This window comes from Fusarium subglutinans (assembly GCF_013396075.1).
Source record: "Fusarium subglutinans strain NRRL 66333 chromosome Unknown NRRL66333_c0000044, whole genome shotgun sequence".
Classification (NCBI taxonomy): Eukaryota; Fungi; Ascomycota; class Sordariomycetes; order Hypocreales; family Nectriaceae; genus Fusarium; species Fusarium subglutinans.
Window position 1 is genome coordinate 1 of NW_023502107.1, and position 266478 is coordinate 266478.

At 49.1% G+C, this 266478-nt stretch overlaps 97 protein-coding genes across 97 annotated transcripts in view; 52 read left to right on the forward strand and 45 right to left on the reverse strand.

Moving 5' to 3' along the window:
* Positions 1 to 2037: 2037 nt before the first annotated feature.
* On the forward strand, positions 2038 to 2304 carry FSUBG_4839 (uncharacterized protein; the record flags this gene model as incomplete). Its single annotated transcript, XM_036682870.1, has 1 exon — positions 2038 to 2304. The coding sequence occupies one exon, from the start codon at positions 2038 to 2040 to the stop codon at positions 2302 to 2304; it is 267 nt and encodes an 88-aa protein (XP_036539525.1).
* Positions 2305 to 3087: 783 nt separating this feature from the next.
* FSUBG_4840 (uncharacterized protein) lies at positions 3088 to 4566 on the forward strand (the record flags this gene model as incomplete). Its single annotated transcript, XM_036682872.1, has 1 exon — positions 3088 to 4566. One exon carries the CDS (start codon positions 3088 to 3090, stop codon positions 4564 to 4566), a length of 1479 nt encoding a protein of 492 aa, XP_036539526.1.
* A 16-nt stretch (positions 4567 to 4582) lies between these two features.
* Positions 4583 to 6749, reverse strand: FSUBG_4841 (tol; the record flags this gene model as incomplete). The annotated part of the gene is made up of 2 exons (XM_036682873.1): positions 4583 to 6276; positions 6422 to 6749. The coding sequence occupies 2 exons, from the start codon at positions 6747 to 6749 to the stop codon at positions 4583 to 4585; spliced, it is 2022 nt and encodes a 673-aa protein (XP_036539527.1).
* A 619-nt stretch (positions 6750 to 7368) lies between these two features.
* On the forward strand, positions 7369 to 9355 carry FSUBG_4842 (major facilitator superfamily transporter; the record flags this gene model as incomplete). The annotated part of the gene is made up of 4 exons (XM_036682874.1): positions 7369 to 8042; positions 8088 to 8113; positions 8160 to 9094; positions 9146 to 9355. The coding sequence occupies 4 exons, from the start codon at positions 7369 to 7371 to the stop codon at positions 9353 to 9355; spliced, it is 1845 nt and encodes a 614-aa protein (XP_036539528.1).
* A 394-nt stretch (positions 9356 to 9749) lies between these two features.
* On the forward strand, positions 9750 to 13917 carry FSUBG_4843 (uncharacterized protein; the record flags this gene model as incomplete). Its single annotated transcript, XM_036682875.1, has 7 exons — positions 9750 to 10067; positions 10116 to 11228; positions 11886 to 12268; positions 12318 to 12535; positions 12728 to 12951; positions 12999 to 13313; positions 13363 to 13917. 7 exons carry the CDS (start codon positions 9750 to 9752, stop codon positions 13915 to 13917), a joined length of 3126 nt encoding a protein of 1041 aa, XP_036539529.1.
* Positions 13918 to 14945: 1028 nt separating this feature from the next.
* Positions 14946 to 18189, forward strand: FSUBG_4844 (aminopeptidase Y; the record flags this gene model as incomplete). Its single annotated transcript, XM_036682876.1, has 5 exons — positions 14946 to 15268; positions 15315 to 15605; positions 15653 to 15684; positions 15736 to 16570; positions 16617 to 18189. The coding sequence occupies 5 exons, from the start codon at positions 14946 to 14948 to the stop codon at positions 18187 to 18189; spliced, it is 3054 nt and encodes a 1017-aa protein (XP_036539530.1).
* Positions 18190 to 18686: 497 nt separating this feature from the next.
* FSUBG_4845 (vacuolar membrane protease) lies at positions 18687 to 19680 on the forward strand (the record flags this gene model as incomplete). Its single annotated transcript, XM_036682877.1, has 2 exons — positions 18687 to 19566; positions 19613 to 19680. 2 exons carry the CDS (start codon positions 18687 to 18689, stop codon positions 19678 to 19680), a joined length of 948 nt encoding a protein of 315 aa, XP_036539531.1.
* Positions 19681 to 20409: 729 nt separating this feature from the next.
* Positions 20410 to 21048, reverse strand: FSUBG_4846 (extracellular membrane CFEM domain protein; the record flags this gene model as incomplete). Its single annotated transcript, XM_036682878.1, has 2 exons — positions 20410 to 20771; positions 20829 to 21048. The coding sequence occupies 2 exons, from the start codon at positions 21046 to 21048 to the stop codon at positions 20410 to 20412; spliced, it is 582 nt and encodes a 193-aa protein (XP_036539532.1).
* A 2934-nt stretch (positions 21049 to 23982) lies between these two features.
* Positions 23983 to 24648, reverse strand: FSUBG_4847 (glutathione S-transferase; the record flags this gene model as incomplete). The annotated part of the gene is made up of 1 exon (XM_036682879.1): positions 23983 to 24648. The coding sequence occupies one exon, from the start codon at positions 24646 to 24648 to the stop codon at positions 23983 to 23985; it is 666 nt and encodes a 221-aa protein (XP_036539533.1).
* Positions 24649 to 25382: 734 nt separating this feature from the next.
* Positions 25383 to 26518, forward strand: FSUBG_4848 (oxidoreductase; the record flags this gene model as incomplete). The annotated part of the gene is made up of 2 exons (XM_036682880.1): positions 25383 to 25423; positions 25471 to 26518. The coding sequence occupies 2 exons, from the start codon at positions 25383 to 25385 to the stop codon at positions 26516 to 26518; spliced, it is 1089 nt and encodes a 362-aa protein (XP_036539534.1).
* Positions 26519 to 27041: 523 nt separating this feature from the next.
* FSUBG_4849 (lysophospholipase) lies at positions 27042 to 29136 on the reverse strand (the record flags this gene model as incomplete). The annotated part of the gene is made up of 2 exons (XM_036682881.1): positions 27042 to 28912; positions 29061 to 29136. The coding sequence occupies 2 exons, from the start codon at positions 29134 to 29136 to the stop codon at positions 27042 to 27044; spliced, it is 1947 nt and encodes a 648-aa protein (XP_036539535.1).
* Positions 29137 to 31111: 1975 nt separating this feature from the next.
* Positions 31112 to 32468, reverse strand: FSUBG_4850 (NAD+ kinase; the record flags this gene model as incomplete). Its single annotated transcript, XM_036682883.1, has 2 exons — positions 31112 to 32323; positions 32382 to 32468. 2 exons carry the CDS (start codon positions 32466 to 32468, stop codon positions 31112 to 31114), a joined length of 1299 nt encoding a protein of 432 aa, XP_036539536.1.
* A 970-nt stretch (positions 32469 to 33438) lies between these two features.
* On the forward strand, positions 33439 to 34868 carry FSUBG_4851 (acetyltransferase; the record flags this gene model as incomplete). The annotated part of the gene is made up of 4 exons (XM_036682884.1): positions 33439 to 33644; positions 33699 to 33942; positions 33993 to 34441; positions 34505 to 34868. The coding sequence occupies 4 exons, from the start codon at positions 33439 to 33441 to the stop codon at positions 34866 to 34868; spliced, it is 1263 nt and encodes a 420-aa protein (XP_036539537.1).
* Positions 34869 to 36963: 2095 nt separating this feature from the next.
* On the forward strand, positions 36964 to 38650 carry FSUBG_4852 (phthalate transporter; the record flags this gene model as incomplete). The annotated part of the gene is made up of 5 exons (XM_036682885.1): positions 36964 to 37233; positions 37286 to 37532; positions 37583 to 37662; positions 37711 to 38562; positions 38615 to 38650. The coding sequence occupies 5 exons, from the start codon at positions 36964 to 36966 to the stop codon at positions 38648 to 38650; spliced, it is 1485 nt and encodes a 494-aa protein (XP_036539538.1).
* A 788-nt stretch (positions 38651 to 39438) lies between these two features.
* On the reverse strand, positions 39439 to 41254 carry FSUBG_4853 (5' nucleotidase; the record flags this gene model as incomplete). Its single annotated transcript, XM_036682886.1, has 2 exons — positions 39439 to 41084; positions 41134 to 41254. The coding sequence occupies 2 exons, from the start codon at positions 41252 to 41254 to the stop codon at positions 39439 to 39441; spliced, it is 1767 nt and encodes a 588-aa protein (XP_036539539.1).
* Positions 41255 to 46673: 5419 nt separating this feature from the next.
* Positions 46674 to 48872, forward strand: FSUBG_4854 (uncharacterized protein; the record flags this gene model as incomplete). The annotated part of the gene is made up of 1 exon (XM_036682887.1): positions 46674 to 48872. The coding sequence occupies one exon, from the start codon at positions 46674 to 46676 to the stop codon at positions 48870 to 48872; it is 2199 nt and encodes a 732-aa protein (XP_036539540.1).
* Positions 48873 to 48920: 48 nt separating this feature from the next.
* FSUBG_4855 (raffinose invertase) lies at positions 48921 to 50528 on the reverse strand (the record flags this gene model as incomplete). The annotated part of the gene is made up of 1 exon (XM_036682888.1): positions 48921 to 50528. One exon carries the CDS (start codon positions 50526 to 50528, stop codon positions 48921 to 48923), a length of 1608 nt encoding a protein of 535 aa, XP_036539541.1.
* Positions 50529 to 51584: 1056 nt separating this feature from the next.
* FSUBG_4856 (HXT2-hexose facilitator of moderately low affinity for glucose) lies at positions 51585 to 53279 on the forward strand (the record flags this gene model as incomplete). Its single annotated transcript, XM_036682889.1, has 4 exons — positions 51585 to 51702; positions 51747 to 52060; positions 52125 to 52874; positions 52929 to 53279. 4 exons carry the CDS (start codon positions 51585 to 51587, stop codon positions 53277 to 53279), a joined length of 1533 nt encoding a protein of 510 aa, XP_036539542.1.
* Positions 53280 to 53371: 92 nt separating this feature from the next.
* Positions 53372 to 53869, reverse strand: FSUBG_4857 (quinate permease; the record flags this gene model as incomplete). The annotated part of the gene is made up of 1 exon (XM_036682890.1): positions 53372 to 53869. The coding sequence occupies one exon, from the start codon at positions 53867 to 53869 to the stop codon at positions 53372 to 53374; it is 498 nt and encodes a 165-aa protein (XP_036539543.1).
* A 1075-nt stretch (positions 53870 to 54944) lies between these two features.
* Positions 54945 to 56138, forward strand: FSUBG_4858 (uncharacterized protein; the record flags this gene model as incomplete). Its single annotated transcript, XM_036682891.1, has 1 exon — positions 54945 to 56138. One exon carries the CDS (start codon positions 54945 to 54947, stop codon positions 56136 to 56138), a length of 1194 nt encoding a protein of 397 aa, XP_036539544.1.
* Positions 56139 to 56176: 38 nt separating this feature from the next.
* Positions 56177 to 58146, reverse strand: FSUBG_4859 (quinate permease; the record flags this gene model as incomplete). Its single annotated transcript, XM_036682892.1, has 9 exons — positions 56177 to 56438; positions 56488 to 56589; positions 56639 to 56861; positions 56910 to 56996; positions 57044 to 57232; positions 57282 to 57641; positions 57687 to 57791; positions 57841 to 57998; positions 58046 to 58146. The coding sequence occupies 9 exons, from the start codon at positions 58144 to 58146 to the stop codon at positions 56177 to 56179; spliced, it is 1587 nt and encodes a 528-aa protein (XP_036539545.1).
* Positions 58147 to 59020: 874 nt separating this feature from the next.
* On the reverse strand, positions 59021 to 60045 carry FSUBG_4860 (dihydrodipicolinate synthase; the record flags this gene model as incomplete). The annotated part of the gene is made up of 2 exons (XM_036682894.1): positions 59021 to 59847; positions 59895 to 60045. 2 exons carry the CDS (start codon positions 60043 to 60045, stop codon positions 59021 to 59023), a joined length of 978 nt encoding a protein of 325 aa, XP_036539546.1.
* Positions 60046 to 60633: 588 nt separating this feature from the next.
* On the reverse strand, positions 60634 to 62295 carry FSUBG_4861 (transcriptional regulatory moc3; the record flags this gene model as incomplete). The annotated part of the gene is made up of 2 exons (XM_036682895.1): positions 60634 to 61986; positions 62038 to 62295. 2 exons carry the CDS (start codon positions 62293 to 62295, stop codon positions 60634 to 60636), a joined length of 1611 nt encoding a protein of 536 aa, XP_036539547.1.
* Positions 62296 to 63438: 1143 nt separating this feature from the next.
* Positions 63439 to 63871, forward strand: FSUBG_4862 (uncharacterized protein; the record flags this gene model as incomplete). Its single annotated transcript, XM_036682896.1, has 3 exons — positions 63439 to 63523; positions 63578 to 63675; positions 63725 to 63871. The coding sequence occupies 3 exons, from the start codon at positions 63439 to 63441 to the stop codon at positions 63869 to 63871; spliced, it is 330 nt and encodes a 109-aa protein (XP_036539548.1).
* A 385-nt stretch (positions 63872 to 64256) lies between these two features.
* On the reverse strand, positions 64257 to 65929 carry FSUBG_4863 (HRT2-high level expression reduced Ty3 transposition; the record flags this gene model as incomplete). Its single annotated transcript, XM_036682897.1, has 6 exons — positions 64257 to 64487; positions 64534 to 65383; positions 65433 to 65555; positions 65606 to 65736; positions 65788 to 65858; positions 65908 to 65929. 6 exons carry the CDS (start codon positions 65927 to 65929, stop codon positions 64257 to 64259), a joined length of 1428 nt encoding a protein of 475 aa, XP_036539549.1.
* A 1441-nt stretch (positions 65930 to 67370) lies between these two features.
* Positions 67371 to 68766, forward strand: FSUBG_4864 (alpha-galactosidase B; the record flags this gene model as incomplete). The annotated part of the gene is made up of 4 exons (XM_036682898.1): positions 67371 to 67496; positions 67552 to 68205; positions 68265 to 68402; positions 68455 to 68766. The coding sequence occupies 4 exons, from the start codon at positions 67371 to 67373 to the stop codon at positions 68764 to 68766; spliced, it is 1230 nt and encodes a 409-aa protein (XP_036539550.1).
* A 690-nt stretch (positions 68767 to 69456) lies between these two features.
* On the reverse strand, positions 69457 to 70434 carry FSUBG_4865 (ATP-dependent Clp protease protease subunit; the record flags this gene model as incomplete). Its single annotated transcript, XM_036682899.1, has 3 exons — positions 69457 to 69908; positions 69959 to 70100; positions 70291 to 70434. 3 exons carry the CDS (start codon positions 70432 to 70434, stop codon positions 69457 to 69459), a joined length of 738 nt encoding a protein of 245 aa, XP_036539551.1.
* A 200-nt stretch (positions 70435 to 70634) lies between these two features.
* On the forward strand, positions 70635 to 71945 carry FSUBG_4866 (uncharacterized protein; the record flags this gene model as incomplete). Its single annotated transcript, XM_036682900.1, has 1 exon — positions 70635 to 71945. The coding sequence occupies one exon, from the start codon at positions 70635 to 70637 to the stop codon at positions 71943 to 71945; it is 1311 nt and encodes a 436-aa protein (XP_036539552.1).
* A 477-nt stretch (positions 71946 to 72422) lies between these two features.
* On the forward strand, positions 72423 to 73208 carry FSUBG_4867 (polyketide synthase; the record flags this gene model as incomplete). The annotated part of the gene is made up of 1 exon (XM_036682901.1): positions 72423 to 73208. The coding sequence occupies one exon, from the start codon at positions 72423 to 72425 to the stop codon at positions 73206 to 73208; it is 786 nt and encodes a 261-aa protein (XP_036539553.1).
* A 779-nt stretch (positions 73209 to 73987) lies between these two features.
* FSUBG_4868 (dihydroxy-acid dehydratase) lies at positions 73988 to 75852 on the forward strand (the record flags this gene model as incomplete). Its single annotated transcript, XM_036682902.1, has 2 exons — positions 73988 to 74055; positions 74124 to 75852. The coding sequence occupies 2 exons, from the start codon at positions 73988 to 73990 to the stop codon at positions 75850 to 75852; spliced, it is 1797 nt and encodes a 598-aa protein (XP_036539554.1).
* A 407-nt stretch (positions 75853 to 76259) lies between these two features.
* FSUBG_4869 (acyltransferase vps66) lies at positions 76260 to 77276 on the reverse strand (the record flags this gene model as incomplete). Its single annotated transcript, XM_036682903.1, has 2 exons — positions 76260 to 77197; positions 77246 to 77276. The coding sequence occupies 2 exons, from the start codon at positions 77274 to 77276 to the stop codon at positions 76260 to 76262; spliced, it is 969 nt and encodes a 322-aa protein (XP_036539555.1).
* Positions 77277 to 78686: 1410 nt separating this feature from the next.
* FSUBG_4870 (kinesin family member C1) lies at positions 78687 to 81885 on the forward strand (the record flags this gene model as incomplete). The annotated part of the gene is made up of 7 exons (XM_036682905.1): positions 78687 to 78701; positions 78758 to 78932; positions 78980 to 79119; positions 79175 to 79580; positions 79899 to 80024; positions 80074 to 81776; positions 81826 to 81885. The coding sequence occupies 7 exons, from the start codon at positions 78687 to 78689 to the stop codon at positions 81883 to 81885; spliced, it is 2625 nt and encodes an 874-aa protein (XP_036539556.1).
* Positions 81886 to 82781: 896 nt separating this feature from the next.
* Positions 82782 to 83582, forward strand: FSUBG_4871 (uncharacterized protein; the record flags this gene model as incomplete). The annotated part of the gene is made up of 1 exon (XM_036682906.1): positions 82782 to 83582. The coding sequence occupies one exon, from the start codon at positions 82782 to 82784 to the stop codon at positions 83580 to 83582; it is 801 nt and encodes a 266-aa protein (XP_036539557.1).
* Positions 83583 to 83940: 358 nt separating this feature from the next.
* On the reverse strand, positions 83941 to 85635 carry FSUBG_4872 (uncharacterized protein; the record flags this gene model as incomplete). Its single annotated transcript, XM_036682907.1, has 2 exons — positions 83941 to 85546; positions 85598 to 85635. The coding sequence occupies 2 exons, from the start codon at positions 85633 to 85635 to the stop codon at positions 83941 to 83943; spliced, it is 1644 nt and encodes a 547-aa protein (XP_036539558.1).
* A 1166-nt stretch (positions 85636 to 86801) lies between these two features.
* FSUBG_4873 (superoxide dismutase Fe-Mn family) lies at positions 86802 to 87685 on the reverse strand (the record flags this gene model as incomplete). The annotated part of the gene is made up of 3 exons (XM_036682908.1): positions 86802 to 86924; positions 86973 to 87440; positions 87500 to 87685. 3 exons carry the CDS (start codon positions 87683 to 87685, stop codon positions 86802 to 86804), a joined length of 777 nt encoding a protein of 258 aa, XP_036539559.1.
* Positions 87686 to 88160: 475 nt separating this feature from the next.
* FSUBG_4874 (uncharacterized protein) lies at positions 88161 to 88702 on the forward strand (the record flags this gene model as incomplete). The annotated part of the gene is made up of 2 exons (XM_036682909.1): positions 88161 to 88369; positions 88426 to 88702. 2 exons carry the CDS (start codon positions 88161 to 88163, stop codon positions 88700 to 88702), a joined length of 486 nt encoding a protein of 161 aa, XP_036539560.1.
* Positions 88703 to 89793: 1091 nt separating this feature from the next.
* Positions 89794 to 91005, forward strand: FSUBG_4875 (uncharacterized protein; the record flags this gene model as incomplete). Its single annotated transcript, XM_036682910.1, has 1 exon — positions 89794 to 91005. One exon carries the CDS (start codon positions 89794 to 89796, stop codon positions 91003 to 91005), a length of 1212 nt encoding a protein of 403 aa, XP_036539561.1.
* A 243-nt stretch (positions 91006 to 91248) lies between these two features.
* On the reverse strand, positions 91249 to 94636 carry FSUBG_4876 (retinoic acid induced 16; the record flags this gene model as incomplete). Its single annotated transcript, XM_036682911.1, has 4 exons — positions 91249 to 93418; positions 93464 to 94404; positions 94457 to 94564; positions 94628 to 94636. The coding sequence occupies 4 exons, from the start codon at positions 94634 to 94636 to the stop codon at positions 91249 to 91251; spliced, it is 3228 nt and encodes a 1075-aa protein (XP_036539562.1).
* Positions 94637 to 95426: 790 nt separating this feature from the next.
* On the reverse strand, positions 95427 to 96096 carry FSUBG_4877 (uncharacterized protein; the record flags this gene model as incomplete). Its single annotated transcript, XM_036682912.1, has 2 exons — positions 95427 to 95804; positions 95863 to 96096. 2 exons carry the CDS (start codon positions 96094 to 96096, stop codon positions 95427 to 95429), a joined length of 612 nt encoding a protein of 203 aa, XP_036539563.1.
* Positions 96097 to 96584: 488 nt separating this feature from the next.
* Positions 96585 to 97888, forward strand: FSUBG_4878 (uncharacterized protein; the record flags this gene model as incomplete). The annotated part of the gene is made up of 5 exons (XM_036682913.1): positions 96585 to 96662; positions 96719 to 96760; positions 96848 to 97044; positions 97223 to 97634; positions 97718 to 97888. The coding sequence occupies 5 exons, from the start codon at positions 96585 to 96587 to the stop codon at positions 97886 to 97888; spliced, it is 900 nt and encodes a 299-aa protein (XP_036539564.1).
* A 762-nt stretch (positions 97889 to 98650) lies between these two features.
* On the reverse strand, positions 98651 to 101497 carry FSUBG_4879 (uncharacterized protein; the record flags this gene model as incomplete). The annotated part of the gene is made up of 1 exon (XM_036682914.1): positions 98651 to 101497. One exon carries the CDS (start codon positions 101495 to 101497, stop codon positions 98651 to 98653), a length of 2847 nt encoding a protein of 948 aa, XP_036539565.1.
* A 4731-nt stretch (positions 101498 to 106228) lies between these two features.
* FSUBG_4880 (uncharacterized protein) lies at positions 106229 to 107668 on the reverse strand (the record flags this gene model as incomplete). The annotated part of the gene is made up of 3 exons (XM_036682916.1): positions 106229 to 106801; positions 106854 to 107018; positions 107069 to 107668. 3 exons carry the CDS (start codon positions 107666 to 107668, stop codon positions 106229 to 106231), a joined length of 1338 nt encoding a protein of 445 aa, XP_036539566.1.
* Positions 107669 to 107848: 180 nt separating this feature from the next.
* FSUBG_4881 (NADH-ubiquinone oxidoreductase complex 1 LYR family) lies at positions 107849 to 108248 on the forward strand (the record flags this gene model as incomplete). Its single annotated transcript, XM_036682917.1, has 4 exons — positions 107849 to 107895; positions 107955 to 107980; positions 108037 to 108180; positions 108232 to 108248. The coding sequence occupies 4 exons, from the start codon at positions 107849 to 107851 to the stop codon at positions 108246 to 108248; spliced, it is 234 nt and encodes a 77-aa protein (XP_036539567.1).
* A 521-nt stretch (positions 108249 to 108769) lies between these two features.
* On the reverse strand, positions 108770 to 110653 carry FSUBG_4882 (sam-containing protein; the record flags this gene model as incomplete). The annotated part of the gene is made up of 1 exon (XM_036682918.1): positions 108770 to 110653. The coding sequence occupies one exon, from the start codon at positions 110651 to 110653 to the stop codon at positions 108770 to 108772; it is 1884 nt and encodes a 627-aa protein (XP_036539568.1).
* A 3429-nt stretch (positions 110654 to 114082) lies between these two features.
* FSUBG_4883 (glucose-repressible alcohol dehydrogenase transcriptional effector) lies at positions 114083 to 116225 on the forward strand (the record flags this gene model as incomplete). Its single annotated transcript, XM_036682919.1, has 2 exons — positions 114083 to 114974; positions 115021 to 116225. 2 exons carry the CDS (start codon positions 114083 to 114085, stop codon positions 116223 to 116225), a joined length of 2097 nt encoding a protein of 698 aa, XP_036539569.1.
* A 1703-nt stretch (positions 116226 to 117928) lies between these two features.
* Positions 117929 to 118561, forward strand: FSUBG_4884 (uncharacterized protein; the record flags this gene model as incomplete). The annotated part of the gene is made up of 1 exon (XM_036682920.1): positions 117929 to 118561. The coding sequence occupies one exon, from the start codon at positions 117929 to 117931 to the stop codon at positions 118559 to 118561; it is 633 nt and encodes a 210-aa protein (XP_036539570.1).
* Positions 118562 to 118990: 429 nt separating this feature from the next.
* On the reverse strand, positions 118991 to 120340 carry FSUBG_4885 (mitochondrial carrier; the record flags this gene model as incomplete). The annotated part of the gene is made up of 1 exon (XM_036682921.1): positions 118991 to 120340. The coding sequence occupies one exon, from the start codon at positions 120338 to 120340 to the stop codon at positions 118991 to 118993; it is 1350 nt and encodes a 449-aa protein (XP_036539571.1).
* Positions 120341 to 120864: 524 nt separating this feature from the next.
* FSUBG_4886 (histone acetyltransferase) lies at positions 120865 to 122583 on the reverse strand (the record flags this gene model as incomplete). The annotated part of the gene is made up of 1 exon (XM_036682922.1): positions 120865 to 122583. One exon carries the CDS (start codon positions 122581 to 122583, stop codon positions 120865 to 120867), a length of 1719 nt encoding a protein of 572 aa, XP_036539572.1.
* A 702-nt stretch (positions 122584 to 123285) lies between these two features.
* On the forward strand, positions 123286 to 124854 carry FSUBG_4887 (CMGC SRPK kinase; the record flags this gene model as incomplete). The annotated part of the gene is made up of 1 exon (XM_036682923.1): positions 123286 to 124854. The coding sequence occupies one exon, from the start codon at positions 123286 to 123288 to the stop codon at positions 124852 to 124854; it is 1569 nt and encodes a 522-aa protein (XP_036539573.1).
* Positions 124855 to 126294: 1440 nt separating this feature from the next.
* On the forward strand, positions 126295 to 128184 carry FSUBG_4888 (uncharacterized protein; the record flags this gene model as incomplete). The annotated part of the gene is made up of 6 exons (XM_036682924.1): positions 126295 to 126726; positions 126776 to 126925; positions 126975 to 127149; positions 127197 to 127308; positions 127355 to 127909; positions 127962 to 128184. 6 exons carry the CDS (start codon positions 126295 to 126297, stop codon positions 128182 to 128184), a joined length of 1647 nt encoding a protein of 548 aa, XP_036539574.1.
* A 543-nt stretch (positions 128185 to 128727) lies between these two features.
* Positions 128728 to 131074, forward strand: FSUBG_4889 (TOL; the record flags this gene model as incomplete). Its single annotated transcript, XM_036682925.1, has 2 exons — positions 128728 to 129253; positions 129300 to 131074. The coding sequence occupies 2 exons, from the start codon at positions 128728 to 128730 to the stop codon at positions 131072 to 131074; spliced, it is 2301 nt and encodes a 766-aa protein (XP_036539575.1).
* Positions 131075 to 131896: 822 nt separating this feature from the next.
* FSUBG_4890 (quinone oxidoreductase 2) lies at positions 131897 to 132850 on the forward strand (the record flags this gene model as incomplete). The annotated part of the gene is made up of 1 exon (XM_036682927.1): positions 131897 to 132850. The coding sequence occupies one exon, from the start codon at positions 131897 to 131899 to the stop codon at positions 132848 to 132850; it is 954 nt and encodes a 317-aa protein (XP_036539576.1).
* Positions 132851 to 133630: 780 nt separating this feature from the next.
* On the forward strand, positions 133631 to 134011 carry FSUBG_4891 (uncharacterized protein; the record flags this gene model as incomplete). Its single annotated transcript, XM_036682928.1, has 1 exon — positions 133631 to 134011. The coding sequence occupies one exon, from the start codon at positions 133631 to 133633 to the stop codon at positions 134009 to 134011; it is 381 nt and encodes a 126-aa protein (XP_036539577.1).
* A 619-nt stretch (positions 134012 to 134630) lies between these two features.
* FSUBG_4892 (vegetatible incompatibility het-E-1) lies at positions 134631 to 138068 on the reverse strand (the record flags this gene model as incomplete). Its single annotated transcript, XM_036682929.1, has 3 exons — positions 134631 to 134646; positions 134815 to 137607; positions 137659 to 138068. The coding sequence occupies 3 exons, from the start codon at positions 138066 to 138068 to the stop codon at positions 134631 to 134633; spliced, it is 3219 nt and encodes a 1072-aa protein (XP_036539578.1).
* A 2089-nt stretch (positions 138069 to 140157) lies between these two features.
* FSUBG_4893 (alcohol dehydrogenase) lies at positions 140158 to 141643 on the forward strand (the record flags this gene model as incomplete). The annotated part of the gene is made up of 4 exons (XM_036682930.1): positions 140158 to 140494; positions 140544 to 141354; positions 141406 to 141501; positions 141553 to 141643. The coding sequence occupies 4 exons, from the start codon at positions 140158 to 140160 to the stop codon at positions 141641 to 141643; spliced, it is 1335 nt and encodes a 444-aa protein (XP_036539579.1).
* Positions 141644 to 142397: 754 nt separating this feature from the next.
* On the forward strand, positions 142398 to 143569 carry FSUBG_4894 (alpha-L-arabinofuranosidase II precursor; the record flags this gene model as incomplete). Its single annotated transcript, XM_036682931.1, has 4 exons — positions 142398 to 142513; positions 142568 to 142901; positions 142960 to 142995; positions 143045 to 143569. The coding sequence occupies 4 exons, from the start codon at positions 142398 to 142400 to the stop codon at positions 143567 to 143569; spliced, it is 1011 nt and encodes a 336-aa protein (XP_036539580.1).
* Positions 143570 to 143880: 311 nt separating this feature from the next.
* On the reverse strand, positions 143881 to 144641 carry FSUBG_4895 (ankyrin repeat PH and SEC7 domain protein; the record flags this gene model as incomplete). The annotated part of the gene is made up of 2 exons (XM_036682932.1): positions 143881 to 144347; positions 144401 to 144641. 2 exons carry the CDS (start codon positions 144639 to 144641, stop codon positions 143881 to 143883), a joined length of 708 nt encoding a protein of 235 aa, XP_036539581.1.
* Positions 144642 to 145435: 794 nt separating this feature from the next.
* FSUBG_4896 (uncharacterized protein) lies at positions 145436 to 146864 on the reverse strand (the record flags this gene model as incomplete). The annotated part of the gene is made up of 4 exons (XM_036682933.1): positions 145436 to 145811; positions 145856 to 145951; positions 145999 to 146471; positions 146712 to 146864. The coding sequence occupies 4 exons, from the start codon at positions 146862 to 146864 to the stop codon at positions 145436 to 145438; spliced, it is 1098 nt and encodes a 365-aa protein (XP_036539582.1).
* A 1178-nt stretch (positions 146865 to 148042) lies between these two features.
* On the forward strand, positions 148043 to 149543 carry FSUBG_4897 (6-hydroxy-D-nicotine oxidase; the record flags this gene model as incomplete). The annotated part of the gene is made up of 2 exons (XM_036682934.1): positions 148043 to 148989; positions 149036 to 149543. The coding sequence occupies 2 exons, from the start codon at positions 148043 to 148045 to the stop codon at positions 149541 to 149543; spliced, it is 1455 nt and encodes a 484-aa protein (XP_036539583.1).
* Positions 149544 to 150871: 1328 nt separating this feature from the next.
* Positions 150872 to 152494, forward strand: FSUBG_4898 (neutral amino acid permease; the record flags this gene model as incomplete). Its single annotated transcript, XM_036682935.1, has 3 exons — positions 150872 to 151770; positions 151822 to 152174; positions 152223 to 152494. 3 exons carry the CDS (start codon positions 150872 to 150874, stop codon positions 152492 to 152494), a joined length of 1524 nt encoding a protein of 507 aa, XP_036539584.1.
* A 1370-nt stretch (positions 152495 to 153864) lies between these two features.
* On the forward strand, positions 153865 to 155271 carry FSUBG_4899 (riboflavin transporter MCH5; the record flags this gene model as incomplete). Its single annotated transcript, XM_036682936.1, has 1 exon — positions 153865 to 155271. One exon carries the CDS (start codon positions 153865 to 153867, stop codon positions 155269 to 155271), a length of 1407 nt encoding a protein of 468 aa, XP_036539585.1.
* An 890-nt stretch (positions 155272 to 156161) lies between these two features.
* Positions 156162 to 157388, forward strand: FSUBG_4900 (succinyl ligase; the record flags this gene model as incomplete). The annotated part of the gene is made up of 5 exons (XM_036682939.1): positions 156162 to 156316; positions 156375 to 156403; positions 156469 to 156595; positions 156642 to 156739; positions 156799 to 157388. The coding sequence occupies 5 exons, from the start codon at positions 156162 to 156164 to the stop codon at positions 157386 to 157388; spliced, it is 999 nt and encodes a 332-aa protein (XP_036539586.1).
* Positions 157389 to 158689: 1301 nt separating this feature from the next.
* Positions 158690 to 159560, forward strand: FSUBG_4901 (ubiquitin-conjugating enzyme (huntingtin interacting 2); the record flags this gene model as incomplete). Its single annotated transcript, XM_036682940.1, has 3 exons — positions 158690 to 158941; positions 159066 to 159340; positions 159386 to 159560. The coding sequence occupies 3 exons, from the start codon at positions 158690 to 158692 to the stop codon at positions 159558 to 159560; spliced, it is 702 nt and encodes a 233-aa protein (XP_036539587.1).
* A 333-nt stretch (positions 159561 to 159893) lies between these two features.
* Positions 159894 to 161749, forward strand: FSUBG_4902 (RPT2-26S proteasome regulatory subunit; the record flags this gene model as incomplete). The annotated part of the gene is made up of 3 exons (XM_036682941.1): positions 159894 to 159896; positions 160391 to 161197; positions 161243 to 161749. 3 exons carry the CDS (start codon positions 159894 to 159896, stop codon positions 161747 to 161749), a joined length of 1317 nt encoding a protein of 438 aa, XP_036539588.1.
* Positions 161750 to 162132: 383 nt separating this feature from the next.
* Positions 162133 to 162629, reverse strand: FSUBG_4903 (kinase; the record flags this gene model as incomplete). The annotated part of the gene is made up of 2 exons (XM_036682942.1): positions 162133 to 162420; positions 162465 to 162629. The coding sequence occupies 2 exons, from the start codon at positions 162627 to 162629 to the stop codon at positions 162133 to 162135; spliced, it is 453 nt and encodes a 150-aa protein (XP_036539589.1).
* Positions 162630 to 163071: 442 nt separating this feature from the next.
* On the reverse strand, positions 163072 to 164740 carry FSUBG_4904 (serine threonine kinase; the record flags this gene model as incomplete). Its single annotated transcript, XM_036682943.1, has 2 exons — positions 163072 to 164012; positions 164128 to 164740. 2 exons carry the CDS (start codon positions 164738 to 164740, stop codon positions 163072 to 163074), a joined length of 1554 nt encoding a protein of 517 aa, XP_036539590.1.
* Positions 164741 to 165410: 670 nt separating this feature from the next.
* On the reverse strand, positions 165411 to 166639 carry FSUBG_4905 (uncharacterized protein; the record flags this gene model as incomplete). Its single annotated transcript, XM_036682944.1, has 2 exons — positions 165411 to 166273; positions 166333 to 166639. 2 exons carry the CDS (start codon positions 166637 to 166639, stop codon positions 165411 to 165413), a joined length of 1170 nt encoding a protein of 389 aa, XP_036539591.1.
* A 933-nt stretch (positions 166640 to 167572) lies between these two features.
* On the reverse strand, positions 167573 to 168725 carry FSUBG_4906 (diacylglycerol pyrophosphate phosphatase DPP1; the record flags this gene model as incomplete). Its single annotated transcript, XM_036682945.1, has 2 exons — positions 167573 to 168535; positions 168579 to 168725. 2 exons carry the CDS (start codon positions 168723 to 168725, stop codon positions 167573 to 167575), a joined length of 1110 nt encoding a protein of 369 aa, XP_036539592.1.
* A 376-nt stretch (positions 168726 to 169101) lies between these two features.
* FSUBG_4907 (peptidase s41 family) lies at positions 169102 to 171362 on the reverse strand (the record flags this gene model as incomplete). The annotated part of the gene is made up of 2 exons (XM_036682946.1): positions 169102 to 170865; positions 170913 to 171362. The coding sequence occupies 2 exons, from the start codon at positions 171360 to 171362 to the stop codon at positions 169102 to 169104; spliced, it is 2214 nt and encodes a 737-aa protein (XP_036539593.1).
* Positions 171363 to 173996: 2634 nt separating this feature from the next.
* Positions 173997 to 174614, forward strand: FSUBG_4908 (uncharacterized protein; the record flags this gene model as incomplete). Its single annotated transcript, XM_036682947.1, has 2 exons — positions 173997 to 174038; positions 174201 to 174614. The coding sequence occupies 2 exons, from the start codon at positions 173997 to 173999 to the stop codon at positions 174612 to 174614; spliced, it is 456 nt and encodes a 151-aa protein (XP_036539594.1).
* A 1052-nt stretch (positions 174615 to 175666) lies between these two features.
* On the reverse strand, positions 175667 to 177338 carry FSUBG_4909 (beta (1-3) glucanosyltransferase gel3p; the record flags this gene model as incomplete). Its single annotated transcript, XM_036682948.1, has 2 exons — positions 175667 to 177214; positions 177264 to 177338. The coding sequence occupies 2 exons, from the start codon at positions 177336 to 177338 to the stop codon at positions 175667 to 175669; spliced, it is 1623 nt and encodes a 540-aa protein (XP_036539595.1).
* Positions 177339 to 181834: 4496 nt separating this feature from the next.
* Positions 181835 to 182491, forward strand: FSUBG_4910 (uncharacterized protein; the record flags this gene model as incomplete). Its single annotated transcript, XM_036682950.1, has 1 exon — positions 181835 to 182491. The coding sequence occupies one exon, from the start codon at positions 181835 to 181837 to the stop codon at positions 182489 to 182491; it is 657 nt and encodes a 218-aa protein (XP_036539596.1).
* A 1196-nt stretch (positions 182492 to 183687) lies between these two features.
* On the forward strand, positions 183688 to 185639 carry FSUBG_4911 (ABC transporter ATP-binding ARB1; the record flags this gene model as incomplete). Its single annotated transcript, XM_036682951.1, has 3 exons — positions 183688 to 184275; positions 184324 to 185465; positions 185513 to 185639. The coding sequence occupies 3 exons, from the start codon at positions 183688 to 183690 to the stop codon at positions 185637 to 185639; spliced, it is 1857 nt and encodes a 618-aa protein (XP_036539597.1).
* Positions 185640 to 188293: 2654 nt separating this feature from the next.
* FSUBG_4912 (DNA helicase INO80) lies at positions 188294 to 194476 on the forward strand (the record flags this gene model as incomplete). Its single annotated transcript, XM_036682952.1, has 4 exons — positions 188294 to 189052; positions 189408 to 189710; positions 189762 to 194256; positions 194307 to 194476. 4 exons carry the CDS (start codon positions 188294 to 188296, stop codon positions 194474 to 194476), a joined length of 5727 nt encoding a protein of 1908 aa, XP_036539598.1.
* A 4198-nt stretch (positions 194477 to 198674) lies between these two features.
* On the forward strand, positions 198675 to 199587 carry FSUBG_4913 (uncharacterized protein; the record flags this gene model as incomplete). The annotated part of the gene is made up of 3 exons (XM_036682953.1): positions 198675 to 198720; positions 198767 to 199146; positions 199189 to 199587. 3 exons carry the CDS (start codon positions 198675 to 198677, stop codon positions 199585 to 199587), a joined length of 825 nt encoding a protein of 274 aa, XP_036539599.1.
* Positions 199588 to 200029: 442 nt separating this feature from the next.
* Positions 200030 to 201523, reverse strand: FSUBG_4914 (uncharacterized protein; the record flags this gene model as incomplete). Its single annotated transcript, XM_036682954.1, has 1 exon — positions 200030 to 201523. The coding sequence occupies one exon, from the start codon at positions 201521 to 201523 to the stop codon at positions 200030 to 200032; it is 1494 nt and encodes a 497-aa protein (XP_036539600.1).
* A 1656-nt stretch (positions 201524 to 203179) lies between these two features.
* Positions 203180 to 205100, forward strand: FSUBG_4915 (sterol O-acyltransferase; the record flags this gene model as incomplete). The annotated part of the gene is made up of 3 exons (XM_036682955.1): positions 203180 to 203373; positions 203420 to 205022; positions 205074 to 205100. The coding sequence occupies 3 exons, from the start codon at positions 203180 to 203182 to the stop codon at positions 205098 to 205100; spliced, it is 1824 nt and encodes a 607-aa protein (XP_036539601.1).
* A 729-nt stretch (positions 205101 to 205829) lies between these two features.
* Positions 205830 to 207988, reverse strand: FSUBG_4916 (molecular chaperone; the record flags this gene model as incomplete). The annotated part of the gene is made up of 2 exons (XM_036682956.1): positions 205830 to 207674; positions 207731 to 207988. 2 exons carry the CDS (start codon positions 207986 to 207988, stop codon positions 205830 to 205832), a joined length of 2103 nt encoding a protein of 700 aa, XP_036539602.1.
* Positions 207989 to 210004: 2016 nt separating this feature from the next.
* Positions 210005 to 210616, reverse strand: FSUBG_4917 (molecular chaperone; the record flags this gene model as incomplete). The annotated part of the gene is made up of 2 exons (XM_036682957.1): positions 210005 to 210050; positions 210111 to 210616. 2 exons carry the CDS (start codon positions 210614 to 210616, stop codon positions 210005 to 210007), a joined length of 552 nt encoding a protein of 183 aa, XP_036539603.1.
* Positions 210617 to 211310: 694 nt separating this feature from the next.
* On the forward strand, positions 211311 to 211790 carry FSUBG_4918 (ribosomal 36 precursor mitochondrial; the record flags this gene model as incomplete). The annotated part of the gene is made up of 1 exon (XM_036682958.1): positions 211311 to 211790. One exon carries the CDS (start codon positions 211311 to 211313, stop codon positions 211788 to 211790), a length of 480 nt encoding a protein of 159 aa, XP_036539604.1.
* A 328-nt stretch (positions 211791 to 212118) lies between these two features.
* FSUBG_4919 (uncharacterized protein) lies at positions 212119 to 213898 on the reverse strand (the record flags this gene model as incomplete). The annotated part of the gene is made up of 3 exons (XM_036682959.1): positions 212119 to 212274; positions 212324 to 213307; positions 213362 to 213898. 3 exons carry the CDS (start codon positions 213896 to 213898, stop codon positions 212119 to 212121), a joined length of 1677 nt encoding a protein of 558 aa, XP_036539605.1.
* Positions 213899 to 214526: 628 nt separating this feature from the next.
* FSUBG_4920 (transcription initiation factor TFIID subunit 5) lies at positions 214527 to 217229 on the reverse strand (the record flags this gene model as incomplete). Its single annotated transcript, XM_036682961.1, has 4 exons — positions 214527 to 215655; positions 215704 to 216509; positions 216557 to 216739; positions 217071 to 217229. The coding sequence occupies 4 exons, from the start codon at positions 217227 to 217229 to the stop codon at positions 214527 to 214529; spliced, it is 2277 nt and encodes a 758-aa protein (XP_036539606.1).
* Positions 217230 to 218189: 960 nt separating this feature from the next.
* Positions 218190 to 218729, forward strand: FSUBG_4921 (mediator complex; the record flags this gene model as incomplete). The annotated part of the gene is made up of 1 exon (XM_036682962.1): positions 218190 to 218729. One exon carries the CDS (start codon positions 218190 to 218192, stop codon positions 218727 to 218729), a length of 540 nt encoding a protein of 179 aa, XP_036539607.1.
* Positions 218730 to 220142: 1413 nt separating this feature from the next.
* Positions 220143 to 221733, forward strand: FSUBG_4922 (type-III integral membrane protein; the record flags this gene model as incomplete). Its single annotated transcript, XM_036682963.1, has 4 exons — positions 220143 to 220289; positions 220339 to 220416; positions 220466 to 221311; positions 221359 to 221733. The coding sequence occupies 4 exons, from the start codon at positions 220143 to 220145 to the stop codon at positions 221731 to 221733; spliced, it is 1446 nt and encodes a 481-aa protein (XP_036539608.1).
* A 555-nt stretch (positions 221734 to 222288) lies between these two features.
* Positions 222289 to 222668, forward strand: FSUBG_4923 (uncharacterized protein; the record flags this gene model as incomplete). Its single annotated transcript, XM_036682964.1, has 2 exons — positions 222289 to 222556; positions 222604 to 222668. 2 exons carry the CDS (start codon positions 222289 to 222291, stop codon positions 222666 to 222668), a joined length of 333 nt encoding a protein of 110 aa, XP_036539609.1.
* Positions 222669 to 223237: 569 nt separating this feature from the next.
* FSUBG_4924 (uncharacterized protein) lies at positions 223238 to 224233 on the forward strand (the record flags this gene model as incomplete). Its single annotated transcript, XM_036682965.1, has 2 exons — positions 223238 to 223492; positions 223601 to 224233. The coding sequence occupies 2 exons, from the start codon at positions 223238 to 223240 to the stop codon at positions 224231 to 224233; spliced, it is 888 nt and encodes a 295-aa protein (XP_036539610.1).
* Positions 224234 to 224580: 347 nt separating this feature from the next.
* FSUBG_4925 (uncharacterized protein) lies at positions 224581 to 226773 on the reverse strand (the record flags this gene model as incomplete). The annotated part of the gene is made up of 2 exons (XM_036682966.1): positions 224581 to 226596; positions 226642 to 226773. 2 exons carry the CDS (start codon positions 226771 to 226773, stop codon positions 224581 to 224583), a joined length of 2148 nt encoding a protein of 715 aa, XP_036539611.1.
* Positions 226774 to 231309: 4536 nt separating this feature from the next.
* Positions 231310 to 231573, reverse strand: FSUBG_4926 (uncharacterized protein; the record flags this gene model as incomplete). The annotated part of the gene is made up of 1 exon (XM_036682967.1): positions 231310 to 231573. The coding sequence occupies one exon, from the start codon at positions 231571 to 231573 to the stop codon at positions 231310 to 231312; it is 264 nt and encodes an 87-aa protein (XP_036539612.1).
* Positions 231574 to 232667: 1094 nt separating this feature from the next.
* FSUBG_4927 (uncharacterized protein) lies at positions 232668 to 234359 on the reverse strand (the record flags this gene model as incomplete). Its single annotated transcript, XM_036682968.1, has 1 exon — positions 232668 to 234359. One exon carries the CDS (start codon positions 234357 to 234359, stop codon positions 232668 to 232670), a length of 1692 nt encoding a protein of 563 aa, XP_036539613.1.
* A 9034-nt stretch (positions 234360 to 243393) lies between these two features.
* Positions 243394 to 245112, reverse strand: FSUBG_4928 (uncharacterized protein; the record flags this gene model as incomplete). Its single annotated transcript, XM_036682969.1, has 1 exon — positions 243394 to 245112. The coding sequence occupies one exon, from the start codon at positions 245110 to 245112 to the stop codon at positions 243394 to 243396; it is 1719 nt and encodes a 572-aa protein (XP_036539614.1).
* A 6637-nt stretch (positions 245113 to 251749) lies between these two features.
* On the reverse strand, positions 251750 to 253003 carry FSUBG_4929 (phosphoesterase; the record flags this gene model as incomplete). Its single annotated transcript, XM_036682970.1, has 3 exons — positions 251750 to 252696; positions 252746 to 252806; positions 252872 to 253003. The coding sequence occupies 3 exons, from the start codon at positions 253001 to 253003 to the stop codon at positions 251750 to 251752; spliced, it is 1140 nt and encodes a 379-aa protein (XP_036539615.1).
* A 2383-nt stretch (positions 253004 to 255386) lies between these two features.
* Positions 255387 to 256973, forward strand: FSUBG_4930 (uncharacterized protein; the record flags this gene model as incomplete). Its single annotated transcript, XM_036682972.1, has 1 exon — positions 255387 to 256973. The coding sequence occupies one exon, from the start codon at positions 255387 to 255389 to the stop codon at positions 256971 to 256973; it is 1587 nt and encodes a 528-aa protein (XP_036539616.1).
* Positions 256974 to 258295: 1322 nt separating this feature from the next.
* FSUBG_4931 (phosphatidylserine decarboxylase) lies at positions 258296 to 259838 on the forward strand (the record flags this gene model as incomplete). Its single annotated transcript, XM_036682973.1, has 5 exons — positions 258296 to 258351; positions 258402 to 258761; positions 258814 to 258892; positions 258943 to 259114; positions 259165 to 259838. 5 exons carry the CDS (start codon positions 258296 to 258298, stop codon positions 259836 to 259838), a joined length of 1341 nt encoding a protein of 446 aa, XP_036539617.1.
* A 68-nt stretch (positions 259839 to 259906) lies between these two features.
* On the reverse strand, positions 259907 to 260860 carry FSUBG_4932 (glutathione S-transferase; the record flags this gene model as incomplete). The annotated part of the gene is made up of 5 exons (XM_036682974.1): positions 259907 to 260118; positions 260172 to 260339; positions 260387 to 260444; positions 260491 to 260712; positions 260759 to 260860. The coding sequence occupies 5 exons, from the start codon at positions 260858 to 260860 to the stop codon at positions 259907 to 259909; spliced, it is 762 nt and encodes a 253-aa protein (XP_036539618.1).
* Positions 260861 to 262373: 1513 nt separating this feature from the next.
* On the forward strand, positions 262374 to 263831 carry FSUBG_4933 (uncharacterized protein; the record flags this gene model as incomplete). The annotated part of the gene is made up of 1 exon (XM_036682975.1): positions 262374 to 263831. The coding sequence occupies one exon, from the start codon at positions 262374 to 262376 to the stop codon at positions 263829 to 263831; it is 1458 nt and encodes a 485-aa protein (XP_036539619.1).
* Positions 263832 to 264271: 440 nt separating this feature from the next.
* Positions 264272 to 265125, reverse strand: FSUBG_4934 (tagatose 1 6-diphosphate aldolase; the record flags this gene model as incomplete). The annotated part of the gene is made up of 3 exons (XM_036682976.1): positions 264272 to 264663; positions 264711 to 265067; positions 265116 to 265125. The coding sequence occupies 3 exons, from the start codon at positions 265123 to 265125 to the stop codon at positions 264272 to 264274; spliced, it is 759 nt and encodes a 252-aa protein (XP_036539620.1).
* A 1260-nt stretch (positions 265126 to 266385) lies between these two features.
* Positions 266386 to 266478, reverse strand: part of FSUBG_4935 (uncharacterized protein) — a gene marked incomplete at both ends in the record, with an annotated part of 727 nt that continues 634 nt past the window's right edge. The window contains one exon of the mRNA XM_036682977.1: positions 266386 to 266478. This exon is cut by the window's right edge and continues 100 nt beyond it. Coding sequence (XP_036539621.1) covers positions 266386 to 266478 — 93 coding nt within the window.

Genomic DNA, 266478 nt, shown 5'->3' on the forward strand with positions numbered 1-266478 from the left:
TTCCTTATAAAGGTTATTTAAGTTACTTAATAAAAAAAGAATATACTATTTACTTTAAAGAAAATAAAAAAAAATAAAAAGGAAAGGGAAAAGGCTATAAAGCTATTATAGTAAAATCTAGCTTAGATTATATTTATATTTAAGGTATAAATAGTAATTTAATTAAAAAAGATAGGTATAATATATAGCTATTAGAATTATTAAGAAATACTAATATATAAAAAAAGCTTAACCTAAAGAAAGTTTTATAATAATATATATATTAGTGTAATTAGGGAAGAAGGTTTAGGGCAATTAAAAGGTAGTAATAGAGTTAAGTTTATAAGTTAATTATAAGGTTAGAAAATACACTTTGGGTTTAATATAATAGGTGCAGACCTGATGATATGACAGTTGCACTTGAGACTTGGGTAGAGTTCTCCAAACTGAGCATCTCGATGCCCCATGCAAATAAGAAAGCCTTGTCCTAGGTCGTTCCTACAATGAAGTAAAAGTAAATGATCTAGAACTGTCGGTAAAAGATTGCAGAAAGTAAATAATTGTGTCATTCTTGATCCCTATATAAATGAGTGAATCCTGCCTGCAAATTGTCATTCATCGTCATCCATCCAGCTCTTCGACATATACGAATGATGCTGCATCGCTTATCCAACACTCCCATGTAAAACTACACCTGCTTCTCTGTTCAATATCCTGGAAATGACAGATCCAATTGATGAATCGACACAGCGTACGGTTGTGTAGAGGTGGTATAATCCTCTTCAATCACAGCAACGGGTATCAATTCGCCAGCTACAAGCCAGCATTAATTAGCAGTTGATCTCGCAAATCACATACTGGACCCAAATCGGAGAGAATCAACCTACACCAAAAGTCGCAATCTGTACGGCCTTCAAGCCCAGCTTGACTTTCATGCCGTCTTCGCAATCCTCACAAAGAAAGATGATACGGAAGCCCGCCCACATCTTCATCTTCTCCCTGCCACACTTGCCACAGGTCGGGGCATCAGTTGCTTCTTTGATCACATACTTGACGCCTGCGAGTGCGAGTGCTGGGACGAGGTGGAAGACCATGTTGATCTTTTCTTTTTGTAGATAATGTCTTGAGGGGGAGGGGGATCCGATGGGTAGGATGATCAGAGCTGTGTCTCTGCTAGTACCTCAGCAAGAGATACCAAGGTCAGATTTGAGATATTGAGAAGTGAGAATGCAAAATATGTGAGCAGATTTCTTATGTCTTGGTTTGAGCCATATGAGTCCCTTTCTGGAGAGGCAATCTCTGGTATATATAATTCTCTCTGGTGTCAAATCATGCGAGGCTGAATCCAGACACTTTTTGGCGTACGACCACAATCCTGTGACTCCTATACCATTCATGTATATGCGGTACATATGCAGCTCTAGGGTTTCTCATCAGTATGCTTGCTGATAAGGTTATTTCACAATGCAAGGGTAAGTCTTTGAGATGGTGGCATCGGTCAGATGATAGCTGCCCCTAGAGACGCCGAATATTGACAGAAAGCCCATGCATAGGCGAGCTGAAGAGAGGCTGAAAGAGCGACCCTAAGTGCAATGTATAAGAAGCGGTTCTTGGGTCGTATCGCTCGTGTAAGTTGTCTAAATTAATGGAAGACTGTGGTTGTCTAAAACCGCTAGTTTGACAGAACGCCCATGCATGACCAACTAACGAAAAACGCCCGTGCATTAGCTACCCAGTTTGAGGCTGAAAGCTTCTTTATGATGAAAGCTCTCCTCTTTGAGACGTGGATAAGGCATGATTCTGCTTTTGCCCGAGCAGTTCGGGTTCCTCATGTCTCCATAGAGTTATGGTAGTACTGGGCTCCTGTAAGTGACACCAGAAGCTAGCAAGTATTGTACACATGTATACCTATATATTCTTGACTCTGCCTCCATCAAGAACATACTCAAACAACCCAACAGCAAACTCGTCTCAGTTATTCCTGACTTTCAGCTGAACAACTCATCTATCTCGGCTTAGCAGGCAATTCACATCAGTTCTCATCCACCCTGGTTCAACATGTCTTCAGAAACTCCTGCACCTCCTCCAAAGGTTGAATATCCCACCAGCGTCGACAAGCCTGATCTTACAACAGGCGATAACCATACAGTTGGCGTTGACTACAACAACGGCGCCAGCTACGTCGACACAACTACAAACCAACCAATCCATGACTCTGACGTTCATACGAGATTCTCTGGGTATGGTGATAGTGATGATGGAGATAGTGGTGGGATCGTGGAGGAGATCGTTGATGCTGTGACGGATAGTTGTGTGGTGATGTAGTTGGGAGGACTGGACTTGAAGTTGAAGTTAGCTTGATCTGCTGTTTTCGCGCTTCCGTCTTTCTTTCTCAGTACTGAATAATACTCTGTCATTTTTGTGAGGTTTTAGTGGAGTGCCCATTCAATCATTTTCGGCCATTCGCTCTGTGTTCTTGTGCCTGAAAAACTACAGTGGTTGCATTCTTGGTAAAGTACCACACCAAAAGAGCCTGAACTCTGATAAACCAGGTTGAAAATCGATAAGTAGATCAATAGTGACCTCCTCGTTACCGTCGATTGGGTAGATGTTGCAACTTACACGCTATCGCAGACTCAGCCGCACGAGCTGAACCCTCCCGTTCTTCAAGTTTCAAGCCCCAAATGGGCTGATTCCAACTTGCAATTGCCGAATGAGTCCTACACTAGAACAAGGCTGCCTTTACGTGGCTAGCGTAGGCATATTTATGGAAGAACGCTACAAGAATGCCCCCTTGCGAGTGTGCACTTTGAGGGGTATCCAATAAGCTATCAGGCTAATGCGTCGTGACAAAGTTGCTCGGACGTTTGGATCGCTAAACCTGCATATAGCTAACGTACGAGGGGCCCCAAATGCTGCAAAACCCTCGAGCCCCCCATTTCTTAAGACATGGAGTGTGAAGGGGTGGATGTTTGACAGCCATGGTGTGATCTAGCCCATGAGACGGAACGCCAATGTAAGAACTACAAAACGCCCATGCATATATATCCAAATCCCTTCCATCACAGACTCTGCATGCATGTCATCATTCACAAATCAGTCACCCTAATGGATCCCCTCGTGAATCCCCAATCAGTTCTTACGATACCATCAAGCGAGGACTGGTCTCGCCTACGACCCCTTATCAAAGAACTCTACCACGACCGTAGGCTTTCTATGGCAGAGGTCAGGGATCATTTGAAATCGCTAGGATACAGGGTCAACACGCGCATGATCAGAGCTCGAATCTGCCAATGGAACCTGCAAAGAAACAACCAGTTTCACGGCATGGTTGCGGCTCTTCGCTTACTTGATCCAGACCCTGCATCGTGGCCAGTACCCGAACCCTGGTTCGTGATCCGAGGACGCCATGTCCCGCTGCACGAGATCCTGCGATACTTCAGACGGAAGGGTATACCGAACCCAATTGACTGGTGTCGTTCAGCTGCAGTGTCCCAGGAAGAACCACCTGTCAGGCTCCTACAAGAGGGAGATAGCCCTGTGGAGGGTACGAGCGAAGGTCGTTCAACAATCGCTGCGCTATCTTCAGTCAGCAGCGTGGCCATGTCTATGTCTCCTGTTAATATCCCCACGCCTATATTCACTCTCGAGCAAAAGGCAGCTGCCAGTCTAACTGACTACTGCGGAGTGTACCTCAGCCGAGACATCCACCCAGAGCCAGAGGTTCATCATTTTACAATACACGGACGTTTCGGTAACCGCATGCAAGAAGGTCTAGCACAGATGGTGCGTGGAGGCCCAGGCGCATTTCCACACTTCCATCAAGCTTTTGACCTTGTTCAGCCTCTTCTGTCTGACTGCCATCCAATGAGTCTTGCCCAACTGTTGGCCATCGTTTGTGAGCTCTCGGCTTGCAATGCACAGCAAGTATTGACATGCCTACTCCGGTATTCGGCGGCAATGGCTTCGTCCTTACGGACACCCTCCCCTCTCATCCAATTCTTGCTGTCTCTCTCCTTATTGCCACCTGAACTACTGCAGTGCACGGCTATCTCGAGTCTTCGGGCTGCATTGGCTGTATTCTCCGATAAGTCCCCCCACACCTGGCATCGTCTCTATATCGAGGAACGGCTTTGTGACTGCCTTTATCACGGTCGAGACCGCATTGAAGGTGGATACCGCCGAGCTCAGCTTTTGCGGAACCAAGAATCGTTCTATGGAGCATTCGCACGAAACGTTGTCTGGACTGTCACCAATGTCGCAGATGATCACCTAGATGGCGGTGATCTAGAAGGCGCAGAGTCGTACTATAGGATGGCTTTGGAGCGGGCTGAACAACTCAGTGGTTTCCCAAGGGCCAAGTTGCGCTACGCTGCTCTAGAGGGTCTAGGCAGAATAGAGCAGATGCGCTTTGAGATCACGCGTAATGATCGAGAGACTTGTCTACGACACTTGCAGGAAGCTCTTGGATATGTTGATGAGTCGTTGAATGAAGCACTAATATGGTTTGAGCCAACAAGTAGGCGTGTAGGACGAGTAACAGAACAGCAGGGGCATATCAGGAATATTTTACACTGCCTCGGGTGAGATTTGTCAGGTTCTGCTAGATGACCTCTATTTCAACAAAATTGGAGCTCTCCAGAATCCACGGTATTCCTTGATCATCATCATCTGTCTCCTGAATGTCAATGTGGAAATAGCCAACGCGTCTGTATCGACGTTCATGCCCTGGGGCAGGCGTCAGAACAATCCCCACATGTGTATCTGAACTTTGACAAGAGCCCATGCTTTGTTGGGGTCCCGAAGCGCAAGCTATAAGCAAGCTGTACAACTCGATGTTGTTTGGTAGGTCGTAGTCTGGATGAAATGGGCATTGGCGGTGGATATGTCGTAATCCTTGACAATTCCTATGGACACGAATGTCCTTGTTCGTGCTAGAAGCAGAATCTTGACCATATTTTAACAAATCTGGAACACCAGGCCGTAACAGGCCTGAAACCTTGACGCAATGTTTCGTTATGTCTACTAGTAGACCGCGGCCTACAAAGTCTGTTGCATCGGGCGGTTCGATGATGTCCGCAAGGAGGGAAACTTGTGTGGCAGGCTCATAAATGATCTGTGGTCCTTGTACATCAATGCTGGCCCAAGACCAAGTCGGCGACCTCTCACGACAAGCTGCGCCTCTTCCTCCCCTAACATACCATAGCATATCCCGGAGTATATGCTCTTGCCACAACCCAAACGACCAGGTGAGTTTTGATTTTATCTGAACTTGCTTTGCAAGACCAGCCAAAGCAACCAATAGGTCTGACTTGCGGCTCAGATTCGTTGTCGAATACCTCCTGACGAGTTCATGCCAGAAGGAGAGAAATGCGTCGTGGGCAGAATCATCAAGCCCGTGTAGTCCAAACATGGAAAACAGTACTTGATAATCTGCTTTGGCGATTGCGCCACTGTGATAGCATGCGCCAGATCCTCCCATAGCGCCGCAACGGAGCTCAGTCCTACACTCAAGGTGAACGAAGTTGCGAGTCAAGTGCACCGTCCGAGGCGACAATATTCGCTCCTGGAAAACCCACGCTCTTGTATCGAGGTGAAAGCGCGCTTTATCGAAAGTGTGTAGCAAACAGTGTGGAGTGCATGGTGGAACGACTTCATAGTAGAGACTAGCGCTCGCGTCCAGTCGGCAAGATAGTTGACTCAACGGATTTCGTGGCACGATCATGCTTGAGTTGCCATCAAAGCATTCGGCTGCCGCGATGGTAACAGCTGCGTTACCGAAGATGTCATTCATCTTGCCTGCTTGGTCAACCCAATCATCCGACGCTGCAGAAGATTGGCTCCCATCTTGCATGATGCAAAGGGCATCGATCCATAAATACCTAAACCCAAGACCCCTGACGACTCGAATGGAGTCTTGTAGTAGTTTCGGCAAGTCTTTGACGTGAATCTCTTTCTGAAACGCCGCCAGATTAGAGGATGTCATGACATAGGGCTTACTAAATCCCCAGCTGTAACTCAGGGCGCAGTATTCCTTGGTGTGGTCATTATTGGCCTCGATAATCCGTATTTTCTCGATATCCGGGAAAGCCAATAGATCTAGCAAGCGACGGGGTCGTACTTTTGTTTCCGCGGGACCAAGAATCAGGCTCAAAAGGTCGTCGCCGCACAGGATATGAGTACTCTGACATTCAGTAATCCAAGATCGAATGAAGTCGGCAGTTGCGTCGGAATAGGTAGTTGACTGCAGCGTCGATAAAAGGTGTTGATTGTCATCTTTTATGCCCCCATGGCTCTCTGAAACAGATTAGCAGCTAGAATCTAAGGGCACAATAAGTTATACCTGTGAGTGGGCGTAGTTGTAAGGGATAATCGCTGAGTATTTGATCATGACTAAAGATCCTTGACTCTTCGCAGGGAAACAACGTAAGGAGAAAGGTACCAGCATCTGTGTCCAACATCGCTATTGAGATATAGATAGGGCCATTCTTGTCACCGGGAAACTGTCGATCACCATGATCTCCGGTGCATCCTACAACGGCTCCAACGACGATGGAGCAGAAGTGGCAGCCTTGCGACGCAGCAGATAGAACATCAGTGCGGCTGGGAGAGAAGAGAAGATGCTGTGGCATCGGTGGGGCACCTTCTCCGCCGTTGAGAAGGACTTCAGGTCGAAATCTGAGGCACGTTGCACGTTCCCAGAAAGACGTACAGAGGGAGCAAAGAGTATGGGGTTGTAAGGTTCTGACATCAGATTTGTTGTCTGACATACTGGGCGAGCTGGCTTGGTTCTTGTGAATGGGACGACACTATCTGATACCGGGGAATCGCATATACTAGGGAATCTGAGATGTAGGACTTGGTGTTATCACGCATGAAGCCTCACACGTGATGTACCAGTCAGTTCTCTTAGGGGTCGCATTGCCTAGCGCATCTTGTTGACATGGGATAAAGGTGTGGCGGCATCGCTAAAGATGAGAGGCTGATTGTGTAGCCAAGGTCCATTATGTCGAGTGAACAAGAAGAAAAGCTTCATGAGAATGAGAGTTCAAGATGCCCAAATCTGGCGACGCAGCTTGTAAGGATAAAGATATGTAGGGAAGCACCAAGGACCCTAGGTTCTGGTCTGGTGGGAATGCGCTTACCCCAGATACAATCCCGCCCGTCTCATCTTGGTGGAACCTCGAATGCGATCGCATTCAGGAAAGGATCCACTGGGAGCAACACCATGGGCAAGGATCCTTTCACAAGAAACGAACCACTAGCATCAACGTCACGACGGAATCGATGTCATCTTTCATGGAGTTCCTGCTATATAAATACCCTTTCTTCTCCTCCTCGTAACTCATATCCGAAGACAATCTGCAATGTCTGACGTTTACAATAACCATGTCACAAACAACCTCCGAGGCGCCTGGGCCGTCCATGCCAATTACACAACTTGACGATATCAACGACAGAGGCTCAGCGGCATACCAAGTTTGCAATCAACACCGCCCTGTTCGAGAAACGCCGGTCTCCGATTTGAGTAACAACCATGACGCTTCAAGCTCCAATGAACCCGGCTTCCAGAGTACCAAATCGAGGAAGACCCTCCTTCAAAGTGCAACAGTGATGGCCTCGCTCTGCGCCTGTGTCTTCCTTGCCGCACTTGAATTGACCATTGTATCAACCGCACTTCCAACCATCGCTGCCCATTTTGCATCTGATTCGGGTTATACTTGGATAGGCACGTCTTTTGTCCTCGCCCATACTGCCTCAACACCACCATGGGGCAAGATTTCCGATATCTGGGGTAGAAAACCTATATTGCTCGTCGCCAATGTCATATTCTTTGCAGGTAGCCTTATTTGTGCTCTGGTTGACGGCCTTGCTGTCTTTATCGCTGGGCGGGCCATTCAAGGATTGGGCGCTGCGGGGATGCAGACGCTGGTGAATATCTGTATCAGCGATATGTTCTCGCAACGGGACCGCGGGCTATACTATGGGCTGACATCGATTGTCTGGGCCGTTGCGTCTGGGATTGGTCCCGTACTTGGAGGCGCCCTTACAGATCGGTTGAAGTAAGTTCATGTCGGTTGGAGGGTATTCTTTCTAACAGTGTCCAGTTGGAGGTGGTGTTTTTGGATCAATTGTAAGTTTCCATGACAGGTCTTCCGAGCGTTATCTGATATCCCTAGTACCAATCACCGCTGCAGTCTTTGTTCTCCTGGTCTTTACTCTCAAGCTCCCATCCCCCAACACCCCTGTTTGGGCAGGCCTGAAAGCCATAGACTGGCCCGGCAGCTTTCTCATCATCGGAGGGACTTTGATGTTACTACTCGGTCTTTATCTTGGTGGTGTGTACGAACCTTGGAACTCTGCAACAGTGGTGTCTCTCATAGTTTCTGGTGTGGTCACTGGCGTCTTGTTCATATGGAACGAGTGGAAGTTGGCGGAGTTTCCCGTTCTGCCAGTACATCTCTTCAAGACCTGTTCGTCCTCTTCAGCATACGCCGTCACATTCTTCCACGCGTTTGTGTTTCTTGGTGTCGCCTATTACCTGCCGCTATACTTTCAAGCAGTTCTCCTAGCAAGCCCACTGCGCTCGGGTGTATTACTTCTCCCTTTCATCTTGCCCATCTCAATTTCTGCTGCTCTTACTGGAGCCTACATCCAGTTCAGTGGCAAGTATCTTCTGGTCTCCCGTGTTGGGTTGATGATCATGACACTGGGAATGGGCCTGATGATCAGCCTGGACATTGACATGAACTGGGCAAAATTGATCTCTTACCAGATATTGACAGGAATTGGGGTTGGCTTGAACTTTGAAGGCCCCTTGTTGTCTGTTCAAGCTGTTGTGCCGCACAAGGACGTTGCGGCCTCCACCACTGCGATGGGTTTTATCCGAACACTGGCCTCAGGCATATCCGTTGTCATTGGCGGGATACTGTTCCAGAACGAAATGAAAGGTGAATATCAGACTCTTGAAGATAGTCTGGGATCCGACCTTGCCAGGTTCTTCAATGGTACATCTGCATCTGCGAGCGTCGATATGATCAAGACCTTACCGACAGAGTCGCAGCTTGTCGTGAGGACAGCATTCTTCAATGCTCTCGACAAGATGTGGATAATGGTGCGAAAATCGACCGACTTCTAATTCTCCTCTCATACTGATCCTCGATAGTACACTGTATTCTCCGGCGTTGGCTTGTTGCTTAGTTTCTTCATGAAAGCGCATCATCTCAGCAAAGATCATCAGGAAGCACACTTGGGCATTGCCAACGAGGCGCGGGAATTGAACCAGGCAGACGAGGTTGACTTTTCTAGAGGCATCAGCGAGAGTCAGGAAATGCGACGCATTACTTCCAGACCTCGAGGTGTATCGACGACCTGACATGAAAGTAGCCATGTGGGAGGATAGCATGTCACCGCGGTTTGACCATCTGAAAGTTTTATGATCAGGGACTATTTGGACCGAAATTTTAAGAAAACTACATATTCTCGTCGATTTCGGAAGCACCTTCATGCTTGCTCTGACTGATCGCGGCGAAATCATTTATGCAATTTGGGTCACATACATCTGTCCGTGTTCAGTACAGTATCAGAAAGCTATTCGCACTCTCGAGCTTGACCGTTATCTTTCGAGCACGACTTAGCCTTCCCTCAACAGGCGTCATTTCTCAGAAACAATGGGACATGAGGATTTTCCCATAGTAGTGAAGCTATGGAAATAGATTGATGCCGTTCTTGTCTCTTTTCAGTTATCACTCCATCATGCAAGAGCAGAGATGAGCGAGCCATGTCTAACCAACACCTCCGACAGAAGAGATGCTTCGTCGTCGCTTGACGGTGAACCAGACGGCTTCACAGAGCATGGAGTCGACAACAATCCAAACCTTCCGCTCTTAAATGTCCATAGACACCCTTCTGCGGCCGGCAGTACCCTGTTGCCTCAAGAGAATGATATCGACCATGAAGCGGCAAACAGAGTATTGGCCAAGATTGACAAAGCCATCATTCCACTACTGTTCATTACCTATATGTTGAATTTTATGGACAAGGTCATCCTATCCAGCGCGGCTGTTTTTGGACTCAGAGAGGATACTGTACGTCCACCATTCGATCCCAGACCTTCACTGCTAATATGATTGCAGCAACTCAAAGGCCAGCAATACAGCTGGGCTGGCAGCGTCTTTTACCTGGGCTATCTTCTATGGACATACCCAACAACTATTCTCGTTGCACGTCTTCCAACAGGGAAGTATCTCACGGTAAACACACTATTTTGGGGCTTGGTCGTTACACTCACTGCGGCGTGCCATAACTTCGGTGGCCTCTTGGTCGTGCGATTCCTTCTGGGAGTCGCAGAGGCCACGATAACGCCCGGTTTCATGTTTCTGACTTCAACTTGGTATACGCGCGATGAGATGCCAACTCGTGTTGGAATCTGGTTTTCTGGAAACTCTGTCGGGGGCTTGGTGGCCAGTTTACTTGCATTTGCAGTTGGTCATGTCGATGGATCGTCGATACGACCTTGGAGGTGGATGTACATCATTCTAGGCACCACGACTTTTATGTGGGCGATGCCTTTGTTTTTCCTTCTCCCAGACAACATCTCTGAAGCTTCTTTCCTCAAGCCAAAGGAGAGAAGAATCGCGGCACAGCGTGTGGTATCTTCTGGTACTGGTTCGACTGAGCATACTGATTGGAGATGGGATCAGGTCCGTGAATGCTTTATTGACCCCAAATCTTGGTTCATCGTGGGTATCGAGCTATTCACGCAGATTCCAAATGGTGGATCACAAAGCTTCGCGAATATCGTGGTTGAATCTTTTGGATTCACAAATTTGCAATCCACACTCATCAACATACCTTACTCACTTCTATCAGCAGGTATCATATCAGGAAGCGGATACCTGGCTGGCCGATTCCGCACGCTGAACTGCATTTTGATCATCGGTGTTATCATGCCATGTGTCGTTGGCAGTGCAATCATCTACAAACGAGACAATGTGCCTCACAGCATCCATCTTTTCGCCTACTTCCTCCTCTCGAGCGGATCTGCAGCAATGCCTCTCAACATGGCCCTCGTACAATCGAATTATCGCGGCGTAACCAAGAAGATGACCATAACGGCCATGCTGTTCATCACATACTGCGTTGGAAACATGGCAGGTCCGCAGTTCTTCCTCAAGTCTGAGGATCCACTATACGAGACTGCTTTCAAGGCTATCGCCATTTGCTACAGCTTAGCTACAGTCTGTGCTGTGTGTTTGAGAATCTATCTTAAAGGTTCGAATGAAAGACGAACAAGAGTAGAGGGTATCGTTGGAAGTGCTGGCTCAGGGGGTGTTGTACGAGGGGATGTTCGGGGTCATGGAGATTTCTCAGACCCTGAATCAGATGCGACGGATTGGCAGGTTGTCGGTTTCAGATATAGACTTTGATCAATCCTCTTTTACTCACCCCGGTACTATTGACCTCACGCGTGGGTGTTTTCCTGGCTGTCATTGCAGGACCTTGTGGCCTGATCCTGTGGCTATGTGGATAAACCTGTCTGTTCTCTAGGCATGTAACCAAGAAGATTAGAACCTTGTTTTTGCAGTTCAAAGCAGCATAAACTATATATACATAATATTCAATAATACTGCAAAATTTACGCCATTGCTATATCCATTCCCTGAAGAACTTTAATCGTTCGCTGTTATATAAGACCCTTTTATTTCCTTCAGTCACATTGCCATCTAAGGTAGTCTCGCTTTCAACTGATTCAGGTAAGTCACGTGGGTTTCCGGCTGAGTGTTTCACCGACCCGTCAAATCGCCCCATAACATTTGAAAGCACCAAGGCACCCACCCTGAACTTTCAACATCCACAACAAAAGTCCAGCTCTTTTTCTGGACCATCATATACCTTTTCCCCAGCGCATCAGAAGTTTGATTGCGTATCGCTCGAAGATGTCGTGGAGAAGCCAAGGAATCACCGGTTCCAACAACATCCCTCTCGGGAAGCGACGCTTCGGAGACGAGGAGGAGGAGTTTAATGGCAACGCTGGAGTCGATCGCGACTTGAAGCGTGGACGCGATCCCGAGCCTCGTGGCGAAGCTGATGGACCTCGACGACGAAAGAAGCGAAACCGATGGGGTGATGCATCCGAGAACAAGGCGGCTGGCCTCATGGGCTTGCCCACTGCTATCTTGTCCAACATGACAAGTGAACAGCTTGAGGCCTACACACTGCATTTGCGTATCGAGGAAATCTCCCAGAAGCTTCGCATCGATGATGTCGTCCCAGCTGATGGCGATCGGTAAGTTTTTATTTGTTGATAATATCCATGCAATACTAACTCATGACAGATCTCCTTCTCCCGCTCCTCAATACGATAACCACGGTCGACGTATCAATACACGAGAGTACCGATACCGAAAGAAGCTTGAAGATGAGCGCCACAAGCTCATCGAGAAGGCCATGAAGACCATTCCTAACTACCACCCGCCACAGGATTATCGTAGACCTACTAAGACTCAGGAGAAGGTCTATGTTCCTGTTAACGATTATCCGGAAATTAACTTCAGTATGATTGCTAACCCTTTAACCCTACTTACCAAAATTATCCCCTGTTTTTGTTTTCCTTTTGGAGTTTGATCAGACTCACCATCACACCCGGTGGTGTTTGAGGCCTGGTCCTTCATCGAATGGACTAACCTTCACACGTTCATCTAATCTTTGCGAATCAGACACTAACACTAGCTCTCTCGTACTAAAGTTGGTTTACTTATCGGACCTCGAGGTAACACTCTGAAGAAAATGGAGGGAGACTCAGGAGCCAAGATCGCCATTCGTGGCAAGGGCTCCGTAAAGGAGGGTAAGGGTCGGTCTGATGCCGCGCACGCAAGCAACCAGGAAGAAGATCTGCACTGTCTCATCATGGCCGATACCGAAGAGAAGGTCAACAAGGCCAAGAAGCTCATCCACAACGTCATTGAGACTGTAAGTCTATCCTCAAGCCCCCCAAGATCTATACTAACACTGTCCAGGCTGCGTCTATTCCTGAAGGCCAGAACGAACTCAAGCGAAACCAGCTCCGAGAACTCGCCGCGCTCAACGGTACCCTCCGAGACGACGAGAACCAGGCTTGCCAGAACTGTGGCAAGATCGGTCATCGCAAGTACGACTGCCCTGAGAAGCAAAACTTCACTGCGAGCATCATCTGTCGCGTCTGTGGCAACGCTGGTCATATGGCTCGCGATTGTCCCGACCGACAGCGTGGTGCTAGCTGGCGCCAGAACGATGCTGGTGCCCGCCCTGCTGGTCGTATCGGTGGCGGAGATGATGTTGACCGTGAATACGAGGTAAGAACTCCGCTGTTTCTCCTACCTATACAATACTAACACACATTAGCAACTCATGCAAGAGCTTGGTGGAGGATCTTCTGGAGCTCCTGCGCGTATCGAGGCCGGCCCTGGCGCTCCGAGCAACGGAGACGCGAAGCCTTGGCAGCGAGGCCCTACTGGTGGACCTGCACCATGGCGCAGCCGCAACCAGGATTCTAACGAAGGTGGATCGGCAGCTCCCTGGGCTAGAGATCGCGGTGGTCGCAACGACGATCATCAAGGCGGTAATGCTGGCGACAGCTACTATGGACAGGCTTACGCAGGTGCTTCAGGCGCTGCTGCTCCCTGGGCGCAACAGGCTCCTGGAACTCAGGGTGGGTATGCTGGTTATCCTGGCTATGGTGCCTACGGCGCTGCTCCCGGAATGGGAGCTCCTCCTGGTCTTGGTGCTCCTGGCAGTGCACCTCCGGCTCCTCCCGGTGCTCCCCCAGGCCTTGGAGACATTAATGCCTTTATTCAGCAGTATGCCGGCGCTGCACCTCCTCCTCCTCCGCCTTCTGGAGATGCCCCGCCACCACCTCCCAGTGATCAGCCTCCGCCTCCCCCACCTCCCGGTGCTTAACTGAGCAGACTAACGAGGCTGTTTGGTTCCGAGGGGCATTCTGACACAGCTTTAAACCTCAACTATAGTTTTAAGAATCGTTATATAACCAGACACCGACAACGGAGGATAAGCGATCGTTTCTAACGTGGCAGCGAACTAACCACTGACTGCAATATGAGACTGCGTTTCATTGCTTTGTATCAACGAGCTTTGATGTTCAGCTTGTGTTTTGCGAGATAATTCACTAAAAGCAAGGAACTAATCGCGTAGGCAACTTGTACTTGATAATTGAGTCGTTTTAGTTATGATCAGTCTCTCCTGTTGTTGCTTGTGACCTTGAGAATGTCTCCAATTGTGAAATGCCCTGACCAGGGGAGGAAAGAAAACTCAGGCCTCGATCCTAAATGACGAAAAGACTTAGATAACTTACTCTAAGCTTTGTTGCTCTGAGGCCTGTTTATGCACGTAAACTTATTTAATGCAGCTCATACATGCGTAGACCCCGCATTACAGTGTCTCTGGCGTCATTGTACGTATCTTTTTACCTTCCGGAACAGGGAGCTTGGGCCATGTGACAAGGGAATGGAAGCAACGCAATCAGTAGCAGTTGCCTCGCCTCTTGGCTCATCAAGTTCTACAAACTTCATCTCGTTTTGGTACTCGATGATATTTTCGGTTTTTGGTGCACTCAAGTGAGGTGACTACAACGCGCTGAGGAAGTCGCGTTCTTGAAGTGTCTTGTGCGGTGCCTTCTTGTTTCATTTTCACGACGAGGGTCATCTGATCTAACTAGATCCCTCTCGTCTGTCTCATACTCTCTCTCCCTCAACTGCCTTGTCTTATCTTCCATCTTCTTGGCTCTTTTCTTCGTATTCTCAGCCTCTGCACTACTACGCGCTGATTCGAGACCTGACCATGATCCTATAACTTTAATCGCCATATACTTTTCACCTAACTAAGACCTTTTTCCACTCCGCGACGCACTGACGTGGGCGCGTCACCTAGGATTACCTCAGCTCCAATCCAAACCAAATCATCATCTCACCATGAGGGCTAAGAATCCTCTTGCCTTCCGGCCAGGGCCCGTGTCCTTCTGGACGACTGTTATATATCTCGCTCTTTTTATTCCTCTTATTTGGGTTCACGAAACTGTCCCTTCAGCTCCGGCTGATCGGTCGCTGTATCAGGGTCTCAATCTGACTGAAGCATGGCTCGATCTGCAAACCATTACTCGCGCCTATCATCCCTACAACAGTCACGAAAATGACCGAGTACGCGATTTCATCATTAACCGGACCAAGGAGATTCTCGATCGCAATGATATGTCGTATACCACCGAAACGATTGGTGGTGTAGTTTGGCACTCAAGGTCAGTCTCTGTCCCACTCTCATGCGCATATCGTTAACATGAGTAGAACATCTTCTATGGAGAACCAAGATTCGCCTGTATCAGCTCAAGACAAGCCTCGTGGAGCAACGCTCTTCGATGACAGAACTTCTAACGTTTCCTGGACTTACAATACTGCTCGTCGTATGGGCTCTAATATTTCCAAGGGAACATGGCTGGGGCAGTACTTTGAGGGCAACAACTACTACGTCTACATCCACGGCAAAAACGACCCTGAGGGTGAATGGTGGCGTGACGAAACCAAGTACAAGAAGTTCCGTGGCGAAGGCGGTGTTCTTGTCAACTGCCACTTTGATTCGTAGGTGAAACCAAAATATCGAGGTCCTTCAACTGACGATGTTTCAGCGTTTCCACCGGTTATGGTGCCACCGACGATGGTATGTCCTGCGTGTCGATGCTCCAGCTCCTGAGCTACTTTACACTCAAAGGGCGTCAACCCAAGAACGGCATCGTTCTGCTCTTCAACAACGCAGAGGAGGATGGGCTTCTCGGTGCCAGAGCCTTCGGCTACAGTCCCTTGTTACTATTCATTCATACATTCGTCAACCTTGAAGGCGCTGGCGCAGGAGGCCGCGCGCTGCTTTTCCGTACCACTGACTTGCAGGCTGCAAAGGCTTACTCCAAGAGCCCCCATCCACTAGGGTCCGTTGTTGCTGCTAATGCTTTCGAGAGAGGTGTGATCAAGAGCGCAACCGATTACGAGATCTTCGCAGATGCCTATGGACAAAGAGGACTTGATATTGCTTTCTATGAGCCTCGCGCTCGGTACCATACCAACCAAGACGATACACGACACACATCTGTTAACAGCATTTGGCACATGCTTTCCGCTGCTCTCGCGTCGACTGAGCACCTGTCAAAGACGACCGGCACCATTTTTAATGGTGACCGTTCCGATGGCAACTCTGATCTTGCTCAGAACGGCAAGCAGGCTGAGGGTGTCTGGTTCGATATCTTTGGTGCTGCGTGGGCCGTGTTCGCGCTTAGAGGACTCTTTGCATGGTCTCTAACGCTTCTCGTCGCCACGCCGCTGATCCTGATTGCCTTTACGTACATCCTGGCTCGCAAGGATAAATACTACTTCTTTTCAAGGGATATCAAGATGCATCACGACATTAACGATGACCCAGTCGTGTTGGGTGGCTGGAAGGGATTCTTCCGCTTTCCATTTGCCCTCGCTTTCGCTGGGGCACTAACTATTGCATCTACTCTTCTGATTGCTAAGTTCAATCCGCTGATTATTTACAGCAGCGGATATGCTGTGTAGGTGGCTTTATTTGTTGGCATATCAAAAACTAATGTCTTCCAGGTGGTCTATGACTCTTTCCATCTTTTACTTCTCGTTTTGGCTCATCATGCGTGGTGCCAGTTTTGTTCGCCCCAGTGCACTTCATCGAGGCTTTGTTCTGATGTGGCTCTTTGCCCTTGGCTGGGGTGTGCAAGTTGTGTGTGCTGTGGCAGAGGACCGTATGCACATTGGTGCCCTTTACGCAACCGTGTTCTTCCAGTCGGCCATTTTCCTTGCCCTGTTCATTTCTCTTTTGGAACAGTTCGCGTTGCTTGGGAAGCATGACTTTGCAATGCAGCTTCACGACGCTCATCAGGCGCGAGATGTTTCTAGCCGCGATAATGAGAATGAATCTAGACCCCAGACAGAGAGTGAGCCTGCTCATGCTGAGGCAGATGATTACGAGGACGGATCTGAGGATGCGACCGAGACCACGCCGCTTAGGGCCGGTGAATCAGGATACGGGTCCAACGTTCCGACTTCGTTTGCCAACACATATCGCCGTTCGGTCGCTGAAAATTCACCCTCTCCGCCTAGTATGCGACGATACCAGCCTTTCGAGCATGAGCAGAGTTGGTCTGGACGCCTTCCTACGTGGACTTGGATTCTCCAGTTCCTCTTTCTGGCTCCCGTACCCGTGATCCTGTTTGGAAACATTGGCCTGGTTGTTATGTCTGCTACCCAGATGACAGGTACTGACGGGGGTAGCCTCCTTGTTCCCGTGCTGTCATTGGGCATTTTGAGCATTTTCTTGTTGCTCCCGCTCACGCCTTTCATCCACCGTGTTACCCACCATATTCCGCTGTTCCTCTTCTGTGTTTTCGCCGGCACCTTCATCTACAACCTGGTCGCATTCCCGTTTTCCGACAGTAACCGTTTCAAGTTCTATTTCCAACAAGTCATCGACCTGGATAATGGTACCAACACGGTCTCTATCGTAGGACTTGAGGAGTATGCGCGATCTGTCATCAGCACCCTGCCGAGCACTTCGGGTCGAGAGATCAAGTGTCAGCCAGCTGTTGGACGTGATCTGTCAGATTGCCAGTACGATGCCTCATCATTGGCACCCAGACTGTACAGGAATAAGACTCCTGACGATTTGGTCTCAGTTGAGACGATATATGGCAGCGATGGAAGCAAAGCACGACTTCGAATTGATGCTATTGACTCGAGGCTTTGCTATGTTCGCACATCACGACCCGTCTATGGATTCGCCGTGGATGGTGCCAGCCCACGAGATCCTCGTTTCGGAAAGTTCCCCTCTGAGGGTTTCAGCAGCGTCCAGCTCTGGCGCCGCGATCGAGATCGACCCTGGACATTGAACTTGTATTTGAATGAGCGAAATGCTCTATCTGCGCCGGTGGACTCGGATCAGGAGGAAATCAAGTCACAGGAAGACCACGAGTTGAGAGTGCGGTCAGCAGAGCAAACAGCTGATCGTCTCGAAGTCACTGTCAGTTGTGCTTACAGTGATGCCAACACGCCTGGAACGATCCCGGCTCTTGACGAGCTTCTGAAGTACATGCCAACTTGGGCGGCAGTTACCAAGAAGAATGTCGGACTCGTAGAAGTTCGAAAGACTCATAAAGTCTGAGGAGGATAGATAGTACACGAGCATGACCGGAACCTGCAAGATTTGGCTGTAGCATTTCTAGAGTGGCTCCTGAGTACGGTTTCAAGGCATGGTGCTAGCCATAGGTTGGAGTTTGGGACTGATTTGATGCGTTGGTTTGGTTTGGCTTGGCTTGGCCTACTGTTTAATGCTTGAGTAACCTGAGTGCCGTAACGAATATGACTGTCGAATATCTTAATGGTCTGAAGGGTGCTCTCGTGAGATTTGGCATAGCAATGCCACGATAAACAGTATTTAACGCCTGGCTTAGCCCTTGGTGTATAAACTAGAAGTCATTTCCAGATATAAATGTACGGATACATGGAATTGGATCCAATGTGTGGGCGTGTTTATGTTCAGTTTCGTTATCTCGCTACCGGGTAGCTCGGGTTGTTCGAAAACTCCGCCAATGGTTTCGTCATCCCTTATCTTCAATATCACAACTTCATTTCAGCACTCACCAAACTCAACAACATACAATGGCACCTCAAATATGGCTGCCTTCAGAGCGCTCTGGAGGGGCTCAACAGAAAGCCCTCATTCACTACATCTGTGGTAACCCAGGCCTCATCGAGTACTACACCGACTTCCTCAGTCATGTGCGTGGCCTTTTAGACAAGATCGAGACAGACACTGCTTATGATATCTACGGCACGAACTTGCTCGGCTTCAGCGACGATGATCACGAGCCTTTCAGTTCAAAAAACAAACCATGGGATTTGGAGGGACAGATCGAGGGTACGTACGATATCGTTGCGGCTAAAGGAAAAGGGTACGACTTTGTGATTCTCATGGGCCATTCCGTTGGGTCATTCATCACTGTTGAGATCTTCCATCGCCATATGAAGAATCCGGAGCGAGCACCGCATTTGAAGCTTCGACATGGGTTTCTGATATGTCCGACGCTTACGCACCTTGCTCGGTCATCCAATGGTGTACAGTTCGAGTTGTTGCGTCGCTTTATTCCCTTCCTCGACACTGCAGCTTGTTTACTCGCACGTCTCCTTCTCGGCTTTCTGAGTGTCGCAAGCGTGACATGGATCGTTCAGCGCCTTCTGGGCTTTACGCCTGCGAGCGCAGACATCACTGCACGATGGTTGAAGAGTAGAGATGGCGTGTTGCAGGCAGTTCATCTGGGATTGACAGAGCTGGAGATGATAACTGAAGAGAAGTGGAACGATGATCTATGGGACACGACAGGAGAGGAGAACGGAGCGCCAAAGTTCTTTTTGTTCTATGCTAAGAAGGATCATTGGATTCATGACGACGAGAGGGACGGCATCGTGGAGAAGAGAGGAGATAAAGCGAGAATTGTGCAAGATGAGGGGGATATTCCTCACGCTTTTTGCACGAGAGAGGGTAAGTTGACCATCGAAAAGTTGGTGGGGGTTGCTAACAAGTTCAGATGCGAGCTTAGAAGTTGCAAGGAGAGTCTGCGGTTGGGTCGAAGAGATCGAAGCAGCCAAGAATTGAAACGAGGTGAAACAAACTTGGGTCAAGAATACGAGGCCCAGCCCTTTCTTTGTTCAAGGGCCCTTTGACAAACAACAATAGACGTGTACCGTGAGCACTGGCCCATAACTGAACGAACATGACGAAGCTGACTCTCAAAAGACTAGACAAGTTTGCCACGATCTTATGCATAATAGAAATGATTTCCATTGGATCTCGATCGAAACTATATCATCAGCCACATAATGAATGAATTGGTTGGTCTTGTCTATTTACGGCGTGACATCGCTTGCTGCACTCCCCGCATGAGGCCGCGTAAGGGTTTCGGGCGCCGGTTGTGCCAGAAACGGCGACAGACGTCGACCACTTTTTACTGGGACATGACTAGTCATGTTTCTACTTCTAGAAGGTGAGTGTTTACTCGGATGATGGGGAATTTGATCACGATTTTGGTGGCATGATTCTGACTGTCTCAGTTTGTTAATTGATTCATGGCCTTCGATTCACGATCAATTGAGGGCAGAGAAATGAGACAAGTGTCACTGGTATATTTGCTATATTCTGGTGGTTCAAGACCATTAATTATTAACCCGTGATTCCAATCACAAATCCGAATCCAATTCCCATGTACACATATTCCATTCCTCCTCATCACTTTCCTTTCAGCTCGTAACAATGCCTGTCACTTCACGTGAAAGAACTGAGTAGTTTTTTTCACAATGAGGAATTGGCGCTCATAATTGACTCCATTTACAGAGCAAGGGCCATGAGGGCAGCCATGGCCATGGCACCGAGACCCTTGAGGCCAGCAGCGCTGTTCTCGCCGACACCTGAGGGAGCGGGAGTGCTTGTGGCACCGCCGGCAGCCTCGGACTTGGTGGTGGGAGTCTCGATGACGGGGGGAACAGCGGTGGTCTTGCTCTCAACGACAGGAGGGACAGTGGTGGTCTCGACGGCGGTGGTCTCAACAGCAGTGGTCGCGACGGCGCTGGTGGTGACGACAACCTTGGTGGAGGTCTCGACCTTGGTAGTGTCGGCCTTGGAGGACTCCTCAGCAGAGCCGGAGCCGCTGCCGCCGGAGCAGAGCTTCTCAGTGGCAGGGAGAACCTCGTCTGGGGCGAGTCAGTATATGGATGCCTTGTCATATGTAATTGTGAGTTGGGACTTACTGATGGCAACGTCGGAACCACACTTGGTGATCACACAAGAGGTAGCGGCGCTTCGGACATCGTCGAAGCTCTTGCAGACACAGGTGAGATCGGTGGTCTTGCAGTCGGTCTTGCTGGTGATGGCGTCGTCAAGGCAAGGAATAGCGCACTTGGGGACGTCGGCGAGAGTCTGAGCCGAGACGGCGGTGGCGAGGGCAGCAATAGCGAAAGAGTACTTCATCTTGAAGGTTGTTCTTGGGTTGTCTTTAAAGTTGATAAACTTGTTGATATGCGAGGAAGACACAACGAGTGTAGAGAGGCAAGGCTGAAGCTGATGCTGAATTGGTCCAATGGAAGCGAGTGGATGAGGAGGAGAAGAAAGAAGGAAAGCTTGAGAGATGGATGAGAAGAGGCTTTATGTATGTGAAGGTTGGAAAGGGAATCAACAAGTCAGCTCGACTTGGTTAGGGCGTGACGGTGCCGTTGCCCGTTAACCATTACAGGGAAGACCAGCCTCTTTTCCTGCAGACTTGCAGGTCAACTTCTTGTTCTTGATTCTGATCCTCGTCCTTTTCTGGAGTCTAGTGTGAGTGGACTCGGGGGAGGGGGGTCGGGATGCGCTGCGACGAGCCGGAAGCTGGAAGTTGACAAATGGGAGGTTGAAAGAAGGACAGGGAACTCTTACCAGGGGGAGAGGGTTCTATTCTTGCTGTGGTAAGTAACCAACCCAGGGCGTGTAAGAGCTTTTGTTATGCCGTTGTGAGAGCGGGGCGGGCTTCCGGATTCGACACACACGGCCGAGTAGATCGACGAGGGGTGATGCCAAAGTCCGGGGGCGAGATGCGGAGATGGGTCTAGCGCTGGGGCATGTGAAGTTCTCGTTTCTTCTCTGACTCTGAGAATCAACTTTTCGGAGATTGACCTCGAAAAAGAACATCAACATGGCACGAACTGTCTAGTTCATCAAGCCAGCAGAGAAAAGCTGGAGATTTCGATCCACCCCCGGATATTGGACAATGCTCCCCTTTTCTTTTCTTTTCTTTTCTCATTGAGATTTATTATTACGATCTCCGGGGTAAAACAAAGCTTCAATGCGTGCCTGGTATTGAAAAAGAGAAAATAGCTATGTATGTGCTGTAGTAACAGTTGACGCCATTAGGAGAATCCTTCAACGGGGAATTGACTTGGCCAAGTCACATGCTGGAGAACAAGGGTACTACTAATCCGAGGCCAGTTGATGGGGGAGCTTGGGGACTAGGCCCGACTTGAGCGGCAAAGCCGAAGATGAAGAGGAGGAGGAGGAGGAGGAGGAGGAGGAGGAGGAGGAACTAAACAAAAAGAGGGAAAAGAGAGGCATAGAAAACAGGTTTGATGATGAGGCAACGCAAGGCAAGGCAGGGACGCCAATGATGCAGGAACAAAAGATGCTAATGGGTTTGACAGTTGTGGCTAGGTAGAGTTGAGTTGAGTTGATGGTAGGTCAATTGACTGCTATCTAGTTCTACAATCTTAACTCTCTCTACCTCCAATTGTGGCATGCTATAGAAACAAAGTGACCGCTAGTTAGTTCCTTGACCAACTCTCTCTGGCAAAGTCAAGGCCTGATTTCCCTTCCTCTCTTTCAGTTACTCATCAAAACTTGAGAGTGCACGGTGTCCCAAACTCCCCCGCATCTTACAGTACATTATACACCCACACACTCACTAGCACCCCCTATACCCGGGAATAAAAGGGGACCCTGTCAGGCTTGCAGGGATCTTGACCAACTGCCTTCCTACACTGGACAAATGCGCTCGAATTAACCGCTCTTTTGGACCGCCACGCCGAGGCTCACATGCGAGGCAACGGAAGTGTCCGAGTTTTCTAGCAGGCTCTACAGCACTAATAATTTACGTGGATATTAGAGCAGTGCTGTTGGGTACAGGAGGAGCTGAGCAGAGAATCTGGAGAAGACAAGATTGCTGTTTATTAGCGGGATCTTTCTTAGGCGGGAACCTAGGGAATCGAAATGGTCTGATCGCTATAATTGTGGACAATATCCGCCGCTGCCGACTTGGCGAACATGCATGAAAGACGAACCGTCGCGGTAGCATCTTCCCATTAAAAGATCATGAGATTTCAAGATCTGATTAAAACATGAGCTGAGCTGAATTGAATAAATAAATGCAGGTTGCACAAGAGATCTAAATCTTCATAATGCACTTATGCATCGTCAGCTATATGTCCACCTCCTGCACCATGAGACGACGGTGACGACCGACACCACACCCTCAGTGAAGCCATTGTGCGGCGTAGTCTAGTTTCCAGGGGCAGACGAGGTTTGGTTTTCATTTTGCAGCGATTAAAATAGGTACATAGCAGCTGTATGCAACCATCTCAGCTCGGGTTTGCATGCCAGCAGTTGTGTTGGTTGGTAGATCTGCCTGCCTTGGTTTGGTTGGTGAATTTCTTGAGACACGGCGAATCTCCGTTAATAAATGTAAGGAGAAGGCTGAGCTATAAGTTAGAGTTTCAGAGGATTATTGTACATATACCGAGGCTGAAGATCAATTGAAGCATATGAAGTTGTCCCTCTCACGCTCAACTTGAGAGTTGTCATCACCAACATGCACGGGGAGTTCCCGTCTTGCTTGATTCGCTAGAGGGTACTTACCACCAATCACCCTCGAACCCCTGCAAGGAAAAAAAGAGCTCAAAAACTTGGACAAACGTCATTTGGACCTTTCCAAGCTTCATTGACAATCAGTTTCATGGAATAGATGCTCTGACGTCGAGCCTTGATAGTCGAGAATACGGAGATGAAACATGGTGTGACGCAAGGTAGGATTGGAGCAACTTGGCTGACGGTGTTGGAGATTTCATGCAGGAACTCAAGATGAAAATTGTTGGCATGCATCCTGATTCCTGTCTTTCTTAGTTGAGATCTATCTGCGATGAACTGACAAACTTGCTTGCTAACTACGGTTCATGTTCTATGCCTCCAGCTCTTCAACTCTTACCCCGTGCCCACAACACCACGTTACTCCCATCTCTCATAATCGGGAAAATACCTCTCATGAATCCTCCCCGCATACTCCATCAAACTCGAATGCTTCCTCATGATAGCCGCTGAAGTCGGAGCTCTAAAAAAACACAATTAGCATAACCCCCAACCTCATCAACAGCCAGTGCAAACTCACGCTTCACATATCAACGACGAAACAATAAACCCAAAGATCGCCGCATCAACCTCTGTAGGCTCATCACCACCAAGAGCCCAAAACGGTCCATCATCGCCTTTCTTCCGCATCCTCGCCTCTGCTAGTAAAACTCCGACGCTCTCCCAAACCTCCTCTCTCAACTCTGTGACTTCTTCGTCTGTCAAACGGCCCGTTCCTTGTCCATACGCAGTTCTTGCATTTGCACGAGCTGCCAAAGACCCTATGACAACCTGTAGAAGCCACGGCATAGAAGCAAAGATGTTGGAACGCATGGTATAATAATTATCGCACCATTTCTCGCGGGTGCCGTAAAAGTAAACCTTTTCTTCCAGGAGAGCTCTAAACGCAAGATCCTGTGCTCTCTGAACAGGCGTCAAACTTGCATTAAGATCAGGAATGAGACCATCCTCGATAAAGCGTTTGATAATGAATGTCGAATCGCTCAAACTCTCACCTTGAGCTTCAATGTATGGGATCTTTCCTCGTGGTGCAGTTTTCGGTGATCCTTCGGCTACCCTGTAGGACACGCCGGCAAAGCGAAGGCGAGCCTCGAGTTTGATGACGAAGGGGGACCATGTGAAAGCGGTTGGCTTTCCAGGGCCACGGAAAATGGTGAATTGTGAGGCTTTGTTGAATGCCATTGCTATTATTGGATTGTTTCCGGAGCTACTGTTCTATTCTACTTGATTTATCGTGACTCTTTATACTTTGGTGTTTTGGACTTCGCGGTTCGGTTCTTGGCCGGACTTTGAGCCGTTGTCCGGAGATCCACATCGGGACGCGAGACGCAGAAATGTCGAGTCCGGCACGGAGCCATATCATGAGAGACGGGCCCGTAATCTTCGGCGTCTATTTCAACCGCTTTATCACTATCCGCTCTTATCCTGATAAGATGCCGGTAGACCGTGTTCGGACCGACCAGTGCACATCAGCTCATCTCATCATGCTCCAAGACTACCCAAAACGGACACTCCGCAACATCACGAAATCTCCTCAAACAAAAGTAAACTCATCTAACGCCATTTCAGATTACAAATATTCTCATCTTGTGAATAGCTGCTATTAGATATAAGAGATTGAGAAAATGACTAAGAAAACCGCACTTTCTCGCTTGGACCTTCACTACATCTCCGACTTTCTCGGCCTAATCCACTGTACTCTACCAATCGTGGCGCTCAGCTCGTCCGGAGTCTCCAGGAATGGCGAAGCAGCCGTGGGGAATGACTCCGCACCCATGACGGAATTCATCTTGTGGAGGCTCTTGGAGAAATGGTGAGAACCTGCCTCATAACTTATAAAGCTGGGAGTATCCCTTATTAAATCATCGTTCCGAGCAGACATAAAACTTCAAGTTAACTACAGTCAGTCAGTCAATATGAGCGGAAAGACATTCAACGTTGGTGTCGTGGGCTATGGGTGAGTTCCCTCAACCTCTTCGTGATATCATCAGCTGACAACAATAGCATGTCTGCCAAAATCTTCCACATCCCCTTCCTCACTCAAACTCCTCAATTCAAACTCCACGCCATCGTTCAACGATCTCCAAAGGAGGGTAACTCAGCACCCTCTGACTACCCTAATATCAAGCACTACACAGACTACAAGGATCTCTTCGCCGACGCTGCAATCGATCTTGTAGTCATCAGCACTCCCCCCAACAACCACTTTGAGCTCACAAAGGCTGCCCTCGAGGCTGGAAAGCATGTCTTGACCGAGAAGCCTTTTGTTCCTACTTCTGCTGAGGCTGATAAGCTTATTGAGATTGCCAAGAAGAACGGAAAGCTCCTTATTGTTTACCAGAATAGACGATGGGATGCTGACTTTGTTACCCTTAAGAAGATCATCTCTGAGGGTACTCTTGGTCGTATTGTTCAGTTCGATAACCACTTTGACCGTTATCGTCTTGTGCCCTCTAAGAACTGGAAGCTAGACCTCCCCCTTTCCCAAGGCGGAAGCGCTCTCTACGACCTGGGAACTCATCTCATCGACCAAGCCTACGTTCTCTTCGGCAAGCCCCAATCTGTTCATGGCCGTCTCCTCTCTCAACGCGAAGGAAAGTTCGACTTTGAGAACCCCGACGGTGTGTCAGCAGAACTTACCTACCCCGACGGTCTCCTCGTCAACATCCGCATCAGCGTTCTCAGCGCCGAACTCGAGCAGCCTCGCTTCTGGGTCCGCGGCACAAAGGGAAGTTTCCGCAAGCTCGGTCTCGACACGCAAGAAGATGCGCTCAAGGCTGGTGCGAAGGCTACCGACGCGGACTTTGGAAAGGAGGACCCAGCTCGGTATAAGTTGGTTGTCGTTGATGACAACGAGAAGGTTAAGGAGCAGACCATTTCGTCCATTGAGACACCTACCTACAAGGCTTTCTACGCTCAGCTTGGCAAGGCTGTTGAGAGTGGGAAGGAGGAGGATGTTCCGGTGAAGGCATCTGAGGCGAGGGATGTTTTGCAGATCATTGAGGGTGTTTTTGAGAGTGCCAAGACAGGCAAGGATGTCACTTTTGCTTAGATTAGTTAGGGATATGTAATGATTTAATGAAGGAAAAGTTATGAATAGGAGGAGCAGTGTCTTTGAACATGAACCAGTCTCGCGAGAAGTTATCTTGTGAATCCACCTGTGTGTAAGGGCTCGAGATCCTGATTAGAGGCTAAATAGTGATAAGCTAGCTAACACTACATGAGGGAGCAAACACGTATGTACTTTGTGCGTAGTCGATATAGAGCGACTTTGGTGATGATCCTCTAGATTGAAGTCCATTCGAGAAGGTCCTCACATCTACAAATTGCAATCCTGGTAGGCCGCATACTGAATGCCAAACACCACAATAAATTTCACATGATCATGTCAATATGGAGAATTTCGAGTCAATAATAAGACGAGTCTCCAACTCATCATCTATCCAACCCCTATGTAAACTTCCTCATGAATCCATGTCCTCAAGATCATGGCGCTTCAGATAGAACAAAACTCCAATGTGTTACTCCTATAAGCAAATATATATATCATCTTTTCCTCTACTTTTCATTCATTTTTAAATGGCGAGCATAAATCCTACAATAGCTGCAATGGCGATAAAAGTGCTGCTGGCCTTTGACGCTGAGCTTTCCACCTCGATCTGCTCGCCGATGAAAGTAGGGTTATACTCGCTGGGCTCTTTCTCATCGAGAGTTCCGTTCCAGCAGTAATTAGTGAAGCATTCCTGACACTTGTCAGGAATAGTGGTGTTTGTGCGGTCGAAGCTGCGAGAGAGCATTGCGCAGCCGACGCAGATGGGCCAGTCCTTGTCGCGCGTGCCGTTAAGCATGGTAGCTACGGCGTAACCGTTCTCAATAATGGCCGAGAGCTCGGAGGTGTTGATGCTCATTTGGAAGGTGGAGATGTTGGAGGAGTAGACGTAGGGGTAGTTGGGGATGTAGACGATGAGGGGTGAGGGGTCGGTCATGTTGGTGGCGTTGCAGCCGAAGAAGGTTGGGCGCGTGTTGAGGCCCAGGTTGAGGAATGTGTTCTGGCCCGGGACAGAGGGGAATGATGAGCCCTCCGAGATATTGGTGAGAGAGCGCTCATAGGTGGCGATGGGAGATGCGCCATTAGGCCAGCCGTAGTCGGTGTCGGCGGAAGAATCGAATGAGAAGACAACATCGACCTCACGATCTTTTCGGATGTGAGGGTAATAAGGGATGTTCTGGAGGTCTTCACCGCCATCGACGAGGGTGAGTCGCTCGGAGTCAGCGCTCAGGTTATGCTCATCGTTCCAGCCCTTGAAGGGGTTAGGGGTCCAGTCAGCAATATCGTTATTATCAGAGCCAAGAGCTTTGAGAACAGAGGTCACGGCCTCGACCGCGATATCCGGAACACCGTCAGGAACGTAGTTGTTGTCGTCTTCGTTGAGATACAGAACGATCTGATTGAAGAGACTGCTAGAAGTTCCCATTACAAAGCCAGCGTTGTCAAAACCAGCAATGCAGGACTTGTCCTTTGGTAGCTTGCCGTTATCGAACTCCGAACCGACGTACTTGAGAGGAACAAAGCCCTGGAGAACGGGGTCGTAAGAACCAAGCTCCCAGGGGGTGAATTCGAAATTGGTCGCATTGAGACTGATGATAGTCTCATTTGGTGCACGTCCATCCGCAATGATGATAGGCATAGGGGCCTTGCCCTCAGAAAAGTCAGGATCGTCGGCAAGGGAAGACCATGTGTATGCAGGACCACCATCCGTTGCATTAATCAGTTGGTACGACAGCATGCGGCCCCAGTAATCCGTAAGAGATCGTTCATAACCAGCATCCTTCTTATCGGAAACGGCGTCGAAAATCGTATTGTAGTACTGGAGAAGAGAGTAATTCTCAGGGCCCTCGAGGATCGAATTCTCCAACTGCCAGATTCCGGGATAGTTCACGCTTTCCTGGACAGAAGTAAAGTTGTTCATCATTAAACTGCCCACAAGCCATCCACCACCGGAAAGACCAGAAAGATATGTCGCACTTTGTAGAAGACCACCAAGATTTCCATCCTTGTCGCTTCCAGCGGAACGAATATCCCAAGCTGCCAGCGCACCAGCACCGCAAAGCATGGCACGATAGCCACCTCCAGAGATAGCAATACCAATATTTGGAAGCGCAGTAGGATCTGTCTCAGCATCCTTGAGATACTCCTCGCTGTCGAAACCGGGAATCGCTAGACGCTTCAAGAGGGTTCGGATTGGGGATATGGTTTCGTTGCGACGTTTGGGAATCCAATCGCGCTCCATGCTCGAGATGGAAGAGCCATTTCGGATCGTCGGTCGCGTACTCGGACAGACGACTTTGGAGGGGACGTAGCCATCGGGAGCTTGAGGCGTGCCTCGTTTTGATACTGATCGGGGGGAGAAATCTGATTTGGAGATGGCAACGAAAGCGTCGTCGACTGCGATTGGATCACGTTAGCTCTGATCCGCGTGCGACCCCAACATCTGGGTAAGAAATGCAATGTATGCGACCGCGCTCCACCAGCTTCTATGCGCTCGACGACAATTGTGAAGCGACACGCGCGGTCGCCAAGAGTGTCGACTTACTCGAAGGTGCAGCAGTGACGGGATTCAATGCGGCGCTGGCAGCCAGCAAAAGGGCGAGGCCCGAAGAAATGGCCATGGCAACGGCCTCGGGCGGATAAAGGAGCGGTAAGAAAGACGGAAGCTATTCACAGCCTCGGAAGGAATGGAAGCGAACAATTCGAGTTGCTGCTGTGTTGTGTTGTATCGATGGATTGGTGGTCGGATCGAAGAAAGGGTGGTCCAAGATGAATAAATGCCAAAGAGTCAATATGCAAATAAGAAATAACTGGCTCCCGAAAAAGAAGAAATGAAGAGAAAACAAGGGAATAAAGAAAAACTAAGAAACACGCGAGGTCGAGGTTGTGACGGGTATAATAAGAAGGGTATGTAGAGGAAAGGAAAGGAAAGGAAAGGATTCAGTGTGGGGTGGTCAGTTTAATTGGCAGTATCGGTACCGTATCGTCAACGGTTTTTGACCCGTGCTTTTGCGTTCAGCCAGGGCAAGGCAAGGTATTGATTGAAATAGAGTAAGAGAAAAGAGGTCAAGGTTCGTATTAGATATTTAAGGGTAATAGTTAAGCTTGTATGTCTCTCTCGCTCTCATTCCTTCAGTCATCGATCAGCCAAGGGCCACCATTTTCTTACAGGCGTTGCCCTTCTTCTTCTTCTGCCTCTGCCTCTGCCTCACTGCCAAGAATCCGCCCAGCCCTGCGCCGCCTCTCTGAGCCGTACAGTATCGGTCTGATGCAACGCAATGCAATGACACAGGTTGTGTGTGTGATTCTGTACTGTGTTCTGTTTCTATTTAGAGATGGATGCTCCGCGGAACGGAGGAAGGACTGTGGCAATCAATCCATTGTGAGGGTTGATTATCAGTCAGTAGTGATAAGTTGATTGTTTGAATACATACATATTCATGTTTCAAGGTCAACTCGCGTATGATAATTCCCGTTGCCCTTGTATCGAGTTCCATCTGTTTGAGTTACTGCCCACCACCCGCTAACATCCCCTGTATCACCCAGCCACTAACAAGCCTTAAAACCGTTCCAGGAACACCCGCTGCATGACTTCAACAAGTCCAACCGCGCGCCGAGTCAAACAATGACCTCACCTCAGACTCTTCTTGTCATAGCAAGTCCTCAGCAGAGTAAGAAGAAGATCACCAAAGGCTGAGTACTGTATTGAGATCCGCGGAACAAAAGACCCCCAGTGACATTACAATGGAGCATCAAACAACTAGAGTCGGCTGATCATGGGTCATCAAAATATCCCGATCCACAAGGACTCGGAATGTTTGAGGAAAACCCCCTGGCGGCGAAATTAAAGGGAACCCGCCCAGCTCAAACCGCCGTTGCTAATCTCAGAGCCAAGACGGCTTGGCGGCTCTTTTCCAATGCTTCTTCACATGGAATATGATCACAAGAGCGCTTAGATACTCGTATCGTTTTGAACGAGTCTTCGCTTGTTCTGCCACGTATCTGAGCCACTTGTCAGCTGCTGTGGACCATCGACAAAGATCTTCTGCTTTGGTTTATGCACTGCCATCTGTCAGCGCGCAGTGAATCCATCTTGGATCACCGCTGCCTCTGAAAAGGGTAGTCTAGTTGCTCATGCTGAGTGGCTGTAATCCATGTCCATGTCCGCGGACCGCCCATGGCTTCACCACTCGGCCGATCCGGATTTTTGAAGGATATGCCGCTTACTGCTGCGCGCACCATCTTACTGCGATTGGCTGCGATTTTCAGCCCTAAGCCTGTCATCATCTTATTCTATATCTCGTGTTGAAAGCTCAGCAAAAGCAGCTCAAGAATAGAGAGCCCGAAGTGCAACCATGTGACGGAACATTGAGCATGAAGTAACAACAAGCCGGTGACCTACCCGGGTATTCGTTTAAAGTTGTCTATATGCTTATTGGTAACTTGAATCTTGCTTTGAAGAAGCATTTCGAATTCTTATCGCACCCCAAGAGTGCTAACTCTCCTCATGACTTCATTATTATCCAAACGTATGGGTATCAAATAGAACCGCCTCCATATGTATCCATCCATATACATATACATCTCAACAACTACCTAATCGGCATACTCATCCCCACCAGGTTCTCGTCCAAAAGGATGATTGAATTTGAGTAGGCCAGTCAAGCCACCCACCCAAGGGTCATCATCCTCAGTCCTGATCATACATGGGACACCGCCATGCCATTCCTCGCCGGGACCAGCTCGCCCAACGAACTCACCTTCTACCCGGATCTCTGTCCCTGGCGACACTCCCGCACACCTCTTGCCGTCAATGCTCAGGTCAAGCTCACGACCACGATTCTTACGACTCATTCGTAGCGTGACTTTGGTGTCTAGGGGGAGCACCAGGGATCGGAAACTTAGACTGCAAGGACTGATAGGCGTGATGAGGAGGGATTTGACAAGTGGATGAACAATTGGTCCTCCTGCACTTAGACTGTATGCCGTTGAGCCTGTGGGGGTGCTGATCAAGATACCATCAGCAGTGGTCTCGGTAAGAAAGTGACCGTTCTGGTAGATATCAATAATAGCCAAATGGGGATGAGAACCCCGATGCACCGAGATCTCGTTGATAGCTCTCAGTGATGGTGACGGCTCATGAGGTACCGCTAGAGCCTTGGCCCCTGTCTTGGCCTCGCTTGATAAAGTATCTGACAACCAATGGTTGATATTGTTACCAGACGGATCGAACACATCAGCCTTGATGCGGTGACGGAGTAACACCTTGGATGCTCGTTGGGCTCCCATGCTTTTACCCTTATGCCTTTCCCATGCTGTGTATGACACTGGGCTTGTCTTGTCCCAATCACCTCTGGGATAGTTGGCCTCACGGGTAGCAACGTCACTGCCACTCATAAACGTTTCCCTCCAAGCTTTTTTGTACTCTCTGAAATCCCATTCGCCAAGGAAGCCTAGTGTTCCCATGTTGAATGACAGAATCGGAGGAACAGAACCATGGAGCTTGTAGAGACTTGCAGCTCGAAGGACAGTACCATCGCCTCCGAAAGTTGCAATGATGTCAATCTTGTCTGCCATGTTGGATCGAGAGTCGGAAGCATAAATGGGGAAATCGACACGATCTTTTAGCGATTGGGCGATGCGTGGCTCAAACACGAGATTGACTTCTGGGTACTCATTATGAAGGTACGTCGAGAATTTGACGACAGCCTCGACGACGGCATCTGAGTATAGCTTGTGGATGATAAGGAGATTTCGAGGGGGTTTGGGCCAGTTCAGTGACAATAGTGACGACCCAGGTTTTGTGCTCTGGAGATAGCGTGGGCTTATTCTATTCGGGAGTTCTGCGATGCTGCAAATCTCGGACGTTTGATGGGTCGAGGTTGTTGATAGAAGACGGCGGCATGTTTGTGGTGCCAGAGTGAATGTGGATAGCCGAGTCAGGAAGCGACATGTTGGTAGTTGATTACTATTGGGCCTCAAGAGGGTCAGTCCTCGTAAGAGGGACCTTCTAGACATAGTACGAGGACTTCGGCATGGCATGTGAAAAGAAAAGGAACCGTCGAGGCTGCTTAAATTTGCGTACAGATCCAATGACGCCGAAGACGGGAGCTACCTCTCATGCCCCATGCGGGTTTGCGACGGCTTTGGCAGAATGAGGTGGGCTGATCTTCACCGCCTTCCTGTTCCAACATTCGACTTGAGAACGAAAAGAAAGGATTTTCGCTGCAAGGGACGGTTTCACAGTGTCAAGACCCTGAATATCGACTCAAACTCTAAAGACTCGTGTATGTACATAGAAGCCCTGATCAGCTGAAATCTGTGCATGACCTGTCAAAGTGTCTTATCTCTCCCGCGATAGCTTCTGCAAACGCAGATCCAACAGCTTCCATTATGCCAAGTGATCTCATATTCGTAGCTTCTCATTGGCCAAATCTGATCGGCATCTGTAAATCACCGTGCCACGTCTTTAGGCGTCTATCATAGGACCTCCGCCCTCCGACGCATCCGCCTGATGTCACCTGCGCTAACAGCTAACCACAAGCAGGCACGTCAGAGCAACAGGCAAGGTAAGCTCGAGCTGAGCTCAGGGTAACCTTGGACTTTTGACCTTGAATCACATGCACAATGTCTCGCAGCCTCGTCAGATTTCTTCATCTTGAGCTTCGATAGACCGTGACTTTTATTCTCGTTATCTCTACGCCACGAGGTCGGAGGTTTAGGTTTCTGTCTTTGACTGTGTAGACTGTGCCACGCGACCCCTCGCATTCTCTTCCCTTAGCTCGAACAGCGTGGACAAGGCAGACACGAGATATAACAGTCGAAAGCCGCCTCTTCGTTTATTCAGTTTTATCGACGTGATACCTTGTAAAGAAAATTACAACAGCATCTGATAGACAACACAGACGACCAGAGACGCCGCCATGGCTGACACCAAAACCGATGGCCCACCGGAGACGGTGATCCCTTCGCCAGAGCTACTTGCTGGTCTCGCAGAGAAGTCTTTAGCAGAGAAGCAGAAGCCGAAGCCGAAGGATGAGCATCCTTCGGGAAAAGAAAGCTATGGAACTCTCATGCAGATTGTGCGCGGCTCCTTGTTCGCCCTATACTTCAACACATGTTGCTTGATGTATGAACGCAGAGTCCCTCGTCAGGTACAGGCAGGTAACTAACATGACGGTAGCATCTTTTTTACCCAGCTTATCGGCTCTCCCTTGTACTTCGTCAATCGTGACTGGTACTATGCCTACATGGCTATGACAAAACAATCCTTTTGTCTTACGACAACTTCCATGACCCAGATCTGGGGCCCGACCACTATCCGAATCAGCGGTGACGAGTCGGTCGCTGGTCAGATCAAGCTGCGACCCGATGGGGGAGTTCAGTTCGAGTTCCCTGAGCGTTTGGTGATGATTGCCAACCATCAAGTACGGTCGTTTACTTTTCACGAGGTTGATAGAAACTAACCCTTGCGCAGATCTATACTGACTGGCTATATCTGTGGTGGATTGCTTACGCCAACTCTCCTGGCATGCATGGACATATCTACATCATCCTCAAGGAATCTCTCAAGCACATCCCTTTCATTGGTTGGGGAATGCGCTTCTACGGATTCATCTTCATGTCACGAAAGATGGCCTCGGATCAGCCCCGCCTGGCCTACCGCCTCAACAAACTCAAGCAGCGCAAGGTTGATCCTAATGGAAAGTCGTATATGGACCCCATGTGGCTGCTCTTGTTCCCCGAAGGCACGAATCTTTCCAATAATGGGCGTAGAAAGTCGGCTGGCTGGGCTGCCAAGAACGACCTCAAGGATCCAGACCATGTTATGCTTCCACGAAGTACTGGCATGTTCTTTTGTCTGAATGAGCTCAAGGGAAGCATTGACTACGTCTACGACTGCACGGTCGCATATGAGGGAATTCCGTAAGTTGTAACCTGAAGCCCCGTTACACAGCATTGTAACTGTCGACTGACGGACGCGTCTAGCCGAGGTGGATTCGGTGAGGAATATTTTGGTTTGGTGAGCACCTACTTCCAAGGTCGGGCCCCTAAGTCGGTCAACTTCCACTGGCGCCGCTTCAAAATCAGCGATATGCCCCTTCACGACCAGAAGGCCTTTGAGCTTTGGTTGCGTGAGGAGTGGTATAAGAAGGATGCACTCATGGAAGAGTACCTGACAACCGGTCGCTTCCCTCGTATGGCTGGTAGCAAGATCGACTACATCGAGACCGAGGTCAAGACTCGAAAGCCTTGGGAGATTCTTCAGATCTTTGCAGTTGTTGGTACCGCTGCGCTGATTTGGCACAACATCAAGAAGTCCTTCTCGACTGTGTCATCCGCGTTTCGTTGAACCCGAGCCGAGGTTCGGTCAGGAACAAGCAAATAAGATAATAGGACTCGGTGCTTGGCCGCCGCAGGTAAAATGAATTGGATGATTGCATGAACGTTGAAGGTTGCACAAATCCTTCGAGATGAATTAGACAGGGTACAAGACGGGATACTGAAGGTGTGGACGGGACGTACGTTCTGGCTTGGATTTGATCTTTTCTGGTAATGTTTACGATGTGGATGAGATACCGAGGCGCAGAATGGTCTGGGACGGTCCACGAAAGCGAAGGACATGACATGATGAGATGACGCGTGTCAGGAAGAGGATTCGGGCAGTGTCCGAGATAGCGACATTCTTGATGATGGTTCAGCTAGAGTATGGTATATGGCAAAGCGTTGAATGACACATTTTGACTACTGGAATCTAGAACTGTGAAAGGGATATCACTGGATATCTTTCGGTGCGTGCCGACAGCCAAGCCAAGCCAACGACCCGCAAGAATTGCCACAAAAAGAAATCACTGCTTCAACCAAGCTAGCCCTGGATATTGTCTGTCTGTGTGTCCGTGTCTGTGTCTGCTAGTAGCTACTGCAAGCCCTCTCCGGTGACAGCTCAGCGATGAGTCCAGGTCAAAACAACCATAAATTAGCGCCGCCGCAGAAGCGCCCAACGAGAGACTAGGAATTCAGGATTGGAACTTAAGCTTGACCTCTAGAGTCGAATTTGGAGAGGAGCCTCGGCATCCAAGGTCGCTCTTTGAGCTGTTATTGGTTCGGGAGGTGAGAGTCGATGCGGGGGTGGGGGAGAACGCGGGGGAGGACTGAGTAGCGTTGAATCGAGTGTGTCTCGCAGGGAAAAGAAAGATGGAGAGGAGAATAATTACCTAAGTTAAGGTGTTGTTTTAGGTATCGGGACAAGGACACGATTTACTGTATCTGATCTAGAAAAGAAAAAGGAGGTGTGGCTTGCGGTAGGGAGGGGGAGCCTTGCTGGTGTAAGTGAGAGAGCGATAGTCCGACGTCTTTGTGTTTCCTAGCAATACTGTCAATAGTAGGACAGCGTACTTGATGAGTTGAGTTACGTTGGTCACTCGCCAATGCTACATGAGAATGCAATGCAAACAATGGATCCCATTGCCAATGCTCGCTTCGAGGCTCAAACCCATGCAACACACAAGGCGGTGGTGTAACGATCAAATTCCACAGCCAAAGATCAACCACACACACTTTAATTCCCAAATTTCTCCGTTTTCCCCAAAGACAAGGGAGCCTGTAAAACCTAATCACACTTGACCTGAGAGAAAGCAGGCTAACTACCGCACAAACAGCCAAGACCGTACTATGACAAGCCCGCCCTCTCAATCTTTCTTGTCCTGCTGATGATGATGCACTGGGGGGACCCTCAATGACAAGCCCCCCATCGCATCTCGCCCCAAAACAGGCAATCCTCCGGGCGTAGCAGCTATACCGCAATACCCAGCCTATGTACACTATCTACCCCGCAAAGTCGTCTTTCCCATGTCCACACCCCAGATTTCTTGGTGGAGCAAGCAAACGACGGTAGATCTTGCGGGGGAAGCTGGGCGCAAACGAGTCGAACAAGCTCTGTTTCCATGGCCAAGACCAAGGGGTGTGTAGACACGTTTTGGGCTCTTTATTTCTGCTTGGCATTGACCGCCACCCGAGGTTCAGTAGGATTGGTTCGATATCGAGATGTATGACCCCATAGATGGGGAGGGCAAATGCGTATATATAAGAGGGCGATGATCGTGGACGAAATTATCAGAAATAAACTGGAGACAACAAGAGCAGCGAGAAACAGAAAAAAAGACTCGGGGGTAAGACAAGCAGAGAATAGCTTGCTTGCCATCTACCGTGGAACCTGAACCTGAACCTGATTTCTCTCCATCCTGCACTGTCAAGTCAAATCCACCTTTTTTCCTCTCCTCCATTCTCAAAAGGGGGCCACTGCCCAGCACCTTTTCTCTTCTTAGAAACTGTGTAACAAGAACTTCTTCTTCTTCTTCTTCTTCTTCTTCTTTTTCCCTCCTCCTTTTTTACCTACTCCCACTCAAACTTGAACTTGATCACCACTTTTCCGATCTACGCAACCCATCATGGATCGAACAACTAATGGTGACGACGGCGTCGAGAAGCAGGCCGAGTTCAATCATCTCGACCAGGCTCCTAGCAAGGTCAGCTCTGAGATCGATCACGACCATGGCTTCACGCAGGAGGAGCAGCGCAGCATCATTCGACGAATCGATCGTCGACTCGTCGTGACTGTTGGTGCCATGTATTGTGTTTCGCTTATGGACCGAACCAATATGAGTGCGGCCAACATTGCGGGCATGAGTGTTGAGCTGCAGCTCACTGGCTTCCGATACGTAAGTCTTGTTCTCTCCGTTCTGGGGGTGATTTGACTGACAATCGTGGTAGAACATTGCCAACTTGGTCTTCTTCATCCCCTACGTCATCTTTCAGCCCCCGTCGACTATCCTCATCCGCAAAGTCGGTCCTCGTATTCATCTGGCTCTCATCACTATGATGTGGGGTGCTGTCATGGTTGGTATGGGCTTCGTCAAGAAGTTCCCTCAGCTTGCAGCTCTCCGAGCGGTTCTTGGTTTCTTCGAGGCTGGTTTCTTCCCCAGCTGTGTCTATCTTCTCAGCACATGGTACACTCGATGTGAGTATCCTCACTGCTCCAAGTAAATCAGCACTAATCAAAGGCCATAGATGAGGTTGGAAAGCGATACTCTGTCTTCTATCTTCTCGGTTGTGTCGCTTCTGCTTTCTCCGGTATTCTCGCCTATGGTGTACGTCTCACCCCGAATCCACGTCTCACTCTTGCTCACATACAATAGCTCATGCAACTAAACGGCCGCGAGAATCTCACTGGCTGGCGCTGGATTTTCATCATCGAAGGTACTCTCACCATCGTCCTCGGTATTGCTGGATACTGGCTCCTCGTCGACTTCCCCGACTCCAAGCGCAAGACATGGTCGTTCCTCGGCAGCCGTGAGCGCCAATGGGTCGTCGATCGTATCCGCCGTGATCGTGGCGACACTGAGGTCCCTCCCTTCCAGTTCAGCAAGTTCATTCGAGGCGGTGCCGACTGGAAGGTTTGGGCCTATGCTATGATCTTCTTCGATACCACCACCATCAGCTACGCCCTTGCTTACACCCTGCCCATCATCCTCGTCGGAAACATGGGTTTCAGCGTCGGAGCAGCTCAGTGTCTCGTTGCGCCTCCCTATGCCTTTGCTGGTATCGTCATGTTCGCGACTGCCTGGGTCGGCGACAAGTATCACGTCCGAGGCCCCATGATCCTCTTCAACATGCTTCTCTGCCTCATCGGACTCCCCATCATGGGCTGGGCTGAGAGTGCCAACGTCCGCTACTTCGGTGTCTTCCTCGTCACCGCCGGTGCCAACAGCAACATCCCAACTGTCATGTCCTTCCAGGCCAACAACGTCCGCGGCCAGTGGAAGCGAGCTTTCTGCAGCGCTACTCTTGTCGGCTTTGGCGGCTTTGGCGGTATTGCGGGCAGTCTGGTGTTCCGCGAGAAGGACAAGCTCACGGGGTACAAGCCTGGTATGTGGGCTTGCATCGCCTGCTGTCTCGTCACTGTCACCCTCGTCTGCCTCTGTGACTTGGACTTCAAGAGGCAGAATGCCAAGGCCGATCGGGGTGAGAAGGTGTTGGAGGCCCATGATGTGAGTAAGCCCCCTCGTGCTGACATGACAACATCACTGACAATTATCCTAGGAGGGCGCTTCTGCCGATTTCCGCTATACTTACTAAGATGGGTGGATACATGATGAATGAATGTCAAATGCCAGGATGAGGTTGTTCTGTTTCTATGTATTTGTTTCAGTCTAGCCTAATAACGTCCGTTGTTCACATCTCTTGTCTTTCAGACAGCTTGACCTGATCAATCTCACAGTTATCTTGGTGACATGTTCGCAAGAGACAAAGCCCTCCTTGTCACATCTGAAGCTGTTCGTCCCTCCAAGTCATATTCTGGAGAGTGTTACTCTTTGACAACGCCGTGTCTCTTGTTCATGGCAGTGACCATCGCACAATGTGCACTCCCACCCGAACACTTGGCCTCCCACCGCTGTCAAACAAAGGAATTGTCTTCATTCAACAATTTGCACAAAAACCCAGCTCTGCCCGCCATGACGTTACTCCCATACTAAAAAATATTGTTCCTCGTCGCGAACATGGGTCATCCTGAATACGCCGTCCCGGTGTACCTGGCTATTCTTGCCGTGCTGCTTGTACTGTGGCTCTTGATTCCTGTTGTGTTTATTATTCTGTTGGTGGTTAAAACTCGTCTTGAGAGGAGGGAGATCGATTGGTTGGAGGAGGGTTACTTGGTCCTCGGGGATGGGGATGAGATGCAGATGAACTACGAGACGTTTCTGCGCGTGCGGGCTTAAACATTGCAGGATAATGTGATTATACCTGGTAATACTACTGACGCTTAGGTCAAACAAACAACTGTTGATCAGTTGGAACAAATTACTGAAAGACTATTGATTAGTCTACTGTAAGTCATCTATACATACAAATTGCATTTCCACCATTTACATCATGAACAGAACCATCGCGACACCAAACACAGCACTCAAGATCGAGGCGTGAACACCACTAGCCGCATTCCCATCTCCTCCTGCACTTCCGCCCTTGCCCTTCGCCTCACCCTGCTCAGCGTCCTCACTGCTCGTGGCATTCGTCTCAACAACACGCTCCTCCAGCTTAGGATCGAGAGGGTTATGCGCATCGAGATACCCAATGAGAACCTCATCCTGCGAATCAAGAGTAGCCAGGTTCTTGGCATCGACGCTGAAGAAGTTGTCGCCGCCTCCAGCAAGGAAATCGAGAGTAACGACGCGATAGTTTGTCTTATCCTCGAAAGCTTCACCGTCGAGAGTAGCGTTGACGAGCTTGGAGCCGTTCTTGTTGTCGGGGTTGTACTCGATCTTAAGGCCCTTTGAAACCTGGAACCACGATGTGATTTCCTTCTTGTTCTTTTGATTAACGCCTGTTACTGCTCCTTCGAAAACTTCCTTGAGCTCGGAGCCGGTGAAAGTGAGCTCCACGATAGCGTTGCCGAAGGGGAACGAAGTGAGAACTTCGCCACGAGTGATGTTCCCCTCGTCGATGGTGGCGCGGACTCCGCCGGCGTTGATAAAGGCAAAAGCGGGCTTGTCGTCGTCGTTGCGGCTCTGGTTAAGACGATACTCGAGCATTGCGTCGGCCATAACTTGGCCGAGAAGACAATCTCCCTGTTGGCAAGTTGACTGGTCAAGCTCAGCTTTTGTGTTTCCGACAACCTCGGCGGCAAACTTCTCAAAAGGAGCGCGCCACCCTTTGATAGTCTTGTTAAGAGCCTTATCCATCTCGGTCTGGTTAGTGAGATGGATAGGAGCACCGTGGTATTCGAGAGCCTTGCCGTCCTTGTCAAAGGTCAGATCGATGGAGCCGAGGTATTCACCCCATCGGTAGGCAGTGACAATAAAGACTTCGTCTCCGTTGATGTCCTTGACTATAGTGGGATAATCGCCCTCTGCCTTTTCCATGTCGCCGAGAAGAGTGTGGCTGTGACCGCCGATGATGAGGGACAGACCTTCTGTCTTTGCGGCAAGCTCCTTGTCGACATCGTAGCCAATATGAGTGAGGGCGACGATGCGGTTGATGTCAGTCTTGTTTCGAATCTCCCAGATAGACTTTTGCACTTCAGTGATGGGGTCAAGGAAGGTAGTCTTGTTTCCGACACTCGAGATTCCAGGCGTGGTGTCAGTGGTGACGCCGATAACAGCCAAATCATGCTCCTTGAAGATCTGGTAATTCTTGATCGTCTTGTTCAGTCCCTCGTATTCACTCTTGACGTTGCAAGACACGACGGGGAATGTGAGGTTCTGGAGAAACTCGCCAAGCTCCTCGTCACCGCCATCCCACTCATGGTTACCGAGCGTCATAGCATCGAACTTCAAGGTGTTGAGGTTCTCAGCAATCTTGGAGGGTCCGTAGAACGAGTAGAACAGCGTGCCTTGGAACTCATCGCCTGCATTGAGCCACAGGTTATCAGGGTGGTCCTTTCGAAGCCCATCGACTGTGTGCTTTATGCGCGCGTAACCACCAAAGCAGCCCTTCTTAGGATCCACGCAGTCAGTGCCCGACTTTGCGAATTCGTCGAGATGCGCGTGAACGTCGTTGACGTGGAAGAATGCTACGTAAATAAGTCAATTGGACCGCTAAGAAGGCAATTGATCACATACACATGTTGTAATGTCCATCATCGTCGACGAATCGCTTATTCAATCGCTTGCTGTACAGAACATCCTCAGCAGAGACCAAGCCCGCCAGAGCGAGAGCACCCAGAGTAATTGACGACTTCATGATGTTGACCTACGCGCAGAGAAGAGGTGAACATGAACAAATCCAGCATCATCAGAAAACCAGGCCCGTCGCTCTCTTTATTCCGACAACGGCCCCGGCCGATCAAAGACTTGGGGTCGCGCAAAGGTTCCATGAGATGGGATCGCCAAGACACACGTGGGCAACGTGAGTGGCCAGCCGAGGGAATATCTTCACTCAATCTCCTTCTCCTTCCTTGTCAGCTATAGTGTAGCTATCGTATTATCTATCACTATGTAGAAACGTGTATCCGTAGAGGCTATAGATTGTCTGTATCAGCCAAGACGGAGTTCGCCATGATAAGAATAGGTTCTTGGGCGGCTTTGTCCGACAGATGCTGATGGGCAAGGTTTTGGCCTTGTAGCGCCGGTCAAACGGTTTTGGAAGTGGTAACTCGCCCGTGAGCAGGAAGTCTAATATCTGTCAATCAACACTGTTATCATTCAGCTGATCAACGTCCCTGTAATGTCATAAATGACAGGTGGCAGCCTGACTCATGCGACTCGTCGTCGTGCATCATTCATCTTGTTGATATTCTGGGGGCGGTTCAGTTTTTAGTCTTTAAGCTTAAAACCCCCCATGGCTAACGCCGTCTTCGCCTCCGACATTCGCGACGTGACACTCACTCACTCACTCACCCACTGGATGTGCTAATCAAATCGCCACAGGCTCTCTCTCTCTCTTAGAGGCTTTTCGGGCCTTTGAGGAATTGCCCACTTCAGGCTTCAGCGACCCAACATATCTTGCCAATTGGCTCCTCGACACACTTTCCTCCATCCATGTCAAGCTCTGGGATTCAATATCGAGATGCCTATTCTGGTCTAGTCTCTATGCTGCACAACATCGCTAGTAAAAATGCTGATCAAGCCAGTCAATGCGCTGAATTGACTTGCCAGAGGATCGATATGTACCTAGACTATGTTGATTAGTTACTATCCTTTGCTGTTTAGGCGGTCTCCGGAGCAATATGCCCGTCAGTTATCGACGCTATTCTAGTTATTCGTCTGATGTTCGATGCTGTATCCATTTGCCAGCCTAGGTTTGTAGTACGTACTTCCTTCGCTGGTGTCTCGGGTAGCGGAGGTCTGGGAATAACTGGCTACACTGGGTGCACTAACAGAGCTTTTCGCCTCAACTGCGCGACTCAGCACGTCACGACGGTCTATATAAAAAGAAAAAGAGGCGCATCAAAACCCACGCAACTCGTATAAGGCCCTGATTGGTGAGAGGATTAGTAAAATCCTGAACTATTTTGTAGGGAAGATATTATTTTTACCCTGACCGGAAGATCCCCTAATTAGTTAGAAAAAATAGGATTAACTTTCTTAAGATAGTAATTAAGTTATGTAAATAATACTTTATACCTTTTTCTATCTAGCTTCTTTAGGACTAATTACTTTCTATTTAGGAAAGTTAAGTAAAGATTTTTAGGATTTTAATAAGTCCTTTAAAAAGGAGGTCTATAGGAAATCTATTTAGGTGGGATGAAGGAAGGGACCTGACACATCTGCCGAGGGGCGGTATTTATACTGCTTGATCAAGGCAGCAATTGCGCCACCAAGGCAGATAAACCTTTACTGATATTAAGTTTTGAGATACTGGCCTGCTATAGGGGCCTTACTGTTTAAGCCGCTGTATAAAAGCTAAAAGCTTAATGGCCTTATAAGGCTAATGGAAAGAAAAAAAGAAAAAAAAAAATAGGAAATCTAACCTTATTAGTGCTTAATACTACCCTTTTAGTTACCTAATTAGGCAAGCAGTAACTAATTAAGAAGGCGGTTAGGATCTTCCTTTTATGCAGATATATCAGACCTCTTAGAAGTAGCTTTTCAATAATCCGGATTTTGCTAATCCTCTCACCGATCAGGGCCTAAATTCCCGATATCTATCGGCTTTTGTAGTATTGGGGCGGTTAGGCTAGAAGCCCGCCAGTGCGCTTCGGTGAGTTAGCGGATGGCGTTGAGTCTTAGTGAAGTTGTGGCTAAACGCCATCGCTTCTCGAAGATGCTTACCCTGTACCAGCTCCATCGACTTCATGGGCTCGTGAGTCTGCACCATATTCCTTTGAAAAGATCAGCAAGAACTTGACACTATTGTAAAGATCTCCACGTCACTCAGTCGATCACTTATTCCCGAACTCTATTAAATAAGCAGGAGGCCTCTTGTGATCGACGATTTCGTAGAATTACCCCTGTTCATCACCCGCTTATCGGCAACTTCGTGGAGATTATCCTTATGATGAGCTGCACTTCGTGACCAGTAACTGTTGAGAAACATATGAAGGAATCCGGAAGACCAGAAACTGGAACTCGAAAGTAGTGCCGAGCTTTCACAGTAGCGGAATATCACCGAAATTTCAAGCGGGCATATTCCCTGTTGCCTAGAGTACTTTCTCTGTAAACAAGGTCCTAAGGCATGTCAGCAAAGTCAAAAGGCCCAATATTGTATCTGCTGCCCTCAAGGACCAGCTACTTATGGTTCGAGACACATATCTAGTAAACTAGCTAAGTGGGAGATCTAAAGTAGTTAGTAACTTAGAGCAAAACCCAATAATACGAACTTCAAGATAGCTTTTTGACAGTAACTTCACAACCAAGTGATCACATGGAATGAATTCATTTCGCCTGCCAAGAGAGAGATAGGCATATACCAAGGACCGTTGGAAGTCTAACCTCTCGAAAAACCACCTCTGTCCCTGTCCTCCAGCCAAGACGGCGCCTCAACCATGCTGCAGTATTAGTTGAGATAACCAAACGTCCGAGCGAGGGTGATCACGAGCCCCTTAGCTGCAGATTACCACGGAACGGCGCGCAAGCTGTTAAGAAAAACGGGAAAAAGGCACCCGGGCGGCTGCACTCTTCCTTCGATCACAGCCTACAGGCCCCCCCAAAGCCGTTGCACATGTATTTGCTGGCCTGAGATGTGACAGACCAAACGGCTTCTCCCTAACTTGAAGAGGCTAGCCAAGAGGGTTCTTTTGAAGTTGGATCAACATACCGGTAGTTTAAGGGTCTGTGCTGGTGGTGATGTATGCAACTGGGTTGATACCGATTCGCTGAGGTGATTTTCAACGGGGATGTGGGTAGGAATAGGGCAGGAGAAGCGCTATTTGCTCGTTGATATGTTGCTGCATCGATCTTCATGAGGGCTTGGCCAGTGAGCTATCGAATCGGGAGTTCCATAGCATCACTGGTCGATGCAACTGTGTGATGACGGTGGCTGGAGTTGCTTCTGCCGTTTGCTGTGATCACTGAGAGTCTGCATTGTGACACTTATCGACCACAGCCTCAGAGGTCTTCAAAAGAACCGATAAGGAATTCAGCCCTTAGCCGGGAGTTGGGAGCACTCAAAACGCCACCATGGCAATTGCAAGCCCGAGGAAGGAGTACGTGACCCTTTCAGCGGATTGTAGAGGATGCCCCAAAGGAACTAATCAAACACATGCCGATTGTGTGTGCTGCACTCCAAGATCTGACCTAGTCAAGCTTGGCCGAATGGTCTGAGGGTGGTCTAGACTGGGTGGTAGAACTTGTTTCGAAAGGAACTGGCATGGAAAAGGATAAGCGTTAGATGCCAGAATGGCGTGAAGTCAAGTTGTTGGTCCTAGTTTCAGTTAATCAGGGACAGAAGCAGAGAGAAAAAAGGGCTTGTGGAAATAGCGTTGTTGGCGATAATATTTGCGGTTTAGGTTTGGTTGCATGCCAGTTCCAGGCCCCAGGGTCGAGATAAGCCCAGCCCAGTAGCCCACTGATGTGCAGTCAAGGGTTCAGTGACTAGTTAGCATTTCGGATGATTGCTAATGAGGGAAAAATGATCTGCAAGATTTTGAGTCTCTCTCTTTGAATTTCTCGTTGTAGCTTGGCCCATTCGTAGTGATGCAGGTTCTTAACTTCTTGGCATGATACTACATAAGCCACGCATAGACCACGATTGTTGGTCGAGAGGCGGAGTGGTATGAATCTTGGCAATGCAACAGTATCTAAGTTTTTGTCTGAGATTTTGAGCATTGTCTACAGTGCGTAACTGACTTGAGATGTTGAGGCTTGAGAGAGGCTCTAGGAGGATGAGGTCATGACGGTTGAATCCGAAAGGGACCAAAGGGGAGAATGCCTTTATTCTACGTCATCAAAAGCCAAGTAAAGTACAGTTACTAATCAACGGACTTTCAGGGTCGCCCTCTTGCCAAGACTCGGCGGCAACGGCACCTGCGCCCCCTCTTAGACTACCTACCACTACCAATGCCACTACCACTACCATTTCACCACCACTAACGACCATTGGCATACCCCAACTCCCGAGCCCACGGAACTGGTCAACAAAAAGCAAAAAGTCAGTTTCTGAGTTCCAGCGAGTGAGTGCTAACTAACCTACAGAGTAGAGAATGGAGACGGCGCCGGTCTTGTTCCCTAGGTACGAGGGAGCAGCGCCAGGTTCCATGCCATTGCCGGGTCCTTTGTCTCTGATCCCCTTCTTAGTGCGCAAGCCACAGGGAGGGCGTTGCATGGGCCAGAAAGACGGGCCCAACTCTATTTTATTTGCTGCAGACTTGCCTTCTGCACGGGGAGAGACGAGACACGCAGCCCAGCAGCCAGGCCCCCCAGGCGACAGGCGACAGGTCAACCAGCTTGTCCCGTTTGAAACCTTGCAGACAGGGATACAACACGAGCAAAGTGGCCGTGACCTCTACTCTCTTCCACCGCCGTCATCTGCTTAAAATGGCGCGTGGCAGCCAAAAAGCCATTCCATGAAACAAAAAAAGCCACTCAAGATAACTACCGTAAGAGTAATAAACAAGAGAAGAAAAAAAGAAGAATAATGGAGAGAAACAGGCTGATTCAACGTCTTCTGTGTCAGAAACCCTGATCCTGAGCTGAGACTTGACTTTGAGGCTGACGAACTTGTCTTGTCTTGTATTAAACGATCATCATCACCTCCATTCTACAACAAAACCGTTAGAGCCGAGTTCACTGTACATATATGCAGTGTTGAGTAGGTATTCAATGTCACTCGTCTATCGACACAGCCTCATGCCAAGAGAGCTTGTTCGAGGGCCAAGAGCCGAGTAAGCAAGGACGGATGATCGGTAGTTGTGTATTATTTCTCTCTCTTGCCTATCGTTCTTTGTTTATTGTATATGTAATCTTCTTTTTTTCCCTGCCTTGCGTAAGACCATACCAAGACCCAAGACCTCTGCAATAGCTTGAGACACGGACACGACAGGGAAATAAGTACAAGCGGGGAGTGGATTCTAGGTTCTTAACACCGAGAGAGAGAGAAGCTTCCCTACAACTTACACCACTTCACTTCACTTCACCTCACTTCACCTCACTTCATCTTTACTTCTCAGCTTCTTCTTTCTCCAATCAGGACATGGCAGAACTTCACCCTTCCTCCACGACAAATGGAAATCATCACACCTCAGGACTATCAGAACAACGCTCGCAAGCGACAGCGTCGCAGTCTTCGTCCCTGTGATGCCTGTCGGAAGCGCAAGACTCGCTGCGTTACAAAGGATGGCGACGACAACTGCGTCCACTGCCAGCTGAGAGCCACGCCGTGTACTTTTCGGCATGATCCTCCGGAGCGACAGGTCGCCAGCGGTAGTGGCAGTAGTGGTATTTCCGGTCTAAACTCAAACACAATCTCCCTGCAACAGCCGCAGCAGGACGATGTCGGCCATGAGGACCAGAGCCAAACGTCAGCGCGGAGCATGAGCCAGAGCCGGAAAGCGTCGCGAGACGATGTCCAGTCTGTTCACTCTGTCCCCGCGGCCCAGGCATTTTTATCTCCTGCTGAGACCAGGGCTTCTGCTGATAGCGGCATTCCTCTCGCTCCGCCCTCTGTCATGGTCCCGGAGCTTGGTCCCCTGGACCGCACTATGGGATGCTCGTCTACGCGGTTTGCAGAGCTTTATGGTCTGGGGAGCGATATGGAACCTATACTAATGCGACATCGACCCTACGATCCTCAGACTCACGAGTTTAGTCTCGACACACATGCTATTCGACGCGTGCTGGAGAGAGACGACGGTCAGGAGTATCCCTTGACATTTCACATGGCTCGTGACGAAAAAGCAGTTGAAGGCGATCCGACATTTTCTCAGGTCGACGCCATCGAGAGCTGTGTTCGTCCTCACGGCCCAAGTCTCGTTGAGCTCTTCTGGAGACACGTACAGCCATGCTATCCCATCCTCTCCAAGGACCCCTTTACCCTTGCCTACAGCCAGTCATACCGACGCATTCCCGCCGCCCTCCTTGGAGCCATCTATCTGTCCGCCATTCGCTGGTGGACCTACGACCCTGAGCTCTCCATCAGAAACCCCCCTGACGCCGCCCTCCTCCGCAGGATACTACGGTCTGCCATACCAGCATCTTATCACCGCCCAAAGCTCAGTTCCATCCAGGCCGCCCTCCTTCTGCTGCAGTGCCAGCCCGAGGACCCCCTCAACCCGGACCACACGTTCCAATGGGGACTCACCTGCCAGGCGCTTGCGATCGGCCAATGTCTTGGGCTTCACCTCGATGCGAGCAACTGGACTATTCCGCAATGGGAGAGAAATGTTCGCAAGCGGCTCAGCTGGGCGCTATTCATGCAGGATCGCTGGACGGCATTGGCTTACGGACGTCCTGTGCATATTCACGACGATGACTGGACAGTGGGCGATCTTACACCGGGTGATTTTTCTGATTTCGACAGCGAAGGCCACGCAGCTTCGGCGTCCACTTCTGGATCGGTTTCTAGTTCTGTTTCTGTGTCTGGCTCTGACGATGACCGGAGATCTATTGCTGCCACTGGCATGACGCAGTTTATACAGATGGTGCGGTTGACGCAGATTCTATCCGCTGTCTACTCCAGCTTTTACACAGCGCGGACATGTCGTGAGCAAGATACCGTTATTCTGTGGGAAAAGGCCCGGCCGCTCTTCGAGATGTTGACGAATTGGTACCATAGCATTCCGCCGACACTGCAGATGAACGTTGTTTACCAGCGCAAGCTGTGTTTCCACGGATACCTGCACTTCTCCTACTACGGCGTCGTAATGACCCTGCTGCGCCGCTTAATACGCTCTACAGCACTCCCACCGCGATGCTCGGACGATCGAGTCCTCTCCAGCATTCGACAGATTGCGCTTCAGACAGCTCAGAGCGCCATATCCTTTGTCATCAGCTTGCGACCTGATCATCTCGAGGCGTTCTGGTACTTCACGTCACCCTACCTCTTCTCGCTCCTCGGCTCCTTCACCACATTACTTCTAGTCACTTCGCTATCATCGCATGAGCGACATTTCTGGCAGGAGACCCTAAACTCGTATCTTTGGAACCTTCGCATGATGAGCAAAAGTCATCAGCCGATGCAATATGCCGTGAATCGACTGGAGGGGGCTATATTGCGTGGCCTGGAGCATTCTCTCGCGGTTAATCTGAACGAGCCGCTTAATGATAAAGTTAGCCCAATGATGGGCAATTATGGTGCTGATGTTTATGAATATACTGATTTTGGCGACTGGGATCTCGCCGCGGGCGCGTCAGGGCCGTATGATCTCCTCAGCGGCTTGGTCATTCAACCAAATCCTATGATGCCGCAGAGAGATCTTGGATGAAGGGGCCGTGAATGAGAAGGAATGCGGCGGAGAGGTTAATAGAAGAAATTAGTCGGCATCTTCGAGGCCATTGTCAGACTCAGCCGAGCTGTCCTTGCGACCCATGGAATGCCTCATATTAATATCAACTAAATCAACCATACCATCTTCCACAAACCATCCCAATCTGCGAACCCCGTCTCGCTCGCCGCTTGCCCAGTTGGGCGGTATAGGTAGTCGGAAGCTCAGCGCTCGTCCACCGCAGAAGACCTCGACGAGCTGACCCCTCAAGAAGAGGAAGACTCCATCGACGAGACTGACGTTATCGTGTCGTACTAACTCGGGACCGTCGACAGGTCGGGGGATGTAAATGCGGTACTGGTCTGCCCAGAAGTCGTCGAGGGGTGGAAAGTCGGTGATGAGGGCGACGGAGAAGAAGCCGTTTCCTTGCGGGTTAAACTGGAGCCGATGGCCTTTACCTGAACTGTCGGTCTGAAGCATGACGCCAAAAGTGTGCGCATCACAAGCTGCGACTTTGAAGTCTACCATGAGATCCTTCTTCCACTCCGCAGAGCCCAACTCAGGGAAATGAGTCGCTGTTGTGCCGAGGGAGCAGAGATACAAGCTCGGAGCAGCATTGCTAGGCGACACAGGCTTCGAGCATCGCCATATGTAGCTCCTAAACTCTTGAGAAGCATCAATGCGCAGACAGGCGTTCGTGTCTGCCCACATAACTCTAGTGACACCAAGATCACCTCCCCAGAGCCACTTCTTCTCATCGTCCGCGTAGTCTCCAATCCAGCCAAAGCTGATTCTCTTATCGGGATCTCCCGCCTTAGGGCATGACTTGGCTGCGTACCAACGGCGTCCGTCGAGTCGGCCATGAGATCCATCTCTTGGCACGCGGAATGGCCCGTATGGTGTGTCAGCGATGCGATATACTGTTCCTGCATTCGGGGCGTGGAAGCGCGAGTACACAAGGTACCACTTTCCGTTGGGCAATGTGAAGATCTCTGGACATTCGGGGCAGAAGACGTCGTTGGGAGCGTATAGAGGTTCTGGCGCAACGGTCCAGGCTTCGAGATCCGGGGATGTTAACAGTGCGATGCATCCGCGACTCCAATATGGGCCATTGGCTAGTCGAGTAGCTACAAGCATCCAATATCGACCTTCGGCACGGTTATAAAAGACAAAGGGGTCTCGAAAGTCAATGTCCTCATACTTATCGAGTCCTTCAGGATGAATTGTGACTGGTGTTGCATCTTTCTCAAACCTCGTACCATGAAGATCTTTTGCTTTGGCACGAAGTATTGTCTGTCGACCATTTTGCGACAGGCTATACCCCGTGTAAAAGAGGTTCATGTACTGATCTAGATCAAGCACTGCACATCCCGTCCAAGCACCATCAGCATCTGGATCAGAGCTAGATTCCCCAGGCGACAAGACAGGCTCTGGGTCACGCTCCCACTCGATAAGATTTGTTGAACGGAGTCGCGACCATGTTGCTCTTAGACGCTCTGGGTGGTGCTTTGTGGCTGGCGGGGTGTTGAGGTGAAAGACGTGGTATGTATCGTCAATGAGGAGGGGAATGACATCGGCGGAAGCTTGGTAGTGTGATTCGCGAGAGTAGATACATGATTCGGGTGGAGGAGTTGGGACAGGGAGTATTGATCGCATAGTCGTGGTGTTGTTACTGTGTGGTACAGTATTTGGTGGTCGTGTTGATAGAGGTGGTTATCCAGGTTGGAGCTGTCTGTTAGTTGATTGTGAACGAAATAAAGTGAAGCAACGTCTAATTATATCCATTTCGGAGACAACCTTTCTTGGCGTTCTCAATCCAATCAATGATACCTTGCCTTGCCTTGTCTTGGGGAGTGATAGCTCTACCTACATGCACTACAGTAGCCGAATGGTCGAAGCTTCAAGACAGACTCCATCGACGGAACCTGATGGTCAAGGCGTCTGTCTTGGAGTGGGAAGTGGGAAAAAAGAGAGTCAAGTGGAATGAACCTCGCTCTTGTCTTGGTTTAAAAAAAGAATGATAATCACAGAATGCAACCGTGCTCCTGTTTTTTTCGCACCCACGTTTCCCAAATGGTCCCTTTAGAGAAAAGCCCCGGCATCAAGAATTCAAGATGGCGCGGCGCTTCCTCAACAGGTAAAGCTTCATGACTCGGTTCAAAGTTTATTTCGATGATCCTAACTTTTGGCGGCTTAGCTTGGGTTTCTATCTCAGCCCAATCAATCAATCGTGGGAGAGAGCCAAGAGAGCCTTGGAGGGAGAGCTTCTTCTAAGCGAGCTCGGAGCAAGGTTCCAGAAGCAATGGGAGTGTTAGACAGAAAAAAGGGGGCTTGAAAGATGGGAAGTTACTGAGTGAGTGAGTGAGTGAGTGAGTGACTGGCTGAGCAACTCGTGATATTACTCCTCCGCACGCTGAGCCTTGGCCCTGTATCTTGAGCCTTGTCACTGCTGTAACGTTAACTTGAACTCGCAGCTGAATCAACTTCCCATGATCCATCCATCGACTGTTTTTAATATCATAGTATCCACTTGCACGGTATCACCGATAACCTCTATCTTATTCCAAAACAGAGCTAGACCCAGAAGCCGTTAACCGCTGAAGAGAAGCGAAAGGGTCAAAGTGTCAAACCTCACTCCCTCCCTTTCAGCCCTGTAAACTTGACCTAAGTTAACGCGCGGCCGTCCGTCCGCCCCGCGGAGAAAAAAGAAACATGCCGAAGAGCTTCGTCGTCAAGTATCCCTACGTCTGGCTGTGCTGCGGCTTCGCTGCCCTCGGAGCTTGTCTGTACGGTTACGAAGGCGTCTACTTTACCGGAGTTTCGACTCTTGGTATGTCTCTTCCCAGAGTGTAGAAAGGATCCTCGTATAGCTAGCTGACCAGGAAGATGTCTTTGTTCGCGACTTTGGAACGCGGGGCGATGATGGCGAATTCCACATCTCACCCCAGAATCTAGCTGTCATGACGAGCATGATCAATGTGGGCGAGTTAGTGGGATCGTTGTTAGCAGCACCGTTGAACGATCTATTCGGCCGAAAGGGCTCGCTCTTCACCGGCTCCGTTGCCGTGGTCGTTGGTGTTGTAATGCAGCTATCTACGACTTCGAGCCGTGCCCTTATCACCGCCGGTAGAGCCGTATCCGGCTTTGGGGTGGGAACCTTTTCGGTAACTTCGCCTTTGTACATGGGAGTAAGTTTTTAAATTCTCCGATTGATCATGTGTAAAATTGGCTTTACTGATCATGCACTTGTAGGAAATAGCGCCGGAGTCTTTGAGGAGCCCCCTTCTCATGTGCTGGCAACTCGTTTTGTCTGTCTCACAGATCATCGCTGCTGGTATCAACAGGAGTGTTATCCACAACGACACGAGCTTTGCGTACCGATTTACCATTGGATTTCAACTGATCTTCCCATTGATTCTGTTTCTCGGAATTACATGGCTTCCAGAGTCGCCGCGCTGGTTGCTCCGCCGTGGACGGCATGACAAGGCGATGCGATCTCTCCGCTTACTTCACCACCAAGACAAGCACTACGACGCTAAGCCCGAGATGCAGAATATCGAAGAAGATCTCGAAAAAGAAAGATCTAGTGAAATTGAAAGTGCGTGGATTCAACTAATTACAGACCCAATTGAACGTCGCAAAGTGATCTACAGCGCCGGCGCCCTGATCGCCCAGCAGATCAATGGAATCCAATGGTTCTACTACTTCGGCACCATCTTCTCCAAAGCAATTGGACTCAAAGACCCGTTCCTAATGACCCTTATTGTATTCATAATTCAAGTCTTTGTCGTTCTGGCGGCGGTGTTGCTGGCTAACAAGATTCCGCGACGACCTCTGTTGCTCATCACCACGGGGATCATGACTATGTCTATCTTTGTGGTTGGATGCTTGGGTATCCCTGGCGGAACTCCGAGCGAAACTGTTGGGAAGGTTATTATCAGTTTCGTGATTATTGAGATTGTGGCCTTCAATTTTGCTTGGGGTCCTCTTGGCTGGACTATCGTAAGTGTTTCACCCTTTCACTAAGTAGTTACTCCTCTAACACACTCTACTTAGGCTTCTGAAATGGCTGTCGGGAGAAACCGAAACAAAATCTACGCAGTAGCAGTCGCTTCTTTCTGGGTCACGGTCTGGGCTACCGTCTTCACCCTACCATACCTCTACTACTCCGCCAACCTCGGTCCCAAGACAGGCTTCGTCTACACAGGTCTATGCTTCGTCACGCTGACTTACGTATACTTCTGCGTTGGTGAAGTCACGGGCCGAAGTATGGAGGAGATAAACGGCTTCTTCCGAGATGGTATCCCTGCACGGCATTGGAAGAAGCAGCCGTTCGTTGAAGCCCAGAGAGATCACCAAGTCAACCTTGTCGAGGTACAGGGACACGAGAAGACTGCGAATCGCTGAGATGATTTATGAATTATGTGTCTATGAGATCTATGCCACTTTTGTCTATATGCTGGTCATGAATACAACTTCTCGAAACGATACTCGGCTTCCTATGGTCGACTGTGCCAATAACCCCCATAGCTTCGGTTGTAATATATGGTTTTCATGACTGCATCTTCCTTCCCATTGTGAACAACCCTCCTGGGCACTTCAATGTATCCCGAATGTGACTGCTTGCGAGACCACTTCTTGTCTCCACGTCTATGTCTTGAGCGTGCAGTGGGTTGCTGAGTATCGGGACTCGGCAATCGCGGCAAAGGCTGCGCCATGCCAAAAAGAGGTTCCAAAGGTTCAGACTCATAAGTCAAATTCGCGTCTGTTGTTGCTCGTCCGTAACCCATACTGTCTCTAGTGAAGCGATCCGTGAAGCCCACGCTTCCCATCCAGGTTTCTTGTCGTCCCATAGTTGAGTATGGCGATGGCGAAATTGTGTTGTTTTGAGCTTGTCCACTATAAGTGGATGCGGTAATAGGGTTTGATGGTCTGTCAGTGTATGAGGGAACGTAGGACGGTTGTTGAGTTAACGAAGTTGGGTTTACAGTCTGCATTGTGTGGTACTGCGGAACTGAGGTATAGTTGTACGTAGATCGCTCCATATCGCGAGACATTGTGCTTGAGAAATTGTATTGAGATTAGAAACAAGCAGTTCTTTTAGTATTTGCTTCTTGAACAAGATTGTAGAGGTGGCTGTTATCTATATATGAATGCTCCTGTTCATATGTTCCTCAATGCCCTTACCTTCAACAAAGCTACAGTTTCTTTCTTTAGAGTGTTACCGAAACATGAAACAAACAGCTAACTAATAGCTTGAATTGTAAGAATTCAGATCCCTGTTTCAGCAATGAGCCGCTTCTTTGTTCTTTGTTCTCTTGGCAGGGGTTCCAACCGTTTACCGATGCCTCAGTGAGGTTGAAGATACCGAAAATAGGTACGGCAACGCCGTCGCAACAAAGAAGGTGCCGTTTCGTCCATTGAATGAAGTCATAGGTTCATTGTGCTGTTGCTGCTGGCGATGCTCGAGATGTATCATCCCGCAAGGCTCTGTCGTTCCGAACTGTAAGCTGTTGGCTGCTCTTTTTCTGCGCCAGTAACCTTTCATGCCGCAAAGTGTAAATTACCCAAAAACAGTTGAAATTCCAATTATAACGCTTTTAGAGACATATATGGCTTGCATATGCAGAAGTGGCGTTCCACATTGCGGCCGCGACTACAACTGTAAGACAGATATAGTTCTTTCGAACTGACAATTCTATCACATATTATGCTTAACCTTCTCAAAGGTTTGTAAAACTTACCTAAGCCGGAGGTCTCACAAGCTGATTATATTTGTATGTATAGCTTCGATCAAAAGAAAGACTACCTTATGCTGTGAGGTGGACGATAGTTTGTATAGTGATTGGCTTTGTCACCGAAGCCTCAAGCTTCATTTTGCAAATCAAGGCGCCATCATGAACATTTATGCATCATCACTTCTCTATATGACTCCAAGACATGAGATGACACGATGAATCGAGGACAGAATAATATTGAAGGAACTGTCCTTATAACATTCTTAGGCCACCCACTTTCTTCCTGTCTCTTGAAAACACAATTATCCTAGCCTGGACAGAATAAGATATCGCGATGCACCTCTTGCTACCAATTTACACCCTGATAGGTGCAGCCATTGCCCAAAATGTATTCACTACAGGAACGTGTGTGACTCAACGAGGATGCGGCCCCTTTCCAACAGGTTCACTTACACCTCCTACTACGATATCGAACACCATTCAACGAACACTGACCCACATCGCAACCGTCTGTCCTACAGCGACAGTCGTTGTCTTCAATAGCACCTCGACCACAACCGGAACTCAGACTGTCAACTCAACTGTGGTCTCTGCTCTGCGTGTCACCACGACGTCTACTGTCACGACCAATGGTGAGCCAAAACCCCCCCGAAAGAGGACTATGATTCTGACCTGTGTAGTCACCACCACCGACACGGAAGAAGCTACTACTACTGTCACGTCAACAAGTACCATGACACTAACAGCTACCATTCGACGCACATCTACTATCCCTGCTACGTCAGGCTTCGTCCCCATCGCTTCTGAATCAGGCTACGTCGCTCGACGCCGTCACAGACGTGGCGATGACGAGTTGGTACCGACGGCTAAACCGGCCCTGGAAAAGAGATGCTGGCCAGATATACTAGCTGTTGTCTGCAACACTACCATCTTCACTTTGACCGCCCAAACCGTTACACGGGCCAGATGTCCTCTGCCACTACCTACTGTAACTGTGACCCAGAACGTAACTGTGAACACTGCCACTACAACTGTTACTGCTACCGTTACTAGTACGCGGACTGAGAGTACGACTGTGATGGCAACCGTGGAAAATGTCATTACTTCGACGACTACCTCGACTTGGACTTGGACCACGAGGCCTATCGATTGGAATACGACATTCTTTGCGACCACAACTCTCGCTACTGCAACAACATATGCTGCATGTCAAGCGAATAACCTCATCAACTCAGCGAACGGCGGACATTTCATCTGGAACGTCAACTACGGCGGTTCACAAAATCAGATCCAAGTGGGAATTCCAGCACGGAATGCTTACGAATGCTGTGTAGCATGCCATCAAACCCGAAACTGCATCTGGTCCAACTTCCCTAGCAACTGTGAATTGGTCATTGCAACATCCTGCAATCCTAGGGACAACTTCAATTCATCATTCATTACTTCACCGGATGCCAGGAGGGGAACGACAATTAGTAACGGCCCTTGTGGATTTATTGCCAATGGGGGAGATGTCCCTCTGGTTTAGATTTCGAGCAGAGTGTATATGCTTAGGTAAACCACTGTTTAAACATTTTCCTCCTTATGCTCAGTCACAGAAGACCTGGCACCGGCCTTGACCATATCGTCCTGCTCGCTTGGAGCGCGGTCGTGAACGTAGCCAAACATCACGTCCATCTCTTCGAGAGTCTTGCCCTTTGTCTCGGGGAGGAAGAAGAAGGCCCAGACGGTGGCGGTGATCATCCAGCATGCGAAAAAGAACCATGTTCCGTAGCCGAAGGACTTGAAAATGTAGGGAAGAGCCTTGGTGATGGCGAATTGAGTGAGCCTGTAGTTGTTAGTCATTGTTGTGTAAGAGAGATGTGAAGGTGTCCTACCATTGAACACAGGCTGCGTATGTGCCTGTCAGGGTTCGAAGGGCACCAGGGAAGATCTCGGCCGAGACAATCCAGGGGATACCGTTGAGACCAAAGGACCAGCTATAAAAGTCAGAATGCTGGATTCATCACATTAAATGGGAGAACTTACAAGACAGAGTAGATCATGATCATGGCAGTAGCAGCCTTACCACCAGCGGCAGTCGAAGGAGACAGGTCCTTGCCCTCAGCAATGATAGTAGCGGGGTGTCCAATCTTGACATAAGCTCCAACGATCCAGAGACAAACAGAGCACATGGCAGACGAGATGATGGTAGGGTTACGTCGTCCCCACATGTCGATGAGAGCGCCGTAGAAGATGATAGATGCAACAGCTACCAAGAGTCAGTGAAAGTTCAGCATCGGTGGATTGTGAAACATACCCTTGACAAGACCATAGATACCAGTGTATAGGGCAACATCGCTAATACCGAGAGAACCGAAAAGAGTGGGTGAGTAATAGTTGATAGCTAGCAATCGTCAGCACTGTTGTGTAGAAATGCGGTGGTTAACTTACCAGCAGCACCAGACATGTTCTGCAGAGCAAAAGAGCAGAAAACAAGCAGAACACGGTTTCGCATTCCCTTGCGGGTAAGTTCAGATACAGCACCTCGAAAAAGAGCCCAAGGGCCAGTACCAAACCTGCTAGCAACGAAGGCTTCATCCGCAAGACGCTTTCGAATCATATCAAGATCCTCTTGAAGATCTATCTCAATATTAGCACCAAATTCTCATCCTGGGCCAACAAAACTTACACCTGTGATCACGGGGAATCTGTCGCAGACTCTCAAGCGCCTTGGTAGCATCCTCCTCACGATTCTTGCGCATCAACCACAACGGACTCTCATGCAGGAAGAACCCGCCGATGAAGAGGATAGCAGCAGGGGCAATCTGAACGGCCATGGGGACTCGCCATGCAGCGGCGGAAGAGGGGTTCATGTTCTGGTTGATGCCATAGTTGATCCAGAAGCCGATCAGAGAACCGGTTTGGTATGTGACTTCGAAGAGACCGGTTAGGATACCACGGATGGAGACGATGGAAAGCTCGGCGATGTAGCTGGGGACTGTGGCGGTGATGGCACCGCATGCGATACCGGTGAGAGCGCGGCCGGCGTCTGAAGATGTTAGACAGAAATTGAGATGGGTTGATAGTGACTTACAGATATAAGACAGTTGGTGAGTAGCAGCAGTCATGAGAATAGCACCGATGAGGAACACAACGACGTTGGCCTGAAGAGCCCACTTGCGACCAATCTTCTCAGTAACTTCAAATCTGTCAGCATTGGTCTCCAGCCCAGGACTCTAAAAACATACTCAAAAAGCAAATGATGGCACCGAAGAAAGCACCAGCTTGGAAAGTGGCAGTGATGTTACTCGAGATATCAGCCGAGTCCTCGGGCTTGATGCCAAAGTCACGCTTGAAGCTATTGCGAGCAATGGTGGTACCGATAAAAGCAGAGTCATAACCGAACCTGTAACTGTCAATACTCAAACTTGTCGTCTCAGTGAGATGACTTACAGCAGTGATCCTGTAGCAATGACAGCGGCCTCAGTGTACAGTCGCCAATTGTACACCTCCTTTGGCGTAGGCCTATCTTCCACAGCGCGAAAGCCACCCATGTTGTCAAATGTTTATCTTCTGATAAATGAGCCTTATGAATGAAGATGGAAGTCCAAGAACTGCTGTGTTGCATGTAAATCCTTCATCCCCCGCAGGAAGGCCCCCTCGGATATATAGCTTATCCCATCGTCAATCCGGGGGGCGTGGGGAAAGCAGAAGAATAATCCGGGGATGGGTGTGGAGAAGACGAGGGTGAGGTCATTCCAACCATGTTTTCTCTTTTCCTTCGCATGAGACAGGGGTTGTAGTAGTTCATCATAAGTCAGTGGAGATTTTGTTTGGAGAAGCATCCGACACGCGAGCCGATGCGACGACGAGAGGCGATTGGTCCTTTGATTATGCGGGGATGCTTGGCTAACCAGATGGGTAATTTAGGCGAAGGATATACCGAATTTCCAAGGCATCATATGACTTGTTCCATGCTTGAGCGAAAACTAATGCCGGAATAGATTCATTAACAGTCAGAGAATTGTCCTTAGCTGAATCGACAATGGCCTGGTGGTTGATATCCGACTCGCAACTCGGTTCATAGCGGAATGTTCATAATGAATACCCAACTACCAATCCCGACCCTTTGATCCGGAACAAGATCCGGTAGTGAGAATAGGCAGAAGAAATGAGACCCAAAGAGTTTCGTATGTGTGCAGGAGATAGTTGAAGTGACTGAATATGAAGTCTCAATAATACCTCAGACTCGCACTTTCATGTTGATGTTTGCCGTCTTGTATACCGTGCCTATTATTGTGAGGTCCATACGACCAACGAGATAGTATAGTTTACTATTGAAACTTGGTATAACAATGTACTCGGATATTCTTGAATTCTATCTTTTATATGTCTTTTACGTTAAATCGTATCATCTCTAAATACCCTTTAGATATTCTCTGCCCTCTTGCCAAGACCCTTCTCAACAGCAGACAGAGGTTCAACGACCTTGTAAATCCACTGCTGCTTACTCTCATCGCTATACTTAGGATAAGGTCGTCTGCAGTGGCAGCTCTCAAGGGGATAGCCTCGGAGCTTAGCAACAACCCACTTGGTACCGTTGATACCACCCTTGGCAAATCCCCATTCCATCTTCGCCAGCTCAAGCTGTGCAGCTTCAGCCTCTTTTGTCTTGCCAGCCTTGTACAAGTCGTAGATCTGCAGGCAGGTCTTGGGATACAAGTTCGCGACACCAGTGATGGTGCCTGTGCCTCCGACAGCGAGAGCGGGCACGAGCCAGTCGCTCTGTCCCGCGAGAGCAAAGAACTCTTCGGGCTTGAACTGAGCTGCTATGCGAGCAACCTTTGCGATGCCACCACACGTCAATTTCACACCAACGATGTTGGGGTGCTGGCCTAGGCGCTCGAGCATCTCTGAGTTGACGTCAAGGCCAGCGACAACGCCAGGGAAGTTGTAGATGACGACAGGGACAGGGCTCGCATCGGCAAGCTCTTCAAAGAAAGCCACGATGGCGTCTTGTGTCATGGCGAAGTGGAAGTAGCTGGGAGTGAGAACGAGGACAAAGTCGGCGCCAGCTTCCTTGGCGAGCTTTGTCTCGTTGATGGCATCTCGTGTGGTTTGTGATGAGGTGCCCAATGTGATTGTGATATCGGGGCGGCCGAGGGAGACCGCAATCTCTCGAGTAGTTCGAACGAGCTGTGACTTTTCGGCGGCTGAGAGTGTGACGGCCTCTCCGTTTGTTCCAGCAATAACGACTGCAGTCTGTTAGTTTGGTTCATGTGGAGAATTTGTCTGAACATACTTCCGTCAAGACCAGAGTTTACCAAGAACTCGATGTGCTTCTTCTGTACGTCCCAGTCGATCTCTTGGTTGGCATCATTGGCAAACCAAGTCAGAGAGGGAACATGAATCCCGCCAGGGAATGACTTGCTCGTTGTCGCGATTGAGCCCATTGTGAATAATTGAGATGGGATTTTGGGATACTGCTGCGTGTTGAGATGTCAAGATGTTGGAATGTAGAATGAAGAACAAGAACAGAACAGAAGATGATCAATCGTCTCAAGATCAATGGAGAGGGTTTTGTTCCACACTCAGACATTGTGGGGATATTCGTTTTGCCCCCATCGGATCCATGGGTACCTATCATGCCACGTCCCATGCGGGGATCGATGCAATTCATGACCATGATGGTTTGTCGGTTCGTCCAAGTGCCAAGACCCATCCCCAGCCTCATCCACTCTGCTTTACTTTAGCATCATGCGGGGAAGTTGGAGACAGCCACACATATCCGATCGGCTCGACGAGTGTGAGTGGGGCTTTGAGCCGAGCGTCAACTCGAACTGTTGAAGAACAAGAGAAGAGAAGCCATCCATGCCAAGTCGCATGATATTAGTGGCATGAGCCATGGGAACTAGTTCGTCCCGATGTGTCGGATGCATATGCGAAGCTAACTAAATGGTAGTTGGAGTTGCAGAAAGGTTGGTGAACGACCATTGGTGGTAATTCATTGGCGATGTTCCGTTCTCGTCTTGTCTCAAAACTCAGACAATAGCAAAGCATGAGTTGAAAACGGCATGCATCACGGCCCGGATATCCATTCGTGCCTTGGCAGCATCTTGTCGAGCTTGAACCTCTTCCAACACTTGCGCCGTGATGCGCGCGTTGCCAGCAACCTTTTCCATCCTGAGAATCTGAGTCTTTATCCAGGCCTTTTCGTTGGCATCCTGCTCTTCAACCCCCAGCATCAGCAGCGGCCATAGCATGTTGACGGGCAGCGTATCCTCAGGGTCCAAGTCCGCCACAATTTGTCTAGCGAGATTTCGGATCTGGTCCAATGCCTCAGACGCCTCCTTCGTCAGGGGGAGGTTCTTGTAGGCAACGCGGTGAAGGTGGACTTTGCTAGCGTAATAGTTCGAGAGGTACGTTCGAAATGCTCGTGTGATGACAAAAGCTAGATGCTTCGAGACGTGAGGCTCCTTTAGCTTGCCTGCCACAGCAAAGTCCATCAATGGTGGGCGGTGTTCGTATAGTGTTCGCAAATCCGCCGCTATGACCGTACCGATGTTCATGACTTCGATTTCGTCTTCGACCGTCCCTCGAGAACGATGCCAAGGGTCTATCTTGGATATTCTCCCCATGAAGCTTTGGACTTTTTGGTAGAACACAACACCAGGCTGATACAACACTTGAAACAATACATCCTCAATGTCATCAGCGGGATCTTTCGCAACCTCTTCAGGCTCACCATCGAAACTCGCGGGCGATGCTTCTACCAAAAGAACTTCGTCGTCTTTAGTGAGGAAAAGGCCTGAGCCACCAGCCGTTACCGCCCGACCATCGAGAAGTCGAATCCAAAGAAGCAACTGCTTCTCTACCACTGTCAGGCCGTGCTTATTACTACTTTGGAAGAGCACATATGCGCGCTTGAGATTTGAGTGTGCAGCATCGAGGCGGCTCTCCAAGATATCGATATAGCTAAGAAAGAATAGTGCTGCGAGAAGGTATTCGCGTGCAGGGCTGTGTTCCGACATTGATGTGCCGTCATGACTCGCGACTTCGGCAACGCCTCGTTGATAGTGATCCTCGTCGCTCATGGTCCAATTCCCATCGCGTCGAGAAAGAAGTAAATTCGAAAAGGCCATGATCGCGTGTCGAACCATGGGGGAACTGCTTGCCATTTCGATTACAGCTTGTCGCATGGACACCCACTTCTTCTGAGTCTCAACCTCAGCGATGATAGGAGGGTTGACGGAGCTAGCAAAGAATTCCATCAGCTTAGTACTTCCATCCGTAGTATCTTGGTCCCGGCTCCCGGTGCTTTGTGTCAGTGAGGGGGCTGGAAGCGGTGTTGCGAAGGCTGTCCTGTCCGGGAATGTAATCTGCGATTGAGCCGCCTTTTCATGTCAGCAACACCCGCGTAGATGCAGTCAATAGCTTCGTCTTACCAACATGTTTGTTTCCAGCCCCTGACTCTGCTGTGTCTCTGGTGAAGCGTGTTGCCAAAAATCACCGTAGTCCCACATGAAACTTGCATAATCGAAGACTTCATCAACTGCATTTCCTGGTTGGAATACTGAGCTTCCCGGTGATGTGTCGAAATTTGGTGATAGGTGCTGCTCGATGGATTGATCAGGGACTTCGGTAGAAGGCGCTTGTCTCCTCTGAACTCCTGATCGTTGCTGGGGTCGCCATTTGCACTCCATATTTAGTCTCTCGCAATGAGAGCATCGTGGCCTTTGCTCATCACATTTGACTTTTCTTCTCCTTCGAACTGATTAGGCTCTAGATTTGTTGACTTTTTGTTTATACATACTTGCATGTTAAACATCCCTCGCGTGAGCGGATCTGTCGTCGTGCCGATGCCGCAGGTCTTGTGTTCGATGGGCTGTGATTTTGAGGAGAGACACCGTTTGGAAGGCGAGGAATGAGAGGGCGTCCACTGTTCATATCCATTGCAACGACTCGCCGCTGAAGTCATAAACGGTCGATGATGCTACAATGGCTGATCAGGTCAATTAAAGTTGATGTACAATGCAAGATGAGGAACCTAAACCGTCACCTGATGCGGAGGAGCTCCGTTTGCATTTGCATTTGCGGGGCGCCTTCCAGAAGATCAGGAACCCGCGTCTGGGGTACCTCTAGGGGCTCTTCAAGTAGGAACATCTTTCACAAGAATGAAAAGGGAATAATGTTATTGGCACTATCAGGGTGAGATGAAATTAGATTATTAACAAATCATAACTTATCAATGGTTTCTCTGCATATTTTGAACCCATTGCCCCCTCTTTCGCATCGAGTGACAAGTTTGATGTCAGTGGGTCTGCTAAGTCAATTCTGGCGCCCTTGACGGGTGAGGCCCAAGCTGTCGGGACAGACTATTATAACTTCGACTTGACATCTTCGGTTTCAGCAACGGTTCGGTTATGTAGAAGGATTCTAGTTATATGCACTGTCTCTCATGAAATACTTGATTTTATCAGTAATACTATCACAAGTTTATAGTAATCAGACCAACTAAGTATTGGTTTGTGACCACTACTGAATATCATGGACAGCTTGACTTACACCGAGTTCAACGAAACCCAATAACAGCCTTTGCGACTCGTTCTTTCTTTCGCACAAATACAACAGCGATGAATAAAAGTCTCACACATGATTCTATAACTTAATGTGCATCCATGTGACGTCAGGCTTCATGAGAGGTTAAAATCACTTGACTTTTTTGTTTCGCTAGTTGTAACTTCATCTTCTTAACTCAACCACCTATTTATCCTCATATGCCAACTCAACCCTGCATTTCTACCAACCTATTCTAACAAATATTGAAACGCTTCAAATCGTTCATCATGCCTACTCAGGAAGTGCTTAACCAGTGGGAAGCTTCCTCCCCAACTACCAAAAGCGAAGGCCCCCTTCAAGGCACATCAAACCGTTCGTCTCCCTCTCGCATTCTATTTCCCTCCAACTAACTTGACCCTTCTCAAGCTCCCCAATCCTTGGTTTCTAAACACGAGTGCTTTGCTGCGCGACCCAACGCAGAAGTATGCCCGACCTATAACGATGGACGTCTTGCGCTCGATCAGGTATTATAGTCCCAAGATTTGGAGACGAGAGACTAAGAGGTTCCAACAGGATCGCGTTCGCAATAGTGGTGCTCGTACGCCCGGCTCTATCCACGCCGACATCGTCGCACAGATAGAAGCGAAGCGAGAGCTAAAGGCTTCGGAGGAAGCAGAGAAGGACAAGAAGAAAGCTGAGATTGAGGAGAAATCAACATAAGAGCATCACTGGGGTGCTTGCTTCTCGACGTCATATTTGCTATCAAGAAAGGGCTGGGCAGCGTGGAATCTGGGATTCTCTTGATGGTTGATCATGAGTTACGAACGGAGTCCGACGTCCCGTTCGTAAAACGTTGCTCGGAATAGACTTCTTTCATCGTTTTCAATTTGATCATCCGATGGCATTCAGTATTTCAGTGCGTGCCTGCCTGCGTGACCACGGTAGAACTCGATTCAAAGGCAGAAACGGAGTCGTACATGTCTGCCAGTACCGCAACTTGAAATCATTGAACGGAGATTATCCCCAGTAATTGCTATAAGTTTTCTATTATGTCTTTTGTACGTCTAAACATTTATCATCAAAGCAACATTCTTGCTTGCCCCTTCTAACGACCCTGAGACAGGTTCACAACAGCCCATTTTCCGTTCCATGCCCACTTTCGAGCACCGGAATCACCACCGCCACCCTCAAGTTGCTTCAACTCCTCATCCTTACCCTCCGGAAGACCAACCACAACATCAGCCTTGCAGGTTCGCAAGGACAAGACGTTGACGCCCGACGAGGGACCCATGGGGCCGAGAGCCTCGATGAAGGGTGTGGTAGCGGGCCAAGCAGCCTGTCACGAGTCAGTATTGGTTTCAAACAAGATGGAGGTTTCTTACATCAGCGACGAGCTTGCGGTAGTTCAAGTCACCCTTGAAGATTACAAGCTCGGCTTCCTTGAGCTCCTCGTGCAGCTCGGGGTTCTCAGCTGGTAGTCGCCAGAAGCTACCGCCATAAGTCCAGTATCGGTTAGGTCGGAGCATAAGCTGTCCCTCAGCATGAAACGTAGCCCACTCCTCGAAAAGGAACTTGAGGTCCCTCTCGCCGTCCTCAGAGAGAGGCTCAGGCTTCTTGCCCTGGAGTTCCTCATCTTCCGATGGCGTGTCGTACAGGGCACGAGGGTTGGCAACGGCGTTCAACAAGCCGCTGAAGTCGCTGGGCACAACGTCGGAGACGAACCAAGGGATGGACTTGGGTCGTAGGACGACTTGTGTGGCGAGACCAGCTGAGAGAAGATAACCGGCAAGAATCATATCAACATACAACTCAAAGCCAGCATTGTCGAGAACGATATCAACGCGTCGCTCCTTCTTGCCCTCAGCTTGCGCTTTCTTAAGAACATCAAACGCCTTGGGAAGGTCATTGACGAGGATGTTCTTCTCAGCCGCCTTACGAGCCTCAGAGCCCTGGAGTTTCTGGATATCCTCATAGGTCAAGTTTGTGAGTAGTGACAAGTCTGTAGCATTTCCCCAAAGGCAAATCTCAAACATCTCCTGGAACAGAGTCTTCTCGGCGTTGGGATCATGTGTCGAGTCCTTATCAGCGCGGAGCTGCTCGACTAATTGTCTATAGTTGCTAGCGAGTTCGAGGACGGCGGGTCTTGATGATCGGAAAGTGTCCATCTTCTGTCGGGCGAAAAGATCGTAGGATCTCCAGTGTTCGGTCATGCGGAATATGGCCGCGATGCGTCTACACATTATGAGCGGCGCATTAGGGGGATCTTGTCGCATGGACTTACCTGTATAGGTAGCATTCGGAGAACAGCCATGGTACATCGTACCAGTGAGCATCGGGGCCCAGAGCCTCAAGCTCCTTGTTATATGTCTCGATCTCTTCCGTGAATCCATCGTCGGGGAGAGGACTGCGCTGTCAGCTGTGGAATTCTTTCGTACTTGAGGCGGGATAATGTACCTGAGCTTTCGGTCGTGCTCAACCTCGTACTTGAGATTGGCGAGTTGCTCGATAATCTTCTTGCCCTCCGCTAGTTTCTCGGCATCGCTGGTCTTGGTAACGGCGCGGTAGACATCGTCAATTCCTTGGGTCTAATTAAGAGTCAGAGAGTGCCTCATGAGCGATACATTCAGGGCTCTTACCAGAATGACAGGCCATCGCCTCTTGACAGATTCACTCGCGAACGAGGTAGGATCGCTCGTTTTATATTGGGCTGTCGGCGGAGTCAGTCGCGTTCGAGGGTAGAGTCGAGAAGCACATACGGGTCTTGGTGTCGTGCTCCATTATCTCGCTCGCACAAACAATCTACAACGAAGAGGAGGGGGAATAAGTTTTCTGCTGATTGGTCTTGAAGATCTTCAAGGAGCAATTATTTCAAGGTCTCGGGTCCGCCATCATGGAAGCGGAGGGGTACGCGGGGCACTTTTTTGGTGGGGTTCAACAGGAACAGTCTCGAATCTGACGTCAGGAACAATTTCGAATGCCGAGCTGGTCGGAAAACACCGTGAGAGGCTAGACCTGACTACTGAGGCTTGGAGGAGCTGTCTAATTGCCTGATTAGGAAATAAAATCATGAATAATGAGCTGAGGACATTGTGAGATGACTGATAGTTATCATTGTCTAAGTCTGTTACAAATGATGTTTCATTCTGGCATGATAAGAACTCTTTGCCGATTTCGCCAGTTCATCTAGAGTTTGTAGTGCAAGTGACCTGAGACTCTACACCACTCATCCATGACTATGGTTTGAAACAGCATATCCCCCTTTCCTGCAATTTGACTCTCTGGCTCGTTCCCAGCTAGCCTCTACAGCAATTCAGGCCGGGCGGGATGAAACATTCGATCATCTGACCGGCTGATACTCTTGGTGAAGTATCTCGAGATCTCTCTTCTTTGCCTGATTGCTTCGTCTTCACCTCTTCTCTGGCTTATGTCTCTATTGATCACAGCGATCGCCATCAAGGTCCTAATAAGGTGTTCTTCCTGTATACAGCTATTCCGCACTTCAGTTGTAATGTCGGTCCGAATATCATCAGCTGCATGTTTCTGTTTACCCAAGATCCGCACCACTCAACCGGCACGTTCATCCCGACTACCCTGCCCACGTCTCAATTAAGCAGAAACATAGCAGGCAGTGACAGTTCATCCGACCTAAGGAAACCGCATTGAATCGACTGTTTCAACAAGGTTGTTTAGGTTTACATCATGTTTGGTCCGCTTATGAAAGGGTCACCAAAACGTTTCGCTAATCCTCAACCCAGTCAGGAAATACTAGCTACGCCTCCGATTGGCCCGCAAGTCCAATCATCAACCTCACTTTGGTCAACTCATCGAACGACTTCAAATACACGGCGCAGAGGAAGGTAGTACTCGGCTTCATCCTCGGTGGATCACCAGCGCTGAAGCGGTAAAACAAGTGCATTCTTCCACCTGGGGAAAACGGGAGTTGGCCATGAGCCGCGCCAATTAGTACGAGTTGGGCGTCGTGTGATTTGTTGATCAATTCCGATCTGAGACCTTCCCCGGACTTGTTTTTGTGGAGGTATCGACTTATACGACTTTAACCACCGGTTGTCTTATTAGCCGGCAGCTCAAGCATCATCAAGTGCCGTACCATAATTAGACGATCATGTTCAAGGGTCAAGTGTATATAAGAATCACGTTTCCATTGCCTTTTCAGTCGATATCTTGTACATACTCAACAGCAGCTCTAGTGTCTTTAACAATGTTCTTCAATACTCAATCTCTTGGTGTCGTGGCTCTCGCCGGATTAGCCACAGCTGTGCCTTCACGAAACCATCTTCAAACTCGCGAAACTGGCAAGCTTCCTGCTCTTGGCTGGAACGGCTGGGTGAGTTCATCTCGAGTAAATCATCCCATATGTTCATCACTAACAGTAACACCAGAATCAAGGACAATGTAACGCAGCTAGTGAGAAAGTTGCCCTTGCTACAGCCAAGACCTTCATCAGTCTGGGTCTCAAGGACGCCGGATACCAATACGTCAACATTGATGACTGCTGGTCTACAAAGCAGCGAGACTCCAATGGCAACCTCGTCCCTGACCCCGCAAAGTGGCCAAGAGGTATCAAGCCAGTGGCCGATGAGATCCACGCAATGGGTCTCAAGTTCGGTCTTTATGGCGACGGCGGAGTCAAGACTTGCGCAGGTTATCCAGGAAGCCAAGGCCACGAGCAGCAAGACGCAAATCTTCTTGCCAGCTGGGGTGTCGACTACTGGAAGTACGACAACTGTTACACACCCTGCAACACAGGCAACGCTGCCGATATTCAGACATGCCCCAACAACCAAGCACCTAGCTCTAAGCCTCGGTATGAGAAGATGAGAGATCTTCTTCGTGCTACAGGAAGGGACATTCTCTATTCGCTTTGCAACTGGGGTTATGATGAGGTTTGGACTTGGGGTGCTCAGGTTGGACACATGTGGCGAATGAGCCAGGACAACTGGGGTAAATGGGCCGATGTTGTCCGTATTGCTAACCAGGCGGCACCTATCCTGAAGTACTCTGTACCCGGCCACTACAATGATCTCGATATGATGGTGAGTCTTGGCCCGTCCTCGGCTGTGAGTCAGTATGGAGGGAGCTGACCAAAACATAGATCCTTGCCAACGGTGCTCTTACTCCTGCTGAGGAGCGCACTCACTTTGCCATCTGGTGTATCACCAAGTCCCCTATCATTCTCGGAACAGACATGACCAAGCTTAACAGCGACGAGGTCAAGTTGATCACGAACAAGGTGCCTACAACCATTTCCCAGCCCTTCCTAACATCTACTAACTATCCTCCAGGGCCTTCTCGCCGTCAACCAAGACTCGCTCTCCAAGCCTGCTGTGCCATTCACTCCCCCCAACACTCCCACCAAGGGAAGCAGCGAGATCTACCCTTACTGGTCCGGTCCCATCTCAACCGGAACTGTTGTCGCCATCGTCGCCAGCAAGGGCAACTTGAACACTCAGCTGAACCTCAAGGATGTTCCAGGACTGAAGGATCAAGAGTACTCGTGGACTGAGCTTCTGACTGGTGCTAAAGGAAAGGGCAAGACTGTCTCGGCCAACTTGCAGACACACGATGTTGCGGTCTTCCGCATCGACCACAACTAAACTCATGGGTTGGAGACTTTCTCTTTTGAAGAGTGTATATATTTTGAAAGTGTATCTACGATTCTACGTACAAAGATTGTTGGAGGACGCTGTTACACAATATCCATAAGTGGTTGGACAGTTAGTACATATCATGAAACTTGGTTCTCAAATATTCTCATAAACTTTGGCTTTCTTTGTTGACAAAAAGTTGAACGACACAAGCCTTGACCAACCTAGCAGCGATGTCTAATAGTGACTAAACATGTGTTGGCAGATCTAGGTAGTTAACGTTTTTTCCAGCTGGTTAAATTTCACAGAAAACCATCCTCTCTAATATACATATCGCTGTGTCAGGTGAACTTCCATAGTAGCCGCTACGCAATACGCCGAAAAGTATAATAGCTATAATGTCATCTTCAATTAGATACCATAAGATTCGTTCCCTTTATACTTGAGAAAACATCTAGTAGTATCTACATGTGAGTTTCTTTTAATAAGAGCGTACGCAGTGAAGCTACCCTGTACCGTGAACTTTTCTTTCTAGGGTTATTGTAATGATTCAATAATGATGTGTTGCTCTTGAGAGCATGGAAGCAGAACTTGACTATGGGTCGATTCCAAAAATGTCCCGTTCAAAGCAAATTCGATAATGTATTTCATAGACGCTTGTTAGCAATAATATACATCTTTAACCCAAAGGACCAAGTCTCAACTCGTCTGGGGTGTATCAGCCCCTCCCTGCTTCTCTTCTTTCTCCTTCTTTTCTTGCTCCGACTCAGGCCTCTTCGTCAAAATCTCATCGATGACTCCAAGCTCCAAAGCCTCTTCCGGCGACAGATATTTATCCCGTTCCATCAGATCATTAATCTCCTCAAGAGAGTACTTTTCATGACCTTTAGCCTTGTTGAGATGATACTGCATGATTCTATTTGACTGCTCCCGTGTCTTTTGGATCTGATTTGCGTAAATCATGATATCAGATGCTTGGCCTCGAGTGCCACCGAGCGGTTGATGGATCATGATCGAGCTGTGAGGAAGAGAGAATCGCTTGCCTGCTTCACCTCCGGCGAGGAGGATGGCGGCCATCGACGCAGCACCGCCAACACACACTGTTGACACTGGTGACTTGATGTATGTCATGGTATCGTAGATCGCCATTCCTGTGCTCCTTGTGAGCCTCGATTGTAAATTGGTTGTCGGGCGAACCTACCTGAGGTGACGGAACCACCAGGAGAGTTGATGTACATCGTGATCGGCTTATCGGGGGTATCGGACTCGAGCCAAAGCAGCTGTGACACGATCGAAGCGGACATGTAGTCGTTAACTTCACCATTCAGGACGACGATGCGTTCCTAGAACTGTTAGCAACCACAGCTCGACGGCTAGAACTTCTCCTCACCTGCAGTAGCTTGGAAAAGATATCCCCTACAATCCATCAGCTTCTTGAAACATTTGTGACTCCAATCCGAACAAACATGTCTTTCTTCCGGCAGCCTGCACTTGTTAGCTGTGCTCCGACCAGATCGAACTCAGGTAGCTTACGGACGACTCCTCGATGTAGGGCATGGGAATGTTACCCCTTGGTGACATTGGCGAGTTTCCGGAAGAACTGGAGAACCCAAAAGCTCTCACATGTTGTTGCGACACGCTGCGCAATACGCGCAGCGTTCTTGGCCGTAGAAACATGATCGCGAATGTATGTGAACGGTGATGTAAGTTTACGGACCGGGGCCGGGCGGAATTGGTGGGGGGAAGCTTTACGAAGCTGGTGCTCTTATCGATAACGATCCGACCACGGGAGAAGTTTACCAGTTCTTCCTCAAACACTTTTCGACAAACAAAGCATCACAAGTCTACGATGAGTTGGTTATAACACCACGAGCACCATGAAGAGATACACAAATGCCTGCGCTGGCCATATTAGAACTCCTAGGTTACCGATTAATTGCCAAAAACGATGGGCATCTTACGACAAATCCGAATTGAGCAAAAACGCCCTCTTGAATCAGATCGAATCGGAACTCGATCGAATGGCGAGCGGCAAACGAGCGAGAATCCATCCTGAAGACAAGACTGTAGACACAGATGCTGGGAGATTACCGATATCCCCAGTGATGGACTACAAGTTCATGCAGGCGAGGCGACGTACGAGAAAAGCGATGCCCACGGTCATATCAGGACAATTTCGGAAGAAGCTATCAAATAATCCATACGCGGAAGCATTGACGGGTCCGATAAGATGCTGCAAGAATACGAGCGCTTACCTCCCTAAATACTTCTTGCAGGACTTCGAATTGGTCGAGCACCCAGATCCTGAGGAGAAGAGCGAGTGGTGGGCACCAGGCCCATTATCTTTCTTGAGAGTCAAGCCGACAAGAGAAGAGCGAGAAATTGAGATGGACTCCAATGACTTGAAATCAATAAGCAAGGGGATTGAGCGATTGCGGAGGCAAATCGGACTTGTACAAAACGAAGTCGAAAAAATGACTACGGAAGACAAAACAACGTCGACCCAAGCAATACCAGGAGACCAAGGTAACGAAGCTGATACAAGCACAGAAGTAGGCGTCGAGGATATGGAAACAAACGAGGGACTGATAGAACGAAGAGCGCGCATCGTCGCCTACACTCTCGCGCGCAAAAGTCTGATCGATTTGATCGGAGGAGTCAGTGGAAGGAAGGGCAGCAGAGGTTTTCAAAAAAAGATGTTTTCCCACCAAGGCATGGCACACCTAGAACTTGATGTCGAACGAAAGATTTTTCGAACAGACATGGGCGATGTGCTTCTTGGGATGATGCGACGATTGGCTGTTGACACACTCATTACACGCTCTTGCAGGGAAGGTTTATGGGCGCCACACAAATTCATAAGGCCAGTTGCCAGCTGGGAAGAGGCGAAGAGCATTCCAGGAGGTGGATCAATTCTTTATATTCCAGAGGAGGATATGGAGAACATGAACAGTTATGCGACTCTTGATATAGAAGATACTTCTTATGGCAGTAAGATAGCAGTTCATGATCTGCGATACTTACTGGGAGAAGAAGAGCTTGGGAGGTTGAGAGAGAAGTCACGGGTATTTCGAGACCATGAGATCTTGGTGTTGAGAAACTTTAGAAGTGGAAGCATGAGAGCTTTGCATCTGCTTCTTTGGAGACTACAGGGATACTTGGCATTGCCTAAAGTTGAACGCATTTAGGGAAAAGGATCCTAGGAATGGTGAATTAGAGAATGAGATACCATGAATAACCAACAAAATGAAGCGTATTGTTTGCCGCGTGAGATATAATGTTTGTCCGGCCTCCAATCACGGTACGGCCCCGCAATTGCCGATGGCGCCAGGTGTCACCGCCGCCGATAGACTCCGAAGGTCAAAGATCCGATACGAGTTAGACTCGGTAGCACAGCGCTATGATTATTTGTTCGGTACCCGTGTATCGGACCTGTTAGACATCCGTTTGTTCTTTGCCTTCATTTTTGAAGAATGCTATTTTGTTCTCGTTTGAGCGAATTATTGCTCAGCATTTGATCGTTTGCAGGATTTGATCTCAGCATCCCTTAAGGATCTCGCTCAGCCAAGTTCTTTCTCTTACTCACAAATACAACTCTAGTAAGAACAGAACCAAGCACAGCAAAACTTGAAACTCAGAGATTAGGTCGGCATTGGACATCGACCATGGACACAAACCCCGAAATAGTCCAGCCTGCGGACTGGCAGACCGGTGAAGCTGTCCCGGTCTTTCTCATCCATGATGGCGGCGGCACCACATTCTCATACCACTGCTTAGAACCTCTCCGTCGCCCAGTCTACGGCATCTACAACCCCAAATTTCACAGCGGCGAGCCTTTCGACGGCGGTCTCAGCGACATGGCCCGTCTCTACACCGGCTGGATCAAAGAAACCGTCGAGAAGCCCGACTTTCCCAGACGTCGCAACGCAGCTGGGAAGATCCGACTTCTTCTTGGCGGATGGAGCATGGGCGGTCACTTGAGTCTCGAAATCGCAAAGCAGCTTGAAGAGTCCAACATCGACGTCATCGGAATTCTCATGGTCGACACAATCTACCCTCACAAGTTCTCCAGTGAAAAGCGCAAGGCCCCTGGCGAGGACTCCAAGGAGGGAAAGAACAAGAACCAGATTCTGGCAGATCTAGCTATGGCCGATGCTCGCCGTATGATTCAAGCTTGGACGCCTCCGGTCTGGGACGAAGGACGCCGGCCCCGGGTTAGTCTCCTCCGGGCCAAGAAGGCCGTGCCCTCGGCGGAGGGTACTCATCTTGTGGACTGGAGCCGTGAGGAGCGGAATCTGGGGTGGGATATGTACGACAAGAGCTTTTTTGCTGATGTGGTGGATATTGAGGGACATCACTATGAGGTTTTCAAGTTTGAGTTTATTGAGGATATTTCGAAGAAGATGAAGAAGGCACTGGATGATTTGGAGTGGGTTGCCTTGGACAGTTGAATGTCGTTCAATGAGGAGGGGCTCAGCTTCTCAGCATGGATCTTGAAGACTTGGACGAAGACATGGCCAGTGGTTCGGCTGTTTATGCGAGTTGGCACTGATGATTATTAGCATACGAATGAGACTTGATAGAAATAGAGAGTACAAAAGCCATAGAAGTTATGAAGATATATTCAGAACAATAAACACTCCGATCAAACAGCAGGGGTCTACATCCATAATCCGCCGGTCTCGCTCTGAAATGATGACCAGGGTGACAATCCGTATATTCTCAACTCGACTTTCTATAACTTCACTATGAGATCAAAACAGCACATCAATACAATCACATAGACTCACACGAAGAGGCCGGATCCTCGGCATCATGGACGATCTTACATTGCATCCGTAGCTTCAATCAGACGAGTTCAGTGGATAAGTCTATTCAAAGTGGACTCCAACGCTTAAGCCTCCCTCCGGAATTGAAGCACCTCCCCCGAAGAACCATCTCCATAAGGTCACCTAACCAATTAAAACACTCCAATTGTCATGCGGGGAGCTCTTCGCACCCTGGACTCTCCCCTCTCCCAGTCACAGGGAAGATCACAGGGAACCTAAATTTTGGGAAACAAAACCACAGCCGACATCGCAAGCCAGGAAAAGTCCACAAACTCATCCCACCGCTTTTACTCAGGCGTCGGACCTTTCTTCATACGCAATTTGAGTTTGTGGTTGAAGCTTCAATTGACGGTTTTTTTCTTTTCTCCTTCGCACGTTGAAAAAGATTAAACGTCGTCATTATGCTTTCTAGGTCGTTGTTGAGGTCCAGAGCTGTGGGAGCTTTCCCCCTCTCTGCGAGGAGCAATGGGTAAGTTACTCCATCTCGAACAATCAATTGAAAGCTCAATTATCTTGGGAGTACTGACTCCTCTGTAGCCGCTTCTTCTCCGCCTCTGCCCTCCGCGCCGATGACAAGATCAACAGGGTCTCCGCCAACATCACCCAGCCCAAGGCCCAGGGCGCATCCCAGGCTATGCTCTACGCCACGGGTCTTTCAGAGGATGACATGAACAAGGCTCAGGTTGGTATCTCGTCCGTTTGGTACGAGGGCAACCCTTGTAACATGCACCTCATGGACCTCTCCGCTATCGTCAAGGAGTCCGTCGCCAAGGCTGGTCTTATTCCCTACCGATTCAACACCATTGGTGTCTCTGATGGTATTTCCATGGGCACTACTGGTATGCGATATTCGCTCCAGAGCCGAGAGATTATCGCCGATAGTATCGAGACTGTCATGAATGGTCAGTGGTACGACGGAAACATCAGCTTGCCTGGTTGCGACAAGAACATGCCCGGTGTCGCCATTGCAATGGGCCGTGTCAACCGTCCCAGTATCATGGTCTACGGTGGTACCATTCGTCCTGGCTGCACTAAGCAGGGAGAGTCCATCGATATCGTTTCCGCTTTCCAGGCCTACGGTCAATACATCACTGGTGAGATCACCGAGGAGCAGCGATTCGACATTATCCGAAACGCCTGCCCTGGTGGTGGTGCTTGTGGTGGCATGTACACTGCCAACACCATGGCCACCGCCCTTGAGACTCTTGGTCTCACTCTTCCCGGTAGCAGCAGCAGCCCTGCTGAGGATCCTAGCAAGAAGGCTGAGTGCGAGAGCGTTGGACCTGCTATTCGCAACATTCTCAAGGAGGACATTCGACCTCGCGACATCATGACTCGCCAGGCCTTCGAGAACGCCATGATCGTCACAACCATCCTCGGTGGCAGCACCAACGCCGTCCTGCACCTTATCGCCATTGCCGACTCTGTCGGTATCAAGCTTGACATTGAAGACTTCCAGAAGGTTTCCGACCGCACTCCTTTCCTTGCCGACCTGAAGCCCTCTGGAAAGTGGGTCATGGCCGATATGCACAAGATTGGCGGTACTCCCGCTCTTCTCAAGTTCCTGCTCAAGGAGGGCATCATCGATGGCTCCGGTATCACCGTCACCGGTAAGACTATGAAGCAGAACGTTGAGAACATGCCTGGTTTCCCTAAGGACCAGACCATCATTCGACCCCTGAGCAACCCCATCAAGCCCACCGGTCACATTCAGATTCTCCGTGGTTCTCTCGCACCTGGCGGCTGTGTCGGTAAGATCACTGGTAAGGAGGGTCTCCGATTCGAGGGTAAGGCTCGTGTCTATGACTCTGAGCCCGATTTCATTGCCAGTCTCGAGGCTGGTGAGATCAAGAAGGGTGAGAAGACCGTCGTTATCATCCGATATGACGGTCCCAAGGGTGGTCCCGGTATGCCTGAGATGCTGAAGCCTTCTTCCGCCATCATGGGTGCTGGCCTTGGAAAGGACGTTGCTCTTCTCACTGACGGTCGCTTCTCTGGTGGTTCTCACGGTTTCATCATTGGCCACATTGTCCCCGAGGCTATGGAGGGTGGTCCCATCGCTCTCGTTGAGGACGGTGATTCCATCGTCATCGATGCCGAGACCCGTGCTATCGATCTTGTCGTCCCTGAGGAGGAGGTTGCCCGACGTCGCAAGGCCTGGAAGGCCCCTGCTCCTCGATACACCAAGGGTACACTGAGCAAGTACGCTCAGCTTGTGAGAAACGCCAGTGAGGGCTGTGTCACCGATAGCGGTCTCAAGAACTAAAAAGGCTCACGAAAGCCAAAAGAATTGTCAAATGTAACGATGTAATTCCTGTTTAATTGGGTGGGAAAAGGCGAATTTAGATTTTTCTGGGTCAGAACTTATATCCCAATGTTTTTTTCGTTCTTAATGCCTTCAAAGTGCCTCCTCGCTGATACGTGAAAATGCTCTGGGCTGACAAGTCTACCTAACAAGCCATAACGTAGAATGCGTATCTTGAAACAACCAGAAAAAGACAAACCGCAAGAGCAAAACGCAGATCCACGAACGATTGTGGGTATTAGGCCGACTGAACAGAATGACCTCCAATAGCTCCTTGCAATGCGAACTCCAAACAGAACTTCACTTCAATTGAAGCAATACCCCACTGGTCATATCAACCGTAGATCTTCCAGCTCTCCCACAAGTACTTATTTCTTTCCGCTCAAAGCGTCCACGAAGGCCGCCTTGTCCTTCATTGTAAGGCCAACCCGCTTGACGCGACTTAGTCTGGCGAGTGCCTCGCCTACTCGATCAAGAACACGCTGCTCGTCTGGTGAAACGCCGGAGCTAGCATCACCGCGGTTGCGTAGCTCGGACGAAGAAGATGTTACACCGTTGGTCTTTGCGGCAGATGTGTTGATTTGGCCTTCAGCAATGCGCACACGAATGCACGTCGTTGGTCGCGAGAGAAGATCCCACAAGAAGCGGAACCACTTTCCAGGCACTGGTGTCGTAATGTCGGAGGGCGTGTATCGAATGCTAACAGGGAAGATATGGACGTCGGCTGGTGTTTGAAGGATACTCGGGCTGAAAGGCAGAATAGCCTTGCCATTGGTGGTGCCGCATTCAGGGAAAACAACGATAACCTGTCCCGGGCTGCTGTCCAAAAGATCCTTAATCTCGACGAGCTTCGCATTTTTAGGGGGGCCAGTCTGCACAGGCGAAAGAGCTGCCAGAACAGCACCCAGCAAGCTCACACGCTGCACCTTGCGAGTATCGGGGTACGAAATGGTAAAGATCGGGTCGAAGATAGCAGCGAGGTAGATAGCATCGATAGGGCTCGAGAAGTTGGCAGCGATAACTGAACCAGGGTGCGGGAAACGCTCGCGGGGTTGGTCGGCGAGGGTGCCACGTTTGACACCGTCGAGCTGAAGGTCAACCCACCATATTCCTGGTATGGCCATCAACCCCCATAGTGCAACCTTTCGAAAGATAACTGGCAGCGGGAGGAAGTGGAAGAAGAGGAAGTAGCCGAGGAAGTAAGCGATGAAGAATGGGAGGCGGAAGAGGAAAAGAGCGGCGTGGGTGAAAGTCGCGAGCGCTGAGACGGGCGTCGAAACGGGAAGAAACGGCGCAATGCCCGTTGCTAAGAATGATTAGCATGTGAATATTATCGATCCATGCAGAAATTTACCTCTGTCGCGAAATTGGCTGTATTTTTCCATATTGTTGGTGATCGTGTGTAAGACAAGGACAAAGAGGACAAGCGGAGGGGTAAAGCTATCGAGACATGGAAGAGCTTGGGAGCTATGTCTTTATGTTATGTTGCCAGCGACGTATGATGAAGGCGATTCAGATTATCGTAGCGAGGACTAATGAGACGGCGTTGTGAGGTCAGGTTCTGCGACAGCGCATCTACTGAACGTCATGTCATGGATCGAGGGTGACATGTGAATGTGAATGTTAATATGTGGCCCCCACGTTAGTAGGTTGGCTTGCTCTGACCGCTGAGTCAGCGAGTTGGCAATGTTTTTGGGTTAGTTAGGTCATATTATTACACGGGTTGATATGCCTCTGAGACGAGGATTTAATAATTTGTTCATATGTGAAAGTTCTTATAACTTGGTGTCTCAGTGAATTGCTATATCATTTCTCACACAAAAGGGTGGGCGGCCTACCTAGGCTAAATTACTGGTAACAGAAGAAGGTCGAGTTTATGGTGGAGTGATGACTTGGCAGCATCCTTCAAAGCTCCGACAAGTTCGGAGCCCGACATTTCTGGCTGATCTGCCACATCTTCTAGTTATGATCCGAAGGCTCCATGCTAACTGTATAAGCTCCCTGCCAATTACAACCATAGTTCACCTATCTGTACGGACATCTTTGAAAGTAGCTGCGTTGGGTCTATTTCTCTACTTATACATATGCTTCTGAGTTGTATCCAAGACCAAAAGATCAGAGGACTGAACCATGGACTGAACTTGTCTCAGTGTACGGAGTAAAGGTGCTCCTATTCTTTGATTGAGGTCGGAGCTCAAGGTACATTCGAAGGCGGCCAGCATCGAATTATTGTGAGGAGAAGCTCATTGGCACCTGAACACAATTAAATAAACTCAAGCCCTGGCGCGCTGCGTTGAAAACGGTTTGGCATTGTCTGCAGCATGATTTATGTACCAGAAAGCTACAGCCACTACAAACAGAAGAAGAGACAGCTTCACAAGAGCATTGATTATTGACAAAAAATATTCATTAGAAGGGTAGCATTTTGTAAAGTACAATCATCCTACATCTCATGTTCCAACACGGCTCATTGGCTGGTGGGGTATCTCCAAATGCACTGCGACTCGGACTCATTGCCCCAGCAACGGGTTTACATAAACAAGTAAACGCTTCGAATCGCCAATCTCCAACCGAGCTATCCCGCATCAGGCTCTTCACGAAACCAACCATAATATCACGTAGCTCCCCATGCGCTAGAGACCAAGCGTGTACTGATACCATTTTGCTTTCTACGCTACTCTTTTTTTATCCTTCGCATATTCGCAACGCCTCCTGCGACCGTTCTTCATACGGGTGCTTCACTGCTCCTTGCTTTCCATATCCTGGTCCCCGTGTTTGGGCGCATTGTTTTCACCATGGAGGAGAATCCGGTACGTTGTTTACCTAGTGGCCTCATGTTTCAGAAGCTGACGATTCTTGGGTGTAGACATTTAGGAGCTCCAAGATTAGTCGACTGCCGGCGCCGTCCATGTCGATGTCAATAGGGGCTGGAGGGGCTGGGCTCACGGAATGGAGTGAATCGCAACATAATGCTCGCATTGCGTCGACGGCAAGTTCGTTGTCGGCTCTCAAGAATCTGAAGCGAGATGTTCCTCAGCCAGGTACGCAGGAACGATCGTCTATCGTCGTTCTCTCTAACATGGAGCAGCATCGCAATCTGACCCGAAGCGCAAACCTCTTTCTGATCGCGCCCTCGAATATCCTTCCAAGCCAACATCGCATGTTCCCACCGCAACCGGTAATAGATCAAATATGAGGCCCCAGAGTTTGGCCGGAATGTCCTCCGGGGTAAGTTGATCTGCTGGATGATCAGGATCGCATGGCAGGTGTTAATTCTCCCTAGCTCAAGCAACCCTCGGCCATCCAGTCACGTTACGGCGCATCTTCAAATGTCTTTAGCAGGAACCAGGCCGCTCGAAACGGTGCTCCGACAGCCACATCACGAATCAATGGAGTCAACGGAGTCAGTGGGGTCAATGGGGTCAACGGACGTCCTGGCCATGCCCGATCGAAGAGTCAAGCGCCTCGGCCGCGTACGGCCCATGCTCTCCGCGAAGAAGACCGATACGAAGCTCCAACCAACAATGGTACGGCGACACTTTCGCAAGATACTTCTCAACCCATCACCACACTTCCTTACAACAAGATCAGAAACTCACAGTCTTTCGCAACATTGCCAACAATCAGAGATAGTTCTCTAACTCCAGAAATCCTTGAGATGAGCCCTGAAGACGAAATCCCTGCTGGAAGTCAAGCGATTTCCCGACCCTTAACACGACAGTCTTCACAATCTTCAACCACCTCACATATTTCTAATATTCCATGCAAGCGCCGTGGTAGAGATGATCAGAACAACATGCCAGCTTCAACCTCCCGCCAGACTTCCTCAGAGCGGCCTTAGGCAGTCCCTCCGAAGCCACTGACTGACGAGAGAGTCAAGAGGAAGCTCCATGAATTCGAAGAATCTTTATCCTTATCGCCAGTCAAACAATTCACATCCCCCGTCAAGAACACCTCTCCTAGCAAGTCTTTTTTGAACAAAGATTCTAACCTGACATCATATGTAGCCTGGGACGTCGACGGCCGAGTAGTTGATATGGAGTCTCAATTCAAAGAACTCAAGGAGATGGTAAATACTACCTTGAGCGAGCGAAAGGGACAAGACGATGCTCTTGAACTTGCCAAGAAGCGAGGTAGGTAGTATCGTGAGTTGGGATGTCCAGCTACTAATCAAGACCACAGTGCAAGAGTTAGAGGGCGACAGAGAGAAGCTTGACCTGAGGAACGACGCACTCAAGTCCGATCTCGACGCTGCAAGGGAAGAGGGACGCCAAATTCGACATGAGATGGAGAAACAGAAGTGGGAATACCAACGACAAGTGGATGACCTGGAACGAAAGCATCGAGAAAAGATCGACGACATGTCAAGACAGCACAGAACAGCAGTCGACGAGCTTCGAAGGGAACTGGACCGGCTGAAAGAGCAAGAGACGAAAGATCACGAGCAAAAGATCGAGAGTCTGACTAGAATGTACCATCAAGAGCTGGCCGAAGAGCGACAGAAGAAGGACCGCGAAATCCAGGAACTACGACTTCGAATGGGCAATGAGCATCAAGACATGGGAATCGCCATCCAGAGGAAGGATCGGGAACTTCAAGAAGTCAACTCTCAAGTGGAAGGCCTTCGAGGAGACCTCGAGCGGGAACGTACATTGAAGAATAGCCTGCAGACCAACATCGCCGAGCTGTCAGCAGCCAACACAACACTCGAGGCCAAGATTAACTCACTAAAGTCGCATGTCGAGTTTCTGGAATCTGACAGTAAGGCACAATCCGACTCCTTTTCCAGTATGGAAGCGCGTCTCCAAGAAGCTCTGCGCATTGCAGAGGAGGCCCAACACAAACTCATCAAGGAGGAGACAGAGCGCCGAGTGCTGTTCAATAAGTACCAAGAACTCAAGGGCAACATCCGAGTCATGTGTCGTGTGCGACCTGCACTTGGCAATGGCGAGGGTGAGGAGGCTAAGATGTTGTTCCCTGATGACAAAACCTCTGCGGAAATTGTTCTGGCTGGTCCTGAGGAGAAGAGTAGTCTGGGACAGATCACACGGAAGAACTATCCCTTCGAGTTTGATCGCGTTTTCGTTCCTGGCACTCAGAACCAGGAGATCTTTGGTGAGATCTCTCAGCTTGTTCAAAGCGCTCTTGATGGATACAATGTTTGTATCTTCTGTTACGGCCAAACCGGATCCGGAAAGACACACACTATGTCCTCAAATGATGGCATGATACCTCGTGCCACCCACATGATCTATGACACCATCACCAAGCTCAAGGAGAAGTCTTGGGAGTACACAATGGAGGGTTCATTCGTTGAGGTGTACAATGAGGAACTCAACGACTTGTTGACGCCAAATGAGCGATCGGCCAAGAGGCTCGAGATCCGACATGACGAAGCTCGCAAACAGACAACCATCACAAATTGCACGTCAGTCCGCCTCGACAGCCCATCGAGTGTAGAGACTATGCTTGAAGAAGCGCAGAACAACCGATCAGTGGCTGCCACCAAGGCCAACGAGCGGTCATCTCGTTCTCACAGTATCTTCATCCTGAAGCTGATCGGAGAGAACTCGGCTACAGGGGAGCGATGCGAGGGCACGCTCAACCTGGTCGATTTGGCTGGTTCCGAGCGTCTCAAACATTCACAGGCCGAGGGCGACCGCATGAAGGAGACACAAAACATCAACAAGAGTCTCAGCTGTCTTGGTGATGTTATTGAGGCCCTTGGCCGAGGTTCAGGACACATTCCATACCGCAACTCCAAGTTGACGCACTTGCTGCAGTACAGTTTGGGCGGCAACAGCAAGACTCTGATGTTTGTCATGGTGTCGCCTCTTGAGCAGCATCTGAAGGAAACATTGACGAGTCTTCGATTTGCAACAAAGGTATGTCTAATCATTTATGATTTAGTTAAAGCAACGCTAACAGGAGTAGGTGCACAACACTCACATTGGTACAGCCAAGGCTACCAAGAAGGTTCGCGACTCTACATAGGCAGGGCCGTTGTATAAACTGTCGATCACGGACAAGGAGGTCAGACGTCAATAATGGAGTTGTGTTTATTTTGCTGCTTTTGAGTTGGGTCATGAGGATAGCGTCTGGAACAGAGCATCCAGAGCAGGGAGTTGGGGAGCATATATGATTGAGTGCTGTCGCCTGGCCTAGTTGCATGGCCAGCTTATGATGTGTTTGTTAGGCGAGCAAGGCTATTGATTGATTTCTGGACATGGGATTGGTAGTGAAGCTGGTTGAGCTGGCTGTGTCGATACGTGGAGATTGTATATATCAATACAGATATGGTTACGACATGGATCTACGATGATTACTAACGAGGGTATGATTACTGTTGGTGATGATTTCTTGGTGTTGTTTCAGGGCGTATGTTTGCGCAGCCAACCGTTAACCGCCGATGGATTGGCCAATCAGAAGCTATGAATCCGATGCCGTCAACCACGGATTGAGTTGAGCGTTGTTCTCTTTGATCTTGCACTTTCACATTCACATTCACATTCACATTCATTCATGATCTCATTCCTTTGTTCACCACAGCATGTCCTTTATAGCGCTAACAAACAGCTTGTCATTCTAACTCGCACCTGAAACGCATGCATTAAGTTAGTTATGAAAATCACGGGCTCGTGCCTTGCTTCATTGTGACATTCGGCTTCACGGAACGAACAGAGAACAAACAGCTCTCCACGGATGGAGAATATGAGATAAGGAGACCCTGTATTGAGGTTGAATGAACAATTGAAAGCTCTAATTGTGCGCTTCTATGCTCATCTACGCATTGTTCACTCACGTGGCATCTCGAACTCATCAACGCCAACGCTCATGACTATTGCTCACCCTCACAAATCACCATAACCTCTTCTTCAACGATATCCGACATGTCCAAAACTCCAACAGGTCTTCAAGACTCAATCTGGGCCATAAACGGCCGCTCCCGCCTCGCAAACTCAGCTCCTTCAACGCGCTCATCTTCACAGCCTGTAGCACGCGCATCCTCGCAACCTTCACGGCCCCCACCATCTTCAGCCCCTCCAAGAAACCCAGTTTCCATAACAACATCGACTACGCGCTTAAACCCAACACAGGCTTTTCACCGCTTCGAGCAGGCTTGTCAGCGTCTACGATGGAAGTACATCGATTTACAGACTTCTTACCATCGCGCGTTAAATCCAGAGGAATTCGGCTTCTTGATCGCAGACGCAGAGCGGAACTTCAAAGTTGACTTCCATGAGTTTTATGCATGGATCGAACAAGCGCTTGTACTTCTCCTGATGGTCTTCGGTATATCAGTCTCGCGCGGGACATTATACAAAACGGGAAATCACACCTATCACGAGAACGTGCTCATGGAGCTAGAAATGCCAGATTGTCCGGTCCACGAAGCGCTAGGGAAGGGTGAAGTGAACCAAGCACTGCGTAAGGCGAAAGAGCTTCGGAACCGCTGGAAGGATGTTACTGAGGGGAAGGAAACGCCGCCATTGAAGATGTATGATCTGACGTGGCTTGTTGGACAGATCTTGGGAGGGTTGGAGGTTGGGTATGGCATTGCAGCAGGGAGAATGCAGGAAGCGATACAGAGGCAGTGGGATGATGGGGATGAACATATGGTCATGGCAGAGGTTCAGGGGGATGACGAGTGGGAGTGGATGGTTGAGCCGATGGATTGGGAGGTTGCGTAGGGATAATAGGAGTCTTTGGAAGATGAATTGGATGGGTGGAGTGAATATACATGGCGTAAGATAGATGTTCATCATCTGTAGACATATCGAGTACTCTTAATGGATCATAGAAGAGTCAATCCCCCATGAACCATCACGTCAAGAGCTCCTTGTATTGACAGACATCCTGCACGGCAAGGAACACTTGTAAAACCACTCCGTTGTATTTTCTATCAATTATCTACCCCCATCAAATGCCAATACCATAGTAAGTGTTCCATACAAAATAAAGGCCCAATCAAATAAGTAGAAAGACATCAAGTCATTCAAAAGAAAGAAAGAGAAAGAAAGCATAAAATGCCATTACATCTCCTCACCATTAGAAACCCCATCGCTTACGGACAGATCCTGGCTCACGGTACGAGGGAGGCTCGTAAGCAGGTGGTTCATACTTGGGTTCCTTGACTCCAGTGGTAGTGGAAGACTCCTCGGTGACCTTGCTTGTGGTAAGGAGAGTGGTGAAACCAGTTGCTGCATCAGCGGTGGAGGCGAAAGAAGCAGAGGGCCAACCGTCGTTGGAGCTGGGTCCGAAGTCATAGCCTTGAGGACCAGTTGGCTCTGCAGAAGGCACTGGTGTTTCGATGGGTTGAGAGGGAGTGGCGATCTCAGAGTCTGTTTGAGTAGCGGTGGATTCGATGGGGATGAACTCAGTAGGAAGAGTAGTCTGGACTATAACGGCAGTCTCACTCGTGCTCTCAAGATATTCGGAAGTGGACACTCCAGCCTGGCCCTCTGATGTCTCAGCGCCAGGAGCTGTAGTCTGTTCAGTCACATCGGAGGTGACAGAGGTATACTCAGATGCGAGGGAAGAAGCCGAAGTGAAGGATCCAGCCAAGGCCGAAGAGTCAACGCTGGCATCGGCTGTGCTGTGGATGATAGTGGTGTTGTCATAGATGTGAGTGTGCTTGGTTGATGTGCATGGTGTAGTGGTAGAAATATCTACTTCAGTTGTGAGGGTAGACGCTCCAGCGGCTGTGGACTCAGCAGTAGGAATACTAGCAGCCTCAGAGCTGACGTCCGTGGTGGAAGCAGGACCCTGACCAGTCTCGGTGCTAGCACTACCTGCTTGAGAGGATGTCTCGATGACCTCAGTGGCCTCCTCAGATTTTGAGACCTCAGCGGAGGCAGTGTAAACAGTTGATTTGCTCTCCGAGAGTGTGACCTGATTTGTGATAACCGACTTGAGTGTGGTCGTGGAGACTCCTTCAGGGACCGTAGAAGCGCCAGTGTCTTCAGAGAGGGTAGAGCTGCCTTGCTGAGAGACGTAAGTCTCGGTGCCCAAGCCCTCAGTTGAAACCGACCCTGTTTCGGAGGGAGTAGACTCAGAAATCTGTTCAGTTGTGCCTTCAGAGAGTGTTGTAGACTCTCCACCTTGTGGGAACTGGGTAGTACCAGGTGCAAGAGCAGAAGAGTCGACACTCGGGACAAAGGTAGGCATAGTCTCCAGGTTGCTAACGATCTCGGAAGTCACCTCCAGAGTGGCAGTGCTGGTAGAGTATCCATATACTGTAGACTCTAGCTCAGATGAAGTCCCTCCAGCAAGAGCACTTGAGCCGATGGACACATCCGGCTGGGAGACGACACTGGAAATCTCGGGGATAGAGGTGTAGGAAGCAGAAGTGTTGGCGAAGATGCTGGTAGAAGGGATAGAAACAGTAGGGAGGGAGATGACGTTGGTGGGAGTCTCAGACTCAGACAGGATAACCGAAGAACCAGTCGGAAGCTCAATACCAGAAGAAGTGCCAAGGTACTGGGTAGAAGTACACTGAGAGACGGTAGTGTAGCAGGAGAGGGCACACTCAGTCACTGTAGCCTCAGCACGAGGATAGAATCTCAAGCCAGCTGAAGGACAGCTGGTGACGGTGTCAGTGACTGTAGATGTCTCTGTCACAGTCACAGTCTCCTGTGCACACACAGCCAAGGCCCTGTACTAGTTAGTATCTATCCCAGCCGAGAGACAACAAGAGACAACTTACCAGAGCACCACGAGGGTGAGGCGAGCGAGGAAAGACATGTTCGGAAAAGCGAAGATTCCAGAAGCGACTGTATTGAGAGGATGCGGCAAATGAGTTAAACAGAGAAAAACGAAGGACAAAGAGGCGCCAAATAATTTCCAGTGGTCTCACTCTGAAGAGTTTCTCTCTCCTCAAAGTCTTGCTTCATCTCGACTCTTTATACCTCTCATTGAGGCCTCGCACGAGTTTTACCCAACCCCCTGATGCCGCATCCATGCCGTGGCACCGGAAAGACCGCGATGCTATTATTAAGGAGATGTGTCTATCCGCGCTGTATGTTTCGTCTAGCCGTCTAGGAGATTATTCTTCCCGTTCCGTTGGTTGAACTGGCTTCGGGTTCCGGCAATGCCGTTGTGTTGGATGGTTTTGTTTGCTTGTTTGCTCAAGGAGCCGTACCGTGGCGACGGGAGTCGTTACGGTTTCTCATGCTTCAGCCCGTCTTTGGTTCCCGTGAGGTCAAATGGAAGTGGCGGATAAATTTGGGATTATGTGAGTTGGCAGAGTGAAGCGGGTGAGTCAGTATAACGTCTCACTGTCACATCCAGCGACAACGTATAATACAAGACTTTGCCATTTTTCTGCAAAAGTTCTTGATGCAAATCGATCTCAACTTCCGATCGTGCGGGATCGTGAAGCTCACCCATGCATGAGTGCTGTAACACAGACACGACACAAGCTTCATATTTACAGCTGAGCAAAACAGATCCGGAAATACACAAGAAAAGCTTGTACCGAGATACAGCGGCATTGTAACTCGCATCCATAGTAGCACAGTGATTTCACGACAGGCTACCTCAGACCGCTTTTCGTTTGGTGTGCGTGCACATTTAGACGTGTGGCGCAGAAGAGACATACGTGCATACGGCAGCCTGCATATTCCTTTGGTGAAATTGCACAGAACGCAACGGGCTCAAGAAAACGGGCTTTGGCGGTCAGAATAGACAATACACGGCGTCCTGCTGCACGAGTCAGACGCATGGGTAGCCACCCGAGACTGAGTGTCACGAGTAGAGCACGTTGCCATGGTGTTTGGAGGTTTCACTGCATATTGAGAGGAAAAAGCTTGAGATTGAGTGTGTTTTTTTTCTATTGCTTGTGCTGGTTTGACGGGATGAGTATGTTGATCACAATAGCTTTGTGCCCTTTATGATATCATCGTTGTTGGTTAGATGGAGGCGCGGAGGACTTTGAAGGCATCCTCGCGGGAGCCGGTGAATCGAGCCTCGGCTGTCTTCCAGTTGATGACGTTCCAGATGTTGTCAACGTAGGCAGCTTTGCCGTTAAGATACTATCACAGTATTAGTCGTTTTCTTGGACTGTTTGGAGTAAAACGTACCTGGAGGTAGTAGGCATGCTCCCACATATCGACACCAAAAATAGGAACCTCTCCTCCAACAACAGGATCCTGATCCTTCGTCGTGACAATACGAAGACCGTGCGTATCCTTAACAAGCCATCCCCAACCACTACCCTGCAGTCCCAGCAGTGTCTTCTTGAACGCCTCCTGGAACGCCTGAATGCTACCCCACGTCTTTGAGATCTCAGCACTCAGCGTAGGAGCACTCTCGGGCTTTGCGTCAGCAGAGCTAGATGGGCTGAGGTTCTCCCAGAAGAGAGAGTGGTTGATGTGACCGCCGCCGTTGAACTTGATGGCCGATTGCAGGGCGATCTGGCCGGCGATGTCGTTGGTAGAAGTAGCAGTTGCGTAGTTCTTCAGCGCGGCGTTGAGATTTGTCACGTAAGCTTGGTGATGCTTGCTATGATGTAGCTCCATGATTTGAGCAGAGATACTAGGCTCAAGGGCCTTTTGTCATGGTCAACTTTCTCATACTCTCATACTAGATATCACAGCGGGGAACTCACATCGTAGGCGTACGGCAACGCCGGAAGAGAGTAAGTACCAACAGACATGGCAGAAAACGACTGAATATTATCGGGAAGATCAATATGAGCTTGATTATGAGCAGAAGCAAGATCAGGTTCAGACGACGAGGAAGAGGATGAGACAAAGAAGAAGAGGGGTAGAAGCGGGATCCTAGAGAAGAACATGATGGACAGCGATTGCGTCAGAGCTAGCAATTAATAATATCTTAGGTATCCTTGCGTGCTTCCACGGTACTAAGTTGGTCGGTACGTATTTCGGGAAGTCGAGTTCATCAAGGTGTTTGCTTGTCTTGCTGTGTTGTTGATGGAGAAGAGAGTCACACTAATTATTGCGCAAACTTGCTCATACTCGCTAACGCCCCAGAACCTTGTCGCCTATAAAGGTTGCCCAATTGGGAACGACGCTAGGTCTTGCGACACAGTGATTGGTTCTTGTCTATGGCTTGGACTTGGGTGAGAGACTTCGAGAGAGATACGGCAAGTTTCAGACTATCAGCTAGTAGTGACTGTATCTTGTAATAGTTATGTTTATTCTTTATGAACTATTTCTCTTCATTCTATATCCTCATCTTGAACATTTAATCTCTGCATCACAAAGTTCCGCCAGGGCATTTACACTCACCAAGCCATCGACATCACCATGTGTGGCCCAGAATACACAAACAGACCTCGAGGCGGCGCTCTCGCCGCTCTCAATCCTCCCATCAACTCCATCTCGTCCAACATTTGCGGCGATCTCGCTTTTCACACTCCTGGCAGCCCTTCGAGTCCAAGAGCAACACACGCAAGACTCACTCCAAGCGAAGAGTGCAGTATGAAGGGCTTCTCCGACTTATACGTTGTTATTCAGTGAGTCTCGTCCTTCTACTTCCTCACAGTCCAACTTTAACGCCCGGAAGTTCTAGTGGTGATTTGACAAGAAATGCGAGCGAATGTGGACTCTTCCGCCAGTTTTCCCTCCAAACATCTCCGACGTCTCGCGAGTACGTCGAGTTGCCCCTTCAAGGGCCATTATCGCTTGAGGTTGGCGGTGATGGGATCATTGGAAGACGTGTTTCAGTGTACTCACGTCTCGCTTCTGGAGACAAGATCGTTGCTGAAGGCATCGTGGGGTTCAATTTCATGAGCCAAGCAGCCCCTGAGGAGACATCTTGTTCATCATCGCCTTCACCATCGCTGTAGTGAGGAACCTCTTTGGCTTGTGGCTGCAGGTCCAGGGCCATCAAGGTGGATGAGTTGCGCCCCAGGCGGGAATAAGAATTACGGCGGATTATTTCAGTCAGCATCATTTTGGCGTCGTCTTTATTGGGGTTATTTTTTTCGGTTGGAGTTGGTACCAGGCAATCAGGTTGTTATGTCTGCGAATGAGGGACCGGCCCAGCATCGGGCAATTCAGTTTTAAGCATGAAATCAAGGAGGCGTTCACGACAAGGCGTTGCGATCTCTTGCGTTAGACTATATAGAGTATTTGCTTTCACCACGCTCCGGATGCCTTTCTTGAACGGTGAAACTTCATTTTCGCTTCTTGCACATTCGCTGCTTGTCATTTTGTTCGAGTGCTTCTGTCTCCATCAACACCCCTCCATATCAGCAGCAAGATATCTACCGAGCGTCGCATGAGTATGTTCAAACCCTCTGAGATTTTCAAAGCCTTGAAGTTCATTGACTGACACAATTCGTCCACTGGCAGATTATGGCTTGTCTGTTGAACCATGGGTTCAATGACGGATATAAGGGGCGTTGCTTCACTCAACTTGAACAGGCATTGATTGGCATGGGTAGTTTAGCAGTTACACTACCAACACAACACAACACCACACCACACCACCATCGTCAACACCAAATCACTTTTCCCAAGATAACAAACGGAATAGCCATCTGAGACTCACTACAATATGTTTCATATCGTCGTACTTGGCCACGAAAGGCTGCCTCATTCAAGCGATTAACGCCTGCGACACAGCCACGCACAGCCACATCAACCTCACCCACTCCACTCCCTTCTCCATCACCGTCATGTCAGCCTCGCTCACCAACCACTAATAGTCTAATATCAACCGCTTCAGCCATGGAGGCCAAGCCAAGATGTCTAAAAACAAGAAACCCCAGTTCATTTTCCAACTCCTGATCAGGGTCCTTCATTCCCTGTTTCACGGCCCAATTCCCTCCTCCCTCGTTTAAATAAGTAGACAACCAACAAACAGACCTTCTTTGTTCCTCTCGTCATTCCCTTTTATCTATCCCTACCTACCCACCGCCTTTTTCGCAATACAATGCCCTTTGTCGCAAACACCCCCGAGTCCTACCTCAACCGCTCCGACTCAAAAGCCGTAAACGGAACATGTCGTGGATTGACCTCCAATGGCCGCCCGTGCCGTCGCGCCGTTCAACAGGCGGCGCCCAAGACTGACAAGCGCGGAAGACCTGTTACTCCCGACCCTCGTGATGAGAGTCTCTACTGCTGGCAGCATCGAGACCAGGCGAACATGTCGTCGCATTCGAGTCCGGGACCTAGAGCTACTTCGACACCGATCCTGGAGGGACGAACGAGCTTGGATACGCTGGCGGATAGGCTAGGGTTGGTGGATTTGCAGGAGAAGAAGAAGTATAGAAGGGATACTGAAGGGCGAAAGCAGAGCGCGCCGAGACCGAAGCCGCAGCCGAAGCAGTCTCTTATGTGTTGCTGTTTCTCAGTGCCTCTCCAAGATGTCCACGAGGCCCAGCCTTCGCGCCCTCAACCTCGTCCTGTTCAGAAAACATCAGCTTCGGTACCGCCAAAGCGCACTTCAAAACAATATCTCACCGCATCGCAAAACAACTCTTCCGCCAAAAACTCTCGACGGTCACGCAAATCCACTGGCTCGCAGACAGCGCAGATCAAAGACTTCATTCCTGACACTATAGACACCCAGACCGCCTCGGCGCTTATGTCCGAACTAGCTCGTCCCTTTGGCGCTTCGGAGGAGCCTGGTTTCATATACATGTTCTGGCTCACACCTGCATCTCAATCGTCAGCCGCTCCTGTTGACGCAGCGCGCTCACTTCTCTCTCCACCGTCACCGAATCGGACACCGCGATCTCGAAGCGCTAGTAACGCTGTTTCAAGCTTTGCGGCCGCTGACCCATCAACATCAAAGAACACCATGCTTCTCAAAATCGGTCGCGCAGCAAATGTCCAGCGCCGTTTGAACCAATGGCAACGCCAGTGCGGTCATGAAGTTGAGATCCTGCGATACTACCCTTATCTCCCTGGATCGCAGGAATCATCTGGTGTGGTTCCCCATATGACGCAGCATGTGCACCGAGTAGAGCGCTTAGTTCATATCGAATTAGCAGGCATGGGTCTCAAGAAAGACGCCGAGAAATGCGATGCTTGCGGGAGAGAGCATCGTGAGTGGTTCGAGGTGGAGGCCACGAGAGAAGGAATCAAGGCCGTCGACGGAGTCATAAGACGATGGATAGAATGGGATGAAACGATGACATGAAATTAATGATTACATTGCATAGATATATACATATAGCCGGCGTTGGGTTCACATGAATACACGAAGTTACGATCCACAACCCCCCAAAATGTCACGTTTGACCAGACACAAAACTGCGATCATGGTATCTATAATATAAAAATAATCCCTCTCCCATCTATAAGTAAAGCCCATGCCATCCATCTCTCATGACTCGTAAGAAAGTTCTTTCGATCAAATGCACCTCGCGTCCAAATTCCCACGCTATACGAACCGCACCTCATCAAATAGACCTGCTCTGACTTGAATAAGGGCAGCCAGCTCAAAAAGGAAGGATTGTAGGATAATAACATTAGTGACGACGTGGGACACTGAAACAGTTGTTGTGTTTTCCCTTGCTTCTCTGGGTTGAGGAGTTTCGGGCTCTGGTGTATCCATATTTCGGGTCTCTCGTTGAGGTGTTGCAATCTTGGGTTCCTCCGGTTCGTCTTCCTTGGTCTCGAGGTCGTGGAACTCGGACTCGCTAGGTTCAGGTTCATCGACCTTCGAATCCTTGGCCTCGAGTTCGTTGACTTCCACTTCCTTTGCGGGTTCGCCTTCTTCGGCATCAGCAGATGTGGTATCCTCAACTTCTGACTCGACCGGTTCCATCGGTTCAGCAATTTCAGGCGCAGTCTCAGCGTCAGAAAGATCAGTCTCCGTATCTTCCGTCTTCGCATCATCCTCATCCTTCGCCTCCACAGGTAAGTGCTCAGTAAGATTAGTCACAGTATCCTCGAACTGGTCCTCATCAGCTTCAGAGGGAGCCTGCTCAGCATGTTCCTCCTCCGCTGTCGCTTCATTCTCTACAGGTTCAGGCATTGGCTTCTTGTCAAATTTGAGAGGAATAGGCTCAACTTTGACATCTGGTAATCCCACCTTCTTAGAGAGGATAGTCTGGTCCATAGCCGCAAATTCCGCCATCTGTCGAGCAAGCGCTTCTTCCCTGGCCTTCTGCGCCGAATCTATAGTCTCGAGCGTTCTTGGTGGAGAGTGGCTACGTCCAGGAGTGCCTCGTCCCCTACTATGAGACGCTTCCTTGGAACTAAGCACAGATTTTCCAGGTGTCGCGTTGCCGCTTCCAGAGCTTCGACCCAGCTCTTTGCGTCCTCGCGGGCTGCTGGCACGGCTCGGCGTTCCCAACTCGGACAAGAGACGATGCGCTAATCCTTCCAGTGCCGACGGTCGGGAGGGTGATGCGTTGCGCGACATCTCTTCAAAGCTTGGTCGATCGGGAGGATCTTCGCTGATGGGGGTCGGCCTGGGTGTAGGACCCGCGTGGTGTAACATTGCATCCGCGGTCCTAAAGGCGTCACGCCGTTGTTGCACCAACTCGTCAAATCGGGGAATACTCCTTCTGTAGGCAGCCACCTGCTCTTCCAGCTTTCTGAGAACGTTGAAAACACGTGGTAAAGACGCCTGAGACCATTGCGGCCGTTGGCGGCATTGTTCCATGGCTAGTAGCTGTTTCTGTTCTGGGGTTGGCGACGGCAGATCCTCAAAATCTTCATCGTCTTCACTCTCCGCATCTTCGTTCTCTGTAGACTTACGTCTCAACTTCTCAGCCTCATCGTATATATAAGAGCTTGGACTTCGTGTCAACCATCCTTCGATCTTCATAAAACCGCAGACAGCCAAGTCAACAAGTGTCTCAGTCACGGACAAATTCGTCTCGACTTGATTGACGAAGAATGTCTCCAGGAGATCCAGTAGCGAGTTGAGAAGAGGGTCATCAGGTCGCAGAGTGTGATCTGCAACCTCTTTAGGTGCTCCGGGAAGACTGTCGGGCAGCCTCTGGTTACTCGTAGATGCCCTAGGAGCGACGAGCTTGAGAGAGCAGGGATGTGCTTCAAGCCTTGACATGGTATCTCGAAGGACAAGCTGATAGACCTCATCAAAATCATCTTCACCTCCTATCGTTCCCGCCAATGACATGATGAATTCGACCTCTTGCTCTTGAGCGCCTACTGTTCTAGTGGCATTCTGAATAGAAACATTGTCAGTTCTTAGAAGAGTGACGATAGCGTATCGGTGGTGTCTCTTAAGGATAGCTGACACCAGTTGCAAGGTAACATGAATTGTTTGTTGATTCCGCGATCTCAAGCACGCGAGAACGAGATCAACCAGGTTGAAGAGTAAAGGCGTAGCAGCGGGTTCTGCCCTCTCTGCCAGCATCGTGGCCAGGTCCATCGACTTTCTCTTGCGAGCCTTGCTGGCAGACGAGCTTGAGCCAGGACGGGCAGAGGCGATGTTATCAGGGAGTGCGAGGAGGTAGTGAAGGATGAGGTTGATCATGTCAGGGTGGTCGAGTGATTCCAGGATACGGCGAAGATAAGTCAAAACAGCCACAGACGAGCCTCCGTCGATATCAGAGGACTCAAGCAGTGAGGGGTATCTAACCTGTTAGCGTAGGTAGGGACGAGAGCCGCTGGGGACTTACAATAACTGTTGAAGGAAAATAACTTGGAAATGCTCCAGCAGAGTCGACTTGACCTCTACAGACCGACAGTGGTTCAAGACGTCTTGCCAGAATAACAGGTGTGATAAGAAAGTTTCAAGGTGAGATTGGAACTCGGGCGAGCACGAGCTGATGACTTCGTAGTTAGATGTTGGATGCTCGTAATCGGAGAAGGCGAGGATAGGGGGTAGGTTGTGAGGAAGATGGTCAACGACCAGTTTGCGGCTGAGCTGGCTGTACAAAGCGCCAAGACCTGTCGCCATCAAAGTTGATAGGTCACTCTCAACAATCCATTGTTCCAGCGGTCCTGAACTCGACGCAGCTTCGATGATGTACAGCAGTCCTGTTCGCGCAAAGTCGCCCACCTTACCCTCATGGTGAATATAGTCCATGAGAATATAAAACAGGGGGAAGTCGGCCTTTTGTGTCCGTCCAACGAACGCATCGCGAGCGTTCTCATCCTTCTCCCTGTTCTGAAGCGCCACGCCGCGGTGTGTCTTGAACCATGCTGGTAAAATACTCGGGTCCAGCCGAATCTTGGTTGTGATGTTAAATGCTAGCTCGACGACACGCGACTCGGTATCCAGGCCCAGGCGCACGCTGTTGATGCCGGTGATTCGTACAAGGAGATTTGTCAGACTGGCGGAAAAGGTCTGGTTCTCGACAAACGCTTCCTCCTCGCTCTCGATAAGGGTCGCAAAGAAGAGGACGGCCTCCTTAATGATCCACTCATTGTACGAAGTCGTAGCGATCTTTCCAATAGGCACGTAGATTTGCTTGAGCGAGCAGTATTGAATACATGGATGCGGTAACGGTCTTCGGCTCTCGTCGCTTAGGATGTTGGTGAGTTCCTGGAGGCGGATCTCGAGGGTCTCGGCGGCGTCGCTGTCTCGAGACAGGTTGGATGATGCTCTCCAAGCAGACTACTCTGGTTAGTGCTTGTCGCAGGCATGGGCTGATTTCGCTGGTCCTCACGAGTAAGAGGCTATATTGCTTTTCGAACCGGTGAAGTCGTTTCGCAGGATCATGTCCCAGGTCCTTGCGGGTGCCCCCAGACGAGAGAGGGCTCAATAAGCGCGACCACTGCACAGAGAGCAATTAGTTGGGTGTCATGGTTGCAGTGGCCGATGGTGGCGAGATACTCACGAAATCCATGACGATATTGGAGTCATCTCCCGGCGACTATAACTAGGGAATAAAGTCACCTTGACCACATAACGGCACCGCACAGGTCCTTGTAAGTTGAAGTGTTGAGAGCTGTTGTCTCCTGGGCCAGGGACATCCGAGTGGACATGTGGCGCTAGTCGTGGCTAAGGTGAGTGTGGCTGCTGGTTCAGGGTAGTTGTGAACCCCCCCCCCCTATTTTGAAAAGACTCATCTGCTTTACTCTACATATAATTCATCTTAACATAGGTTCACGAGTAGATAATTTTGTTCACATTTTACCTGATGTATCGATAGTCTGGCTCTTTTCTGTCGAACAAGTCTTTGAGTGAATGTCGCTGTGTTGGCAAGCACAACATTGTTCGATCGAGCGACAAGTAAATCGCAATACAACTCTGATTCGAAAACTGTAATATCAGCTTGATTTATACAAGACCTGACAGAGCGGAGACCAACAGCCTTTCAATTATTACTGACTTCAAGCTCTTCTTTGAACTGCTAGCCGGACGGGGAAAATGGGGAGGTCGAAGCTCACGACATTTAGCATAACCAAGGAAGACGATTACATCACATGGAAAGACTGTTAGGAGGTAAAGTCAATGACAAGTATCAGAGACATCTCATTCATCTCTAGACTTGTGTTGACTACGGTACATTGTGAACTGCCCAGCTCTGCTTCCTCATGCAAGGCGGCTTGCGCCATCACTCATTCCGAACAAGCACCCCCCCCAAAACCTCTTCCATCATCTTCGTAAGAACAGGAACGTTACTCCATGCATCTTTAGTCTGAATGATCAGTGTCTTGGGAATCTGAAGACTCGTATAGCTCAAGCATCATGCGTTGAGTGCGGCGACGTTCATTTGCGATCTCTTCCCGAAGGTCCTCATTTTCTGCCTGTATCTGATCGACTTTCCGCTTGAGACCAGCGAACTTTCTGTCCTTTTCCCGAACATCTCTCTCGTACGCGTGCTGAATCTGCTCTACTTTCTTTGCCAACTTTCCCTCGGCACGACGCAGATTGTCACTGTGGCGCTGATAATCTTCGTTTATGGCAGCGCGCCCCTTTGCGACATTATCATCAACTCGTTCATTGACACGCCGATCAAGGGCATAAAATCGACGGTCATATTTGTCCTCACGATGGTAATAGTGACGATCCTAACAGCGTGTAAGTTCTGTGAATATACCTAGGTAGAATAGAAAGGCTGGAACAAACAGGAAGATGACGATGCCTACAACGCCGAACCTTGGTCACACATGGCTTGCCTTTCTCACCAGAAGCTGGAGCATCGACGGTAGCTTGGGCGGTAGGCGAAGCGGCCTCAGGAGTGACAGCTTGAGAAATGGTTTCAGCTTGTTCATTTCCTTCATTTGCAGACGCCTTCTGAAGTTTTTCTCTTCTTCTCCTCCGCGAGCGCCGGGTTCTTGCGCTGGGTCGATTGCGAGCCATGTTGGCGTGGCGATGAAGTATGAGTCTGGATGAACACTTGCAGGTCTAGTAATGGCCTCAAGGCATAAATAGACGGATCAGAGGAAAAGTTAACCGAAGGCAACTGAGATCAAGAGAAAATTCAACCATGCTGGTTAGAGCGAGGTGTCGAGAAAAGTTGCCAGTGCACTGCCAGTGGCTGCCAGCCGTCATTGACAGCCGGCCTTCACCTTTCTTACGACCAATCAATCACCCAATCAACACTGCCGTTTGAACGCGCAATAGAGAACAATAGACTGCGGTCACTGTGAATCACTGTGAGCTTCTCGTAATCAATCCCTTCCTCCGCGGCCTATAAATTCGCTCTTCTCTCCCCTCCCTCCCTCCCTTCTCTTCTTCCTCCATCATCATCCTCTCACCCTCATCAGTGAGCAGGTCCTACATCTTGACCCAACTTGATCTTCATACACTTCACCACGCTGCGCAGTTCATTACTGCCTTTCGCCAAGATGGTTAACCGAGGCTTCGGGCCAGATGATCGTCGGCAAAAGGACGCGCAGGATGGCGTGACCCAAGAACATGCTTCGGTAGGTCTTTAATTAAGAGCCTACTCACCTATTATGATCTCACTAACTCAACACAGGCCGATGTAGAGATGATCAACACAGAGTTTGATCCCACTCAGGTATGTCTGCTTTCTTTTCTCATCCAACCTTGACTGCACTTCTCTTGTTGCCCCTTCTTCCCCGCATGCGAGCCAGAAGCATCAAAGTTCCCCGACATACCGCCCAGGTCCCCGTGCCTGTCTTCAGACGCTGCGGCCTTGGATGTCGGGTCCCGAGCTGTGGATTCAGGTGCTCATTTGAGTATCTCCAAGCCTAGCTTGGACTGCAGCTGGGGTCGCTTCCAGATCTCCAAAGTCAAGCACCAAGATACCACGTTCGGCTCGGGAAAGGAAATCGGGGTGCCGTACGCTCGTTGTTCCTGTCGCAACATTAGGTTGGTATCTCCGGGCTCAGCCTGGACACACTTGTGACTTTGGGGATCGCGGCCTTGTACCAGTATACCTCGGTAGTACAGCCACACTGCCTTTAAGTTGCGTCTTGGGCTTTGGTATCGCTCCGGCATATCTCGTGGGACTGTCCAGATGGTCAATTGGGTTGCTCTGGGACTGGAAAGCAGGGTTCAGTGGTCGCGGCACAAGAGTTCTCAAAGTGCATATCAAGGTGCAGACATACTCAGCTCAGGAACCCTTGGCTGACGGATGTGGTGAACAGGGAACAACTATTGCCGAAAGCAATACCGCACGAGAGCTCTCAAAAATCAACATGCGCCTCGACCAGCAACGCGAAGATATCGACGAGAACAACGCGATGATCGCCTATATCGGGAACGCCCAGTACACTTTTGAGAGCACCTTGGACAGATTCGAGGACCAACTTGATGACCACTGCCTCAACTGCAATCAAAAGCCAGAAAAGATTTCTGATAATTCTAATGAATTGTCTTTCACCGCTCGCGTCAAAGTGGCCCGCAGCCTTCATCAGAACAAGGGTCAAGTAAGTCTTTCTTACAACTGCCTTAGAAGAGAATAGATACTGATACCATAGCCCGGCAGATTCGCGCCTTGCAAATGAAATAGGAAGGAATGCGCGAGACGAATGCGGCACTGGCCTCGGAGAATGCCATGCTCAAGGAGCAAGTTGAGAAGCTCACCTCTACTGTGGCCGATCTGATGGGTCGATTTGCCAAGCTTCAGTCCACCGTTCACTGTAAAGAGGCAGAGCGGAAGCTCGGCGAGTTAGAAGTCTAAATGTACCACATAAAGTTAGCGAGTAACTGAATGAACATAAGCGCACTGCGACTTCGAACAAACACTTGAATGCTTGAACAACATGATGTGACGTGATTGAAGTAGTTTGTCCTTGAAAAGACTTGCACCCGACAACCTTTCTGCACCGAAGCCAGGCGATGGAGTACCGGGTGGGATGAGAAGATGGACAAGCATTCGTAGCAAACTGCTCGAAGGGCATTGGGGAACAAGGAAACTCCCAACCTTCAACCAAGGCGCCAGAGCAAACAGTCTGAAGGACTACCAAATTGTACTAAACTGACCGAGAACTTTGCATCGCTTGGGATGTAGACCCCAAGTTTTGCCTCCTTGAGAACGAGTTGTTCGAATGTGTGAAGTGACGCGTCCCCATTCTTCATATACAAAAGAATCCGCATAGTGTTTGATGTGACGATGGTAGAGGATGTGTGAAAAGAGCTGATGAACATGAAGAGGCCAAAAAGGGAACCACAATAGAGCAGATGATACGAGCAGATCCTTGGGGAAAAGCAGACTCATTCTCGCCGCACTTGCACTGAGGATCCCCGCTTGGGGATGAGATAAGGGCATAGCCAAGGGCACAAGACATGAAGACATCACCATTCAATAGACAAACATTTAACAATGGCACTACTTTTATTCGCTGCAAGCGCTATCCAACAGCCTAGCCTGTCGAAATCGAACCAAACAACCGCTGTCCTTGCATCACAGCCATACATCGCTCAGCCAAACTCGATCGCTCGCTCACCTAGGGCTAGTCGGATCACCATTGCTGCCGCTGCCGCTGCTACCGCCACCGCTGGCCCTGGTGCGACTTGCCCAGATGTGCTTAACCCGGCGAGAGTCCATGGGCGGCGACGCGTACTCCTCGCCGCTCGACTGCGTGAAACCGCTGACGTTGCTGAGCATGCTAGAACTACGTCCACGAGAGCGAGTCATACGGGGTTCGAAGGGAGGTGCAGTGGGGGGAGGTTGCCAAGGAGACATGGACGGGAGAGTGGGAGCCGATGCCGAAGGGAGGACGTTGTCAGAGGCGGACCAGAGACCAGTTGGGTAGTGAGGAGGAGCCGTAGGATCCGGGTTCCAAGTGCTCGAAGTCGTAGGCTGGAAAGGCGGGCCAAGGTGGGAGTGTCCTGCGTCAAGAGGAGGCATCATATCGTAAGACATGCCATTCGAGTTGATGTACTCGTGGAAACTCTGCAGCTGCATTTGCAGATGCCGAATCTCCTCACTCTTGTTGGCATTGCTCGCACGAACATGGGCCAGTCGCTCGTTGTAGTTGGCTTCGATACCAGCGACGTGACCCTGCCAAATGGAACGCTCTTGGTTTCGTCGTTCTGCCTCATCAAGACCGCGATTGTTGGCGTCAGTGATATTGGCAAGCTCATTCTCAACCTTGGCAATTCGAGTCGCCACCTTGTTGCGGCGGGTGTTGAGGTTCGACTTCTCGACTTCCTTGGCCTTGATCTCCTTCTCCAGTCCGGACTTGTACTCCTTGAAAGCCTTCTGAGCTGCCTCAAAAACCTTCTTCTCGCTACTATACTGCTTCTCGACCTTCTTTTTGCGTTCGCCGAGTTCAGGTGCAGTGTCGAAGTTCTTGAGCTGATCAGCCAGTTGCTGAGTATCACGCTCTGCCTGGGCTTTCTGGGTCTCTTGCTGACGAATCTTTTGTCGGTACTTTTCGTCATGGTTTCCAGCTGAAGAGAGTTGATTATCCGTTAATTCGTTGTCCTTTTTGAGGGCATTGGCGCGGTTCTTGTACTCCTTTCGTAGAGTCTTGAGGCGGGATCTCTCCTCGCTAAGCTTCGCTTCGACTGCTGCTATCGATGTCCTGAGAGTCAAAGAAGGTGAATCCGGGTGGAGGGAGCGCTGCCCATTAGCAACGGGAGGCGGAACACCGTCCGTCTCTCGCTGAGTGGCCTGAACAGTTCTGATGCTGGTTGAAAACAGAACCTCATCAGTTTGACTATCCACAAACTCACAGACATACTTGGAGGCAGGTCTGAGGCCGTAGATATCACCAGTCCATCGAACTCCTTCGTGAGCTTCTCCTGGGGACTCCTCGATCGGATACATGCGGGTGGGCTGCCAAACAGCGTTGTTAACTCTGACGTAAAATGGCTTCGGGGTGTCGATATTAGCTGGTCTCGAATCTTCGCCTGAAGATTCAGCTAAACGGGGCTTGTCGTCGATTCCGGGGAAATGGCTAGTGTTAAAACAAACTTCATCGCTACCAATGTAGGATATCCAAATTTGGTTGGGTTGGTTGTTGAACGGAGCATTACCAAGATTGTGAATGTCGGTAGCATTAGTTCCAGCAGACTCAGAAGCCGCATGGGATAACTCGTACTCCTTCACCACAACAATCTTGGTGCTCGCCAATGCCGCCCATAGTGGTTGCTGTAAGCGAACTTGAGTGCTTTGCTTTCTTCTTTTTTTGCTTGTAGGTACTGTAGATGTCGAATTCAAGCCTGCTTCAGTATCAGGCGTTGCGAAGCCTCCTTCGTTAGCCGTATCGCTGATCACACTTGGTGGCTTTCCGACCTCAGGATCGCTGGCACCAACAGAAGCATTTGCTTTTTCGCGTCTGAGATACCATTCTCGGATATATCGCACAATTCCTTGGGTTAAAATATGAATGGCGAGAACACTTCGAATCCATCCGTAGGCAGACATCTTATCGTATGCGCTAGAAGCAGAATCGACAGGGTTATTGAAAACTTGGGGCAACCGCCAGTGCTCTGGTATGTGTCGAGCCACACGTCCCCAATGAGCTTTGGTTCCCCTGAGTAGGTGATGACCTATCACCCACATAAAACATGTGGTTAGGCCTCTCGATGTTCCATCCCTCGCACTCGTCCCCCCTCCCAAAGTAATGGCAATAACTGGCTTGGCAAAATCTAGGATAGCATCCTGGATTGGACCCCACAGAAAGAGCCATATCAGAAGGAAGAAGAAGTCAACACACAAGACAGTTACGAGAGAGGGCATGGTCGAATTGCCGTCGAAAATCTCGGCGAGGTTGATGCTCATTCCCGAACTGGTGGCGACGGGAGGAACAAAGGTAAGGAACGTAAAGATGGTGTATATAACGGTAAGCGAGAGCGAAGGGACGTGCATAAGGATGATGAGAATAGCGAGTGTGTCCTGCATAGGGAGAGACTTGAGAACCGTGGTTGCGAGGTCGAACGGGCCTGAGTCGCGATGGACATCAGCGTTCTTCATGGCATTGACATCGATCTGGCGGTGGCCAGCTTCGACACCACTGAGGCCGTTGGCGTTGGACGAGTCGGACGACATCTCGGAGACGGCGTCAAGAGAGGAGCGGCGGAGGTCGTCGGTACGGGAGTCATTGGAGGCATCATAGACACACTGCTTGTACGGGCTGTTGGCGTGACCATTGACGGGCGTCGACTGTCCAGCAGCACCAGCAGTACCTTGGTCAGCTCGGCGAAGAGGGTTGTCGAGCAGGCCCGAGCCCTTCTTGTCAGAGGAACGCTTGGCAGAACCTACAAGCCCATTCTCATGGCGATTATCGCGATGACTGGTGGCGCCTTGCTGTCGCTTACTCGAACCTGGAGCGCGAGGCATGCGCAACGACGTGTCTCGCTGCCACAGTCTGACGAACCCGAGAACCACTTGGGAACAGGGCCGGCAGCCGGGACAAGCCTTTCAGGGACAAGGGCTTGGTACAGAGAGTTGACGACTCGAGCGTTATGGCGTCTCGGTCGATTTTAACACGAGGGGACGGGTAAAGTATCGGGTCTCGGAATAATATGTAGTAGAGTTGGGAGGCGAGCCGTTGCGACAAGAAGGTTCGTGGTCGACATGTGCATTCGAATTGAAAACGGTCGGGGAAAGAAAACACGGGCGACAAAAGGCTATGATAAAACTGATAAGGGCGACGACAAGAGGGGAACTATCGTCAAAATGCAACAAAGCAAAACCTGCCAAGATCGGCCGGAGGGCCGCAGAAAGCAAGTAATGAGCGTTGCAAGGAGGTAGTTTTGATCGGTTACGAGATGATTTACAGTGGGATGTTGTCAAGTGGATAGATAGTTGGTAAGATGAGGTAGGTAAGGAAAAAAGGACAAGGCAAGGCAAGGCAAGGTAGGGTTGACTGTTGGTTGAAGTCAGGTGGTGGAGGTGGGAGTTTTTTTTGGCTGTCAAAGCCCAGGCTTGGATTGGATTGAAAAGGAAACAGAAAAGAATAGAGAATAAGGAATGGAGTGGCAGAATGCAAAGACGATGGATAGATGGGAACGAGAATAGCGAGGAGAGGGGGGCTCGCACTGTGCCATCAACAAGCCAACGCGGCTGTTTCTGACGCTGTTGGATGCTAAGAGTCCACTGTAGTCCTAGTGGCTCGCATGATCTCAGCAGGTCTCCAACCTCTGACTGCCAATGGATGGTTTGCGAGCTGCACGAGAGATGGATCCCCCGTTGGAGTGCGGAATTGGGGCAGCAGTTGGGGGCAGCTTATTCTATGTACCTACCTAGTGGAGTGCGCGCTAAAGGCGCGTCAAGCTGAAGCTTTGAGTTGGGGATGCAGGGTTTTTGCTGAACATAAATGAAGCCGTTGACCATAAAATCTACGATAAATCTCAAGGCTTGAATCGCCAACGCTATGTACGATCATCTGTGTTCTTGCAAGTGGATCGATCACCCATAGTCGAGGTCCGTTTCTGGTCGATTTTGGCTTGTTGAATGCCAGCGGATCAGGTACTCAGGAACAAGGTTGAGATGGCCAATTTTGAGGCGCTAGACTGCGCTCAATGGCTGAGTCTTGCCCACAGACGATGACGATCAGCAGCCGAGGATGAATGTCAATGTCTACTGCCGCTTTTCGTCACGATGCCTTCAAACTTTGAGAACAACAGATCATGATAGAGAGAATCGAGATATTAGCTTCAGCGCATTCTGCAAATAACGCCCCTCTTCGTTCTGAAAGTGGTTTTTCTCAAGTAAAAACAACTGATCCATTGGGGAGTCACATGCTCCACCATGAAACACGCCGTGCCTCCCACTGTGTGAACCCTGTTTTTAGCATAGCAGATGAAGGACGGGAAATAATTGGCAGGGACCAAAGTCTTTGTCCACATTCGTCACAAGACCATTCTTCAGAACGAATTGATTGACAACACAATGCCTGGCTGTGTTGCTGCGTTGACGTTTCTTTGCAGGGTCTCATCTTGTTTCTATCACAGTGTCTTATGTCTTAACACTGCGTTATATAGCCTGTTTCTCGTCACGCCTGAGTTAGGTCCGTCCCATGTGCCCGATTTCTTCACTCACAATCTCGATATAACATCAACAATGTAACATTCGCGTGGGCACGCCATCGCTTACACGCTCTACCAGGCATTGGCCAGGGCACACCCCGGCTCTGCCGATTCTAGGGCTTCTCCGCAATGCGAGAAAACACTTGACAATTCCAGCCTCATCAAGAGTCTCCATCATCAGCAATTGCGCAAGACGGTGAATGCTCGGTAGGCTCCGATGCGTAGGCACATGCCAGAAACGAGATGAGCGAATCATGCCCCAGATGTTAAGCTTTGGGATCATCGCCCCCCATCTCACCTCGGCCGGATCAAGGTGTGTCTAGGGAGCGACGGCCGAATGGCCTTCGGGTACAGTGGCCTTGGGGGAAAAAAAGAGAATTTACTGCTTCTGACGTCGTGAGCGCCATGGCCTGCCTGTTGTGGGAAAGGCCCTGAGCTGGCTCAAGGGGGACAGAAGTTAGGATGACATGGATTGCTCCTAGGGCCATCAACTGCACGGACACGGACAAGGACAAGGAAGCTGAAATATTTGGTCTTGAGTCGTGATGAAACAACCAGTCTTTTTGAGATGAAGTTTTTTGTTTACTCCTCCCAAGAGTCAACATCACCATTTAACCTCACAACGATGAGACAGCACATTCCACCAGCTGCAAATCATGCAACATGGCCCAGGAACTTTATCTGGAATCCAGCGCCTAAAACAACAAATTAATTCCCGACTCACCGTGGCTGATCGATTCCCCGGGACGGTACTTGAGTCATTAGACTCAGTCCATTTTTTCACTCTCGGCACTTTTTCTTGGCCCGTTTTTGCTCTAATTTCATGTTCCCGCTTTTTGTCCTTGCAACCATCCATCAACAACAAAGAGCCTCTCCTCGTCTCGATGTGGACAATCACCGATGGAGTGCACCAAATTTCAACTTCCAAGCTCACGGTTACATCGTCAAGGCTGCTCAATTTTGCAAGCTATTCCCTGTAAGACGCTGCAGGCTCAGAGACTTTGATAAGCTCCGCACAGGCACACACAAAAATGAAGCTGTCGCATAAAAACAGCAACAAAAAAACCCCTCCTTGTTCTTTCGTCAGTTGACGACTAAGAGCGCCGATCGTCCCTCTCATAGGTTTTGCGTTCACGAATAGATCATCGCACAGTGATCGACTGCCACGACTCAAACGGCCGTGCTCACGCATGCTTATGCGAGTCCGTTACTAAACACCATCCAGCCATAAGCCGTGAATTGCGTGATAAAAGCCTTGGAAGCGTTTCTTTCCTGGGATCCTCATGTTTGTTCGTGGGACAATTTTGCAAGGTGAGGAGAACAGATGGGGGATCAAAGCAACTCACTGCTACCTCAACCACACAAACCATCCAAACTCTTCACAACAACAACTCCTGAAGAGTCTCCACGACGCAAGTGATGATCACTACCCCGCTAGCAGCAAATCGAAGCACCACCTTCAGGTCTTGGCTTTGATCCCTATCAATGAGGGGGATCTGTTTGGGTGCCGCCCCCGTCGGCACTTCTCGCACTTGTTTTCGGCTCGCCCTATCAAATTACTCCTGCAGCCCTGCTGCATATCAGCTTTCTGTACACTCTGTTTCGTGTGCTAGACCATGGGGTGGTGTCAAATGACGGTGAGCGGATAAAGAACCGGCCTCTACGGATAAGGAATCTTTGTAGGTGGTCTGAGTGCCAATTTCACTCTGAGTCGTCACAGTGGTCTGATCTCGAGTTCACGACTTCTCTAGCAGTCTGGACTCTGGCTTATACTGTGTTGCATCTGAAGCTGAATACTTAAAAACTAACTCACGAGCTATGATACTCTGGACCCTGTTCTAGGCGGGGGAAGCTTTGGAGCTTCGACTCTTTTTTCATGCGGGATGCCCCGTGCTGCTGCATGACGGGCGCCACTCGAAGCCAGCCCTGTCTGGACGGAGAGAATCGCTGGTGCTGTAATGTTGCAGGGCATGATGTGCTGTGATATCTTCCGATATCACGCTTTCCGGTTGTGCTTCCGATGCGTTGTTTTCTTTCCGGGGGGTGATGATTGTCGCGAAAACCACCACAAATGGCCTCGGAGAGCGATAACGAGGGACAGTCCTGCTTGGGGATGGTATGACTTGAGATTACTGCCTAAATAGGCAACCCGATCTGTTTGCACGTCTCGTGTCTATCAGGTACAAGTTTGATACCTGTTGGTGTGGCTTGTGACAACTTGCCTGCTCTGGTTTGGTTGACTGATATTATGACTTCGGGCTTGTCAGTCTCAGAAGCTTTCCGATGTTGCCGGGTGTGCTCAACCCCTTTTTATTCGTCTCGTCTGGCATTCACCATGCCAATCAAGACGAGACACACTTAGCATGAGCCATGCAGCAGCCTCTGGCAAAGAAATTGTCTTTCCAGTCACAATTTGCATACAATGAGGCCATCAGTTGATGCTTCGATACTTGCTGCTGTCCGCGACTTGCAAGGGGAGGCAAGAAAACTTAGTTGTCTAAGTGACCAAAAGACCTAGGTAAACTCAGAATATCTCATTGGGATTTTAGACCAGTTTATTGTGGTAGCCTAATACAACTTTAGAAGCTTTCTTGCTCCTGGAGGCTTGCCCGTGTGAGCAAAGCTATCTCAGGCTTTGCAGTTGATACCCGGCTAGGTCCCGGCAAGGCTTCACTCGTTGTCATTTTCAGTTAACGTTGCTTTCGACCTTGCGATGTAATGGGGCTTTATCTATCTTACGTCTCTAAACAAAAGGTTATTCTAACTAAGAATACGACATGGTACTTGTGGAAGTTGAGATCATTGATCAGTTGCGAGTCCTTCCGTCAAGATCCTGTAGATATCGCGGAAATATTGATTCGTCGGCGCAAAGAATATTCCCCAGAGTATGCGTTCATGATGTGATATCCTCCATGCACCGGATCCTCGCCATGATCTTCATTCATGTCAACACGTAAACCCCCCTAATGCTCACCCTTAACGCTCGTCCCACGTAACTCCCTCCCCTCCTCGACGAATCTCCTCCAATATCCCATCCGTGTTAAGCTTCTCCATCAGCATCTAAATACTTTTCTTCTATTTGAGCTACGGCCGCCAACCTGTTCTTGTGCATCTTGGTAAAGCTTCTAGTCCTTCGCTCTTCCTTTCTTTGCTTCTTGAGAGCCCTCCTCCTCTGCGCCCAGAGTTTGAACTCCAGCTTGTATACCTTGAACATCGCTCGTCTATATAACTCGCTGTTGCGGCGTGCATTACTTGGTACCAGCTTTTCGTAAAGCTCCCACGGAGCTTCCATGCTTCTGGAATAGGTTGGTGGAGGCTGAGATGCTTGCTTCAGGGAACAAGTATCTGCTTTCCCACCGGCCCCCGTCTTCTCCTCGACAGAGGCGAATTCTTGGCCGAAATCGGTATTTCTATCAACCCCTTGAGGGGGTTTCTCGGTCGTGTCTTTGGTGGATGAGGACTCGAAGGTCGGTCTGAGTTTGAGATTTGTGACGCCGACCAAGCGCCTTGTGCCAACGGTGTGAAACTCGATACTCATGTAGATTGTGTTGCCCCGAATCCCGGTCGCAACGTAGACATGCAGTTGTGGTAGATACGATCCATTGATGGTATCCTATGACGAAAGTATCAGCCTGAGATCAGGTGAGCTACGAGGAGAGACTTACATTCGCCAGTCCTGGCCCGTCAACGTGCTTCACAATGTACATCTTGACAGAACCAGGCACAGTTCCAACAGGCACAGGTCCTCCTATCCCATCCGCTTTCCATTTTTTAAGCGCAGTATTGGTAAGATTATACAGTCCATTGGGTGTTATGCTACGTTTCTTTCTCTGCGTGGCATTAGCGTTGTGTGTTTTACCACTTCGAAACATTTACATACGCGGCCCTGAAAAGTGGTCTTGATGTGTTTGTATGGATCTAACTTTAGACGATATACGTTCCACTTGTCATAATTCACCTCGAATAATGTGTTGTCTGTAGTCCAATCTCTTTTCGGCAGTCTACACTCTTCACACTCGACGCTCTGAAGGATATTTGACATAATTCTAACCTGCTCCCACTTGGGGCCTTCAAAGATCAGCACACCAAGATCGTTGTACAAGTAAGGAAGAATCGCCATCTCCATGTCGGTGTCGACTGTTGCCTGAACGCCACTGCTTGCGCCAGGAGGTATAGTTCCATTGGCTCGTGGTTGTAGCGCTGGTTTGAAGTTGTTGAGCGTCGGCCATTGTGAAAACGCTGTGGAGGTATTCGGGATTCTTATAGTGGTACACTTGGCACTTTGGTCTGCAGGAATCAGACGTGCTGCTTTGGCTCCTGGTACCAGTACACCAGTTGGCCAGGGCCTTGTTGTTCGCTTTTCCTTTGGCTTCTGCGTCTGCCCCGGCTCTTCTTTGATCATGTCCCTGTGACGCGCATAGCTCAGAGGTCTGAAGAGTGCTCGGGAGCCCCTCAGAGCATTGTGGCCTCTTGCTGACATGACGGTTAGCTTCCGAGCCAGATCTGGGCTGTGAGCAAGGAGTCTCGACTCGAGGGATCGCGAGGGCGTGGATCGGAATCTTCAAAAACAGTTGACGATGGTGCAATGTAGAAGCTGAATGTTAGGTTTCGTGGCTGAAACAACGAGGCTGAAGTGGGGGATCTACGCCACAGTCTGGGCATGGCCGCGGCAGCATCATACATCATCCGCATCGGTATTCCGCGGCTGTATGAGACCGTGATCCATACACAAACACAGTTGATATGAGCTTAAATCCGCAATTGAGACGGCAGGTCATCGCCATCTATAAAGGTCTGTCCAGGTCTTGAAGCTGTCATGTGAGGCATATGCTGACCGTGATGTAATAGAGCTTCTGTATATGGGAAGAGAGTATCCCCTCGGCTTTGACTATTTCCGACCTCGTCTTCATAAGGCCTTCATCTCGAAAGCTGGAGAGCGTGATGAGGATAAGATCCGCCAGGGAATTGCCCAAGCTGAATATGTTAAGAAGGGTATGTTTCTGAATCGAGTGGATTGATGGCATTGGCTAACCTATACAATAGAAATCGAAGCTTTGTAAGTTCTTGTTCATTGCCATGCATCGGCCACATCGTGAGACAACTTGCAAATCATATTCGAGTATGATTAATTGTTAATGTTGTATGCCATGAGTACCACCGTCTATTGTTAAACATCGCATATCGACGCAAGGCATCCGTCACATCACAATTCACGAGTCACCAACACTCCAGTCCATGCCAATAAGTTCATTTATCCCAAAAGCTACATTATCCTGATATCCCAACCATTATCCGTCAACCTGCTTTTTTACTAATCATATGGGTATAGGTACTACTTGAAAAGGTATCGCACATTGAGAAAACGATATGACGCCAACGCGTAAAGGGGAAAGGAGGGTATGTTGGGCATGTAGAAGATGCTGATCGAGGTTATTTGGGACGTTGAGGTCCAGGGTGTGTGTAGTTATTGTGTCAGGGAAGCATTCCAGTCTTGCATCTATCATGAGACATAGATGTTGAGCCATTCGTCACAATCCACGTGGGAAGATTGCGGTAGAATTACCACAGTGACCCCCAGAGCTTATTCCTTGCGTGGTCTCTTTCTCGACGACCACACTCCCAGCTCCAAACATTCTCCCCAGCTTGTCCCGCTCTCGCTCATCAGATCCGCCATCATCTTAGCTACCCACGCATCCCACTCATCCTGGCTCTTGCCGCTCGCTTCTCTGATGATAGGTTCCAGTGCCGACACTTGTTGTGCAACTGTCAAGAGCGCCGTCTTGCGAAGCGCAGATTGTCCCGGTGTCAAGGTCTTCTTCTCGACCTTCTGGTGCGGTGTTGACTTGGCCTTCATCTCCACGTACGACTTGCCATCCTTAGTGACAACACCGCCGACGCCTTCGCGCTCCCATCGGACTTCGCTCAAGGGGATGGCTAGACGCTTTGTCTTGATGTCCATGAGCACCTCTGCTTCAGCGTGGAGGAAGGCCCCAATGAGAGAACATGGCACAGGTGAAAGCTGTCGTCCTTCCAGAGTCCTTGACAGCCAAGTATTGTACTCAACCAAAAAAGAGTTCAATGGCGCGGAAAGGGGTGTTTTGGAAGTCATGAGGTAGGCGCCTAGATCAAGGGCTGCCTCATGCTCTTCTGCTTCTTCTGATCCGGGCATTGCGCTTGGTACATGAGGTCGCAGCATGCGGAAAGTTGGATCACTATCCCATATCTCCATCACTCCTCCAGGCTTGAGCATGCGAAGATACTCCTCCACGAAACGTTGGTAAACATGACTCGGAACCATCAGGCACGTGTCCTTGACCATGATCAGATCAAACTCTTCATCAGCAAAGGGCCATGGTAGATGTCGAAGATCGTGCTGAACAAATCTCCATTTCATGTCTTTGTCTGGCTTGCACAGCTCGGCAGGGGATCCAGGACTGCCAGGGGCCAGGGGGGCGATGTCAATGCCTGTGAAGTGAATACCATTGTGGCCTCGCTCCTTGTAGTATCTGTGGCACATCATACTCCAAAATCCTGTACCACATCCGACCTCCAACACCCGCTGCGGGGGATTATTTCGGATGAATGGCGTGTAGACAGGTGCGCCATATACCTGGATCATCAAGAGCGTCCGCAGGCTCTGGCGATGGAGCTCAGCAAGGTCGGTGGGGAGAGGGTACGCTGACGTAGGGTCATTGTAGTAGGTGCGGCCATTTTTAACGATGAAGGGCTTTGTCGCGGGGTCAGAGTTGGAGTGGTCTGTCGAGGTCATGGTTTGTGTCGAGACAGTTGTGTTGCCACTTGTGGAGGAGACCGAGTCTGTTCGAGGAAAGTCGAGGTTTACCTGCTTCGTCGTCCCTGACATGAGTTTGTTGCCTGCATCCAACTGAGAGTACATGGTGACATTTTTCAGATCAACTGAGGTTGTTGTTGGGGTCGCAGCGGAAGATTGACGACGAGGATCGCGCTGTCGAGTCTTGTCGACGTACACAGGCCGATTGAAGACAACAGGCGAGTGTAACGGCGATGCGCCTCCGCTGGTGAGACTCTTGGTAGGTAGATGTTTATTGGAGGTCGAGGCGGTCTTGGTCTTGGTCGTGGTCGTGGTTGTAGTCGTCACTGGCTTCGAAGATTGTTGGCGCGAGTCAGATGATAACAGTTTTGAGTGCGAGTAATGAGAGTCGTCCTCTGGCAGGGCGGGGCCGTTTTTGGTATTGGGGCTGGTTATGGAATGCACAAGCGACGAGTCGTGCGAGGAACGACTACCCTGACTCCCACTAGACGTCCTTGTATGGCGAAAAGGACGTCTTGCGCGGCTGGAGTTTGGGGCAATGTCGTGTGAATCCGAATTGGATCGAGGAGGAGTTTCAGGGCGCTGGCGCTCCTTTTCAGCAGCAGCCTTTGCACGGCGAGCAAAGGTGGGTAAGGGGTTGGCAGAAGCGTAGTAAAATCCGCTCCATTCCGACATTGTTGGCTACCTAAGGTAAGGTATGCCGCTATACTATACTCTTTGGCGCAAGCTTTCCGGTGGATAACTTTGGTGAACGGGGAAGGGTAAGGGGTGCTGAGTGGTCCGGCTACCTAAACAGGGGTGCCACTAGGTAAAATAACTGCCCGGGCGTGTTCCAGTTCCACCGCCGCTAGCAAACACACTTGGGTTGCTACCTTACTCAACTGACGAACTGCACTGAACCAGACACACACACAAAGTCCAACGACCCGCGATGGTAGGCCAAACGGTACCTACAGCAAATCTCCTGGCCCCCGGTCGGTAGCACCTTTGGCCCTTCTAGAACCCTTCTCTGGCCCGCGGAACTGGGTTATCAAGTCCGGGTGGTTGCCGGATTGCGTCCCGGACCATGCAGGGGCAGTAAAAGCAACAGTAGCAGAAGGCCCTTGGTTGTTTGGCCCTTTTGTTGACGCTTGTCTGATCAGAGGTGTCGCCTAAATCGAAGACCAGGGTTCGTTCATCGGCCAGCGTTACGCTGAAGATACTATGTATCCGTAATTCGCGCAAACGTGATGATGTGTGGGAAGCAAAATGCGGATGTGGATGGATGCGAATATCGAGTGCCGGAACCGTTTGCAACCGTGATATCAAACGTTGTTGGTCGTGCGTGGACCCTTCATAATAAGCTGGTTGGTTTCGTGATTGTGCCTGACTGACTTGACTTCCTAACAAGCAGAAGCCAACGTCATTATCTCTATGCCGTTGATGGCTTTTATGCTCAAGCCTGGTGGACAAGGCGTCTGTGCTGGCGCGACCTTGGATCCGCTGGTGCAACCAGCTCTTTATGATGGCGTTCGCTGGCTGGCAACAAACAGTCCCTGCGATAGGATGTGATAACTGTTTTGTCCTTATCAAAAGGCGACGGGTAGCGCCGCAGGGACGCGTACAATTCCCAGAGTCGGTGTAGTTGATAAACTCTCAGCAAACAGCAATTCGGATAGTTGGGTCGAGATCGAGCACAAGTGGATTGATCTGTTTCGAGATCGAGGAAAGAGGGCAAACTGCATGTCCTGTACTGTGCATGTGCAGCACAGCAGTTTCAGGTCAGACAAGCAAGCAATGAAGCAAACAAGTAATAAATAGCAAACTTTGCCTGCAATGGCGGCAGCGGTGACTTTCTATATACGGCCATCCCCATCCTTCATGCTTCACGCTTTCACGCTTTCACGCTTGCTCGGGCCAAAAGGCAGCATTTCCCCAGTTCCCAACTGTCTGGGGTGTGGAGCGGCGCGCTTCGGTTGGCCATCCCCCGCACATTAGAGCTTTTGCCTGATGTTTTATTGACGCTTATCGAATTAGCTGCTTCCTATCCAGCCTGGCCTTGGTGGTCCGAGGTTTCTTGTGGTTGGTTCGACAGGGAACAGTGGCTCTCTAACTTGTGATTTCTGCAGGCCGCAGCTCACCTAAACTTTCTCGACTCTCATGCACTTGCTAGTACCATCCATGTACCATGTCCGGAGGATTCAACTCCCAATTTCAACTTGCATCTGAATCTGACAGCGTAAACATAGTCTCCCATGTTCACGTTTCAGTGAGTGTAAACGTACCAATCGCATGGGCTGCTCGCATGAATGATTGCCGAGTTAGCCATGGAGTCAAGCTTGCGATCTTCTCCCGTACCGGAACGGATAGGCTGTTCAAAGTTCAAACGAGACATTTCTGTGACAGGAGCGCTACCCGAAGATGAATATTGTCCAACGGTCCTATTCTCGGCCGAATGGCATAACATTGGATGCCCATACCGGTTTGAGCTGAAGTGTTTGCCTCTTCGACTCGAGTCTTGGTAACGTGATACATGAGCCAGAATTCAGTTGGTTGAATTGAGCATGATGGTTCCCTCTCCCGATGGTGCTGCTTCCTATCCATTCAACCCATCTTGACTCACTCCGAGGCTGCACGCGGTCTGTGTTAGTGGACGGAACCATTGACTCCGTGGGACGCCAAATAACAGGGCTGTCGGAGCGATGGCGTTTTGCGAGATGAGACCTGATCAATGGCGTCACTTCATAGGCTGGCAGTATCCTCCTGGCTACAGCTGCGTCTACTGGTGGAGTCGACAGCGAGTTGATTGATGTTGTTCCTGGAACATACAGATAACACATGTTGTCTCATGTGGTTCGAGCACCAACTGTCCATAAACGTACATGTGCATATGTATCTCCTGGCCTCTTGAGAACATACACTACGGCACTTCGAGCCAATTGACAGCCCTACGTTGAGGCTCAAAAACACGCTAGTAATTGTATCGTGATCATAGAGGGTGAACTCAATCTGTGGTAGGTCTCAATCCCCTGATGAACTCCGTATGTGCACATGATGCTGCAAACATACGACTGCTCATAGAGGATTCTGCCCAAAAGGACACAAACTTGCGTTGGACATGAGAAACGCAAGCATATTTCGCGAACGTGTTCTGTCTCACCATGGCACAAGAACATGCAACTATCGTCGACCAGATGCGGCCTGGACCTTGCAAGGCTGAATCGTCGTTCTAGGCGAGTCGCGCAATTATAGAGAGGCTGCACGTGATTGTCGATTCTGACTCTCCTCGCACGAGCCATCAGAATGCGGAGCAGGTGCACGTGATTAAACGCCCGCTTCTGGGCTGCAATTCCGTTCATCGCAGCATCACGGCCAGCATCACAGTCATATCCATGCGCTCCCTCTGCCATCGGCCACTTTTCTTCTGTTCAAGTATCAGTTGACTTTTTTCAGTGAATATCTACATTGTTGCGATCGCTCTTTACAGGTCCGTTGGCCCCGCAGAAGCTAGCAATCACAGCGCAACGTGTCGCTAAAGCTTGGATCCCCTCCCATGATGCCCTTCTTTCAAAGCTTTAACTAATCATTACATGTGCAGTATTTCTTGATTCACATACACTCTGCACTTCTGCTTCTACAAGAAAAACGTTGTCGCTTCGATAAAATCGACCGTGACTCAAAAAATTTAACCTTTCATCACTATCAAGCCACCACAGATCTCCTGGGACTGTCGCAACGACACCTCTCGATGAGCTAAGGTATTGACCTGCCGACGAACCGACGTTCTCCATCCGAGCCAAGAAGCAACAACAATTGTTCCGGTGACAGCTGTAGGCTGATGCGTAAACGCGAGCTATCTTTGCTTTCTCTCTTTTGGAACCTTGGGTGAAGTTTCGAGCTCCGTCGCCAACCAACTACTGCCCGCTGTTACGCGAGTCCTATCAAAGTCAAAAGTCGACGCTATATACGACGGCCGATGAGCTTCTCCAGCGATTTGCTATATTCACTTCCTCCCATCACGACCGACCAGCGATATCTACCGCCGTGCTGCTCGCCGGCGCAACTTCCTAGACCTCCACCCCTGAGACTATAACCATCATAATCACATCACAAATACCTACCGGAATGTATCCTCAACACTCCGGGCAGGGTCAACATGCTCGGCTCAACGGCGCCGGGCGAGGCATCCCAAACTTGCTATACAACTATCAGCATACCCAACATCAACACCCTTCTCAAACGCAACACCACCAAGGACTTCAGCACGACCATGGAATGCCTAACGCCAATGGCTTAGGCCATCACTCAACCTTTGCCCCAGGCGTGCTCTCTAACTCGAGTCCCTTCAACCCGAATGCACTTCAGAATGGCCATTCTGCAGGAAACCGAGGACAGCCACCTCCGAACGAGATGTGGCAAGAGCAACTGCGAATGCACAAAGATGCTGAACGAGCGCATTCTGCCATGACCGATCAACAACAACCGCACTACTATGCTAGGCTCAGAGCGTCGGAAAACAGAGGAATTGGTCCCCCACCATCAGCTAACCTACGCGCCCACCCGGACGATGAAGACGATGGTGTTGATAGAAGACGACCCTTGGCTATTGAGAAGGAGGCAACGCGGCAGGACTGGCACAATCTGGATATGAGTGGGCAGGGGTTGCGCAACTTGGCTCCAGAGCTCTTCAAGTACAAATTTTTGAACGAGCTCTTTATCGCCTCCAACAAACTGACACGACTACCGAACGCAATTGGAGAACTACGAGCATTGCGCCACCTTGACGCCTCCTTCAACCAGATAATCGAAATCCCCCCCGAGATCGGAATGTGCACTTATCTCAAGAACCTGTTACTTTTCAATAACAACATCCAAATATTACCGAACGAACTTGGATCACTGCACCTTCTGGAGATGCTCGGTATCGAGGGCAACCCATTGGACGCGGATGTGAAACATAAAATCATGGAGGAGGGTACAAAGAGTCTGATACATACCCTGAAGGAAAATACTCCTAGTAAGTCGATGGCGCACCTCGCAACGATTTATGCTAACAATTACAGTGCCCATTCCTCCCACACCCCGAAGGCCCATCGTTATACAAGAGGACGTGTCACCTAGTCTGGAGAGGATCAAGGTTTTCTCGTGGAACATTCTTTGCGACAAGTATGCGACACCCCAGACTTACGGTTATACGCCCACCCGTGCCCTCGACTGGGAGTATCGCAAAGGATGTATCCTGGAAGAACTCCGAATCAGGGATGCGGATTTCCTTGCTCTTCAGGAGGTATCAACGGATGCTTTCAAGGAGGACCTCAGCCCGGAACTTGCTCAGATGGATTACAAGGGCGTTCATTGGCCCAAGTCCCGAGCCAAGACCATGTCGGAGAAGGATGCACAGTCTGTTGACGGTTGTGCCGTCTTTTACAAGCAGAGCAAGTTCATTCTTCTTGACAAGCAGCTTATCGAATTCGCCACGATTGCCATCAACCGCCCCGATATGAAGAACCAGCACGACGTCTTCAACCGTGTAATGCCCAAGGACAATATTGCTGTCATTTGCTTCTTTGAGTCTCGTCTCACCGGAGCTCGAATTATCCTGGTCAACGCCCATCTCACGTGGGACTCTGCCTTGGCCGATGTCAAGGTTATCCAAACTGGTATTCTCATGGAGCATGTTACAAAGCTTGCAGAGAAGTACGCGAGGTGGCCAGCTGTTAAGGACAAGAAGATGATTGTGTTACCGATGGGAGACGACGAGGTACCTGTACCCCAAGCTGAACCAGGTCCCAGCCAAGAGTATCGCACCAATACCGAGCTTCCTCTGCTGGTCTGCGGTGATTTCAACTCCACAGAAGACTCTTCAGTATATGAACTGATGTCTATGGGACGTGTACCACCCGACCACTTAGAATTGAGCAGCTTCCAGTACGGCAGCTTCACGCGAGACGGTATTGAACACCCCTTCAGTCTCCGAGACGCCTACGCCCACATCAAAGGCACTGCCGATGAAATGCCATTCACCAACTATACGCCTGGATTTGCCGATGTGATTGATTACATCTGGTACTCTACGAATACACTGGAGGTAGTAGACCTTCTTGGACCCCCCGACCCCGAATACCTGAAGCGAATTCCCGCCTTCCCTTACTGGCACTTCCCCGCAGATCACATCCAAATCATGTCTGAGTTTGTGATCAAGGGCCGGAAGGAGAAGAAGCACCTCCCTGATCGTGAACCGGACTTTGGCCCCGGGTCACGCGGTTGATATCCGCAGACGGGAGGGCTGGGACCCGAAACCCAAATCCTCGCACGAGGAAAATACGTCGATACGTACATCTGGATGTAGTTATTTTGGTTTTTCGTCATGGAGTTTTGAGGATCTTGCAACGGCTCTTGGGGGCAGGGGGACAGGTCGGTGGGGGGGATGTTAGCGGAATGTACACAGGAAGCGGAGATAGGGGAAGCATTTTAGGTGGAATTGTAGGAATTGATGCACAATGTTCTTGTCTTTGTTCCCTCTGTGATGTGGCCTTTTGAATACGAGAGACATGGGCGGTTTCTTACTTTCCACTTTGGCACTTTATGTGAGTATCATGACGCTATTGGTCGCCCTTCTTATCTTTCTGCCTACCTGCATGATTTGTTTGTCTTGCACGGCATGGCTAGACCTTATGATGTAAGTCAGAGCTTGTCTCTCACAAGCCACCCTTTTCGAAAGCGGATGGCCGCAGACCGCATCACCATTGCGCCCCTTTAATGTACCTAGGCAGATAAGGGCATATAACTGTCACTTGACTACAGAGGCTTTACATGGCGTTTGAACCTAACGTCCACCCAATATAGATGATGTCATATCTCATTCACGTGGCTCTTTGGTCTCAGATCACATATTTACTGTGAAATCTTCCACGAACTTAAAACTGGTCAGTCAACGTCTCAGGCACTTTGATCTCTTCCAACGAGCACGAATATATTAAATAACTGCTACCTAGTATTGGTCCGAAATTAAACCATTGTTTTGGTTTTGTCGTCAGTCGGCATGATGCACCTACCTCACACATATATATTAAACTGGCAACTCGACTCAGCAACAAGTCGGAGCTGCCTCGAAAGACCCCCCTCAAACCCATCAACCTGGCAAGAACACTCATGAAAGTCCAGTCGAGCTCGCCAAAGGTTCAAGAGCTTTGGGGGGAAACTCTTAAGTCTACAGGACATGTCTTCATGTTCACGAGACTAACAACCTCAGCCAAGTCTGTCTGTCGTCCGCCGTGCCGAGCTTGCAACATTCTCACAGATTGCTGGGATATATACATACCCGCAGAACACGCAGTCGACCATCAGTCAATCTTTTTTATCATCTTTTGCCTTCATCGCAATACCTGCGACCTGACACCAGCGTTATTGTCTAATCATCCACTTCTCGCTATATATAAAGCGTCTAGGAAAGCATCGGCAGCCGCTATTCCCGAATCATTTTCTCAGCAAACTAAGATGTCTCTGACAACTCCCCTTAGCTTCATCAAGAGCTTTCGGGAGCAAAGTCCACGCTCGAAATATATCAATGACCTCGTGGAGCGTATCAAGTCTGAGATGGGGAACGGAAGCACACTTCTCCTGCACGAAACCCTCACTAAATATATACATCCTGACAACATGGATCTGGCCTTGGCCACCATTAATTTCTTCCGGTTCCCTTTCAATACGACGATGCCTCCAGGAAACGACTATGACAACTTACGATAGAGACGCACCATTACCTGGACTAATTCTTGGAACCTTAGGGGGTACCTAACCGAAGTCGTGAGCAACTGGAAGAGACTCCACGAATTTCTTGAGTTGGCGGATCATGTCAACCAGCTTGCCTCTGTATTCGCTTCGGTCAATCAAGCAGAACTGTACTGGGATGGGATGTATCGCTTGTACAGCGCTTACTACTCAGATGATGTGGCTTGCTTTCTTGCCAACATGCTCCGCCGTCGGATGTTCCAAGCCATCATCCAGAACCCTCCGGGCAAGAAACCCACAGATCTTGATGGCAACCCTATTGACCCTGCATTCTTTGCTAGGGTTCAGCGAGCATTTTGGCTCCACGAGCTTGCATTGCGGAGGGGTATTGTTTATGTTGGCTGGAGTGCCAACCGAATCCCAATCCCAGGAGACAAGAATACTGCCCGTATTCTCCCATGCTTCTTACAGCGCCCAGATGAGGTTGACATTGGGCGGTTCTTACGCATGGTGGAGTTACAGCGGCTCAAAGGAACTATGCTGGACCACGGAATCGAGGATCACCATCGCATGGGGCTTCTGTACAGCGGCTTATTTAGATGGGCAACGATTGGCCGTCTTGGAATTCAGGGTGCAGCTTTCTGTCTTCCCAGTAGCGGCGAGAGGTGCTCCATGCAGCTACTGTTCCAGCTTGCCGCCGTCGATCACCAATCAAAGATTTTCTGGGCAACTTACGATTTCTCATCCCCGTTTTGGTTTGATGGATGGTTTGAGAAGTATCCTGTCTCTGGGTCAATTGAGGGCTTCTCAATTGGCGCCGACTATTCACGCCTAAAGGGAGAGGAAAATCGCCAACAGGATAAGAAGCTTTAAGTTTTGTGTGTTGACATAAGCTCTTAACCGCACTGACATTCCTTTCCTGTACTAAGTCTCGGTAGCCGTCGAGAGGCAGGTGAAGAAGAATACGACATAGAGCAATAACACAGGTCACGTTATAATACTGGGCATTATTAGCAGGAGGAAGAAGAAGAAGTTGAAAAGCGCTAACGATATATAATGTTTTTGTTAACTCCCGCCATATGGTTGGGATATGTTTACCTTGGCGTATAGGTAGACTAAATACAGCGTTGTAAAATACAAAAATCTTCAAGGATCACGGCCCAGAAAAGAATATGTGACACTATAAACAACGTAGAGAGGTGTCCGTCATTTCTATATACTTTCTGATCTTTCTATACAAGCCCAAAACAATGAGGAGAAGAGTCTATGCACCAACGCCATCACACCACCCCAGTCCAGCCTCTAGTGAAGCAATATGTCGTATCCATCCTTTGTAATTCTCACTTCTTCCTGTCCAAGTCCATACTTGCGCCGTATCAACTCAAAGATGATCAGCCCCGCACTCGTGCTAGGAACTTGCCGTATCGCATTCCACCAGAATCCTCGATATAACCATTTCGTCAAGGTCAGTCCTTCAGCTGCTGCCTCCCCTCGACACACAGCGAGCGATTCTTGGTATGCGTGGTAGTAGGCTCGTAGCATCCTCCATCGTCGACGCGGCTTTTCGGGGTTTGCGACTCGGGAAGCACGAAGTTTGGCGGCTTTTTCGTCGAGGTCTTCAAGATGATCCCAGTGTTTGACTTGAAAGTGCGTCAAAGGATGTAGTAAGATCTGCTGAGTAAATGAAGCACTGATACCGCCGAGAAGAAGAAACATGGGCTCAAGGGCATAATGAGGTCGAATGAGCCTCATGCCGTCTTCTTGTTGGTGTTCATGTGTAGGACGCTTCATGGCGAGCACATCGACAATATCCTCAGCCAGCCCGCCGTAGTACCATGTAACGAAACGATAGTAGCCTTGAGCCTTGACGTACTCGAATGTGCTGAAGAAGATAGCGCTTCCAAGACTGTCTTTGGCGAGTGATAGACCCCATCCTGCAAAAATACCCCTGAGTCCAATTTCGCGAAGCTTCTCTGCGCTAAAAGCCCACATACTCCGGGGTTTCCCGCTGCCATCGTTTGGCATCAAATCCCGATGATCATACCGTGCTTGGATAGCGTCTAAGGGTGCAGCCACAACACTCTGAAGTGCGCCTGCAAGCAATCCAGCTGTGAAGGTATGCATCGGATGAGGTGGTGGATACACCCTCTTCCGCGCTTGTCCACTCTCTTCATGGAGTCGTCCTAGAATTTGGAGATAACTCGTGTACAGAACCGCTCCAACACCAACATTCGCAATAAGAGGCGGTAAAATCTGATTCGGTATAATACCCCATCCTTGTTGTCTAATAGCCGACGTCAAAACTCCAGGTGTCGTGCTTCTCAGCAATAGCCAACTCTGTCGCATAAACACATTGAGTCGAGAAGCAGAAGGGTCATTCGCAGCAGCTTTCATCATAAGCTCCGTCTGCGCCTGATGAATAGTCCTCGCATAAGCCAGATAATCCACACGCGTTCTAAAGAAAGCCTTGGCAGGAGCACGAAAGTAGAAAGCGATGAGTTGAGTGCTCAAGGCACGAACACCAGCTGCTGAGGCGGCAGTTGCGGCATTGCTTCTAGGATCACGGTCTGGAAGCACAACGTTGACGTCGGGAGGTAACGCCGGGAGGATTCCGGTTCCATAGTCCGGGACGTCATTTCGACGATTGTTCATGGCGTTGAGGGAGTCATGGCGAGAGAAAGATGAGACGGGGGAGGGAGCCTGTGAGCAGAAGCAGGTTGACGTCGGCTTTGGGAGTTGATGAGTTGGTGACTAAGCGACGTGGACCAATCGGGTGCTGCAGATGACGATTGATCTTGGCCAGCAGGTCCCGAGATCTGAGGCATCCTCATGAACAGCGCAGGTGACCTGAAGCTACAGGGCTCATCATAGGCTGACTACAATTCAAGGGGATGATTGAGAGACCAACTGTACTGGATCGAAATGCTTCATTCATGAATGGATTACGTGTGAGCCTGAGTTGGAGCAAGGACTCACAACCTCTCATGAGTTATATCTATCTTACTATACTCGGTTCTGTAGGGAGGGCAATCAACCAGTAATGGAAGCACAAAATGGTCAAAATGCCGTAACTTTTCATTTCCCACCCAAATACGCCGTCTGTAAATGCAATATCCCCTGCCGTAAGGTATTTCCAGTCTCATTCTTCATGCTATTCATTACCCTGGAGCTTGCCTCTACTCAGGCTGCTCACGACCATCCAGCCACTTGCTCATGTAAGGGCCATCCAACCAGAAGCCAAGCTTCTTATAGTAGCTCCTTACTCCAACACCAGAAATAACACTGATCTTGTCGCTTCCGTGCTCCTCAATCGCAATCCTCTCAGCCTCTTCCATGAGCAATGTACCGAAGCCCTGATGCTGGAACTTGCGGGGATCGCGAGCGTGAACTGGCACAGCTGTGCCGTAAACGTGAAGCTCTCGCACCATACTCGTAGGCTGGCCTATAAGCTCCTCTCGGTAGGTGTACTTCTCAGTACACTTTCGCAATCGAAGGAGAGCAACGAGAATATCCTGCTTGGGATCCTCGTAGGCCAGGAAAGTCTCCCAACCGCCGTTGGCGACGTAATCTCGTCGGACCAACTCAATCTGGTTAGGTCGGATCTTGTTCTTGATCTCGTTCACTCCAACCTCTCGTGTCCGTACATCTCGGCAGGTTGTTCCAAAGTCCTTCATCCGAGCCAATGCCAGTTCGCGCAGGTTACCATTCTCGACTCCAGATGTGACCAGAGGCATGGGAATATCGCGCTGAACACGGTAGATACGGGTCCAAGGAGGAATAAGAGCCATGATTCTCGCGATGAGGTCAATCAAGCCGTTGGGAGTGTAATTCTGGTATCGGCCTGTCCTCCACAGTTCGTACAGACCTGTACCTCGAATGACGAGGGTAGGATAAATCTTGAGACCGTCGGTACGGAAAGCGGGATTCTCGAAGTACTCCCTGAACTGGTCGATGTCGCGCTCCATTCCAACGTTTGGCAAATCAGGCATCATGTGGCTGACAACCTTGTAACCAGCGTCCTTCGCAAGGCAGAACGTCTCCGCGACTGCGGCAACTGTGTGTCCTCGGTTGGAGTCTCGCGCGACATCCTCGTACAGTGACTGCACTCCGACCTCAAGTCGTGTGCAGCCATATCGCAACATGTCGGAAAGATGAGGCTGCAGACAATAATCGGGTCGTGTCTCAATCGTGATTCCGACACACTTGATGTTGCTCATCTCGCCAGCCTCCACGGCCTCATCAACATTGGTCGTTTGGTATCCACTAAGAGCATTGTGAAGTTGTGCAATAAACTCCTCGCGGTATGACTCAGAAAGAGACATGAAGGTTCCGCCCATGATGATGTACTCAACCTTGTCCACAGAGTGACCAAGAGACTTGAGCTGATCAACACGTCCTCGAGCCTGCTCGAAAGGGTCGTATCGTGCACGGATGGCTCGCATCGATGTCGGTTCGTAGCCAGTGTAAGACTGTGTGCTGTACTCAAAGTCGGAATCGGGACCTCCAGGACAATAGACGCAGATGTTGCCGGTATAAGCGATATGGGGACATCGATGGGGCTTGCACATGACAGCGACAACAGCAATACCAGAGGAAGTTCGAATGGGCTTCGCGATGAGCTTTGGCAGGATGTATTTCTTGTAGTGTTCGGGAATGGAGGCGATGATGGCGGTCAAAGGCGGGATGTTCTGGAGTTTGTGCTTCTTGGCGAGCTTATTTCGCAGGGAGTTGAGGTTGATATCGCGTGTGGCTCGACCAGCCTTGCTGGCTTCGTGGTCCTCGATGAGGGCATTCGCGACGTCGGCGCAACATCGTAGGAAGCGCTCGCTCTCGGGAGCCATGTCGGGCTTCTTCTTGATCGGCGCAGCCGTCACGGTCATGGTGGCGGTGGCCATGATGATGGTTATGGTCTTTTGAGAAGACTGGTATTTATTGACGATATAGGTTTGTGTGACGAGGGATTGTTGAGGTGATTGTATGTACGGATAAGAGGCTGAAATTGTGTGCCAGTCAAAATGACATGGATGGGAATGAGTTATCGATCTTTGCCCCTCCAAAAGAAGCTTCAGATGGAAAAATCGTGGTGGGGCTGAGATTTTTCCCCACCCAATGCGGAGATGGGCAATTGTCAAAGTCATGGTCACGTGGACCCCTCATCAACATCAACGCATTTTGAGTGTTGGAATCAGACAATTCAGAAAGCTTGATTCTTGTCAAACCTCAAAGTCTAAAACTGGAGAATGGCTAAAGCCTGTGCTTGAGACTTAAAAAGATGATACTAAAATAAATTTAGTAAAGAGCCCCCTAAACTTAGGTCAAATTACCTAAATATTGCCATCACTTTAGGGTCAAGGTTCTGGCCCTTTTATATACAAAAACTCAATTATGACAAACATCTTGATTTCGCATGCGATCATCCCTTGAAAAATTAATATTAAGCTTTTAGGAATAAGATATACGTGGCCATCAGCAAACCTTCTCACTTTTGTGCAGCTCTATATAAGAGACCTTCATCCCTTCCTCAGCCGGCTCTAAACAAGCAGTACTCTTCTTCAATAACTTTATTTCTATTCTCTTCCGTACCCCAAGCTATAGAAATGTCTCTCTTGTCGGATAACGATCTTGATCTCGGGACAGATCCTGATTTCCCAGATGATTTCCAGTCGCCACAAATTAACTCTGAATACCCCATGTACGGAGTGGGAGGGTACCATCCTGTCCATCTCGGCGATCTCTATGATGATGGTCGTTATCGAATAGTTCACAAGATCGGCGCTGGAGATACCTCTATGATATGGCTTGCGCGCGATTCTTCGACTTGGAGTTGGGTGGCTCTTAGGATCCTGATGGCTGACCAGCCGTCGGGCATTGAGGAGAACATAGCCAAGTGCCGCAACATTCTAGCCCACCACGACCAAGATGCAGGAGATCCTCGATTCATTACCTTCACGAGGTACTTCCACATTGATGGTCCCAACGGCCGTCATCTTTGTTTGGTTCTTCCCTTCTGTGGTCCAAATCTTCACTCTTTGTCGAATTATATGAAGAGCAGAATGAAGCCGCAATTTGTTCAAGTACTCGCCTATCAAGCAACAGAAATTCTTCGGGACTTACATGACCGAGGTATCTGCCATGGGAACATTAGACCTGCAAATCTGCTCCTGCGAATGCACAATCTGGACCATCTCGACGACCAAGGAATCTATCGCCTGTTTGGTCAGCCCATAATCGACGTATTGAAGACTGAGTCTGGTAGGATCATGGGCCCGGAAGCTCCTCGTTACGTTGTCGGCTTTCTCGATTTCATGTCAAGTGGCGAGGATATTCTTTCGAACCAATTAAGCCTTATTGGTTTTGATGAAGCATTCGAAATTTCGTCATCGAAGACAATCCAAACTCTACCTGAATTTCTGTCGCCTGAGGTAGCTGTAGGAAAAATGGTCAGCCTAGCAAGTGATGTTTGGGCTCTGGGTGTCACAATCCTGAATATGAGGTCCGGCATCTCACTGTTCCCCTGTCACGTCGACTGCCCAGCACATCTTGTTACAGAGTGTGTGAAGTACTTTGGAGAACTGCCAAAATATTGGGGAGAGCCATATTATGACAAGGAAGGCCGTCCAACATCAGACAAGACCAAAGGTTGGCCAAGGGAACTCTCTGATGAGGTCTGTTCGCTGAAGCAGTGGATCAGAGACATTTGGGACAACCCAACCCAACCCAATGAGAATAAGGCAGCACCAGCGAGGCCCTTTATTGTACGAGATGAAGATGGATCGCGTTTCAGAAGCCAGGCAGGGCTGAGCGACGGTCTTGCACACATCATCAATTACGATCCCCAAGACATAGATCATTTGACCGCCATGTACGACAATACAAAAAGGCCATATCCAGAGCATTACGAGGACAGGCTCTGGAAGCCATCTGCAGTCAAAATCAACGGCACCTATCTCCATGAAGGCGGGGGAGTGGGATGGCTTGTTTACCTCCTAGGGAATTGTGACATTGAGGGTAACACTCGATCATTGCCAAAGATCTCGGCGCTAGAAGCCCATTTGCTACACGATCTATTGAGAAAAATATCCTTCTACCAGGAGCGAATAAGTGCGCAGGATATGCTGAATCACTCCTGGTTTAGGATGGGCTTTAGGAGAACAGAATACTGGTAAATATTTCTTTTTTCGAGTTTGTACTTATGTAGCAGAAGTATTTTCAATACTTTAGCAATTGAACTTTGCTTGATATGGCCTTGGAGAACAGGTAACATTCTAAGTCTAAATTGGAGTACTAAAATCGCTGCCTTGTCTAAGTTTGGCCAAATCTCTTCGTCGTTTAGGATAGACGCCTCGTCTTCCTTAGGGTGAGAACTGCCTGAATTATACAGAGTTAAGCCTCCATCCAGAGAACGGCAAGACATTTTTGATGATATTCCTCTTCAGAACCATGCCCCTACAATGACAGCGGGGTCCATCGAGTCAAGGCCACTCGATGTAGCACGTGGGTCAAGTTTATATCAGCCTTAGATCCTTCGATGAATCTGAAACAAACCATCCGAGCTTATTTCCTTTAAAGACCCTATTAGAAATTTATGATCAGTTAATCATGCTTTAGAGGATTGAGATCCTTCACAACCGAGTCGATGTTTAAATTGAGGTTCAGAACTTGAAAGGGCATGAGGCCTCGACTCGGTCACTGAAACAGGAGATAGCGATTACTTATCTTACAATATGGACCAACTCTCCTGAAAGATCGGCATGTAAACTGCTTGTTCTTATCTCGGGTCTAAGAAGAGCCGTGCTAGGGAATCTATGATATAAGGTTGCAACTAATCCTGATTCTTCTTATGCATAAATACCAAGTATGCTGGAAGTTCAAGCTAGAAGGGATCTTAATTTAGCCCCATGACTATTAAGTCTTCAAACATTGGATGGCGAAACCACACATAGTCGATGATGAGTTGATTTACGGCGTATGCTTCCTGATGTCATGGGCCACAGCACAAAACTAAACGACATTGCGCTTTTCTCCCCAAAGGGATTAACGAAGATCACACTATCCAGCTTGAAGGAAGCGCATGATGCCGTCAAAAATACGGCGTAAGACTTAGGTTAGCTCATAAGTAGTTGAGAGTACGATCTTCAAGACTGCCTTGCCCTCATCGTTCATACGGGGATTCCCAAGCAAATGATCTCCCAAGTTCTATCTCAAATTTAAACAGAATTCCTCTAAAGCAGGGACCAATAAACAAGTTCTGAACCCCTGCGCCAAGTCAAAACATACCCCTACCACTACGTGCCTCCATCCGCGCGTCTAACTGGTGAACTCGCCAAGAGACGGGCACTAGATTAGCGAGAAGGATTATTCAGGAGCAACATGATTCTGAATGTCAACACCGAGTGAGGCTGAGGAGGCTCAGAAGGATTCAGCAGAAAACTCAACGGTTGCATGAAGCTTATTTAGGGCTTACTTTTGAATTTGATGTGCTGATCCTTTGATATGATGGGTTGAGAAACTGGTGATGGGAAGAGTATATAATAACTCGAGAACTCCATGATGAACGAAATATTGAGTAAAGATAGACAGCAAGCTACGAAAAGGCGAATTCCAAAATGGTACGCTGGACACAACCTCTTCTCCTGACCACTTCGGTCCTCCTTTCTCTCTTTTCCACTGGCACAACCCATCCCGCAAGCAATCATGCAATTTACCCCAAGCACGCCGTGATCCCACCAGTTCTTCCTCCCAAAGCTTTCAAGCGTCAAGATGCACCAGCTACTGCAATCACACCTGTCCCAGAAGTGAAGCAAGCCGAAGATGTCTCACAGCCCACCGCTACAGTTTCTTTCGAAGCTCCCATTCCTGCTGAGGATAGCAATGACTGGCGCTCGGTGAACTGTGAGGCTGATGGTGTCAAGGATCATACTCTATATGGACCTGATCGCTGGCAGAATGTTGATGCTGGTGATGCTTGGGGTGCTGTTATTGAGGGATGGAAGATGAACATTACTGGTGGACGTGAGCAGAAGCACTTTTCCAACAATGTGAGTTGCAAATTGAACCCCGAAGAGGTATCATGGCTGATATCTGTAGGTTTCCAACTTCTTTCACGGCCCTCAAGACATGTTCTGCGAGACTTTCAGTGATGAAGGCAGTGGATGTGAGGATCTCAACCTCCAGTGCCACTCTACCAGTGTTCCTGCTGGTTACTTCATTCTTCACTCCTTCGAAAACATCTTTGCTGTGAGTTTCTTACCTTTCTTAGTAGCCCTGGCAAGCTAAAATTGCCTAGATGCACTCCAACATTTGGAACGCTGTTGGCGATGCTGTTCGTGACAACGACATTGGTATCATTGCTTCAGAGTTTGGCAAGGTTCCTCCCAAGGAGGGAGGTCTTGCTACTTCCATTCTTATCGATATTGCCTTGATGGCTTGGGGTATTGTTATGGGCCCTGCTTGGAACAAGCGTATGTTGTGCTTCTCTTATGCATGGACGTGGACTGACGATGAGCAGTGATCGGCCCCAAGTTCAGTGACAGCACCAATGCTGGGACACTCAAGGATACGACCAACGACCTTGTCAAGAACTCTTTGACACTCACCAAGGACATCCTCAACGGCAGAGCGTATGCTTCACCACCCATTTCCTTCCTCAACTAACAACTGTGCCAGTCAAGACCAGCTTGGAGTCCAGAACGGTCTCACAGCTCAAATGCAAGGTCTCACCGAAGGCTGGAAGGACGGCGTCCTCGCAACCCAAAAGTGGCTCTTCGGCGGTTCCGAAGACGGCTACAATCAACTCGGCGCCATGATCTCCGACGCCTCTATGTTCGGCGATAACTGGCTTCTCGACCGTGGCGACCACGCCAAGCAAGTCAAGCGCGCTATTAACGCCTTTTTGATCCCCATGGCATGGCAGTACTCTCCCGATGTCGTCATTCCCTTCATCGCAGAATCCGATGTTGCTTGCGATCAAGACCCCGGTTGGAACAAGGAGGCTACTTTCACGACTATGTACCAGCACTGGATTGACGATGGTGCTCTGAAGGACGGCCGTTTCTGCTTTAACGGGAAATCTTATTGGCTCCTTGGTGGACGCGATCGTAACACCAACTGTGATAGCAAGTCTGGTGATTCTAACTGTGGTGATTTCGCCCTTCCTCCTGGATGGCAGTCTCTGAAGGACAAGAAGTTCACTGACATCTCGCTCGACAATATTATCATTGGGTAAGCCTCATTAAATAGCTATTGAAAGTTTATTTCTAACTTTTTGATGTAGATCTCTGAACTCCAAGGCTGCTAATGGTGGCAAGAATGGCTTCAAGCTTGATCTTTTCGATGAGCCTAGCCGAGAGGCCCTCGATAGCCTTGCTGGTAGTGGTATCGAGGCTCCTGGTGTCTTCAACATCCCAATTTGCCCCATGGATGAAGTCATTGAGAACTACTACCTGTGTTACGGTAATAGTCGGGATGACATGACCAACTTCCCTTGCAACGTTTGATTTCAGTTGTTGATTGATGGTTTCTTCTTCTTCTGCATTCTCTTCTACGCTGCCCCCTTGAGCCTTTCCTTTTGCGAAGCTCGCTGTATCTCAGTTGCTTAGTTCGAGATTTCCCTTGCTCTATATAACTTTTCAAACATTGAAATAAAGATCCCTCACGACTCTCTTAAGTCTGGATTAGGCTTAATCTGTACTACTCAGTCTGAGATGAGGTTGAGGACTGAAACTTGACATAAATAGTGTGTGTAGCACAAACCAAACCAATCTGTGATGCGGTTTCGTGAAAATAAAAGTGCCGTACGTGTTCATCAGGTTGCTGACCCTCCTGCATGGGTCAGATTGGCTATCTGGGGCATCACATGACCTTAGGACCCTGGCAGCGTGGCAGGATAAAACAAATGACCGTCAAACTCGTTTCAGGCTCAGTCTCTTCATAGTCAGATCATATCGCTAAGCCATTTAACATTTGTTGTTGTGGACAAATCTTGCTCTGCGAATATACGCGATTACTGCACGAGGATCCTCACTGCGGGGAAGCTTACGATGGCCTCACTCAACCTTACGCGAACACCTTACCCAACCGGGGACACTGAAGATGATATACGAAAAGACCCGACACTCTGTCGAACATGCTGGAATCTCTACGGAGGGTCAACTGCCACTGTTGTTCCTCTGGCCGGTATAGCTATGCATGAGAATTCTGGTTCCATCAACGCAGGCAGAGCGGCTAAGGTTGGTAACCTAGATGAAGCTCCTGATTGGGCAGGACGGGGTCGTATCGATTATGCCTCATGGCAGGTCAGTGTCTATCTACCCGATGTTCCCGGAACAGTAGCTAGAGGTTGCCCTTCTTGTGTCCTTCTTCAAGAAATCTTGATCAAGTTAACTAAAGGATCAGTGGATCTCAATGATCCTGAGCTATGGTTGGACATTGTCTTCTGTAAAGGGAATGTCTTAAGGATGAAACTTATCCGTGGGAGCCCTCCTGATGATTTTGATATGTTTTCATCTGGTGGTGGAAGCACGGATGGAGACGTTCTCGAGAGCTTCGAGATATACACCCTCGCTGGTAAGACATCCAGCCCACCATCCGGAACGATAGCTCACATATATAGGTTCGCCTTGCCCTTGGCCAACCATCGGCTCATCTATGAACGTTGAACGTCCTGACTGGAGTCTTCCTGCTGAAATTGGCGGACATGCAAGCCACATTGAACCAGATCCAACTTCCAAGTCTTCTTTCGACAGGGTCAAAAGCTGGATTAAAACCTGCAAAGATACCCACACAATCTGTACAGAAGGAGAGGCATCGTCAAACCCGCAACTCCCAAAGCGAGTCATCGATATTGGACCTGACACAAACGATGGAATCCATATCTTTGTTCACGATGACGCCACGCAGCAGATTACAGAGCCATATATCGCATTGTCTCATTGCTGGGGCAAGACTCAGCACTTGATCTCGACAAAGGCAACTCTCGAACAGTGGAAGCAAAACATCCCGTTCGATCGTTTTGCCAAAACATTCCAAGATGCTGTTATCATCTCGAGAGAATTGGGCATTCGATATGTTTGGATAGACTCCCTTTGCATCGTTCAAGATGATAGGCAAGATTGGGAAATCGAAGCAGCCAAGATGGCGTCCATTTACAACGGCGCAGAGCTGGTTTTAGCTGCCACCGGATCCGCTGATGGGTCTGGCGGCTGTCTATTTCAACGAGAGCCTTTCGTCACAGTTTCCGGAACATTCCCTGACGGAAAGCCATATGAGATATATGGACGAAAAGTGGCTAAGCATGCAGTATTTGGTTGGAACACAGACCCCAACGGGTCCAAGGGATCTTCCAACCCCATTGTTGGAACCACGGTCTCCGAGGTCTATGATTATCCTTTGATGACCAGGGCTTGGTGCTTTCAGGAGAGGCTTTTGGCAACTCGAATTCTTCATTACACCAAGAGTGAGATGATCTTCGACTGTCTGTCTTCAATGGAGTGCGAGTGCGGTGCTTTGGAGAAACATGAAGATGATCCACTGGTACCTGCTCGCCGAATCATCAAGACAGGACACAAGTTCATCACCGGCACAAAGAGTTACAGAGGCTCATCTACCAACCCCGCAGCCCCCCTAAAGGGAGAGATCAAAGAGTTTATAGAACATCATGAACTCTGGCGGGACTTGATTGTTCAGTATTCCCAGAAGAATATCACCAAGCGAACCGACGGCCTCCCAGCCGTTGCAGGATTGGCTACAGAGTGGTCCAATAAACTTACAGGAAGATACCTCGCAGGTCTTTGGGAGAAGGATCTGCTCAACGATTTACGCTGGATGCCAGATGAGAAAGACCCTGGCGAGGAACCAGAGTACATCGCACCGAGCTGGAGCTGGCTCAGCGTTCATCGTGGCGTGACATGGGGAGTTGAGAGCTTTGAGTTTGACAAGTTCTTCGTGACAGTTGATTTTGATCGTACAGCGTGCCCTCTTAGCGGCCATAACCAGTTTGGAGCTGTCGATTCCGGGTACATCTTTCTCACCGGCCGCGTCATGCCTATAACCTTTTCCATCGATGGAAATATGGTCTGGCTAGAAAAGCCAGGGAATGATACGAGAAAGCCTTTTGACAGGCCGGATAGTCTTTGGAGACTGCGAAACTTGAAGAATAATGAGTTGTTCTGCCTCAGGTTTTCAACAAGAATGAGTACGAGAAATGCATGGGATGATGATGCGGCGTTGGTGCTGGTCAAGGCAGATGAGATGATTTTGAAGAAGCAGCCTGAGGAAGTTCAGAAGTTTGAGAATGTCTATCAGAGGGTTGGATTTATCACGAATTATATGACTCAGGGCTGGAACCATGAGAGGGACTCGAAGGAGATGGGGATGTATATCATTTAGCTGCTCAAGATGTCGTTGCGATGGTCAGAGTTGAATACATTGGGATATTCTGAACCATAGGCCAGATAAGAAAGTGGAGGCGCCCTGACGCCGAAAACAACGGAACTGGAGGAATTTTCACTCCATGATCTGATCTGTCAAGGTGCCAGTAGAATCACACAATCCACCCTGTGCGTGATAGCGGTGAAGATGAAGTTATCAACCCATCGACCAACTTCGGATGCAATACCTCAAATAGTCTGTCAATCTCAACAACGTGACAAATTCCATGGTCAAGGAATGGATAATTGTTGGATAGATTAAGTTCACCGACACTCTAAGCGACATATCCCACCCAGAACGGAATCTATCCCGCGAGGAGTGATGCCCCGCTAGGTCCATTTGGTATAATGTTTGCGGAACGTCGTACATCGCTTGAGCGTGGGATAACCGAGAATTTGTGTTGTAACCCCAAAGATAACGCGACTCAAGAAGACCGGAGACGTGCGCCAATTGCATGTTTTATCTGGTGATAAAACAGTAACTCGATGAAAATCTCTTAGTCTATAGAAACATGAGATATCGCTTCTAGAAATGACCTGATGTCATTGACTAGTGGCGGAGCCCTACCGCCGCGCTGGGTCCGGATCTGACATGATCGGCCAAGTTCGGAATTACAGGACTTGTTTTGGAATTCGATCGCCCGGTGTAACATCTCATGTTGCATATGGTGTGACTGAATATATGGAGATGTTGACTACGTATAAAATGTGACCTCTGGCAGTGCAATCGAGAGCCTCATGTTCTGCACCACATATTGTTACAAATTATCAATCTTTCACAATGCCAAAGTACGTTCTCACAGGCGCAGACGGCAACCTCGGCCGCATCGCAGCAAGCTTCGCCACAGAAATCGCCAAGCCTGGCGATGAGCTCGTCTTCACCACATACAAAGACGAAGCTATCCCCGCTGATCTCCGCAAATCATGGACCGATAAAGGCGCAAAAGTCGTAACTGCCACCTACGACGATATTGAAAGTCTCAAGGCGGCGTTTCAAGGCGCTGAAGCTGTTTCTCTCATCTCAACTTGGCTCTTTGGAGAAGGACGACGTCGTCAGGCTCAAACTGTCGTTGACGCTGCCAAGGCATGTGGTGTCAAGAGAGTCTGCTATACTTCATTCTGCGGAGCTGGTATTGAGGCTGAGAATGAGGAAGACATTCCTTTCCTTCCCAGAGATCACCACTTTATCGAGAAGATTATCTACGCTTCTGGTCTAGAGTACAACATCCAGCGTAACTATCTATACGCGGATAACATCCCAACTCTCTTTGCACCATCGTGGAAATTCAGCGGTGATCGTTGGCTCGTCAACACACACGGCAAAGCAGGCGCATACGTTGCCCGCGAAGACTGCGGCAACGTCCTGGCCGCTCTTCTCCTAGGCCGCGGCGAACCTAACAAGGTCTATGAGATCACTGGTCCTAAGGCTGTCACCAACGAGGAGGTTTTCAAGTGGATGTGCGAGCAAACAGGGTACAAGGGAGAAATTGTCGATCTTCCCGATGAGGAGCTGAAGAGTTGGTGGTTGGATCATGGATTGCCTACGGACTTCTTTGGGGACTTTTCAAAGTTGCCGATGAAGTTGTGTATTGGTGATCTTTTGTGCTGTGGAGAGATGGTTGCGAGGGGGTTCATGGCTGAGACGAATGATAATGTTGAGAAGTTGACAGGGAGGAAGCCAATTCCGTATCAGCAGGCTTTATTGCAGTACAAGGACTTCTTCCCGAAGCCATAGATAGCCTTTTAGAATGTTTTTTTTCCCTATTAGATATAGAGTAATGTAATTTGTTAACTTAATTGGTCATTCGCTCAAAGTAAACAGGCCTCGCTGACCGAAGCACAGCTTGTATCTAAAATTGTTTTGCCTTAATTTGTTTTAGCAACATATATATAAAGTTAGTATAAACTCGAACCTTAATTCGAATTGACTTTAGACTCCCTCTTAGTAAGAGACTGAACTTCGAAACATTCAGTTGAAAGCTGACAGTTGTAGAATGCCGCCCAGACTTTAGAAACCAACTCCCGAGATCGCGCAGAAGCAACCTGTGCTTTGCAATTCTATCCAGTAGTAGCAGAGCCCCTGGCATAAGCAATAACATCCGGTATGGTGTAGTGGCTAACATTTCGCGCTCTCATAACCTGGGTACCGCGGAGCCCAGGGATTCCCTGTACCGGAGAGCATGTTTCTTTTTTGCGTTTCTATTAAAATTTCGCGACATTTAGCTCAATCTTTTAGCTCGTGGCGTTAATAAACAGCCTACCTAGGCGGAGCAAAAGCAAACCCGCAATGCGCCGCTCAACGCCAAATCAATAGTGTACTCACTAGTGACATGCACGATTTAATTAGATGTAAAGTCAACAAGCAATTAGGGGAAGAGGTCAATCAGTGTAGATCGTTCGTTGGGTTAATAACCAGACTTTCCCGCCATCCTTTTTTAGTTGACTCGTTGTTGTTCACATTCACTCATTCTTTTTCGTCATCTTGACTGTCACTCGTTTTTACTATCTAGTCGTCATGCTGTCTTCCACTGTCCTCAGTGCTCTGGCACTCTTTGCTGCTGCTGTAAATGCAGGCCCCTGCCGTCCGTCGACAACTTTAGCCGGAACCACTACTGAGGCCACCTCAACTGCAACTGTCATTGGCAGTACTACCGATCTCACATCAACTACCATTGAGAGCGCCACAGAGACTGAGACAACCGACATTGCCACTACTACCACCGCCATCGCTGAAGAGTCTACCACTACCGAAGCCGCCAGCACCACGACCACCGCTGCGGTAGAGGAGTATTCGTGCTCTACTCCAGACGACTGTGTTGCCTACCCGGATTTATGTCTTGATGGGCTGTTGAACTTGTGCGTTTGCTTGAACGCCGTTTGTACGCCGGCCAACTAGATTCTGCGCCGCCATCTTGCCAATTCTATCAATCCATTTATTACAGGGCTCAGACAAACGCCTTTTCAAGGTGACGAGAATTGAAATTCGGCCGTCGATTGGGGTTGGATAGGCCACTGGGTATCGTGGGCCGTACTGCGGAATTAGAAGGCTTGGTGTATCCTATGTTCAATTCTATCTGAGCGAGGTTGGATCAAGGAAAACGGACTTGTCTATATTCCTTGAAATTTATATCTTGAACTACCATTTTCCCTCGGGTTTATTATAGAGAAGGGGGATTTTATTAGAATATAATAATAATCCATGCTTTATTCAGCTTGTTAGCTCTAACTAAGGTGTCCAACCATCGGTGGGTGGATATCACGAACAAATATAGCATCAGCACTAGAGAGAACTATCGATCTTTTGTTTCTTTTAGGCTGTAGTAGCTATCATTCCCGCCCCGACCACTTCCCTTCCTCATTCCCAGCAATTTAAATACCCCCATCCGATGATGGACGTCATGAACGCGACTATCAAGTCCCTTGATTCCTCGTGAGATGGGTGACGAGAAAACTGATAAGTCAGCTCTGCCACAAGTCTATGTCTGCTGGGAGTTTTCTGTCAAGCTGATTAAGTATTAAATGATGGGATCGCTCTTGAACATAGAGTCACAGTTTTGTAGCAAAGATCACTTAAGATCACTTATGGTCTCGGTATAGGTGAGGCTTATCTATATTAGTTAGATATTAGAAACTTTGTATCAAGTTTTCTATGTAAGTGACAATCTACTGAGTGGCTCCCTTCTTAAAAATGATTCATACTCCGAGATATCCCTATTCCAGATCGGCGCTCCCACCACGCGCAGGATATCAGCGGCTCTACGCTTCTCCCTGTCTTCCAACTTTTGATCAATGCCAGCTGTTAAAAGAAGATTCGCGATCTCGTAAAGTTGATACTCTTCTGCGTCATCTGTAGTTTCGTAACTCTTCTTCGCTCTACCCAGAGCAATCTGGTTGGCGACGTGATGCAATGCAGTCCAGCCTTTCAGATCTGTTTGGTTGATAGATGCTCCGGAGTCCAAGAGGAACTGAACAGCGTCCACTGGGTCAGACAGTGAGCTGTTTGCACCTATTGAAGAGACGAAGACCATTAGGGGGGTCTCTCTATTGGGATATGGTCCCAGATTCTGTAGGGTGATGCCATGCCTGTGTAAATATTCCATCACAACTCGTTTCCAGTATCTGAAGCCATGGTTTCCTCCATACATGTCGAAGCCATCAGGAGATGCGCCTCCACGAAGTAAAACCTTTGCATACTGGATGAAGACCTCTCTATCGAGTAAGCTTGAGTCGGCAGCACTGGAAAGACACATCAAAGCTTGTGTTACTTCATCTAACTTGGTCTTCGGCTTCGCCCAAATCTTGGCTTCAGAACAACAAAGAAACTTGACCACATCAAGCCTTCGGTTGACCACAGCAGTGCAGATAGGTCCTTCTAGCTGCTTAGAAGCTTTGAGCTTCGGAGCACCAGCCTCTATCAGTAGCCTAACCATATCCTCATCGCAGCGACTGACAGCAGTAGCCAAAGCAAATGATAAATCTTGCCATATGGGCCGTCGAGGATAGCGGTCGAGCAATAACGAAGCGACTTTGTGGTGGCCGCCGAGAACCGTAAGTTCGATAGGCGTCATAGCCACGATCTCCGCTGTGCTTAGTGGTAGTATTCCACCTCTTTGGACCTTTATCACTCGATCCTCACACCTTGGTCTTGGTCGAGAGTGACTGTAAAGCGAGCTAATATTGGCTTGTCTTAGGTAGGTGAGCAAGCTTGTGCTAACAAGAATCTTTCTTGCTATGGGAACAACACCAAGGAGACATGCCAATTGGAGGTCTTTGAGCTGGGTTGCAGAAGTTGTATCCTTTGGTTGTTCAAAGAATATGACATCACTTTCATTGATCTCTTGGAGTCCCCCAATCGTGTCATGATGCTCGGATGCTGTCGAGGGAATGATCGATGTATCTCCCCGACCGTGTCTCAGTTTGGAGAGGTAATAGAACCAGAGTCTTCGGTTTCCATGGTTTCGCATCAGGAAAGTCAACGCTCTTTTTGCCAAGGTCTCATCGCAAAGCTGTTCGGGACACTGTCGGAGATGTCTGAACCAATATCGCGAGGCATATGGTAAAGCATTAGCATACTCCCACGAGTTCTCCCTTTCAGCCTCTGTTTTAAGCCCTTTCTCCATAATTTCCAAACAGCGAGAAGCCAGAATCTCATGCCCGTTATCTGGGATGATTTGAAAGAAGTTAAAATCATCATCGGTGTCGGTAGCGGTTCGTAGAACATGAGGCTGAAGCAGATAATCTTTGACCGATCGGTGGGAGAACTGAATGGTTTTTATGGTTTCATATCCAGATCCAAATCTTCTTATCTCGGTCTTGGTCACAAGAAGAGTCCCACAGTAACCCAAACAAGCCTTCAGATTCATCAAAACAGTGTCTGGCGTTGAAAATTCATCGCTGGTAAGAGTGCTTAGTTCCCGGAGGCTCAGTGGATAGTATGCCAGAGCTATCCAAGTCAAGAGTGATCGCACCTTTTGGCGGAACTCTAGTGGGACAGCCAAGAGAGATCTTTCATAGATGGCGTTGATGTGTCCAGCAAGATCGTCAAGATATTTTGCTGCATCACCTTCGTCTTGCCCTTGAAGTCCAGAAACAGCTATGTTTGCCCAGAGGAACGAACCACCAGCCCTTTTTGCGAGGCTCTTGCTGATCTGATCTTGAAAGTCTTGAGACCAGCCATGTTTATGTGCGATATTAGAAACATGATGATTGATTAAACGCTGTACATCTTGAACGTTAGGCTTGAGTGCATCTGCGTCTAGGCATATTACTGAAAACTCAGTGGAGAAATTGTCTTGCTGGTATGGTTGGCTGGTCAAAAGGATCCGGAAGTTTCGACGACTATGATTTTCTGAAGATAGCAGTTCCGAGAACCTCCCAGCCAGTGCTTTGATCGAAGACTCATCACATTCGTCAAGCCCATCAACAACGCATGTAACAGTTCCTGCGTTAGGATTTTGGACCATTGCGGCGAATATTTGCCAAAGAGTTTCGACTGAGTTGGTTGCTAACACAGTTCTCCCTTCGCCGGTCGATACAGCTCTATTTAGCCCGTGATGCAAGAGGGCAGGACGTAATCTGCAGAGCTGCCAAATAAGACCACGAAGGACAGCCGGGGCCGAATTGGTGTTGATATTTCCATGGCTGCAAAGGAAGTATAATACTGTGTCGGTTGACATACACATAGCAAGCTTCTCCAGCTGCTCGGTTAGGTTTATAGCTAACATAGTCTTGCCGTGGCCTTCGCCGCCCTGGATATGAAGGCCCTTGGAGTCACCGGACCCTGAGAGCCATGACCTGTATGCGGATGTTTCGATGATCCAGGTACATGTTCCTTTGGCGATGGGCCCTTGGCTTGACTGGATAGATGCGCGGTCTTCTCTTGGATCTGTGACAAACAACAAGTTCAAGAAACCTGACTCGTGATCCATGAAAGTGTGGCAATATTCTAAAGGACGGCTATCAGACTCTGAAGCCCAAGATAGCGGCTTGAATCTATCAAAAGTTAAATCGAGCCATGACTAAATATTTCGAAAGGGCACATACCTTGAATTTCGAAAAGCTACGAGGCATAGCTGCTCCCTATGCAGATCCTCAAACAGATCCTTGACTTCGCGATTATTCAGCTCAGCGTAGACCCCAAGCAGTCCCTGCTGAGTAGAAGTGTGTTTACCGCCATTATCAACCCATTCGAGCTGAGAGAGAATTCTGCTGATGAGTTTATAACAGTAAATTAATATCTGTTTGGTCAGACTGAGTTGATCTTCGTCATCATGATCATTAGCCACAGGTTTCAGCTCAACATCCCTGGCTAATTTCGAAAAACTCTCAAGCTGCTGCACGCGTTTCGAGACAGAGTTGGTATTCCGGTCAAGTTGTTGGAAGAATCGTATCGCTTCATCTGTTATTCCAACAAGTCGGGCAGCGGCAGTGGTGATGCCAGTTGTGTCATTCATGTTCATTCGAATAAATCAAGAGAAATACTAAGACAATATGAAACATTCTCCCAGCTGTAATTATACTACAACTTTAACAATGACACATGCTTATACTAACATCCACGAATCCTCTATATGGAGGCCTGTGTAGTTTAGTAAGACAGCTATTTTTAACGTTGATTAAGCCAACCACAATACTGAATTGACGGACAGGGGTATTGAGCACTGCTGGTCAGATCACGGGAGTCTTCGTATTCGCTGCGCCACGCTCACTCGCAACATGGGCCTAGTTTTTTTTCTAAGAGCGATGACATAGTGTTAGCAGGGGATGATTGACTGCCTAATGTCATTATTCTTCTAGGTAGTTACTCCGTACTCCGTAGTCGATCAAGGGTAGCGAGCTTATGCATATGGGTCGTCATGTAGGATCTTAGATAGGGCTGCCTATCTCGAGTGGCTGAAACACCATCCAAACCAACACGAAAGCATAGAGCTCGTATAGCTCCCGATATGCTATTGTTAGTAGTTATGGGGTCTTCTTGCTTTTCATTCTGAACGTGGCTTCTTTGATTCGTGACTTGGCATTGTCAGTGACGTATGATGTACTTTGGGCTGAAGGATTGTGTCAAGAAATTCGAGAAATATCCCGCGAACCATTATAGTTCTGTTTCAGATTCTTTGGAGATCTTTAACGTAAAAGAATGTATAGATAGCATCCCCTAGACTGTTCCTAAGAATGTCTTAGATCTATTGGTCCAAATATGAATGATATCACGGAGTGCCCCTAAAGATTTCCGTGAAGGTGCAAGTGTAAATAATCTCATGAGGTCCGACATGGTAGGTGATCTTATTTGCGACGGAGAACCCAGATTCGCGAGGCATGATGATCTTGATTGAAAGGAGAATGAATGGCCTCTGAAGCTCACAGTTTCACAAACTCAATCTACTAAGTTTCTCTACCACTGAAGGCCAATTGCCCCTCCGCATACCAACGGCAGAAGCTCATGAGTAATCTGTTTCCGAACCTCGGAGACCTGATCGAGAAAATTGTCGATTCAGTCGCAGCCTCGCGTGACGTAAAAGCCCAAATCTCCTGATGTTGGTGGGGCTCTAGAATTCGGAGTCACAATTCCAGTACTTGAGTGCGATACCTACAAATTGCGGATTGCGAATGCGGCTTTCGTAGCCCAGGCACGGCACGGGACACGTGGGAAAGGCTCCGCAGTGGATCAAAGGAACTCAATTTCCAGGGCTGTCACGTTCTAAGTTACTCGGTATAACTACGCGATTGCAACGCTGCAACTGTCGCTTTTGGGTTATATTGCTTTTTGAATCCTTCAATTGTTACCCTTCGAAATGCAGAGATCACCAGCTTTGTATCTCTAACATTGGTGCGCGTAGAAATACAAATGCCTCTCGCTGTTTACAGAAGCAAACGCGGATAATTCGGGATATTTCTAGCCCTGTAATTGGGGTCAAACAGCAGACATACTGTAGCACATCCTTTGGGGTCTTTGGGGGTTGTGTCACCTTCTCCATAGGGCACCCGGAGGTCAGATATGCTTACTCCCCAAGACCCATTGGTGGACGTCAGCGTCTGTTAGCGGCTCAGCATTGGAACTGGAACCCATCACTACAACGTCAAAAAAGAATCGGCTCACTCTTTTGCGGAATGGTAAGACGTTTCCACTGCGGGGATTGAGCAAGGCACATGGCACAGTAAAATAAGAGACACGAGACTGGCCTGAATGGTTTCTACAGTGGGCGTAGACCCCACGGGGTCACCTGGCTCTGCCGCATCTCCGCGGATAAAGGTACATCGTAGCGCGGCTCACAGTAACTGACAGGCCCACGACTTTACACCATCACCATCTCCGGTAGTTTGGGTCCGTTTTAGAGTTTGACTGAATATGATCTGATCAGAAGCAATATCCAGAACCGGTTGATGCTCCGTGGCACCACGGAATAATCATTATGGGCTGACGGACGCTTCTTTTATAAGTTGAAGCATGCCGCTGCTATATATCCAAGCTTTGACTCACCCAATTGCAATACACCATAACATACCCAATTACAGCACATACAATTACTCTACAGCAAGGCTACAATGCTATCGTCAAGCAACGTGATGCGAACTAGCATCCTCCGAACAGGAAGATTGGCCTCGCGAAACACAGCACTTCTCGCACGCTCAGCAACAGCTCAGATTCAAACAACACGTCGAAACTTTTCTTCCAGTCAACGAACACTCTGCGCAAGCTGTGCAACTTCAGGAGGACAGTCATGCGCCCGGCATAGCCCTAACAGTCGCGCTAGCGCCGGAAACATCACCACAAGCTTCAGTGCTAACAGTAGCCTCGGCAAGACTGCCACTTACGCTACAGCTGCTAGCCCCGTCATTCCTAATGAACAGTGGGCACAGGTTTTGGAAGAACGAGGTGGAGGTAAGCTAAAATCTACGATGGGACAAAGGAAAGATTCTGACGAAAACAGCTGTCCAATATAAAAAGATCCCTGTTCCAACGCCAGGCTCCGATGAGGTCCTGATCAACGTCAAGTATAGTGGAGTCTGCCACACAGATCTTCACGCCGTCAATGGCGACTGGCCACTTGAATCCAAGATGCCCCTTGTTGGCGGTCACGAAGGTGCCGGTATTGTAGTAGCACGAGGAGAACTCGTCAAAGACGTTGAAATCGGTGACCATGTTGGCCTCAAGTGGCTGCATGGCTCCTGCATGAGCTGTGAGCAGTGTCGACAATCTAACGAGTCACTTTGCTCAAAGGCTTCTCTATCAGGATATACTGTCGATGGTTCGTTCCAGCAGTACGCTGTAGGAAAAGCTGCACACGTTGCACGAATTCCCAAGGACTGTGATCTCGCTGGTGTAGCACCTATTCTGTGTGCTGGACTTACAGTCTACAAGGCTCTCAAGTCCTCTGGCGCTCGACCAGGACAAAGTATCGTTATTGCTGGCGCTGGAGGCGGTCTTGGCAGCTACGCTATTCAATATGCCAAGGCCATGGGTCTACGAGTAACTGCTCTTGATGGAGGAGACGAGAAGCGCAAGGTCTGCACTGAGCTTGGTGCTGATGTCTTTGTTGACTTCAAGACATCGACAGACATTGTTGGCGAGATCAAGAACGCTACAGGTGGCCTCGGCCCCGATGCTGTTCTGCTTCTTGCAGCCAGTGAGAAACCATTCCAACAGGCTAGTCAGTATGTCAAGAGCAAGGGCACGATAGTCTGTGTTGGGTTACCAGCCAATGCCTTCATCAAGGCTCCTGTTTTCGACACTGTCGTTCGGTAAGTGGGACAAGCCATCTTTGCAAGATAAGCCCTAATATGGTGCAATAGTGAAATCAACATCAAGGGCAGCTACGTCGGTAACCGACAGGACACTGCTGAAGCCATTGAATTTTACAGACAAGGTCTCATCAAGGCACCATACAAGTAAGTACATCCACCTTGTTCAATCATGAACAAGACTAACATGGAATCTAGGATTGTCGGATTGTCAGAACTCCAGAAGGTCTACGATATGATGATTGCAGGCAATGTTACTGGCCGTTATGTGGTGGACACCAGCAAATGAGAACTATAAATGTTTTTTGATATTATGGGAGGTTTACTGAAAGCGTTCTTGAAATTGCTTGCGGAATACGCATTATACCACGGAGGACATGTGTGTAACACGAGAGGAGTGAGAATTCCTTAACTATTCAGAATCTCTGTGTAAAAATATATAATTACAAACAGATCAAAAAGAAACTCCGGTACAGGGAATCGAACCCTGGGCTCCGCGGTACTGATCCCTCAGCTGAAGATGAGAGCGCGAAATGTTAGCCACTACACCATACCGGATGATAAGGCTTGTGATTATACTCCGGACGTCACAGCATGGTCCCAAGTTGCTCACGGATAGCATCAACACAGAGAGTAGGGACCAGAAGCTAAACTTCAGTAGGGACTCAGGCTATTGGAGCGCCTGGATAAAGTGAACAACTTGTCGATCCCCTCTTTAAGCATGAGGATCAAGCTTAAATCATGTAGCCGCCCCTCACATACCCCGCGGTTCGCTCTCAGCGAGGTAACCTTAGAGTAGCCGAGCAAATAGCAAGCAGTATATGTCACTTGTTATAGGGAGACCTGCATGAACATCGGATCATATGCTGCACGATATACGAGGGCTCCGTAATATAGGCAATTTATCCTGGAGACCGACTCCTTTTATGGAAATGATCGGTGACATAGCAGCATATAAGAAAGCATGAAAATCAACTGCCATAACGATAGAAAAAAGCGGCTCTCTTACTCGTATCTCTGAAAGAAAGGTTCTTTGACTTACAATGTTTATCTTGTCGGTACTCACTTCGGTTCTCTGGTTATGCTCAGGCTTTGTTCTTGGGTTCACCAATCCTATACGAACAGGAAGTGACCCTCAAATAGTCTATCAAGATGGAATGTGAGACTCGTCTCTAGCCAGTGCTTGAGTATTCCATGATTAACATGCTCCCAGGTACTACCTAACCTCGACAACATGGACCAACGTCAGCATCACCAAGGCCCCGACCATCGAAGGCCTCAAGACTGCCGAGTCCCAGCTTATCTGGTCTGACAGGTCCAATGCTACCAGGGCGTGCAACTTTTGGGCCCCAGAGATGCACAAAGTTGATGATACTTGGTATGTGTACTTCTCCGCAAGTATATGTGACGAGGGCAATTGGGATGTTATGCTACCAACTTTGAGAGTATATGTTCTCAAAGGTGGCAAGGAGAATCCGTTATCGGCGGATTATGAGATGCTGGATGCAATCATTCCTCCTAATTTCAATGCTGGAATGCTCGATGCGGTAAGCTAAGCCATGATCTTGCCATCTTGGAAAGGTCTGTGACTTACGTTGGCTTCAGACGATCTTTGAAATTGAAGGAACCGAGTATTTCCTTGTAAGTATAATACAGCCCTTCCTACTACCCCGCCCTAATATACTACCAGTTCTCTTCTGTCGAAGGACCCAAGAGCCCTGACGGTGCCTCTCTATGGATCGCCAAACTTCTATCACCAACAACATGCGGCAACGCCACAATGATCGCACACCCAGAGTTCGAATGGGAAAAGTCCGATTCGCACGTTCTCGAAGGACCTTATGGAATCATCTCCCCAGGTGGAACAACTTACGTGGTCTACGCTGCTGACTCCTGCAACACACCCGCCTACAAGCTCGGCGCCATGAAATTCACAACAGGTTCTGATCCGCTTAGCCCAGACTCTTGGGCCAAGTTACCCAATCCTATTTTCGAGACCAAGAATGGACTTTACGGACCTGCACATAACGCATTCTTCAAGAGTCCTGATGGTACAGAGGATTGGAATGTCTTTCATGCTAATCTCAACGCGGAAGATCGTTGTGGTCCCTCTAGAAAGACGTTTATTCAGCCGCTTAGTTGGAAAGATGATATGATTGATCTGGGTGAGCCGCTTCCTGTTGGCACAGAAATCAAGCCGCCTTCTGGGGAGTGAGCAAGATGCTTAGTAACAGATTCACATGGTTCTCATCGATCGCAATCTAGTCGTCGGAAGATTCTCCCCAAACTCTACCTCACCCAACAGAGCTCTTGCTATCAATTTTCCTACGTTCCATTGACAGTCTCCACACAGGACAATATATAGTGCTCAATGTATGTCAGGATATCAAAACAAAACTAGCAAATGATATCATAAACTTATGCTAAGTTGCCTAAGTCTTTTCATCACTTGGGATCAAGGTCCTAAGTTTTCGTTCCTCACACAGAGTGCAATCTATCCCCCCCTATTCTTAACCTCCTTCTGAACTATGGACGTTGGCTATCATAAATCATTCGATCTACCTTTGCCTTTGCTTCGACGCTATGGTCAACACCGCCCAAAGTCTTCAAGATGTCTGCCGTCTCGTCCTTGCCAGAGAGAACAGCATAGTAGAAAGGACTTTTACCTCTAAGGTCCTTCGAGTCAGAGTCCACGCCTTCAGCGCAAAGGAGAGCCTCAACGACATCACTTTTTCCCTTCTCAGCTGCATAGGAGAGAGGGGTCCGGCCTTTCACGTCCTTCTCGTCAGGCTTCACACCCCCAGCCAACAGATATTCAACGATCGCCTTTGAACCCTTTTCGCTTGCGTGATGTAGTGGAGTCATCCCAAAGGGGTCTCCTCCGCCAATGTCAACTTTTCCAGTGTCGGCCAATACCTTGAAGACCTCGAAGCGGCCAAGCCTAGCAGCTGTGTGCAGGTGGCCCATGGCCTTGAGGTATGCCACAGGATGACCTAGAGGTTGTCAGAATTTCAAGCAGTCAAAACAGAGGCACAGGACAACTGACTGGTCCAGTTAAATTCAGAAAGAGGAAGATCAACAAGGGCTTTGACGCTCTCCTTGTTTCCCTGGATGATGGCACGGTTCAGACAGTCATGCCCGATGTCAGTGTCCCTGATTTCAGCGCGATGTTCGGGCTGTCGCAGCAAGGATTGGAAAACCGCGGTGTTCCCAACTGAGCGGAATAGAGGGGGTTCATTAAGGTGCTTTTCAATAGCGGCTTGGTAGTTGGCCTCAAAAGGGTCCATGATGGCGGTCAGGTGAAAGGTGTGGTGCGAGTGAGATTGTGAAGATGGAGTCATGTGGGTAAGATGAGGAATGAATAATTGTGATCTTCGCCTGGATTCTAGAGAGCATTTATAGTTGAATAAACTATTGTTTGTTACGCTTTCTTGACCAGTGCAGCGCACGTCAGTTTATGTAGCACAACAAACAGCAATACACTACCACTTGCTTGTTTGGCAACTAACGAAAAAAAAACCCAGGCCCTCAATTCTAAGAAACAAAAGCAGTTAGGTAACTTAATGACTCTATGATAGGCTCAGTAAACCTTTTGCTATTTTCATATCTTATATCAAGGTGTGATGTTTTCCGCTCCCTATGGACTTTCTAAATACAATCTACGCGTTTTAGCTACAACTTAGCAAAAACACTATCACCAGGAAACACATCTGCTCTTATCCAACTGAAGAACAAATATAAACCACAAACTCGCTAGAGCCAAATATGGTCTGCAGCACTTGTCTCTAGTTGAGAATCCAACGTTTGCGGCTTTGCTGTAGGTCATCAGATTTTGATACCACTATTTGCACAAGCCTGACATTTCTTATCTGGGGTGTGTATGATGCTTTGTCTTAACATTTACTGATCATTGGGTATGTAGTCTTCAGTCATTAAGTACCAGCTATTGCCAGGAGAAACAGAAACAAGACGAGAACCTGAAAGTTCAGACAAATGTATGTCACTCTAGCCTCAAATTATTTTATCTATGCCTTGATGTCCGTCATGTATCTTGATCCCCCAACACGCCACTAGGACTTCTCTAAGAATATGTCACTGTTGTAGTACGCGTCTGCAGAATTGCCTTTTCAGAATCCGAATCTCCTTGACTATCCCCTGACATTGGCCGTGTGACCGAGCGTGATCCTCCGTTCTTATTATCCTGACCCCTTGATGCCTCTGCTTTGGTGACAGTCTGCAATGGATACATCGGCCCATCGTCAAACCGTTCATAATGGTCATGTCTGGGCAGACCGCCAGTGGAGATTGCTCCAATGGTTGGTGGTGCGCTTGGGTTTGACATGCCTGCTTTTGACGCTCCGTATGAGGAGCCGAGAATCCTTGGAGAGATGTGTTTGATGAATGGTTTGACTGTTGTGAGAGTTGCGCAAATGATGGAGAGATTGGCTTCGGCGAAGCTGGGCTGGTTAGATAAAACGTTTGATAGGAAGAGGTGACTTACATCCAAAGAAGAACAGGTCCACCGCCCCAGGATTGGTCGACGTTGCCCATGGACCGAATCAACGCAATCAGTCTCATGATTGATGTGAAGACAGTACTGCTTGTTGTTAGCCTGTCCTTGTTTCCTGTGTAACCTTTGCTTACACTCCACCAACACCAAAGAAGCAAATCAACCCAATCTTTTGCCTTCTCGAAATCTGCAGTGGTATAACAACGGGTATCGGCACCGCAAGCACCATAGCATCTGTAATCGCACCCATGATAGCTGTAGCCTGGTAAACCGCTGGTCGATCGATACACTTCTTATCGGTGATTGTAATGTCCCAGCCTGCTCTTACAGGTTTGCACGGGAAGATTGTCGTAAACGTGATCGCAATCGAGGACCCAATCACCACAAACGAAGTAGCCCAGATTGTGAAATGAAACCACTTTTGTGGTGCAAGCCGACGGTAGACGAGAAGCAAAGCCATCTTTGCGCCGCATTGGACGGGGTTGTAGAGGATTGGTAGGAGGTAGAGGGCTCGTGCGAACTGGGCGAACTTGGTTATTGGCATCTCCCATCCGTGGGTGCCCATTATGCCGCGGATAAAGTCCCCTAGACGCTCGAGCACGTTAGTCTGGTAGATGTGAGGGTGTCTTGAGCACTGACTTAGTATCAGGGTCTGAAGTACTACAGAAAACACCTGGATCGGTCAGTTTTGTCGATGCAAGACATGAAGTCTCGGGTGATGTTGCTCACATATGCTACCCCTAAACATGCTTCAAAAACATTAGCAAAAGCGCACAAAATAAGGGGGTCAACGTGGCTTACCATCCTCTATCCGTATTGTCTTATGTATAAAACTTCTAACATATACTCTCTGTGCAATGAACAAGACGGTCAAGAAATTCCCAATGCCATAAAGCCAGTATGCTGCAGTGACACTGTTCCGTTGCGGGTTATCAAAGTCGACCTTGTAGCCTTCGGGTGGTGGTATCGCGACGGGAACGCCATTAACGACAGCAGCCATTGCGAGAGATGAACCAACTAACAAAGAAGCACGTAGCAAGAAGATGTCAATGCGAAATCACATGCAGGAACGAAGAGCGAAAAATATCAGATTCGTAGAAATACACAGCCTCTACGTTCATTCAATTAACTTAGTACCTGCATGCATATTACTGCATCCTATATCGGATATATGGCCCACTCCTGAGGAGAGAAAAAAGAAACGATTGTAAGGATTAAGAACCTTGGACGTCGGTTAGAAGAGATCAGCATCTTTCATACACAGTCAAAACTCTATTTCTGTGGATGTTACTCTGAGTCAGTGGACGTTGACATATATACCCCTGTTCGATAGCTTCCAAGCCTTCCGTGATGCGGACGGCTGTTGAAACGGCATTCCGAGCTCTCGGTGCCCGCGGATGCGCTAGGGATAGCCCGCTGATGCTATTCGCATACGAAAATATGATCTGACAGTTGAAATTTGGTTGTACGATTATATGATTGCTCGAGGACAGGTCAATGAGAAGCTTGAGGAACCCAGAAGAAGTAACCATATATCAGCACTTTTTCTTCAAGTGTACAAGGATATTCATATATGTCAGCCTGCAGAATACCCTTGGCAGTTACGGGGGAGCAGGGTTATCGAAGCCGAATTCAACGAAGGATTCATGGTGCGGATCCGAGACCTTAGCTTCGGAGTGTACTAAAATTCCGACCAGAATATTCAGGCCCAACTTCGATACGTAGCTTCACAATTTCAAGTTTTCGTAATTGGGCTCTAACATGACTATCTCGGAAGATGAAACGGGTTTCCCTAGTTCCGGACGCTATCAAACTCCCCTTCCAATAGCATGGTAGCGAGATGCCTTACCGAGGTCTTTGTTTTCGTACAGGAAGAGACCATCCCAGAACCCTTACTTTTTAGCTTCTTCAGCCCCATTAAATAGTCCTGTTAAGCATGATGCAAGTGTCAGGAGAATGTAACGTCAAAGGATTCCTCATACCAAAGGAGCAAATGATTTACGAAACAGGACCAGATACCAGGGCCCTGGGTATCTGTCTATTCCCCATGGAGAACAACAGGACTCCGACAGTCTATCAGCTTCAGTCACATACATAGACAGCCTTGATTATGTGCCCCTCGGAAGCGTCAGAAACCCAAATCCCTCTCGTTTTTTCTCTACCCACAAGCATCCAATCATGACTACCCTTACTCCTCAACCGTCGATCCCTCAGGCTGAAAGCCTCATTGCAGCTGGTCTCGAAGTTCGGATCCTCACGCCTACGGATGCCGAGTTCTCAGCTCGCCAAGAATCATACTGGTCCAACAGCGCCAAGATAAAGCCCGCTTGTATCGTCCAGCCTCGTACCCCTGAAGAAGTCGCTTCCGTTGTGAAGGCTCTTGTTTCTGCTGGCCAGAAGTTTGCTGTTCGCAGTGGTGGACATACAAACTGGGCTGGGTCGAACAATATTGAGGGTGGTGTTACTATTGATCTTGTTCATTTGAACCATGTGTCTTTTGATGCTGCTACTGAAACAGCTGATATTGGACCTGGCTGTCGATGGCGAGAGGTTTATGCTGAGTTGAGCAAGCATGGCCGTGCTGTTGCAGGTGGTCGTGAGGGTAATGTTGGTGTTGCAGGTCTTCTTCTTGGAGGCGGCAATGCTTTCTTCACAGCTCGACAAGGCTTTGGATGTGACAACGTTGTGTCGTACCAAGTTGTCCTTGCCAACGGCGATGTCATCACCGCCGATGAGAAGAACAACACCGACTTGTACCGCGTACTGAAAGGTGGATCAAACAACTTTGGTATCGTCACCAGTTTCACTATGAAAGCTATCAAGTCTGATAAGGTCTGGGGTGGAATGACTTTCTTCCCTAAGCAGGTTATCCCTGGTGCCATCGAGGCTCTCTCTGCTTTCACGGATAACGTTCCCAATGATATTCACAGCAACCTCGTCACCATCTTTACGCATATGCCTGATTTCAAGGATGTCGTTGTCGCTACTCTGTATGCCAACATGGAAGGCATCGAGAAGCCTCCAGCATATGAGAAGTGGCTAGCTCTTCCCGAGATCATGAGCACTGTCAAGAACACTACTCTAACCGAAATGGCTTTCGAGTACAATATTCCCGCGAATTTCTAGTAAGCCAACTGATGTGTCTCGTCGCTTTTCAAGCTAACCTTATAGTGACACCTGGTTCACATGTTGCTTCAAGAACGATACCCGAATCATCACCAAAGCCTCAGAGCTTCACGATAAGCTGGTCGAAGAACTCAAGGCTTTCATCCCTGATGGTAACTTCATCACTCAATGTCTCTTCCAACCTCTTCCTACACTCTTCGGCCAACGCGGCGTTGAAGCAGGCGGCAACATCATGGGTATGGACCGTCATAAGACGAACGGCATTTTGTTCCTCGCTGTTGTTATGGCACAAACTCCTGAACAGGAAGCTTTCGCACGACCAAAAGTCCAGGCTTGGATTAAGGACGTGCAAGAGTTTGCTGCTACTATCGAGGGGGGTAACCTTGAGTGGACTTATTTGAATTATGCGGATAAGAGTCAGGATCCTCTTGGTAGTTATGGTGCTGAGAATATCAAGAAGATGAAGGATGCAGCGGCCAAGTATGATCCTGAGCAGGTTTTCCAGAAGCTGGTGCCTGGAGGTTTCAAAATTTCGGATGTCAAGGATCAGTAAACAGAGCATCCATGGCGGATGATGGATAGTTGAGTACATGATATTTGCGACAAACATCTAACCAATACATTACAATCTAATCGTGACATTCGAATCAAAATTATTTATATGCATGCGATGATAAAACACACGTGGATGTAGACCTATTCTCAAAACTTTATCGTCCAAGATGCATGCTCTCGCCAGAATGTGCTTTAATGAGGCTAGCAGCGGACACAGCAGGTACAGGGTATCTTCTGTCAGACATTACAGGCTTGCATAAGGCACCAGAATAACGTGTGCCATAGCCGTGTCTCACATGCGTAATTTCAGTCCCGGTAAGAGTGAAGGCATGTGTTCTAGGAATGGTTTGGAGCCATTGACCCGAGATCATTGTGTAATAAATTGCTTATGATGTCCCATTCAATTACTTGTAGCGCTTCAATAAGTCTAAAGAGTTAATCGTTCCGTGTATCACTGCTAGCACGAATGCATTGGTGAGATTGACTAATAGAGGCTTGTGATTGTCGTACAATAGGAGGTGCTAACAATACACGGGTAATATCTCCGGTTCCTAAGAGGTCGGGCGTCGGCGGCGCCGGCCTATTTCCGTTGATTGACCAGTAGAAGCTGAGTGCTGGAAAACAAGCTTATGGGCAGTAAGCTTAAAACCCAAACCCACTAAGCTGCATACCCACTTACGGTCTGTGCAATGAGAGTGGCAGACAGGCAGCACCTTTTAATAATGACGACTGGCGTATTGCGTGATTTCAGGAATTTACACGATCTGCAGTGATTCTGAGCAACCCACCGCCACAGCGTCATGTTGGAACAAGACCTGCCTGCTGGAGAACAAGATGGATGCACCAGAAAGGCATTTGCTTCAGCAGAGACGATGGAGTCAATCTATCAATCGCTCTGCCACACCGGTCGAGCACATTGCTACAGTTCTTATCATCTCGAGCATGGCTGGGGACGCCGTGTCCGAGGTGAGGGCATCTCCGCAGCCCCAGGACCAGGACCAAGACCAAGACCAATCAGCACAGATGCCGTTTGAATGGTGGTATCGTTGATCGCCAAGGGCATTCCCTGTTGCGAGGTACCCGACGCCTCATCATGCATCGTCGGGGAGTTCGCTCACTGCAGATCGGCCTTACTTGTGTTAGTGTCCAAGTTCTGGTACTACCGTTGCTGCCTCTCTTCCATGGACGGGTACTTTACTCCAGCCGTTTCTTTACTTTTGAGTGATTATTCTCGTCGTTCTCTTCTCTCTCATCCTGCATACTCCACTGTAGCATTGCATTCTGCTTGTATTGAGCATTCCCATCAGCGATAGCGCGTACATCATCATGGACAAGACATCTACGCTAGAAGACTCTGAGCTTCAAACCTCCCGCACGCCAAGCAGACGGCCTTGGCTCGCATCAGCCTTTGGAGGGCCCAACGTCACAATTGGCCCGCGAATCGAACCCCTCGCCGAGCACTTGGCGCATGTGTCCGAAAGCGAAAGCACCGCAGCTGAAGATCTCGTCGACAAGCAAGTCGCTTCCGAAGCGGGAAATGCTATTCAGTACAGGACATGTTCTTGGCAAAAGACTGCAGGGCTGCTCTTTAGCGAGTACATTGTGCTCTCTATCATGAGCTTCCCTTGGTCGTATAGTCTTCTGGGTCTAGTGCCTGGGTTGATCTTGACGGCTGTCATAGCTGGGCTTGTTCTGTACACGAGTCTTGTGCTTTGGGAGTTTTGTCTGCGACATCCGGAGGTTAGAGATGTATGCGACATCGGGCAGATGATCTGGTGGAATAAGAGATGGGCGTGGTGGTGGACAGCAGCCATGTTTGTCCTGAACAATACCTTCATTCAAGCTTTGCATGTCTTGGTTGGTGCAATCTACCTCAACACAATGACCGAGGCCGACTCCATATCAGGCTGCAGAACCGTGGCATTCGCTGCAGTAGTCACGGTAATCAGCTGGATCGGGTCGCTTCCTCGCACCTTTAGCATGCTGTCAAAGCTTGGCTTTGCCTCGACGTTTTTTACATTCATTTCCGTCATCCTGGCAACGGCATTTGCAGGCGCTCAGGGCAATCCCGCTGGTTATCCTGAGATGGGGGAACCAATAATCTCAATCTGGACACCAAAGACCACGACACTTGTTACTGGCATGTCAGCTTTCATGAACATGAGTTATACATTCATCGGTCAGACCACAATTCCCAGCTTTATTGCTGAGATGCGTGATCCAAGGTAAGTTGCTGTGCCATTCGATGCACCATGATGATTCTGACAAAAGAACAGAGATTTCCCCAAAGCATTGTGGGCTTGCACCATGGCCGAGATTGTCACATTCAGCGTTGTCGGGTCTGTCATCTACGTTTACACGGGCAACCAGTACATGGTCACACCAGCCTTCGGTGTCCTCACTGATACCTACAAGAAGGTCTCGTATTCTTTCATGGTCCCAACCATTATTTTTGTCGGATGCCTGTATGCAAGTGTCACAGGCCGATTTGTCTTCTTCAGAATGTTCAAGGACTCCAAGCATCTCACATCACACACCCTCAAGGGCTGGTTCTGGTGGGGGTTAGTGTTGCTGATCAGCTGGGCCGCCTCATTCTTTATCGCTGAGATTATTCCATTCTTCTCTTCGTGTAAGTATTCACCCTCAGACTTATCAAGCAGTGCTAACGCATTCTCAGTGCTGTCAGTCATGTCGTCGCTATTTAACTGCTGGTTCGGCTTCATCTTCTGGGCTCTGGCCTACTTCCGCATGCGCAATGCAGATCGTAAGGTTGGAAGGAGACGAAATCCCATTCTTGACGCTCTTTCAGTGGCCCTCAATGTTGTCATCATGTTGACTGGTGTTCTGTATCTCACGCTGGGAACATACGTCAGTGTGCAGGGTATCATAGATCAGTTCCGTGCAGGACAAGTGAGCAGTGTCTTTTCATGCAAAAGTAATGGGCTTTGAGGGCATTCGGAGTATTAATATGGCGCTTTGGTTTGGTTTAGCAATTATAGACAATAGACGGGCATATGAAGTTGACGATAGGTGATTGTTGATTGTAGAAGACTCACCTGTATGGCTGCTGTGTCACTTTGACGGCTCCCTAGTAGTCAATCAACTTCACAAGAGACTAGTTATTGAACGAGACCTGAATGAGAGACGCGGACGTCTAATACATACTATCGAGGTCAATCTTTTGGCGACAGAAAGTTTTGATCTGTTCTTCTATCACTCTTCTACCTCATGGAGACATTTCCCCGCGACAGTTATTATCGGCAAGTCTATAGAATACTAGCATCAGATAGTTGATATGACCGTGATATGAAATCTCGATATATTGTCGCTGCCAATTTACCAGAGTCTTGTGCTTAGTTCAAAGGACACTGTTTAACGTATGAAGCCCTCAGCATCATCAAAGCCAGCATACCAACCTCCCTTGTCTTATTGGAGTGATAAACGGGCAAGCCATAGCTCGATTGACTTTTATCTGATGTTCAAACAGTACCCTCATCCCAATTGCTTCACTACCTCGGAAGTACACCTTATAGATGCATGATCGCTGGTTGTCGCCAGTGATGACAACACATACGGAGCACAGGGACATAAACTGAGGAAGAAAAGAGATTTGTAAATAAAAACTGCGTAAATAGTCGTCAATCTAATCTAGATTACTCCTTGAGCAGGAGTTAGTGTACTCGGGACGAGATGCCGACTTGGGATACCAGTGTCTTTAGCCCACACTGACATCACTACACAAAGAATGGGGCCCAAACGAAGCGAATCCTCAATCTCACAGGCCTCACCACTGTTACTAAAGCAAGAATAGCAGTGCAAGCAAATAAGCTCAAGTGAAATCCCCAGTGTCAAAGAATACGGAGCGGCTCCGGATCCGATGTGGATAACTGCCGATAGACGAGGCCGAGTCCCACTGGGGGGCGATGTAATTCACCGGAGGATTCTCAATTGATCACTGAAAATAATTCCATGTTCTGTGGTCCAATTAGATAAATCACTTGTACATGACAGTGGTAATCGAGTCATAGAACTCACAGTTGATGCCAAGCCATGCACACCTGCGCCCTTGGACCGAACACTAACATGACATTTGTTAATAGCGCCCAACCCCAACTGTCAATTATTGAACATGCAAATTATTAACCGATTCGGATCCTATTTCCGAGATTATAAATTGTTCTTCCTCCTCCTCCCCACTAACCTTTCCCTTAACCCATTTCAACTCTCATAGCAGTTATCTCATGTCTACTACACTCTTCACACCCTGAGGCAATAGTAAAATTGTACCCTTTTTTGTGATCTACCGTGTTTGGACACACATGACATATAACCAACACAATGCAGAGGACAGCTGCCTAAAAAACCAGCACGAAAAGCAGGTCATACCCAAAACTAACCCCGATGTCCCCCGTGGCGATGCCGTCCCGGCCCCGGACGATGCGGGCCTCGAGACCGGAGGTGTAGCGCACCCCAGCGAAGCCAGCACCGACGACAGTGAAGCGAACCTCGAATTCCCAGAGGGCGGGCTCCAAGCCTGGCTTGTAGTCTTTGGATCCTTTTGTGGAATGTTCTCGATCTACGGTCTCATCAACACTTCTGCTGTTTTTGAGTCGTACTTTTCCGAGAACCAGCTTCGTGATTACTCGTCTTCGCAGATTGGCTGGATCTTCAGTCTCTATCTCTTCCTCGTCTTTCTTGTCGGTATTCAAGTCGGACCTGTTTTTGACAAATACGGTCCCCGACTTATTGTAGCCTCTGGAGGTATACTCATCGCGACAAGTTTATTTATCCTCAGCGTTTGCGAGGAATTCTACCAGATCCTTCTTTCATACTCGGTCGTGGGCGGCCTTGGAGGCGCCCTTCTCAATTCACCGTGTTATGCATCTATTGCCCATTGGTTCGACAAGAAACGAGGTCTGGCAACTGGAGTTGCAATGACTGCAGGATCACTTGGCGGTATCATCTTTCCCATCTTTCTACAGAAACTTCTTCCCAGCGTTGGCTTTGCATGGACGACCCGTATCTTGGGCTTCATCATCCTCGGACTCACCGTTCCCGCCACGCTCTTCATGCGCTCGCGTCTCCCGCGATCAAACAAGGTGTCTTCAGTCTGGCCAGACTTGAGCATCTTCAAAGACCTAAAGTTCACATTCTCTGCTTGCGGGATCTTCTTTATGGAATGGGGACTCTTTGTCCCATTGACGTACATCGTGTCTTATGCCGGAAGACACTCTGGCGACGCCAACAGCTCTTACACGCTGATTTCGATCCTCAATGCGGGTTCATTGCTCGGTCGTTTTCTCCCCGGTCTTTTAGCCGACAAGATCGGGCGGTTTAATGTCATTCTACTGACGCTTGGGCTTTGCATAATATCGGCCTTTGCTCTGTGGTTGCCAGCGGGAGACTCCAAGGCTATGATCATCGCATTCGCTGTTGTGTTTGGTTTTGCAAGTGGTAGTAACCTGGGACTCACGCCAGTTTGCGTAGGTCAGCTCTGCGATCCTCGCGACTATGGACGATTCATCTCGACAGCTTTCATGGTAGCTAGCTTTGGAACCCTCAGCAGCTTGCCCATTGCAGGTGCCATTCTAGAGGCTGGCGGCAAGGGTGACACTGGTTGGACTGCTCTCATTGTATTTGATGGGCTGTCGTATGTGCTGGCACTCGCCTGTTTCCTTGCCGCCAGGGTGATGGCTGTCGGCTGGGGCGTCAAGAGCGTCTACTAAGGCGACTCAATTGGAAATGTCGCTCTTCCTTCCGAGATGCACACGATGAACTGAAATGTCATGCGATGCAGATTCTTCAATTGGACGAGTATGAGCGACAGGGAATGGATGGTCCGGTGATGTATTATTCCAGCCGATGATCTTTACCGGGACCGAGGTATCAACTGATTTTGTTCAGATGCCTCGTCGGAGTTGCATTGTTACCGCTCATTGCTGGGAGTGACAGAGGAATAGGAGAACGATGTCCATCTGGATACTGGTCTTGATAGCAACTGACTGTAGTCGCTCTTTAATCATAAGTAGATACAATTCACTCATTTTGAACAATTGTAAATGCAAGAACATGTTGCGTTCCCACGGGATCAGGCTGTCAATGTCCGCGATTTTTAAACGTAAACTCAAGGAGATGCAAACATTGGAGATACAAGTCCGAAGCAAAAAGAGGGTCTCAGGTCCTCATCATGTCCAATGACGCATCTTCCCGTCGTCTCGCCCTCACCGAGAACCCGCGATTAACCGTATCTCAAAACGCTCACCACGACAGATTCTCCACGCGCTCTTGTGAGTGGCTCTCCTTGACTTTTCCCACCGGATCATCTATCTCCCGCTCTCTCTCACTCGGCATACTGACTCCGAGACCACCCGTAGCGCAAGGTCAAGCACCAACTGACCTTGTGAGCAAAGTGCGTGTGTCGACCCGTTTTGGCTTAGGCCGTTGAATCCCGGCCACGGGATAATCTTGATACGAACCTCCCGAAAGCTCCTGTATCGACGGTTTTTCCCTTCCAATTCCAACACCTCAAGTTAATCCTCTAGACGTTGCACCAGACAGCGACGTTTTTCTCTCTCTCTCTCTCTTTCACTCCCTCTCCCCTCCACCCCCCGACATCATGCAGTCCTTCACCAGAGCCACTCGCGCCTCGGCGCTGCAAAATGTTGGCCGCCGAGCCTATTCTTCGTCGCAGTATGCCCAGACCATCAACAACCTGCGCATCAACGCCGACACCAAGGTCATCTACCAGGGCTTCACCGGAAAGCAGGGAACGTGAGTTGGCGCAATTCATGAAATTCGAGAGGGTATATAAAACTAACGAATGACGTAGTTTCCACGCTCAACAAGCTATCGAATACGGTACGGTCTTCGCTATATCGATGTCACGATGATACATGTGACAAAAACTGACTCTCGACAAACAGGCACAAAGGTCGTCGGTGGAACAAACCCCAAGAAGGCTGGCCAGACTCACCTCGGCCTCCCTGTCTTCAAGAACGTTGGTGAAGCCGTCAAGGAGACTGGTGCCACTGCTACTGGTCTCTTCGTCCCGTACGTCTCGTCAACCACACACTCCAACGAAAACGACTCCTAACAGTTTTCTCAGTCCTCCTCTGGCCGCCGCCGGTATCGAGGAGGCCCTCGAGGCCGAGATCCCCCTCGTTGTCTGCATCACTGAGGGTATCCCCCAGCACGGTAGGTTTTTGCAACGTCGATGGAACATTTGGAAGGTTTCTAACGTGGGACCCACTTAGACATGGTTCGCATCACCGACATGCTCAAGACCCAAAGCAAGACTCGTCTCGTCGGACCCAACTGCCCCGGTATCATTGCTCCCGAACAGTGCAAGATCGGTATCATGCCTGGCTTCATCCACAAGCGCGGCCGCATCGGTATCGTCTCTCGTTCCGGTACCCTCACCTACGAGGCCGTCAACCAGACCACCCAGGCCGGTCTTGGTCAGTCTCTCGTTGTCGGAATTGGCGGTGACCCCTTCTCCGGTACCAACTTCATCGACTGCCTCAAGGTCTTCACTGAGGACCCCGACACCGACGGTATCATCATGATTGGTGAGATTGGTGGTTCCGCCGAGGAGGATGCTGCCGAGTTCCTCAAGCAGGCCAACACTGTCAACGGCGGTAAGCCCGTTGTCAGCTTCATCGCTGGTATCTCTGCTCCTCCTGGTCGACGAATGGGTCACGCCGGTGCTATCGTTTCTGGTGGTAAGGGTGGTGCCGACACCAAGATCAAGGCTCTTGAGGACGCTGGTGTCATTGTCGAGCGCTCTCCCGCTGGTCTGGGCAAGGCTCTCTACAACGAGTTCGTCCGCCGCGATCTGCTATAATTCTATAACTAAGATACGTCTACTATTTGGTTCACCCTTGGGAGACAAGATGTGTGAGTCGGGGAGTGAGTTAGTAGAGTCCGGTTCATCGACCGAGGACTCGCTCATGGAGGGCTATTTGCATCATATTGCATGATTTCTTCGTACGTACCTGATAGAGCAAGGATGGTCTGGCTGGTGCGCAGGCTAGATTGTGGAAAGGCCTTTTGGTGTTCCTTTTCCGCAGGCGAGTGTGCCATAACCCTCAGCACGCAATGCGCCAACAATGTCACATTACACCATGAACCATCTAATGTCGAAAAGTGTTTCAAGCTATATTTGATCGTGCCGGAGTACGTACATGTGACTATGCGAGAAGTTTAGAGAAGCTTAGAGAAGGGGGCCAGTATGAACTGGTCTAAAGCTTCTCTAAAATATACTAAAATTGCCTAAGTTTATTCCTTAGGATGAAGGTCCTAAGATTTCTTGCCCTGCCTTGCAACAGAGATTTCTCAACAAATAGTTTCAAAGTTAAAAATGTAAAGGAAAAGACCTGGACCTTGATGGGTTGACCGAAAAAAAAGCTTCCATTTCAAGATAATAATACTTAAAGTTGGCCTCACAGTCTTGAGAGCGCTAGCTTTTGATGAGACCAGAGTTAATATGAGAACAAGAGAAGATAGCAAAGCTTATGATATGATGGGCTTAAGTCTATCTTCCTCCCAACTCAATGAAATCAGAGCTTTACAAAATTGATTAAGCTTTCAAGCGAGGCAGTTAAAAACACCTTTGCTGTGAACCACAGTCAGAAAAGAAAAGGCGGATTAATACCAGCTGGTCAAGGAAAGTTTTGAAGGAATAAAGTTTTTATGAAATACATATAAAGCAGCACTGTTCAGCCGCCTACTCTTCCCATCGATGCACTTATACAAACGCGTATTGAACTTGCAGTTGATCCATGACATTCTATTTTTGAACCCGACACTGCAACCCAAGAGCAACATCCCCCGCAGGACGCTAACTCTTAGCGGTCTCTCAGTGGAGTGACGTCGGCCTCCCTCTCTCAAGCTACGCCACAGCCTGACAAAAATCAGGGACCCCTCCCTCTCCATCCAATATCACCAACCGCATAGCCTGCCTTGCCTGCACAAGACACGACCTGACCTGACCTGACCTGACCTGACCTGCAGAAGGCCTATCTTACGGCCCAAAGTTATCTCTTGTCTCCTCACTCGATCCAACTATTCTCCTTTTTCTAATCCAATTCGTTATTCAATATCCTCAACTCTTCCATCACCGCTTCTTCCACGAGTTTCACCATCATGTCTCGGGACCGGCGTGTACTCAAGGAGCTCCAGGACATCAAAGCCGATCATGACGACTCAGGCGTCAACGCAACTCTTGTCGGTGACGAAACGAAGCACCTCAAAGGAACATTCCCTGCGCCGCCCGATACCCCTTATGCTGGAGGCACCTTCACAGTCGACATACAAATCCCCGATCAGTATCCTTTCAAGGCACCACTGATGAGATTTGACACAAAGATCTGGCATCCGAATATTAGCAGTCAGACGGTAGGTCAACTCTCTTCAAACTAGCGGACGTGGAGCCCAAAGACAGCCAACTTGATGGGTTGGGGACAGCCAAGAGGCAGGCCACGATAAGAAAAGGAGCTCCAGATACTAACTCGACTTTTAGGGCGCTATCTGTCTCGATACCCTCAGCACCAACTGGTCTCCTGTCCAAACCATCAAGACCACCCTTCTCTCCCTTCGAATGCTTCTCGAGTGCCCAAACCCCAAGGATCCGCAAGATGCTGAGGTTGCAAAAATGATGATAGAAGACCCTAAGCGGTTCGCTCTCGTGGCCCATGAATGGGCTGTCAAATACGCTGGTGCTCCACGACAAGATGTTGATGTCACTAAATACCAAAACGACGTCGCAGCTGCACCGGCCAAGGACGACGTTGCTCGGTACGTCAAACATAGAGTGGGAAGAATGTTGCTAACGTGGGGTAGACTCAACGGTTACAACAGAAACCTTGTCGAACGTTTCGTGAACATGGGCTTCGCATTGGACGATGTTGTTGAGGCCTTCATTCACTTTGGCATAGATCGCAACGGAGGCCGAGACTACGAACTGGAAGAGGCTTACATGGGAGACGTTGTTTCCAGACTGCTACATGAAAACTAATATGGACTATGGGGGACTAAGAGAAGGAATGGCAATCTGAAACACAATTTCTTTTAGCATGGTATGGGGAGTTTGCGTCGGTTTGTTTTAACAACTTAGCATAGACTGGTTACGGGGTGCATGAGCTGCACCTCATATGGTTTGTAGGTCACGGTAAATGACACAAGATAGGTGGTGGCGAAACTTAACGGTAATATGAAGCAATTATTCTACTTGATAAAACCATTGACATTGAGACATGCCTACGGAGTACTGTGGTAGCCTTCCAATTGTTTTCGTCAACTTCGATAGCGACATGCCTATGGGATGTTGGCATCGACCCAAACAGACGAAATGGTACGTTAAGGATTAATTTCAGTTCATAATGTAGAACTTTAGTTTATTACAAGTTCAAATAACATTTTGTCCCTCGACTCCGATATCTGCTTGTTGTTGCTCGGAGCCATTGCTGAAGCTTCACGTGACTCAGCTGGCTGTAGCACGTGACTAGGCTGGAGCTGCTGTCGTGTTTCCCTGGCGCCTGGCGGTCGCTTTCATCATCACTGAGCTCGGGAGCCTCGACTCTCTCCTCCACATCAAATCACATCCACCATCACGACTCACCTCATTGAAACCACTGCCACGCCAGACAAACGATATCACATAATCTATAGCTCCCAGAGCTGATCCTGACAAAATGGTAAACACTTTCATCACGCTGCAGCTCAACAGCTATTGACGTTATCTAGGGTCAAGGTCAATCCGGCATGGGAGAAGGGGGACGCGATGAGAAGGACAAGAAGGCAAGAAACCCGCTCGGAACCTCCATTCCCATTCTAACAACCCAGTAGAAGGATAAGCCCAAGTACGAACCCCCGCCTCGACCTACCACACGAGTTGGTCGCAAGAAGAGAAAGGCTGGTGGCACCAGCGCTGCTCAGAAACTCCCCGCCGTCTACCCTACCAGCCGATGCAAGCTTCGACTTTTGCGAATGCAGCGAATCCATGATCATCTCTTGCTCGAGGAGGAGTATGTCGAGAACCAGGAACGTCTACGCAAGGCCAAGGCAGCCAAGGAGGGTCAATCCGCTGGCACCGATGCCGATGTTGATCGATTAGCAGACGAGCGTGGCCGTGTCGATGACATGCGGGGCAGCCCTATGGGTGTTGGAACTCTAGAGGAGTTGATCGATGATGATCATGCGATCGTCAGCAGTACCACTGGTCCTGAGTACTACGTCAGCATCATGAGCTTCGTCGACAAGGACTTGCTGGAACCTGGCGCCAGTGTTCTTCTGCACCATAAGAGCGTCAGCATTGTTGGCGTGCTTACAGATGATGCCGACCCTATCGTCAGTGTCATGAAGCTCGACAAAGCTCCTACCGAGTCATACGCTGATATTGGTGGTCTGGAGCAACAAATTCAGGAAGTCAGAGAATCAGTAGAATTGCCACTGCTCCATCCGGAGCTGTACGAGGAGATGGGTATCAAGCCTCCCAAGGGTGTCATTCTCTACGGTGCTCCTGGTACGGGAAAGACATTGCTGGCCAAGGCCGTCGCCAACCAGACTTCTGCCACTTTCCTACGTATCGTGGGTAGTGAGCTTATTCAGAAGTATCTTGGTGACGGTCCTCGACTTGTGCGACAGCTTTTCCAGGTATGTGATCTCTTGAGTGTGTTTGATTGTTACTAACATTGTCAGGTTGCTGGTGAGAACGCTCCTTCTATCGTCTTTATCGACGAAATCGATGCCATTGGTACGAAGCGATACGACTCAACATCAGGTGGTGAGCGTGAAGTCCAGCGAACTATGCTGGAGCTTCTGAACCAGCTGGATGGTTTCGACGATCGTGGAGACGTCAAGGTCATCATGGCCACAAACAAGATCGATACCCTAGATCCCGCTCTGATCCGACCTGGACGTATCGATCGAAAGATTCTCTTCGAGAACCCCGACCAGAACACCAAGCGCAAGATTTTCACACTTCACACTTCAAAGATGAACCTCAACGATGATGTCGATCTTGAGGAATTCATCTCCCAAAAGGATGACCTTTCAGGTGCCGACATCAAGGCCATCTGCTCCGAAGCCGGTCTGCTCGCTCTCCGAGAACGACGAATGCGGGTGCAAATGGCGGACTTCCGATCAGCGCGTGAGAGAGTACTCCGTACAAAGCAGGAGGGTGAGCCAGAGGGTCTGTATCTGTAAAGTACTTGTACATGAGCGATTGGGACAGATAGATGGGTCTCGGTTATTAATGAGAAATAGAGGTTTAACAGCCACTTTGAGCGGAACGTTTGTACTAGGGTTAATGCTTAGGTTGGCAATGGCCTAGGACTTGATGTTCAGTGTAATGTTACATGTTGACAGCGTAATGCCTTTGCAATTTTCGTGAACGGCCTGTATCCCGCCTCCATTATCATTGGGCCTTGATCAGTGGGCAAACAAAACAAACTCCATACCAAACCGATGCTTTATTGTCCATCCCGATATCCTCCATAACCCATACACGGATCCTAGAATGCAGACATATCATGAGGGTCCCAGTTGTTGTTTCTAATACCAAGCTGGCAGACGGTGTAGGCGTAAAACTAATTGCCGTTCTCCTTCTTCACAACCTCATTGTTCTGCACTCCGACAGGTGAATGGTTGTACAGCCATCGTGCAATGATGAAGCTCCCAATGGCCCAGCCCCAGACGAGGACGGCGATGGATGAGGTGACGAGCAGTGCAGGCACGAGAACAAGAAGTGCAACGCCAATCCAGAAAAGAGCAAACACGATTGCAGCGCCGAGGGCGAATACGATGGTTGACAGGGAGAATGTGAGGAAGATTAGAAGAGGGAGGAAAGACAGAAGAAGTTGTGATACAATAAAGGACTGTCTTGTTAGTGATGCTTGATAGGGGGTGAGAGGGAACGTACAAAGAGAATAGGTCGCGATGAAGCAAAAGAAGCAGTATTGTCGTAAGCTTTCTGTCGAGAATTAGGCGGGACAACACGATCCACGGAGCTCCGCGCGTAGGCGATGAAGCCTGATCCCTTGTCACGAGCAGTCTCGCTGTAAGAGTTTGTAGCGGCGGGAGCCATTTCTGCGATGGACGGAGTGAGAAAGGAGCGTTGATGGTTGAAGTTGATTTATGGTGTTGTTGTTGGTGGTGGTACAATTGTCATTATGGGGGGTGCTTGAGATATCTCTTCAGGGAGGTTCCATTGAGGTCAGCTTCCCTTTGAGATGACGTGGGGGATGTGCTGGGTACGTACCCACTACACACGGCAATTCCAGTGGGATCTGGGGATGGTGAGGTACGGAGCGGCCAATCAGATGTTACACTTGCTTGGGCTTGTTCGATATCATCATTAACTGTAACGAGGGTAAAGATTAGTCCAATTGATGATGAATTATAGTCTTTTTGGCCTTCCAAGATTACCGCTAATGTCTAATCAATCTGAGTCCTGCCCGTAAAAATATAGAGACTGCTCCTCCCAGTTGTCCAAACGCCATAATAACCATCTACTGCCCCCCGGTTCCTCACAAGCTCATTCCTAGATCTCCCATTGCATATGTGTTCATCTGAGCAACAAGTCGGTCAAGGCGTGACAAGACCTGATGGATCTTCAGCCTTGTTTCATGGTTCGTGTCCAACATGCGTGATACAAGCTTATATGCCAAGCGGTTGCTCAAAGCCTCGCCTGCAAAGCGGCTCTCGTCACACAAGGCGTTGAGACTCGTCATGAAGTGCTCGTGTTCTGAAGCAATCTGGCATGAACGCCCATGCTTTGTACTGCAATAGCTATCCCCCAATTCCTCTGTTCCAGCTTTACCTCTCTTCGCCACGCCGAGCATCAGAGCAAAGCAGCATCCAAGTTGCCATATGTCCGCATGGAGATTGCTCTGCAAATGCTTAACTTGCTCTGGAGCGAGGAAGCTATATGAACTGTCGCTAAATTTAGTTGATCCCCCACGGATGTATACCTTACTCACACCAACATCGGTCAGAAGAGGGTGGGTATCTGGGGAATTGGGTTTGTGGAGCAAGATGTTGTCGGGCTTGATGTCCTTGTGTTTGATCGACATTCCGTTCATATGAGCCACGGCTTGTGCTAGCTTCTTCATGATTCGATAAATGCACAAGTCTGACTGTGATGAGCCTGGGCTGAACCATCTGCATCGGTCTTTGCGTTTGTCATCTTCTGAATTCAGAAAGTTTTCAAGAGTGTAGGGGGCCCAGGGTCTCAATATAAGACGAACGACGCCGTTGTTGGCAACAGTGAAGGCTTCGACCAGTTTGACGATGTTGGGGTGATTGCAAACTTCGAGAACACCAATCTCCTGAAGAATCTTGCTCCGTTCATTACACTTGAAAGTCTTCATCGCAAGTTCCTCAGAGGTTTCACTGTGCTCTACTCCGATGACTACTCCATAACTCCCTTGGGCCGTGTCCTCGATTCCCTTCGGCTTGTAAGGTACGTCTTCGATGTTGTTATAGTTATTTATGTATCTCGACTCGAGTGTTTTTGTAAATCGGATTAGGCATCTCTCTAAATGCTGTCTTGTTGTTGTTAGCAGTCTGTGTTACCAACTAACAAGTGGTGACATACTGACGCTCCACGACCGATCGCACTGCCTCCATTTGGGGAACCAGAGGTTCCCCATTCAAAGATGTGTTCCCCAGGGTCTCGGCAATACTTATGGCCACCTTCACAAGTCCTTGCTGATTCGGTAGGGATCGTGGGCAGCTCCTTCTTCCATCAATGTGCAGAATAGACTGTGAGGCAAACAGAGCGTCAAGGGCATCATGACGCTCCTGTTCTCTATTTCTGTCGTAGAAGTCGAGGAGTTCCCCAAGATCGGCTACACCTCTTTTTACACTGGCCGAGATTCCGCCAATACGGTCCGGAACGCTAGTTGCGATGCTGGAGCCCATTTCGTGTAGTTCATGTCGTAGGGCATCGAGGTTGTTCTCCAAGATCTGTAACCTTGCATCGATGAAACCAGCTACTGCTGAGCCTTGTCTGAGAGGGCTTTGACTCCAAACTCTGATCCGGCGAGCAAACTGAAGGGACTCGTAGAGTCTTTGAAACGTCGCGTCAAGGCTATCAGAAGAGTGATAGGGTTGTGGCTGAGGAGTGGCCGAAGACAATTTTTCGCGCAACATATCAACGGTTGGCTTTGCGCCTTCGGGGCTGAGGAAAGGCATCACAAGGCAAACACTTGCAGATTGTCTTGCGGCATTTGCTTCTGGCCTGCCTGCCTAGGCCTGATATAACTCACCCGATCCTTGGGCCTTTCTCAAGGACACCTGGTTCGCCTGGTTCGCCTTCTGCCTAATTTCTGGACCACACCACCGGTTCACCTGGGCTCTCGGATTGGTACATCACCCAACCCCTGCTTGTGCGACACAGTCTTACTACTCGACCACTGTTACCAGGCCTATCAAATCCTGCCAGCTGGTACATTTTCTCTCAATGCGGCTCTCTGTCATCAAACCTTTACCGCTTGACCGACATTCTACAAGCACTGAGCGATTGTTGGTTATGTTGGAGGATATCCATTGTCTCCAGGGCTCCTTGGTCATAAATAGTACTAACAGGAGACTCTACAGACGGTGATGCCGACACTCTAATAGACACCAATTAATATCAGTATGTCAATATTGTATTTTGGGAAAATATGCTGATATTTTCTACTTGCAATCATCCTCCTTCAACAAGTTTCATCCACACCCATTCTACTATACACAAGGGGCTAGAGTGACAACAAACCTATCATAACTCCGGGGAACTATATTAAAACACCTTGGGATAAGAAGACTAAGGTCTATGCTGAAATGAACATAAAACAGCGCCCTGAGAGCAAGCCCCAAACTACTATCCAGATGCAGCAAGCCTGGCCTTCTCATCGTCCACAATCTTCTCCTCGTCGTCCTTCTTCACAACTTCATAATCAGGCAGATCCTCCTTCACATCGCTAGGCGTAATCTCAGGCTGTGTTTTCTCTCGAGTCTCTTGCGCCTGAGGTTCGTCAGTGTATCTCTCCTGCTTCTCAGACAAGATACCATCCCCAGGAGGAGGGACCTGGCCAACTGCTTGCACAACAGTTTGGTTATAGTCAGTTCGGCCTTCAAGAGCCTGAAGAACCTCAAATAGTGGTTTGCCCGCCATGGGCCAGGCAACATCGCCGCATAAAATGTTCCCTGCCGTGATACCACGCTCGTTGTAGAAGGTGGCATTGGCATCTCCCCGAGTCACGACGATAGTACCGTCGATTTGAACACCCATCCACAAACCGCGGCTCTTCATGTAGCTCCACACAGGTCGAGCAGTCTTGCTGAGCGCAGCCTCAACACTACCGCCTGTTCCAATAGGTCCCAAAGCAACAGAACCCTCGGCGCCGAATGACAGGCGAGGCTTTGTGAAGGCTGCGACTTGCTCTGGGGTGTTTAGAACACAGACGCAGTCGTACACATCGAGTCCAAAGACGAAGCCGGCTCCGAGACTGCTTACGATGAAGGAGGAGGGGGGAGACCATGTACCGTCTGGGCGACGGGCGATGACTACGCCGGATCCCCCTGAGAGAGAGTTATGACCTGCACCAGCACGGATGACGTTAAATATGGCGAGACCGGCGGCGCTTTGGAGGACTGAAGGCGGGATTTTGACCATTGACTTGCGTGTAAGGCCAGTTGGGTGAAGAGGTCCTTTTTCCGTGGGGGATGTAGACGAATTGAGGTCTAATAGTACGAGTCAGTAAGAGCCATTTCAGGAGTTGCATTATTCAGATTGGGCTTACTGGTAAAAGAGTGAAGGATGCGAGCTGCCTTGCTGCACTCCTTATCCATTGTCGAGGGCCACCATCCCTCGGCACCAAACAAGTTGGCGGCTTTGTTCAATGGTGAACCAGCCTTGGAACTGATCTTATGGAACCTCTCGCCAGCTGTGGGTTTGGTCGTTGAAGAGACATCTCGATCTTGAGATTGGGGTTGGGGTTGTTGGTACTCTGTGCTGTCCGGCTGGATAGAGTAGGAGGGAAGTTGACCAGCTTGCTTGAGGGGATCAACGTCCTCAATGGACTTGTTGGATGTAGAGTAAAAGGTCATTATGATGATTCTCCGAGTTATGCAATAGTGATGTGGGTGAAAGTGATGTATAAGAATTGAAGGTTGCTGGGTGTATTGTTCTGAAAGACTCGATGATGCACCATTCATCCTTATATGTCCCTCCTCGCTGGATGATCCCAATTGCGTCCATCTCGCATTCTCTTACGCCTACGCAATCTCATCCAACCATACCGTGTATTGCTGTTGCCTCTAGGCGCAGTCAACGCGGCCGCCTAGCTAAGATGGATGTGTAGTGCGTGGACTGAGGCGCAGCATCGCCGCACGAGGAGCGAGACATGAGCGAACGACGAGGACGCGAAAAGTAGAACCTGAAACAAGTAATCCACGGTTTTAGCCATACTATGCTTTAAGTTATGCGTCTTTGTGATGCCAGCACACACAATGAAAGTAAGGTTGTCCTGGCTCATGATCATGTTGTAAGTGAGTGGCTTCTGTCTAGGTTAAGCCAAGCTTCTTGAGCTCTATTACTGCAAACTAGCTTTCACATTAACCATCGTCGGTGTGGCTCAGTTGGTTAGAGCGTTGGTCTCATATCTGAAATCAGGTTGATCTGGCGAGAAGTCAGGGTTATCCAAAGGTCGAGAGTTCGAGCCTCTCCACCGACATTTCCTTTTGCATCCTGGTGTGATCAATCATTATTCCTTTTTGTCTGTGGAGGAAGCTTACACACATGCTGCTTGTATATTGCCCTGCGAGAATTGGCCATTGGGACTGGTAATTGTGTTTGTGACATCCGTTGGGTAGCTCTCACTCGGCGACTTGGATGATCATTTCTTCACGAGCAACGCAGCAGTTTCGTTCAAAAACCAGGTCTTAGCCAGCTTTTTCGTTGTCATTGCAACCGATATGCAAATATATGCCATACTCCAAGCTCCAGCTATGAATATTCTTGTGCATACTCAAGCCTCCTCACTAGACAGCCTCATCTCCAACTGGTCTGGTTCGCTTCCTTCTAGTATTCGCATCCAGGTTCTCTATCTCCTCAGCGCCACTTCGAAGCGTAGACTCAGAGCTAATAGCAGGGGCACTCTCGCTTTCAGGCAACCTAACCTTCTTGCCTCCCCAGCCAGCAGCCATAGATATGGTCTGAGCAGCATAGTCCAGATCCCCGTCGAATCCATACCGGAAAGCCTCCGTCTCTTGAAGCGGGAGGTGGTTGAAGCGCCAGTCCCAGACACTAGCATAGGTGGATCGATATGACGCGAATGCCATGATCGTGCCGATGAAACCGCCTCCTAGAATGTCGTACCAGTTATGTGCTGCGTCGATGGTGAGTGAGCCAGCGATTAGGACTGCTCCGAGGAGAGGTAGGAATGTGAGGAAGAGTTTCCAGAAGGCGGGCTTGTGGTCTGCCCAGACCTTGAGTTTTGCGTTTAGCCAAAGAAAGAGGAATCCGAATCCGGCGAAAGCGGCAGTCGTGTGTCCGCTTGGAAACGATGTGATGGCATTTTGGATCCTCGACTTGTCAGGCTGTGTGCAGATTTCGGTGGTGTACATGATTTGGTAGAAACCAACTCCGTTCAGGCCAGTCTTGTTGTGCGATTTAGCGAGAGATATATCCGGCATACAAACATCGAGAAAGTAAGGTCTAAAACCGCCAACAAGCTGTTTGAGAGTGACCTGGAAAAGAGACGCCAGAATGACGGACCAGTTCGTTCCAATGATGGCGTTGCTCGCATCCCAGGCCGATTTAATCCGGAATTGGGCGACGATATAGGTGATGATAGGTATAGCGATGGATATCAGGCCTGATAGCCACGAGGGGAGAATCCAGCCGCGATCAGGATACGCCCATTGCGGGTAGACAATGTCTCCCGAGGTCGCATTAAAGGTGACTGGAAATGTTCGTGTGATGATGACAGGAGAATGATAGATCTAACAAATTAGCACCGATCAAAAACATAGGGGAGAAACATACACCAAAAGCAACAGCTCCAACTACGGCCATGGTGAGAAAATCGCGCCAGTTGACCAGAAACCATTGTCGCATAAACGTCTTGAACTTTTGCTTCTTGGTCTGGGACCTGTTGGCCACGGCCGAGTTGACTCTTGGGAGGAGAGGCATGACGACCTCGGAGTAACGATATTGTCTTTGCAAAAAGAATGTCGTGAGAGGATTATTATTATGAGGTCAAGAAGAGGAATGAGGAGGAGAGAAAGAAGAATGTTAGTAGTCTACGTAGGACAGAGCTTAGCTCGTGGTTGTCGCGTGCCAGTGCCTGCTTGGAGTTGTCTGACGTCATTGGCGTGCTTAATCGATCGGGATCGTAAACCTTTGTGATACAAGCCACAGAGACTCATCAAATCTAAACAAGACACAATATAACATCGAGTAATATTGCTATTGGTATGGCCATTATGATCTATAATTGAAACAAACAACTCCATCGCATGCTAATATATCACCATCTATCCAAACTCCATTTACCATGAATGAATCATCACTTCTTCAACTCTCCAGGCCCCTTGATTCCACTCGCGCGGCTGCGAACACGAGAATCATACTTGAGAGTCTTATCACCAATTGTCCCATCACTATTCGTCGTTGAGCCCGACACACAAGGCTCGTTGTTCCACGCAACGCCTCTAGCACGTCTCCACGACTCAACAGGCGAAGCTAACATGCGCTGCGTATAAAACAGACGGCAGTTGGCAGCCTCATACCTAAAATGCACGGGGTATCCCTCGAGGTTATCCTCAGTGTAGCCGTTCAGCGAGTTGACCTTGCCGACACCACCTGCAGGGAGGGGAAGAAGGGGTGGGTTCTGCGAGCTGGGGAAAGAGGACGATGCGTCGCTGAGGATAGAGGCTGTCTCCTTGTCAGTCTTTGCGTTGGCGCGGACATTGGCGATCGCGCTGGTGATGTCGGCGTTGAAGTTGAGGAGAGTTCCCTTGACGCCACCCATGGCTTGCATAGCCTGATTGAGAGGACGACCACCAAGTGCGAGTGTGCGAATGCCGTGGTTACGGGTGAGAAGACCGGTCAGGATACCACAGGCCGAGGCGCAGATACCATCGGTTACAATGATAATGTTCTCAGGCTTCCAGGGAGTTTCCGCAACCAAAGGCTTCCTCTCGGGGTCGAAGCCATTGATATAAGCAGGAATGCTCTCATCCCAGGGAACAGTCTTGTCAGTCTGGAAGGCTGCAGTGACGTTCTGGCCCTTGACGGTATAAGGACCATAGAACTCCTTGCCTGTCTCGAGGTATTTGTTTCCGGGGGCAACGGGGTAATACTCAGATCTAGTGATCAGAGACTGGACGAGGTTATCATAGTCGACTTCAGAAGCAGCCTCAAGAGCAGGGTTGGCGCGATATCGATCCCAGCCAGTGAACTCTCCTTTAGGAAATAAGAGACGATATATGGAATGGGCGAGAATCACCGAACCACCACCATTGGCAGACATGTCGATGATGAGCTTGTCACGACCAGTAGCCTTGGCCGCCTTGATGAGCTGAAGAATGACAGCTTGTCCCTCAAGGATGAACTTGGTCATGCTAAAGTCGGCGGGTGGGTTGCTGATGTCGATACCAATAGGTAAGAAGCTCAAGATGGAGAGAACAGCAGTGTCTTTATAGTCCTCGCCGTTGAGAAGGTATGCAGAGACAGCGTTGCTCGATTGCTTGACGAGAGGCTTGGGGTACCCGGGAAGATCATCATCAGTCTCTTGGGTTGAACGACGCTCATTGGCAGACGGTTCTTCAGTGGTGGTGTTTGTGGGTGTGATTTCGACATAATAATGGAAATCTTCGCCGGACTCGATACCAGAAAGGTCAACAGTAGCAGGGATGACCAATTGGTTGACAATCTCCAGCTTGCTGCCATTGTGAAACTCGATGGTATAAGTATCGGGAATCTCAAACTGGGTGAAGAGAGTGCTGCTAGATGATCCACCAGCGCCACGAGGAATCGATGCAAAGAGGCCGTTATACTGAGCATCAGGGTCTTGGCTGTTTGATGTCGCAAAAGAAGCGTCCTCCTCGAGCCACTCAGCGATTGGAGTTCCATCGATGGACTTGACAGCTGAAGGGGCGTAGTCGAGAAGACCTTGGTTACCACGGCTGGTATCGAGGACATGGAAGATGTATGGCAGTCGAAGACCGTTGGCAGATACAGACTCGAACTCGACGCCTCGTCGGACGTAGTAGAAGGCGTTGAGAAGAGCGGGAGGATAGTCAAAGTGACCATCATTTGCGGCAGCAAACTATTTATCGTAAGTACACCGTTGCACAAAGAATTGGAAGAACTTACAAGGCTTCGCAAATCTGTCATGACTTCATATTGAGTCTTGTACTTGTTCTTCTCCAACTTGCTTCGAATCGTATCAAACCCTCCAAGAACATCCACACCTGGAAACAAATACTCTTTCGGCGGATCGGCAAGAATCTCAAGCGTACTCTGGAACCCAATCAAAGGCTCAAGATAGTCAAGCAACTCGAGATCTCGCTTCTTATCCAGAGGAACAGACTTGAGACACGCAATACCAACAGAGGGAGGAATAGCAAGAATAACAGGCTTCCCAGGCTCAGGTTCCGCCTCCACATAAGCCTGGCTTATGAACTTGCAAGGCTCGCTCTCAGCTTCAGAAAGATCTCGCGATGAAATGAAAGACGGTTGGTTTCGAGCCTGGTGCATCACCTGTCGAGGCTCAAGGGCTGCGAGACTAACCCCGGCGAGGGCTAATAGAATTGAAGGGATCATGATAATTGTGTATATGAGTGATAGGGCTGGAAGATCTTTCTGGATCTCTTCCAGCCCTTATATGCAGTTTGTCATTGAAGACCAACATGCCCGAGTCCTGCATCGTGGCTGGGTGCAACTTGGGCTAGCGCTGAAGGCGTTGCTTATACCAGTGGTTCTACGGGCTGTGCTGACGGCGGGACCTGTCAGCGGGAAACAATTGTCTGCAGGCCTGTCAATTTTTCGTTTATTTCTTTTTTAATATCATTGTCAAATAAGAGTAAAGAGAGAAGTACTTTGGTGCAGATCCTTTCTCAAAATTCCCCTCAAAGCGCCAACTCGTACGTTTCAACTCTATCGCGAAAATCCTCCGTTGAACAACTGTTGGCGCCAATCTGCCTAACGGCTTTCTAGTCTATTTTTAATAGACCGCCACAAGGCTTCTTTCTGTTCCTTTAGGTATTAAGCTGGGGAGCATGGCGCACCCTGCGCCACTCATTTATCGTCCCGAGTCCTAGTCCCCGTTAAATGTAAGCATCGTCTCCGTGTCCGAATGGGTCAGTTCTGTTCTGCGGAGTTTGGATGGGTTTTCGTTTAGCTTTTGAGGTAAGCATGCTTTTTAGCGTGGGCAGCTGAAGAGATGGCGTTGGAGGAGTGATCAATTTGGCAGGGCGCAGGTGAATCTACTGGAAGGATGTTTTCGGGACCAAGGGTTTGTCTTGAATGGACAGAAGATTGCTTTTTGACTTCTAGAACTGGGATGGTTGGCTTTCAGATCTGTCATCTGGAGAACGTGTATGGCTTCATAAATCCGTCGCTGCGCCGCATCACTCGTCTATTGTTCTAGAAGGACGTGTACAAACGGCTTGCTTCATTCTCGAGATAGAGTCTGGCTGTGTATACTGTAGCGGTGATTGTCAATATGGCACCTGCCCTGTAATGGAACAACGACCCTTTTAGCCAACTCAAGCAAAGCATGCGTCTGCCTGGTTTGACCTTGAGGTTCTCCCTTTCTCCTTGACCATTGGGTCAAATTAATTATTTCTTCCTTTGATGTTTCAAACATCTTCATGCTTGAGGAAAGACCCGTGGGGCCAACACCATAAGATCTCAACGGCTGCTAAGCCTTATCGCCCTTGAGCTGAGAAGACAAAGCAGGAAGGCGCCCTCCGCTGCATTCTCGAGTCACTCTTCTGCATGCGGCTTTGGTGAAGAGCTGCGGGAGTAAATCGACGCTATGGTTAGGATTTAAATGCAGAAGTCAATCATTTCATCATAAACCATCATATAAAAACAAAGCTTCATTCGCGATGGTGATTCTACACATTGTCGTGAAGTTCGAGGCAGGTTCCAAATCTACGGAGACGTTATGCTTAAATGACCTCGCGTGGGGATCGATGTCTATTTTTAGCCAGCCAATTAGAGCCAACCTTAAGCCCGCGCAGAGTCAACACGACGCGACACAAGGATGTTCATCACATCACAACAGACAATTAAGCAACGAACTACTATAACTAAAAGCAAAAAAAAATCAAAAAAAAAAATTGGTAGCTTCTCTTTGATTGAGCGTGTCTAATGGAGCTGGTTAGTATATGGTTATAGACACCTGAGGAGATCTTGACTTACCATCCTTAGTGCAGGGGCCATGCTAATCTTCTCTTCGATGGAGTTAGCAGGAGTTGAACGAGGAGGCTTTGGAATAATTACCTGTATCGTTTCAATAGACCATATGGGAGCGGCAGAACCGCTCCCGACAGCTGTTGTTTTTCTGCAAACTATATACCCTATCTGGTCCCCCACCACATTACAACTGAACTTCAACGCTTCACACAGCCAACCAACTGTAACTATGCAAAGGATACATGAAAGTTGATAACCTGTGTTATTATCAAGCTCCTCTCTTTGCAAATTCCACTTGATGGCCCAATATGCCGTAGAACGCGCTCTGGGCACTCACACTCTACCTAGGGAAGTGGAAATCACTCAATACATTACCCAGTCTCGAGCGACAATCTTCCTCTATTGACAATTCAAGATCAAGCGAGAATTCAACTCCTTTGTTGTCGGTCGTCTTGACATTCACATCACGCCAGGTTTCGCGACAATAAGTGCGCAACGCAGGCCTGGTGAGAACGCCAAATATTGCAAACCAGCATTTCAGTTGGAGGATGTTTGAGGGTAAAGAAATTTTGCAGCAAGAGGCAAAAACTTGCATGCTAGCCAGTGAGGAGTGGTATCATTGTGTGTGCCCTAGCTGGAAAATGACTCTTTGCTGCAAGATGCCCGGGCGGGGCCGTCAACCACTATTAGTCGACAGCCCATTCAACCAACAGTAATTAATAGGCCGCAGGCAATCCCAAATGAGAAAACATATATAAGTTTAGGTTGTTTTATTATAAAGCTTAGGATACTTTAGTACAAAGTTAGGATACCTTTGACTACTTTATTTCTCCCCCATACTTTAGTCCTAAGCCTTAGGATCCTCGTTCTCCTCGAACATAAGGCTTAGGACAGATTTAGAAGAGTGATAAAGCTTATGATGGGTTCGTTATAATCGAAGAACCATTGAGGATTTTATGGATCCTCATGAGGAGTTTATGGAGAGATCATCTAAGATTTATTATTACCTACCTTACCTTATCTTATGTGAGGATCATGCTCTCGCAGGGGCGACTTCCAGGTCACCCTGGTTTCGAAGTACTTTTGTCTCTTCATACCCAGCTGCTCTACAACATCTAGTCTAGCATTTTCACCAGCAACATGTCGTTTAACCAGGGGCAACCGCTTGAGCCTTGGTGGATGCCAGAATTCCTCGATTCTCAAGAGTCGCTCGATCCGGCGCAACCTGAACGTTAGAAGACGTTCGAGGTTATCAGCGCGCTCAGCAAAGAAGCCGCCGCTGCTCTGGAGAAAGAGACTGGCCCCTTCTGGCTTGTTCCTCTCAAGGTTGGAGATTTTGGTATCATTCATACGGGTGGAAAGAACAACAACTCCTTGGACGACGGCAATCTAATCGACTACCCGATCGTGCAACTACTTCGAAGAACCGACAAAGGCATCAAGGCAGGATACGGAACGACTCTCCTTGAAGGCCGTGCTGGATTGTGCCAAGTGCCGCTAGAAAACATTCGACTTGGAGCTTCCCTCACAGGGCCAGGGGTGCCTTTGGTGCAAGATGCGATGTACCCTCCGCGACTACTATTCAACACCGTGTTCAAGAATTTCGACTGCTACATTGATTTCCTGCAGGTCACAGACCCGAGCGATGTCTAGATCAGAACAAAAGCACCACCAACTGACGGACCCGCCATCTGGAGTTTCCGAATACAACGCAAGCTGAAGCATAACTACCGCCGAAAACAAGACCGTAGCCTGCGTGTACAGCTCTTCCATACTCGGTGGAGCAAGGATTCAAAGATCAGTCTTTTCGAGCTATCATTTCCAATACAAGGTACTCCTCTCGAGGATGGGACAACTGTCAACGTTATCATCGAGATCACAATTGATCCTAACCTCGAGCCTCCTCGCTCCTATCTTCAGCTCTCAAGAATAGGTCCTTTTGACTCTTGGAGTCAAGCATTTCGCGTTGGGATACGTATCGAATTCCAAGACGGAGGAGAGGATTGGAAAACATTGTATCTCAACTCTACTCGCTATTGTTGTGTTATACCGTGGTACAAGTCACTGAAGGTCGAAGACTTGGGCAAAGAACTCAATCACATAGACCTTTCCTGGCTCTATTGCATGAAAACACTTGCGACACTATTAAACTGGCGATGGAAGCCGGAGAACGACCCAGTCAGGGACAACCTCACCCGAGTCGTTTGGGCTCCTTATCGAATCAGGCTCCTTACCATTGACTTCAAGTTTCACGACCAATGTCTCGTTATTGATGAGCCACAGCCGGTGGAAATGCAATGCCCTCGGCTTCTGGCCCCCTTTTGATGTGCTCTTGCCGTAGCAAACTGCCTTGACGGTGCAGATACAGTGTTCCAGTAAGCATTGAGAAACTCGACATCGAGATAGAAGATTTACTAGGCCTAAGCCGCTCCATGTGCAAGTTGTTCTCTCATCGAGTCAAGATCAAGGTAGTCTCTATTACATTACAAATGTATAATTTTCACCCAAGCACTTCACAGACTGGCATAGCAATCGCGCAAGATGGCATTAGACATCTATCTCGTTCTAATCACAAGCCATGCAACACCGGCGATGCTAGATACACAAAAAGGAAAAAACACAACTAGTAAAAAGCGCACGTTCCTAAAAAGCCACCGCAAGAAACTTTAATCATACCAAGATCGGCCCATCCAAGAACCTCGTTTTTACAGAAGGACCATACCGGCACCGACAATACCGGCAACGGCCACGTAGGCGCCGACGGCAAAGTCACCGAGGGAGAAGACGCGGGCGATGGAGGCAGCCTGGAGACCAAAGTTCTCGTCGTCCGAGCTGCTGCTGTTGGTACCACCGGTGGACTCAGAGGCAACGGCGTGGGTGGCAGTGGCAACCTCCTCGTTGATCTTGCTGGCGGAGGCGAGGGCAGAGGAGCAAGAGGACTGGCTCTCGGCCTTCTGAGTGGTGGCCTTGCCCTTGAAGTCACAAGCATCGGCAGCGGATTTCTGAGAGACGTAGTAGGCATCGAGGATGTAAGCAAGCTTAGCCTCGTCGGAGCACATGCTGTAGGCACCATAGATACCGGCAGTGGCGTTGGCGTTGATGGCAGTGCAGATCTTCTTGTCCTGGCCGCAGATGTAACCGAAGATGTCGTTGAAGTCCTTAGCCTTCAGGTTATCAGCAGGGACACAGCTTCGGCTCTTGACCATGCAGTCGCAGAGGTCGGAGTCCGGGACAGGGGGGAGGACGCTGTTAGCCTGCCAGTTCTTGGACTGCTCAGGGCAGGTGGCGGCCTTGCCAGTGGGCTTGTAGCTGTCCTCCTCGACACCGGAAGGCTTGGCGGCGTTGACCTTGCTCTGGAGCTGAGAAAAGTCCTTGAGCTTGACAGCATCATCGTTCTTGTTGATCTTGACGAGGCCGTAGTCGTTGGCCTCCTGGAAGTACATATAGACGATACCACCGCTGAAGACTTCGGTCATGACCTTCTCACCGTACAGGGCGGTGGTCTCATCGAAAATACGGCCAGCAGCACCATCGGGCTCGTTGCAACCATACTCAGCGAAGAAGACGGGAACAGAGTAGTTCTCAAAGAACTTGGCCTGGTCAGTGTAACCAGAGTCCTCCATGCTGCTCTTGCCGCACCAAGAGTAGATGTTGTAGCCCCAGTAGTCGATGCGGGAGTCGTCGTCACCGCAGTTGAAGTAGTCGGCAATCTGCTCACGAATATCGACATCGTCGTTGGAAGCGTAACCGACACCGAGCCAGCGGGAGAACTTGCTCTTGATGTGCTTCTTGGTATCACGGACGGCGGCCTTGACGAAAGCAGAAGCCTCTGTGTTGGAGACGTTGTTGGAGACTTCGTTACCGGCAAAGAAACCGACAACGTTGTCGTACTGTCCAAGCTCATCAACGACTCCGATATAACGCTCATACAGCTCAACATCCCACTTCGGGTCATCACGGTTGATCGAGACGCTGGGCTCAGAAAGATCAGAGATGACATAGATTCCAGCATCGTCGAGCAGCTGCATGCAGGCCTTGTGGTCGGCCTTGGGGTTGATGGCGTAGGTTCGGATAATGTTGGTACCGAGCTGCTTGAGGAGAGGGATATCACGCTTGCAAGCATCCTCATCGGCGAGGGGATCAATGTAAGTGGTCTCCTTGCTGTTGGTAGCACCAGCGGCGGCAGTATCCTGTTGGTAAGCGACACCCTTCATGAAGAACTGGGTTCCGTTGGAGTAGAAGAGCTTGGATCCCTGAGAATTGTCAATATCAAATCGCGATACCATGACGTCTGGCGCATACCTTCATGGTGATGGGCTCCAGCTTGGCGCTGGCAGCCGTGGCCGCCGCAGCGACAATGGCAGCAGAAAACTTCATTGTGTTGTGTATCAAACGGCAAGTAAAAAGAACAGAGAGTAATGAATGACTAGAATGAGGCGATGATTTTATTCAACGCCTAAATTGTTGATGGAATGCTGAAACCCCTTTTTTCCTTTTGTTCGCGACGAATGAGCCGGAAGAGAGGCGATCGGATCGAGTAGCAAGAGCGTTGGTAAATGAGTGTCGGGAAAAGTTAAAGTTCGGCCTCAAAGTAACGAGAACCGATAAGAAAAAACGGCGTTGAAGAATTAAAGGTTAGCGAAGGTTTGATGAAGGAAGAGAGAAGGAAGATGGAATTCGAGGGATGGGGCGATTTGAAAAGTAAATGGAAAATGGAATGCATGGGGTGGCTAGCACTGACACTAAAGCAGTCTAGCTACGGGACCATCCCTGGGCTTCTGGAGTGGCCCCCTCCCCCCTGAACCTCAGTTGCTCAAGCCGCTAATTGTCCTGGCAAGGGGTTGGCAGCGGCTGTGTTGTAGTGGAAGTGCGGCACTGTGCCTGCTACGGCGAAGTGGTCGGTCCCCGAAAACAAGCAGATCCTCTTGAGGATTGACGAATGAACCAACCACGGGACAAAGAACCCCTGTCAATTGCGAGGCGCAGTTCAGAGATTGAAGCTTGTTTGGGTCTTGCCCGGCGCCGTCCGTGGCCAATCAGGGATTGCTGCAGAGGGATCTCATCTTGTTGGCGGTGGTATAGTGCTTGGAGTCAATGCACACCGTAGCTCTATCTCGCCTTAGCAAAAGCTTGGCCTCACCTGGGGCATGGTTTGTTAGTGCGTCACGAGATTGCACTGTACAGAATAGGGGACAATCTCCACCGAATATCCGTTCTACGACAAAACATCAGGGGTCTCACCTGGGTTTGGACTGAGCCGCCATTGATTCTGCATCTCGCCTTGAGCCTGTATACGACATTGAATGACACTTGGGAAATTGTCTCGAGTCGCTTGCGGTGGGACTCATTGTTTTCGACTTGACCGCGTTCACTTGGCATGATGAATACGGAATTGCAATATTATGATATTAAATGCCTATGTCTTGTCCTCTTGGCTGATGGTTTTCGGAAGTTGGCTAACAACGGCGGCGGCGGGTGAATCGAATTGGGTGCATCGGGTCGAACAAAGAGCTTACGTGTGTTCGTGTTGCGTTGATTTCGATTTCCCTTCCGGGATGTGTATGCTCGGCCCGGTTGGTATCTTTGTCTCAAAGGGTTCGTCAATCCTTTCAGTGGCGCGTGTCATTCCTATCAGGGACACTGTATCTCTCACTCCTGTTTCCTGGTTGGTTCCTCCACCCATCGTACTCTGAAACCGATGCAAAGCAGAGCATAGACTCTTGTGCACATCTATGGAGCCCATAATATCCATCCCTGACCCAGCTTGCGTTCTGGCATGAGCTTGACTGTGATATTTTTGGACGGTCTCTTTGTTATTTCTCCTTGATCAGCGCTGAGACCTGTCTATCATCATCATATATAGTGGTTCGGACGACGACAACTCGAAGCTTGATCACGTTGGTGATGGATAGACGGGACATCAACAGTGGAGTGCGGTTCTGTTGATGGCGGGTCGAGTTGCACTCATTCTTTTTGATCATCGATTCCATTCCTCTCTCGTATATGCGTCGTCATCATCTTCCATCCTTCATTGTCCTCGAATCTTGTAATAGACGCTACCAACGCCATAGAGGACTCGACCCCAGGCATCGTGAGTCTTCTGTAACAATCCATGTTGAGGGCGTTTCTGGTTATGCCGTTGTTCCGGCCGGTCTGCCGAAGTCCGGTGATAGTGGCCGTCGTGGTACACGAGTTCTCCCGGCATCGTTATCCGTATTGTTTATCGTATTGTTATTTTTAATTATTTGTGGACTTGATTCAAGTGAATTGCGCGTTCCGAAAGTGTTTTATTCCCAGAGCCCTTGCTAGAGACATCGCCCTGTTTAAATAATTCTCCTTAGCGTAGGGCGATCTGATGGTTGTCAACCTCGTGAGGCGCATGCCAGACTGATGACTCTAATTGCACTTCACCTGCTCAATTATTGCATCAATTATTCCATCACTTGCCATTCAGCTCAACGAGCCGCCAGCATTTGACCTCTCATATGCATCAAAAGGTCCGGCGCCGCTGAATGGGTCCCACACCGGCCGATCATGCGACTTAATCGCCGTCTCGGTCGGCTGTAGGGTGGCAAATATCACCCTTCACGACTGAGTTTCTTTCATACTTGCGTCACGCCTATGAAATCTCAGCCTTGGCCCAGGGCTTGGCAATAAAGCCTTGCGAAGATCTTGCTTAATATCTCAAAGTGTTTCGTGGTGGTTGTCTGTCTGTGTCAAGAATAAACTTGCTTTAATGCGGACCTCCAAATTGATGGTAGCAGGACGGATGCTAATGCTGGTAGCAAGGTCAAAGTGCAGAACGCGCAAGATAACTAGATACAGTAACAAGATAGACAAAGAAACAGAATGCCTCTACAAAAATGAAATTCCGCTTCTTTTCGTACGAGACTTCCTGCAGACTTGGCCTTAAGAATGTGAGAAATGACTGCTCTTATACGAGTCTTGGCATCGTCAGATCCTGGCAACGATCATTAAGTTCGTCATCTATTAGAACGAACCTTGAGAGATGGATTTACTAAAGACCTACCGCCGTCAAGACATGCTATAGAAGTCCGCAAGTAGCTCTATCATGACCCGCTGCACTTGAGTCCTGTGTCAGGTGATGAGGAGCATGAGGCTGAGATGTTCTATCTTTGACAATGGCTCAAGTCGCCAACTTTTGAGTGTTCCTCCTTGGAAAAATGACCTAATGAGGTAGACTACACCTTTGATTCGCCCACTAATCATTCCGAGACAGGAAACATCGCGTGCGGCCTCTCACTACTCGCCATGTTCAAACAAGTGTCACTCGACCACCGTCACATGATATCGCCATGGATGCGTCTTCAAGTGCACATGAACTATTGTGCAACTGTACAACTTACGCTGATACACTGTAGATACATGTTTGTGTCATCTGGCTGAATAAGACCTACTGCTCTCGTAGTTGTTCTTTCAAGGTAGATGAAAGTTGTTAATAGGCAGAACCGAGTGAGAGAGTCTCGACAATCAGGCAAAGCCTACTTTTAAATCATAGTGACCACGGACAGACAGTGGCTTGTTATCATATCGCCAACATCCGCGTTTCGTCGTGGATTGGTGATAATCCCGTCGTCTCTTTGTAGCGCAGACTATACCTGTTTGATGGTGGATGGTAAATTTATCTGATAATCTCATATTGCGGTGAATCAAAGAAACTAAAGGAAGGTACAGATCTTACAATGTGTTCTCACGAACTTGAAATGCTACATCAAGTCTGTTTTATATTATTATCACATCGGTGCTTGGTCGCACTTATACAGAGGTTGTACAGCTAACTTGCAAAAGAAAGCAATTATCTATTCTCAATCGCGTGTTTCAAGAATAATTTTCCATCAAGAGATGGAATTGCACTTGCCGATAAGCACAAAAGTAAGGTCTCGTACTTCGCCTGTCGAAACCGAAGTATCACAATCTGATACCATCCCCACATACCATGTCGCAAGCGATATGCGCGAATGAATAAGCCAGTTTATGACATCGGGAGGGGTTTCAATCCTCGGGGCTTAATTCAGAATCAGAACACACTGCGGGACTAACTGTAAGACAAGATCTATTTCGTTGAACCTCTTTTGGAAACACGTGGAGCGAGTGCGTTCAGTTCATGAGAGCAAGATGAAGCTTGGAGTTCATCATGCCAAGACCATTCTCCACGCGCAGCATTACACAGACATGCATGAGTGGCCAATATAGTCTCCCAAGAACCGGGGAATAAGGAAACCAGGTGCAAAAGCTCCGGAGCTCCATTTCAGATCTCAAAGACAAATGGGATTCCTGGTATCTTGCATGGGAGACTTGGTGTTGTTGGTGTCGTCTGACAAGATGCTCTTTTAGGCTGGCAGATACATCGAGTCCAATCTACATCGTCATGCCGCTGTCACAAAGTGAAATACCGGTAAGGGTGAGATTATAAGTCTAAAGCTTCTATACTTCTCCCGACCATTTTAGCGTTACTCATTGTCTGTGTCATGTTGCGATGCATCAGCTGTCTTACACCCAACATGGTGAGGCTCGGGCACCTACAGCTCAGATCTCGATGTCTATGGGGAAGCTTTGTCGTGGAACTTTCCAACCCATTCGCTTATCGAGCAAAAGGTCCTTGGTTTATATTGTTTTGCTTGTTTTGCAAGCCAAATCCTCGTGGCTAGGGCCTTTCATGATGTAATTTGGCGTCATGTTTAGTCTTAGTTAGAGGCGTTAGTGAAGAAACACCACCATGATGTCATGGAGTCTATGCTCTGTATATATCAAAGAGCTCAAGAACCTTATGGCATATGTATCAATCATATTCTGTATACTAATCAACCAAATCAAATAAACGAACTCATCTTTCCCTCGACACATTAAACATCATGTCTACCAAGAACCCCACCCACGGTCAAAAGGTAAGCGTTAGCGAGACTCGTGTCATATCAGAACTAACAGATCAGGTCGATCTCGGCCAGAACGCTCCCGTAAAGGAGGAGGGTGCTGGTACAGTCCCCAATGAGTCTCTCGCTGCCGAGTCCTTGAAGGAAGGCGGCGAGTTCGCCTCCAACGAGGGCATCCACGGCGAAAACCAGCCCACCTCCAGATCCGAGAACACCAGCGCTGGACGCAACACCGATACCTCTTCCGCTCCCAGCTCCGGCTCTGGCTCCAAGTCCTCCGGAGCTGCCCCAAAGTCCAGCGACTCTGCCCCCAAATCTTCCGGAACGGACTCAAAGTCCAGTGATTCTGCTCCCAAGTCTCTGGCCGGCACCGCTCCCAGCTATGTCGACAACCAGTATATCAAGGAATCTGGTCCTCACGGCAAGAACTTGAAGGAGGGCATTGACTACTCTAATACCAAGGATGGCCTCAAGAAGGCTTTGGAGTCCGAGCCTGGTAGTCAGGATGACCCTAGCCGACTTGCCGAACAACAGTTCCAACAGAACCAGAACGCCGCTGGTCGGGATGCTGGTCCTAAGCAGAGTGAGCTTGAGGGCAAGACTCCTTTCGATGCTCTTAACAACGAGAATTCCTCTTAATTTGGGAGATCAAATTATCTGTACTATAGCGGCTGTTCAATGATGAAATGACTTCATGAAGCAATAAGACTGGCCTATATCTGTGACGCAATCTAGTTAATGATCAAAACAACAAAATAAGTTCTATGAACAGAAACTTATTCTATATGGCATCGCCATGATTGGAGAGGTATGATGGTGAGGATATCCCAAGCTGGGCGTACTTTGGACGTAGTCGCTTGGCTATCAGGTTAATTCCCTCTATGTGGCATCAAAAGGAGTGGTATCGCACGAGGCGAGCATCAGCTTCAGTCCATCATGATAAGTGACAAGTTCGATTGCGGACAGTGTAAATACCTGATACACAAGCACAAGGATGGAGGCAGCGGCTATTTCCAGGCGCAACAGGCGGCAGTCTCATCTTCAGGTGACAGCGCCTCAGATAGTGGTGAGTTACTGCAAAGAGGCAAAGTTGACTCGTAGGTTTCAACAACTCGGCCGGTAAGTCCGAGACCATACATCCAACCGAGAATTATGAGTTTGTATGCAAAACTACGGATTCGCCGTCTTTCAAGGGCCTTCAAGGTTGCCTGCATGAGAAGAAGATGGCGGGCAGTGTGAAAATCCTGAAACTCAACAGCCAATCATAGTGAACGGATTGATGACGTCAGGTAAGAAAAAAAAATATTAAAAGTTTGGGGTTGATAGAGAAAGATAACATCAATTTACCGCAAAAGCGCAGAATAAGTTGACAATAGAGCCTAAGCAAGTTGGTTTCCTTATATACTAACTCAGTTATCAACAATATTCTATAGATTGGACTCATCACACTCGCAGCTTATCGGAAATAACACATCTTGGTGCCTTAGTTGGTGCCTGACTCTGTCGTCAGTCAAAAAATCTGTATCTGCCCCACCAAAATTAAAAAATTCACCCCGCCTTCCTCTGGGCACAACCACTGTAGAAGTGAACCAGGAACTGACTGGAACCGCCACACTCGTTGTTATTTGCTTGGCTGGTTTTTCTTTGTCGGTCAGATCAACTTAGCTTTTCCATCTCACTCTCTTCTTCCTCCCTCTTCATCGAACGGTCATTTTCCAACCAACTCATATACCCCGGTTTGGACTTGATTTCTTAGACGGACATCCTCACCCCGCCGACAGTTCCCGTTCTTTCAACCCCGCGGTCTTTTTTTCCTTTCCTACACACGCATCATCATGGCCCCCTCTTCATCCAAGGAGAAGCGTCTCGCCAAGAAGGCTGCCGAGGGCAAGCTCAAGGGCAAGAAGGGCAAGAAGTCTGAGGAGCCTGAGCTCGATGCCCACGGCAACCCCATCAAGGACGATGATGCCCCCGCGACTTCAGGCGCAAAGCTCGACGAGGTGAAGCGTCTCGCCGAGCAGATGGACAAGCACGGTATTTCCGACCGTGTCACCACCGGTGTTCTCGCCTCTACTCAAACCAGCAAGGACGTCAAGATTACCAGTACCTCTCTGGTCTTCCATGGTCGAGTCCTTATCACCGATTCCACTCTAGAACTCACCTACGGTCGACGATACGGTCTTCTCGGTGAGAACGGTTGCGGAAAGTCTACTTTCCTCAAGGCCATCGCCGCCCGCGAGTACCCCATTCCTGAGCATCTCGATCTCTACCTTCTCAACGAGGGTGCTCCTCCCAGTGACCTCGGTGCCCTTGAGTGGGTCGTCCGAGAGGCTGAGCTGGAGCTGGAGCGTCTCGACCATCAGGCTGAGAAGCTTCTCGAGGACGAGGGCCCTGAGAGCCCTGTTCTCCTCGATCTTTACGAGGTGAGTTACCCCACAACAGTGTCAACGTACCAAACTAACATTTTACAGCACATGGATAAGCTTGATCCCTCAACATTCGCTACCCGTGCTTCCCTTATCCTGACTGGTCTCGGTTTCAACAAGAAGACCATCCACAAGAAGACCAAGGACATGTCTGGTGGTTGGCGTATGCGTGTAGCCCTTGCCAAGGCCCTCTTCGTCAAGCCCTCCGTTCTCCTTCTCGATGACCCCACTGCCCATTTGGATTTGGAGGCCTGTGTGTGGCTCGAGGAGTACCTCAAGAAGTGGGAGCGAACTCTCGTCCTCGTCTCCCACTCCATGGATTTCCTCAACGGTGTTTGCTCCAATATGATTGACATGCGAGGCAGGCAGCTCGTCTACTATGGTGGTAACTACGACTCTTACAACAAGACTCGAACCGAGAACGAGACCAACCAGATGAAGGCCTACCAAAAGCAGCAGGATGAGATTGTTCACATCAAGAAGTTCATTGCCAGCGCTGGTACCTACGCCAACTTGGTCCGACAGGCCAAATCCCGACAGAAGATTCTAGACAAGATGGAGGCCGATGGTTTCATCCAGCCTGTCGAGCAGGACCGTGTCTTCACTTTCCGTTTCGCCGATGTTGATAAGCTCCCTCCCCCCGTCCTGTCATTCGATAACGTCACCTTCTCTTACTCTGGCAAGCCTGAGGATGATCTGTACCGCAACCTCGACCTTGGTTTCGACATGGACTCCCGAACTGCCCTTGTCGGCCCCAACGGTGTGGGCAAGTCTACTCTGCTCCGCCTCATGACTGGCAAGCTTTCTCCCACAGGCGGTGTCGTTACCCGACACACTCACTTGAAGCTTGGTCTCTACTCTCAGCACAGTTCCGAGCAGCTTGACTTGACAAAGTCTGCTCTCGACTTCGTTCGTGACAAGTACAGTGAGAAGTCTCAGGACTACCAGTACTGGCGTCAGCAGCTCGGCAAATACGGCCTCAGCGGTGACTCCCAGACTGCCCTGATGGGTACTCTGTCTGAGGGTCAGAAGAGTCGTATCGTGTTTGCTCTGTTGGCTATTGAGAGCCCCAACATGTTGCTTCTTGACGAGCCTACCAACGGTCTGGATATTCCTACCATTGACAGTTTGGCAGATGCCATCAATGCCTTCAGCGGAGGTGTTATCGTCGTTTCTCACGATTTCCGGTAAGCACCATAATCTGATTATAATGAATGATGACTAACGACAATAGATTGCTTGACAAGATTGCCAAGCAGATTCTCGTCTGCGAGAACCAGACTATCCGTACATGGGACGGTTCCATCTCCGAGTACAAGAACTACCTCCGAAAGAAGATGATCAGCGCCGGAGCAGTCTAAGGCGAAAAAGTTTTTACGATTTTTTATTTTATCTGGCATGAATGCATGAAAGGAAATTGACTATAGAGGCCTCGTGGGGCAAGAAAACATCGGACCTTGATACAATGTGTCAAAATAAACTCAGCAAAAGCGACACTAAGACTATCCTAAACTTATACTAAGTTACCTAAGTCTTTTTGTCGTTTAGGATCGAGGTCCTGAGTTTTCTTTGCTCCCCTAGAGAGGATATTGAATCCACAAAAAGTTGATGAGAGTGCCATTGGCAATCATGTGGGTATTTTCATGGGTTTAAAGCGGCGGCGGCGCGGGTGGCTAGACCATCAGGATATTTGATACCTTATGATGGAACGAGACGGTCACGACGAGCGACGCTGCAGGACGCATGGGCACGGCCTCAGTAGAGAGGCCCGGAAGCGTTCACGGATAGATTTTCTTTTTCATTAGGTCTGGCTGTTTTTAAAGCCTTGAGTACGAATAAATGGATTCCATAATAATTACTTGCGTTTATGTGATTTTGCTATTTGCTGAAATCATTCTTCGTAGATGTGTGCCAGTTGTGATTTGAGAAAGCGTGGCAAGACTCGAGGCGGACGTTAGACTGTAAAGAGCGCACGGGAGTTGTGATCGATAGGCCAAAATTTATGGTGTTGATAATGAATTTAAATTGGATAGTTGTGTTCACATCATGGTAAGATTTTTCAAGTCCGCTTCGTCCATATTGAATGTATCTAACAATTGGCAATTGGTCTAATTACTCGTTTGTGTTCTTTGGATATGGTTGTCGAGGCTGAGAATGAACCGGCTAAATGAACTTCAGCCTTACAACGCTTGTCTCACCGTCACTCGCCTGCCGTCGGAGAAACTCGAGCAAATGATGTTCCCAAGTCTATTAACACCACCAGATCACTACAGAAAGAGTTTTCTCATTATACTGAATAATGTGGTTGTCCAAAGCTAACATTCCTCTTCTCTACCCTACACGAAATGACACACATTTCATCTTGAAGCGATCTCCGGAACCTATCCCCGCTGCCGGGGATGGGCTGATTGACTCCAAAACGGGGTTAACGCTGTAGAGTTTAGTGTTGAGTCAGACCCACATGGTACGGGGGCCAACGGGACAGGGGAACGAGACTTGGGAGTTGGGACCTGAAAAAATAGAGTGAGAAACGAGTCTGACGCGGAATCTGAGTGAACATCGTGTTCGCGTGTGCCTTGATTTGGATGGAGCTGTATTCGCACGCACGCACGCACTTGAATTTTGCCGTCATTACTATGAGGGTTTTAAGACGACAGCCTGATCAACGCATCTGATACCGCCAGACACTGTCACATTCAGTGACTCAACACCTGGCAGAGTATACCTAGGCACTGACTTATAGCCCCAAATTCACATTGAACCTATCACCAATTCCTCTTTAGGGAATCGTGCCTCGGACGGGTCGGTGATACACAATTACAAAAATAATCGCTGTGATTGCTTCGCCGTTGACTCGATCTTGTTGTGCAAGCAAATCTCATTTCAGTGGTGGTATTTTAGCACGTCAAACCCCCTAGGACCCCCCGTTCGTGCAGCTCCTCGATTGCATCGCCGTCCCTTGATCAGCTTCTGCATCACCTCCTCTTGTCTCTCTCTCCCGCCGTGTCAATAGGCTTTGTTTTCTCCACTGCCGCCCACACCACCGTCGTCGTCATTGTTCATCACAGGATATGCCCTGATTAATGCAGACAGACGCTGTAATTATCATCAGCAAGTACTCGTATCTTTTGCTTGAACCATTGGTTCACTAGGTACCTATAAACTCGGCTCGCCTGGGCTCGCTTTGCCTTACCGGGTATCCGTACCTTGTCTTGCTTGAGTGTTGATTGACTGGGTTGGGGCTGTCACTCCAGCTCCCGCCATCACCACCTCATTTTGGTTAACCTCCAGCTCTAGAACAAACTCCACTCCACTTTGTTGTTCCCCCGATCCTTCTGATTCTCTCTTACCATTCACATTGTCATAATCCTTTTCCCCGGGGCTGTTATTACACTTTACTGTAGCTCTGTCTGCTAATCCATTTACCTTTATCCCCCTCTTAAACTTCCATATCTCTCGAGACTCTCAGTACATCCAAACTTCAGTATAGTAACCCTGTCTCGCATCCCCTTCCCCCATCTCGACTGCCGCTTGCATCGCCGTATCCCAGCGCCACGCTACCAACACCTCCACACCAAAACACTTTGCCCCCCCAGCCAGGGCATCCTCTTTCGACTTGCCTTGGATTGGGGCTCAACCTAGACCTGACATTGTCGCGATCCATCACTGTCCATTGTTTTCATCCCACACGTACCTCTGTCGCAGTTCGCTGCATCACCGATCGCGACCTGCGAATCGCATCGCATCGCAACTCAGCCTGCAACCCAGCGCAACGCAACGTAACGATTCCTCACACAGCCTCGCGTGCGCATCGCGAAACTCTGTTTGATCGACTGCGCATCTTGTACCGGACACATTAACCCCCCTCAAATAACCGTCGTCGCATCGTTGCTTGTCGAGCACATGGGTTCTCAAGCTTGATTACCACCGGCCGTCCGACTATAACACATTCCCTGCTCTCTCGGGTGTTTAGCTTTGTTCTGTCTGCCATTCAGGCGCTAGACCATCAATCACCATGGATCAGAACGGCTATAACTCCTCGGTGCTGCAGCGGCCACCACAAAGAGAAGATGGTGGAGATGATGATCGAGACTCCCGTCCGCATCACCATCATCATCACCACCATCATCACCATCACCACAACAATAGGCGCGACGGTGACTCAGCTGGACCTGGGCCTATAGTTGGAGAAACGGCGACAGCCTCATCGAATGCAGGCGGCGCGAATGTGCATCAGCACTCCACCTTTAGTCTGCGCTCACCCAAGTCAGAATACCGTCCTCCTCCCTTTACATCTCCCAACGGCCATAGCCATAGTCATAGCCACAGCCATCAAAACACTCCAAGTGCCGGCCATTCCCTTCAATCCCCGCCTCGTCCAGCATTGCCCAATCCCTACATGTCATCGTCCACGGGCGCACCCGGCGGCCCCGTCGCTCCATCACTTCCACCTCCTGTAGGCCTCAACTCATCATCACCCGGATCGTCAGCAGCAGGACTTCATCAGCAGCAGCAGCATCATCGTCAACCTCCAGCACCACCGCCTGCTGGTCCTCCGCCCGTGTCGCCGCTGCACCCTCCTGTTGCATACTACCCTCCCGGGTCGAACCACGACATTTATATACCGCGTGAAACCAAACCTGCATCGCGAGGTTTTTACGACCCTACGACTGATACAACAAAGGAACGTCGAGTTTCTGACGCGGCGACGCCTGGAGCCTCCTGGCACAACGCCAACGCCAACGCCAACGCGCCCCCGGTTGGCACTCCAAAGGTAAGGGGGGCAAATCCACTCTTTTTTTGTCTTTGACTCTCGTCTCGTCTCGCCCGGACTCGATTTGATTGATTGCACCCGACGTCCCTTGGTTTTCCTCTTCCCCATCATCATCATCCTTCAATTCTGTCTTGATCATCGAGATCTTCACCCATCACGTCCAGGCCATCAATGCCTGCTCCCTTCCCTTACGCTTATCAAGCTTAATTTCCCATCAAACTGTCACTATCGCAACACCTTTTAATTTCATCATCACCCTTAACTCCGTCGCACAACCTCCTTCTGTTCCGACCAGGACCTAAACAACCACAAAGCTTGCTGACGTGGAGCTAATTTTTCTCTTCTTACACAACAGACTCGCGACCCGTACCCTTATTCGCAATCTGCCGAACAAAGTACTCCTTCATATTATAACGGCTCTTACACATCTCCACGAGGTCCATCATATAGTCGGCCGCGAAGTCCAGCATCGCATTCGCATCAGAATCCTCCAGCTGGTTCTCTCAGCCCTCCGGGGCGACAACCTCTACTCGCTTCTCCAAGTGCGAGACATAGTGCTACGGCCAACATGAGTTCTACGACCAACGGGGCTTCTGCCCTTACACCCTACAAGTCTGATCTTGCAGCTCCATCACCTCCAAAGCCGGCATCGGCAAGCGTAGGTGCTAACCAATATACAGAATGTTCATTTGTACTAATACCATTGCAGACATCAAGAGCAAACCCAATGTCTTTTGACAGCATCCTTTCCAGCTCTGAGCCCGCTCGAAAACCTAAAGAACAATCGCCTCTGATTTCACGAGAAGCCGAAGTAGAAATCAAGCAAGAGCGAGATTCCAAACGTGATCGAGAACCGAAGCGCGACTCGCGGGAACCAAAACAGACAAAACGCTCACTAGAGCCCGAAGCGGATCACGACACAGAGGTTGAAAAAGATGTCGAGACTGAGCCCGAACCTTTCCCTGGTAGAGACAAAGAAAGAGAGCCTCCTGCCAAGAAGCGGGGAGGTCGAAAGTCAACAAAAGGCCGTGCTTCTGATATTCGAGATGCCGCTACGCCTAAGAATGGTCGCAGATTATCGATTAAGAAGGAATCGCCAACACCTCGACTTCCCGCTAAGCGACAAGCAAATGGCCTGCCCAAGCCAAAGACTTGGTCAGCAGAGATGGAGAAGAAGATTCAGAACGCCGAGACACAGATTGACAACAGGGCTTCAAATCTGGAACCCGACGAATTTGATCAGCAACAGTACAAGGAGCGAGCTCAGAAGCGACGACGCGTAATGGACCAACTTGACCTGGAACATGGTCTCTCCCGGCGTACCGCTTTTGCGACTTCAACCGGCAAGAAGCTCGTACTCCACGCAGAACTCGGTAAACGACGCTACGACGACGTGTTTTACGACGAAGCACTCCATGAGGTCCGTGAACAAGAAGTTTACGCCGAAAAGGAGCGCAAGAAGGATATGCAGCGCAAGCGACGACGTGAGAAGTCAATGGCTGTTACCATGGAACAGAAAGAAGCAGCTCTGGCTCGTGCCGAGGCTGCTGAAGACGAAACCGAACGGCAGAAACATCTTCGAGATGCTGAACGCGCCAGTAAGAAGGCACAGCAGACGAAACTCATTCTCCAGAAAGGTATCAAGGGTCCTGCCCGTAATTTGGAACTTAATCTGGAGGGTGGCACCATGTCTTCATTCCAGGCTTCTGATGTGGAATCTGGGGAAGCAGGCACGCCATCTGGCAAGCGAAAGGGCAAGGGCCGTAGTGGACCTCGTCTCAAGAAGTCCAAGGAGCAAAAACAGGCTGAAAAGGATTCTGCCGAAGCCGCTCAAGCCGCTCTTGATGCCGGAGAGGAACTACCAACCAAAGAAGAGAACCGCGTCCGAATCAAGATCAAGAAAACCAAGAAGGATCCTTCTGCTGAGACAGAGAAAGACAAGGACGACGGCGACAAGACCGAAGACGAGCCTGTCGAGAAGAAAACCAAGAAGAGCAAAGACAAAGACAAGGAGAAGGTCGATGACATCCCCGACAACGAGAAACGGTTCATGTCCAAGGGCTACAACCAAATCTACGACCAGATTTGGCGAGACATGGCTCGTAAAGATGTCAACAAGACCTTCAAGCTTGCGGTGGACTCTTATGCCACAAAAGCCTCAAATCTCAAAAAGACAGCCATCTTGGCATCGAAGGAAGCAAAGCGCTGGCAATTACGGACAAATAAGGGCACCAAAGATCTCCAAGCTCGAGCAAAGCGTGTTATGCGTGACATGATGGGCTTTTGGAAACGCAACGAGCGAGAAGAACGAGATCTCCGCAAGGCTGCTGAGAAGCAGGAGATCGAAAATGCCCGAAAGGAAGAAGCCGACCGTGAAGCTGCACGTCAAAAGAGAAAGCTTAACTTCCTAATCTCTCAGACTGAGCTGTACTCTCACTTTATCGGCAAGAAGATTAAGACTGATGAGGTGGAACGAAGTACCGACAACCCGGATGTCGCCAAGGACGCCCATCAGATTGACCAGCAGAAACTCGACATCGATGAGCCGACAGGACCAGTCACTGGTAAGGTTACCAACTTCGAGAACCTTGATTTCGAGGAGGGCAGCGAAGAGGCTCTCCGTGCTGCTGCTATGGCCAACGCTCAGAATGCCATCGCTGAGGCTCAGAAGAAGGCCCGTGACTTCAACAACCAGGGTCTTGACATGGATGAAGAGGGCGAGATGAACTTCCAGAACCCCACAGGACTGGGCGACGTCGAGATCGAACAGCCGAAGCTTATCAATGCCCAACTCAAGGAATACCAGCTCAAGGGTCTCAACTGGCTTGTCAATCTATACGAGCAGGGTATCAACGGTATTTTGGCAGATGAAATGGGTCTCGGAAAGACTGTTCAGTCCATCTCCGTCATGGCTTACCTTGCCGAGAAGCACGATATTTGGGGGCCCTTCCTTGTTGTTGCCCCTGCGTCTACTCTGCACAACTGGCAGCAAGAAATCGCCAAGTTCGTCCCTGAGTTCAAGATTCTCCCGTACTGGGGTGGTGCCAACGACCGAAAGGTTCTCCGAAAGTTCTGGGATCGTAAGCATACGACATACCGAAAAGACGCTCCTTTCCACGTTTGTGTTACTTCGTATCAGCTGGTTGTTTCTGATGTGGCCTACTTCCAGAAGATGAGATGGCAATACATGATTCTTGATGAAGCACAAGCCATCAAGAGTTCTCAAAGTTCTCGTTGGAAGGCTTTGCTCAACTTCCACTGCCGAAACCGCTTGCTTCTCACTGGTACACCCATCCAGAACAACATGCAAGAACTTTGGGCACTTCTGCATTTCATCATGCCGTCACTCTTCGACTCACACGACGAGTTCAGCGAATGGTTCTCCAAAGATATTGAGTCTCACGCGCAAAGTAATACCAAGCTCAATGAGGATCAGCTCAAGCGTCTGCACATGATTCTTAAGCCTTTCATGCTTCGTCGTGTCAAGAAGCATGTGCAGAAGGAGCTCGGTGACAAGATTGAGATGGATATCTTCTGTGATCTCACTTACAGACAACGCGCCTATTACAGTAATCTTCGAAACCAGATTAACATTATGGATCTCGTTGAAAAGGCTACCATGGGCGACGACCAGGATTCAGGTACACTGATGAACTTAGTTATGCAGTTCCGAAAGGTCTGTAACCATCCTGATCTTTTCGAGCGCGCCGAGGTTAATTCGCCATTTGCTTGCGCCTACTTTGCTGAGACCGCGTCGTTTGTCCGCGAGGGTAGCGAAGTTGCCGTGGGTTACTCGAGTCGCAACTTGATCGAATACGAGCTCCCTCGCCTCATTTGGAGAAATGGAGGCCGAATCAACAAGGCTGGCCCGGATAGTCAGGTTGCAGGCTGGAAAAACCAGGTATTGAACCACATGATGAATGTCTGGAGCCCAGACAACATCCGCGAGAGCTGCGATGGATCAAAAGCATTTTCATGGCTTAGGTTTGCTGACACCTCTCCCTACGAGGCTTATGAGGCCACGCACCAAAGCTTGATTGTCCGAGCGGCCAAGGAGCTTCAGAAACGCGACAGACTTGGATACATGAATGTGGCCTACACTGATACTGAGGATCAGAACTACACTCCTGCTCATGCCCTTTTCCAGATCCAGGCGCGACAGAACCGAAAGCCTCTAGCGGACATTACCAACGAAGGTGTCTTGACCCAGTTGATGAATGTCGCGCAATCAGACTATAATGAGTCTGGTCTCGGCCGCCTTGAACCTGCTGGTAGACCTCGTGCTTCAGCACCTCCAATCCAGGTGTCTTGCCGCAGTTGGGGCTCTGAGGCCGAACGTAGCGAAGCCTTGTTTAACGCACCAATCCGCAAGATTCTCTATGGCCCTACCTTCTTTGAGGAGAAGGCTCTCGTGGAGAAGAAGCTTCCCATGGAGTTATGGCCCACTCGCGAGATGTTGCCTAAGCCTGATCATGAGAAGAAGGGCTTTACCAACATCTCTGTTCCTTCCATGCGGCGCTTTGTTACTGACAGTGGCAAGCTGGCTAAGCTTGATGAACTGCTGTTCAAACTCAAGAGCGAGGGTCATCGTGTACTTCTCTACTTCCAGATGACTCGCATGATCGACATGATGGAAGAGTACTTGACTTACCGCAACTACAAATACTGCCGACTGGATGGTTCTACTAAACTGGAAGATCGACGAGACACTGTGCACGACTTCCAGACCCGCCCCGAGATCTTCATTTTCCTTCTGTCTACACGTGCTGGTGGTCTCGGTATCAACCTTACATCCGCCGATACTGTCATCTTCTACGACTCCGATTGGAACCCTACAATCGATTCGCAAGCCATGGATCGAGCACATCGTCTGGGTCAGACCAAGCAGGTCACAGTCTATCGTCTCATCACGCGCGGCACAATCGAAGAGCGCATCCGTAAGAGAGCGATGCAGAAGGAAGAGGTTCAACGTGTCGTCATCCAGGGTGGCGGTGCAAGCGTTGATTTCTCTGGCCGTCGTGCTCCCGAGAACCGCAACCGTGACATTGCTATGTGGCTTGCCGACGACGAGCAAGCTGAGATGATCGAGCGCCGCGAAAAGGAGCTTCTTGAATCAGGCGAGCTTGAGAAGCAGCAAAAGAAGAAGGGTGGCAAGCGACGTAAGGCCGAGAACGCGGCCAGTCTGGATGAGATGTATCATGAAGGTGAGCATAAAGTCCAAACGAATCTTTGATTCCAAGCTAACATATGTCAGGCGAGGGTAACTTTGACGATGGATCCAAGGGCCTATCTGGTACAGCAACACCAGCTACCGCAGCCACACCTGGTGACAGCGACAGCAAAGGCAAGAAGGGCAAAAAGGGGACAAAGCGAGCCAAGACGGCGAAGCAAAGGTTAGCGATTGCTGATGGTATGATGGAGTAAGGGAGGTGGATAGCGTCAACTAGCAACGCTTGTAATATCAAACGCAAGACTTTAGAGCCGCATAGGCTCACGGGAAGACGAAGGGAGTTATTCATGTATCTGCTACGCTTTTTCTTTTTCAATGTTGTCATGGCGAAGGAACCGTCAATAGGGGGAGTTGGAAGTGAAAATGCCGATAAACTATAGCAGGGCAGCAAAGCATCGTCTTGGAACAGAGGCATGTATTATTACTATAGACGGAGGGTAACAAAGTATATGTGTCTGTCGTGTGCAATTGTGTCTGTGTATGTCTCGGCGTTGTTGTTGGTGCTGTGTGAATGAGTCGCGGTAGCGCTGCCCACCTCAACAATCACAAGCCTGATCGTCCGGTATGGTGTAGTGGCTAACATTTCGCGCTCTCATCTTCTAAGCTGAGGGATCAGTACCGCGGAGCCCAGGTCCCTGCCCAGGGTTCGATTCCCTGTACCGGAGTTTATATCTTTTGCTGGCGTTAATGATTTCTTTTTGCTGATTGCTGTGATCGATGGGGACGGAGATCTGGTGGGTTGGGTGCTGGAATGATTAGCAGACTGTTGCTGTTTGCCTGGCTTGTTACTGGCTGCTTGTATTTAATAATATCTAATTTTTAATGTTGGTATAATAAAGCAGAGGCAAGAGATGGGATCGTCGCAGCGCTGTGCTGATTAAACTTGATATGATGGATGAACTTAAGGAAGCGAGAATAAGAGGGCTTGTGATACGGCGGGTGTGGGCAAATTATATAGTAGTAATAACTACTAATAGAAGAGTTAAAACGTTATTGACGAATTAATATTTTGCGATAGTGGTTGCGGTTGGTTGTATATAGTTCTCTGGTCTGGCGTTGCTGTTACTACATCTTGAAGCCAAGCTCTTATCCCACCCAGTATTGTTCTGTCTCCTCTCCTACGCTAACCTACCTATATAACCAACATTGACCTTTTCCAACAGGCTATAAATGCGGTGTATATGTAATACTTCTAATAATGTCACTTGCCGTTATCTATCATTATATATTCTTTCGTGTTATGTTGAGCTTACTGAGAAACTTACCTGGCAGACCTCCCCGTTGCCACTCGTTGATTACCGATCACACAATCAAGAGGGACAACTTGTTATACCGATTTTCGAACCCTTACAGCTAATACTAGATGAACATGTGTTTGATTTGAATGGCCGCAAGGAAACAAGGCTCTGCAGATCAAAGACTGACATGCTGTGAGTTGCCGATATCGTTCATGGCCGGGGGACCTCCTCCGAGCACGATATAACAGTTGATAATAAGAGATACAGTAAGAATAGAAAGCAGTCAGATTCAGAGCACAAGCCCTTTTGTCTGTCCATGCTCACAAGAGCTGTGAAGTACCCAGTTCCAAGCGGTTCTGGATGCAACAAACACAAACGGCGATTTGAATCGGAATATGAAAACACCGTCGATGGATATGGAACTGGCTCCCAATCTTCTACTTTATTTTACATACCCTCCGGTATCATGATGCGACAACCTCTCCTGACCAATATCTGATCAACAACTTATGCAGGTCACCAACATGGGCGTGCTGGCAACCTGCAACTGCCACATATCCACCCACATGTGACATCGCGTGTGATAATAGAGAACTGTATGTTACACTTGAGTCTAGCAGAGACATGCGTGACCGGCCAACGAGGACGAAACTGAGTCGTTACTCCCAGCTCAACACCACCGTGCTGTTGTCGCTCGATTGGAGGCCCAAACTCCAACGAATCATCATCCGGTATGGTGTAGTGGCTAACATTTCGCGCTCTCATAACTTGAGGGACTAGTTCCGCGGAGCCCAGGGTTCGATTCCCTGTACCGGAGACCTATATCTTTTGCTTTTCTAAGAGATATCTTTTTGGTCATGAATGTGAAAGACTGTGATAAAATAACAAGGGTGGAGGTAATGTAGATCTTGAGGTAAATATTGTCTAATATGCTCAGAAAGCAAAAGACATCTGGCCACAGACAGGCCTGATTTGGTCTATGCACTTGCTTGTAGAAAATGGATCATTGGCAAGACGTCGCTCATAAGGGATAAGGAGCGAAGAAAGGATAGGACGAATGAACAGGTGGGCGTTAAAGAAGCACAGGCACAGTTTGTCTGAGGTTATAGATATGTTGCCCTTTACTGACGCTGACTTTGATAGACGTACATGTTATAAGTTTAAAAGCAACTTCATGTATGCGGGGATTTGGCTTTTCATGCTAACTGAGGAACACCACATTCTGCGGCTTGGTTGTCGTGCAGCGCAGACTCTGCTTGCTGTTGTTGACACAGCAAGACTAGTATTGTCCATACTGCGTGCTGAATGCCGGGCCTTGTGAGGAGTGAGCCAAGAGACGGGCTCCTCTTGGGCAGAACTCTCAGTTAAAAGACAGAGTAAAGCGCAGTATCCAGGATGACTTTCGCGTAGACAAGGGAGCACATGCAGGCGAGGCTCTCCAGGTCGTCTTGGATACATTTTACATATCGCTTGCCAGCTGTCTGCAAAGGCAAATGCCATGTTCGCGACTGGACGAAATTGCAGAATGATATAGAGGAGTGCTACCAAAACTCTCAGTCCACTCAGACAGACATGGTGATGAAGTTGATGGAGGAGTTGAGTTTGTAGTTCATTTGTAGTGGGGCAAGAACTCAATTGATCAACTTCAAACATCACTGCTCAGAATGGCAGGTCCCCTCGTAAGCAATCGCGAGATTCACATACGGAGTCTCTCTTTCATCTCTTGCCCATGACATACATACTCCTCGGCCTGTTTCTCAATAGCCTACTAACACTAATTGCCAACCAGGCAGGCCCTTACTAGTTCCTTCGACCACGTATACCAGCATTGTTGTCTATTAACAAAAAAGGATCATGACTCTGGTCTTTAACACCATCTATCATCCCATCAAGACCAGCTTACAAAAGCATTAAAAAGAGACTCCGGTACAGGGAATCGAACCCTGGGCTCCGCGGTACTTGATCTCTCAGGTTATGAGAGCGCGAAATGTTAGCCACTACACCATACCGGATGGTGCTGCTTATAATACAGGGGTCGAGAACGTCAGCTAGATTCAGCACTGCTGAATCAGTGCCAGAACGCAGTACTGACACTTTAGATCGATTTCCCTTTGTCACCTAGGATAAGAGAGGTTCTGTACTAATGGGCCTCTCGAGTTGGGGTTTAAGCTTAGGTGTTAACTTTGAATAAGGTGATAATGATTACTCAACTCCTTGCTTATCGTCTAATGATCACACATGATCTGCGAGAGAACAATGCTGCAAGCCGGTGACCTCAACCGGGAACTCGGCCATTGAGGCTTCAATCAGGAGAGTCTACTTCCTCAAATTGAACGATGGGTCTTTCATCCTATCATCAAAAAGGAGATGATGGTGGAACAGACGAAACTTGACATATAAATGCGTGGTAAGACGCAAACAACGCCTGAATGGATGAAATGACAACTCTGAAGCTGAGCGGCTTGGTCAACATATTATATCTCGAAGCACTGGCTCCGATATGTCGAAGAGGCTGTAAGCGACTCACCAAGATCCTCTTCTGCTCGTGACAGAGAGACTGGGTTAGCCGATCTTTTCTACGAAATTCCCATCAGATTAGACAAGGACTCCTGACAGAAGCGACAAAGGCCTGGGGCCAGAAATTTGTGCTCTGAAGACATGTTGGAAGACTTGACCTAGCAGCAGACACATGGCCTGGGAATGAACGAGATAGACCGTAAACTCATTAAGAATGTCTCGGTTGGGGATGTATCATCCGAAGATGTGAAGTATTTTGGTCGACAAGTTACCACTGATAAGCGATTCAAGGAGATTACGAAGGGCGCCAAGGAAATAACAGCCGAGTGTGTATCCTATAAGTGATTTAATTTACAGTTAGTCTCGGATGACAGTGAATAATTGCAGTTATAGGCAAGTGCATTAACACCTCTCAAGTTGCCTAAGGACTGTGTTATATGCCTTAGGCAGAGAGGTCTTAGGATAAGTTTAGGATAGGGATATTTTAAAAGGCCGTGTTTACTTGCTTTTCCACTTCTTTTTTTCTTTCTTCCTCTATACCTTACATTATCTTAACCATACCTCTTAACACCCTACGAATTAGCATCAACTCAACAACCACAAGCATCTTTCGAAGACATCACAATAAGACTTCAACATGTCTTCCAAATCCATTGACTTAACTGGCGCCTCGCCACCGACAGGTAAGTTAAATGCTTTCTTTTGTACCTAAACTAATAAATAGACTAGCAGGTATGCCTCCTCCTTTAGTAAAACTAGAGCAAGCTCTATTACCGGCTACTATCACCCAAGAGCAGACATCAGAGCAAAATCCATACTTTATATATAAGAAGGAGTGTCGCATTGCTTGGATTAAGTACCTAGGCCTCCTGGGAAGGGTCAAGCTCCGCGAGGGGCTTGACCGGCTCCCATTCTTTTACGGAATGCCGCCAGAAAACGTAGCTCTACAAATCGATCCAGAACGATTAGAGATGATCCAGAAAGCAGCGACCAGCGATCCTAGAAACTCACTTATCACACTCAAAGCAGTCTTGAGCACTCTGCGAGATCGACCTCAGCCGTCTCATATCGCATGGGACATGCTCCAGCAACAGCTATCGGACCCGCGTGTTCGACTTAACGTCCATATCGTGAACAAATATTTGATGTAGGCCATCAAAAATTTCACCAGAGACCGGGACATAATCAAGCGCTGGGAGGCTTTAGGCTCCCGAAATTCTATGCATCTCCTGAATCCCGCCCAAGCGTCGCCCGAGCAGGCTACGGCCTTTAAAGAAATCCAACCGTCCATGCTTCGCTTAGTGGGTATACAAACAAACGAGGAAGACCCAGCCAGTTCACCAGGCTACGTGCTCTCTATGGCCTCTTTCGAAAGGTCAATCTGGAAAGGGGAGAAAGCGTCGAATGAAATCGAGCGCCGACAGTGCGCCAATATGGCGCTGCGATCCCTGCAAAAGTTTATGGACGCACAAAAGAATGAAGCGGTAATCGACAAGATGGTAGGATTTCAGAAACACTACGAAGCATTGGAGGCTCTCGGCTTAAAGTAAGCAGGAAGGACAAAGGTAGAAATGTGATACGCGAATTGTGCTTAGGTATGAAGCGATTGGGAATAGGTGAAAGGATATTCTTGGCATGAACACGGAAAGAGGAAAACATCTTGCTACAATTTTGAAACAAGAATGAACAGTTAAGGGACGAAAGAAAGGGTTAACGAAAGTAGTTAAATTGATGATTTTGAGACCATATCTTGATACTGTGACACTGCCACAAGTGCTAAATATCCCATAAAACTGGCCAGAAGAGACAAAACTTAGGACGACTATCCTAATAAAATGGAGATTGAGGCAAGTTGAGTAGACCAGGATATTACGTTTATCCAAGGTGCTAGATGTTTTCTTCCACCCTTAGGAAAGGCGTCTCCTCTAACCTAGGATCAACATCTACCCAAATGCAGAGCAAACTTCCATTGTCCAGCACTAAGGACACACTTTAAAGTCCCTGCGCGTCCTCCATCCGGATTTGCCAGAGCGACGTAGGCTCGATAACCTGGCAAGGCAAGTTGAGATGGAAGATGGCGTCTCCATGAGATCTGATGGTCTCGTGAAGTCGCTCATGCCTGACTTTGAGCTTCACCGAATGAAGCTTGGCAACATCCTCCCATGCCTCCAAGACTTGTCGGCTGATCTCCAAGTCCCAAGTTCCTCGCCAGGTAATATGGGCATAGTGCTCCGTCCTGGTGTACATGAATGCACAAGCTCTCCCTGTCCCTCCATTCCAGAGTACCATGGTAGTCAGGTTCGGCATTCGCAGTACGAGCTTTGCTGCGGCAATAAGAAGGTCATCGATGCGATGCTTCTGTCCCTTTATACTCTGGAAGAGACGACTGGATGTTAGGGAGAGAGATTTAAGGTGATCCCATGTCCATTCTTCCTCACATGCCTCGAAGAAGTTCATAGCATCGATAAAGAATGAGACGTAGAGTTCATTTAGTCTCAGACTTGTCTGAGCGATGCTCGTAGTGTTGTCAGCGGGTTTGAGCAACGACGTATATTGGGGGGGAATGATGCTTAAATCTGGTTTTTGAGGGGCACTCTTTGTGAGATAGTGTTTGGAATCCTGAAATATAGTCAATCTTTTGAGAGTCTCTGGCGTACGTGTACTAATCAATGGTTCCCATGGACCATGAAAGATACTTATATATTCTTGAGGCCATGGTTCGTAAACGAAATCCGCTAGGCGGCTGAATCTTGACAGAATATATTCAAACCCCGTAGACTCAAGTATATGGTGGAATTGCCGACGGATCATGAAACGGGTAACTGCGTTGACCTTGGGAATATTTACGATGTCGGAATCGGGATCATAATGCAGCAAGTCGATAGGCCCAAACAGCCGCTCATTTGCGCTGAAAGGTGGAGGTTTCGCCTGGACACCATTTTCCCAACCGTGCTTGGGGTCGTGGCAGTCACTATGCGTTGCCCCCATGGGGATGACTTGGTCTCGGGTATAATGAGCATCGTGCTCGTCATTGAAACGAAAGTTCTTGAACCAGTGCTTCGAGTCACTAGGAGACGATGCGTTGAGTTCCAATGTCAAAGGTGCTGTCGTGTGCCACGTGCTGAGAATGACCAAAAGCCTTTGGGTCGCGTTGGCCATCAGACGTTCATTCTTTTCGCTTGTGGTGATGTCAAACTCTCGTTTGCAAAGCCTGCATTTGTATTCGGGTAGCTCAACATTGAGATAGATATGCCTCACAAGGTCTCTCTGTCGAACGACTGCTTTCTCAAAATCCTCCAGACACGATGACCGAAGGTTCAGTTTGGCCATATTCCTCATTCCGATGACGCTTTGCCACTCTTTAGACACCGAGGCCAAAGCAGACCAGCGAGGATTTCTCTGATCGACTATTGCATGTAGAATGTTGCGGCGAACCTCTTGTGGTAGATACGACCACCTGAGGCAGCCTGAGCTGCGAAGTCTCATTTTGTGATGTTGGGTTGTTTGGTTAGCGATGATGCGAAGGTACTGAAGGAGACAAGACGACAGTCTGGTATATATAGTATCTGGGGGAAAGTCTCTTCAGAGTAAACTTTTGAGGATTAAAGCTAAAGTATATAGGTTTTGGTCACGATACTCCTAGGCAACAGTGAGGGCAATGAGTATCTTGCCCGTATGTGTTTATTGGTGTTCTTTAGCTTTGTGCGCTGGGGGCTGAAGCCTCTTTTAACCTCCCACAACCTTATCACAGGGTCACGATACTGTGAGGAGTGCCATTGGTTTTGCTGTGAGATGGGGTTCAAAGGTGTAATCTAGAGAAGTGATCAGTTTTGACTCTGATGGAATGCAACATAGTGGTGGTAAGACGAGGCATCTTATTCAGCCATCTGAGAACTTCTGGAATATCGTTCCAGGAATCTGCTGGCACATCTAACTTAGTATGCGCATCAAAATTTGGCCTGATCATTTGGAGGCGAGGAACCTCTCCACAGAGCGGAAAAGTAAGTATATTGTGGCTATGCTCAGCCTAGCCATGATCCTGTTCCGAGCAATGAACGTTCTGAAGAATGGCAGCTGTGAAAAGGTGCAAGTCCACGATGGTTGGTGAGTTGACGCTGTGATGCCGTAAGCCAGTCTCATCTCCATCTTGATATCTCAGAGCAGAGGGAAAACATTGACATTATGGATAAACGAAGAAACATCCGAACAAGGGGCGAACCCCAGTACAAGGATCATGATCCAAAACAAATGTCAGACCAGTCAACGTCGACCCTAGAACCGAGCTCTTGGCGAACAACGAGAAAGGATACGGCTCGCGAATGCGAAAAACGAGGGTGGATGACGATACGTGCGTGATACGCGGACAGTCTCTAGTCAGGCCAGGTCAGCCTAGTAGGGGTTGATTCAATTGGTCGAGCAAGCAACTAAACAATAAGAGTATTCGCATTGAACAATTCTGCCTAGAAATGATTGCTATACGAGTATAATGCACGTATAATCGTATTGTAGTTGCAGCCTGTAAGATTGAGTAAGAAAGGGTCGAGGTTGAGTGCGTACAGAAATGACGAAGGACCCGATGATCCATTGAATGGATTGGATGTTACGTCATTTTATTGTAGTTGGAGTTAGGGGTTCAATTCACCTAAAAAAAGGCTAAAAGAGCTGTCATCAATTTAGCCCCCAGACCAGAACCGCCGCTGACCACTGAATCCCTCCGTCAAGTAGCACCATATTTGAGTAGGTACGGTACCTTACATCCACAAGAAAACAAGAAACAAGCCGAGAGCTCTTGGCTTCTACTACGTCGTTCCTTCCTTCCACTCCTTATTTCAGGGTTATACCTGCATTCTCTCCCTCCTCTTCTTATCTCCCCTCCTTTGCCTTATCATATCGTCTTGACGACAACGAAGCCACGACATTCAAGACAAGACCACTTTAGGGCACATTTGCTGTCGTGTCTCACGTTCTCGTCTATTTTTGTCACTTTTTGTTTCCGATTGTTTCGTCTTCTTCCGCGGGCGCCGAGTTGACACCACTGCCGAAACTCTATCTTCCTCTCCAAGGCGAGGTCGAACAAATCCTCAACATTTACCACGACATCTACGCCCACCACACGAACATATACTATACACATTTACGAATATGAGCTCTTCAATAGATCCTCTTCCCAATGGGAATGGTCACGCGGGCGATCATGACCACGTTATACGCCCTCGACCGCGCAAACCCAAACATTCACAAGTCTCGGAGGTTCTTCGCATGTCAACATCAGAAGATAACGAGGGACATCTCATGCCCGATAATTTGAGTACAGGAACTGCCAGTGGATTGACTAGGTATGATGGAGCCTCGAAACCATGCGCCCAAGCTAATTGTGTCCAGCGGTCGTTCCACGCCCGTCCCAGAGAATGCGCCTCCATCCGTTAAAGTTCTCTCGACTGTTCGAAAGCAAACCCGCGCAGAGCAACGCCGCCGTATATTTCCCACGATCGAGTTCGCCTCACGCGTTAGTCATTTTGACCCCGAAAGCGATTACCGAGACTTCCATGGCTTCTTCAACCTCTTCTGGATTGGTCTTGCCATCATGGGCATCACCTCAATGCTACGCAACCTCAAAGATACTGGATTTCCTCTAAGAGTGCAAATATGGGGTCTCTTCACAGTAAAGCTCTGGCATCTTGCCATTGCTGATTTCCTTATGGTCGCAACGACAGCTGTCAGTCTGCCATTGAACCGTGCAGCTCGAAGTGCAAAGCCCGGTAGCTTTCTGTCCTGGGACAAGGGGGGAATAGCTATTCAGAGCATCTACCAGGTCGCTTGGCTTTCGCTATGGATCATTGTGCCCTTTCACTTTGAATGGACCTGGACGTCGCAGGTGTTCTTTCTCTTACATACCATGGTACTACTAATGAAGATGCACTCGTACGCCTTCTACAATGGACATTTGTCGCAGACGGAGAAACGATTGTACGCTCTCGACAATCCCTTCTCGCCCCTTGATCGACGACCAGCCTACCAATATCCATCCCCCGATATTGTCGCTAATGGCGAGGCTACTACTTCTGGTAGCAAGAAGCGTCGCCGAAACCGTAGCAAGAAGCGACAGCAAGCCAAGCGAAGCAACAGTGACGGAAACAAGAGCAACGAGGAGGTGGATGCTGTTAACAACAACCTTTTGGTGCCCAGTCCTGTCACGAGCGGTAACAACAGTGCCGACGAAGTCGACGAGTTGCGAGAGGATCTTGCCCGTGAGCTTACGAGTCCCATTGGCAACGTCACATACCCGAACAACCTCACCTGGTCCAACTACATGGACTATCTCCTCTGTCCAACACTCTGCTATGAGATCGAATACCCTCGAATGTCCCGTATCAACTGGATTTCTCTCATTTCCAAGATCATCGCCACTTTTGGTTGCATCTTTCTTTTAACAATCATCTCGGAAGATTTCATCCTTCCCGTTCTTATCGATGCCTCAGAGCGCCTCGATGCAGTCCCCGCAGTATCATCGCTATCGGAGAAGTCCCTCATTCTAGCCGAGACCATCTCATGGCTTCTCTTCCCTTTCATGCTCACGTTCCTCCTCGTTTTCCTCGTCATCTTCGAATACGTCCTCGGCGCATTCGCGGAAATCACTTGCTTTGCCGATAGACATTTCTACTCCGACTGGTGGAACTCAACCGACTGGATGGAGTTCTCACGCGAGTGGAATATCCCCGTGTACAGCTTCCTTCGTCGCCACGTCTACAGTGCCTCTCGACCTCGCATTGGCAGAGGAGCTGCCACGGCGTTGACATTCCTCATCTCTGCCATTGGCCATGAGATCGTCATGGCGTGTATTACCAAGAAGCTCCGTGGTTACGGCTTCGTGTGTCAGATGCTTCAACTACCCATCGTGATGCTCCAGCGTACACGATGGGTCCGTGGTAAGAAGACCTTGAACAATGTCTGTTTCTGGGCATCAATGGTTCTCGGTCTCAGCATGGTATGTCGCAATACCCAACAATCATGCCAAACATAACTAACGACTTCACAGATTTGCGCTCTCTACGTTCTCGTGTAGTCAAACCAGGCTCCAGAAGAGTATGCTGGCCATACTGAGCGCTTGTCGCATCTGACATCTGTACAACACCAACTTTAGATATATATCCCGTCTCAGTTCCGTCTTGCGATCCTGTACATATGGGCCTTGAGAATTGGAAACGAGAAACGGATTAGGTACAAGAAGGAATGGACTGCTTCCACATTCCAAAAGATAGATTATATACCCCCATAGTAAATTTGACTGATTCATTGCTTGCTTAAAGGCGTAACCAGTTGATGTCGGGGAGCAAGAAAACATCGGGCCTTCATGTATGATGCCAAAATAAATTCAACAAAAGATATCCTAAGCTTATACTAATTTGCCTAAACTTATACTGACTTACCTCAGTACTTTCTGTCACTAAGGGGGGAGGTCCTGAGTTTTTCTTCCTCCCCTATGTAGCCGTAGCCAATACACACATTCACATTCGTATCACATCACATTCAAGAAGAGACTGTTTTGTTCTATACCATTTCCATTTCGCGTCTACTTCATCTCTCTCGTAATCATAGAGCTAACTAGAGTTACACCCCGTCCCTCCTCTCAAAAAAGGACTGGGGGGGAATTATGGCAGAATAAGCGGCTGCTCAAATCCGATAAGCCCGCATAAAAACCAGAAGACAGAAAAAAGACCTTGTTGCTCATAAAAACCGAAACCCTTCAACTCCATTGACTTTTTATGGTATCCCGTTTAGCGTGCGTGGTCATTTAGTCAACCTCCTCCATGGCGCTGTCACCAGTGGCGGCGGCAGGGGCATCGGTGGTGGCATCAGCCTCAGCAGGGGCAGAGTCATCCTCCTCAATGTTGAGGCCGAGCTGGACAAGCTTGTGGATGCGGTCGGCGAAGCCAGCGGGCTCGTCAATGGTGAAGCCAGAGACAAGGAGAGAGGTCTCGAAGAGAAGCTGGACGATGGACTTGACAGTGCGGTCGTTCTCGCCGTCAGTCTCGACCTTCTTCTTGAGCTCCTGGACGATAGGAGACTTGGGGGAGATCTCGAAGGTCTTCTTGGAAGACATGTAGCTGGACATGGAGGTGTCACGGAGAGCCTGAGCCTTCATGATACGCTCCATGTTAGCGGACCAACCGAACTGGCCAGTTCGGATAGCGCATGGAGAGGTGCCGAGCTTGTGAGAGACGACAACCTTCTCGACCTTGTCGCCGAGAACGTTCTTGAGGGCCTTGGCGAGGCTCTCGTACTCCTTCTCCTCAGCCTCACGGGCCTTCTTCTCATCCTCGGTCTCCTCGAGCTCGAAGTCCTTGGTGATGTCGACAAGCTTCTTGCCCTCGAACTCCTTGAGCTGAGTCATGGCGTACTCATCAATGGGGTCAACGAGGAAAAGAACCTCGAAGCCCTTCTCGCGGAGAGCGTCCAAGAAGGGAGACTTGGAGACAGCCTTGATGGACTCACCAGTGATGTAGTACATGTTGTTCTGGTGCTCAGGCATGCGGGTGACGTAGTCGGAGAGGGAGGTAAGCTCATCACCAGACTTGGTGGAGTTGAATCGGAGGAGCTTGGCGAGGATGGAGCGGTTCTGGGAGTCCTCGTGGATACCAAGCTTGAGGTTCTTGGAGAAGGCGCTGTAGAACTTGTCGAACTGCTCCTTGTCCTCAGCGATCTCTTGGAAGAGCTCAAGAGACTTCTTGACGATGTTCTTCTTGATGACCTTCATGATCTTGTTCTGCTGAAGAGTCTCACGAGACAGGTTGAGGGGAAGATCCTCAGAGTCGACAACACCCTTGACGAAGCCAAGCCACTCAGGGATGAGGTCTGTAGCATCGTCAGTGATGAAGACACGTCGGACGTAGAGCTTGATGTTGTTCTTGGTCTTCTTGGTCTCGAAAAGATCGAAGGGAGCACGCTTGGGAACGAAGAGGATAGCGCGGAACTCGAGCTGACCCTCAACGGAGAAGTGCTTGACAGCGAGGTGGTCCTCCCAGTCGTTGGAGAGGGACTTGTAGAAGGAAGCATACTCCTCTTGGGAAATGTCCTGGGGGTTGCGGGTCCAGATGGGCTTCTGCTTGTTGAGCTCTTCCTCCTCGATCTTGGTCTCCTTGATCTTCTTGGTCTTGGGCTTCTTCTCCTCCTCATCGTCATCGACCTCCTCGATCTTGGGCTTCTTGTCATCACCCTCCTCGGTGACCTCCTCGCCCTCCTCATCAGGGACCTCCTTCTCGGTCTCCTTCTCGACGTGGAGGTAGATGGGGTATGAGATGAACTCGGAGTGCTTCTTGATGACCTCCTTGATCTTGCTCTCGTTCAGGTACTCGGTCTGCTCGTCCTTGAGGTGGAGGATGATAGCGGTACCACGGCCGAGGGGCTCACCCTCGGTGTCCTCAGTGATGGAGAAAGTACCACCAGCGGAAGACTCCCAGACGTACTGCTCATCATCGTTGTTCTTGGAGATGACACGGACCTGGTCGGCAACGAGGTAGGCGGAGTAGAAACCGACACCGAACTGACCAATCATGGAAACATCAGCGCCAGCAGTCAGGGCCTCCATGAACTGCTTGGTGCCGGATCGGGCAATAGTACCCAGGTTGTTGACGAGGTCCTAGAGAATGTTAGTATATGATATACATGTTTGATTTGACGTCAATGTTAACTTACAGCCTTGGTCATACCGATACCGGTATCCCGGATGGTAAGAGTCTTGTTGGCCTTGTCAGGGATGATGTCAATTCGGAGGTCCTTGCCAGAGTCGAGCTGGCTAGGGTCCGAAAGGGCCTTGTATCGGATCTTGTCGAGGGCATCTGAGGCGTTGGAGACAAGCTCTCGGAGGAAGATCTCCTTGTTTGAGTAGACGGTGTTGATGATGAGGGAGAGCAGCTGAGAGATCTCAGCCTGGAACTCGAAAGTCTCAGCCATGTTGTCGGGTATCAAAGGGAATCGTGACTGTTGAAGACAGTTAGTGATTGAAGGGAAAAGGGGACGAATTTATAGCTGTGAGGTTGAAAGTGGATGTCGGTGAGAGGGAAGTGTATGGAGGGGTTGAGAGAAGGCTCTAGAACTCGAGATTCCTCTATTTTTCCAAGGACAGAGAATAGGTAGCGAATTCCACAAACATGAAGCCACAAACATAAAATAGAGGATTCTGAGGCTATTCTAGCTGGGTGTAGGCTCGAGGAGAAGAGCTACGTGCAAGGCTGATAGAAGGTGGGCATGGCGGGGGACTGTATCATGACAATGGCGTGCATACCTTGGGAATTCGTTACAAAAAGAAAAAAGCGTTTTTGCGTCTCCTGTGAGAGAAAGGAGGGAGAGAGAAAAGGATGAGAGATGTGTTGTTTGGAGAGAGAAGGAAGGAAGGACGGTTGAAGAGCTGCGAAGATAGAAAAATATGTAGGCGCGGCCGGCCCCTCCTTCCTTCCATCTGGTTCTGCGATTGTGAAGGGTTCCATGAGATTCTACGGCCAAAGAGCCCACCTAACACCTAGCGCCGCGACCTACAGGCAGCTCCCTCCCCCGCCTTCCGCTAGCTCCATCGCTGAGGTAGGTACCTTGGCCTTGCCTTGCTCACTTGAATGGAAGGCAACCACAGCAACCGTTCCGGCGGCAGACGAAGTGGCCCAACAGCTACAGTTTGCCTCTAGTTCCGTCTGTACCTTTGCGGTCTGGTGTACCGAACTAAGGGGAGGCAATAAACTTAGGCTTCTTGACCCTAAGCGACGAAAAACTTTAGGTAACTTAGCCTAAGCTTAGGAGACTCTTTACTGAGTTTATTTTGGCAACTCTTCTAAAGTCTCGAGTTTTTCTTGTTCCCTGAGGCAAGGTACATCACTTACCCCAAAAAAAGCACAAAGGGACCAGGAGGCGAAAACGTATGAATGGATCATCTAGTCTCGAGCGATTGGCCATTGTTTGCTAGACTCTTCCACGTTCCCTTCACAAGCTCGACGTGCATCGCCCCAAATGTCTATCTTTTGCGAATTCAGGTACCACAAACCCAGCAAGCTATCCGAGTCAAACAATGAGCTACTGTGATTGCGAAAAACAGAGATTTCATTGATCTACATGAATCATACAGAAACTCAATCCTGATGGCAAATCTCCATCCATTGTTAGCGTAGACAAATTACTCCAGAGCCTTATCGCCATGGATATGGATGGATCTTTGAACAACCCCTCATTCGAGGCTGAAAAAGACCCTTGTCCAAGTTCCTAGGCTTTCCATTTCAGAGTCCCACCGCTTCCGCCTTCTTACCCCAGCGAAAGTATGTGACGACCCCTCGATCGAATCGAACCTTCTAGCCATACTCTGTACAAATCGACCTGTTGCGTGTGCTGCCTGGGCCTTGCTTACGACGGCCAACTGTCTAGGGGAGGAAAGAAAACTCAGGACCTCGATCCTAAATGACAAAAAGATTTAGGTGATATAGCCTAAGCTTAGGATAACTTTTACTGAGTTTATTTTGACACCCTATATCAAAGTCCGTTGTTTTCTTGCCCCCACGAGGACTGTTTCAATTGAGGCCTACCCATCTGCTAGTAGCCCAGGCGAAGTTCAAAGCGTAGCTGTGCTGAGCCGTCTTGTAATTTGTGTAGGCCAATGAGATGCAATTGTTGGAAGCAAGGCTGAGTCTCACTGTACAAAAACAAATGTATCAAGCCGAGGTTGATCGGAAGGCAGATAGAACTGTCTGAGTTTAGCAATATTCTCAGCATCCATCAATCCTGGGCAAATTGTAGACCCAATTGCTAAAATTGGACGGGATATTGTTTGTGGTTCTTCTCGTTTGTTCTTTGGCATCTCAGTTTGCCAATCGAAGCATCAAGTGACCATGATATCCACCTCAAACATCAAGCGAGAAGCCAAAATTACAAGCAATCCCACGGCGTGAAATGGTTCGTTTCTATTGCAAAATATGTGAGTTTTATCATTTATCATGAATCTTCGAGAACCACGGCAAGTCCATGTTCTTCGCCAGGCCTTGTTATACAGGGTACTATACACACTCTAACCAGCTTTTGATACAATCCCATCACTTACATCTCCAACACCACTCCAACCTCTCTATACTTTCTATCCGCATAGACAAGCCCAAATTCTTCATCCTCCTCTTCTCCAACCCTCACCATCTCTACAACTTCTCCCACCACAATGACATGATCTCTCACTCTCAAAAGCCCCCCCTCTGGCGCGTCTTCGAGTACCCTACAGCGAAGAGCAAACATGACGCCATCCTCTCTTAGTACGGGCGCCTCATCATTTTCTTGGGTATAATCCAGTCCCTTGAATGCATTTCCTCCAAAATTGCCTTTCGTAAAGTGACTCGCAACGTTCGCGCCCCGCTCATCTCCTGATAGGACATGCACGTTGAAACCGCCGCTTGCTCTTATAGCATCTAGTGTTCGGCTCGGCGTGGCAATGTTGAATGTGACGAGAGGTGTGGGTGCGAGTGTTAGTGATGTAAAAGACGACATCGTCATGGCACGAGGGCCATCGCCAGGTTGGTTCGATGTACAGACGACGACACTGTGGGGGAGGAGACGCATAATGGAGCGAAGTTGTTCGGGAAGAGGGACTTGTCTCGTCGGATGTACAGTTGGAGGTTTGGCTGGTGATGTATGCCATGTAGTTGCAGTCGCAGTTGTGTGAGTTCTTCTATCTACAGTATGGTGTTAGCTAGAGTAATAGGCCACGACAAAAACACTCACGATGTATCGTCGATTGCGACGAAAGAGGCCCCGACACCAAAGCCATGTATCTTCCGCAAACATCCACCCCTCTTATTGAGCGCTGTAAGCACCCAGTATTCCGCAAAGAACTGAATCCTCTGGTCCCGCCTCTCATCATGACAAGTACTGTCGCTGCGCCATTGCGCAACGCTCGGGAGCTCTTCATTGACCACCACAGCGCATTATCAACAAATGCACTGGCAATAACCACAAACAAATTGTTAACAGGGCGTAGAATCGCCTCGTGTAAATAGGCGCCTTTTTATTTCACTCGTTCCCAGTCGGAGGCCGAGCCGGTCTAGAAATGACGAAGAACAATTGCATTTTCTTATCGATAAGATCCCGAACCCCTGCTTGATGTACCCGCACTCGGACCTCGCATCCTAAATTTTACCGATCGACTTCAAGCCTACCCATCTGAAGCTTCACCACCAATCTAAGTCGTCAATCGCAGTCAGGGTCGTCAATTCTTCTTCTCCGGCCTCGCTCCTAGTAGCGCTCCCAACTCACCATGGCCAAATTCTCAGTGTCACCGGCGACTCTCTCGCCTCTAAGAACAACAATCACACCGTCGTGCTCGCCAACCCGCCTCTCCCTCGGCCAAGTCCGTCATGCCACATTCATTCCTCGACCACGCCGACCATACACATTCACCCAGCTCGTCACTCTATCCGACGGCTCCGCATATACTATGCGAACGACCTCACCACTACCCATCTACCGCGCTGCAAAGGACACACGCAACACATTGCTGTGGCAGCCCTCGGAGAAGTCACTCAAGAACGTCGAGCTCGATGAAGCTGGTAAACTGGCTGCTTTCCGAGAACGTTACGGCCGTGCCTATGATGCTTCCCATGCTGAAGAGGGTGAAGGTGCTGCTGAGACAGCTGACGAAGGTTACGCGGATCTTATCACTGGATATGCGCCAACACAAGATGCGAACGCCATGAGGGATTCAGGACCTAAGAAGCAGGCTAAGAAGAGAAAATAAACAATGACATAATGTTAGGAGGAGCAGCTACCACAAAAATCACAACCCATTGTCAACTTAGGGGTGAAATGAGTATTGTATAAATTACTATTGAGGACATCCGAGAATTGGAAGCATGAGGTGGGTGGGGGCGGTTCGATATGTACAACAGCTTTAAAGCCCCCGAGGCTTGTAAGATATAAAAAACACGTCTCCGATTCTCGGCACTGATCAATAGTCGAACACCTCTGTGGACATGAATATAGTTCTTCCTCCCATCAGGAGCTCAACCTCATCTCTACCAGATAGAACCGCCGAGATGCGTTGGGGAAACCGACGCCCGGTCCATCTAGTCCGAGTCTTCGTCTATCCTCGCTCGAGCGCGGTCAACAGCAGTATCGCCCCCCTTTTGCTGCTGCTGCTGGTATACTGGTGGTCTATAAAATACTGACTCGTCGTCTTCCGCATCAAGCTGCATCAAGAATGTCTCCCACTTCTCAATAAGCTGTGACATGTTAGCACGCTTCTATCTTCACTGCTTTCACTGTACTCACCTCCTTTTGCGCCTCAACTGCGCTTTCAAGGAATGTCTCAACACCACTCTTGAAGTCTTCCACCTTCTCCTTCTCAAATCGATCAAGCTCGCTCCTCATCAACCGGCCCATATCCTCAAAAAGAAGTCTGGCCTGGTGGACCTTGCGTTCTGACTCGCCAACTTCAGCACTCATTTGATTAAGTCGGTCTTGCTGACTCTTTCCTTGTCTCAAAAGCTTGTCCTGTGTGGTCTTCTTCTTCTGTAGTTCCGACTCCGCAGCATGCCATGAATAAAACGCCTTCTGTCGCTGGCCAAAGGCCTGCTTGACTGAACCGATGAGGCGAATGTACTCCTCAAGAATAATGCCGAATGTCAGAACATCTTGCTGGGCTTGGCGGTCGTACACATCTCGGATAGTAAGCTGGAGCTCGGAAAGAGCATCAAGAGGGCCTGATAGTGAGGGTGACAATTCAACGGTGGAGAGAGCGTGTAGGGAAGCTGAGAAGTCACCAGCTGCCTCGGCCATCATCTTACGTTGGCCGACCATGGTCTCCATAGCCTTGAGAAGTCCCTTGAGCTGATTCTCGAGAGCATCGAGATAGACCTTGCGATCATGGAACCAGTCATCCTGTTCCACAAACTTGTTTCCACCTCCAACGTTGATACCAAGAGACCCAAGCACACCCTTGCTCTCGGTAGGAATGGGCTCCCGCCTCTCCTTGTGCTTGACGTCCACATTAAAAGTTTCGCTTTCCAAGAAAAGCTTCAGATCGGGATCGTGCTGGAGCGTAGGGTGTATTGCGGTCTTGTTAAGCATCTTCTCAAGAGCAGCTCGTCGGCTCTCGACAAAGTTGCTGTCAAAGCGACCGACAGCCTGCTTCTCAGGGGGAGGAGGAACCACAATTCCAGGGTTGTTGCCATGAAGAGTTGTGTAAAGCCAGAGGAAATCACGATATCGGCGCTTGACTTCGAACTCGGGCTGTTTATACCCCTTGGAAGTGGTCTGTTTCTCCGCGTAAGTGCTTGATTGAGTTAATTGGACGCCGGCGCTTCATACCTTGGTTCGAACGGAATAGACAATGTGGGAACTTGTCAGATCGCCAACTTTGTGAGGATCTCCAACCGTAATTTGGAACGTTGGCTTGGCAGCCTGCTCAACACTAACGCTCGGCTGGTTGCTGCTCCTAACGGCGCTGGGCTGGGCAGCCTCAACGGGAGGAGGTGCGCGAGGAGCCTTTGGCCCATCGTTTTCATCATCGTCGATATGGTGAGGATCCGCAGGTCGTCGTTGCTGCTGGGGCTGCGGCATGGTGGTACGGATCACCATCTGCTCCTTTTGCGGAGGCACCGGAGGGGCATCCTGAGCAGGGCCATTGTCTTCGGTGGCGGCGCCGAGAGGACCGAGAGGATCATCGACAGCTTCGAGACGTGTGGGTTGAGCGACTAGGCGACGAGGTCCTCTTGATGGACGAGGAGCCGACGAGGAAGCGGAGGGAGCTGGGTTGGACGATTGAGAGGCCGCGGCTTCAGGCTGCGATGCCTGTTGCGATGCGGCCTGTGATGAGTCGGCCCAAGGCGATTCTTCGACGTCCATTTCTAATTAATGCGCTCGCGAGACGCTACCTCTGTTGGGATTCAAAGTCGTCGAGGTTGATATGTAGAATGAGCTTGAGAGGTAGAGGTTGGAAGCTTGGGGAGCATGCCTCCACGCAGGCGGACGTCAGCGGAGACGGCCCCACTCTTCCCCGTAAGGCAGGTACGTACTGTTGTATCTACCAGCTTAAACTATACGCCTTCAAAGACTGCCTACCATAGAATGCTCAGATATGCAATGAGTGATTAAATACGGTCATGGGTTCACAGTATTTCGTGGTTATTACTCAGATTCTATTACTACAGGGCATCCATGCTCTGTTGCAGAGAATGACATAAGCCCCAATACGATTTCCTGTGGACTGCTCTCAATTCAGCTTGCTCACTGAGACCAGCCTATTTAGTTCTCGAAATTCGGAATCATCCTGGCCTCGCTGTATATTATCAGTGCCTGTAATCACGACCGCTTTATAAAGGTAGCCCATTGCGCCTTTCCTGATTGCCTGGCCCAGTTTCATCGTCGACTATTTGCGAGGTCTCGCCGTCAGCCCCAAATCTATTCCAAACTTAGCGGCAAATTGTTGCCTTCGCCGATTCTTGCGAGCAACTGGGTCGACTGCCTCCCGCTCCTAACGTTCGGGGTCGTAACAGCCGCCTACAATTACCAAGTTCATCCGCGTAAACTTGACCTTCATCACTGGTGTCTTCTTGGTCGGAAACGCGCTGATCTGATCGGGTGTGATCATTACCTCCTTATTCTTTTTCTTATGAGTTCCGGTGGTGCTGCTGGTACCCGCTGGTCCTGAAGTCCCGGCTGTCACACGAGAAGCCTCACCAGCAGGACCTCCTGCGCTTGTGCCATCGGCCCCTGTTGCTGCCGCATCGAGGCCTGTCTGTTGCTGGCTCGCCTTTTGGGGGTCAGACGGCAGCTCGACATCCCAGAGTCGGACTGTGCCATCTTGACCACCAGAAGCAAGCACGTTGGATTCAACGCTGAAGCTGAGTGACCAAATTCCGCCCTTACCGTGGCCACGTGACCGCTTGATGCGTGTTCCTTTCGCAAGGTCCCAAAAGAAGATGTTACCTGCACAATCGGCACTTGCTAGGATTTTGCCATTTGGCGCGCATTCCATGGCGGTAATGTATTCATTGTGGCCTGTGAACACGCGGACACAGCTGCCAGTTACGACAGACCACATACGGATCGACTTATCAGTCTCGTCAGAGGCGCTGAAGACATAGAGACCATTAGGATGCCATGCAAGCGCTGAGATGGACGTGTCATGCCCAACCAACAGTCGTTGAGGGGAAGCGTGGTCTTGCATCCACAACCTAACAGCTTTGTCGTATCCTCCACTGATGAAATAGTGTCCATGGGGACCCCAGAGTGTCCTGAAGGCAGGTCCATCGTGGGATTTGTATAGACACAGACAACTCCAGGACTCTAGTGACCACAGACGAATCTGGCCATCTGCAGAGGCAGATAGTAGCAGCTTCGGTCGCGTATCCATGGCAGGATTCGACTTTCCTTCGTCGCCAAAGAGCTTCTGCGGAGGGCCAGAAACAGCATCGGAGAAGGACACATCGTAAACAGGCCCAGAATGTCCGATCAATTTGCGGCTGTTGAACTTCGCTTCTTTCTCGTGCGCGTTCATCGTAGGTAAGGCTTTACCATCCAGCGACCAAACGCGAATGTAAGATTCCGTGGTACCAGCTGCCACTAATTGGCCATCGTTGGAGAAGTCCATACAGGCAACACTGTAGTTTGTTAGTATCAGCTGTTCCTCAAGGGCTGTCAGAACCCACCTTCCAAGCGTGTTATGGAATGTAAACATGCATGCGCTGATAGGGACTCCCACGCCTCCCGTCGCACCATCAATCTTGAATCGGTCGCGATTCTCTCGAAGCTTTTGCATTTCTAGCATGATGTCCCTCGGCCTTGAGGGTGGTAAGGGTAACTCTGCTCTGCTTGGGGCATCTGCACTCTCTTCACGCTTAATTTTTTGGTCGAACTCATCCACTAGCGATGTTTTCCCGGGAGGTGGCGGTATTCGTCGCTCCTCTTCCTCAAGCTCAGCTCGCACATCGTCGCGCAGGTCGGCATCCATAGGTAGTGGTCCAAGCTTCAGGGGAGCAGTTGGGTCGAGAACGTCCTTGTTCGACAAGCCAATATTGACGCCCGGGATACCTTCATTGGTATCTACGCTCTCTATCTCCATGTTTCTTGATCTTCTGTAAACAGCTTCGAAGCTGAAGGGGGTAATGGGCCCACGAGCTGTAGAATCAATCTGGCAGTAGGTTGCTAGAACTTGGCGGATCACGGAACCACCCTGGTCAGACTCGCGCTCCAGAAAGTTGAAAAGATCACCGCTGGCATGTTGGTTCAGAGGGATTCGGTACTTGTTTTCCCGATACAGCTTTGTCATGGGGTTCTCGTTGATGTGCTGTGGTAGTGTAATGGTACCAAGGGTCTTGAGATCATCCGCGTGTACTGGCTGGAAATTAGGACCGATGTCTCTGAGGAAAGCTTTCGCATCTTCAGTGTAGGCATGTTGGACAAGCTCCAGGAAAGAATAGACGAAGACGGGCCACAATAGCTTGGACAGTTCGAACTGGGGTTGTCAGCAAAGGAAACAGCGGGAGGGTGGCAATGACATACCTTGTATATATCCAGGTTGTTCTCGACCCATTCGCGTAGAAGTCCAAAGGCTCGTTGGTACTTTTTGGGGCCGAGGTTGGCCAGTTGATAGATAGGCTTGCCATCGGGGCCGAGATGTTTAGATTCCTGACGAAACACCTCTTCGGTACGGTTGAAGCCCCTCTTGAGCAAGTAGTCCGTGACCTGTGCATTGACTTCAGTATTTGTCCATTTTGAGGGAGGTCCCATTATAATTATGGTGCGCGAGCTGATCAATATATGCGTTTGTAATGGATGGATGATGGTCTGCGTTACTTTGGCTCAAGATCAAGAGAAGTTGAGATGAGCACCGTGGACAGGTTACATAGGCAGGTAGAGACAATGTGCAATATGACGGATGCTTCATATGCGTTGTCATGGAAAGTGCTAAGGGGCACTGGCAAAAGATGATATAATGGCCGCCGTTATGTTGGTGTTGTAATGGAATAAGACAACGATGGAGATTCATCAAACAAACAAGGAAAAGGTGACTTACAATCTGGTTGAGGTTCTGGTTCGACATTGGGCCTCCAGATGAGCCACTTTGGCCCGTCGCTGCGGCTGCTGTTGCGTGTGTTGGAGCTGGAGGTGTTGGTGCAGGCCCTTGATAGCCCTGCGCTTGAGGTGCGCCTGGTGTTTGTGCTGGCCCAGACATAGTGAAGGGCAGTGACTGTTGGAAACGAAGGCGGGTTTGTAATGGAGCCTAGGGAGGTGTTCGATCCAGCCTATCTACGCCACACGCTGGTAGAGAGAGTGTGTGTCCCTCAGCGATATGTCATGCCCCAGCTGTGTCTTTCGAATGGGGACCAGCTCCTGTCGCTCTTCAAGGTGATGAAATGAGAGGTCACAAACTGCGAGTCTATGGCAGTGTCCTTATTTATCGGGTATTCGAACGAGTTGGTAGGTCGGTTTTATCTGCGAAGTAAGATGCTCCGAAGATGAATGATTATAGCTAATAAGTCGATGAGATTCTAAGGTTTGTGTGAGTTGTAACCTCGATTCAATAATGCTGAAAGTTAAAGTGAATCGTGGATGATTCAAACGCGCCAAAGCTTAGCAGAGCGCGCCGCGAGGTTAGCCGATGATTAAGCGGCGCAACATGATATTGAACTTGATGGGACAATAAGAGCGTGGCACGGACAGAAATATCCAAAGTTGAAATACCCCATGATTTTCTTGCTGTTATTTTTTATTCTTAACCGCCTTCTTTCTATAGTTCATCCTAACAAATCGTGCTGCTGTTGAGACAATTGATTAAGCATGCACGCACGGGCCGCCACTGCGATCTGTCAGTGACAGCGGGTACGTACCTCTCACCAGGTCTTCCTTTCATTCATTGAGATCTTCGTTTCGTTGCATTTCAACTCACTTCAGCTTCACCATCACAGAGAACTCTCTTACATTTCATTCACCTACTTGTATAGAAACAAGGCGACTTCTACTATTGATTGCCTGATTATACTTTCGGAGTATTTGCTTGCATTGAACCATCACAAAACTTTGTTCCAGCTGAGCCCTGTGTTCAACCGAGAGTTTGAGCATAAATCCAAGGACACTTCATCGTCAACTTCATCGCATACATACACGAAACGCTCTCAAAGTTCGAGCCACAGTCATGGCCTCCCCAAATGATATTGAGATGGCTGGTGCCGAATCATCACGCAACGAACCATTCACTATTGAAGAGAACATCCGCCAACTCAATGCCATCGATCAACAAATTATCCAGCTCATGAAACACACTGCCACAGCACTCAACGCACTCACAATACCAAAATCCACGGAAACTGACCAGAACATGGATCCATCAGCCGAACCTACTAAGCCATCACTAGATCCTGGCACACAAAAAGAAGCCTTCGCCTCTGCGACGGATCAATTCTTCCGGGCACTTCACACCGTCGACGTCAAGATCAAACGCCAGGTCATGGCACTCGAAGAAGCCAATATCATCAGTCTTGCTCCACCGCCTCGCCTGAATAAGACCGGTCCCATCATCCCACAACCAACGCCCAACGGAGTTGGAGCTGTGGGCAACATTGGAGCAGGTTGGCTGAACAGTCGAGGGACAAGAGTTGAGAGGGACATGGAGGCAGAGCTATGGGGAAAGGCTAAGGAAATACTGAAGGAGAAGGAAGCGAAGCTGGAGTCCTAAGCCGACTCAAAAACTCTTAACAACAGTCTTTGTAGCTAGGAGTACCGATCGCCAAAATATAGACTTGATCACATACGGTTCATCCAATGAATGGAGTCAAAATCCATGGTACCTAAGCCAGATGCGCTATCAACTCTAACTTCTCCTAGGGTAGCCAGCTAGGGTAAGTCAGTATCATACTGGTGAATGCTAAGAGAAGAACTGTCCTGGATAATAGACAGCTGGGAGTAAGAAAACGCCTGACATTAAACCAAAGTGCTAAAAATACATAATCTAAGGCAGGGCGAGGGCTAATAAATATGTACTAGGTTATACTCAATTTGCCCAAATCCTCTTGTCACTTAAGACAAAGCTTCGAAGTTCTATTTCCTTCCCTTGACGGACATATAAACGCAGCACACGTAAAATGAAGTCCCATAAATCAGTGATCAGCTTCGGGCCCATTAATGCCAAGACTTCTAATTCTTGGGGACGAGTCCAACCATCGAACAAGCGATGTTCTTCTGCCGGATTCGGGATGAGCTGTATTCTCAAGAATTTCTGTTAATAATCTTAGGTAATTGACAACTAAGTACCTAGACGTCTAATGAGCTGCTCACGAAAATACGTTACTTCACTCTTGGGACCAAGAGGACCAATGCGTAGGTGCCTAGGGGAGGAAAGAACTCAGGCATTGATCCTGACTGACAAAAAGACTTAGGCAGCTTAGTCCAAGCTTAAGGGACTCTTTACTGAGTTTATTTTAGTTACCTCTTCTTCTAAAGTCTTATGTTTGCTCGCTCTTCGAGGAGTGTAAGCATGGCATTCTTGGATTCGGGTATATCGGACCCAGTCGACGCACGTTGCTCTATTAGCGGACAATAAAGCTCCGGCACCCTCCCTGGTACTGCAGGAATTAGTGGAAAAGCACTACGCCTGATATCAAAAGCAACCAATCGCCGTCGCGCTTTGTGTAATGACAGGCTGCCGAATGCTCCGGAATGACGCCCTCAATCGACGGAGCCCCCTGGAACCTCAAGTTTTTGGAGGCCCGGAAGTGGGAAGTGGGCGAGGTTGGCGGCCTTTTTACTTGAACCGACTCAAGGGAACAACTTTTGAGTTTGCCCAATTTCCTCATCTCCTTCTTCCTCCTCATTTTTGCTCTCCCTAGAGGAGTTTTATTCTGCCTCATTGTACAAACGCAGTCCTTTTATTTGCTCTGCTCTTGTCATCTCGCTATCTACTCGCTTATCGAGCCACGATCCTCCAGCGATTACTGCCTACAATTGAATCATCTGGACGCCGCTAGACATCGACGATCCCCCACCGACGGTTGTTACGACGGGAAGAACGGAGCCGAAACTGCGATTGCTCACAATTTTGCACGGAGATATTGGATCGCGATATTGACGGAAATTTGAGGACGATACGGCCATGATTGGCGATTATAAGTCGAAGGCCATTGCGGCGCCTTCGCTATCCAAGGTTGTGACAATTGCGCTTCTTGTCACAGCTGTACAAGCCCACGACCACGATGCAAGCCATATTCCCGAAGGCGAAACAGTCTCTTTGGAACCTTTGGTGCGTTCTACAGGTTTGAGAACTGGAGTTAGTGGCTGACGAGCAGCAGGATACGGTATTATGGATTCACATCTTCATTCAGATGTTAGCGTACGGCGTTATCTTCCCTGTCGGCATGGTTCTAGGCGTAAGTAAACAAAACTACTCAGCCTTGGCACAGTACTGACGGCCACTAGATGACCAAGAATCGATGGCACGTTCCGACCCAAGCTGTTGGCACCATTCTCGCTATCCTTGGCTTCTTCCTTGGTCATGCTCATAAGGGCCGCGAGTTCATTCCGAATCACGTCCATGGCAAATTTGCGCACATTCTTCAGCTTCTCCTCGCCGCGCAAGTTGTTCTTGGACTCTACCTCAAAGGACATTGGGAGAAAGGCATTAATGGTCGAATTCGAAAGCTGATCCGCCCATGCCATTCTTTCATCGGCAAGCTCATGCCAGTCCTGTCATGGACACAGATGATCTTTGGTGGAATCACAGCTCTTGGCTTTTGTCAAGGAGATCATACCGGACAATGCGCCGCTCACTTTATTATGGGTGGCGCTTTCATCGCCTACGGAATTCTTCTCACCATTATCCTCGTTGTTGGCCAGCTCTGGATCCGACGACATGGTCGCTCGCAGGAGTTCTACGATAGCGTTGCGATCGCTGCATGGGGCTGCGTCAACACATTCACTGAGCATCGCTGGGGAACCGACTGGGTCAAGAACGATTGGCAACATACGACAATGGGAATTATCTGGTGGTGTGCTGGTTTGGCTGGTATTTGGCTCAGCAAGGACCGCGACGGAAACCCCAAGCGCAACTTCATTCCCGGCTTCGTTATTTTCATTACTGGCTGGGCTATGTCTGCGCATCCTCAGGAGCTGATGGTCAGCGCTGCTACGCACACGATGTTTGGCTACACTCTTATGGTCGTGGGCATCACTCGTATCATTGAGATTGCTTTTGTGCTCAGGGACGCTCACTCCATCTCAGAAGATGGTCGAACTGCCAACAGCTTCCAGTTTGTCCCAGTTTTTGTAAGTCGAATCACATTTCACATTAAAACCTCAGCTAACATTTGCAGTTCATGTATGCCGCTGGCTTCCTTTTCATGGGTGCTACAGAGGAGCAAATGAATCTTGTTGCTGGCTCCGCCATGGACCACGTTTCGTACATCCTTATTACCTATTCGCTCGCCTCGATCATGTTCCTCTTCGTCAACATGCTCATTGGTCTCTGGGACCGCCTTGCTCATCCTGTATTGGATACCAAGGAGCTCGGCAACAACCACTACGCCAACGGGCTCGCGGTAGAAGACGGTCAACTGCGAGATGCCCAAGAATTCGAGTTAGATGGGTTGATGAGTGACGACGACGACGATCCTAGTCGAAGAATGCTCGGACCCAATAGCGAGGATAGCGCAGCTACTGTTGGAAGAAACCAGCAAACTCGTGCTTAAGGGAGGACATATAGTCTCTCGCGAGATGTACATTTGGAGACGGGATGGTGCATACCTAGAATGTTCATAGGGGTATCTGGCGTAGTTTGATGGCATGTGCATGATGTTGAAATGACTACTTGATGGCATGGGAAGCGGCATTTTCAGAATTGTATTACTTAGACATTTCAGGCGCAATTAATTGGGATTCATGAATACATACGTCTTGTCTTCAAGTGTTGAACTTCTGGAGGAGGCCTTGCGGGGCAAGAAAACTCAGACCTGAATATATGGTATCAAAAATAAACTCAGCAAAGATATTCCAGGCTTAGTAGAGATATCCCAAACTCATGCTAATTTACCTATGTCTTTTTGTCCTTTAGGATCAAGGTCCTGAGTTTTCTTTCCTCTCCTAGGAGGCGTTCTGGAACATGCAGCTCTGCCGATCCCCGCGGCGGGGCACACTTTAGCGCATTCCTTACCGAACCTCCACCGAGATTTTCGACCCCAGTAAAAAAAAGTTGAGAACTTCTTATCGCAGAACTTCCATCACCACAACCAACACATACAATCACAATGCCTTCCGTCGGCAACCCCAACGGCCCCTCCAAGAACCGTCTTGCGGCGCGCGCCTCAAGTGCCCGCAAGGAGCGACGCAAGCGATCACAAGCACCTAAGGATAAGGTCGCAAAGGCCGATACTACACGAGGCGCAAGGCCAGGTCTTTTGCCCACGAGCGGACCTAGAGCCAAGGTGAGCGCCAAGAAGGCGCGCAAGATAGAGAAGAGACTGGCGCATGCCATGAAGAGAAAGATGGAAGCTGAGGGCGAGGCGGAGATGAAGGGTAAGTTGCCACTTCGGCGGTCATGAATAGAGTGCTGACTTAGATAGATGCGCCAGAGGCTGAGGGCGAGGGCGAAAAGGCTGAGGAGGTTGAGATGGGCGACATCCAGTGAAGGGGAGTTGACGGGGGAAAGGAAGACAAAACGACGAACGAACAACATCCTATAAAGAGTTCTGAAGAGGAGCTGTTGCAATGACAATAACAGCTTGCGAGCAGACTCTACCAGAAGGCGAACCTTACGGCGAAAACGAGACTTGAGAACGAAAGGCATCCCTGAGATCAGGACTGTACCAGCTGGAAAACTGCCAGAGAGGACACGAATATGCGCTCCAATTCTATCTGACGAGAGGCCCAAGTCACAAAGTGCCATGGATTTGTCTTTAGATTTTTTTTAAGATTAACTAAATTGATATTGAATCTTCGAATTGTGTCTGCCGAACCAATGGCAGCAACACTTACATTTTGAAACTTCTATCTCAATGATATAGAGATAAACTATAGGTGGCCTTGATTGACTCTGCGTAGGTATGCCGTGATTCACTGGCCCTTAATTCTATAACCGCCATCTTCCATCTTCCATCTTCACTCTTCAATCTTCAACCAACATCTCTCATTTCTTCTCATTTCTTCTCACAGCCAGTAACTTCACCTTTACATCTACAAAACCTCAACTTGAGCACCATGACTCAGCGATTAACGGACATTCTGCTCCTCAATCTGATGACCGCGGACTTCAAGAACCACATCTTCTACAACTCCAACCACCGCCTGGAGGAAGCGAAACAGAACGGTGCCAAACTCAACGACATCTCCATCGGAGATGACTGTCTTGCTACATGGACCGGCCGCACTTGGGACTCCGATACAGTGTCTCTTCACGATACTCTGCAAGAAGATGCCTTGAATCTTCTTGAAGCGCAGGAGACTAGCATTATGGTCCGTAGGGATATTGTCCGGAAGAGCAACCGCAAGCTGGACGAAGCTAGAGGTCTGGGTATTGCACTGGAGGACATTCAGATCGGACTTAACTTGCTGCCAGTTTAGGGTGCTGCAGCAGAAGAAGCGATCCCGTTTCTGCTCGCACATAACGAAGGGGACGAAGACCACAGTTCTCCTGAGGGCAGCATCCATGAAGATACAGACTCTTCTGAGGGAACTTTCGTCAACCTTGTCCCCGAAGACTCTGAGAACGACACGCTCATGGTCACAGATGATGCCGAAACCATTGACTCCGACAGTGACTCCGATATGGAGTCTGAGGTTACAGGAAATGACGATCATCTCGCCAACAGCGAGATCGAAGCATCCAACATCTTTGACCCTGAGCCCTCGTATGATGATCCAGACGACTACGACGAACCAAACATCTTCCACGGAGCTCAAGTCATGGGCGTTCCAGCCCAGCACTCCATCGTTGACCTCGAAGTTTACCTCGCCGAAGACGAGGACGAGGTACAAGATCTTCCCCAGATGGAGTTAACTATCGATCAAGAGTCCTACGAACATTACTTTGGAACCGATGGAGCGATCGATCTTGAGATCGTTGGAGGTCGACTCATCTGCACAGGGGAGCTTTTTGAGGAGGACCAGGAGATGACATTGGATGATGTGGCAGATGACATGGAGGTCATGACACTCATGGCTAGCGATGACGAACAATCGGAAGCAGAGGATTGAGATGAGAGCGGCGAGGACGAAGGTTGAGAATTTTCTTGGTGGCACCGGGAGTGACACGGAGGCACATATTCCTCAGACCGAAGCGGAGAATGGTATTTTTCGGGAAGACTGAGGATGGGCAGTTCTGACGAAATGGGACTGAACTTACACAAATTTGATTCTCGATCATGTCTTATATCTAGACCCTTACGCACAGCCAGCATCTAAAAGCAATTGTTTTCAACACATTCCGACCGATCCTGTAAAATGACAACATGAAACATAAACCTTGCTTTTCTTCAACACATGCCCTCTTGTTTACTTGAGAATATCCCTTCCCTCCGTTATAACAACAACCGTAATACCTCTTACAGTTCATCCTCGTCAACGGGCATTGACATCTTAGGACGGTACGCTGCCCGCACAAACTTGGATAAACCTTCAACACGCGCGCATGTAGTCTCAGGAATTTGAGCAGCTTCAGGCACCTGCTGAAACAACTGCGCACTCTGATAATCCCGGGAGCCCTGATGGATTTGAGAACTCTGATAGTGCGCATTGTTCTTGATTGGAGGACTCTGTAAACCAAGGACCTGGCCAATCTGTATCTCTAGCTTGGCGACACGGCTTTCTAGCTCTCGGTTTTTTCTCTCAAGCTCTTCCTGCTTATGAACCGAAGGCCTTCGTAGTCGAATCGTCTTCGTAATCCGAGCAGAGGTATTGTTTCGTGCGCCTATTTTGGTTCCACGACCAGCAGAAGGGCTCCCCGGGGTGACAACGATGGTCGATTCCTCTGTCTCCATGGGTGTAAGCAGTAGATTCCTCGGAGTTCGCGTCGGAGTTGCGAACAAGTCCATATTGAACTGACTGGGCATGAAAGCTGAAACCTCACCGGCCCTCATGTGAGTTCTAGCGTTTGCATGCAACTTGGCAGAGCGGACGTTGGAGTAGGCTTTGCCCGAGCCTTTGCAGCCGAACTTGATACACATATAAGCACGCCCCCCATCCAAGGCCACCATGCCCTCGATATCCTCCACAATTTCCTCCGCAGGTTCCTCAGCTAGAGCATGAAAGTTCGCATTGGCATGTTTTCGGGCGCTGGCGAGATGCTGATAGATGGAGTTCATTCGCTTGCAGCCAGGTTTAACACAAGTCCAGACACCTTCTTCCATCGAGTACTCCAACCCGTCGAGATTCTCATCTGCAGAGTCGGGCTCCTCGGCCAAGGCATGGCTGTCACCGCGGGCGTGCTTTTTGGCATTGCCCAGATGCGAGAATAGTTTGTTGAATTTTCGGCAACCGCGCTTGAGGCACCTCCAGCCGTCGCCGTCTTTCAAGGACTCCATGCCCTCGATATGTTCGACGGATTCGTCAGATGAAGTGGCGATCTCATCCGCGGCCATGAGGTGAGTATCAGAGTTGTAGTGACTCTTGGCGTTTCCAAGCCCTTTGATAACAACGTTGAACTTCTTGCAGCCTTGCTTGGTGCACTTCCAGAGTAATCCATCCTCCGCGACCTCCATGCCATGTACCGCGCTTTTCTTCCAGAGTTCTTCGCCTGATTCGTCCGCGTCAGTAAACTCCATGTCTTCTTCCGCCCGGGCGTGACCAAGTGATCTACTATGCTGCTTCATAGCGCCATAAGAGTCAAACTGGAAACGAAACCGAGGGCATTTCTCGTTGACGCATCTGCCCTTTTTGCCACCAGCGTAGAACTGAATTCCGGGCAAGACATCTCTATCGCTACTGTAATCTAGGTCATCGTCGTCGAATTTGACATACCACCCGTCGCGATGTTCGTCGTCTTTCAAGTGGTTGAAGAATGATTTTGCTGTACTAAAGACTTCCCCGTGTCGGTGGCAGTGACGAGAAGTGCAACGGAAAGATCGAAGACCTTCCTGCTCGGCCTGGAGTGCGGAGACAGTAGGAACGCCGGAGAGCAAGACTTTGTTAAGATTCGCGGCAGTTCGATGTGCGCCTGTGTCTGCGTGACGGATGAACTCGGACTTGCACTTGTAATCCGTACCGTAGTGTCGGCAACAGGGCTCTTTACAGATATTTCCATCTGCTGCAAAAGGCCCAAAAACATCATCTTCTGCGCTCGGATGACCAGAGTTGACAGATGGTGTGAACACCGAGTCGTCATCATCTGCAGTCTCATCCGCAAACCAGTACTTGTGGCCACTCGAGTCTGGAATATGCTGGCGAAAGAGGGCATTTGTCTCAAAAGCTTCTCCGACCATCTCGCAGTCCTCATCCTCACAAATCCACTTGGTGTTATGCTTGCTTGCCTTGGCATGTCGTTGAAGTGCAGGTTGAGCAGCAAAGTTCACATGGCATTGCCCGCACGCGTATGGACCTTGGTGCCAGTTCTTGTCGTGCTTCTAGCACTCTTCGGCAGAGGCGAAGATCCAGCCATCGCAGTGAACGTAGGGACAAGTGAAAGTGAACTGTTCCTCTTCATTTGGGCACTCGACCCCGACATAGTAGCCTTCAGGCGCTTGGTGAAGAGGCTCGTCGTCAAGCGACATGACAGAAGCAGTATCTTCACTGGAAGACATGATCGCACAAGGTGACACGAGCGCGGTTGCCTGTGTGTGTCAGAATAGGCAAGGAAGTGAACGTATGTGTGCTTCATACCTCTGATGATATCTTTCCAAGCTACCGTCCCCTAGTAACCTTTCAAAAGCTTCGTTCACTCAGATAAAATTGAAACGATGTTGTGTTTGTTGCTCGAGAAAGAGCTCGAGGAAGAGGGGTAAGCATGAAAAAGGAGGAGGGCAGCTCAGCGAGAAGGAGAACACAAACACAGTATGTTTACTGCAGAGGCGTTGCTGGGTGACTGATGGGCTCGTGTAACAACCCTTTCAGCCTACCTAACTTCAGTACAGCTAAGGCTTCTCTATCGCGCACAGCGCAAAAGAAACTCTGCTGTTTTCAAGAAGTACCTAGATAAAGACAATGAATGGCAGTTGGGAAGAGACTCACTATTCCCTTCATGGGAAGTAGGCTAGGAGCAAGTGTTCCGCCTCCACGCGTGGCAATCATAGAGACTCATTCGAGCTCCGTTAAGCAACATCCGGTATGGTGTAGTGGCTAACATTTCGCGCTCTCATCTTCAGCTGAGGGATCAGTACCGCGGAGCCCAGGGTTCGATTCCCTGTACCGGAGTCCTTAATCTTTTGCTATTCTGGATCTTTTCTTGGCTACCAGTTGTATACATTCTTCCTCTTTTGCCCTCAGGCGTGGGTTTAGGGAACAGATGTTGTTTTGATATTGGAGGCCAGAAGGAAATAGAGTGCAACTAAGGTGTAAGTAGTTATTTATCTAGAACGACTTCAGGCTTCGAGGCAAGAGACCAATTGTTTAAAAAAGTATACTAAGTTCGTACGAGTTTACCCAAGTCTTGTTATAAGCTAGTGTCGAGGTTATAAGTTTAGACCAAGCTCCTGATTAATGGGACTTGTACTACTGAAGGAATTTGTACAGTCTTATCTCAGCGAGCTGTACACCTTACTTATACAGAGCAATGATAGTTTTACTTATTTGTTGTAACTAGGTAACTAAAACTCAAGACAAAGGAGACTACAGCTTAGTAGGTTTGCCCAACAGCTCACACGCTCAACTACCCCCGTGCTTCCTCTTCAAATGCCTTTTCAGATGATCTCGTCTCGCAAAGTCCTTTCCACAGTGCCTACATTTGTGCTCGCTTCGGCTAAGGCCCATCTTGACTGCATCGTCTGGGTGGTTACTCCAATAGTGCCTCTGCAGATCGCGGTTCCATTGGTGCCCCTTTCCGCAGATGTGACACTTCTCAGGCTTATCTTCTTTTCGCTTCTGTCTTCTCGAAGGAAGTGTTAGTATAGACGAATTAAGGATATAAATCTGGCCAGGATGACTCGACTTACTTCAAGTCACAAGGTCTGGTGCCTGGTTCCATCCTCGTTCTTCGTCTTCTGGTTGATGTGCTTGGTGCGTTTTCGGCATTTTTTGCCGATAAAGGGGCAGATATTTGTGACAGTGATAGTCCTGTGGGACTGTCTCGAGTTATCGGTGAGGAAGAGCTTGTGTAGGTAGTGGAGTAATTGGATTGCTCTGTGGTCGTTATAGAACCAGCAAGGGCAGTAGTGATAGGATCAGTGGACGTCGTCATGAAGTCCCAGTACATAGGTAAGATATCAAGATATGTAGTATCTGCAGCTGGTAGCTCTTGAGTGTTATGTAAAGTTGGGTTGATATGATCGGAGTAAATGTTAAATGAGTTCGTATTAACTGAGTCGACTGTATCTGCAAAGGTTGTTTCCTGGTGTACGTCGGCAAACGCTGCGTCATTCGTATCATATGGAGCATTCCATGGCAAGCTTTCCAGGTCATTGCTTGCAAAGTCTACGATGAAGTCTTCTTCGCTCATGAAGAGCAGACCATCGTCGGGGATCCGAGCTTCCATTGTCTGTCGGGTCGGACGGGGCTTGCCACCAGTGGCTACGCCCAGAAGATAGATAGATCTTGGTAATTGGAGAATTAGAGGTCTTTGGCGAAGGGGGTTTTGAAAGAGGAAAGTAGCAGGACACCTTTTTACGACATATCCGGGTCCATGAATCGTGTTGCCTGACACTGTAAGTTAACGGCCACATGGAGAGAGTAAGAAGCTGACATACCCAAGCAAAAAGTAAAAAAGCAGTGCGCAACAATGAAACAACTCCTTTTGGTATGGTTCGATCTCGCGCGTTGCTGATACACATCCCAAAACATCTGGCCGGATCTTGAAGATCTACATATGGCAGTGTCTTTGCGCAATGACAACAGGGCTATAGGTCCTCAAGATCCGGCCAAAGTTGGCACGTTGATAGATACAGCCTAAAAGAGGTTGTTAGCCTTTCCTTTGAAAGCTCACTGAAGATAACTTACGTTCGCGCGCGTCCAAGCTCACCACGCATGATAGGTACCAAGTACCATGCGCGACGAAGCTTAGAGGGTCGCCAGCACCACCAGGAAGACCACGATCTGCCAAATAACAGGATTGGCATCTTCTGCCGTTCTCATACATAGCAATGTAGCTAGTATGCTATGTACAATAACAGCCGGAGATGGCAATCCTGTTGTTCGGCAGATCGTGGTCTTCCTGGTGGTGCTAACATGTAGGATTTATTAGAGGGACACCAGGTCTCGAAAGTACAAAAGTGAATTTGATGAAGAGAAAGAAAAGAGGGAAAAAGAAATTGGAGAGGCAGGCACTGGGTATTTATGCTGATCAATGGCGAGTTTGCATATGAGCCGTGTCTGGCCTCTCATTGGCAGGTTTGGAGGCCTTTGCAGATGTTCGTGAGGGGCAACGTCATATGATGGTCGGCCTCCCAGACTAACATGTCTTCAAATCTCTCATTTTGGTACTTACGAAGAAATGGAGAAAATCAACTGATAGAAGCAGAGTCTGAACGCTACCTAATACTATATTGCTCTCATGTCATACCCTTGAGTACCCAAAACTTATCTTATGTCTTGTATAGGACATGCAGCCAGCCTGAGCCAACTCCTCTGTCCACCGAATCAGTCTTGTGTCTCTGTGAAACTTCTTCTTCTTTGGTTCCTTATTGCCGTAATTGTCTGCGTCTCCGCTCCTGACCTTGGACTTGCCTGGCTTTCGTGCCGGTGCTCATCAGCTGAGTCAAGAGTACGAGGGTGGATGAACGGGGCAGCGTCCAACGCCCCGAAGCTGTCCATGATCGAGTTCTGGATGGTGCTCTGGGACATGTACTCTTAGACGCGCTTGGTAGTGTTCCTGGCTTTGTCGTAGTTGAATTTCCTGCTTATGCCCGTGGCCTGGTCGTGCTGTTGTGGGCGTCGAGCTGGTCGTGATTTCGTGCCTATAGACCACCCCGTCAACATCCACATACCGGTAAGTGGAATCACGTACTTAAAATGCTGCATTTTAGAGTCTGGCATAAACATCATGCACCTGTGCTAGACTATAATCTCGATCCCGGTCGCGTTATCGGCCGGTAGCACAAGCCAGTCCACGTTTACAATAGGACTGGGTGTTGATATTCCGGACACCGTCCTGACTGCGTCGTACCAGGGCATGGCGGGAGGATCCCTCAATTCAATTACACATGTTGTCAGTACAGAGCTGATGGCCGTCGACAAATTCAAGTGCATACGGACGTTCCGGCCTCTAAGTACGGTCTTAAACCACCTCACGTTAGAGCACTGACCGACGGATACCAGTCGAGTCCAAGATCCATCACAACCTCGGTTAGGATCATACCATTTTCCACGACCTTCCGCACGTTCAGATACATGCGCAGGAACGAGAAGAAGTATGATACCATTAGACTCTCCCCAGCAGTAAGCTCGACGCCATCGATAACCTCGATCATGCTCATGACTCTGCACGCTTTCTTAATCATGTTGATGGGCGTATTCGAGTTCAGGATTGTTCATTTTCATGTATATACCTGCGACCTTGTGGATGCTCATGTCCAGGTACTTGTCCGGGTGGTAGTATCCGATCTTAGCCTCGCCGTTGTTCGGACCATGGCACACGACCCGGGATCACTCCAGATAAGCGTATTGATGGCAATCAGATTACCAGGCCCTCCGCCGTGTTTCGACATGTCGATCTCCTTCTGTTACATGACCTTGGTCATCTTTGTACATAAGGGCCGTGGAGCACGCAAATAGGACCGTGTTCCTGGGTGCGCACGTTTTCGAGAGGTTGACCCCCTCTTAGAAGCGATTCTGATCATGCTGTCGATAGCTTTCACGCATATGCCCAGCATTATCTCCATCCTCATAAACCAATGTAGACCCCGGCCCACATCCGCCCGTGACAGCGTTTATTATTCCTACCTTGCCCGTAGTCACGCACAACTTCCAGTAGGTATTCGACATCATGACTTTATATATTCACTTCCACGACTTCGGCTTCAAGAGCATGGACTCTTAGATATCCCCGCCCCTGTGATCAACTCGCTCTCGAATCTGAGATTGGGCGGGTTCTCGATCTAGAACTGGTGCCACATCGTCTCCAGCTCCTTCTTCCCGCACTGGTTAGAATGGGTCATTCCTCATCGCTATCGAAGCCGAGATTAGCTAGGTTACAGAGCTCGAGTAGGGTTCTGATCGAGATCACGCGTGGGGCTCCTATCCTGACCATGACCGGCACCGTGCTGTCGGGCGCCTGAGACAGACACCTCGCGATCACGACCACCCCCCTTCTTCATCTTGCGCATGCTGTACTTCCCGTACTCGGCCAGGTACGTGAACAAGGCCCAGTCCATGACCCTCCTCGGGATCTCGATCTCCCATCCCGGGGCAGCTATTACATACTTGTCGATCTTCCCGAACTTAATGCCGGGCATAGGTGAGACCACTGACCTACTGCTATTTAAGGACCCTGTACCCATTGTTCTGCTTCTTCAGGGCACCCCTCCCTGCGATCTTGTTGTAGCAGTGCTTCGTGAGGTCGGCCCTGGTCTTCTTGCTGATCATAACTATATAGTGTATTACTTCAAATTCGATGATATGACTCTTCCTTCTTCGCGAACCCATTGAGAATCAGGTACATACCGTCGACCGGGTTCCTTATAGAACCCCTATGCAGTAGCCATGCCCGTAACAGGGCAAGCTTGTTCCGCTCCACGTCCTCTAGCCTGGCGTCAACCACTTCTATGGGGCGTCAGAACACGGCTGACGTGGAGATCTGGTTTTATATGGTGAATGCGGATTTCCGCATTAGACGTAACACTCCGCGGCACGTCTAGGTTTTCGATCTTGGTCAGGGTGCACTCGCACTTTACGGCCACGGGAACTCCTCTGGCACGCGGGGTCGGTAGTCGAATTCTACATCTCGTTCGTGAAGTTCATGTTCTTGGTCGAGTCAAATGCCGTGATGCTCATGCATTACCTGATTCAGATCTCGAAGGCGTGCAACGTTATGGTTGTGATGCCTTCCCTTAGGCTTCTTGCCCTTAACAATGGTCGTGAGCCCCTTCTTCAACACCTGCTTGCCGGCCTTGACACTCTGAGGCACTTGCAAATCATACAGGTAGTGACATCTGGTCCATGAAAACAGCGCTCACGCGATTTGGAGAGAGTAGGGGCTCCACGAACGAAAGCGGAGGCGCCTCTATCCGGGATTCATTTAGAATGAGGTTTTTGAAGTGAGCTCGGTGTTTCCCAGTCATTTGATCACAATATTGAACTATGTATTGATCAATCACCAAAGACATGCGTCGAGATACATTACTGGGTAGTTGTAAAGGAGAACGTCGTCGCAAGCCGCCGAGACAACAAGTTGATCATACATACTGGACTGACTGAACTGAACCAACAATACGGCCATTCAAGGCAAGAAAACAAGTGTGAATAAATAGCACATAAATATACCATAACACAGACGACTTCCCGATTGCCTCGGCCTAATACCACGCACCGCTGACTGCCTGCGTTGCTCTTATGCCAAGTACCGATAGTCATCGGGCTCTGCAAAAACACCATCCGAAAGTTCTTCTATTTCATAGCTTTCTTTTTGGACCTTTTCCCAATCAAGCAGACTGGTGGTAACGTCAAGATAGTCGTCAACCTCAAATTCCACACCAAGATTCGTTAAATCGTTTAGAGTCCTAATCCTGGATGCTCCGGACTCATTGTAAATCGTCTCCCAGTCCCAAGGCTGGTCAAGGGTGAAGTCGCACTGAATGATGGCGCTTCTCTCGCTCACTGGAGCTATTTCTTGGGCTGACGTTCTGTTAGGAAAAGGATAGTCGTGGTGGCTGGCTGGGGCGATCAGGCCACGGGCAATGCAATCCGTATGAGCCGTGAGCCAGGCTATATAAGGCTTTATGGATACTGAAAAGATCTCTGTTGCAAGATTTAAATCAGGATAGCCACCAATAATAAGGGAGTATGAGTCTGAAGGTAGCCCTTCCTTTAAGGCCTCCAAGAGGTGCATAATAAAGCCAGTAAAGGTTTGACCAATAACTTCAGGTTCGGTTTGGTGTAGTTCAGGAGTATCCTCCAAAACCCTCAAGCGACTTTCAATATGGGACATAAGGCTTCGGATTCTGAAGTCATCGCCTCTAGCAAGGATATTTCGCCAAAGGTTCATATGATGCTCAACATAGAGCTTCGGGTTTTCTAGACAAAAAGGAATCATGCCTATCATATGAGACTCAGGAAAGGCAGCTGCAGGTCGATCTTCATTAAGGATTAGCTTTGATATCAAAAGGCGCTGTTGTCGAGAAAGCTGCCCGAGGAATCTGATTGCTTGAGCGGCAGCCGAGAACCAATACTTTCGTTTGTAACGATATTTTGGGCCATTGTAGTCTGGATGGCCATAGCGTAAGTGGTACCACGCATCCCCATTCTGCCAGTACCTGGTGTTCTGCATTAGATTCACCATTCTTCTGACCTCAGCCAGAGTAGGCATAGCCCATGAGTCAAACCCCAGACTGAAGAATTCGTCAATTGAATGCGAATTATTCCACCCTGGTAAGATATCTTCAATAGCTTCAGAGAATTCTGTGGGGTGCTTGTCTGCAAGCTGCCGCAATAGGTAGGTCCTTGTTCGTTTCAGAGAGACTGTGCTATCATCTCCTCGTAGTCGCATCGAGGGAATTCCAGTTCTGAATCCAGCACCATCTCGAAATTCCTGAGAGTCAACAAAGGCCTGCATGTTTCTCACTTCGGTAGAAAGTTCAGTACGTCGGTCCCAAATCTCGATGAACTCTGCCACTTCTTCCATCACGATAGGCATGTATTGAGAATACTCAGAGCTGGGCTTCTCGTACATATCAGGTGTCAAAAGCCGGCCCAGTCGAAGGACCATGTCCTGTAAGAGGTAGAGATGGTAATGAGCTATTTGGTTAATCATGAGGGCCTGTTTCCTCCAATCTGGCCTGTAGATCGTCGAGAAGGTGATTGTATTGAGGGTGAAAGGGAGATGCCGCGTCTCGGAGGCGATGGAGCGGCATGCTAACATTAGCGATATCTGAACTGCCTGGCCGCTGGCCTGGAGCAGCTTATCGCCGTCTGAAACATAGCCACCATCTGCCTTGAAGTAGTAGTAATAAATTTGGTCGCGCAGCTCCAAAGGAAGGCCTAAAAGGCTTGCCTTTTGGGCAACAGGAGAAGCCGCAGTAGACATTGTGGTGGAAAGGTCTGTGTCAATCTTAGGAAACGGAAGCAATGACAAGGATGATCTGTTGCAGGTGTGAGGGACGTCTTATACATGATGGCTACACTGAAAAGATGACTCACAACGCTACAACCACAAAACTTTACTGACAGCACATAAAAACTCAAAACAGATACAGAAAGGTAATAGGCTAGATTATCATATTTGTGCATCAGCTATCAGGTCTATCAACTCAAAACATCCCCCTCAAAAATACACTTCAGGCAGCACTTGGTGACTTATGGGTGAATCGTGGCTGCGCTGTGCTATGCTGTGCTTCTGAGGGACTGGGACAATGAGGAGAGGTTGAACTGGCTGGATGGGGCTGTTTGAGTCATCAAGTCTTGAGATCTTCAGGTTAAAGAAAGCCGAACGCGTGTTCTTGGCTTGCATTTTACTGCACCAGGAAGAAGCTGCTCAACAATTGGGCCGAGGCATTCATGCCGAGTTGTATCTGCTCTTCTGTAGTTTTCGTTTCTCCGCTCGCGTAGAAATATCCTCAGCAGTAGTATTCTTAGTAGCAGCAACAGTAATGTAGTGTGCTGTGGCATTGTTGGTAGTAGCAGGCTCTACTAGAGCTGATTTCGTCGGTTTCCTCTGTAGCCGCAGATCACGTCTCAGTTCGAGAAAGTTGTAGGCGCCCAATTGTTTACGCTCCGCCTTCCTCCAACAGGAGACATGCAACCCATCATGTCCCCTTTTCTACTCGATTCGTTGTTTGTCTATCACCAGGGTGGGCATATTGAAGCGTAAAATCGCCAGTTTGTAAAAATACCCGTGGAGATACTTGCCCATACGCCGCAGAAGTTCGGGTTGCTGGAGCTTTTGCATTGCGTTGTGCAAGCTAGCCATAAGAGACGTTTCTACCTTTGTATTCGGTAGTCCAACTCGACAAACAGAGAGGAAAGAGACCACATACCTTCGTCCCCATCGTTGGGCGAAGTCTCTGTGTTCCATACAGCTCTCTTAAGTAAAAGCCGAATGTTTCACTGTCAGTAAGTCTGTTGATAGTGATAGTCTGTCACATAGCTTAAGAGGTCTGTATAGAGGCGTGGCTGGAAGAAAACACTCCACTGACGCACCTCAAAATGAACATTCGCGTCGGAATAGCTCCGTGACGCAAGATGCCAGAGGATCACGGTTCATATGTCTTGTGTTTGGAATTGACTTTGCCGCCATAGTTGCAGTTCGGAGAATTGTACAATAGCTGCGAAGAGAATTGGCAACGTCAATTCTCTGTCTCCTTTCACTGGCAAGAGATCTTCTGCTAAGAACGTGGGTTCACTTGCTAGACAGCGATTATAGTTGGATGGCTTGCCTATAGAGAATGTTTTTACAGTTCAAAGGCTGGAGCTCCGTAGTCTCACGACACTATCGTCTGTCACAACCTTCAATACAAAAGCAGGTTCATGCGGCCATGACGTTTGGCGAGGCCCTCCAAAAAGCGCCGTGTTTCCCGGAGGGCTTCTCATCGGGTACTTTCAACGATTTAGTCGACATCATGGTTCATTCTTCCCCCCTTCGCTTGCCTTCCACTGGCACGGACAGTGTAGTGTGTCGGGTGGCTGGATGGGCATCCCTCCTTCATCAATCAGGATTGCAACAGCCCAGGGGTACCCACCGTGTCTCCAGCTCCTTCAGAGACAGACAGCATGGTTTGGTCGAGTTACGAACTTGCTTTGAATATACCTGGGCTATTGTGAAGCTTGTCGTGATGGGCGAGACGCCGAACCTAGGTTTGTTCCAGAGAGATGTTTGAATCATCATCTAAATCGACGTCTACACCATCGTCCTCAAACATGCTTGACTGGGCCGTGTTGCGTTGTCCAAATCGGTAGAACAACAGGCGATGGTACAGCCCGCTTTCTGATCACCTGCTGACGCTTCTTATACTCCGTGATGGCATCGTATCAGAATGGACGGTTCATCTTGGCATTGTGGTGTTGACAGTAACCAAGGCCCGGTTCAGAAGATCTGGGCTTGCTTCGATTCGCAGGTGATTTGGGCTCATAACCTTGTCCATCGTGTGATTCTGGGCAAGCTGGCTCTTGGACAAGGAATTCTCAAGTCCACCGCGACATGTTCTCAGGGGGTGCTGTCCCAATCCTCTTTGCGACCACAACCAAACTAGAAAGGGTACAGTCGGTAGCAATTCTGTAGAGGAGGTCTTGTATAGACTCGTAAGTTGCTCCGAATGGGTAGTTTCTCATTCTTGATGTTCGGTAAATTGCTTGATTTAATCAGGTTGGTCGCCTGGTGCGATAAACCCGTATTGAGGAGGCTCGGGCTCTTGATCCTGTTGCAGGACGAAGGAGTTTATTTTCATTTAAGAGTTCGTGGGATGTAATACAGACAGAAGATATGGCTCAACCGTGCTGCCTTGTATAGGTACAGGCCCAACTCCGTAAATGACAAAATATTTTCTGCAGTATGCTTCGTGGTATTTTCTGGCTTTCAGTGGTGTATCCTCTGTCAAGGGAAGACAATCGCCACCAGGACCAGGTTGAAGCGAAACGCCATGTGCTGGATTGGAGCCGTTAGTGAACTTCTTGAAGCGAGGCAGCAGAGACTCTTTTGACTACCGAAGGTTCGTGCTCCTGCTCAGACTCAGACTGGTAAACCTCTAACCACGACTCAACCCTGTCATCTCCTTCGGTAAGCCAACGCTTTTCCGGATCTCTAACAGCCTCTTTTTCCCAGTTAAACTCAACATGCTCCTTATTCTCCATCGCTTGAAGAAAAGCTTCGCCAGCAGTACACAAAACATCCACCCTTGGCTTCAATCCACTCGAGTAGTAGGGTCGTCGTTTGCTTGTATCTGTAAATATTCCACAGCACCAGTCACTTCAAACTAGTGGCAATCTGAAACGAGCAAAGGTTTGCCTTGATTGGCAAAGTTATCACTCCTGTCCAAGGGTAAAGGGTTCATCTTTCCTTTGTTTCCCAGGCCGTCCGTCGCGTGGATGCATATCACACCCTCGCGACGCGTAGGCCTAGCTCGCCCTGAGGGGATTTATGAGAGGGAATATCCATTCGCTCTCTTGTGATGCGAAATTGACTGCGACGAGAACTAAGAGTCAATCGATTGGACTCTTAGGCACTTTTTGTGCTCATGACACCATCTGATGTTTTGGGAGCCAGTGTTGTATGCCAAACAAGAGAGCGTACTCATAGGTCAATAACGCTGGAGAGGTGTCTGAGTATTAGCTACAGCCGAAGATACTAGTAGTAATATGTGTTCGTGATGTAACCTCTGCCACAAGTAACTGGGACAGTCACTCTCGCTGGGAGTTTGGAGCGGTGGATCTTTTGCCAACGATTCTCCTTCGTCTATTAAGCTTGCGTTAGGCTCGTCGAAACCCAGCATATTGACACTCGAACTTGGAGGGTCGACAGGTTCAACACCGAGACCAAGGTCGTATCCTTTGCTTTGAAGTAGTTAAATGATCACAACTATGCTGTATTTTCCACTATATAAAGAATGAATGCTTGGTTTGGATGGTTGTGTAGGGTTGGACACTCCGATGACCTCAACCCGAGTTTGAGACACGGTTCGTAATGTATTCTGAGACGTGACAACACTGGCCGGCATGCTGGTCCACTGAAGTATCTTCCAGAACGTTGCTTACCCGCTCCTGGTCATTTCCAAAGAGCTCTGTTCGGCCGAGGGCCGTTCAAGGTTCCGGGACCCGTACAGTATTTTGGAGCTTTCAATGGGGCCTTTTTGGTAGTGCCAGCAAGGACTGGGCTCCGTCCCTTGTCAAGCAAATATATGCCTGTTGCACACTGACTGTGGGACAGAACAAGATGCTTGAATGTCCCGAATGGGGAGCTAGATCTCGATTCGCAATGGTAGGTCGGGGGTTGAGGTGGAAACGCCATTTAACTGTTGTAAGTGTGATGTCGGAAACGCAAAAGGGTCAATTTCTCGCCTTGGGTGCTACATTAGGCTTTCTGCATGGTTTGGAAGTTCAGGATCGTCCTGCTGCTTATGAAGACTCCTAATTTTAAGGAGAAACCCACCTTGCTGTCGTTTCGTCGGTTAACTCGAGATCTTTGACCTATGCTAGAGGATCTAATAACGGCTCACAATCTGGCTGTATCGTCCTTGTGGTGAATACCTTGACGCCTTATAGCCTTCTCTTTGGCTGCTTTCTCTTCTGCACCTGATTTGCTGAGCGCAGACCACTCGTCATCACTTGGCTGATATTCGCTTGGTTCGTGTTCGATCGATTTGGAAGAGCTTCTGTCGCCCCTATCACTCCCCGAGCCTGGGCCCGCTTCATTCGAAGCACTCAAAGTGTTTTGGTGATATTTACTTCTAAATTTATCGCCAATATACTGCCAAAAACAGTGCTGTCACCAGGGGTGCAAACCTTCTTTCCCACTGGGATAACGCCAAGAAGGATTTCTTTGCTGCGACTATATAATTTCCAGTTTATAGAGCTTGGTACAAACAAAATGAATGGAGAATTGGGTTAGTATGTAATAGCTGTTGTTGCTGGTTGGACAGTGTCCTGCTAGCCAGTCTGAAGGGAATGGTTCAGGTCTGAGATGGCCGCGATGCAACGAGGTTCTGGTATTTTCGTAGAGACAAATGGTGCTTAAAGTCAACAACTTTTTCATCTGCCTATTAAAACCTCTACAGGTTGGCTATGTTCGTTTATAAGGACGAGACCGTGCTCATGTCCTTCTTTCCTGTCACAATTGTGTCTTTCTTAAAGCAGATATTGCTCTGTATGCTCTCAGTAATTTCCAAATCTTTTGGTGCTCACCCACATTGGCCTAGGCCGGGCATTTTCTTTGTGCATGGGCTTGATCTTGGAACTGCTCGAACGCAAAGGGTTTCCTGCATTGAAAGCACCTTTGATGAGCCCCTCCCAGCAGGTTTCATGATGGCGAGAGGACATTGTTGTCTTTTACTCGCCTTCAGACTGTTTTCACTGGCTTTAAATAACTCCAGCCATTTGCCTGTATCGAATGGTGAAAGCGTTGTCCAGAAACAGGACACCAAGAACGTTAACCTCGTTCTATGACAAACAAGCTGTTCGTCTTGATGCCTCTCAAACTGATGAAGGTGGTTCTCCATGAGAGGTAATGGGTACTCCAGGTTTCGACGCTGGTACTTATCAAGGCTTGGTGGACGTCAGAAAGGTAGCTGTGGACCATTATGCTCGTCAAGTCGGCGCTGGAGTGCATGGTTCATATTCCTGCCGCCTAAATCTGATCTAGGGTGATCTTGAGGAATGCTGTGACGTCGCTCTTGCGATTGACACTATCACTATGGTGTGTTGAGAGATGATGGTAGAAGGGTCAAGGTTCTGTCTAGGCACAAAGGCTTTCTTTTATAATAAGCCAGAAGTGCTGGGGTGATGGTAATGACAGGATCCGGGATAACGATGCTGTTGGCCAGGCACCATTCACTCGTCACTGCGAGACGTCCCATGCAAGTGCGTTGAGAGTCAATAGTGTATTCATCAGGTTCTGTCCTGAATCCTGAAGAGAGTTCATATTGAAGCTAGACGCAGCTTTGGATTCGTGAGTCCGAGTGGATATTTCCTCACAAGGATCTTGTAATCTTGACTGATTCAAAGTGGCATGCATGGGAAGACAGTTCCATGGCGCTGAGTGGGACACGTACATCCAACAGGCTGGCAGGACATCAGAAACGTTAATCTCAGTTGCAGTCTGAGACTACAAACAAGCTGTTCGTTCAGATGCCTTTCAGGCCTGTTGGTGGATCATGTCATGTGCAGCCCACTTCAAGGCCGGCAGCGACCAGCATCATCCATAATGTTCAGTTCGAGGTAACAGGGGGCCACTCGGCCAAACCCATCTGTAATCAGGGTCGGGTCGCTGTGCTTTCGGAAGACGTAGTGGATTGTACCTTGGGGCTTGTACACTCTCTATCCAGGATGGAGGATCAGGTAGCGTGCCTGTAGCTTGAAGGACATTGGATCCTGTTCCCATCCACGATGGCCTTGAAGTCCTTATGTCAGTAAGATTCACTTCTATCCGGCCTGGGACTACTCACCATCACGTGGTCCACAGTCATTTCCGAGTCTATCAAGCTCACAGCATTGTCCTCAGTGGTGTCGAAGACCCATTGATGTGATCACTATCTTCGAGAGACTGGCGACCAAAAGTAGACGTACACATACCGGACCAGATGAACAAGACTGTGCTCGCCCAGCTGATGGACTGGATGGTATGCGTTCGCAAACTGCCGGCGCGTGTGATCTGTTGCCGCAATCTTGACACTCATGCTGTACCTTCTTCTGGTATTTGACGAAGTGCTCAGAGTGACCATCTCGTCCAGGGTTGATGCGGTTGAGACACCGCCGTCAGATTGGCCTTCTATCCGAGCCTCCCTGAGCCTCCATGAAGTAGCTCTTCAGCCCCAGTAGATGTTCAGAACCAGCAAACAAGCTGATCTTGAAGAAGACTCGGAAAGACATGGGCCGCCCCTTAACGGCCCGAATATAATACAAAAGCAGCACGGCCAGGGGCGCCGCACTATGATAGTTAAAGAAAAGAAAGAAGGAAAGGAAAGGAATTAATGGGAGGAATTGCCGGTATGTATACCTGCTCTATTCTCGGGCTCGGATTAACATTCCATTCCAAGTCCATCAATTCCTACAGACATGGATATCGGTGGTCGGAAGTCGACATTGTCTCCGTCACAGCGTGAAGGATGCCTTGATGCATACACGTACGAGTCGGTGTGTATTGTTCCGAAGGAATTGTTAATGCGGTGTCTGTCGAGAGTAAATAGTAGCCAATATGATGAGCTCGATCCGTATGCTGAGCTCGGGCACGGCTTCGTGCATGACACTTTAAGTTTGCTCATGTTCTGGACGCTCACCAATGCGCAACTAGTCATGCACCCAAAATTTGTTCTACCTGAGTACTCCCAGGACTGAATTGGACTCTCTAATTATGTCAAGCAAAGCGTTGCTGTGGCTCGAGAGTAATTTGCACCTTCTCGGAGTCCACTTCAGTCGTTTGACATCACGACAATCTAAATTGCCATCCTTTCTCTTAACAAGAAGGCCTCAGATCTGGATGCGAGATAAAACACCACTTCAGTAAGTCCTCGTAGTCTAAATACAAGAGCCACTTCCTCAACGTGCTTGTCCATTGGCCGGATGTCTCCCTGCTACACGTATTCGGCCTTAACTTACTCGGCAGCCTGACCAGGCATCACAACATCGCCAGAGATCCAGATCCAGCCATTAATTTAACAATGTTACAATCCTTGAGGTCTCCATCTCCCCAGCTCAGGCAGAAGTCTCACAACGCTTCCCGTTAATGCCTCATCATCTTCCGCAATGATGCGCTCTTCCGTTCTTCTCACGGGGAAGTAAACGGAACGACACCAGAACAGAAGCCAAATCATGACATATTCAGCGGGAATTTGCAGTCCTGATACCTTAACCTCTTCATCAATGCATCTCTCCGTCCACCGGATGCCTCCCCGGCACCGATATCCAGCTTCATCCCGCCAAACAACTTTCTTGAGCATACCTACATCGGTAATCTAGACTCGGCGTGTCGTTTTTGTACTTCTGTAATACCCCAAAAGTCCGTTTCCCTTCAATTCATGTACCAGGCTCAAAATAGATGCCATAAAAGCTGTTTCACTCGGAGATATCTTCCCCAGAGAGGTTCTCCTCCGTCAAGGTCTCAGGAAGCAAACGCGATCCCGTCTCAGCTGCATTTTGTCACAAATATCTTCCCCGATGTATACATTCGTCTGGATCGAGTACCCGCATCTGTTACTGAGGTGGATTGACGGGGTATTGTTCGGATACTCGCCGCCGTGACGAGTACAATAGCTCTCACCGAGGCCGCATTGCAGCTCAGGGCGTTTGACATATGACTCGACCTGCCGCCTGACGTATCGGATTTCACCCGTTTAAGCTGGTGGCAATATTACAAACAGTCAATCATTACCGTTAATCAATTCACGGTACGGAAATGCTGTCAGCTTGTGCCCCTACATGTAAGTCGCCACTATGAGTCTGAGGATTTCACATGTCTCAGCTCAGTCAAGAGGCTGTCAGAGGCGGAGGTTACTGTGCGCATAGTGATTGGATCGACAATGCTACCAATAGCTTTGCATTGGTGGATCATTTCATGACTATAGGTTAGGTTGAAGACAAGGCTGTGACCTGTAAGAAGTTGTCACAAGACGAGGTTTGCGTGTCCATAGATGGGTTGAACGAAAGTATTCGCCCCAAAGATCAAGCTCGGTGCTAGATATCTCAGTCTGGGCTTGAATGAATCCAATAAAATGTATTTTAAAATTCAGTCATGATATTCACTATTTACAACCGTGTTTCACATCTCCAGAATCCTTGCTCCCGTGAGACTTGGTTCAAGGTAACATTCGCGTCCAGTCACAAGGAAGAGTCAAGTGTGAGGCGAATTAGCTTCATTTCTAACCAAGCCAGGCCATGCATCAGCCTGCCTCATCTCTATCTGCTATGTCTCGTTCGGTCGAGCAACTAAGAATCCAGAGCGAGTGTGGTATCCCCAACGCCGATGATGTATGTAAGAAAAAGAAAAATACTGAGAGCCATCCCTTCCGATGCCATGCATGTCGCACTCCAAACGACGTACAAATGATTCGGCCCTGAGCTCACAAAGACCACTTGGCGACAAAGCCAAGAACACACAGTCTATTATGCAAACTTGTCTTTCCACTGTGATCCATATTCCTTCCAGATGCCAGGAGCTAAATGGTAAAAAGCAAGCAATAAAAACATCCACACTGCCCATCACGCCGTTCATCCCGCATCCCGAATCGCCTGTCTGCGATCGAGGTAAATTTCGTATTTCGTAAGACATGTTTCGTTTCGTAAGGTTTATGAAACAATAGAACAACAAATATCAATGCCAAGGCTGAGATCGTAAATGAAATCCGATATGGTGGAATACATGCGTCAAACGCCGTGAAATGAAGTCCGAGAGCGATCCATTGAGAGGTCGACTTGACTGTCTAGGCAGCATAGGCTTCGCCACGGTAGGCTGGGTACTCGCTAAATTGCACATCGCCATAACTTGAAGTCTTGACCTTTGAGGGGTAGTAGCCCGAGTAGGTAGCATCGCGAGAGGGCATGGAGGGACGCTCAACGATGCGAACACCAGGTTGGCTGGGGTAATATGAGTAACCCTCCTCAGCAGGGGTGGCGCGTGAGTATGAGTTCTGCAGCGTTGTACGGCCACCCTCATTAACTCGGTACTGCATCACATGTTCGCCACGCGACTCAGGAGAGCGGTGCTTCTTGCTGCTGCGGTGAGATTTACGCTCCCGTTCGCGTCGATAACGTTCATACTCATCATCGTCATCACTCTCAGGGACCTGAGCTTGCATCCTTGTGCGGCCACGGCCGCGAGGATCGGGCTCAGGATACGCGCCACTGAAGGTTTGAGCTCGAGAGATGCCTGGGACGTGGCGACTGTAACCCTCATTGGGCATAGTATTCGTCCGTCTGGGAGGAGATGTGGTAGGTGCGCCAGTAGCTGTGGCTGACTTTTGCATATGAGGACGAGCGGTAGGAGGAGTAGCCTCAATAGGATCGTCGACAACCTCAGGCTTGTAAGCCTTCTCGCCGGTGGATCCGCGTCTGGGTTTGGCTGATGATCGACGGGCATCGTCGTCATCAGCCGGAGCAGCGAAAGGAGAGCCGACCGGAGGAGGAGTAGGCGCGGGAGGTTGAACCATGTGTCGAGAAGCGTATGAGCCTTTACTTCTAGAGGCCTGGATATAGTTGAGTGCAGCGTTGGTCTTATCCTGGTATTCCACGGGAATGGGTGGCGGGTGCATTGAGCTTGTCGTGGGAGGAACCTCCTCACGGTGTGATGATCGATCACGCTCGCGTCGCTCATCGTGCTTCTTGCTGGACTTCTTCTTCTCAGCCTTTGATGAGATGGGCTCACCATCGAAGGTCTCAATGTAAGGCTGCTTATGTCGCTTCTTTTCCTCAGTATCTCGCTTGCGAGACTTATCGCGGCTCTTCTTCTCGGCACGTCGCGCTTCCTTCTCGGCCTCCTTGTTCTCCTTCTCAGCACGGCGAATGGCTTCGTCGGCTCTTCTTCGTCGTTCACGCTCACGCTCTTTCTCTCGGAGTTCTCGGGCATACTCCTTCTCTCGCGCTCGTTCCAAATCTTTCTCTCTCTCCCTCTCTTCACGCTTTGTAGTCTTATCTTGATAAGACTTTTCCCTTCTCACAGTTCGAACTCCCTCGAAGATATCAGCAGCGCGAGGATGCTCATCCTCGTAAGAACGAGAATAAGAGGAATAACCTCGGACGGGCGATGGCTGTCGGTCCGTCTTGTATGTGCGGTCATTAGTTCGAATTTCGTATTTATATGTTGTAGATGTAGGTGTAGGTCGACTTGATGATGGGCTCGCGGTGGCTGAAGCAGAAGGGCGACTTGATGCGCTCGCAGCAGCCTTTGCCCGCATCTGCTCGCGGAGTTCTGCTAACCGGGCCTGATCATCATAGCGTTTTCGCGCCTTTTCGTCGGCCAATAATTCGTAGGCGGTCTGAACCCTTTGAAACTCGTCCTGCTTCTGGGCCTTTAATGTTGGGTCTTGAACCTTATCGGGATGGCACTTGAGAACGAGCTTTCGGTGTGCAGATCGAATCTCGGGCAGTTGCGCATCTTTGGCAACGCCCAGGATTTCGTAAGGGTCAGGAGTTGATGTAGACATGTTGGGCGAATTGCTTTGCGACTACCGGTTGGGCTGAAGTCGAGTATATAGGTTAACAAATGGTAATGGCGAGGCTGTCTATTGCATCGATCCGAAGGTCGTCGGAAGGGCGAGGCTTTGGCGGATCTTGGTGAGGCTGTCAAGGGATAAGGCAGGGCTGGATGGCTGTATGTATATTAGGCCAAGTTGGGTATTGTCCGGATTGGTGTTCTTGTCCAGCGATAGGAGGCGGTCGCAGGATAGGTGGTCTGGGCTTTGGGGGCGGTGTTGGTGTATTTGTGAGTCTCGTCGCCAGAGCAAGGTGAGTGGGTGCTCGGATTTGCAGGGTACCGTAGAACCAGGCAGAAACTTGTACTCTATACTTGCAAGTGCAGTACTGGATCAAACGAATGACCAGAGTTGGCAGACGAGGGGGGAAAAAGAAAAGGAAGAATTTATTTACGTGAGCAGCCGGCTGCTGAACACGAGAGAAAGTGGGATGTCAATAATTTGGTGGTGTTGTTTGGTTGTTCACGTCCACAGTGGAACAGAGGAACAATGCGGGAGAAGGAGACCAGCGGTCGTTGGGGTATTGACTATTGAAGAACAAGAGCCAGATGAGGTCACGGGCAAAAGCGTGGCTAGCGACAGGGGAGAGTGATTCGTTAGTACAAGGGTCGATAGTGAGAGGACGGCGGACAGAGAGACTAGAGTCGACGATCAGACGCCAGGTAGTAGGGGGTCCACGACTGGCTTGCTGGAGGGTCGCCTTTGGCTTTTGGGGGTGCCGGTCAGAGCGGTCCACCTGTGTCGTCTGGTGGTGCGTGGTCCTGAGCTGCTGCTAGTGGTCGCTGCTGGTCCAAGGTGGTCCCCTGAGGGGTGCTGTAGAGTGTAAGCGGCCGTAGATGCGTAGGTAGGTACTTGTCGGTCCCTCTTTGAGATGGAGTCGGTCCCGTCCCGTCGTGGTCTGGTCTCGCTCGCTGTGGTGGAGTTTGTGAGTCGTGACTTGGTTATGGGACTCGAAGAGTCACTTGGTCTGATGAATTTGACCGAAATACTCTGAATAACTTGGTTTTTAAAAAGAGTCAATCAGACGAGTTGGAGTCTACTAATCAAGACAAATGGTTTGACTCGCGAGGCGTGTATTTGTAACGAGGTGGTTGGGTGTTTTCTAATCTGTAACTGGAAGTACCTCTTCTGTGCCAAGAACTTCCTGCCTGAGGTTCCTGTTTGAGCGATGGAAGTGGAAAAGGTACGTATCTCTCTTGGTGGAGTGAGCAGAATCAGTTTGCGATGGAAGATTGGAAAACAATTGGGTGAGGAGATTCCGTCCCTTGCTCCAAAAGGCAAAGAATCAGGAACGTGGCGAGTTGATTTTACTTTAATTCTGCTTCTAAAGCCCGTAAAGGGACTTGAAAGAGACTTCAGGAGTTTAAAACTCGCCCCCTTAGCCCCCTTTCGAGAACGCGGGCGATGGCGATTTATCATGAGCTGACTAGCTGCTCCAAGTGAACTGACACGCCGGAGCGAGATGCTTGGTAAGGGACTTCTCTCTGCAATGCGGCCTCGGGCGAATAGCGTAGCGTAGCAGCGATGGAGAATCCTACTAGGAAAGCCGGCAATGGAAGGGCATCGAATGCCTCTGTAGAGTCTCAGTCCCGGTCCAGCCAAGAGCAGACGGGAATCGCTGGCAGCCCGCACTCATACCGGGTTAGTGAGAGGTCCGCCGGCCGTTAGTGGTCAATTGTACGGCCTCCTAGGGCACCTTTGCACTGAAATCGCTCGCTGGCAGACCGAATTCAATGACAAGTGGGCTTGTGGCGCGGCTTGCAAGAGGTACGCGGTCTTACGAGTCGAGACACGTCGAGGTACATGCGTCTTAGTGGCGAGGTCTACGGAGCTAAGTGTACTGGGTATGGTGAGTGAGTCAGGTTATCGCTCAAGTACCGCGTCACTGTTTCGCTGCGCGAAATGGGAGAAATCGGCCCCAGAGCGCGATGAATCAGTGTGAGCCGAAGAACGAATAACGAATTGAGCATGATTATGATCATCTTTTCAAGGATGCAGGGTCAGATTCGATGTCGGATTTTAGATCAATCAGTTACTGGATTTGAGTAATCTCCATGTCCGAAAGAACCTATCCGTAATTCCCCTTGTTGAATAATCAATCAGTCTTAGTAGAAGGCGATTCCGTAGTGGTGTACGAAAATTCGGTACCTGATTTTTCGGTTGCACAAAGCTTACAACCAAGGTACCTCTTTAATCGAAGTGGCTGGTAGTGGCGAGTAAGACCCTTCAATTGAATCTTTCTCTTCCATGAGTTGCAACGCGAATCTACTACCTCGGACCCCGCGGTAGCTGATGGAATCTGATGAATTGCTGCTTGTGCGAACGTCGTAAGAATGAGCCACAATGTTCATGTATGATGAGGTGAGGCATCCGATGCTCCGGGTCTCACTCTCACCAGATTCAGGGTCCGAGTGGAGATGTCACAACAAGTTGGCTCGTTCATTGATCAATCCGACGACTCCGTAAACTTTCTTTGTCTGTAAGTATCAGCCCAGGAACATCCTGACAATGCAGTCGGCCCAGCAAAAGCAACATCGGTTCCCATGATACGCCTCAGGCGTTCATCAACCCCCCGTGATGAAACTGGTCCTCTAACTGCAGACGACGGACGGTCATCACGGAGCCCGATCGGTAGCTGAAAGATGCCCAGCGGGAGGGGAACGGAAGCGGGAGGGAGCGGGACGAAGCCAGAGGCGGTGAGGCTGATGACTGGCGCGCCGTCTTTAATTTAGCAACCAAAAGCTGTACCTAAGCCAGCTGAATAGCTTACACGAGGCGGTGCTGAGCGAGAATGATAGTTGCTATTTCAGCACTTGAAGCGAGGCTGATATCTAATGATTGAAAATTGTAACCATGAGGCTAAGCAGAGTAGAGTAGGATGGACCGATGCTAGGGCAAACTCGACCCCAAAGTGAAGCTACTGTGCGTATTGGAGCCTCTCTCAGATTGGACGACCAAAGTGCAAACATACATAGCCCAAACAACGACATATCACTTTTCAACAGTCGATAAGTTCTCTCACCCCATCCCATTGGATCACCAACATCTATGGGCTGACTGGCTTGCTCCTCGTTGGGCTGAACACCGCTGAGGCCATCTGGGCATGAATTGCAGGACAGCATCATGCCTGCACCGAGAACGATGGCATGAAGTGCGAATGATTCCTCCCACCACGAGAACAAAAAAGTTAGATCGTCGATCAATTACTCGGTGTGTAGAGCTCCAGGGATCGACGTCCTGAGCTCTAAACAGCTCTGGAGCTAAGAACAAGCCAAGCTCCCTAGCTGTGCCCTGGTGATATTCGGAGAATAGGTAGTTACATGCGGTCAATTGCTTCAAGAGACTTGCATGTAATCACTATAGCGACAGCATCCCATGAGCTTTTTAGCTTGATGCTCAGCTCGCTTGATCAAACGATGCAGCTGGAAGCTCCAGCAAGGTACGGAGACCATCTCCACGATGAGTTTGTAACTCTGGTAGCGCGCGATTCTATTCATCAATCTAGTGCAATAGGCGACCTGCTGCAGCAGATATCCCTGAATAGAGGCCCCTTGTGGTGCCGGATAGTGATAGTGGGTGCAGGCCATGGCATCACGAGGCCTGCATTTCCAAGTTGTACGACGTTCTTAGAGTCTCGCTTCACCCCCTGCAGTCCGCTCTCTGTGGATACAGAATCTCGTTGCTATGGCTCTTTGATCAAGGTCCTGGAGATTCATGATAATAAACAACCATGAATTAGAATGAGATATTCGGTGAAGGATTTAGAAACGCTGAGAGAGATGCCTCCACAGTTAATGAGATACCCCCACGATGAGCAAACCATGGGTGAAGTACATGTGGAGTGATAGCTTCATGAGCAGTATCATGATGCGGATGCTACACCAGCCAGACACACGAGCATTCCTGCAGAAGGCTTCTCTGTGGTCTCCTCATCCGATAGGAGATGGACCTGCAGAGAGGTAGTGGGCACAAGCTGACAAAGACCAATTAGCCAGAGAGGAAATGTCCAAAGATGGTGGTGAGGGGCATTCTGTTTCTCTGCATGACACCATCCAAGAGAAGACTCGAGTCCTACGGTGCTGCAGAATCCATCACATCCCGCCTATTTTTTCCCACTCATAAGCGCCTGTGTGACGAGCTGTGATGAGTGAACGAACCACATATCACCTTGTTTCCACTACAAAAGTTGATGATGTCCTTTCCATTCCCGATGAACGATCAAATAGTCAGATGCTCCCCCAGATCAGAGACTCGTGGTCATCAGCGTCATGGCCCAGCAGCCAGCCGTTGGGCTGAACAAGGACAGAAAAGAAGGCCTGATGTCTAGTACGTGATTGGACACTTCTCCCCCATCTCGGGAGAGGGCGGGGCCGCCAACGGGCTCTGCATCTGATCACATCTCTGTGATATGCCGACCAATCAAGATAAGCATCTCTGTCTCTGAATGAGGGCTTTTTCCCAAATGGACTGTTCAGCTCTAGGCTAAATCACACATTCCTCCATATGTCAGTAAGATCAGGATCAGCTCAGCACGCGTAATACTCTCCAGGTCTCCGTATCTGACCATGTTACAGCCGGGCATCTGAACAAACAGAAGACCAACCTGGGGAAAGACAAAGCCAACCAACGGCCACCGCCAGAACGAGCGAAAGTCAGGGAAGATCATCGACAGTCTCGTCCAGGGGGTTGCTTCCCAACTGAGTAAGGAGCGTGGAGGGCGCACGTCTCTGATAGGTATAGCAGACGGCAACGATTGATAGAGGACCCTCCTCACGAGAGCTATCTAGCCGTCTCGAGGCAAGGCCGGTGCTTGAATCTGATCGCAGCATGTGGCTTTTGGGGATCACAGGCCTGGGCTTCTAGGCTCATCCCTGGGAAGAAGTGAAGAAGCGCCAAAGTACCTCTTTGCTGCTGCTCGCTGCGGAGAGCTACAAGCTGAGGGAGAGATGAAACGTGAGTGGCAGCAAGGTTCTAGAAGAGTTCTGCCTCTGAAGCTTCAGACAATACAAACATTGAGTTCCTGTTCTACGACAGTCATTGCGAGACACGCCGTCGTTCTCGTCTCGCAAGCGCAATGACATACAAGACGTACCACGATCATACGGTTGACGTTAGGGCCAGAAAATCCCAAGTGTGTGGCCCGGCACGAGTTCCTTGACGTTGTTCGGTAGCTTGCGATGGAGGGCAAGGCACCACGTGGGTGTGCTCTTTACCAGACGTCAAAATTCTTGGATCCGGCTTTTTTTGTTGTGTCAAGATCAGGTTTCCAAGTTTTGAAGAGACAGAGCTAGATCATTGACGATATCCACCATGTGAGCCTAAGAAACGTTCTATAGCTACCTATTTGTGCCTGTTGTAAACTTGATCCATCCGACACCAACTCTACAGCTCGATCGATATTCGATACCCTTTGGCGATCCCGCGATTGGCGATGTCATGACCCCTCGCACGCGTCTAGTTAATGACCTCCCAAACTCCAGGGAACATCCCGCCTGCACCCGCGTCGGTCAAATGCCTTCAAGGGCCTGTACCTGGAAAGATCACCGTCTGCCATGTTTTAAATTCTTTTGCTTCTTCCCGAGCGGTAAACGCGGGGTTGAACTACCGTACCTGATCTAGCTCCTGTGAATTCATCAGGCTTCAGGCTCAAAAGAGACAAGAATGTTTTGGCTTCGCCGCTCCCAAGATAGAAAAAACACGGGGCTCCTAAGCCACGCTATTGGGCTGAGGGTATCACGACAAAGACTGGCGGTGAGCAGGAATGAGAATGTGAGGATATGGCGCCCCTCTAGGCGGAGCCCCGTTGGCTCCCCGCAGCATCAGGCTCAATTGGTTTGTTTGTTTGGATTGGATCCCTCTTTTGATTCTGTAACTCGGACGACCATGATTGAGCAAGGAGAGGTTTTGGTTGATGTCAATGCTATAGGCACGTGGAGGATTATCATCGGATTGGTCCTGTTTCATGTCCCAAGGGATGAGATTTCTTTGTCTCCTTGGCGTCTCAACAGGAGGGGAATGGCTTCACCGTAAGATCGAGTAGGTGCCAGCTGTGGTATTGGTGGGAAAGGGATGTGGCTGCCTCATGCGACTGACCATCCCCTGATATTGGGGACTTGTTCCTTGAAGTCTGAGAGTTGATCGTGAGTTTCAGCTCAAGTCTAGGGTAACCACCCAAAGACAAGGCGCTACACGCCAAAGACATGACGCGACATTGTAATACATTGATGAGAACAAGGTGCCAATTCGATTGAAGGTTCAATTAGCTCTCACTCCTCTGCACCTCGAACAGCCATTGGGACCACGTTCATGTACTACGACTGCAATACAGTTCATCCGTTGGATCCGACTACGACTCCAAGCCACCCAATGTTGGTTCACGACGAGTATCACCACATCGATCAATTGCATCCCGATCCAGCATAATGCAGATGGTGCGTCACAGCGTAGCAAACATATCAGTAGCCTACAACCGTCTGTAAACTTATCAAGAAAGATCTCGCTTCGTCTTTCTTTGAGGCCATCTCTCTTTTCCCAACGTGGTTCGTTGGGCACCAACACGAGCCTGAGTCTAGGGTAAGCCAAGAGCGAATCACGGGGCTTCGATATGGCCCTCGTCCTCCCAGATGGGGAGATCCAGGTCTACTACGATGGGCTTGTAGAACTGTTTCCCCCCTATGTGGGGATATCGACTCTTCATAATCGCCGCGTTCACCACACACGTCTCTCGACGACCCATCCTCCCAGCGAGAGCTGCCTGGTCGCTCCGTGGCGAGGCGGGATCCCCTCCCAATCCGATAGTGCCATGAGAGGCGTGTATATCAGCTGGGCCAGATCCGAAAGTGTATGGAGAGCTCTCTGCCGAGTCAACGGAATGAGGGACGTCTGTTACGTCAGGCTCTATTATCCTTGACCCATATCGACCTGGATGGGAGCCATCGTTAGCAAGAGACGGGGCCCTCTTCCCAGTCAGATCTACGAGGCAGGTTTTGTTATTGCCTTCGCTAGGGTCTTTCCAGCGTACGACACTCTCTTCTTGATAGGCGACATTTCGACAACTGAGATCCCAGGTCACTCTCTCAGCACCTCTTCCGTCATGAATGTGGCCACAGACAGCAAGCTGTGGTCTCACTCGCCAAAGCGCCTGTCGAAGAGCTTCACAGCCAGTAGCGCGACGCTCATCCGTCTCATCGCAATGCGTCCTCGCAGGCGTGTGCGTCACCACAATATCTGCGTCGAGTGGTATGGACTGCCAAAGCGACGTCAGATCTGACCAGTTGCTGGGATTTTGAGGAGCGTCATAGTAAAACGCCCATAACCCGTAACGGGGAGAGTAAGGCGACCCAAAGACCTTGAACTGCGTACGTGGCCCAGAAGAAGATTTGAGGCGGATAGTGGTTGATTCATGAGAGAGGTACGTTATGGAAGGCGAAGATGTGAACAGTCGTAGACACTCGTCGTGAGACTGCGGATTCTTATTGTGAAAGTAGAGACCATGCTCAGCGTAGAACTTTGGGTCTAGAGTGAGGTCATGATTTCCTGATGGTCACCGTCAGAGGCTGCTACACTGTCCCATGAGGAGGCATACCAGCGATGACGATTTTGGCCTCAAAGTCCTGCTTCTCCAACCAAGCGACTGTCTTGGCAAGCTGAAAAGAGATCAGCCTCGATGCTTTGTATGACCATCAGGAGCATATGGGCCAGAACTACAGACCTCTGCGTGACTCCCTTGGTTGGTCAAATCTCCAGCGTGAATGAGAACATCACCCTTTGGAAGCTTGACCTGGCAATTGTGTGTATCTGAGATACACACAATTCTGGTCCTTCTCCTCATGACAGCTGCCATGGCGTCGACGGAAATGGAAATCGTTTACTCCAACGTCGAACTGAACCCAAGGATTTGGTTGACTTTGTCTAAAATCAGGAGCCGAAAGTGTAAATGCTAGCGTTTACGAGTTGTGAGGAATGAGTGTCGATGGAGACTTTCAGCCATGCGATTACGGAGCTGTCTAAGACAAATTCTTGGTCCCCTCAGAAAATGGAAGACAAGCTCATGTCAAGTGGCTGAGATTTCAACTGCAAGGGAGATTAGTGCAGCTCCGAGACGGGAGCGTCCGTCCAAAGCACGTTTGAAGTTTCTTTGTTTGTCGTTCCTGAGTTGAATTGAGGTTCAACGTCTCGCTTGTGCCCGGGAATGCGAGGATGATGTGCAGGCTGCAGCGCAGATGGTGGATCAATGTATGAATGAATGGAGGCTCTCTCACTCAACACCAAATCAAGGCTGAAGAGGATTGTCGCAGCGGATAACTGTCAACGTCAAAGCACAGACAACGCCGCAGGAATCAACAAGGGGCCAGCAAGGAAAAAGAATGCTACGTAATTTCAATAGTGACGAAGGCTGCGATAATGAACCGAGATGTTGGAGAAACAAGTGCCGTTGAGTTCAGTGGGACCGTCTCAAAAGCACGGTACAGTGCACAAACAATGTGCCGCTAATGAGCACTAGAAGCACTAAAAGGACCCTAAATGGCAACCTCTTCACCTTGTGGCGGCCAACTTCTTCCCGTCTCGTCTAGGCATTGCTTGTCATTTTCTTGCTTTTATTCTTTGTTCTCTCGCAAGGACTTCATCTTTGGGGATTGGACGGAGATTGTGACGTTTGACTGTTATTGTTTTTTTCGTTGCTTCTTCCCCCCTTGCACGTAATGAGAAACTTAAAGCTTTCACAAGGCATTGATTCGTAGGTGCTAATACATCCCCTGTCAATTCATCGACAGGGCCAGCTGACAACGTTCCATTCCCAGCGCAACGGGCCAGGCTTTTGGAGGGCAGCTAATCTCGGTATCAACTCATTGCGTTAGGAGAGGCCGATTTTTCCCCATATCAGATGAATTATAATAACAACATGAGGGCACGATGATTTGTTGCGAGCATGTATCCGTGCCTATTCCCAACGTTGAGTTTCGTTTCTGGTGCATGATGCGTGACCAAGCAATTCCTTGCTTCACAAAAGCAAATCAAGACCCGGCCTCATCAAATGAGCCCCTGTTAGTGGCTTCTTGAACCCTGGCGCGGCTTATTCTCATCAGGGGAAACGTTGATTTATTCCCCTTCCACTCGCGAGCTTCTCCCTTTTGCCCATTGAGCAATCAGAATGAAACAACCGGCGGCGGCAACTAGGGGGGCCGGGCTTACCGCAGACTGTATGATGGCCTGGGGGTCTTTTATAATTGAACGGATGCTTTTATCTGAGCTTTTCTTTTGTCAATGCTATGGATATCAGTGGATGGTCTGTGTTGATTGTACATGAAGCGTGCCTACGTGCGTGGCGTAATCATGTCTCCTCGCTCGTATCGGAGAATGGTTCTAGACTTGCGTGCACCTCTCCAAGTCACACACAAGAAACGACAAACAGGCAAGCTCTAACCTGTCTCGCCAGAAATGTCTCTCCATCATTCAAACTCATATCCCATCTGAAGCCACATGAGCTTTCCTTCTTCCTACCTATCCTTGTCACATCACAACTGTATTTCCGTCAAAGCCCACTTAGAGCTCGCTGATTCCGTACAAGGGGCTTACAGGGGATCTAGCCCGGCTGAGGGGCCGTGCAGGCGCAGGCTTCATTCAGGTGCTGCGCGCCAACACAGTGTCAATTTTAATCTTCCAGCCTAACCAACCAGCCCCCCCTCATGGAAATCTCTCATGGATCGATCATCTTTCTTTGTCTTCTTGTTCTACCCTCTCTTCTCTGCACAGCTCTCTCGGAGTCCTAGCCATGATATCTCTGTGACGACGATATCTTGATTGTTGGCTGACCCCAAGTCTATTCCGTTATTCCATCCACCAAAAGTTATCTTATCGACCGCCCCTTTATCACCGGATCCTTCGTTACTTATCCCGACTCGCATACGCACCGCCGCTTGCGTCTATGAACAATACCTCTCCTTTAATCGATAGTTGCTACTCCGAATTCCGGTAGCATTGACAACGACATCTTTCCACTTTCGATCATCAACGTCTTAGAACAAACGCCGTTTGTTTGCCGCCCTCCACGCATCCCCAAATCTCTTATTTCTAGAGGTCGCGGGCGCCATCAATATGGCCACAATGGCACCCGCACCGACCTCAACCGAGAACATTACTCCGCCTCGCAGCAGTCATGGTCATTCAGACTCGTGGGGATATAACATGCCCCAGAAGGAGGTACGAAGCGTTGGAGTTGTCACATAATGGCTGCTACCCCAACTTTTATCAGGGCGAGATTGCTGATGATTTGCCAGGATTTTGATAATGACATGAACGCTGGCACGAACCATGACTACCCTCAAAAGAACCATTTTACTACCCAAAATGGTAACTCGCACTCCTACCACTCAGGCATGGACCGAGTTGGCCGAAAAGTGAACTCGCACGATAATCTTTCGAGTACCAAACTTCACAACTCTGTTGACGGAGCCGGAGCGCGCTACATTAGTGAATCAAAGGCTAGCCCGGCTTTGAACGGTAACGCTTGGGGACAAACTTTTGGCCCCCAGACCGAAGACGAATACAGCCGTAATGCGGTACCCATCGACCGAGAAGTAGTAGTTGTTGACGAAGGTTCCAAGTGGATTCACCGCGACAAGCTGGCAAGGATAGAGAGTGAAGAGCTCCAGGCTGCTGGCATATTTGTTCCGAGAACCCGCAACCACAGCAAGCAACGACGAGACCGAAGCCGCAGCGCTATGCGCCGTGGTACTGACGCGTCGGAAAATGGCCCTAGATCCCGAAAGAACTCGACAGCCGTCGAAGGCCGAAACCCCGACATCGCAGGCGAATCGTGGGATTTACGCACCCCAGAAGAGATTGCGGAGGAGGAAAGCAATGCCTATTTCACTTCAAACAGCCACAAAGGAGGCTCTCGCATTCCTGTTGCCAAGGTTAGTCCAGCGCCCATATCTGTTGATCGTTTCGAGCGAGCATCGAGGAAAACGAGCGAGAGCCCCGACAATGAACGGAATTTGACAAATGAAAAGACTCGACCTGGAAGCGCGCACATGATGAAGGGATTCGACGCCATGTCGGTCAATAGCAATCACAACAATAGTTTACCTGCGCCTAAACGAACCGCTACCGATACTTCGCCCAAGAAGGCCACAACTGGCCCAAGAAAGACGTCTGGGCCCTCAAAGACAGGCACGGCAGTGACGGGACGACCAAAGACGAGATCTGGCTCTATTGGAAACAGCATCTCGACTCGACCTTCGACCCGATCTGGGGAATTGTCACCAGGAAACAAGGCGCCTGAAGGCGATCCTCCATGGATGATCAACTCATACAAGCCCGATCCTCGACTTCCCCCTGATCAGCAACTCCTCCCAACTGTCGCCCGACGCCTACAACAGGAGAAGTGGGAGAAGGAAGGAAAGTTTGGAGATGTCTATGACAAGGATTTCCGACCGCTGAACGACAATGAGTTCGGCAAACCGGATCAAGTCGACCAGGCAGAGAAGTCTGAGGAGACCGACGAGAAGCAACGAGAAGCGTCACCACCAGAAGGCGAGTGGCCGCTCAAGCTGGAGCCTACAAAGAGCCCAACTCAACGCGCTGGCGGATATTCTACTATGCCCAAGATCTCGGACAAGCCCCAGAACAGTCCACTTCCAAGCCCAAGAACACCTCTTTCGCCCAATGCACCCAACGCACCTAAAGCGCCAGCGCAAGAACAATCGAAGCCGGAACCATCTACTGAACGACCGGTACAGCAACACCCGCAACAGCCACAAACTGCTGAAGACGACAGCAAGGGAGGCTGCGGATGCTGTGTGGTCATGTAAAGACTTTGCCTTGACCCAGCCTGCCCATGGTCGACGGAACCACGGTATCGAGGATACCCATTCCCTTCCCTACGTGTCTGACAGCACTTACGACGTAACGAATTTCCTTTACAATCTGCTTGCATTCAGCCATTGTGTTAAATCGTATCATACCAACTCAGCCTGCTATCTCTTTAGCGACGCAACTGCCATTCCCTTTGTCACAACTTTAGCGATCCGTTCCACCCCACCCGAACCAAAGATAACGACCTTGTCACCGAGACATCACTTTACTCGCGGAGAGGTCAAGCATTCACCGACCTGACAGGCTCAAGCGGTAGGCTGTCTGAGATCTGGTGATGTGAGAGATACACGTCTTTCCCGGAGTCCTTCATTATTTGTATTTAATTATCGGCGTTTGAGCTTCTTATTTTGCGGTTTGACGGTTTGATAGTTGAGTGGTTTTGCCGTTAAAATGGTACTTCTTGTTATATTCTTGCCAAAGGAGGAGGGGACATGAACTGGAGTGGGATGATAGAATTGATGGGCCTTGTGGTGGGAATCACTCTGAGTGAGCGAGAGTGTAGGTGATGGTGGCGTGAGTTTGTTCTAGCGACTGGAACCTGCTCAGTTCTCTTGTTATTGGAGGTTTTGGAGAGCGAAGTTGAGTGAATCAATAACAAGACGTTAAATTATTAGATGCCGTGCCGTGTTGTGTTTGTGAATGACCTCAGGCTCTTATTGTTTCTTTGAGCCTTGAGCGGTATGTGCCAAGAAACCTTGAACGAGTGTTTATCACGATGCTGCAGAGGTTTGTGTCTGGCATGAAGACTGAGCATCTCCAGCTGAATATCAGGTATTCTATATCGAAACAAGTTGTTCTAACAAGATATCACCCCCAATATCATCGAGTTACCCCTCAGCTCTGAAGCTTTTTCGGAAAACCCGGTCTCAAAAACGCCCACAACGTCATCATTACCCTTTGGCTGTACGCGTTTCAATCGGGAGATCGGCACATTAAACTCCGCGTGAATTCATGCAGTTCTCATTATTAAAACGAAGAATTATCAGGGAATTGCGTACGGGTAACGGCATTCCAGAAACGGGTAATTCGGATCTAATGCGATGCGGTAATGCCTGCGTGTGGAGTTTGGCTTGTTAGGTTGCATCATCGAGATGCTGACGTAGAGCGAGTGAGTGAGTGAGCGAGAGAGTTGGATCTGGGCTTGGGTAGACTATGGGGCATTTATATATAGATCGGGAGATCTCCTGGGACCTTTCTTGGCATTTAGAATTCATTTACATGTTTATAATTGCTTCAGTGCAAGATATCATCAGTGACAATGGTTCATCAGCACGGAGATCATCATAAAATTCCCGCTAAGCACCGCATTCACAAGTAGGACCTACAGTCTCTACCACAACCTCAGCATGCACTGACACTCGCAGACCCGGAGCATGGCTTCCCGCCGACCATCGCGTGCACAGAGAGTACATGCGTCGCGTGACGAAGCACGCTGATGAGAACCCCAAAGAGCTCACCCCCGTTCTCCAAGAGTTCAAGGACTTTATCGAGAAGACGCCCCGCGTGTACATGTACTTCATCCAGATGTTTGAGGAGATCCCCCAGAAACATCCTTACCAGAATGACCCTACTGGAACACCTCAGTTGAGGGACTATGAGCATATGCTGCAGGTGCTCAATCATATTTTTAGCACGGCGCCAGAGTGGACGGATGCGGCGGAGAGTGTGGGCATGGTTGGTGTGCCGCTCTGCGCCATCTTTGACTATCCTATGGGAACGCCTAGGTGAGTTTCATGAGATATGAGATATAGAGGTGATTGCTGATGACTGAGATAGCGGTTATGCGGCGTTTTTGGATCCTGATGTGAATCGGATGCTGAAGAAGGTTCTCAACCACTGGGGCAAGTTCCTCTTGGTATGTTGATCCATATGAGTTATCAAGAGAGTCATGCTGACGACAGATAGACGCCTGAATCTGCCAAGGTGCTGGGAGAGCACACGCAAGGCTGGTTCGGACCCGTGGGCCTGAATGATCTCGTCGAGGTCGCCAACAAGCCCAACAAAACGAACTTCAAGTTTGAGGAGGTCTTTGAGTGTGACCCCTCGGCCAAATACTACGGCTTCAAGTCCTGGGATGGTAAGTGAAGAAATTCACCAGAATGAGCCGCGGTTGACAAATTCGTATAGACTTCTTCACCCGCAAGGTTCGCGACAGTGCTCGTCCCGTTGCTTCACCAGATGACGACCTCGTTATCGCCAACTGCTGCGAATCACGCGTCTACAACATTGAACGCGACGTGAAACTCCGCGATCGTTTCTTCGCAAAGGGCCAACCTTACTCTATCCTCGATATGCTGGCCCATGATCCTCTCGCCGAGAAGTTCGCCGGCGGAACCATCTACCAAGCCTTCCTGTCAGCTCTCTCCTATCACCGCTGGCACACTCCCGTCTCCGGTAAGATCGTACGTGCCTTTGTACAAGACGGTACATATTTCAGCGAGCCTCTATTTGAAGGTGTAGGCGAACCTGGATCGACGGAGATCTCGGCAGCGGGACTATCGCAGAGTCAGGGATACCTGAGTGCATTGGCGACGAGGGCTATCATTCTGATTGAGGCTGATGAGCCGGCAATTGGACTTATTGCGTTCGTTGGCATTGGTATGGATGAGGTTAGCACGTGTGAGATTACGGTTAAGGAGGGACAGCACGTCAAGAAGGGACAGGAGACGGGTATGTTCCACTTTGGAGGCTCGACGCATTGTGTTATCTTCCGCAAGGGCGTCAAGGTTGAGGGATTCCCCGAGGTTGGCAGAGAGGAGAACGTGCCAGTTCGAAGCCAACTGGCTGTGGTGAAGAAGTAAGACAGCTACAAGTAATTTGGGAGATAGTCAAAACAGAATGTATCACGCTTAATTTATGCTCTTATTATTTATTTCTTCGCGTCTTCCTTCATACCAGACTGAACCCAAGCCTTGGACGCACTAGCCTTGGCCTCAAGTTCCTCCTCACTCAGCTTGGCCAGCTCAAATGCGGTGTGGCGCGTAGGAACATGACGGCCTGCCTCAAAACCAGGACGCTCGAGGAGCTTGTAGAGCCACTTCTCGAGGTGGGGGAACTCGGAGAGATCGACACCAGCCCATTCTGTTTGGTGTTAGCAAATGGTGGTGATGATGCAGGGGAGAGAGAAGACTCACTTGCGCTGGAGACCCAGCCCCAGATGGAAATGTCGGCGATGGTCACCTTGTCGCCGACGATGTAGCCGGATGATGTCTGGGCAAGATGAGTGTCGAGGGTGCGGTAGAGACGACGAGTCTCGTTGGTGTAGCGGTTGATGCCGTACTCAATCCTCTCAGGAGCGTAGCCTGCAAATGTCAGTATAGCATCATGAGCTGTATGAGTGGGAACATACGCTTGAAGTGGTTTGCTTGACCCTGCATGGGGCCGAGGCCACCCATCTGCCACATGAGCTACGAACTGTTAGCTATGATCTGACAGAACGACTGAGAAACTCACCCAGCTGGTCATCTCCCAATGCTCAGCAGACCCATGAGGGAATGAGAGCTTGTGATCCTTATCGTAACGATCAACGAGGTACTGCAACATAGCACCACTCTCGAAGACGCGGATCTGCTTGCCATCGAGAGTATCAGTGAGAGCAGGGATGCGACCGTTGGGGTTGATCTTGAGGAACCACTCCTCCTTCTGCTCATTCTCGGTCATCTTGATGGGATACACCTGAAACTGTCAGTGGTACTCATGAGTGTAAAATTTGAGGGTTCACCTTGTACTCGAGGTTCAGCTCCTCGAGTAGGATAGAAGGTTTGATGCCATTGGGCGTGTTGGTGGTGTAGAGGGTGATGTCGGTCTTGGTCTTTTGAGCCATTGTGAAGAGTTGTTTTCCCAATTGGGCGATGCGCGATGTCATTAATTTGAGGGTGTAGATACGAGGATTGAGCTTGAATGAGGGGAAAGGCACTTTATATGATGATATGAGGTTACAAATACTGTACCCGTAGAGCTACGGCATGGTGAGGGGTTCCATTTTTCTGGGGATTGGATGGATTATTCATTGTACAGCTGGATTTGGCTTGGTAATCCGAAGTTGGTGGAGGTTGAACCCACATCGGATCAAGGCACACACATTGCGCGATTGTTACAACAGTCTTTGTAATCAGCCCGTCTCCGAATACTCTATGGGGAAATACTCCAGTTGTTGCTGTATCGATGACTTTTGTTGAAGGGCTCTCTCTGCTACTCTGATGATATGAGTATGCTTCTGGCAAATTGTTATCAGCGTCGGCACTTTGAGTGAACTACTTACGAGGTCATTGATGTCATTGCTCTGAGTTCGTGGGGTCTCTTCGTTGATTGGCTGAGGCCGAAGACACTTCTTCCACAGAGTTTGTTCCTGAGCTACTCACCAGATTAATTTGTCGAACATGAGCTTTATTCCCACTAGCCCTCAACTCATTCTCAGCAGACTTTTAGAGCCCTCATACCTGTTTGGAAGTCCCCAGTGCAGCCGTCAGGTTCTCAGGTTCCCCATGATGGATGGATACGTATCTTTGCAACGGAATTGGTGCCGGATCGGCCCCACTCTCGGCTCCGGACACCAAACGACCATCGAAACTTGGTGGTAAGCAACACCGAATGACCTCGCAACCACGAAAAAGTATAAGAACGGGACCCCATAGTAAATTTATCGATTGAGGCGCAGAGATGAAGTATCAGGGCTTCTAAGAGTGTACTGATAGTACTCAATTCACCACCGCTTAGACCGTTATACTTTATAGCAGAATGTATATTTCGTTAACCTCGATATTAGCTTTTATAATTGCAGGAAACTTTGGTATTGAAAGATTTATTCTTTCATTTAGCTTAATGAACGCCTGACTTAATACAAGCGTGGTTCCAGTATCGAGCCAAGATGTTAATTGCAACCACGTCTTGTTTCATCGGACCTGCATTGGCAACGATATCATAAGACTGTATCTCGAAAAAAAAAAAAAGATTAAACTATTTCTGGAAGCTAAATATTATACGGATAGTGGTGTATTTTCTATTCGGAAGTGAGAGACGTCACTCGAGGTGGTGAATGCAAGGGAGCTTCGTGTACGACCACGATAACTCGTTGAATGTAATACGTAGATTCGACGATCTACTACCTCTAAGTTTTAAATAGTAAAAGCTCGAATACATAATTTAGATCTGACAACACTAATCAGCAACCAGTCGCCAGATGAAACCCTGAGTCTCTATAAATAGGGAGTCTCACCCCTACCTGAATAGCTATGCCCTTACTTCTTTCCTACAGTCGAACATCTTTCGCTGAACCTCAGAGAGACCGTTAACCGAAGTCAAATTCTTTACCGAACTTTCATTTCGTGTAAAACATTATGTCTCCTCAGACTTCTGGCGTCACTGGACGTCCAATTACCTTCAACAACTTCCCCCCAGAAATCATCCAGTGTATCATCGACAAAATACTGGATGAAAATAGCCTCCACATAGAGCAGAGCTGGGAATGGGACTATTGGTCTGAGCCTGAACCCGAGCACAACCCTCTTCAGGTGTACGTGGATGCTCTCAACCTTGCAGCGACCTGTAAGGACATCCGCAGGCTGGTGACGAAGCAAATCTATACTAGAGATATGAGGGAAAACCAGTCGGCAGCCCTGCTAATGTCGGCCAAGCGTGGTGAAATTGCTGGCGTCATGCAGGCCCTTGATGCAGGAGCTAACATCCACTCTGATGATGCGACGGAGGCAGTCACCTACTACACCACCGGACCAAATGCTGTCAAGACTGGCCATAGGGTTCCCTTGCACCTTGACAACCAAGTAACTGCCATTCACTGGGCCGCTTTCAATGGACACAAGGACATTGTGTCTCTGCTCCTGAATCACGAGGCCAACATCAACCATAGGGTCCGCATCGATGCTCGTGAGGGGTTTACTCTCCCGATGTTGCCGGCTGATCAGCCGGACCAGGATTGTTCTGTCATAGATTATTACCCCTTCACTTTCGCCAACAGGGCTCTGGCGAATAATGCGTTCTTAGGGTTGAGATTTTTGGGATCTCCGCGAGCCGTCGACAACCAATATCGATTCATGAAGTTAGAGCAAGGTGCAAATCCTTTATACTTTGCTGTGGAGGGCGGCAACATTGAGATTGCAGAATATCTCATCTCGGCTGGTGCTGATTTTACGACCCATACTGGGACAGGACTCAACGCTCTTCATCAGGCAGTGAGCAACGGAGACGTAAGCATGGCAAAGTGCCTACTTATGGAGGGGATCGATCCGAATAGTACAGACCCCTTTGGAAAGACTCCTCTCCACTTCATAAACAGCTCCTTAGACGGCATGGTGCATCCGGCAGTCAAGTTGATCAAGACCCTTGTGGACCATGGAGCTGACATCAACAGATGGGACCGTCTTGGTAACACACCGCTCATCACTTATCTGCAAGAGGTTGAGCGGAATGATTCTGTCATAGCAGAGTTTATTCGACAGGGAGCCCATATATACCAAGGCTTCTATCATGGCCTCGAAGTGCCTCCCAATGAACTCAGCCAGGAGATCTATAGCGCCATGACATATATTGGATTTGTTGGCCCAGGCTGCGAGCCTGTCCCCCTACCACCTAATCACCATGCTGGGCTGCTGTGGTCTCAGACCCGAGAGGCCATCTATCGCCATTTCTATAGGCTCATTCACCAGACAGACACTGTGCCAGAAAGATTGGCAGGATTCTCGCCCAGACAATGGCAGGAGTACTGGGAGAAGCGCCCATTTGTCTATGTGGACGCTCCGTTGTTGGGAAATCTGATACATAGCAGTCTAGACGATTGAGCTTCACCCAGGACGAAAGATAAATATGAGGAGGGTGATACAGATGAAGACTTGGAAGACGAAACCACCGACGAAAGAATCTGCGGAACGAAGAAGAGAAGAATAGTATGCGATCGTCGAAAGATTGTCGCATTTTACGCCAGAGTGTGTTTTATTTATCATAGAGAGAAAAACAGGCAATCACCAGATATGACGAGAGCTTATATCTAATCTCGATTCAGTGTTTGTATTATTGGCTTATTTCATACTGGGCATAGTAATCTTTTGATGGTATATGATGCCATAGGTCTCCGGAAAGGGGCACATGAGCACGAAATAGAAAACGGTTACTAGTGTATCTGGAACTCAGTATCGAAATAATGAGAACAACTGCCATTATCAAATTGTCCTTAACTGCTAAGCATTCTACAATTTCCAAGTGTCGTGCCTAATGAACTTAACTATGCCTTACCAGCACTTCCGCAAATTTCTATCCATCTCTCTACCTCAGCCTGTAGTATCTCTATCCCTTCATCTACACGCTGCATAAAAGGCTTATGTGTATTATCCTTCAAATGGACGTGCCAAACCTCCAAAAGTAACTTGTTGACATTGAGCTTCACGGTGCCAGCTTTGATGCAGTCCTGCATGATCTCAGCGGTAAAATCATTTGTCCCGTGAAGCGCCATGGCTGCACGTCCACGGATCTGTTGATAAATGGATGAGAGTCTGGCAAGGTCAAGTTCTGGTCCCTTGGGACCATAGTCGCCATGAAGATTGCCAACACTTGGGGCGAGAATATCGATGCCTGCTTTGAGGAAGTCCTCTACTTCCTTGGGAGTAGTAAACAGGACTATCTCTGTATCAGCCTCTGTTTCTTCGGCAATGAGCGTCACTCACCTTCAAGATCACCAGTATCGGCAATGCCATCTTCCCCTCCATTGATCCGTCCACTCTCAGCCTCAACGGCGATACCCCGCTCATGGCACAACTCCGTCAGTGCAGCGGTCTTGCCAAGATTTCCTTCGTGATCATAGTGGCTCATATCGACCATAATAGAGTCGAAAGGTAAAGTTCTAACAACCACTTCAATCTGAGATACGTCTTGTGCATGATCGAGATGTAGTGAGAGCGGAACAGTCGCTGATTTTGTAGCTACGGATGCTGCCCAGGCTAGAGTTGGTAGTTGTCTCAGAGTAAAAGGAAACAGGAGGAGGATCAATGGAGATCGTTTTGCTTCGGCTGCTTTGACTATGGCTGTGAGATGTTCAATATTATAACTAGTTACAAGACCCTGATGCTGACAGGCTGTCATCCTAGGCGAGGCAAATGCCTCCGCCTAGCTTGACCCCACGGTCTTCTTCTTGCTGTGCCTCTTCTTGCTGTGCCTCTTCTTGCTATGCCTCTTCTTCTTGAAGCTATCTATAGTACTAAAAGAGGGAATTTTTCTCTAATAGAGAAGGTTTTCTTTGATCTTTATAGAGGGGATTTCATAACTACCCTTTAGGGGGGCCTGTAGCCGGCTTTTGCCTTTAGCAACCCTTTGGGGACCCTGCTAGGGGCCTCCTTAAGCGAAGGGCAACCTAATCCGTTACCTACGGCTCCGGAAGGACCTTTTACTAACTAACTAACTAACTAATTAGTACTTTAACCTTTTCCCTCTTGCCTTTAATCTTACAATAGCTTTACTTTTAGGAAAGACCCTGTAGGCCTCTAACGGACTGATAGCCAGTCTAATTAACTAAATCTAACCAATAGCCGGTCAGTAGATTCCTTAGTAAACTCTATTGCCCTTACTTTAAAGAGGTAAAGCTAGAAGGTCCCCTTCTTACTACGTTCAAAAGTCACTCTTCAGTTCGGCTTTGCCTAATTATGGTCAGTAAGAAGGGCCTATGGTGCTACGGAAGGCAGACCATATTGCTGCTAACACCCCGTAATTGCCCCTGACGGCATTTTCCAAGATATGCAGGGTTCTGTTTGTGTTTCTCCAGCTTTCAGCTGATTCTGCCATAATGAATTGGTATGTAGTGGAAGTTCTCTGCTGAGGAGAGAAGCTATTGGATTGCGTGACATGGACATGCAACGGCGTATCTGATTTAGTCATCATCCAATAAGGATATTGGAGCCACCAACTGCTCGTTTGGGCGCGAGGTTAATGGCACCACGATTAAGTAAGTTCCACAGACCTAACCTCGATGGAAATTCGTACACTCACCTGGCATCTAGTTTGACTATAAAATTATTGGGTGCGTCTATGTTGCGAATGTATATTTCATGTGTGCTGAGACGGCTATGCGGCTATTAGAAGTGTCACTGACTGATGCTACTGCGAGATGTTCCCAAATTGAGGTCCTGAATACTCATCTTTATTAGCTAAGGAATGTAACCTCCGATAGCTTCAACTATGCCCATGAAATATCCACAACCCGCGTCTCTCCAGCGAGCCCCCCATAAAGTCCGTATAGGCTTAGAAGCTAGCTATCTCAGCATGCCCATCACGTGAATTCGTTTTGATAGTTCATCCTGAGTAGAAGAGCTTCATAACCACTCATCATTCTGCCTGGTTCACAAAGTTTCATGCGGTGAAGCTGAGACAAGGCAATGCCGCAGTAAGATGGGTCCCAGGTAGATGGCCAAAGGTCAAGTATGGGAAGGGAATTTGAGAAGC